Source organism: Gorilla gorilla, chromosome 20 (assembly GCF_029281585.2).
Source record: "Gorilla gorilla gorilla isolate KB3781 chromosome 20, NHGRI_mGorGor1-v2.1_pri, whole genome shotgun sequence".
Classification (NCBI taxonomy): domain Eukaryota; kingdom Metazoa; phylum Chordata; class Mammalia; order Primates; family Hominidae; genus Gorilla; species Gorilla gorilla.
Window position 1 is genome coordinate 20,362,031 of NC_073244.2, and position 253,463 is coordinate 20,615,493.

The 253,463-nt window shown below is 52.6% G+C and overlaps 8 protein-coding genes, 2 long non-coding RNA genes and 1 pseudogene across 21 annotated transcripts; 6 read left to right on the plus strand and 5 right to left on the minus strand.

Moving 5' to 3' along the window:
* The first annotated feature begins 9,113 nt into the window (after nucleotides 1-9,113).
* LOC134757717 (uncharacterized) lies at nucleotides 9,114-21,171 on the plus strand. Its single transcript, XR_010132102.1, has 2 exons — nucleotides 9,114-9,390; nucleotides 20,670-21,171. It is a non-coding gene; the product is annotated as an uncharacterized lncRNA (long non-coding RNA).
* Nucleotides 21,172-57,569: 36,398 nt separating this feature from the next.
* ADGRE5 (adhesion G protein-coupled receptor E5) lies at nucleotides 57,570-85,214 on the plus strand. 3 transcript variants are annotated; one of them, XM_019015152.4, is made up of 20 exons: nucleotides 57,822-58,201; nucleotides 65,067-65,117; nucleotides 65,319-65,435; nucleotides 67,625-67,780; nucleotides 73,025-73,156; nucleotides 73,760-73,906; nucleotides 74,336-74,482; nucleotides 74,571-74,617; nucleotides 74,744-74,821; nucleotides 77,877-78,054; nucleotides 78,144-78,251; nucleotides 79,092-79,357; nucleotides 80,863-81,042; nucleotides 82,233-82,424; nucleotides 82,818-83,044; nucleotides 83,187-83,253; nucleotides 83,356-83,447; nucleotides 83,548-83,716; nucleotides 84,393-84,494; nucleotides 84,587-85,214. In XM_019015152.4, the coding sequence occupies exons 1-20, from the start codon at nucleotides 58,180-58,182 to the stop codon at nucleotides 84,614-84,616; spliced, it is 2,508 nt and encodes an 835-aa protein (XP_018870697.2). In that variant the 5' UTR covers nucleotides 57,822-58,179; the 3' UTR covers nucleotides 84,617-85,214. The 3 variants fall into 3 exon arrangements, with proteins under 3 accessions (XP_018870699.2, XP_018870698.2, XP_018870697.2); XM_019015153.4 differs by lacking the exon at nucleotides 73,760-73,906 and having other exon boundaries at nucleotides 57,811-58,201; XM_019015154.4 differs by lacking the exons at nucleotides 73,025-73,156; nucleotides 73,760-73,906 and having other exon boundaries at nucleotides 57,570-58,201.
* A 95-nt stretch (nucleotides 85,215-85,309) lies between these two features.
* Nucleotides 85,310-95,887, minus strand: DDX39A (DExD-box helicase 39A). Its single transcript, XM_004060164.5, has 11 exons — nucleotides 95,754-95,887; nucleotides 89,488-89,699; nucleotides 89,026-89,153; nucleotides 87,998-88,090; nucleotides 87,481-87,664; nucleotides 86,707-86,825; nucleotides 86,233-86,364; nucleotides 86,027-86,136; nucleotides 85,794-85,938; nucleotides 85,528-85,675; nucleotides 85,310-85,443 (listed from the first exon to the last, which is right to left on the minus strand). The coding sequence occupies exons 2-11, from the start codon at nucleotides 89,693-89,695 to the stop codon at nucleotides 85,427-85,429; spliced, it is 1,284 nt and encodes a 427-aa protein (XP_004060212.1). The 5' UTR covers nucleotides 89,696-89,699; nucleotides 95,754-95,887; the 3' UTR covers nucleotides 85,310-85,426.
* A 9,941-nt stretch (nucleotides 95,888-105,828) lies between these two features.
* Nucleotides 105,829-144,368, plus strand: PKN1 (protein kinase N1). 4 transcript variants are annotated; one of them, XM_055371976.1, is made up of 23 exons: nucleotides 105,829-105,904; nucleotides 106,018-106,151; nucleotides 114,131-114,431; nucleotides 116,453-116,604; nucleotides 119,319-119,454; nucleotides 123,212-123,357; nucleotides 123,789-124,002; nucleotides 124,701-124,895; nucleotides 130,570-130,679; nucleotides 130,771-130,914; nucleotides 136,263-136,338; nucleotides 136,424-136,565; nucleotides 136,656-136,749; nucleotides 140,158-140,234; nucleotides 140,311-140,386; nucleotides 140,469-140,560; nucleotides 141,922-142,098; nucleotides 142,334-142,396; nucleotides 142,494-142,570; nucleotides 142,745-142,887; nucleotides 143,157-143,264; nucleotides 143,353-143,433; nucleotides 144,096-144,368. In XM_055371976.1, the coding sequence occupies exons 4-23, from the start codon at nucleotides 116,572-116,574 to the stop codon at nucleotides 144,297-144,299; spliced, it is 2,388 nt and encodes a 795-aa protein (XP_055227951.1). In that variant the 5' UTR covers nucleotides 105,829-105,904; nucleotides 106,018-106,151; nucleotides 114,131-114,431; nucleotides 116,453-116,571; the 3' UTR covers nucleotides 144,300-144,368. The 4 variants fall into 4 exon arrangements, with proteins under 4 accessions (XP_055227951.1, XP_018870701.2, XP_004060210.2 ...); XM_019015156.3 differs by having other exon boundaries at nucleotides 105,903-106,151; XM_004060162.4 differs by lacking the exons at nucleotides 105,829-105,904; nucleotides 106,018-106,151 and adding an exon at nucleotides 106,285-106,523.
* A 472-nt stretch (nucleotides 144,369-144,840) lies between these two features.
* PTGER1 (prostaglandin E receptor 1) lies at nucleotides 144,841-147,879 on the minus strand. The gene is made up of 3 exons (XM_004060167.3): nucleotides 147,796-147,879; nucleotides 145,889-146,847; nucleotides 144,841-145,336 (listed from the first exon to the last, which is right to left on the minus strand). Exons 2-3 carry the CDS (start codon nucleotides 146,828-146,830, stop codon nucleotides 145,070-145,072), a joined length of 1,209 nt encoding a protein of 402 aa, XP_004060215.1. The 5' UTR covers nucleotides 146,831-146,847; nucleotides 147,796-147,879; the 3' UTR covers nucleotides 144,841-145,069.
* A 2,412-nt stretch (nucleotides 147,880-150,291) lies between these two features.
* Nucleotides 150,292-167,768, minus strand: GIPC1 (GIPC PDZ domain containing family member 1). Of its 3 annotated transcripts, XM_031004453.2 has the most exons (9): nucleotides 167,607-167,768; nucleotides 164,414-164,469; nucleotides 163,214-163,301; nucleotides 155,195-155,512; nucleotides 153,115-153,300; nucleotides 152,827-153,007; nucleotides 151,935-152,047; nucleotides 151,214-151,295; nucleotides 150,292-151,097 (listed from the first exon to the last, which is right to left on the minus strand). In XM_031004453.2, exons 4-9 carry the CDS (start codon nucleotides 155,480-155,482, stop codon nucleotides 150,946-150,948), a joined length of 1,002 nt encoding a protein of 333 aa, XP_030860313.1. In that variant the 5' UTR covers nucleotides 155,483-155,512; nucleotides 163,214-163,301; nucleotides 164,414-164,469; nucleotides 167,607-167,768; the 3' UTR covers nucleotides 150,292-150,945. The 3 variants fall into 3 exon arrangements, with proteins under 3 accessions (XP_030860313.1, XP_063557129.1, XP_055227952.1); XM_063701059.1 differs by lacking the exon at nucleotides 155,195-155,512; XM_055371977.2 differs by lacking the exon at nucleotides 164,414-164,469 and having other exon boundaries at nucleotides 167,607-167,710.
* On the plus strand, nucleotides 160,922-161,420 carry LOC134757661 (putative small nuclear ribonucleoprotein G-like protein 15; annotated as a pseudogene).
* Nucleotides 167,769-174,034: 6,266 nt separating the features above from the next.
* LOC129528911 (uncharacterized) lies at nucleotides 174,035-178,024 on the plus strand. Of its 2 annotated transcripts, none has more exons than XR_008674185.2 (3): nucleotides 174,035-174,218; nucleotides 175,209-175,325; nucleotides 177,320-178,024. It is a non-coding gene; the product is annotated as an uncharacterized lncRNA (long non-coding RNA). The 2 variants fall into 2 exon arrangements; XR_008674184.2 differs by having other exon boundaries at nucleotides 175,229-175,325.
* Nucleotides 178,025-186,389: 8,365 nt separating this feature from the next.
* DNAJB1 (DnaJ heat shock protein family (Hsp40) member B1) lies at nucleotides 186,390-190,159 on the minus strand. Its single transcript, XM_031004700.3, has 3 exons — nucleotides 189,762-190,159; nucleotides 188,090-188,670; nucleotides 186,390-187,791 (listed from the first exon to the last, which is right to left on the minus strand). Exons 1-3 carry the CDS (start codon nucleotides 189,970-189,972, stop codon nucleotides 187,561-187,563), a joined length of 1,023 nt encoding a protein of 340 aa, XP_030860560.1. The 5' UTR covers nucleotides 189,973-190,159; the 3' UTR covers nucleotides 186,390-187,560.
* A 9,206-nt stretch (nucleotides 190,160-199,365) lies between these two features.
* Nucleotides 199,366-237,296, plus strand: TECR (trans-2,3-enoyl-CoA reductase). Of its 4 annotated transcripts, none has more exons than XM_031004704.3 (14): nucleotides 201,154-201,317; nucleotides 216,323-216,389; nucleotides 233,803-233,853; nucleotides 234,452-234,535; nucleotides 234,936-234,980; nucleotides 235,078-235,181; nucleotides 235,260-235,375; nucleotides 235,460-235,565; nucleotides 236,082-236,154; nucleotides 236,245-236,288; nucleotides 236,362-236,419; nucleotides 236,498-236,586; nucleotides 236,940-236,985; nucleotides 237,066-237,296. In XM_031004704.3, the coding sequence occupies exons 1-14, from the start codon at nucleotides 201,303-201,305 to the stop codon at nucleotides 237,191-237,193; spliced, it is 1,026 nt and encodes a 341-aa protein (XP_030860564.1). In that variant the 5' UTR covers nucleotides 201,154-201,302; the 3' UTR covers nucleotides 237,194-237,296. The 4 variants fall into 4 exon arrangements, with proteins under 4 accessions (XP_055227953.1, XP_030860567.1, XP_030860564.1 ...); XM_031004706.3 differs by having other exon boundaries at nucleotides 234,484-234,535; XM_055371978.2 differs by lacking the exons at nucleotides 201,154-201,317; nucleotides 216,323-216,389 and adding an exon at nucleotides 199,366-199,458 and having other exon boundaries at nucleotides 234,484-234,535.
* Nucleotides 237,297-237,395: 99 nt separating this feature from the next.
* Nucleotides 237,396-243,380, minus strand: NDUFB7 (NADH:ubiquinone oxidoreductase subunit B7). Its single transcript, XM_031004558.3, has 3 exons — nucleotides 243,166-243,380; nucleotides 238,047-238,215; nucleotides 237,396-237,583 (listed from the first exon to the last, which is right to left on the minus strand). Exons 1-3 carry the CDS (start codon nucleotides 243,275-243,277, stop codon nucleotides 237,451-237,453), a joined length of 414 nt encoding a protein of 137 aa, XP_030860418.1. The 5' UTR covers nucleotides 243,278-243,380; the 3' UTR covers nucleotides 237,396-237,450.
* Nucleotides 243,381-253,463: the final 10,083 nt, after the last annotated feature.

Here is a 253,463-nt window from a genome sequence, read left to right on the forward strand (position 1 = left end):
TGGGGTAAGTCCTGGGTCCGAGACCAAAGGCCTGAGAACCAGGATCGCCAGTATCTGAGGACAGAAGAAAACGGATGTCCCAGCTGGAGCAGAGAGAATGAATTTAACCTTCCTCTGCCTTTTGGTTCTAGCCATGTCCTCAATGGATTGGATGATGCCCACCTACATTAGGGAGGGTGGATCTTCTTTCCTCAGTCTACTAATTCAAACACTAATCTCTTCCAGAAAGCCTCACAGACACAGGCAGAAATCATGTTTCACCAGGTCTCTGGGTACCCCTTAGTTAAGTTGATAACACAGAATAAACATCACAGGCTGCCATAAGAAAATACGATAAATCGGCTGGGTGCAGTAGCTCACACCTGTAATCCTAGCACTTTGGGAGGCCGAGGCAGGTGGATCACCTGAGGTCAGGAGTTCCAGACCAGCATGGCCAACATGGTGAAACCCCGTCTCTGCTAAAAATACAAAAATTAGCCAGGCATGGTGTTGGGCACCTGTAATCCCAGCTACCTGGGAGGCTGAGGCAGGAGAATTGCTTGAACCCAGGAGGTGGAGGTTGTAGTGAGCTGAGATCATGCCACTGCACTCCAGTCTGGGCAAGAGAGCGAGACTTTGTCTCAAAAATGACAACAACAAAGAAAATACCATAGACTGAGTGGCTTAAACAACAGAAATTTCCTTCTCACATTTATAGAGGCTGGAACTCCAACAGCAAGGTGTCAGCAGAGTTGGTTCCTGGTGAGGACTCTCTTCTCGGCTTGCAGACGGCCGCCTTCTTGCTGTGTCCTCACATGGCCTTTCCTCTGTGTGCTTGAAGAGAGAGATCTCTGGCATCTCTTCCTTTCCTTATAAGGACACCAGTTTTATTGGATTAAGGCCTCACCCTAATGACCCCATGTAACTTTCATTACCTCTTTAAAGGCCCTATGTCCAAATATAGTCACATTGGGGGTTAGGACCTCAACATTTTAATTTGGAGGGGCACAATTCAGTCCATAATGGGACAAATGAAAAACATTCAGCACACAGCCAGCCTGCGAGCTCCCCAGTTACATATAGACTCACAGACCTTTCATGAATAGTGGCTGGATCTCCTCATTACTTTGTAGTTCAAGGACAGGAGGGCTGGAGTGGGGGTCTGCTGGGCTGCATGCAGTGGCTAGTATATGTATGGATGGGGTGTTCGGGAATGGCTGTCAGAAGCCCCCCAAAGGTGTAATTGATGCAGGACAGTGTTCCAGAGCTGAAGATCATCCCCCACCCCCATGACATGGGTTCCCAGCCCCCCTGCCCATAAAGGTTGTCCAGAGGCAGCTGCATAAGGAACAAGAAAGCCCCAGCGGGTGGTGCACCAGCCCAGTTCTCCACCTCTCCAAGTCCAAGCTGAGCAGACATGGGTGACTGCTTTCTGGTTCTATATTTGGTCAGGAGGAGGATTTCCTGTCCTTGAAAAAATTCCTGAGATCCTGGGAAGATGTGAAAGCCATGGCAATTTGAGGGGGGCAGGGAGGGGAAGGAATTGTATGCAGACAGTTCAGCTCAAATGAGAGGAGGACAACTAGGACCCCAAGTTGCAAAGTCTGGCTGCAAAACCAGAAGCTTGTGATGGAGCCCCACACACCAGGGAGACAGGAGAGCATGGTAGGTGTATATTTAAATTAAATCCAGCAGTCCAGGCACGGTGACTCACACCTATAATCTGGGCACTTTGGGAGGCAAGGCAGGCAGGTCACTTGAGTTCAGGAGTTCAAGACCAGCCTGGCCAACAAAAGGAAACCCCATCTCTAATAAAAATAGAAAAATTAGCCAGATGTGGTGGTGCACACCTGTAATCCCAGCTACTTAGGAGGCTGAGGCAGGAGAATCACTTGAACCCGGGAGGCGGAGTCTGCAGTGAGCCGAGATCGCACCACTGCACTCCAGCCAGAGCAAGACTCCATGTTAAAAAAAAAAAAAAAGTGCTGAGCAAGGTGGCTCAAACCTGTAATCCCAGCACTTTGGGAGGCAGAAGCGGGCAGATCACTTGAGGTCAGGAGTTCGAGACCAGCCTGGGCAACATGGTGAAACCCTGTCTCCAAAATTAGCTGAGCATGGCGGCGCGCTTCTGTAGTCCCAGCTACTCAGGAGGCTGGGGCAGGAGAATTGATTGAACCCAGAAGGTGGAGGTTGCAGTGAGCCGAGATTGCGCCACTGCACTCCAGCCTGGGCATCACAACGAGACCTCATCTCAAAAAAAAAACAAAATCCAGTAAACAGTTTAGACATGGTGGCTCATGCCTGTAGTCTCAACACTTTGGGAGGCCAAGGCAGTAGGGTTGCTTGAGGCCAGGAGTTCAAGACCAGCCTGGGTAACATAGTGAGAACTCGTCTCTACAAAAAATTTAAAAATGGCCGGGTGCGGTGGCTCATGCCTGTAATCCCAGCACTTTGGGAGGCTGAGGCAGGCGGATTACGAGGTCAGGATATCGAGACCATCCAGACTAACATAGTGAAACCCTGTCTCTACTAAAAATACAAAAAAATTAGCTGGGCGTGGTGACAGGTGCCTATAGTCCCAGCTTGTCAGGAGGCTGAGGCAGAAGAATGGTGTGAACCCGAGAGGCGGAGCTTGCAGGGAGCCGAGATTGCGTCACTGGCCACTGCACTCCAGCCTGGGCGACAGAGCGAGACTCTGTCTAAAGAAAAAAAAATGTAAAAATTTAGCCAGGTGTGTTGGCAGATGTCTGTTGCCCCAGCTGATTATGTGAGTTTGAGACTGGAGGATGGCTTGAACCCAGGAGGTTGAGGCTGCAGTGAACTATGATCACACCATTGTACTGCAGCATGGGCGACAGAATGAGACCCTGTCTCAATCAATCAATCAATCAATCAATAAAATAGAAATTGCCCTTCAAGCTGGGCACAGTGGCTCACATCTGTAATCTCAGCACTTTGGGAGGCCAAGGTGGGAGGACTGCTCGAGCTCAGGAGATCAAGGCTGCAGTGAGCTATGATTGTGTCACTGCAGTCCAGCTTGGCCAGCAGAGCAAGACCCCAATTCAAAAAATAAAAATAAAAATTAATTCATTAAATTCAGTAAACAAAACAGACAAAGTCCCTTGTCCTCACAGAGACAACATTCCAGTGGGGGAAGGCGGCAATGAGTTAGTTAAATAAAATAGGTGGTAGGTTCAACAAGGAAAATAAAGTAAAGAAAAAAATAGGCTGGGCCCAGTGGCTCACGCTTGTAATCCCAGCACTTTGGGAGGCCGAGGCGGGCAGATCACGAGGTCAAGAGATTGAGACCATCCTGGTCAACATGGTGAAACCCTGTCTCTACTAAAAATACAAAAAAAATTAGCCAGGCGTGGTGGCATGCACCTGTAGTCCTAGCTACCTGGGAGGCTGAGGCAGGAGAATTGCTTGAACCTGGGAGGTGGAGGCTGCAGTGAGCTGAGATTGCACCATTGCACTCCAGCCTGGGCAACAGAGTAAGACTCCATCTCAAAAAAAGAAAAAAAAAAAAAAGAAAAAAAAGCAAGGGAGACAAACAGGAAGTGCTGAGGATCAGGGTTGCAATTTTAATTGGGTGTCCAGGGAAGGCCTCACTGGGAAGGTGACTCCTTTTTTTTTTTTTTTTTTTGAGACAGTCTCGCTCTGTTGCCCAGGCTGGAATGCAGTGGCCCAGTCTCAGCTCACTGCAGCCTCTGCCTCCTGTGTTCAAGCGATTCTCCTGCATCAGCCTCCTGAGTAGCTGGGACTACAGGCACGCACCTCCACGCCTGGATAATCTTTTGTATTTTTAGTAGAGACAGGGTTTCACCACGTTGGCCAGGCTGGTCTTGAACTCCTGACCTCAAGTGATCTGCCTGCCTTGGCCCCCCAAAGTGCTGGGATTACGGGCATGAGTCACTGCGCCCGGCCTGAAGGTGACTCTTGAGCAAAGAGTTGAAGGAGGTGAGGGAGTTGTATTAGTCAGTTATGGCTGCCTAACAAATTGCCCCACCCCCAAAATCTCAGCAACATGGATTATCTCACAGTGTCTGTGGGTCAGAAATCTGGATGTGGCTTAGGGCCACTCACAAGGCTGTAGTCAAGGCATCTGCTGGGCTATAGCCTTCCCAAGGTTCAACTGGGAAGGACCCACTTCCAAGCTCACACATGTGGCTGTTGTCAGAATTCAGTTCCCCACTGGCTGTTGGCTGAAGGCTAGTCTCAGTTCCTTGACACGTGGGTCTCTCCAAAGAGCATCTGAGAACATGGGCACTGACTTCCTCAGAGCAAGCCAGCCAGTGGGCAAGACAGAGTGCTGACAAGAAGGAGGGAATTCAGCAGGACAGACGTCATGGTTTTGTTTTGTTTTGTTTGAGATGGAGTCTCACTCTGTTGCCCAGGCTGGAGTGCAGTGGCGCGATCTCAGCCCACTGCATCCTCTGCCTTCTGGGTTCAAGCGATTCTCATGCCTGAGCCTCCCCAGTAGGTGGGACTACAGGCACCAACACACCCGGCTAATTTTTGTGTTTTTAGTACAGACGGGGTTTCACCATGTTGCCAGGCTGGTCTCGAACTCCTGACCTCAAGCGATCTGCCTGCCTCAGTCTCCCAAAGTGCTGGCATTACAGGCATGAGCCACCACGCCCGGCCCAGACAACACGGTCTTTTATAACCTAATCTTAGAAGTGACATCCATCATTTTTGCCATGTTCTTTGGTTAGAAGGGAGCCCCTCAGCTGGGCGTGATGGCTCATGCCTGTAATCCCAGCCCTTTGGGAGACCGAGATGGGTGGATCACCTGAGGTCAGGAGTTGGAGACCAGCCTGGCCAACCTAGTGAAACTTCATTTCTACTAAAAATACAAATATTAGCCGAGCGTGGTGGCTCACGTCTGTAGTCTCAGCTACTCGGGAGGCTGAGGCAGGAGAATCACTTGAACCTGGGACGCTGAGGTTGCAGTGAGCTGAGATCACGCCGCTGCACTCCAGCCTGGGTGACAGAGTGAGACTCTGTCTCAAAAAAAGAAAAAAAAGAAATGAGTTGCTAGATCCAGCCCACATTCAAGGGGAGGGGATTAGACAAAGGCCTGAAGGCCAGGAGGCAGGGACCCTTGGAGGCTGTCTTAGATACTGCCTCCCACGGGAACCATCAGGGGGAACAGCATTCCAGGCAGAAGGAACAGCAAGTGCAAAGGCCTTGAAGCAGGAACAAGCGAAGCCATGTGGTCAGGACAAGAAGGAGTGCAGTGTGGCTGGAGCAGGAATTTGGGGGCGGGAGAGTTAGAACATGAAGACAGAGAGGCCAGCAGTGGTCCTGGGGACCCTATGAGAAGTAACTTTCTGAATTTTTTCTAAGAACCATGAGAAACCACAGTGCAATTTCAAGCCAACACATGATGTCATCTGATTTAAGGTTCCTACGATACCTACTGAAGTAATATGGTATCTGGTATTTGATTTAAGAAAGCTCTTTTTTTTTTGAGATGGGATATCGCTCTGTCACCCAGGCTGGAGTACAGTGGCACGATCTTGGCTCACTACAACCTCTGCCTCCCAGGTACAAGCAATTCTCCCACGTCAGCCTCCAAGTAGCTGGGATGACAGGGGTGCACCACCACACCCAGCTAATTTTTGCATTTTTAATAGAGACGGGGTTTCACCATGTTGGCCAGGCTGGTCTCGAACTCCTGACGTCAGGTCATCCACCTGTCTCGGCCTGCCAAAGTGCTCGGATTACAGGTGTGAGCCGCCACACCCCACTGAAAGCTCATTGTTTTAAAAGTTGGGTGAGCAGGGCACAGTGGCTCACGCTTGTAATCTCAGCACCGAGGTGGGAGGATGGCTTGAGGCCAGGAGTTGGAGACCAGCTTGGGAAACATAGTGAGACCCCATCTTTACAAAAATAAAAAATTAACACACCTGTAATCCCAGCTGAGGCGGGTGGATCACGTGAGGTCAGGAGTTCGAGACCAGCCTGGCCAATGTGGTAAAACCCCGTATCTACTAAAAATACAAAAATTAGCCCAGCATGGTGGCACACTCCTGTCATCCCAGCTACTCAGGAGGCTGAGGCAGGAGACTCATGTAAACCTGAGAGGTGGAGGTTGTAATGAACCGAGATCACTACCACTGCACTCCAGCCTGGGCGACAAAGAGACTCCATCTCAAAAAAAAAAAAAAAAAAGGCCGGGTGCGGTGGCTCATGCCTGTAATCCAAGCACTTTGGGAGACCGAGGCGGGCAGATCACGAGGTCAAAAGAGCGAGACCATCCTGGCCAAGATGGTGAAACCCTGTCTCTACTAAAAATACAAAAAATTAGCCGGGCGTGGTGGCGCGTGTCTATAATCCCAGCTACTCGGGAGGCTGAGGCAGGAGAATAGCTTGCTCATCTGCTGCTGGTTTGCATGTGAAATGGCACAACCACTTTGGAAAACAGTTTTTATTTTTATTTATTTATTTTTAAGACGGAATCTCGCTCTGTTGCCCAGGCTGGAGTGCAGTAGCACAATATCCGGTCACTGCCACCTCCGCTTCCCAGGTTCAAGCGATTCTCTTGCCTCAGCCTCTAGAGTAGCTGGGACTACAGGCACGAACCACCACGCCCAGCTAATTTTTTGTATTTTTAGTAGAGATGGGGTTTCACCATGTTAGCCAAGATGGTCTAGATCTCCTGACCTCATGATCTGCCCGCCTCAGCCTCCCAAAGTGCTGGGATTACAGGCGTGAGCCACCGCGCCTAGCCGAAAAACAGTTTTTAAAATAAAGTTACATTGGGAGGCCAAGGCAGGCAGATTGCCTGAGGTCAGGAGTTCGAGACCAGTCTGGCCAACATGGTGAAACCTCGTCTCTACTAAAAATACAAAAGAAATTAGCCGGGTGTGGTGGCGGGCACCTGTAATCCCAGCTACTCATGAGGCTGAGGCAGGGGAATCGCTTGAACCAGGGAAGTGGGGGTTGCAGTGAGCCAAGATCACGCCACTGCAGGCCAGCCTGGGTGACAGAGTGAGACTCCATCTCAAAAAATATATAAAATACTTAATTTTAAAAAATAAAGTTAGACTTACCATTCATCCCAGCAATTCCATTGCTATACATTTACCCAAGAGAAATGAAATAATATGTCCATATAAAGACTTGTTGGCAAATGTTCATAGCAGATTTGTTCAATTATTGCTGAAAAACTGGAAACAATCAAAATATCTACAGACAGGAGAATATAAATTAAGGCCCATCCATAGGATGTAGTAATTCTTAGCAACAAAAAGGAACAAACTACTGATTCACACAATGTTGATAAATCTCAGAATGCATGATGCTGAGTGGAAGAGAGACCACACTGTGTGATTTTTATTTATCTGAAATTTTGCAAAAGGCTCAACTAATCTAGGGTGATAGAAATCAGAATAGTAGCCAGGTGCAGTGACTCACGCCTATAATCCCAGCACTTTGGGAGGCCGAGGTGGGCAGATCACTTGAGGCCAGGACTTTAAGACCAGCTTGGTCAACATGTCAAAACCCCATCTTTACAAAAAATACAAAAATCAGCGGGGTGTGGTGGCGTGTGCCTGTAATTTCAGCTACTTTGGAGACTGAGACATGAGAATCGCTTGACCCTGGGAGGTGGAGGGTGCAGTGAGCTGAGATCGTGCCACTGCACTCCCCTGGGCAACAGAGTGAAACTGTCGCACACACAAAAAGAATTCAGGATAGTGGGCCCAACCCTATGGCTCACACCTGTAATCTCAGCACTTTGGGAGGCTGAGACAGGAGGATTGCTTGAGGCCAGGAATTCAACATCAGCCTGGATAACAGCAAGACCCTGTCTGTCTCTACAAAAAATACAAAAATTAGCTGGGCTTGCTGGTGAGGGCCTGTAGTTCCAGCTACTCAGAGGCTGAGACAGGAGAATCGCTTGAGCCTAGGAGGTAGAGGCTTTGGTGAGCTATGGTTGCACCACTGCACTCCAGCCTGGGCAACAGAGCAAGACCCTGTTTCTAAAAAGAAAAGAAAAGAGGCCGGGCACGGTGGCTCACGCCTGTAATCCCAGCACTTTGGGAGGCCGAGGCAGGCGGATCACGAGGTCAGGAGATCGAGACTATCCTGGCTAACATGATGAAACCCCGTCTCTACTAAATAATACAAAAAAAAATTAGCTGGGCGTGGTGGCCGGCGCCTGTAGTCCCAGCTTGTCGGGAGGCTGAGGCAGAAGAATGGCGTGAACCTGGGAGGCAGAGCTTGCAGTGAGCCGAGATCACACCACTACACTCCAGCCTGGCTGACAGAGCGAGACTCTGTCTCAAAAAACAAAAAAACAAAAAAAAAAAAAAGAAAAGAAAAGAAAAATCAGGCTGGGTGTGGTGGCTCACACCTGTAATCCCAGCGCTTTGGGAGGCCGAGGCGGGCAGATCATCTAAGGTTGGGAGTTTGAGACCAGCCTGACCAGCGTGGTGAAACCCCATCTCTACTAAAAATACAAAAATTAGCTGGGCATGGTGGTGCATGCCTGTAATCCCAACTACTCAGGAGGCTGAGGCAGGAGAATCGCTAGAACCCGGGAGGCAGAGGTTGCGGTGAGCCCAGATCGTGCCATTGCACTCCAGCCTGGGCAACAAGAGCGAAACTCCATCTCAAAAAAAAAAAAAAAAAAAAAAAATCAGTGGAGTGGCTGTGGGTGGGGAATGGATGAAGGGACATTGATTTCTGGGCCGTCTGAATGGAAATGTTCCTTACTTTGATGGGGTGGGGACACGGGGTCGTGCATGCAAATAATATGTGCAGACTTGGGACTTCACCGCATGTAAATTAACCCTCAATAAAGTTCCAGGAAAAGTAATTCCAATTCCAGCAACCGGATTTTGGGCTCAGTTCGGAGGCTAGCCTGCAAGCCTTGCTGGTGGGTGGCCTGTAGGGGTGACTGGAAACCCCCCGGGCCTCCCCTCTTTAGGGGAGGGGGAGCCTCGCCCTTGCCCCCCTCCGGGACAAGCGGGCAGATCTAAAAGCTTCCCTACCGCGGCCCAGGCGGTCGATAGCAGACTCCCAGGCTCCGTTTCTGCCTGCCCGGCAGCCCGGGCCCTTCCCGCCAGCCCAGCCCCTGGGAGGGGACCCGAGCCGGGCGGAGCCTCCTCGGCAGCCGCACGCCGGGCTCGGCTCACCCTCCCCGGATGCCGCTCCTCCTCCATCCCCAGAAGTTTCAGCCACTGAGATTCCCCTTGTCCCGGAGGCTGGAGGGGAAGACCCAGGCGGCTGCGCTTTGGAGGCTGGACCATCGTGGGGCCTGTCTGTGCCCACTTTTCCCCCATTCAAGAGTTACCACGGCCAGGCGCAGTGGCTCAGGCCTGCAAACCCAGCACTTTGGGAGGGCAAGACAGGAGGATCGCTTAAGCCTAGGAGCTTGAGAACAGCCTGGACAACATGGTAAGACCGCATCACTATATTTAAAAAAAAAAAAAAAAAAAAAAAAAAAGGCTGGGCGCGGTGGCTCACGCCTGTAATCCCAGCACTTTGGGAGGCCAAGACCGGCGGATCACAAGGTCAGGAGATTGAGACCATCCTGGCTAACACGGTGAAACCCCGTCTCTACTAAAAATACAAAAAATTAGCCAGGCGTGGTGGCGGGCGCCTGTAGTCCCAGCTACTCGGGAGGCTGAGGCAGGAGAATGGCGTCAACCCAGGAGGCGGAGCTTGCAGTGAGCCGAGATCGCGCCACTGCACTCCAACCTGGGCGACAGAGCAAGACTCCGTCTCAAAAAAAAAAAGAGGCTAGGTGCGGTGACTCACGCCTGTAACACCAGGAGTTTGTGACCAGCCCGGCCAACATGGTGAAACCCCATCTCTACTAAACACACACACACACACACACACACACACACACACACACACTCTTAGCAGGGTGTGGTGGTGGGAGCCTGTAATCCCAGCCACTCGGGAGGCTGAGGCAAGAGAATTGCTTGAACCTGGGAGGTGGAGGTTGCAAAGAGCTTAGATCACGCCACTGCACTCCAGCTGGGCGACAGAGCAAGACTCTGTCTTGGGGGGAAAAAAAAGAAATTTCTCATCATCCACCCCCTCACCCTTCTGAGTCTCTACTGTCCATCTTTTCATTCTCTATGTCCATGTGTGCTTAGATTTCAGCACCCACTTGGGAGTGAGAACATGCAGTGTTTGACTTTCTGTGTCTGGTTAGTTTCACTTAAGACAATGGCCTTCAGCTCTATCCATGTTGCTGCAAAAGAGTGATTCATTCTTTTTTTTTTTTTTTTTTTTTTTTTTTTTTGAGGCAGGGCCTCCCTCTGTCACCCAGGCTGGAGTGCAGTGGCACGATCTCAGCTCACTGCAACCTCTGCCTCCTGGGTTCAAGCGATTATCATGCCTCAGCCTCCCTAGTAGCTGGAATTACAGGCGCACGCCACCACACCTGGCTAATTTTTGTATTTTTAGTAGAGACAGGGTTTTACCACGTTGGTCAGCCTGGTCTCAAACTCCTGACCTTAGGTGACCTACCTGCCTCGGTCCCCCAAGGAGCTAGGATTACAGGCGTGAACCACTGCACCCAGGCTTAATTTTCAAAAATATATTTCATTAAAATATTTATCTCAGTGACTAAGTTTTTTGATACCCTCTTAAATTATGCACCCAAGGCCTGAGCATGGTGGCTCACACCTGTCATCCCAGCACTTCAGGAGGCCGAGGTGGGAGGATTGCTTGAAGCAAAGAGTTCGAGACCAGCCTAGGTGGCAAAGTGAGCCCCTGTCTCTACAAAAAAAAGAAAGAGAGAGAGAGAGAAAGAAAGAAAGGAAGGAAGGAAGGAAGGATGGAAGGAAGGAAGGAAAGAAAGAAAGAAAAGAAAGAGAAAGAAAGACAGACAGAAAGGAAGAAAGAAAGAAAGAAAAAAAAAAAACACAATTATATACCCAAAGCCAGTCTGAAGCAAATACCTCACGTGTCTCAGCCTGGTCATACACACAATATGCAAAGACACACGCACTGGCTGGGCGCAGTGGCTCACGCCTGTAATCCCAACACTGTAGGAGGCGGAGGCTGGTGGATCACCTGAGGTCAGGAGTTCGAGACCACCCTGGCCAACATGGCGAAACACCGTCTCTATTAAAAAAAAAAAAAAAAAAAAATTAGCCGGGCTTGGTGGTGTGCTTATAGTCCCACCTACTCAGGGGGCTGAGGAAGGAGAATCGCTGGAACCTGGGAGACAGAGGTTGCAGTGACCGAGATCTCGCCACTGCACTCCAGCCTGAGGGAAAGAGCAAGACTCCATCTCGAAAATACACACACACATACATACACACACACACACATACACACGAGTTCACATATATACACTTTTTTTTTTTTTTTTGAGACAGGATCTCTCTTTGTTGCCCAGGCTGGAGTGCAGTGGCACCTGATCATGGTTCACTGCAGCCTCTACCTTCTGGGGTCAAGTGATCCTCCCACCTCAGCCTCCCCAGTAGCTGGGACTACAGATGCATGCCACTGCACCTGGCTAATTTTTGCATTTTTTGTAGAGATGGGGTTTCACCATGTTGCCCAGGCTGGTCTCAAATTCCTGGGCTCATGCGATCTGCCTGCCTTGGCCTCCTAAAATGCTGGGATGACAGATGCACACATATACACTACAACCGCTAATGGAAATAAAATCAAGCTAGAGGGCCGGGCCCGGTGGCTCACACCTGTAATCCCAGCACTTTGGGAGGCTGAGACCGCTGAATCACCTGAGGTCAGGAGTCCGAGACCAGCCTGACTGACATAGTGAAATCCCGTCTTTACAAAAAATAGAAAAAAATTAGCCAGGCGTGGTAGTGCGTGCCTGTAATCCCAGCTACTTGGGAGGCGGAGGCAGGAGAATCACTTGAACCCAGGAGGCGGAGCTTGCAGTGAGCCAAGATCGTGCCATTGCACTCCAGCCTGGGCTACAAAAGCGAAACTCCGTCTCAAAAAAAAAAAAAAAAAAAATTCAAGCCTAGTGGATTGGAAATACCACTTTCCCTGTCTTCCTTCATCCTTTCCTTAGTCACTATCTAGACACCCTTTTTACTGGGAGTCTGGGTTACATTAACCAGAACCTTAAAGAGAAAAATACTGTAATTGCGAAAACGACCAGCCTTTTAAAATGGAACAAAAGAGACTAGAAAATATCAGAACCCACTGCACAGTAGAAATATGACTATGACTTCCTGAAACTTTTGTTTTAGTTCCAAACCTGGGTAGAAGGCCTACGTTGCAATGTAAAAAATTAATTCTTTGATTCGTGATCAAAGTGCTTGAAAGATGTGGTTATACATGATGTTTGAAATTGGTTTTCTTTTTTTTTTAATTAATATATCACAGAGGTCACGCTGTGTCAATGAATATAAGTTTTAGCACTTGAATTTTCTTTTCTTTTTTTTGACACTGAGCCACCTTATCACCCAGGCTGGAGTGCAGTGGTGAGATCTCGGCTCACTGCAACTTTCACCTCCTGGGTTCAAGCGATTCTCCTGCCTCAGCCTCCCAAGTAGCTGGGATTACAGGCACCCACCAACACACCCAGCTAATTTTTGTATTTTTAGTAGAGACAGGGTTTCACCATGTTGGCCAGGCTGGTCTCGAACTCGTGACCTCAAGTGATCCGCCCACCTCAGCCTCCCAAAGTGCTGAGATTACAGGTGTCAGCCACCGCACCCAGCTTTTAATTTCCTTTTCTTTGTTGAGACAGGGTCTCATTCTGTCACCCAGGTTGGAGTGCACTGGTGCAATATGTGCTCACTGCAGCCTCCACCTCCTTGGGCTCAAGCAATCCTCCCCCCTCAGCCTCCCAAGTAGCTGGGAGTACAGACATGTGCCACCATGCCTGGCTAATTTTTTAGTTTTTGTAGAGTTGGGATCTGGCTATGTTGCCCAGGCTAGTCTTGAACTCCTGGGCTCAGGCGATCCTCCCACCTGGGCCTCCCAAAGTGCTGGGATTACAGGCATGAGCCACCATGCCCAGCCCACTTTCATTTTCTACTATGCATGTAGCCAATCCCCAGAGCCCAGGTACCTCCATTGTTTCCAGCCTCTTTTAAAGTTTTTCTTAATGATGGTAACAGCAAGCACCCTCTATGTGCCTGGCAGAAGGCTAAGCATTTCACACACTTTGCCTCATGGAGTCCTCATGAGAGGCCCATTTTACTGATGAGAAAATCTGGGAACCGTAACAATAAACCATATGACTTAGGTCACACAGCTTGAAGGTGGTGAAGCCAGAATTCGAACCCTGGCTGTCTGATTCCAGAGCTCTTAACTACCCTGTGTTAGTTATTCTTTTCTTTTCTTTTCTTTTTTTGAGACGAAGTCTTGCTCTTGTCCCCCAGGCTGGAGTGCAATGGTACAATATCGGCTCACTGCAACCTCTGCCTCCCAGGTTCAAGCAATTCTCCTGCCTCAGCCTCCCGAGTAGCTGGGATTACAGGCGCCTGCCACCATGCCCGGCTGATTTTTGTATTTTTAGTAGAGACGACGTTTCACCATGTTGGCCAACCTGGTCTCGAACTCCTGACCTCAGGTGATCTGCCCGCCTCAGCCTCCCAAAGTGCTGGGATTACAGGCGTGAGCCACCGTGCCCAGCCTATTCTTTATAGTTCTCCACCTATTTGACTGATTATCTCCCTGACATAAATTCCTAGAGGTGGATTTGCTGGGTCAGAGAATACACATGCTTAAACGTTTAATACTAATATCTAGAACACCATCCCAAGAAAGTTGTATCGTGGCCGGGCGCAGTGGCTCACATCTGTAATCCTAGCACTTTGGGTGGCCGAGGAGGGAGGATCACTTGAGATCAGGAGTTTGAGACCAGCCTGGGCAAGTCGTGAGACCCCATCTTACAAAAAGTTTTTAAAAAATTAGGTGGGTGTGGTGACGTGTACCTGTAGTCAGCCATTTGGCAGGCTGAGGTGGGAGGATTCCTTAAGCCTAGAAGGTTGAGGTTGCAGTGAGCCGTGATTGTGCCACTGCACTCCAGTATGGATGACATAGTGAGACCCTGTCTCAAAAAATTTAAAAAAAAAAAGTTGTGTCAATTTAAACTCCCATGACTGTGCTCAAGTGTGCATTCCCAAAACTTCACACACACTCATAAGCTTGACAAGGAAAAGTGATTCTTCAGCTGAACGGTCAGATTGAGCATCTTTACAGAGGTTTGTTAAGCTCTCTCATTCCTTTGTGAACCCCCTATTCAAGCCCTGTGCCAATTTCACATTTGGTATGTTTGTCTTTTTTTCTTATTGATTCATATGTGCTTTTTGTATATTAAGGCTCTTAATGATTTGTCTGCCATATACGTGGCAAACAATCTAATCTCCCTTGATCTTTTCTTTTCCTTTTTTTTCTTGAGATAGAGCCTCACTCCGTTGCCCAGGCTGGAATGCAGTGGCACCATAATAGCTCACCGCAATCACTGCAGCATCAACCTCCTGGGCTCAAGCCATCCTCCTGCCTCAGCCTCCTGAGTAGCTGGGACTACAGGTGCGTGCCACCATGCCCAGATAAATTTTTAAAAATTATTTTTGTAGGGATGGGGTCTCACTATGTTGCCCAGGCTGGCTATCTCCTCTGATCTGAGACTCCAGCTAGATCTCCTTTTATTGCCCAACTGGCCTCAATGAACATTTCTCTTCTGTCTAGGCCTCATTGCAGGTTGCATTTTATTGGCGGCTCCTCCAGAAACAAAAGCAGAGACTTTGAGATCTTATGAACCTCAGTCTTACCCAGAACACTTGAAGAACCCTTCAGCTTTCCATGGCAAGAAAGCTCAGGCCCTGGGGCCAGAAGCCACGGCTTTGTGTCTGGGTTCTGTAGTTTACTGCTATGGCTCCAGTTTCTGATTCCTCCAAGTTAAGATGGGTTGGTAAATTCTGCCACGCAGAATGCGCTTCTAGCCACGCCCACTGTGTATCAAACCATGCCCACTGTACATAAACCACGCCCTCTCATCTAGCTACGCCCACCAATCGTCTAGCCACGCCCACCTTCGAGTGGAGAGGCGTGATTAGAGCATTAAAGGGAGAGGCGTGATTAGAGCATTAAAGAGAGAGGCGTGATTAGAGCATTAAAAAGAAGTGAAGAACCGAAATAGTAAGGATCCTGGGCCAGGGGAAGGAGGAGGGAGAAGATCCCTGGCCTCGATGGCTGGCAATTCCTTCATGCCCCTAGCACCCACCTGGTTAAAGAAAGAAGGATGGCCGGGCGCAATGACTCACTCCTGTAATCCCAGCACTTTGGGAGGCCGAGGCAGGCAAATCACTTGAGGCCAGGAGTTCAAGACCAGCCTGATCAACATGGCAAAACCCCATCTCTACTAAAAACACAAAAATCAGCCGGTGTGGTCGTGTATGCCTGTAATCCCAGCTACTCAAGAGGCTGAGGCACGAGAATCGCTTGAACTCAGCAGGCGAAGGTTGCAGTGAGCCAAGATCACACCACTTCACTCCAGCCTGGGCAACAAAGCAAGACTGTCTCAAAAAAAAGAAAAGAAAAAAGAAAAAGAAAATAAAAAAAAGAAAGAAGGAGGCACCTGGCTACCGTATTCCACCTTTCTCCTCACCCACTCTTTTTTTTTTTTTTTTTTTTTGAGACGGAGTCCTTCTCTGTCATCCAGGCTGGAGTGCAGTGGCACAATCTCGGCTCACTGCAACCTCCGCCTCCTGAGTTCAAGCTATTCTCCTGCCTCAGCCTCCCAAGTAGCTGGGACTACAAACACGCACCACTACATCCGGCTAATTTTTGTATTTTTAGTAGAGATGGGGTTTTGCCATGTTTTTCAGGCTGGTCTCGAACTCCTGACCTCAAGTGATCCGCCCGCCTCAGCCTCCCAAAGTGCTGGGATTACAGGTGTGAGCCACCATGCCCGGCCCTCACCCACTCTTTAAAATATCCCTACCAGGGTCTATGGTTTATCTGTGCCTCAGCGTTCCCATCTGTAAAATGAGGATAATTTTAAGGATTACCTGAGTTAGCATCTGTGAAGGGGTTAGAATGGTACCTGGCACATAGTAGGCACTCAATAAATGGCATCACTGATATGGTTCCACGGATGGTTGTATTATTAATAGGAATAAAGTGTGGGATGGAAAAACCTTGCTCTGGGCACCTGGAACCAGCCCCAGGGGCACGTGGGGCTCTACACAGGCTCTTTACCCCATGCCAGCGGGAGGACCCATTGGGGGGAAACTGAGGCACTGACAATCCCCTGCCTTCCCAGCCCTGAGTCCTTCTCACCCATGCCCAGAGCCTCAGAGGCCAGCAAGGTGCCCCAAGGGAAAGCGACACTTCTGAACTGCGCTGCCTGGCACAATTACCGTTTTCATCCTCATTAAACTACATTTTCATTCTAATTAGAGTTTCACCACCTCCCAGAGAGAAGGGCCGATTACTTTTCAGCATCATTAACACTGGCTCCCTCCCCACTTTCCTCCTCCCCTGCCCAGGCTCCCACTACACCAGGGCATTCTCTCTCTCTCTCTCCTTCACCCCATGGACCAGAGAGAAGCAACAGAACATTTTTGTCGCCTACTGGGTGCCAAGTTGGATGCTAGGAACCTTCCCCCACAGCCTCTTCGCCTTATCTTGGGCTGGTCTAATTTTCTTTTTGTCCCCAACACTGACCCTTTTTTGTTTTTGTTTTGTTTTGTTTTGTTGAGACAGGGTCTTACTCTGTCGCCCAGGCTGGGGTGCAGGTGCGTGATCTCGGCTCACTGCAACCTCCGCCTCCCGGGTTCAATCGATTCTCCCACCTCAGCCTCCTGAGTAGCTGGGATTACAGGTGCACACCACCACCTGGCTAATTTTTGTATTTTTTTTTAGTAGAGAGGGTGTTTCACCAGGTTGGCCAGGCTGGTCTCAAACTCCTGATCCCAAGTGATCCGCCTGTCTTGGCCTCCCAAATTGCTGGGATTACAGGTGTGAGCCACTGCGCCCGGCCCCTTTTGAACATGCGCTATGCTTTATTTGTTCTTTTTATCCTCTGTCTCCCCCTCCCCAGAATGTCAACACCCACTCATGTCCCCCACGCACTCCAGGGCACTCTGACCCCACAGCTTCTAAGAACCAGCTCCCGAGAAGTGGCTCTGGCTGCTGAGTGGGTGGAAAGTATGGAGAACAAACACTCTCCTGGAGCAGACCTTGAGCAATGGCTGATGGGAGTTGGTGGATAAATATCCCAGCTCCCTCGCCCCTAGGTGGGCACCCTCTGAAGAGTGTGCTCTATTTGATTTCAGCATTCTCCAGCATAATTGAGTTGCCCACAGTGGAAACTGGCTCATAAACACCCTTCATTGGCTACCTGCCCTTCCCTTCCTCACTCTCCTTCTCCCCTACCCATGCTTACTGAGATCATCTCTCAGATCAACCATATCCTAGATCTCCCAGCCCCTCTGGAGTTCAGGCAAAGCAGAGAGGGACTCAACACCCAAGGAACAGGTTAAGAAAGCCTCTGCAAAGCCAGGCACGGTGGCTCATGCCCGTAATCCAATGCTTTGTGAGGCAGAGGCAGGAGGATCATTTGAGGCCAGGAGTTCAAGACCAGCCTGGCCAACATGGTGAAACCTCATCTCTACTAAAAATACAAAAATTAGCTGGGCATGGTGGCTCATGCCTGTAGTCCCAACTAGTTGGGAAGCTGAGGCAGGAGAATCAATTGAACCCAGGAAGCAGAGGCTGCAGTGAGCCGAGATCATGTCACTGCACTCCAGTCTGGGCAACAAAGCGAGACTCCACATCAAAAAGAAAAAAAAAAAGACCAGCCTGGGCATCATAGTGAGATCCCATCTCTAAAAAAAAGAATTGGCCGGGTGTGGTGGCTCACGCCTGTAATCCCAGCACTTTGGGAGGCCGAGGTGGGCGGATCACGAGGTCAGGAGATTGAGACCATCCTGGCTAACATGGTAAAACCCCGTCTCTACTAAAAATACAAAACAAAATTAGCAGGGTGTGGTGGCGGGCGCCTGTAGTCTCAGCTACTCGGGAGGCCGAGGCAGGAGAATGGCACAAACCTGGGAGGCGGAGCTTGCAGTGAGCCGAGATTGTGCCACTGCACTCCAGCCTGGGCGACAGAGCGAGGCTCCGTCTCAACAACAACAACAAAAGAATTAGCTGAGCATGGTAGCGCATGCCTATAGGCCCAGCTATTTGGGAGGCTGAGATGGGAGGATCACTTGAGCCCAGGAGTTTGAGGCTGCAGTGAGCTATGATCGCACCACTGCACTCCAACCTGAGTGACAGAGAGAGACCCCATCTTTTAAAAAATAAAATAAAACAAAATAAAGAAAGCCTCCGCACCTCTCTCACTCTGGACAAAACCACTATTATGACCAGAATGCAGCATCGCTGGGCAGCTATGACCTATATTTGAAATAAATTCTTAGAAAGGTTCCATTTGGAAGGGAGTGTAACGTGCACAGCACTTTTGGGGAGCAGCTTGGCAGAGTGCATTAAAACATGAAGTGCAGGCCGAGTGCAATGGCTCATGTCTGTAATCCCAGCACTTTGGGAGGCTGAGGCAGGTGGATCACTTGAGGTCAGGAGTTTGAGGCCAGCCTGGACAACATGGCAAAACCCCGTCTCTACTAAAAATACAAAAATTAGCCGGGCTTGGTGGTATGCGCTTGTAGTCCCAGCTACTCAGGAGGCTGAGACAGGAGAATCACTTGAACCCGGGAGGCAGAGGTTGCAGTGAGCCAGGATCGCACCACTGCACTCCAGCCTGGGCGACAGTGTGAGACTCCGTCCCAAAAATTAAAAAAAAAAGTGAAGTGCAGCCAGGTACAGTAGTTCACGCATGTAATCCCAGCACTTTGGGAGGCCAAAGTGGGAGGATCGCTTGAGCCCAGGGATTCAAGACCAGCCTGGGCAACATAGCAAAACCCCGTCTCTACAAAACAATATACAAAATTAGCCAAGCATGGTGGTGCCCACCTGTAGTCTTAGCTACTTGGGAGACTGAGGTGGGAGGATCCCCTGAGCCCTGGATATTGAGGCTGCAGTGAGCTATGATTGCACCACTGCACTCCAGCCTGGACAACAGAGCAAGACCCTGTCTAAAAAAATAAATAATAAATAAATAAAGACACCAGCCATATTGGATTTAGAGCCCACCCTAATCCAATGTGACTTCACATTAACTTAACTGATTACATCTGCAAAGACCCTGTTTCCAAATAATTCATTCAGGAGAACCCGGGGTTAGGACTTCATTTTTTTTTTTTTTTTTTTTTGAGACAGTCTCGCTCTGTCGCCCAGGCTGGAGTGCAGTGACATGATCTCCACTCACTGCAACCTCTGCCTCCTGCATGCCACCATGTCCGGCTAATTTTTGTATTTTTGGTAGAGACGGGGTTTCACCATGTTGCCTAGGCTGGTCTCAAACTCCTGACCTCAAGCAATCCACCCACCTCAGCCTCCCAAAATGCTGGGATTACAGGCATGAGCCACTACACTCAGCCTTCTGTTTTTTGTTGTTTGTTTGTTTGTTTTTAATAGGGATAGGGTCTTGCTGTGTTTTTAACAGAGATAGGGTTGCCCAAACCAACCTCAAACTCCTGGCCTCAAGCAATCCTCCTGCCTTAGCCTCTCAAAATTCAAATTATAGCCTGGGAACAGGCATGAGCCACCACACCTGAATCAACATATCTTTTTTTTTTTTTCGAGACACAGTCTCGCTCTGTCACCCGGGCTGGAGTGAAATGGTGCGATCTTGGCTCACTGCAACTTCTGCCTCCCGGGTTCAAGCGATTCTCCTGCCTCAGCCTCCTGAGTAGCTGGGACTACAGGCAAGTGCCACCACGCCTGGGTAATTTTTGTATTTTTAGTAGAGACGGGGTTTTGCCATGTTGGCCAGGCTGGTCTCCAACTCCTGACCTCTGGTGATCTGCCGGCCTTGGCCTCCCAAAGTGCTGGGATTACAGGTATGAGCTACCGCGCCCGGTCGATAGCCCCATTTTACAGACAGAAAACTGATACCCAGGTACATGGATTCCCTGTGAGCGGATCACACCGCTGGTAAGAGGCAGAGCTGCTCTCAGTGGCTGCTGAGCCCTTACGTGTATATGACATGAAACGCACATGGTCATTTATGTATTCCAACAACCTTGCAAGGAAGAAAATACCTTCATGTTATAGATGAGGAAACGGAGGCAAGGAGCGAGTAAGCGAGTGAGCTCTGGTGGGTGCCAGAGCAGGGACTTGAGCCTCCGTAGCTGACCATGGGACCCTCTGGGGGACCACGGGCTCCATCTCCTGGGCGTTGGAGTGAGGGTCTCTTTCAGCACAAATGTTCCATAGCCATAGGGAGAAACAGGGACTGCAGCCTAGTCCCCCAGGACTGGGCCAGGGAGAAGCCCTGACTGGTTAAGACCTTCCAGGTAGGCCGGGCGTGGTGGCTCACACCTGTAATCCCAGCACTTTGAGAGGCCAAGGCAGGCAGATCACGAGGTCAGGAGTTCGAGACCAGCCTGGGCAACATGGCGAGACTGCATCTCAAAAAATTGACAAAAGACGTTTCAGGTGGCGCTGCCCATAGGCCCTGCTCTTGGTCCAGGCAGCAACTGCCACACTCTGGGGACCCCTGTCAGCTTCTAGGTATTTCAGAGCCTGAGGATCTACCAGAGCCGCTCTCACCGCACAGGGGTTTTTTAATGAATACTAATTAATATCTGTGTTCACAGAGCCAGCCAGGACCCTGGGCCTGGAGCATCCACAGGAGGAAAGTACAAGAACCCTGGCATCCCGCCAAGCAGCAGGGATTCTTCAGACACCCAAGGGCTGGTTTGCTGAGGGCTGGTTTGCTGGGAAGGACTCATGTGACCAGGAGGGGAAACTGAGGCACTGCTGAGCACCAACAGTCCTGGAGAGCTTTAAGAATGGTTGCCATCTGAGGCCAGGCATGGTGGTTTATGCCTGTAATCCCAGCACTTTGGGAGGCCAAGGCAGGCAAATCACTTGAGGTCAGGAGTTCCAGGCTGTCAGGCCTCTGAGCCCAAGCTAAGCCATCATATCCCCTGTGACCTGCATATACATCCAGATGGCCTGAAGCAACTGAAGATCCACAAAAGAAGTGAAAATAGCCAGTTCCTGCCTTAACTGATGACATCCCACCATCGTGATTTGTTCCTGCCCAAACCTAACTGCTCAACTGACTTTGTGACAATATACCCTCCCCGCCCTTGCGATAATGTACTTTGTGATATTCCCCCGCCCTTATGAATGTACTTTGTAGGATACACCCTCCCCACTCTTGAGAAGGTAGATTGTAATATTCTCCCCGCCCAACTTGAGAATGTACTTTGTACGATCCACCCCCTGCCTGCAAAAAAATTGCTCCTGGCTGGGCGCGGTGGCTCATGCCTGTAATCCCAGCACTTTGCGAGGCGGAGGTGGGTGGATCACGAGGTAAGGAGATAGAGACCATCCTGGCTAACATGGTGAAACCCCGTCTGTACTAAAAATACAAAAAATTAACCAGGCATGGTGGTAGGCGCCTGTAGTCCCAGCTACTTGGGAGGCTGAGCCAGGCGAATGGCGTGAACCTGGGAGATGGAGCTTGCAGTGAGCCAAGATTGCGCCACTGCACTCCAGCCTGGGCGACAGAGCGAGACTCAGTCTCAGAAAAAAAAAATTGCACCTAACTCCACCACCTATCCCAAACCTATAAGAACTAATGATAATCCCATCACCCTTTGCTGACTCTCTTTTCGGACTCAGCCCTGCCTGCACCCAAAAAAAGCTTTATTGCTCACACAAAGCCTGTTTTGGTGGACCCTTTTCACATGGACGCGCGTGACAGAGACCAGCCTGGTCAACATGGTGAAACCCTGTGTCTACCAAAAATACAAAAATTAGCCAGGCATGGTGGCGCACACCTCTAATCCCAGCTACTTGGGAGGCTGAGGCAGGAGAACCTCTTGAACCCATGAGATGGGAGGCAGAGGTTGCAGTGAGCTGAGATTGTGCCACTGCACTCCAGCCTGGGCAACAGAGTGATACCCTGCCCTGTCCCCTTCCCACCACAAACACACAAGAATGGTTGCCATTTGAAAGGAACAAAGAAATGGGTATTGGAGACCCCAGAGCCATCAGCTTCCACAAGAGCTCTGGACCTCACCCCAGCCTCAGCTTCCTCATCAGTAAATGGGAACATGAATTCCTTTCCTTATATGCAGTAGGCATAAGAACTCATTAAGCATTTATGCATGTGAAATGCTTTGCAGATAATCAGTTTCCAATAGGTGTTAACTCCCTTTCCCTGACTGTGCCTCAGTTTTCCTCTTGGGCATACAAGAAGCTGGCAGGGCTTTGAAGCTACCCTCTGGGAGAGCTTTGGGCATGGTGCCTTGACTCAAACCTCGGGGCAAGTACGAGAAATCACTTCCGATCGGCCTCATTAATAACACAGTTGCTAATGTGGCAGTAAGACAGTTCCCTGGCCCCTGATTAAAAACAGAAGTTTCCCCCACATTCGTGGAGATGGAGCAGAAGGGAAAACAAAGACAAGCACACTTGTGCCAGATAAATACAGACGCAAACACATGCATGGCAGATAAACACACACTGGCACACCAAATATACACACAGCCGGCTGCAGACATCCGGGTGGGCTCGCACAGCCCGAAGAGACCAAAAGCCCGGGTGGGCTCGCACAAAAAGGAACAGAAACCGCTGCAGAGATGTCCCGCTGGACCCTGGCCACATCTGGGACCTGATCACTTCAGCGTACTTGAACAGGAGACAGTGTGGGAAATTAACATCCCTGGGAGTAGCCCTGAGCCAGAAACGGAATGAGTTGGTGGATAAATACCCCAGCTCCCTCCCCAGCAGATGCCTAATCCACAGTCTCCCAGAGACCCCTGGAGGGATTTAGGCTCCAGTTTTCCGTAGTGACAACCTGTTTGATATCCCTTGTCATCTCTCTTCTCCCCTCCCCAGGTTTCCTGTGTTCATTTCCCAAATAAACCACTTGCCCTCCAACCCTCTATCAGGGTCTGTTTCTGACCTGTATGTGTACCTCCCAGAAGTGTACACAGCTATGGGTCTCAATGAGGGTAACTCTGTCACCCAGGAGACATTTGGCAATGTCTGAAGGTATTTCTGGCTGTAAAATCGGGGCAGGGGGCCAAACACAGTGACTCACACTTGTAACCCCAGCACTTTGGGAGACCAAAGTGAGAGGATCACCGGAGGTGAGGAGTTCGAGACCAGCGTGGCCAATATGGGGAAAACTCCATCTCTACTAAAAATACAAAAATTAGCCAGGTGTGGTGGTTAGTGCCTGTAATCCCAGCTACTCGAGAGGCTGAGGTGGGGGAATCACTTGAACCTGGGAGGCAGAGGTTGCAGTGAGCCAAGATCATTCCACCTCACTCCAGCCTGGGCGACAGAGTGAGACTCCATTTCAAAAAAAAAAAAAAAAAAGGGGGGGCAGGGGTACTCCTGGCATTTAGTGGGTCCAGTTCAGGGACGCTCAATGTCCTACAAGGGACTGGGCAAGGTGGCTAAAGCCTGTGATCCCAGCACTTCAGGAAGTCAAGGCAGGAGGATCACTTGAGGCCAGGAGTCCAAGGCCAGCCTGGGCAACATAGCAAGACCTCATCTCCCCTGCAAAAAAAAAAAAAAAAAAAAAAAAAATCCTACAAGGCACAGAACAGTCACCCAGAGCAAAAAATGATGTGGCCCCAAATGTCAAGAGTGCTGACGTTGAGAAACCCTGGTCTACGGGAAGCCACTGGGCCCCACATGGAAACAGCTCAGTGCACGCACATTATTCAAATGCAGACACAGTGGGTGCACCGGCAGCATTAGACCACACATACCCACTGTGCACCAAGCCCTTGAACTAAGGAAACAGCAGGATCATCCACACCTGGTGTGTTTTCCTACCAAGATGTATAAACCACCAGAGGAGACCCCCAATTCCACCCAGGTGTGGGGCCCTGCCCAGACCAGCTTTTTGTGCAACTCACAGACACCCTGGAAAGTGGTTCAATGACCATTAAAACCATTTTAGAGACGAGGCAACTGAGGCCCAGACAGGGTTTTTTGTTGTTGTGTTTTTGTTTTTGTTTTTTGAGATGGAGTCTTGCTCTGTTGCCCAGGCTGGAGTGCAGTGGCACCATCTCAGCTCACTGCAACCTCTGCCTCCTGGATTCAAACGATTCTCATGCCTCAGTCTCCCAAGTAGCTACAGGCGCGTGCCACCACACCCAGCTAATTTTTGTATTTTTGGTAGAGACAGGGTCACTCCATGTTGACCAGGCTGGTCTCGAACTCCTGACCTCAAGTGATCCTCCCACCTTGTCCTCCCAAAGTGCTGGGATTATTGGCATGAGCCACTGTGCCCAGCCCAGACAGGAGAAGTTTATGACCGAGCTAGAAACCCAGAGACCCCTTAGGCATGTGTAGACATGCTTTTGAAGGCAAAGAGGGTAGGATGAAAGGAGACCCTCCCCACCATCATCTCGGAGTTGAGATAAGGAGGGACAGGAAGGACTTTAGCTTCCCAGAGGGAATCATGTATCACTTTGGGTAACTAGAATATCCATTGAAAAATGTTTTTAGGCTGGGCGAGGTAGTGCTCACCTGAAATCTCAGCACTGAGGGAGCCCGAAGCAGGAGGATGTCTTGAGCCCAAGAGTTGGAGACCAGCCCGGGCAACATGGCAAGACTTCTCGTCTCTGCAATAAATAAAATACAATTTTTGTTGTTGTTGTTTGTTTGTTCTTTTGAGACGAAGTTTCGCTCTTTTTGCCCAGGCTGGAGTGCAATGGCGCGACCTCGGCTCACTGCAACCTCTGCCTCCCAAGTTCAAAGGAGCTCCTGCCTCAGCCTCCCGAGTAACCGGGATTACAGGCGCACGCCACCATGCCCAGCTAATTTTGTACTTTTAGTAGAGACGGGGTTTCGCCATGTTGGCCAGGCTGGTCTCGAACTCCTGACCTCCAGTAATTCACCCGCCTCAGCCTCCCAAAGTGCTGGGATTATAGGCGTGAGCCATGACGCCCGGCCAAATACAATGTTTTTTAAACATACATTGTTTTTTAAACATTGGCTGACTCTTGGCCAAGCATCACGCCTGTAATCCCCTGCACTTTAGGAAGCTGAGGCGGGCAGATCACTTGAGGTCAGGAGTTTGAGACCAGCCTGGTCAACGTGGTGAAACCCTGTCTCTACTAAAAATACAAAAAATTAGCTGGGCGTGGTGGCGCGTGCCTGTAATCCCAGCTACTCGGGAGTCTGAGGCAGGAGATGGCTTGAACCCAGGAGGCAGAGGTTGCACTGAGCCAACGTCCTGCCACTGCACTCCAGCCTGAGTGACAGAGCAAAACCGTGTCTCAAACAAACAAACAAACAAACAAAATGGGCTGACTCTGGACTCACACAGGCCTGGTGTCTTCAATCCCAGCCTTGCCATTTTCTGGCTCTATGAACCTGGGTGAGCCGCATCGCCTCCCTGAGCCTTAGTTTCCCCATCTGTAAAACGGGGATTCACCCATTCACCATTCCACAAATGTGCACCCAAGACCCACTGACACCAAGCGTGGCGCCCAGCTCTAACCTATATAAAGTTAAGGCAGAACACGAACATGGTAAGTGCGTTTCCCCCTCCCCCAGGCATGGAGCTACTGTACTAGTTTTGGGAATGGGGGAATCAGAGCATGCGTGGACAGACGGAGGGAGCCCTCAGCTGCCCGGACCCTGCAGCCCACCACCCCCACTCTTCTCAGATCCCCCTCGTTTGACCAAAAAGCCCCTCTACCAGGAGGTAGGACTCCAAGCAGGATCCCAGGGCTTGGCGTCCAAATCCGGGCCAGGAACTGACCCCAGCAGCCAGACCGGGGACGGGGCTAAAGCTCGGGTTTTTCCACCTCCGCTTCCCGCCACTGCGGCGCGGGGAGCGAGCGCCACCTGTGGGCCTCCAAGGGGAGGTGCCTGCGACTCCCGGGGAAGTGGACGGTCGCCCCCGTTTCTCCCCAACCCGGGGGACCTGGGGCCCCCCAGGAGTTTCGGAAACAGCTCTCATCTCTTAAATTCTCCTCCACAACCCACTTTTCCCGGCTGCCATTTCCCAGCTAGAACTCGTCGTCCATGTATTCATGCAACATTTATTGAGCACCTACTGTGTGTATTGAGCAAACCTAGATCATTGCTCTAGGTTTAGAGTACACAGAAGACAGAATAGGGCTGGCTCAGGCCTGTAACCCCAGCCACTCAGGAGGCTGAGGTGGGAGGATCACTTGAGCCCAGAAGATGGAGGCTGCTGTGAGTCCTGATCGCACCACTGCACTCCAGTCTGAGAAACACAGCGATACCTTGTCTCTAAAAGTAAAAAGAGGCCAGGTACAGTGTCTCGGCCAGGCACGGTGGGACACGCCTGTAATTCCAGCACTTTGGGAGGCCAAGGCGTGCGGATCACGAGGTCAGCAGTTCGATACCAGCCTGACCGACATAGTGAAACCCCCTCTCTACTAAAAATACAAAAATTAGCCAGGCGTGGTGGCGGGCGCCTGTAATCCCAGCTACTCAGGAGGCTGAGGCAGGAGAATTACTTGAACCCAGGAGACGGAGGTTGCAGTGAGCAGAGATCGTGTCACTGCACTCCAGCCTGGGCGACAGGCTGAGTCTCAGTTTCCTCACCTGTTAAATGGGGCCAAGGCTGCGATGAGCCAGGCAGAGTGAGCAGGGAATAAAGGCTGCCGTCGGAGAGGAAATCCTGGTGGGCACCGAGGAGACATCACTCATCTGCAGCTCATCCAGCTTGTTGCTCCCCTGCCTGGGTTTGTAGTAATGTAAGAATTAGGGCTCGCCCACTTCCCAGCCCTCATCTCCCTGCCTTCCTCCTAACCCCCTTGATGGGCTTTGAACACACCGCACTGGTTCCCAACTCAGAACTTTTGTCCCTGGAGTTCCCCCTGCCTGGCTTACTTTCCCCCTGATGGTGCTGTGTCTGAGAAGCTTTTGTCCTGAAATGTCACCTCCTCCAGGGAGCCTTCCCTGACCACCCTCTCTCCTCTGAACCACTCCTTCCTGGGAATTCTCCAGCTTATCACTCTTCTTTTTTTTTTCAGGCGGAGTCTCGCTGTGTCGCCCAGGCTGGAGTGCAGTGGCGTGATCTCTGCTCACTGCAAGCCCCTCCTCCCAGGTTCACACCATTCTCCTGCCTCAGCCTCCTGAGTAGCTGGGACTACAGGCACCCGCCACCACACCCGGCTAATTTTTTGTATTTTTAGTAGAGACGGGGTTTCACCATATTAGCCAGGATGGTCTCCATCTCCTGACCTCGTGATCCGCCTGCCTCGGCCTCCCAAAGTGCTGGGATTACAGGCATGAGCCACTGCGCCCGGCCTTCTATCTCTCTTTTGCTCTCTCTCTTTTTTTTTTTTTTTTTTTTTTGAGATGGAGTCTCACTCTGTCACCCAGGCTGGAGTGCAGTGGCATGATCTGGGCTCACTGCAACCTGTGCCTCCCGGGTTCAAATGATTCTCAGGCCTCAGCCTCCCGAGTAGCTGGGATTACAGGCGCACACCACCACACCTGGCTAATTTTTAAATATTTTTAGTAGAGATGGGGTTTCACCATGTTGGCCAGGCTGGTCTCGAACTCTTGACCTCAAGTGATCTGCCCACCTTGGCCTCCCAAAGTGCTGGGATTACAGGCATGAGCCACCGTGCCCGGCCCTCGCTCTCTGTTTTTACAGAGACAGGGTCTCACTCTGTTGCCCAGGCTGGAGTGCAATGGTATGCTCATAGCTCACTACAGCCTTGAACTCCTGGCCTCAAGCGATCCTCCAAAGTAGCTGGGACTATAAGCACGCACCACCACATCCAGATAATTTAAAAATAGTTTTTTGCAGCGATGGGGTCTTGTTATGTTACCCAGACTGGTCTCAAACTTATGGCGTCAAGAGATCCTTCTGCCTCTGCCTCCCAAAGTGCTGGGATTACAGGCATGAGCCACTGCCCCTGGCCGCACTTTTACCTCTCTTATGTAAATTGCCTTGTTTAGATCCTGGCTGGGTGACTCAGGGCCCAGTATCCTCATCTACGAAATGGGGGTGATGACAACAGCCCCCTCAGAGTTCCAGACCTGACTGTGGTGGCCGTGGGGGTCCGGTGGGTTGAGACCTTCTTCTACGGCCAAGGAGTGGACTTGGGGGAGCAGGGCAAGTGAGCCAGGAGCAGGGGCCAGAGGGCCGGAGCAGGGCAAGTGAGCAAGGCTCAAGTGATGGGTCAGTCAGAAGGGGTTAGAGGACTGACATGGTGTCTCACGCCTGTAATCCCAGCACTTTGGGAGGCTAAGGCGGGCGGATCACTTGACATCAGGAGTTCGAGACCAGCCCGGGCAACATGGTGAAACCCCGTATCTACTAAATATATGAAAATTAGAGGCCGGGCGCGGTGGCTCACGCCTGTAATCCTAGCACTGTGGGAGGCTGAGGTGGGTGGATCAGGAGGTCAGGAGTTTGAGACCATCCCAGCCAATGTGGTGAAACCCTGTCTCTACTAAAAATACAAAAATTAGCTGGGCATGGTGGCATGCACCTGTAGTCCCAGCTACTCAGGAGGCTGAGGCAGGAGAATCGCTTGAATCCGGGAGGCAGAGGTTGCAGTGAGCCTAGATTATGCCACTGGACTCCAGCCTGGACTCCACTGGCAGCCTCACAGAGGGAGACTCCATCCCAAGAAAAAAAAAAAAAAAGAAAAAAAGAAATTAGCTGGGCGTGGTGGCGGGCACCTATAGTCCCAGCTACTCAGGAGGCTGAGACACAAGAATCACATGAACCCAGGAGGTGGAGATTGCAGTGAGCAAAGATCGCACCACTGCACTCCAGCCTGAGTGACAGAGCGAGACTCTGTTTCAAAAAAAAAAAAAAAAAAAGGGTGCGGTTAGAGAGGAGGCAGACTTGGGAACAATGGGTATACTGTTATGACCTCGTTTTACAGATGGGGAAAGTGAGGCCCAGAAAGGTGAAGTCACTTAGCGAGGGCACGCAGCCCTCTAGTGGGGGAGCCATAATTCATTCCCATACTGGGCAGAGTCCCCCACACAGAGTGGGGGAGGGGTTGGCAGGGGAAGGCGGGGGAGGGAATGATGGGTGGAGAGCTGTTTGGCAGAAAGGTGAAATACGGTTTTGACTCAGCTGTGTTGGAGGACATAGTGACTCTGCCAAGATATAGTAGAGATTAAATTAGAGTTAGAGGCCAGGCGCGCTGGCTTACGCCTGCAATGTCAGCATTTTTGGAGGCTAAGGTGGGCCGATCACTTGAGGTAAGGAGTTTGAGACCAGCCTGGTCAACATGGCAAAACTCCGTCCCTACTAAAAATACAAAAATTAGCCAGGCATGGTGGCGGGTGCCTGTAATCCCAGCTACTCGGGAGGCTGAGGCAGGAGAATTGCTTGAACCGGGAGGCAGAGGTTGCAGTGGGCCAAGATCATGCCACTGCACTCCAGCCTGGACCAGAGTTGGTCCTGAAAAAGAAAAAAAAAAAAAAAAAAAAGAGAAAGGAGGAAGGAGGGAGGGAGAGAAGAAAGAAGGGAGTGAGCAAGGGAGGGAGGGAGAGGTGGTTGATTGGGGAAGACTATTCTAGTTGCAAGTAAAAAATCCAAACCCAAACTGGCTTAAAGAAAAAATAATGATAATTTATTGGTTTGTGTCACTGAAAAGTTTAAGATATGTTGGCTTCAGGGACAGCTGGATTCACGGGCTCAAACAAAGTAATCTGGCCAGGTGTGGTGGCTCATGCCTGTAATCCCAGCAGTTTGGGAGGCCAAGGCAGGAGGCTTGCTTGAGCCCAGGAGTTTGAGACCAGCCCGGGCAACATAGTGAGACCTCATCTCTATAAAAAAAATTTTAAAATAAGGAGGGAGGATCACTCGAGCCTGGGAATTGAGGCTGCAGTGGAACCATGATCATGCCACTGCACTCACACCTGGGTGAAAAAGTGAAGCCCTGCTTCAAAAGAAGAAAATAATAATTCCTGGGCTCCCTCTGATTGGACAGTTTGGGGTCACATGTCATTTAGGAACCAATCACAGTGGCTAGAAAGGAATGAGTCCTGTTGATGAGGGTGGGGATGGCCCTACAGACCTCAGTAGACAAAGAGTGTAGGCAAAAGTGACAATTTATTCAAGAAACATTTATTTATTTATTTATTTATTTATTTATTTTGATTTATTTATTTTTTTGAGACACAGTCTCGCTCTGTTGCCCAGGCTGGAGTGCACTAGCGCAATCTCAGCTCACTGCAACCTCCGCCTCCTGGGTTCACACAATTCTCCTGCCTCAGCCTCCCTAGTAGCTGGGATTACAGGCATGTGCCACCACACCCAGCTAATTTTTGTATTTTTAGTAGAGACAGGGATTCACCGTGTTGGCCAGGCTGGTCTCGAACTCCTGACCTCAGGTGATCTGCCTGTCTTGGCCTCCCAAAAGTGCTGGGATTACAGGCCTGAGCCACTGCACCTGGTTGAGAAACATTAATTGAGCACCTGTGGTGTGCCTGGCCCTGTTTTAGGTGCTGAGGATACAGCAGTGAACAAGACAGAAAAACCCCTGCCCTCATGGGACTGACACTCTATGTAAATTCATGAATTAAAATATTAGAAGGTGATGTGCTATAGAGAAAAACAAAATAGAGGGGAAAGGTTAGAAAGGACTGGGGGAAGGAAGCTAAAATTTCAAATATGGGGGTCGTCAGGGAAGGCCTCACTAAGGAGGTGACCTCTGAGCAAGTATGTGAGGCAGATGAAAGAGTGAGAGGGGCCAGGCGCAGTGGCTCATGCCTGTAATCCCAGCACTTTGGGAGGCCAAGGCAGGCATATCAGTTGAGGTCAGGAGTTCGAGACCAGCCTGGCCAACATGGTGAAACCCCATCTCTACTAAAAATACAAAAATCAGCCGGGCGTGGTGATGCCCACTTGTAGTCCCAGCTTCTCGGGAGGCTGAGGCAGGAGAATGGCTTGAACCCAGGAGGCAGAGGCTGTGGTGAGCTGAGGTTGCGCCACTGCACTCCAGCCTGGGCAACACAGCAATACTCTGTCTCAAAAAAACAAAATAAAAAAAATATATATCTGGGGGAAAGGTGTTCCAGGCAGAGGGAACAGCGCATGCAAAGGCTGTGAGGCTGGACTGGGCCTGGTATATTTATTTGGGGAACAGTGAGGAAGCTGGGGTGGCTGGAGCCAAGTGAATGAGGGGAAGAGAGCTGGAGGTGACAGGGCAAATCACACAGCCAAGCCTTGTGGGCCTTGGGGAAGACTGGATTTTACTGGGTGAGGTGGGAGCCATAGAAGGTTCTTGGAGAGAGGAAGAGCTTGGTCTGAAGGGATTCAGGTGCTCACAGGAAGAATAGACGGCCAGACCAACAAGACAGCTGTCACAGATACAGGAAGAGATTTTATATCTCCCTGCGGTTGGTTTTGTTGCTTTTTCCCACGACTCATGGGGAGAGGCACCAGTGGGGTGAGGAGCTGGGAGGACAGGCCACCCCAGAGTTCCCCTTCCCAGGAGTCAGGGAGCCTCCACCCCACCATGTCCCAGGACACAATCGGGCAGGGCTGCCCGGAGTGTTTGTGTTTCACCCTCTCTAGATGGGTGGAAATGAGGTGTGGCTGGGGAGGTGGTGGGGTGGCCAGGAGGGAAGCTGGGTCCCGGAGAGGCAGGACCCGTGAAGGCATCGGGGAAGGGGGTGCCCCCTCTGAGAAGGCACAGGGGTCTTGCTGTCTCCTTTCTCTCTTTGAGTATCAAAGGCCTGCTCAAGCCCAAAGCTAAAGGGAAGGTCAAGGATGTTGGGGGCGTCAGGCTGTGGGTGGCTGGGTTTGGTCACAGCTGCAATTGTACTGCTGATAAGGACCCTCAAGGCTGAATGTCAGCCCGGCCAGGGTTGGGCAACATCCTGTTGGGGAAGTCTCTTCTAGTTATGGTTTTCGCTTCTCCAGCCCTGCCCTGACCCTAATGGGAGAATTACAGGCAGGGGAGCACACGCTGAATGCGCGTGTTACCAGAAACAGAAATAACTCCCTTTAAATTTTCCCAAGAATAGGATATACACGCGTAAAAAAAAAATAATAATAATTTAAAACTTAGACCCAGCTGGGCACGGTGGCTCATGCCTGTAAACCCAGCACTTTGGGAGGCTGAGGTGGGTGGATCACCTGAGGTCAGAAGTTTGAGACCAGCCTGGCCAAGATGGTGAAACGCCATCTCTACTAAAAATACAAAAATTAGCCAGGCTTGGTGGCACATGCCTGTAATCCCAGCTACTTGGGAGGCTGAGGAAGGAGAATCACTTGAACCTGGGAGGCAGAGGTTGCAGTGAGCCAAGACTGAGCCACTGCACTCCACTGTGCGTGATGGGAGCGGAGACTCCATCTCAAAAAAGAAAAAAAAATTAGCTGGGCGTGGTGGCAGGTGCCTGTAATCCCAGCTACTCGAGAGGCTGAGGGAGAATCACTTGAAACCGGGAGGCAGAGGTTGCAGTGAGCAGAGGTCACGTGCCGTTGCACTCCAGCCTGGGCAACAAGAGCGAGACTCCGTCTCAAAAAAAAAAAAAAAAAAAAAAAAGAACTTAGACCCTACCTCATAATCACACACAAGAAGTAACTAAATGAGACTAGGCGCAGTAGCTCATGCCTGTAATCCCAGCACTTTGGGAGACTCAGGTGGGGGGGATCATCTGAGGTCAGGAGTTTGAGACCAGCCTGGCCAACATGGCAAAACCCCGTCTGTACTAAAAATATTTAAAAAGTAGCCAGGCGTGGTGGCTGATGCCTGTGATCCCAGCTACTCGGGAGGCTGAGGCCTGAGAATCACTTGAACCGGGGAGGCGGAGGTTGCAATGAGCTGAGATTGCACCACTGCACTCCAGTCTGGGCGACAGAGCAAGACTCCGTCTCAGGAGACGAAAAAAGAAAAAGAAATCTTTGGCCGGGTGCGGTGGCTCACGCCTGTAATCCCAGCACTTTGGGAGGCCGAGGCGGGCGGATCACGAGGTCAGGAGATCGAGACCATCCTGGCTAACACAGTGAAACCCCGTCTCTACTAAAAATACAAAAAATTAGCCGGGCGTGGTGGCGGGCGCCTGTAGTCCCAGCTACGCGGGAGGCTGAGGCAGGAGAATGGCATGAACCCGGGAGGCGGAGCTTGCAGTGAGCCGAGATCGCGCCACTGCACTCCAGCCTGGGCGACAGAGCGAGACTCCGTCTCAAAAAAAAAAAAAAAAAAAAAAAAAAAAAAGAAAAAGAAATCTTTGAGACCATGGATTAGGCAAAGGTTTCTTACCTATGTCACCAAAACCACAATCCGTAAAAGAAAAAAATAATGAGCGAATTGAACTTCATCACAATGAAAACTTTTGCTCTTCAAAAGACATAAAGAAAATAAAAAGACAAGCCGCCAACTAGGAGGAAATATTTTCAAATCATTTTTCTGAAAGAATGTGTATCCAGAATATATAAAGAACTCTTAAAATAAAAACTCTTTATATAAGAATATATACGGAACTCAACAATAAGAAGGAAAAAAAATCCCAGTTTAAAAATGGGCAAAAGATTTGAACAGATGCTTCACCAAAGAGGACATTTAGATGGTAAATATGCATATGAAAAGATGCTCAACATTAGTTGTTACAGAAATGCAAATTAAAACCACAAGGAGATACCACTTCATACATCTATTAGAAGAGCTAAGATTTATTTTTTATTTTTTATTTTTGAGATGGAGTCTCACTCTGTCACCCAGGCTGGAGTGCAGTGGTGCAATCATAGCTCACTGCAGCCTCGACTTCCTGGGTCAAGCGATCCTCCCACCTTAGCCTCCCAAGTCACCAAGACTACAAGTGGACACCGCCACGTCTGGCTAAGTTGTGTTTTGGGGTTTCTTTTTTTGAGACAGGGTCTATTTCTGTCGCACAGGCTGGAGTGCATCATAGCTCACTGCAGCCTTGAACTCCTGGGCTCAAGTGATCCTTCCACCTCAGCCTCCCAAGTAGCTGGGAACCACAGGCATGCACCACTCTGCCTGATTAATTTTTTGTTTGTTTGAGACATTCTCGTTCTGTTGCCCAGCTGGAATTCAGTGGCACAATCTCAGCTCACTGTAACCTCCGCCTCCTGGGTTCAAGTGATCCTCCTGCCTCAGCCTACAGAGTAGCTGGGATTACAGGCATGTACCACCACACCCAGCTATTTTTTTTTTTTGTATTTTTAATAGAGACTAGGTTTTGCCATGTTGGTCAGGCTGGTCGTGAACTCCTGGCCTTAAGTGATGCGCCCATCTCAGCCTCCCAAGGTGCTGAGAATTTTTTTGTATTTTTTATAGAGACGGAGTTTTGCCATGTTGCCTAAGCTGGTCTCAAACTTCTGAGCTCAAGTGATCCTCTCCCTCAGCCTTCCAAAGTGTTGGGATTACAGGCATGAGCCACTGTGCCTGGCCTCAAGTGAACTCTTTTTTTTTTTTTTTATTTTTGAGACGGAGTTTTGCTCTTGTTGCCCAGGCTGGAGTGGAGTGCAGTGGCATGGTCTCTGCTCACGGCAACCTCCGCCTCCAGGGTTCAAGCGATTCTCCTGCCTCAGCCTCCTGAGTAGCTGGGACTACAGGCATGCACCACCAAGCCTGGCTAATTTTGTATTTTTAGTAGAGACAGGGTTTCTCCACGTTGGTCAGGCTGGTCTTGAACTCCCGACCTCAGGTTATCCGCCCGCCTTGGCCTCCCAGAGCACTGGGATTACAGGCATGAGCCACTGCACCTGGCCCCAAGTAAACTCTTTAAATCATCTTTTATGCTTCAGCTTCTTCCTTTTTTTTTTTTTTGAGACGGAGTCTCACTCTGTTGCCCAGGCTGGAGTGTGGAGTGCAGTGGTGCGATCTCGGCTCACTGCAACTTCCGCCTCCCGGGTTCACACCATTCTCCTGCCTCAGCCTCCCAAGTAGCTGGGACTACAGGCGCCCGCCACCACGCCCAGCTAATTTTTTGTATTTTTAGTAGAGACGGGGTTTCACATGTTAGCCAGGATGGTCTCGATCTCCTGACCTCGTGATCCGCCCGCCTCGGCCTCCCGAAGTGCTGGGATTACAGGGTTGAGCCACCACACCCGGCCCAGCCTCTTCCTTTTATGTTGACAAATTCAAGTGTCCATCAACAGATGAATGGACAAACAACTGTGGTCCTCCCATGCAAGGAAACACTGGTTAGCAATAGAAAGCAACAAACTCTTGATAAACACAGCAACATGGATAAACCTCAAAAACATCATGCCGAGTGAAAGAAGCCAGACCCAAAATATTACATATTGTACAATTCCATTTATATGAAATTTCTAGAAAAGGCAGAGCTCTAGAGACAGCAGATTAGTGATTACCTGGAGCTGAGGCTGGGAGTGCGGATGGATTGCAAATGTGGGGATTTGGGGGGAAATCAAAGTGTTCTCAAATGCTGTATTGTAGTAATACTTGCACAGCTAGGTGAGTTTACTAAAAGTCATCTAACTGTAGGTTTGTAATGGGCGAATTATAGGCTATATAAGTTATTCCTCAATAAGGCTATAAAAATGTTGCCCTAGGCCAGGCGCGGTGGCTCATGCCTGTAATCCCAGCACTTTGGGAGGCCGAGGTGGGCGGATCACAAGGTCAGGAGATCAAGACCATCCTGGCTAACGCGGCGAAACCCCGTCTCTACTAAAAATACAAAAAATTAGCTGGGCGTGGTGGCGGTCGTCTGTAGTCTCAGGTACTTGGGAGGCTGAGGCAGGAGAATGACATGAACCCTGGAGGCAGAGCTTGCAGTGAGCCGAGATCACGCCACTGCACTCCAGCCTGGGTGACAGAGCAAGACCCCATCTCAAAAAAAAAAAAAAAATGTTGCCCTAAAATTCGGCTATGGGCTTGTCACCATCCGATCTATTGACTCAACAAGTCCCTACAGTCCCCAACCCTTTTCTGAGCTCTGGAGGTACAGCAGGAAATAAAACAGACAAAAATCCTGGGGCTGACATTCTCAGGGGGAGACAGACAGGGAGCAAGATCAAGAACTAAAATCTAGCAGGGTGGGCTGGGTGCGGTGCTCACACCTGTAATCCCAGCACTTTGGGAGGCTGAGGCAGACAGATCACTTGAGCTCAGGTTCATAACCAGCCTGGCCAACATGGTGAAACCCCACCTCTACTAAAAAAAACAAAAATTAGCTGAGCGTGGTGGCGCATGCCTGTAATCCCAGCTACTCAGGAGGCTGAGGCAGGAGAATTGCTTGAACCCGGGAGGCGGAGGTTGCAGTGAGCCAAGATTGCGCCACTGCACTTGTCTGGGTGACAGAGTGAGACTCCATCTCAAAATAAAAATAAAAAAAATAAAAAATAAAAAAAGTCCAGCAGGGTGGTCAGGCACGGTGACTCAGGCCTATAATCTCAGCACTTTGGGAAGCTGAGGCAGGAAGATCGCTTGAGACCAGGAGTTTGTGACCAGTCTGGGCAACATAGCAAGACCCCATCTCTACAAAAAATAAAATAAACAAAAGTAGTCAAGTGTGGTGGTGTGCACTTGTAGTCCCAGCTACTCAGGAGGCTGAGGCAGAAGGATCACTTGAACCCAGGAGGTTGAGGCTGCAGTGAGCCGAGATTGCACCACTGCACTCCAGCCTGGGTAACAGAGTGAAACCCTGTCTCAAAATGTTCAGCACTGTCCTGGTCTGTAGATAGAAACCAAAACAAACAAATAAATTTATGTATTCATTTAATTAAATAAACCAAATTAGCCTGGCATGGTAGTGCAGACCTGTAGTCCCAGCTACTCAGAAGGGTGAGGCAGGAGGACTGCTTGAGCCCAGGAGCTGGAGGCTGCAGTGAGCTATGATCGCACCACTGCACCCCAGCCTGAGCGACAGAGCAAGACCCTGTTTCAAAATAAAAAGAAAAAAGAGAAATAAAGAACTAATATATACATCTCTTTAAAAGCAAACGAACAAAAGACTTGGGCCAAGCATGGTGGCTCACACCTGTAATCCCAGGACTTTGGGAGGCCAAGGCATGCAGATCATCTGAGGTCAGGAGTTTGAGACCAGCCTGGCCAACGTGGTGAAACCTTGTCTCCACTAAAAATACAAAAATTACAGCCGGGCGCGGTGGCTCACGCCTGTAATCCCAGCACTTTGGGAGGCCGAGGCAGGCGGATCATGAGGTCAGGAGATCGAGACCATCCTGGCTAACACGATGAAACCCTGTCTCTACTAAAAATACAAAAAATTAGCTGGGCGTGGTGGCGGGTGCCTGTAGTCCCAGCTACTAGGGAGGCTGAGGCAGGAGAATGGCGTGAACCCGGGAGGCGAAGCTTGCAGTGAGCCGAGATCGCACCACTGCACTCTGGCCTGGGCAACAGAGCAAGACTCTGTCTCAAAAAAAAAAAAAAAATACAAAAATTACCTGAGTGTGGTGGTGTATGCCTGTAATCCCAGCTACTCAGGAGGCTGAGGCAGGAGAATCACTTGAACCCGAGAGGCGGAGGCTGCCGCCAGCTGAGATTGTGCCACTGCACTCCAGCCTGGGTGACAGAATGAGACTCCGTCTCAAAAAAAAAAAAAAAAAAAAAAAAAGACCTGAAGGGGGCGAGAGAAAGCCATGTGGGGATCTGGAGGAGGAGGTGGTGCCGCAAGTGAGAGGGAGCTGCCGTGCAAAGCCCCTAAGGTAGGAGCATGCCCAAAACGGCAAGGAAGCTGGCCTGGCTGAAGGGAATGAGCAAAGGGGAGAGAAGGAGGAGGCGAGGGCAGATAAGTGCTGAGCAGATCCTGCAGGGCCCTGTGGGCCACAAGAAGGAATTTGGCTTTTGCACTGAGTGAGGTGGGAGCCCTGGAGGGTCCTTGAGCAGAGGAGGGACGTGCCCTGACAGAAAAGCATGGAGCGGGCGAGCAAGGGCAGGAGCCAGGAGACCAGGGCAGAGGAGCCTGCACTGGGCCAAGGGGGAGTTGATGGGGCCGGACCAGGTAGGGGCCGTGGAGGAGGTGAAAAGTGGGTAGATGCTGGATAGATTTTGAAAATAGAGCTCTGGGGATTTGCTGATACAATAGAGAGAGAGAGAAAGGGACAGGGGCAGAGACAGAGGCCAGGCATGGTGGCTCACGCCTGTAATCCCAGTACTTTGTGGGGCAGAGGCAGGAGGGTCACTGAAGCCTAGGAGTTCAAGACCAGCCTGGGCAACAAAGTGAGACCTGGGAAGGAGAAAGAAGGAAGGAAGGAAGGAAGGAAGGAAGGAAGGGAGGGAGGGAGGGAGGGAGGGGAGGAAGGAGAAAGAAAGGGAGGAGAGATAGAGATAGAGGAAAGAAAGAAGGAAGGAGAAGAGAGAGGGAAGGAAGGAAGGAAGGAATGGAGGGAGGGAAGGAAAGAAGGAGAAAGAAAGGGAGGAGAGACAGAGAGGAAAGAAAGAAGGAAGGAGAAGAAAGAAAGAGAGAGGGAAGGAAGGAAGGAGAGACAGAGAATGAAGAAAGAGAAGAAAGAAGGAAACAGAAAGAGAGATAGAAGAAAATAAAACAGAGACAGAGACATGGAGGACTCCAAGTATTTTGCCCCAAGAATCTGGGCGAAAAGAAAGGAAATAAGGTGGCCGGGCGCGGTGGCTCCCGCCTGTAATCTCAGCACTTTGGGAGGCCGAGGCGGGCGGATCACGAGGTCAGGAGATTGAGACCATCCTGGCTAACACGGTGAAACCCTGTCTCTACTAAAAATACAAAAAATTAGCCGGGCATGGTGGGGGGCGCCTGTAGTCCCAGCTACTCGGGAGGCTGAGGCAGGAGAATGGCGTGAACCTGGGAGGCAGAGCTTGCAGTGAGCCGAGATCACGCCACTGCACTCCAGCCTGGGCGACAGAGCTAGACTCCGTCTCAAAAAAAAAAAAAAAAGAAAAAAAAGAAAGGAACAAGGCTCAGAGAGGTCCAAGGAGTTGCCCTGGTGGTCCGGGGCCACAGTGGCCCTCATCCCCAGCTGAGATGTGTCCCCAGTCTAAGGCCACTCAGAGCCAGGCACCTTCTCCGGCTGCCTCCCAATCCCCGCCCCCCGCTTCCGTCCCAGCACCCTCACCCCGCCCCCGGGCCCCTTTGTCCTCCTCTTGGTCTTATTTCCAGAATTTCTCCTCCCTAGGGAATCCAGTCCATGTGCTTTTGATTCCTTTGTCCTGAACTCATGCGGCATGAGCACCCCCGAAGCCTTATGTGGAAAAATTTGGAGGCTGGGGTTGGGGAGGGGGTCACATTCCTCCCGGGGGTGCAGAGCTACGTCGGCATCTCCAGGGCCCCCCAGCAGCAGGGAGGCATCCTCCCAGGCCAGGCCAGACCGGACGCTGCCCAACACAGGCTTTCTTTGGGGCTTGGCCGGCGCCCGAGTACAGCCCCGGCTCCAGCTGCCCTGCCTGTCCCCCGCCCCCACGCCTCCCGTCCCAACCTCCCACACGTTTCCTCCTAGAAGCCCAGACCCGTGGGACTTGGCCTCCCCCGCGCCTTCCCTCTCTACTCAGCTCTGCAGCTCCTGTAGGCCTCTTCCCCGGGTGATCACAGAAGGACCAGCTCACCTTAGCGGGACAGGCAGGGCATGGGCGTGGCCAGAGCCTCCGGCAGGCATCCCAGGCTCCCTGGTGTCTCTCTCATCCGCTGGCCTCTGTGCCCTCTTCTCTTCCCCACCCCCGCTCGTGGCCCCTCCTGCCTCTCCATTGCAAAGTCCCCAGAGGAGTCTCCTTAATCACCTGCTTTTGACTGAATCTTGACCACCTGGACCCTGATCTAGCTACTGAGGAGATAAAGTAACCAGCACTTAAAAGCTAACCTTCAGGCATTCTGGGAGGCAGAGACGGACAGATCACTTGAGGTCAGGAGTTCAAGACCAGCCTGGCCAACAAGGTGAAACCTCGTCTCTACTAAAAATACAAAAAAATTAGCTGGCGTAGTGGCAGATGCCTGTAATCCCAGCTATTGGGGAGGCTGAGGCAGAAGAATCACTTGAACTTGGGAGGTGGAGATTGCAGTGAGCTGAGATCGTGCCACTGCACTCCAGCCTGGGCAACAAAGCAAGACTCCGTCTCAAAAAATAAAAATTAGCTGGGTGTAGGGCCGGGCGCGGTGGCTCAAGCCTGTAATCCCAGCACTTTGGGAGGCCGAGGGGGGCGGATCACCTGAGGTCAAAAGTTCAAGACCAGCCTGGCCAACATGGTGAAACCCCGTCTCTACTAAAGATACAAAAAAAATTAGCCGGGCGTGGTGGCGCATGCCTGTAATTCCAGCTACTCGGGAGGCTGAGGCAGGAGAATCAGTTGAACCTGGGAGGCAGAGGTTGCAGTGAGCCGAGATCCTGCCACTGCACTCCAGCCTGGGTGACAGAGCGACACCCTGTCTTAAAAGAAAAAAAATAGCTGGGTGTGGTGGCATGTGCCTGTAGTCCCAGCCACAAGGGAGGCTGAGGTGGGAGGATTGCTTGAGCCCGGGAGTTCAAGGCTGCAGTAAGCTATGACTGCACTGCTGCACTCCACCCTGGCTGAGACCTTGACTCAGCAACAATGAAAAAGTGACAGAGCCAGGACTTGACCCCTGACCATTTTGTTCTACAGCCTTTCATGGGAAAGACAGATGAGTTTTCGACCTTCCAGAGCCTTTGATCCAGAGGAGAGAGGCAGGAAATAGCAAATGGATAAGAATATGCCATTCGGTGACTAGGGCAATGGAGATTGCAAAAGACGGTGGCTGGGAAATGGGGCTTGTGTCGGGGGTCCCTGAAACCACCCTCAGGGTCAATGATTTGCTGAGATTGATAGATCTCAGAAAAGTGGTGTTACTCCCAGTTATGGTTTATTACAGTGAAAGTTACAGATGAAAATCAGCAAAGAGGCCAGGCTTGGTGGCTCATGCCTGTAACCCCAGCACTTTGGGAGGCCCAGACAGGCGGATCATTTGAGGTCAGGAGTTCAAGGCCAGCCTGACCAACATGGTGAAACCCCATCTCTACTAAAAATACAAAAATTAGCCAGGTGTGGCAGGGGGCTCCTGTAATCCCAGCTACTTGGGAGGCTGAGACAGGAGAATCACCTGGACCTGGGAGGCAGAGGTTGTAGCGAGCCGAGATCCTGCCATTGCACTCCAGTCTAAGCAACAAGAGCAAAACTCCATCTCGGAAAAAAAAAACACAAACTAGGAATATTAGAGGAGAGGAGGTGAGGCAGACAGGCTCCAAGACTCCTCCATGATTCCCACCTCCTGATGTCTGCACTCTGTGTGATCCCTCGAGTATGAGCTGGACCCAATAACTTGCTTCTAACAATAGACTAGGACAATGTATGCCAGGAGCAGTGGCTCACGCCCATAATCTCAGCACTTTGGGAGGCTGAGACAGAGGGATCACTTGAGCCCAGGAGTTCAAGACCAGTCTGGGCAACATAGCAAGACCCCGTCTCTATAAAAATTAAAGCATTAGCTGGGTGTGGTGGTGCACACCTGTAGTCCCAGCTACTCGGGAGGCTGAGGTGGGAGGATTGCTTGTGCTCAGGAGGTCAATGCTGCAGTGAGCTATGATTGTGCCACTGCACTCCAGCCTGGGTGACAGAGTGAGACCTTGTCTGTCTCATATATGTGTGTGTGTGTGTATATATATATATATATATATATATTTTTTTTTTTTTTTTTGAGATGGAGTCTCATTCTGTTGCCCAGGCTGGAGTGCAGTGCAGTGGTATGATCTCTACTCACTCCAGCCTCCGCCTCCTGGGTTCAAGCGATTCTCGTGCGTCAGCCTTCCAAGTAGCTGGAATTACAGGTGTGCAGTATCACGACCTGCTAATTTTTTGTACTTTTAGCAGAGATGGGGTTTCACCATGTTGGCTAGGCTGGTCTCGAACTCCTGGTCTCAAGCAATCCATCTGCATCGGCTTCCCAAAGTGTTGGGATTACAGGTGTGAGCCACTGCGCCTGACCTATGTGTATATATATACATATCTATAGATAGATAGATAGATAGATAGATAGATAGATAGATAGATAGATTTAATGTTACTATTTTATTCATCATGGTTTTGCATTAATCTTGACTTTTACAAAATATCACAATAAAATAATATTTATGAGTTCAGGACAAAGTTCTTGAGTTCTTGAGTTCTTTGACACCCCCTGAAATTTTGTTCCCAAGTCAAGCATCCACCTTGCCTCATTCCAGCCCTACAGCTTAATGATATGAGACCATCGTCATGCACAAGACAGGACTGGGTGAGTGACATCTACAGATTCTGCTGCCACACTGAACTCAAGGCAGGTTCAGTTCTGCTGCAGTAACAAGCCAGGGAAAAAAATGAGCCAGGCGTGGTGGCACACACCTGTAGTCCCAGCTACTTTAAGCCCCAAATCTCAGGAGCTTAAAACATCAGAGGTTTCACTTTTCACTCAGCCAGCATCTGGCATGTTGCCCGTTGCCAAGGCAGAAGAAAAAGAACATATAGCATGCTCTGCAGCAGCTCTTAAAGCCTCTGCCCACAAGTGACACAAGTCAAACCTGCTCACATGCCATTGGTCAGAGCAAGTCACGTGGCCACACAAGTGGGTGGAGCAATGCCTTCCTACCTTGTACCTGGAGGGGGAAAGAGCTGGAATATTGGTGAATCGCTCAGTTATCATAGCAGTGTCCCTGGGTGAGGTCCAGAGGGCAGCTGTATGTCTGGAGGTAGACAGGGAGGTCCAGGTGGAGACATGTAAGAGGCTTTGGGATATAATTGGTATTGACTTCTTGGAGGGCCTGATCACCCCCTACTATGGAGGACACATGGGGGTCACCTGCCAGGACCCACAGGATGGGAATCCTGCCCCAGTCTCCTCTGAGACTGGATTTCTTTTTGAGACAGGATCTCGCCGAAGTACAGTGGTGCAACCATATAGTTCACTGCAGCCTCAACCTCCTGGGCTCAAGCAATCCTCCTGCCTCAGCCTCCCGAGTAGCTGGGACCAGAGTCATGTGCCATCAGGCCTGGGTAATTTTTAAACTTTTTTTGTAGTGATGGGGGTGCGGGTCTCGCTATGTTGCCCTAGTTGGTCTCGAACTCCTGGCCTTAAGCGATCCTCCTGCCTCGTCCTGCCAAAGCGAGCCACCGTGCCTGTCCTTCAGCCTGGATAAAATTTGTGGTGAAATACACATGACATGAAATGTTCTATCTTAACCATTTTAAGTGTACAGTTCAGTTACATTAAGAAAATTGTCAGGCCGGGCGTGGTGGCTCATGCCTGTAATCCCAGCACTTTGGGAGGCCGAGATGGACAGATCACTTGAAGTCAGAAGTTCAAGACCAGCCTGACCAATATGGTGAAACCCCGTCTGTCCTAAAAATACAAAAATTGGCCAGGCACGGTGGTGTGTACCTGTAGTCCCAGCTACTGGGAGGCTGAGACAGGAGAATCACTTGAACCCAGGAGACAGAGGTTGCAGAGAGCCAAGATTGAGCCACTGCACTCCTGCCTGGGCAACAGGGTGAGACTCAGTCTCAAAAAGAAAAGAAAATTCTCAGCTGGGCACAGTGGCTCACACCTGTAATCCCAGCACTTTGGGAGGCTGAGGTGGGCAGATCATCTGAGATCAGCAGTTTGAGACCAGCCTGGCCAACATGGTGACACCCTGGCTGTACTAAAAATACAAAAATTAGCCAGGAGTGGTTGTGCACACCTGTAATCCCAGCTACTTGGGAGGCTGAGGCACGAGAATCACTTGAACCCAGGAGGCAGAGGTTGCAGTGAGCCCAGATTGTGCCACTGCACTGCGGCCTGGGCAACAGAGTAAGACCCTGTCTCAAAACAAAACAAAACAAAAACCAGAAAAAAAAAATTCTCATAGTTGCCACCGACACCATCATCCATCTCCAGAACTTTTTCATCTTGCAAAACTAAAACTGTATCCACAAAACAACTCCCCGTTCCTCCTCCCTCCAGTTCCTGGAAACCACAATTCTACTTTCTGTTTCTATGAATTTGACAAGTTTAGTTACTTCCTGTAAATGTGATCATACGGTATTTGTTCTTTTGTGGCAGGTTTATTTCACTTAGCATAATGCATTCATGTTATATGTACGAGAATTTCCTTCCTCTTTAAGGCTGAGTAATATTCCACTGTATAGATAGACCACATTTTGTTTATCCATTCGTCTATCCATGGAGACTGGTTGCTTTCAACTTTTGGCTATTTTAACTAATGCTGCCGTGAACATAGGTGTACAGATGTCTCTTTGACCTTTGCTTTCAATTCGGGTGTATACGCAGAAGTAGAATTGATGGATCGTATGACAATTCTATGTTTAATTTTTTTTTTTTTTTTTTTTTGAGATGGAGTCTTGCTCTGTCACCCAGGCTGGAGTGCAGTGGCGCGATCTCCGCTCACTGCAACCTCCACCTCCCGGGTTCAAGCGATTCTCCTGCCTCAGCCTCTCGAGTAGCTGGGATTAGAGGCACCTGCCACCACACCCGGCTGATCTTTGTATTGTTGTCCAGGCTGGTCTCAAACTCCTGACCTCAAATGGTCCACCCACCTCGGCCTCTCAAAGTGCTGGGATTACAGGCATGCGCTACCATGCCTGGCCTCTATGTTTAATTTTTTTAGGACTCTCCATACTGTTTTCCACAGTGGCTGCACCATTTTACATTGTCACCAGCAGCCCACAATGGTTTCAGTTTATGGGGTTTTGTTTTGTTTTGCTTTTTTTTTTTTTTTTGGACAGGGTCTCACTCTGTTGCCCAGGCTGGAGTGCAGTGGTGCAATCACAGATCACAGCTTACTGCAGCTTCCACCTCCTGGGCTCAAGCAATTCTCCTGCCTCAGCCTCCCACGTATCTGGAACTACAGGCACTTACCGCCATGCCTGGCTAATTTTTTTTGTATTTTTTGTAGAGACTGGATTTTGTCACATTGCCCAGGCAGGTCTCGAACTCCTGAGCTCAAGCGATCCTCCTGCCTCGGCCTCTCAAAATGCTGGGATTACAGGCATGAGCCATCATGCCCAGATTGCTTTGCTTTTAGAGACAGGGTCTCTCTCTGTTGCCCAGGCTGGAGTGCAATGGTGCAATCATAGCTCACTGCAGCCTTGACCTCCTGGGATCAAGCGATCCTCTTGCCTTGGCCTCCCAAGTAGTTGGGACTACAGGTGCATGCCATCATGCTCAGCTAATTTTTAAATATTTTTAGAAATGAAGTCTTCCTTTGTTGCCCAGGCTGGTCTTGAACTCCGGGCCCAAGTGATCCTCTCTCCTTGGCCTCCCAAAGCATTGGGATAACAGTTGTGAGCCACCACTTCTAACCTATTTTTTGTTTTTTTGATAGTAGCCATCCTAATGGGTGTTAGGTAGTATCTCACTGTGGTTTTTATTTGTTTATTCATTTATTTATAGAGATGGAGTCTTGCTATGTTGCCCAGGCTGGTCTCAAACTCCTGGCCTCAAGTGATCCTCCCACCTCGGCCTCCCAAAGTGCTGGAATTACAGGCGTGAGCCACCGCACCTGGCCTGTGGTTTTGATTTGCGTTTCCCTAATGATTGGTGACTTTGAGCATCTTTTCATAGGCCTATTGGACATTTGTCTGGCCTGGAATTTTAACGACTCTGTTTCAAAGGAAGCACAGAGTGTGGGTGTCAATCTTCTTGCCAATGTCAGGGCCGCCTGACCTCGTGGATAGCAGGCAGCCCAGAGCTGGCTCCTCGGGCCGGACAGAAGCTGGGCATGAGAGGCTGTCGTGGGAGCAACAATTCCACTAGGGGAATGCCAGATTGCCACTGAACTTTGTCACTAAGACCCACACCAAAGGCCCCAGAAAGCCCCAGTGACACTTTTGCCTCTAGACAGGAGGGTACCGACAGGAAATGCTGTCAGAAAAATGCCTCCTTGTACACTCAAAAATGCCTTTTGCCGTCTGCCCAGAGGGGCCCCTCTCCCCCTGACTCACCGTAGCAGCGTGTGGAGGACAATTTTGGCTGTGACAACGTCACGCCCGCTGCGGGGAGTTGATCTGCAAGCCACAAACGTCATTCATTCCTCTCCACCTCCAGGATTTGGAACATCTCCCCGGACCACAGATTTCTCCTTCAATCAACTTGCTTTTCCTTTAAAAAAAAAAAAAAAAACTTAAATGAATTTATTTGGGAAGGAACTTTTATGCCACCACCACAAAAGGAAACAAAAGGAAACCAGGGCCATTTCCATAAGTAGAAAGCAACAGCAAAAGGACCTATATTTGTAGGGGTGGGGGTGAAATTAAATTTGCTTCCTGCTGTCGCCTGGTTGAAGCCTCAAGAGCTGGGACTAGGGTAGGGAGAGGGAGGTGCCCAGGCGTAGAATATAATGAGTCGCTCACTCGCAGGACCCTGGGATCCACAGCCTCACCCTCCAGTGAAGCTCTGGATCAAAGAGACTGCTCTTTTTGTTTAAAAAAAAAAAAAATTGAAAGGAGACAAAAAGGGAAAGAAATAGGCCAGGCGCAGTGGCTTACTCCTGTAATCCCAACAGTTTGGGAGGCAGAGGCAGGAGGATCGCTAGAGCTCAGGAGTCCAAGACCAGCCTGGGCAACATAATGAGACCCCTGTCTCATTATAAAAAAGTAAAGAAAAAAAAATGGGGAAGGAAATTAAAAACCAAAAGCGACGACTGAAGTGTTTAGAGGTGTCAGAGATATAGCTGTGAAAAACTCAGACTTTTTTTTGTTTGAGACAGAGTTTCGCTCTCTCGCCAAAGCTGGAGAGCAGTGGCGTCATCTCGGCTCACTGCAACCTCTCTGCCTCCCAGGTTCAAGCAATTCTCCTGCCTCAGCCTCCTGAGTAGCTGGGATTACAGGCATGCGCCACCACGCCCGGCTAATTTTTGCACTTTTAGTAGAGGCAGGATTTCACCATGTTGGCCAGACTGGTCTCGAACGCCTGACCTCAAGTAATCCACCTACCTCAGCCTTCCAAAGTGCTAGGATTACAAGCATAAGCCACCATGCCTGGTCTATTTTATTTATGTATTTATTTTATTTTATTTTTTTGAGACAGAGTCTCACTCTGTCACCCTGGCTGCAGTGCAGTGGTGCGATTTCGGCTCACTGCCACCTCTGCCTCCTAGGCTCAAGTGATCCTCCCACCTCTGCCTCCCAAGTTGCTGAGACTACAGGTGCATACTACCATGCCCAGCTAATTTGTGGAGTTTTTGTACAGATGAGGTCTCGATATGTAGCCCAGGCTGCTCTTGAACTGCTAGACTCAAGCAATCTGCCCGCCTCGGTCTCCCAAAGTGCTGGGAATACAGGCATGAGCCACTGCACCCGGCCTGTTTTTTTTTTTTTTATGGAGGTGAGATTGACATGACATAAAATAGACCCTTTTAAAGTGCATGGTTCAGCGCCATTTAGTATATTCACTGCGTTGAGCAACCATCACCTCTATCTAGTTCCAGAATGTTTTCAACACCGCAAAAGGAAACCCCGTCCTCATTACCACTCATTCCTCATTCCTCCTCCCCAGCCCCTGGCAACCACCAATCTGTTTTCTGGCTATGAATTTGCCTATTCTGGACATTTCATATAAATGGAATCGTGCACTATGTGACCTTCTGTGTCTGGCTTCTCTCACTCAGTATCATGTTTTCAAGGTTCATCCACCCTGTAGCATGGATCAGAGCCTCGTTCCTTTTTATGGTTGAATTAAAAATCGCTTTTTATGGTAATTGTGAACTGTGCTGCTATGAACATGGGTGTATAAGTATCTGTTTGAGGTCAGGCACAGTGGCTCATGCCTGGAATCCCAGCGCTTTGGGAGGCCGAGGTGGGCAGATCATTTGAGGTCAGGAGTTTGAGACCAGCCTGACCAACACGGTGCAACCCTGTCTCTACTAAAATACAAAAATTAGCCAGGCATGGTGGTGGGTGCCTGTAATCTCAGCTACTCGGGAGGCTGAGGCAGGAGAATCACTTGAACCCAGGAGGTGGAGGTTGCAATGAGCTGAGATCGCGCCACTGCACTCCAGCCTGGACAAGAGTGAGACTCCATCTCAAAAAATAAAATAAACATAAGTATCCATTTGAGTGTCTGCCTTCAGTTTTCTCAGGTGTATACTCAGGAGCAGAATGGCTGGATCACAGGGTCACTCTACACGTAACTTTTTGAGGAGCCGCAAACTGTTTTCTATGCCTGGAAAGAAGTGAAAGGGAGACCTCCATCCGAGGGACAGAGCCCTGGGGATGGGTTGATTCTCACCAATGCTTTCCCATCACTTCTTTCTGGGACTGGCTGGGACTGTCAGTGCCATCTGTGGCCCTATTTCTCGGGAACCCACAAGCCCACAACAGAAGAGGCCCAGAGGCATGAGGAGGGGTTGACCCGGGTGGGCACCCAGCCTGAATAAGCCCCCTTCCTCCCCTGGCCTTCCCCACCCATCGAAAGTCAAGGGAAGGATTCTGAGACCCCCGTCCTCACAGTGCCCCCCAGAAGCCTGACCCCATCCTTATCAGGACATCGGCACTACCCAGCTCAGAAGATTTTGCAAAATGGGGAAGACACTGAGAGCTGCAAGAAAGTGACAAAAATGCCACCAAGTGTCACACAGCGTTCCCAGCTCGGGGCTTCTTGTTGGCTGCCACCAGTTCCCCACCCCCACAGCCACCCCTGAGCTGTTCCCCTCCCCCACCCTACTCTCTCCTTTGCTTCCTCTAAACGCTTCTCCTTAAAACCTTTAAACATTTTAAAATTCTTTTTTAAATATTTGTATAGAGCCTCAGGTTTATAGAATAAATGAAACAATGCAATTCTTGGGACCATCGGTCTATCCATGATCAGCTTTATTTTACTTACTTATTTACTGAGACAGAGTCTCACTCTGTGGCCCAGGCTGGAGTGCAGTGGTGAGATCATAGCTCACTGCAACCTCAAACTCCCAGGCTCAAGAGATTCTCCCACCTCAGCCCCCTGAGCAGCTGGGATTACAGGCACGTGCCACCACTCCTGGCTAATTTTTGCATTTTTTGTAGAGACTGGGTTTTACAATGTTGCCCAGGCTGGTCTAGAATTCCTGGGCTCAAGGGATCCTCCCGCCTCAGCCTCCCAAAGCGCTGAGATCACAGGCATGAGCCACTCTCCCTGGCGCATTTTATCTTCCTTGATACAAACTCTTTTCAGAATTCTCTTTGTTTTTGCTTTGGTCTCTGATAAAATCACGTCTGAATATAACCGCAAAACACCACATGCCTGCGTTACGTGGCGTTATGTTAAACAGCCATCATTTTGGCTGGGCGCAGTGATCCATGCCCGTCTCTACTAAAAATACAAAAAAACTAGCCGGGCGTGGTGGTGCGCGCCTGTAATCCCAGCCACTTGGGAGGCTGAGGCAGGAGAATGGCTTGAACCCGGGGGGCGGAGGTTGCAGTGAGCCGAGATTGTGCCACTGCACTCCACACTCCAGTCTGTCGACAGAGCAAGAGACTCTGTCTCAAAAAAAAAAACACACACACAACAGCCATCATTTTAGGAAACGTTTATACCTGGAAACTTCTATGTGTATTATTCACAATTTGCGGGAATAAAGAATTTTACTTTGCAAAAAAATATGTAAATTAAAAAATAAAAGGGAAGGAAGGCATACCCATGAGCCTCCCTCTTCACCAAGAACTGAGACATGACCTTGTTCCCATGCTCCCATGTTTATCTTGCTGATTACCACCACTCCGAATATTCTTTGCCCCTTATTCCTTTGCTCAGTTACTTAATTTTTTTTTTTTTTTTGAGACAGAGTCTTGCTCTGTCACCCAGGCTGGAGTGCAGTGGCGTGATCACAGCTCACTGCTGCCTCGAATTCCTGGCCTCAAGCCATCCTCCCACTTCAGCCTCCTGAGTAGCTGGGACTACAGGTGCGAGTCACCACGCCTGGCAAATTTTTTATTTGTATTTTTGGAGAGATGGGGGTCTCACTATGTTGCCCAGGATGGTCTCGAACTCCTGGGCTCAAGCGATCCTCCCACCTTGGCCTCCCCAAGTAGCTGGGATTATAGGCATGAGCCACTGTGCCTGGCCCAGCCTTGTTTATTTTTATTTATTTATTTATTTTATTATTATTATTATTTTTTGACATGGAGTCTTGCTCTGTCACCCAGGCTGGAGTGCGGTGGCACTATCTCAGCTCACTGCAACCTCCGCCTCCTGGGTTCAAGTGATTTTCTGACCTCAGGCTCCTGAGTAGCTGGGATTACAGGTGCCTGCCACCACACCTGGCTAACTTTTGTACTTTTAGTAGAGACGTGGTTTCACCATGTTGGCCAGGCTGGTCTTGAACTCTTGACCTCAGGTGATCCGCCCACCTCAGTCTCCCAAAGTGCTGGGAGATTACAGGGGTGAGCCACTGAGCCCGGCCGCCTTGTTTATTTTTCAAAGTCTTCTTGCATATGTTTGTATCCTGAAACCAAATCTCGTTTTATGATCTTTGTGTCTGAGCCTTTTCGCAAGGTGGCTTTTTCCTACGGGGCTTTGGAGACTTTTTCAAGATTCTACTGTGGAATCTGTCATGCTGCAATTTAAGATTTTTTTCTCCTGACTTCACTCAGTTTTTAAATTGAAGAAAGGGGTGTGGCTAGGCATGGTGGCATGCACCTGTAACCCCAGCATTTTGGGAGGCTGAGGTGGGTGGATCACTTGAGGGTCAGGAGATTGAGACCAGCCTGGCCAACATGGTGAAACACCATCTCTACTAAAAATACGAAAATTAGCCAGGCGTGGTGGCGTGTACCTGTAATCCCAGCTTCTAGGGAGGTTGAGGCAGGAGAATTGCTTGAACCCAGGAGGCGGAGGTTGCAGTGAGCTGAGATCTCGCCACTGCACTCTAGTTCAGGCAACAGAGTAAGACTCTGTCCCCTGCCCCCCCTCAAACAATTGCACACCCCTGGAATTATTTTTTCACAGCTGTATAATATTCCAAGAGCTTTATAAAGTTACCGCTGAGGAAGTGCTAGGGTTTTATTAATGACTTAATGACCATCATGTTCATAGATTGCTTTGAAGGATTAATGATGCCCTTTTAAGCATTTCACCCTTTTCTTCCTCCTTACTGCCCCAAATCTTGGTGATCTCTGGGAGGGGCCAAGACTGGGGACACTTTTGGGCCCAGCTGCCCATGAGGACCCCACTTCTGCTTCGGCCACTTCTGCTCAGCTATCCCCGCGGTTGCTTATATACCATCTATTTATAACCCCACCCCCCCCACCCCACGTCACCCGCCCCCTGCCAGGGCAACCAGTGAACTCAGTGTCCATGGGGAAGGGGAAGTGGGTTACTAGGTGCTAGAGTTTGTTTGGGGTTTGGGGGTGCCTCTGCCGCTTCCTGAAGGGCTTCATTTCCTAGAAGCTGAGAACACTGAGCTGACAGATCAACCCCCCTTCCTTCCCGCAGTGGGTCATGGGGCCAAGGAGGAAGAAGAGGAACCAGGTGCTGGGACCCCAGGTCGCAAACACATGCACTCCCCATCAGCCCCGGAGCACGGGGTCTCGTTGCCTTGTCCCTCTGAGCCATCGCGGCCTCTCGCTTCTGCCCTCTTTATGTTTGGGCTCCTCCTGGACTTCCCTTCAGCACCAGAGACCCCTGCAGCCCTGACCCCAGGAGACTGAGATGCCTGGGTGGTCTCTGGGATGGGCGGGGAGGCACACATGTGTAGGACTGGCTCCTCCCCACTCTGCTCCAGGGCCGAGGTCCCAAATAGCTGGACTTCTATATTTAGAAGCTGGCTCAGCAGCACCAGGGAACTATAAATACAGCCCAGATCAGTGCAGCCTCCAAAATCCCCAGGCCAGGCTGGGATGAGTAGGGAGCAAGGAGTTAGGGAGATGTCAGTGGGGCCAGATGGGGTCTGCAGTGAGGGCCCCCTGGGCCAGGTGCACACTGACAGGCCAGGCTCCCGGGAACCCAGGTGTTCAGCCTGCTGGAGGAGACAAACAGACCATAGTGGGACCTGCCCCGGGTGGGGGATCAGGGTTGGCCAGCGGGCTTCCCACCCTCTTTCCCGTTCTCTGGGGCTTCCTGGCACAGGGACAGCTGTCTGGTCTCACAATAGCTGCGCCGCCCTCCTGGAGCCAGCTGCGGGGCTCATCCGTGTGGGGGCTGCCCGGCCCCTTCCTCTGCCATTGTCTCCCAGCCAGGGGGCATCCTGTTATGGCCCCCTCCACCCGGAGACCCCATCTGACCCCCCGCCTCAGCCCAGGCTTGTGCGGGTGCTGGGCATGGGCTTGTGGCATAAGAAGCTGGGGAGTGGGGCGTTGGGGTCTCCTGGTGTCCCTCCCTCTTGCAGAGGGCAGCAAAGAGACAGTTCACCCCACTCTGGGATCATCCTAACTGCGGCTCCTGTTGTTTATTGAGCGTCCACGCCCACCTACACTTCTGCAATGCGTTCCCTCCAGTCTGGTCCTCATGGGCGCCTGGAGAAGTTCTGACCATTTCACAGATCGGGAAACTGAGGCCCGGAGAGGCCACATCACCTGCCTGAGACCACACAGCCCAAAAGGGAGCTCTGGGCGTGGTGGCTTATGCCTGTAATCCCAGTACTTTTGGAGGCTGAGGAGGGTGGATCACCTGAGGTCAGGAGTTCGAGACCAGCCTGGCCAACATGGGGAAACCCCGTCTCTATCAAAAATACAAAAAAATTAGCCTGGTGCGGTGGCAGGCGCCTGTAATCCCAGCTTACTCAGGAGGCTGAGGCAGAAGAATCGCTTGAACCCGGGAGGCAGAGGTTGCAGTGAGCCAAGATCGCGCCACTGCACTCCAGCCTGGGCAACAAAAGCGAAACTCCATCTCAAAAAAAAACAAAAAGTAAAAAAAGTTAGCCAGGCATGGCGGCACGTGCCTGTATTCCCAGCTACTTGGGAGGCTGAGGCGGGAGGGTGGCATGACTCCAGGAGGTGCAGTCTGCCTCAAGCCATAATTGTGCCACTGAGTTCCAGCCTGGGCAACAGAGACCCTGTCTCTAAAATAATAATAATAAATTAGGCCGGGCGTGATGGCTCACGCCTGTAATCCCAACAGTTTGGGAGGCCGAGGCAGTCGGATCACCTGAGGCTGGGAGTTCGAGACCAGTCTGACTAACATGGAGAACTCCCATCTCTACTAAAAATACAAAAAAAAAAAAAAAAAAAGAATTAGCCGGGTGCGGTGTCAGATGCCTGTAATCCCAGCTTACTCGGGAGGCTGAGGCAGGAGAATCACTTGAACCCAGGAGGTGGAGGGTGCAGTGAGTCGAGATTGCACCATTGGACTCCAGCCTGGGCAATAAGAGTGAAACTCCGTCTCAAAAAAAAATTATACTAATATAATTATTATAATTATATTATAATTATTATTATATTATATAATATATTATAATTATTACTATATTATATAATATATTATAATTGTTACATATTATATATTATAATTATATTATATATAATAATTATTATATTATATAATATAATAATTATTATATTATATAATATAATTATAATTATTATATTATATAATATATTATAATTATTATATTATATAATATATTATAATTATTATATTATATAATATATTATAATTATTATATTATATAATATATTATAATTATTATATTATATAATATATTATAATTATTATAATATACAATATATTATAATTATTATATTATATAATATATTATAATTATTATATTATATAATATATTATAATTATTATACTATATAATATATTATAATTATTATATTATATTATATATTACAATTATTATATAATATAATATAATATAATTATTATATTATATTATATATTATAATTATTATATTATATATTATAATTATTATCATATTATATAATTATATATTATAATTATCATATTATATAATTATATATAATTATTATCATATATAATTATATATAATTATTATCATATTATATAATTATATTATTATATTATATAATAATTATTATACGATTATAATAATTATTAGGTTATATAATTATTATACGATTATAATAATTATTAGATATATAATTATTATACGATTATAATAATTATTAGATTATATAATTATTATATGATTATAATTATTAGATTATGTAATTATTATACGATTATAATAATTACATTATATAATTATTATATGATTATAATAATTATTAGATTATATAATTATACGATTATAATTATTAGATTATATAATTATTATTATACGATTATAATAATTATATAATTATTGTATAATAATTGCATGATATATTATATAATTATTATTATACTATGATAATTATATTATATAATTATTATACTATGATCATTATATTATATAATTATTATTATACTATGATAATTATATATAATTATTATTATACTATGATAATTATATTATATAATTATTATTATACTATGATAATTATTATTGTTGGTTGGATAATCTTGGGTTGCTTCTTTTTTTTTTTCTTTTTTTTGAGATGGAGTCTTGCTCTGTTGCCCGGGCTGGAGTGCAGTGGCGCGATCTCACGATCTCAGCTCACAGCAATCTACGTCTCCTGGGCTCAAGCAATTCTCCTGCCTCAGCCGCCCAAGCAGCTGGGATTACAGGCAATCTTGGGTTACTTCTGAACTGAGCAACCTGGGGCCAGTGGCTCAAAACGCCCAGGTGCCAGTTTCCCTTTTGACAAATGAGGACCATGTTCCCGCCCCTCATCATTGCAGAACAAAAGTCATGAGGTTGTCCAGAAGCTGCAAAATAGGTCAGCAGGACTGAGACTTCAGGACAAAGAGAAAGTGGAGAAACATAGGCAGACACCCCGGCAGGAACCAGACCAGCAAGGCTGAAGGAGGCTTCCTTTAGCTGGGCGGCAGCGGAGTGGAGTGGCATGAGTACTACTAATTTGCATGGTTTACCATATAGGGCCCCACTCAGCACAGGCTCTGTGCTGGTGCTCTGCAGAGAAAAAGACAAAAGTCACTCAGGGGGCTGACAGCCTAATGCGGCTCGAGGGCAGATGGTTGCAAGGGAAGAAGGGAGATGGTGAGAAGTATTGGAGAGACTCAAGAAAGCCGCCAGGAATGGTGACTCACGCCTGTAATCCCAGCGCTTTGGGAGGCTGAGGCGCGTGGATCATTTGATGTCAGGAGTTCGAGACCAGCCTGGCCAACATGATGAAACTTCATCTCTACTAAAAATACAAAAAACTATCCAGGTATGGTGGTGCATGCCTGTGACCCCAGCTGCTTGGGAGGCTGAGGCAGGAGAATCGCTTGAATCTGGAAGGCGGAGGCTGCAGTGAGCCGAGATCGTGCCACTGCACTCCAGCCTGGGCTACAGAGAGACTCTGTCTCAAAAAATAATAATAATAAAAATAAATAAATAAAAATTAAAAAATGAGGACCTGGTTGTGCTCACCTGGAATCCCAGCTACTCGGGAGGCTGAGGTGGGAGGATCGCTGGAGCCCAGCAGTTTGAGGCTGGACTGAGCTATGATCGTGCCATTGCACTCCAGCCTGGGCAACAGCAGACTCTGTCTCTAACATAAAGTAAAATAAAATAAAATAAAATAAAATAAAATAAAATAAAATAAAATAAAATAAAATAAAAAAGTGTCGATGATCACTATGAAGGGGTGTAGGGACAATCCCTGGCATCAGGAAGCGCCTCCTGCCTCCCTGAGATTCTGCAGACGCCAGCTGTCTGACGTGCCCATCTGATCTGCAGAGAAGGGACGTTGAGCCCTGGGGTTCTAGCTGGAGTTTCTGACTTTCTGAGAAAAAAAGGGCAAAATCCTTCCAGAGCTGGTCTGGCCCTCTCTCCTTCCAGCTTCTGCTGGTGTTCATTCCCCTCCCCTACAGCCCAGGCCACCCCCACAGGAGCCCAGGACAGGAAGGGGTAAATTCTAGGACTGGGGATGTTTGATTACTCCCAGGACAATAGTTCTGTGACTTCAGTCATTAGTGACTTTTTTTCCCCATCGCTGCAATCTCCCCCTTTGAACAATTGAACTATATTTTGCTTAGCATTCATCACTTCTGCATCTTGAATTTATTCATGTAACAAGGAGACTTGATTTCGGCATCCTCACTGAAAAACCCTCCTCATTGCCCCAAATAGTAGGGAAACCTAAAAATAAATGTGAATATAAGGAACACAAAACCAAGTCCTTGAATTCTGGCTGGATACAGACGCCTGCTAAGCCTCAGGGTCACGGAGGCGCTAAAGACATGTTAGTGCCCAGTGGAGACTTTCCCCTGGGCTCATTGCAGGGACTCCGGGGCTGGGCTGCCCGCCTGTGGATCTTCTCGGCTGGGTAAGTCACTTGTGCCTCAGTTTCCTCCTCTGTCAAATGGGAATGACAACATCATTGCAGATGTTTTGAGGAGTAAATGAGTTAAAATAGATTTAAAAAAAAAAAAAAACAAACTTATGACCAGGCCTGGTGCAGACTAAGTGCTCTATAAATAATAGCATTTTCTTGGCAGCATAGCGAGACCTCATCTAAAAAAAAAAAAAAAAAAAAACTTAAGAAAAAACTAGCCAGGCGTGATGGTGCACAGCTGCAGTCCCAGCTCCTCAGGTGGCTGAGGCAGGAGGATCCTTTGAGCCCTGGAGTTTGAGGCTGCAGTGAGCTGTGATGGTGACACTGCACTCCAGCCTGGGTGACAGAGTAAGATCTCTTAAAAATATATATAGCGTTTGTTTGTTTGTTTGTTTGTTTGTTTGTTTTTAGACAGTTTCACTCTTGTTGCCCAGGCTGGAGTGCAAGGGCACAATCTCAGCTCACCACAACCTCCGCCTCCTGGGTTCTATCAGTCCTCCTGCCTCAGCCTCCCGAGTAGCTGGGATTACAGGCATGTGCCGCCACACCCGGCTAATTTTGTATTTTTAGTAGAGACAGGGTTTCTCCATGTTGGTCAGGCTGAGTCTCGAACTCCCGACCTCAGGTGATCCACCCATCTCAGACTCCCAAAGTGCTGGGATTACAGGTGTGAGCCACTGCACCCAGCCAAAAAATAGCGTTTTAAAAAATTATGAGGTAGCTCAAGAGACAAGCTAATCATGTGATTTATCCAGAAAGGAAAGAACCCTCCTATCACATGATTCTCTGTTGATTAACGAAGTGCCCAGGGGCCTCTGAAATATAAGTTTCCCACAGGGGGAAACTGGCTTAGAAAGACCAGAAAGATCCAGGGTGTCTGCTCCGTGTGGTGAAGCTTCTCTTCTTCGCACCTGCCTGGCATCGGAAGAGGGCCCCTTCTCCCTCCCTGGGCTTTTATGTGGACACTGTAATGCCTCAGTTTTCTTTCTTTCTTTTTGTTTTTGACACAGGGTCTCACTCTATCACCCAAGCTGGAGTGCAGTGGCACCATCTTAGCTCACTGCAGCCTCAAACTCCCCAGCTCGGGTGATTCTCCCCGCCTCAGCCTCCTGAGTAGTAGTAGCTGGGACCACAGATGTCTGCCACCAGCCTGGATTATTTATTTATTTATTTATTTATTTATTTATTTATTTATTTATTTTGTAGAAACAAGAGTTTCGCCATGTTGCCCAGGCTGGTGTCAAACTCCTGAGCTCAAGCGATCCTCCTGCCTCGGCCTCCCAGAGTGCTGAGATCACAGGTGCGAGCCTCTGCACCCGACCTGTTTCCTCATCTGGAAAATGGCAGGGAAACGTTCTGCCAGCTGGGACGCAGGCTCTGCCAACTCTGGCATGCCAAAGCTCTGGGCACAGCGCGAGTCCCACCAGCGTGGGTGTCCAGAGCTATTTCTGACAAGACCCCTTTGCGCCTGCCCAGGGAAGAGCCAAGTGGCCCCAGGCAAGACCGCCCCGCCCGGCTGCCACACCTTCCCCTCAGAGCAGCCAGCCCCAACACAGAGGCCAAAGGGTTCGTCAGAGCCACATGGTGGAAACTCTAGCAGAGGGTTTTTGAAAGCAGGTTGCACTTCATTCTTGCTGAGTGAGTGCACGTGTGTGTGTGTGTGTGTGTGTGTGTGTGTGTGTGTGTGTGTATGCAGCGCCCCTGGGTCTGTGTTTTTATTGCACTTTCCTGCTGGCTTCCAGCTGCACCGCCAGTTCCGGGGAGGGCCCTGGGCCAGCGGCTGTCCGTCCCCCCTCCTTCATAAAGTCCTGGCCTCGGGACAGCCTGCACAGCTGCCCAGCCTGTGGAGACGGGACAGCCCTGTCCCACTCACTCTTTCCCCTGCCGCTCCTGCCGGCAGCTCGAACCATGGGAGGCCGCGTCTTTCTCGGTAAGTACTTTGGGGCCCCTCTGGGAGGGGCGAGGAAGCTCCAGCGGGACCCCTTGGCTGCGTCTGAGAAACGGGAGGCGCCGCTGGTGTCTGTGGGGCCTGCGATAGAGGAAGCCACATTGTCAAGCAGGCACTCACGGGCACACGGCGAGAGGGGGTGGTGGTGCTTGGGCACCCCCACACCCCGGCAGGAACTCCAGGGTGCTCTTGGAGCCTGCTACCATGCCTGGAGGGATCCTCAAGCTTTCTACTGGAGCCAGTCTGGCATCTGCTCCCTAAGAGGGGAAACTGAGGCACGGGGGAAGGAAAGCGGCAAAAAGTGAGTGCTGGGACCCTGAGAGCCGCTGTGCTTAATATAACGCATAGAAGGACATGGGCGGGGGTGGGGAAGCTAGAAGCCAGGACTTCTCCACTGCAATGTACCCCCAATTTGTCCCTCGCAGTCTCAGCAGCAGGGGCAGCCCCCAGAGACCCCAGTTCTTGCTCCCCGCAGACCTGGCTGGGGCTCAGCTGCGGATCGAAGGGACTTTGCCTGGTTCTGGGTTTGAATTTGATTTTTGTTGTGACTTCCTGGGACTCCCTTTCCCGCCCCACCCAAGGTGACTGTAACGGTTATCAGGGTAGCTCGTTGCCTAAGCAACGGGGCAACAAAGAGAGTGAAGAAATGACATTTGGGGCAAAAACCAGAACTTCCTGGACCACAGGGACACAGCTTCCCTGGGCCAGCCCCAAGTGGCAGGTGTCAGCTCAGCACCCCGCCCTGGCTTAAGAGTGAGAGACAAGAGCCCACCTTGGGTTTCTTGGGGGCACACCTGTTGGGGGCAGTTGCCAAGACCTGGCTTCTCAGGGGTTCCACGCCCTGGCTGTCTGTGTCACCAGGGCCAAGTCAGAGAGCCTCTGCGCCTCACTTTTCTCATCTATAAAATGGAGCACAACCCGTCTCCATCTTACATTGTTTTAAGGGTTGAGTGAGTTAGGACACAAACTATTCCTGGTTGACAGTAAGAATTAGGTAAACAGCATTTTAAAAGTGTTGGCAGGGCACAGTAGCTCACACCTGCAATCCCAGCACTTTGAGAGGCCGAGGCAGGTGGATCTCTTGAGCCCAGGGACTGGAGACTAGCCTGGGCAACATATCAAGACGTTGTCTCTACCAAAAAAAAAATTTTTTTTTTTTTTGATACAAAGTCTCGCTCTCGTCGCCCAGGCTGGAGTGCAATGGCGCAATCTCGGCTCACTGCAACCTCCGCCTCCTGGATTCAAGCGATTCTCCTGCCTCGCCCCCCTCCACCCCGAGTAGCTGGGATTATAGGTGCCTGCCACCATGCCTGGCTAGTTTTTTGTTTTTGTTTTTGTATTTTTAGTAGAGACGGGGTTTCACCGTGATGGCCAGGCTGGTCTCAAACTCCTGACCTCAGGTGATTCACCCGCCTCTGCCTCCCAAAGTGCTGGGATTACAGGCGTGAGCCACCGCACCCAGCCAAAAAAAAATTTTTTTAATTAGTCGGGCTTGGTGGTGTGTGCCTGTAGTCCTAGTGGCTCAGGAGGCTGAGGTGGGAGGATCCCCTGAGCCCAGGAGGTTGAAGCTGCAGTGAGCTGTGTTTGCACCACTGCACTCCAGCCTGGGTGACAGAGCAAGATCCTATCTCAAAAAATAAATTAATAATAAGGCCGGGTGCAGTGGCTCACACCTGTAATCCCAGCACTTTGGGAGGCCCAGGCCAGCAGATCACCAGAGGTCAGGAGTTCGAGACCAGCCTGGCCAACATGGTGAAACTCTGTCTTTACTAAAAATACAAAAATTACCTGGGTGTGGTGGCAAGCACCTGTTATCCCAGCTACTCGGGAGCCTGAGGTAGGAGAGTCGCTTGAACCTGGGAGGTGGAGGTTGCAGTGAGCCGAGATCACGCCACTGCACTCCAGCCTGGGTGACAGTGAGACCCTGTCTCAAAATAAATGAATAAATAATAAATTATGATGATTATTAAATTCTGGTAAGACACTAGTGGGTCTGGGGAATTGTCTGGGGGTCCTTAGGAGGAAGCCTAAAGAAGGGGTGACTGCCCCACCCCCCACCCTAGGATCTCAATGCAGGAAACTGACTGCTTAGGGCTCAGCCCAGAGAATGCAAACCAGATGGAACTCAAACCAGAACAGCAGTTTCTCTCCCGGCTTCTGTTTGGGCAACTTCCAAGGCCCCAGATGGAGGCAGCTGGGCCCTGTAGCCTCACGGTGGGAGTAGAGAACCCAGCTCAGCCCATGCAGAGGGGATGGGGCACAAAAGAACCCTGCCCAGGGCCCTGAGGACCTCAATCCCTCAATTCCTCCTTCCCCAACCTCTTCTGTTTATTGGATTCCTCCTGATCCTTTTCTGGGCTCCAAGCCTCAGTTTCTCTATCTGTAGAATGGGCGTCAACACAGCCCCTGCCTCCTAGAGTGGTTCTGAGCTTTAAAGGAGTTACCTGGGGCTTTGGGAGTTAGAGATGAATCTGCCTAGATCCTGTCCTGCCAGGGGAGGTCATTTTGTGGTCTGTTCTGCAAAGAGGAACTGGGTTCTGGCCGAGGGAGGAACTAGCCAAGCCTTGTGGCCAGAGAGGAGGAAGAGGGGAATCCTGACAGAAGTGGGGAGTACGGGCTTGGGCTGGGGGGTTTCGGCCTTGGTTTAACCCAGCTGGAAGGAGTGTGGAGGTGGGAGTGGGGATCTCTGCCTTCCACCCACCTAAGGGGTACTAAATTTGAACACAGTGGCTGAGTGGTCCGGGGACCTCCAATCTGCACCCCAAACACCCGCCCTCTGAAGCTGTGCTCATAACAGACCCCAAAATTCCCCTGGAAGCCCCTCCAGGGTTGAATTGGGGCAAATGAGTGGTGAGTCATTCCTTCCCTTAGGCCCAGGAAGTGACTCATGCCCAGCCGTTGTCCTGGTCCCCATCCCTCTGCCCGACACCCCCCTTCAGGTCTCCCTGGATTATTGGGGTCCCCAGTATTCCCAGATCAGCAGGGACTGGACGTCCCCTCCCTCCCAGCCCGCCCCAGGCCCCACCTGCCGCTCATATCCCAACGCCCTCCCTTCCCCTGCCCTTCCCCTCTGTTTCCATCCACCCTCCTTTCTCATGGTTTTCTTTCTTCCTCACTGTTTATCTCTCTGTCTCTCTGTTCTCTCTGTCCCATCTCCTCCTGTTTCCTCTTCTGCTCTCTATGGGCCCCTTGTTTCTCTCTCCACCTCTCTCTATCACCATGTAATTTCTGTCTCTCTGTCTCTATCTCTCCGTGTCTCTGTCTCCTCTGTCTTCTCTTTCTCTAGCTGTCTCCTTTCTCCTCTCTGTCTCCCTCTCTGTCCCTCTATCTCTCTGTCTCTCTCTCTCTTTGTTCTTTTCTTTTTTTTTTTTTTGAGACTCTTGCTCTTTTTTTTTTTTTTTTGAGAGTCTCGCTCTGTTGCCCAGGCTGGCGTGCAGTGGCGGGATCTCAGCTCACTGCAACCTCTGCCTTCTGTGTTCAAGCGATTCTCCTGCCTCCACCTCCCAAATAGCTGGGATTACAGGCGTGTGCCACCATGCCCGGCTAATTTTTTGTATTTTTAGTAGAGATGGGGTTTCACTATGTTGGCCAGGCTGGTCTCACACTCCTGGCCTCAGGTGATACATCTGCCTCGGCCTCCCAAAGTGCTGGGATTACAGGCGTGAACCACCGAGCACAGCCCCCCACCTTCTGTCTCTCTCTCTCTTTGTGTCTCTGTCTCTCTTTCTGTGTCTCTCTTTCTTTCTGACTCTTTCTCTCTCTCTGTCTCTCTCTCTCTCTCTAATCTCTATTTTCTCTCCACCCCTGCTTCTTTGTCTCTATCTCTCTGGTGAACAGCAAGGAGATCCCTAGGTCCCCATCTCTGAATCCCCTGGTGACCTGAGAAGGGTCCCCCAGGACATGCCTTGGGAGGGGGAACCCCCTGAGTGCTGGGAACCGCCACTCCACGTGCACCCCAACAGGCGGCTACAGCGTCTTCCTGTGGGAGGGGGGCCCGCAGGGTGAAATATCACCACTGGGTTCCAGGACAGACCGCCAGGGCTGGTGGCAGTTGTGGGTGTGGTGTGTGTGCACCTGTGTCCCTGAGGAAGCGTGGAGGTCCAGGGCATCTTAGAGCCTGGGGGATCCAACACCGTCATTTTTTTTTTTTTTTTTTTCTGAGACAGAGTCTTGCTCTGTCACCAAGGTTGGAGTGCAGTGGTGTGATCTTGGCTTGCTGCAACTCTGCCTCCTTAGTTCAAGCGATTCTCAAGCCTCAGTCTCCCAGTAGCTGGGATAACAGGCACCCGCCACCACGCCCAGCTAATTTTTTTGTATTTTTAGTAGAGAGGGGGTTTCACCATATTAGGCAGGCTGGTCTCGAACTCCCGACCTCAAGTGATCCGCCCACCTCAGCCTCCCAAAGTGCTGAGATTACAGGCCTGAGCCACTGTGCCTGACCACGCCTTCATTTTTACCTAAAGAAATGAAGATGGCAGGCCGGGCGCGGTGGCTTGTGCCAGCACTTTGGGAGGCCTAGGCAGGTGGATCACAAGGTCAGGAGATCGAGACCATCCTGGCTAACATGGTGAAACCCCTTCTCTACTAAAAATATAAAAAGTTAGCCGGGCGTGGTGGCGGGTGCCAGTAGTCCCAGCTACTCTGGAGGCTGAGGCAGGAGAATGGCGTGAACCCGGGAGGTGGAGCTTTCAGTGAGCAGAGATCGCGCCACTGCACTCCAGCCTGGGCGACAGAGCGAGACTCCATCTCAAAAAAAAAAAAAAAAAAAAAGAGGCTGGGCGCGGTGGCTCACGCCTGTAATCCCAGCACTTTGGGAGGCTGAGGCGGGTGGATCATGAGGTCAGGAGATCAAGACTACCATCCTGGCTAACATGGTGAAACCTTGTCTCTACTAAAAATACAAAATAATAAGCTGGGCGTGGTGGCGGGAGCCTGTGGTCCCAGCTACTCGAGAGTCTGAGACAGGAGAATGGTGTGAACCCGGGAGGCGGAGCTTGCAGTGAGCCAAGTTTGCACCACGGCACTCCAGCCTGGGCGACAGAGCAAGACTCCGTCTCAAAAAAAAAAAAAAAAAAAAGAGAAATGAAGATGGCAGGCTGGGCGCGGTGGCTCACGCCCGTAATCCCAGCACTTTTGGAGGCCAAGGCGGGAGGATCACTTGAGGCCAGGAGTTCAAGACCAGCCTGGCCAAAATGGTGAAACCCCGTCTCTACAAAAATACAAAAAAATCAGCCGGGCTTGGTGGTGGGTGCCTGTAATCCCAGATACTCTGGAGACTGAGGCGGAAGAATTGCTTGAACCCGGGAGGTGGCGGTTGCAGTGAGCCAGGATCGTGCCATCGCACTCCAGCCTGAGCAACAGAGAGAGACTGTGTCTCAGAAAAAAAATTAAATAAATAAATAAATAAATAAACAAATATATAAAAGAAGAAGAAATGAAGATGGCAGTAAATGCTCAGGCACACCAGACAGCAGTCATGTGGTTCACTCCCACACACACTACACTGGGGAGTGGGCGCCATCATCCCTATTCTACAGAGGGAAACTGAGGCAGAGAGGCCCATTGTCTGGGATTTGAACTGCGGATGCCTGGCTCCTGTCTGTTTTCTTAGCCACTCCCCACACACCCCAGGTCAGAAGAGCAGCAGCTGGAGCTGAGACCCCCACCAGGCTCATGGCCCTTCCCTACTCCTCAGTTCCTGAAACTCCACCCCCAAGCCGAGCTCGGGAGGCTGAGGCGGGAGGATTGCTTGAGGCCAGGAGTTCAAGATCAGCCTGGGCAACAGAGCAAGACTCTGTCTGTAAAATAATTTTTTAAATTATTTTTAGGCCAGCCACAGTGGCTCATGCCTGTAATCCCAGCACTTTGGGAGGCCAAGGTGGGTGGATCACGAGGTCAGGAGATCGAGACCATACTGGCTAACACAGTGAAACCCCATCTCTACTAAAAATACAAAAAATTAGCTGGGTGTGGTGGTGGACGCCTGTAGTCCCAGCTACTCGGGAGGCTGAGGCAGGAGAATGGCATGAACCCAGGAAGCGGAGCTTGCAGTGAGCTGAGATCATGCCACTGCACTCCAGCCTGGGTGACAGAGTGAGACTCCGTCTCAAAAAAAAAAAAATTATTTTTAATTTTTTGGCCTGGCATGATAAATTATTTTATTTTAAAAGTTTTGAGTCAGGAAATGTGGCTCACGCCTGTAATCCCAGCACTTTGGGAGGCCGAGACAAGCAGATCACCTGAGGTCAGGAGTTCGAGACCAGCCTGGCCAATATGGTGAAACCCTGTCTCTAGTAAAAATACAAAAAATTAGCCGGGTGTGGTGGCGGACTCCTGTAATCCCAGCTACTCGGGAGGCTGAAGCAGGAGAATCACTTGAACCCAGGAGGTAGAGATTGCAGTGAGCCAAGATCACAGCATTGCACTTCAGCCTGGGCGACAGAGCAAGACTCTGTCTCAAAAAGAAAAAAAAATTAGTGCACACCTGTGGTCCCAGCTACTTGGGAGGCTGAGGCAGGAGGATCTCTTGAGCCTAGGAATTGGAGGCTGCAGTGAGATATGATTGCACCACTGCACTCCAGCCTGGGTGACCAAGCAGGAGCCTGTGTCAAAAAAACAAAACAAAACAAAACAAAACAAAACAAAAAAACCCGCCCCTATGGGAACAGGGTGACAGACTCTTTGGCTTTGAGCATCTGAGTGGGACATGACATCTGCTCACTCTAAACGACCGTCAGGATCTGAGCCTGAGAGGGGTCAGCATCCTCCTCCCACAAAATGCATCACCCTTACGCCTCCTTTCCCACCCTGGGATCCCCTCTGACCCCCTTTCCTTTCTCTGTTGCAGCATTCTGTGTCTGGCTGACTCTGCCGGGAGCTGAAACCCAGGACTCCACGGGTGAGTCTGCTGGGAAGCAGAAAGCACAGTCCACAGCCAGAGCCAGGGGAGGGCCCTGGACCCCTGCCCAGCCCCCTTCAGCCCAGGGAAAGAGAGGCCTCGCGCACAGGAAACTCAGCGCCCTGCCCCATCTCCCCCAGTGCCCCCTTTTTGTGGATCCCCTTGCCCCTCACCTTCTGACCGTGCTCCCTGCTCTTGCAGGCTGTGCCCGGTGGTGCCCTCAGAACTCCTCGTGTGTCAATGCCACCGCCTGTCGCTGCAATCCAGGGTTCAGCTCTTTTTCTGAGATCATCACCACCCCCACGGAGACTTGTGACGGTACAGAGGCTTGAGGGCAGCGCAGGGGACATCTGCGATTATAAGGCATTGCTCAGCCAGTGGGGGACAGAGATTGTTGTGAGGGGCCACAGCCTTACCTTCCAGACTATCATCATGGCCAGAGAAAAGAAAAAGAGGGCAGGCGTGGTGGCTCCCACCTGTAATCCCAGCACTTTGGGAGGCTGAGGCGGGCAGATCGTTTGAGGCCAGGAGTACTCAGAAGACTAAGGGGAGAGGATTATTTGAGCCCAAGAGTTTGAGGCTGCAGTGAGCTATGATTGCACCACTGCACTCTAGCCTGGGCAACAGAATGAGATCCTGTCTCAGGGAAAGGAAAGGAGAGGGAGAGGGAGGGGAAGAGGAAGGGGGGAGGGGGAGGGAGAAGGGGAGGGGAAGGGGAAAGGGAGGGGGAGGGGGAGGGAGAAGGGGAGGGGAAGGGGGAAGGGGAGGGGGATGGGGAGGGAGAGGGGGAAGGGGAGGGAGAGGGGGAGGGGGAGGGGAAGGGGAGGAGGATGGGGAAGGGGAGGGGATGGGGAAGGGGAGGGGAAGGGGGAAGGGGGAAGGGGAGGGGGATGGGGAGGGAGGAGGGGAAGGGGAGGGGAAGGGGGAATGGGGAAGGGGAGCGGGATGAGAAGGGAGAGGGGGAAGGGGAGGGGGAGGCAGAGGGAGAGGAAAGGAGGCAGGAAGGAAGGAAGGGAGGAAGGGAGGGAGAGAGATAGGCCCAGCATTGTGGGTCATGCCTGTAATCCCAGCACTTCGGGAGGCCGAGGTGGGCAGATCACTTGAGGTTGGGAATTCGAGGCTAGCCTGGCCAACATGGTGAAACCTCCTCTCTATACTAAAAACACAAAAAATTAGCCGGGGGTGGTGGCGGTCACCTGTAATCCCAGCTACTCGGGAGGCTGAGGCAGGAGAATCTCTTAAACCTGGGAGGTGAATGTTGCAGTGAGCCGAGATTGCGCCACTGCACTCTGGCCTGGGCGACCAGAGCAAGACTTTGTCTCAAAAAAAAAAAGAAGAGACAGAGAAGGAAAGAAAGAGAAAGAAAAGTAGGCCCAGCACGGTGGCTTACGCCTGTAATCCCAGCAGTTTGGGAGGCCAAGGCGGGCGGATCACCTGAGGTTGGGAGTTCGAGACCAGCCTGACCAACATGAAGAAACCTCATCTCTACTAAAAATACAAAATTAGCCGGGTGTGGTGGCCCATGAGCACATGCTTGTAATCCCAGCTACTCCGGGGGCTGAGGCAGGAGAATTGCTTGAACCCGGGAGGCGGAAGTTGCGGTGAGCCAAGATCGCGCCATTGCACTCCAGCCTGGGCAACAAGAGTGAAACTCTGTCTCAAAAAAAAAGAGAAGAAAAGAAAAAGAGAGAGAGGGAGGGAGGGAAAGGGAGGGAGGGAGGGAGGAAAGAAGGAAGGAAGGAAGGAAGGAAGGAAATAAGGGAAAAATATGAAGGGGGAGAAGTAAGAAGTGAATAGGCATGGCTTCCTGGAGAGAGAGAAGCTGGGTGCTCAGGAATCTGGAGTCTGTGCCTCAGTTTACCCTTAAGACTGGGGAGGGGGTACATTCTGGCTATGAGTTTTTTTTTCCTTTTTTTTTTTTTTTTGAGACAGAGTCTCACTCTGTCGCCCAGGCTGGAGTGCAGTGGCCTGATCTTGGCTCACTGTAACCTCCACCTCCTAGGTTCAAGCGATCCTCCTGACTCAGCCTCCTAAGTAGCTGTGATTATAGGCATGCACTACCATGCCCAGCTAATTTTTGTATTTTTAGTAGAGGCGGGGTTTTGCCATCTTGGCCAGGCTGGTCTCGAACTCCTGACCTCAGGGGATCCGCCTGCCTCAGCCTCCCAAAGTGCTGGGATTATAGGCGTGAGCCACTGCACCCGGCCACCATGGGGTTTCAATTTCTACAAAGATACTGGGGATGGGGATGTGGAGCTTCCTGTCCATCCCCCACCTCAGCACTGTTCACTGTGTCCAAATCTAAGATGCCAGCCAGAGAACTGAGATCAAGTGTGGTCTTCAGGAATAGCTTGCTCCAGCTGCAGCACAGCCTGTGCAGTGCAACTTAAGATTTTTTCCAAAAGATACTAAGCAGCAGGCCCCATGTTGGGGAGTCAGGACGGGGGTCTCTGCCCTGACAGAACTCACATCTTTGGGAGATGACTCCCTGTCCTGTTGTGTTCCAGACATCAATGAGTGTGCAACACCGTCGAAAGTGTCATGTGGAAAATTCTCGGACTGCTGGAACACAGAGGGGAGCTACGACTGCATGTGCAGCCCGGGATATGAGCCTGTTTCTGGGGCAAAAACATTCAAGAATGAGAACGAGAACACCTGTCAAGGTAAGAACCACCCCACGTCCTCTGACTTTCCATCCATGAGGTTTGGGGTCACCAGAGCCATTCTGGCAGCATCCAGAGAGCAGGGCCTTGGTTATAGGGTCAGTGCCTGGGGTCTGAGATGGGGCAGGTGCGCATGTACCTACCCCACCACCCCAGAGAGGCAGAGTGATGTGAGGATTAAGGGCTGACTCTGGGACCAGCTGCCTGGGCCAAATCCTGATAACCAAGTGTATGACGTTGGCCAGGATACTTATTCAGAAACCGCTGTCCACATGTGAGATGTGATAACATTATCATGCTTGTAATTCCAGTGCTTTGGGAGGCTGAGGCGGGAGGATCTCTTGAGGCCAGGAGTTCAAGACCAGCCCATAGCAACATAGCAAGACCCCACCCCTATAAAAGGGGAGGCGAAGGCAGGTAGATTGTTTGAGCCCAGGGGTTCGAGACCAGCATGAGCAAGCGGGTGAAACCCCCTCTCTACAAAAAATACCAAAAAAAATAAAAAATTAATTAGCCAGGCATAGAGGCCTGCGCCTGTTGTCCCAGCTACTCAGGAGGCTGAGGTGGGAGGATTGCTTGAGCCTGGGAGGTCAACGCTGCAGTGAGCCATGATCAAGCCCCTGCACTCCAGCCTGAGTGACAGAGCAAGATCCTGTCTCTAAAAAAAAAGAAAAAGAAAAAATCAAACCAAAGCTTTCTTGGAGGCAGGATTTTAAAAAATTAAAAACATTAAATGAAAAAAGAACTGGCCGGGTGCAGTGGCTCTCACCTGTAATCCCAACACTTTGGGAGGCCAAGGCAGGCGGATCACAAGGTCAGGAGTTTGAGACCAGCCTGACCAACATGATGAAACCCCCGTCTCTACTAAAAATACAAAAATTAGCCAGACGTGGTGGCACGCGCCTGTAATCCCAGCTACCAGCTACTCGGGAGGCTGAGGCAGGAGAATCGCTTGAACTCGGGAGGCAGAGGTTGCAGTGAGCCAAGATCACGCCACTGCACTCCAGCCTGGGTGACAGAGTGAGACTCTGTCTCAAAATAAAAAAAAAAAAGATAGGTTGAGTGCCATGGCTCATGCCTGTAATCCCAACACTTTGGGAGGCCAAGGTGGGAGGATCACTTCACTTGAGGCCGGGAGTTCAAGACCAGCCTGGGTAACACTTCAAGACCCCATCTCTACAAAAACAAAAATATAGACAAGCGGAAGAAAGAGTCCTTATCTTTTATTTGTTTTGTTTGTTTGTGTTTGAGACGGAGTCTCACTCTGTCACCCAGGCTGGAGGGCGGTAGTGTGATCTCGGCTCACTGCAACCTCCGCCTCCTGGGTTCAAGTGATTCTCATGCCTCAGCCTCCCAAGTAGCTGGGATTACAGGCGTGAGCCACCACGCCCAGGCTGAGTCCTTATCTTTTAAAGATAAAAACAAAAGTAGCTTTGACTTTTGTTAAATGTAGACCTTGGACAAGTTACTTTAACCTTGCTAAAAGGGGAGTAATGACATTTACCTACGAAAGTATTTAACAGGCTGGGCACAGTGGCTCACACTTGTAATCCTAGTACTCTGGGAGGCTAAGGCAGGTGGATCATCTGAGGTCAGGAGTTCAAGACCAGCCTGGCCAACATGGCGAAACCCTGTCTCTACTAAAAATACAAAAATTAGCTGGGTGTGTTGGTGCATGCCTGTAATCCCAGCTACTCAAGAGGCTAAAGCACGAGAATTGCTTGAACCTGAAAGGCAGAGGTTGCAGTGATCCGAGATGACAGCACTGCACTCCAGCTTAGGTGACAGAGCGAGACTCCATTTCAAAAAAAAAAAAAAGGCTAGGCGCGGTGGCTCACGCCTGTAATCCCAGCACTTTGGGAGGCCGAGGCGGGTGGATCCCGAGGTCAGGAGATCGAGACCATCCTGGCTAACACAGTGAAACCCCGTCTCTACTAAAAACACAAGAAATTAGCCAGGCATGGTGGCCGGCACCTGTAGTCCCAGCTACTCTGGAGGCTGAGTCAGGAGAATGGCGTGAACCAGGGAGGCGGAGGTTGCAGTGAGCCGATATTGCGCCACTACATTCCAGCCTGGGCAACAGAGCGAGACTCCATCTAAAAAAAAAAAAAAAAAGCAATTAAAAGCTCCTGGCTTGCAGAAAGCGCTCTATCAGCAATGGCTAATGGGGATTTTATTGTAATTCTGATCTGATGCGCCCCCAGGATGGGTATCCGTAGGGTGCGAGATCAGAGAGCAGCTGCAAGGCTCTACCCCTGCGCAGAGGCCACAGCCTTTGCTATGGTCTTGCTTGAGGCCACAGCTCAGGCCGGGAGAAACTGGGACTCCAGGCTTTGCCTATTTTCCAGGGAAGCTGGTTGGGCAGGGGAGGGGCTTCCAGGATTCACAGGGGCAGATGGGAGCCAGCAGTGGGCAGCTGGAAGCTGGGACTCATTCAAAGAGAGGGAGTTAGTGCAGGGTACCAAGATCAGGAAGAGGAGTGGCGCAGAGGTGGGAGGTGATGAGACTCAGACTACAGAGAGAAGAAAGGGCCCGCAGCCCAGATCCCAGCCCCACCCCTCCTGCCCTGCATTCAGGCAGAGCACAGAGGGATAAAGAGGGAGGTGGGTTGGGGGACAAGGCAGAGATGCATGTACCTGGGACGTACACCTGCGTGGAGTCCCGAAGGAGGCTTCTGTCCGCCACACTGCTAGTCCCCAGGGCCCCCTTGCAAGTGGACATCATGTTACCCCACATGCATGTGACTTGGCCAGAGGAGACAGAGTCTTCATGTGAACTAGAAAAAGATCCCCCTCTCCCGGTGGATACATTTGACAAACAAAGAGTGGGCTGGTTTTCAGCCCCTGCTCATCTCATTGGCCCAATACCTTTGTGCAGTGAGCAACCTGCACAGCTGTACTTGGTGATCATGGTTTCCTCCCAGGGTGCTCTAGCTAGGGGTGCCGCCCACCCACTGCTATGAACCCCCTGCATGGGATGGTGGTTGTGGTTATGGAGGAGGTGTGTTGCTGTGTTAGAAACAGGCCTGGGCTGAGAGAAGGGGACTCAGTCAGGCAGCTGGGCAGAGACATGGACAGCAGGGCTGAGGTGATAAGAGGGACCTCCACGGACATCAAGGCAGGTGATGGAGCCAACGGCCTGCTGGTTTGGAGCAGGACCTATGACCAGAGGTGAGAAGCTCAGAGGGGCCTGGGCCCCTCCCTTTAACCCTCGGCACTCCAGGCTTCGCTATTGCACCTGAGGACACGTGCACCCAGTGTCACAGCCCATGGGGCCTGTGACATCCAGGCCAGAGACCTCGGGCGGCTCCCTCCACTCCTCACCCCCCTGTCTCCAGGCATCTCAGGGCCATCCTAAACCCCTGATCACCCGTCTTTGTCCCAACCCTGAGACTCGGGACCCTCCACAGGGGGCCACTTCGGAAGCTCGGAACATCCCCCTGCCCATCTGGCATCTTATTTGCATAAAACAAAAGGGGGCTGGCACTCAGGATATTTCATGGGCTCATGACATGGCGTGTGGTGGCACATTCCAGTACAGTATCCATCCTCTCCGCCATCGCCGGGGACTGCCAGGATGAGACTTGCTGCCACCGGGGCTCCCATGAGCTCAGCCACACCTGGAACCCCTCTGACACCCACCCCTACCATAATGAACCCCAAAACCCTGTCCAGAAACTCAGGAGGACGGAATGTCAAGGACAGGACAACTGTCTCCAGCCAGCAGCCTTGCTTGGAGAAGATGCCTCCCGACCACCTTTCTGGCCGTTTAGCCCTCATCCGTTTCCCCATCCAGGGCTCCACCCTAACCCACCCTGGTAATTCCTGGGCCTGAACGCACCTCCAATGACCAAAGCTTGGGAGGATGCTGTGGCCAGGTGTGGGCAGCGTGACGTGGACCCCACAAATGGATTCAGAGGGCTGGGTGCCGTGACTCATGCCTGGAATCCCAGCACTTTGGGAGGCCAAGGTGGAAGGATCACTTGAGGTCGGGAATTCGAGAGCAGCCTCACCAACATGGTGCAACCCTGTCTGTACTAAAAATACAAAAATTAGCCGGGCGCAGTGGCACGCACCTGTAATCCCAGCTACTCAGGAGGCTGAGGCAGGGGAAATCGCTTGAACCCGGGAGGCAGAGGTCGCAATGAGCTGAGATCACATCATTGCACTCCAGCCTGGGCAACAGAGAGAGACGCTGTCTCCAAAAAAAAAAACAACAAAGAAAAAAACGCACTCAGAAGGTTGGATGAAGGAAGCGGCTCCAGCCTGGACTAGCCGGCAAGAGACAGCGTCACTGGGGACCATCGTCCCAGGCCTGATCCTCTCCTGTAGTCAGTCCTGGTCTGGACCACTCAAGGACAGAGATGGAAGCTTGAACTCCATTCAGCAGGGCCCACAGGTCTCTGTCCCTGGTGGAATGACAAGGGATGAGAGGACAGATACATCTGCCACCCCTCACCCATCGGCACCTGTGCCCTCTCTAGCCACAAGCCCCCGCTCACGGCCAGCTCTGCTCAGATATGGATTCTCACCACATCCTGCTATTTCCATATCCATAGATCCTTTCCTGGGGATCAGAAAAAAGCATCTTTGTAGACTCAGGGCTGCCTGGCTGGACATCAGCCCCCACAGTTCACCCCAGCCTGGTGCCCACTGTCTGGGCAGCCCTAGCCTGTCCCACATCATCCTTCGCTGTCCCCACCCCTGCTATTGCGCTGCATCGTGGGGGCACTGGCTTAGGGAGGGGTCTTGGTCCATGCCCATGAAGCTGGGCTCTCAGAGCTAGTGTGGATGGAAGAGCAGCATCCTGCTAGGGCCACCAGGATTCTGAGAATTTGGCCAGCGAGCGGCCATTCTGTGGGAGTCAGGCCCAGAGCCACCGTTGGGAACCAAGACGTGTCCTGCCCAGGCGCACGGCATGTCCCCTGCATTTGGTTCTCAGGAAGGCCCCACCCTGGCCTTTGCCCGGAATCCTTAGGCTGGGACACAGATGGCTGGGACACCCCAGCTTGGAGCTGCCCAGGAAGGCAGAGGAGAAGGGGAGGACTTGGCTGCTTCCAGCCACATCTGGACAACAGAAGGCCTGAGCCACCACCCTCACCATAGGATGCCTCTGTGTGGATTGGAAAAGGGAGGAGACAGTGGTGCCTTCCAGATGCTTCTGTGCCAGGAAACATGGCGGACCCTCAGCCCTGAAAGCTGCTCGCAGCTACGGGCATCCTTCACCCTCTCCTTCCTCTTGCAGATGTGGACGAATGTCAACAGAACCCAAGGCTCTGTAAAAGCCACGGCACCTGCGTCAACACCCTCGGCAGCTATACCTGCCAGTGCCTGCCTGGCTTCAAGTTCATACCTGAGGATCCGAAGGTCTGCACAGGTAGAGGCCCCAGGAAGACGCCGTGAGGCTGGACGGGAGCTGGGGATGGAGCTGAGGCAGGTTCTCCAAAGCAGCCGAGGAGGAGGGAGAAGATCCGCAGGTTCCCACAGGGTCAAGGACCTGCTAAGCCCCTGCCTAAGGATTCACCTCCCAGGAAGGTCCCACCACACGGCAGGGAGGCGGCAGGGCCTTCAGGGCTGGAGTGCCCTTGTGGGCCCCCAGACCTCACCCCTTCCTCATCTGTCACGTGTGAGTGGAAGAAGGTGTCACTTCCAGTTCTAAGAAGGGGAATCTCCACTATGACCAGGGAGGGAGCAGATGAGAGTTTTTAGTTTTTAGTCATGGAAGTCTAGCTCCCATGACTCAGTTTCCCTTTTGGTTTCACCTCCTATAAACTGGGGACCATGGTCCCTGCTGTGCCCATCTGGTAGGAAGACCATCATAAGATGCTTTGAAGGTGAAGTTGAAGGTCACCAAGTGGCGGCATGTGCAATAATGGTCTTCAGTCTGAGGCAATGAAAAGATAGGGGAGTGGGTGCAGTGAGTGGAGGGCAGGCCCGGGCTGGTCAGGGACAGGGTTTGACCCTCTGGCTTTGTCCTCAGATGTGAATGAATGCACCTCTGGACAAAACCCGTGCCACAGCTCCACCCACTGCCTCAACAACGTGGGCAGCTATCAGTGCTGCTGCCGCCCGGGCTGGCAGCCGATTCCGGGGTCCCCCAATGGACCAAACAATACCATCTGTGAAGGTTGAGAGCTCAGATCCCACGTTCCTAGCGACCCACAAACATCTGATCACATGTTCAACGGCGCCCACACAAACCAAGCAGAATGAGCGCTGGAGGCGCCCGGCTGTGCCAGGCATTCATTCTTCTGAGGCTAGATGAGAAAAGAGCAGGGGTCCTCCGGAAGGAGCTGGGGTACTGAGCGGGGAGGCTCAGGGGACCCCAGGCAACAGCTGATGACTCACTGGGAGGAAGGCGTTTCACCATATTCATAACCTGCTCTTCTGCACGGGGCCCACCTGCTGTGCCCAGGCCTCTCCACGCTTACATAACCCAGCGTCCACCACTCCAAGGGGGGCACTAATGCTGGGAGGAACGAGCTGGGGGCACAGACAGGAGACAGGACCCTCTCCAGGCTGGGACAGGACCTGACCCCCTTCTTCCTGTCCTCAGATGTGGACGAGTGCAGCTCCGGGCAGCATCAGTGTGACAGCTCCACCGTCTGCTTCAACACCGTGGGTTCATACAGCTGCCGCTGCCGCCCAGGCTGGAAGCCCAGACACGGAATCCCGAATAACCAAAAGGACACTGTCTGTGAAGGTATGACCCGACCCTAGAAGCTCCCCAACTCCCAACACCCACACTGACACGCTCCCGCCTAATGAGCCGCTTGTCTTGTTCCCTACAGATATGACTTTCTCCACCTGGACCCCGCCCCCTGGAGTCCACAGCCAGGTGAGTGGCTCCCACAGGGACGAGGCGGCAGGAACTCCATCCACACAGCACTGCATCTGTCTCCTTGTTCTAAACTTCCCACCCACCGTCCAGGCTCTCTGACCCCCACATCTCCTCTCTCTGCAGACACTTTCCCGATTCTTCGACAAAGTCCAGGACCTGGGCAGAGACTCCAAGACAAGCTCAGCTGAGGTCACCATCCAGGTAAGGGCAGGATGCTGGGGGACCCCAGGACAGTGTAGAATCAGCTAGCGGAGGCTTCCATGTGGCCAGAGAGAGTGCCCAACCCAAGCAGGGGCCTCTAGTCAGAGACACACATGCGCATAACATACACACACCACATACAGTATGTGCACAAACATACACACCCGGACACGTGAAGACACACGCATGCACACACACACACCACGTATAATGGCAACAGAGTGCAGCACTTAAGAACCTGGAGTTGAGGCCGGGCACGGTGGCTCACGCCTGTAATCCCAGCACTTTGGAAGGCCGAGGTGGGCAGATCACGCTGTCAGGAGATCGAGACCATCCTGGCTAACATGGTGAAACCCCCGTCTCTACTAACAATACAAAAAAAAAATTAGCTGAGTGTGGTGGCAGGCACCTGTAGTCCCAGCTACTCAGCAGGCTGAGGCAGGAGAATGACGTGAACCTGGGAGGTGGAGCTTGCAGTGAGCCTAGGTCGTGCAGCTGCACTGCAGCCTGGGCGACAGAGCCAGACTCTGTCTCAAAAAAAAAAAAAAAAAAAAAAAAGAGCCTGGAGTTGGGCCACAGAAGTTCAAATCCCCCCATTGCCACTTCTTGCTCTGTGATCTCAGGCAAGTGACTTGCCCTCTCTGGGCCTCGGTTTTCTCATCTGTTTTGGGGGTTGTGGTGTGTTTTTTTTTGTTTGTCTGCGTTTTTTTTTTTATTTGGAAATAAGGTCTGGCTCTGTTGCCCATTCTGGAGGGCTGTGACATGATCATGGCTCACTGCAGCCTCAATCTCCCAGGCTCAAGTGACCCTCCCACCTCAGCCTCCCAAGTAGCTGGGACCAAAGGCATGTACCACCATGCCTGGCTTATTTATTTATTTAATATATTTATAGATGGGGGTCTTGCTATGTTGCCCAGGCTGGTCTCGAACTCCTGGGCTTAAGTGATCCTCCTGCCTCGGCCTCCCGACATGCTGGGATCACAGGCGTGAGCCACTGTGTCTGGCCAGTTTCCTCATGGGCAACACAGGCATGAAAATAATGCCTCCTTCATATAGTCAATGTGAAGGGTAAATCAACTAATAGAAGTAAGACTCAGAACAGTGCCTGACACATGATAAGCCTTATATAAAAGCTTTCCCGGCCAAGCACGGTGGCTCATGCCTGTAATCCCAGCACTTTGGGAGGCTGAGGCAGGTGGATCACCAGTGATCAAGAGTTTGAGACCAGCCTGGCCAACATGGCGAAACCCCATCTCTACTAAAAATACAAAAATTAGCTGGCGTGGTGGTGCACGCCTGTAATCTCAGCTACTCAGGAGGCTGAGGCAGGAGATTCGCTTGAACCCAGAGGCAGAGGTTGCAGTGAGCCGAGACTGCGCCACTGTACTCCAGCCAGGGCAACAAGAGTAAGATTTTGTCTTAAAAAAAAAAAAGTTTTCCCATATGTTTTTAGCACAGTAGAAAAATGATGTGATCCACTTAACATCATTTTAACTTTTCCAGTAGCTAGATTATTTAGTTAGTTAGTTTTAGAGATACGGTCTTGTTTTGTCACCCAGGCTGGAGTGCAGTGGCACAATCACAGCTCACTCCATTCTCAACCTCCTGGGCTCAAGCAATCCTCCCTCCTCAGCCTCCCAAGTATTAAGAGCTGAGACTACAGGTGTGAGCCACTGTGCCTAATTTTTTCATTTTTTTTTTTCTTTTTTTTTGAGACAGAGTCTCGCTCTGTCGCCCAGGCCGGAGTGCAGTGGCACGATCTCGGCTCACCGCAAGCTCCGCCTCCCGGGTTCATGCCATTCTCCTGCCTCAGCCTCCCGAGTAGCTGGGACTACAGGCACCCACCACCACGCCCAGCTAATTTTTTGCATTTTTTAGTAGAGATGGGATTTCACCATGTTAGCCAGGATGGTCTCAATCTCCTGACCTCGTGATCCACCCACCTTGGCCTCCCAAAGTGCTGGGATTACAGGTGTGAGCCACCGCGCCCAGCCATTTTTTCATTTTTTGTAGAGATGGGGGCCTTGCTATGTTGCCCAAGCTGGTCTTGAATCCTGGGTTCAAGTGATCCTCCCACCTCAGCCTCCAAACGCACTGGAAGTACAGGCGTGCACCACCGTGCCTGTTGTCTAATAACTACACTTTATAAAGTAAAAATAAAGTTAAAGTTAAGATTGCAGGCCGGGCATGGTGGCTCAAGTCTGTAATCCCAGCACTTTGGGAGGCTGAGGCAGGCAGATCGCCTGAGGTCAGGAGTTCAAGACCAGCCTGGCCAACATGGTGAAAACCCGTCTCTAAAATAACAAAAAAAAATTAGCCGGGCATGGTGGCGGGCACCTGTAGTCCCAGCTACTAGGGAGGCTGAGGCAGGAGAATCACTTGAACCCAGAAGTCGGAGGTTGCAGTGAGCCAAGATCACGCCACTGCACTCCAGCCTGGGAGACAGAGTGAGACTTAGTCTCAGATAAATAAATAAATAAAGTTAAGATTGCATTTAACCTAATAGATCCAACATATTAACCACTTTAACATGGAATGATTTTTTGCTTTTTTTGTTTTGATCCGAGATCGTGCCATTGCACGCCAGCCTGGGTGACAAGAGTGAAACTCCATCTCAAAACAAAACAAAAAAAAATTACAAAAATTAGCCGGGTGTGGTGGCACGCTTCTGTAGTCCCAGCTACTCAGAAAGCTGAGGTGGGAGGATCGCTTGAGTCTGGGAGGTGGAGGTTGCAGTGAGCTGATGATGCCACTGCACTCAAGCCTAGGCAACAGACTGAGACCCTGTCTCAAAAAAAGAAAGAAAAAAGAACAGGAAATCAAAACAGAGCCTGGCAGGCAGCCCGTGCCCGACCAGTGTTAAGCGCTGTGATTCATATGTGCACGCAGGCAAATACTCAATCCGTAGCTTGTTTTCTGGTTACTGCATCATCTCAGTGATTCCCTTGTGCCTGTGGGTCTCCAGTGTGTCCCCTGGTAGGGGGTGACATCCAGGTCCTTCAGGCAACCCCTGTGGCCCGATGCTCCAGCGATTCTGTCACCCGCCACCCCCTAGAATGTCATCAAATTGGTGGACGAACTGATGGAAGCTCCTGGAGACGTAGAGGCCCTGGCGCCACCTGTCCGGCACCTCATAGCCACCCAGCTGCTCTCAAACCTTGAAGATACCATGAGGGTCCTGGCCAAGAGCCTGCCTAAAGGCCCCTTCACCTACGTTTCCCCTTCGAACACAGGTGAGGCCTTGGCCTGGCCTGCCCTGCCCCAACCCTGGGCCCCACCTGGTACCTGGGGTCCCTAATCACAACTGCCCCTCTCCCCTCAGAGCTGACCCTGATGATCCAGGAGCGGGGGGACAAGAACGTCACTATGGGTCAGAGCAACGCACGCATGAAGCTGAATTGGGCTGTGGCAGCTGGAGCCAAGGATCCAGGTAGCAGCGGCGGTCTGGAGGGGGAGCCCGTGGGAGAGAGATGGAGGTGCTGGGATGGGGCCAGGGTGAGGTTCAGAATATGGAACAACTGACCGGGCGCGGTGGCTCACGCCTGCAATCCCAGCATTTTGGGAGGCCCAGGTGGGTAAAGCGCTTGAGCTCAGAAGTTCAAGACCAGCCTGGGCAACATGGTGAAACCCGGTCTCTACAAAAAATACAAAAATTAGCCAGGTGTGGTGGCACGTGCCTGTAGTCCCAGTTACTCGGGAGGCTGAAGCGAGAGGATCAATTGAGCCTGGGAGGTCAAGGCTGCTGTGAGCTACGATCACGCCAAAGCACTCCAGCCTGGACGACATAGTGAGACCCTGTCTTAAAAAAAAAAAAAAGTCCAGGCACAGTGGCTCATGCCTGTAGTCCTAGCACCCTAGCACTTTGGCAGGCGAGGTAGATGGATCACCCGAGGTCAGGAGTTCAAAACTAGCCTGGCCAAGATGGTGAAACCCCGTCTCTACTAAAAATACAAAAATTAGCTGGGAGTGGTGGCAGGTGCCTATAATCCCAGCTACTTGGGAGGCTGAGACAGAAGAATCTCTTGAACCTGGGGAGTGGAGGTTGCAGTGAGCTGAGATCACGCCACTGCACTCCAGCCTGGGCGAAAGAGCGAAACTCCGTCTCAAAAAAAAAAAAAAAACAAGGAACAACTAGAAACTGACTCATCGGGAGGGGCTCCTGGCGTCATCGTGGTGGACTGGCTGAGCCTGAGCTGGGTCATCTTGGGAGGGAGGATAGAGCATGGGAGGAGGACAACGGGAGTAGGCAGCGAGCGTGTCTGTTCCCCAGGCCCCGCCGTGGCGGGCATCCTCTCCATCCGGAACATGACGACATTGCTGGCCAATGCCTCCTTGAACCTGCATTCCAAGAAGCAAGCCGAACTGGAGGAGATATATGAAAGCAGCATCCGCGGTGTCCAACTCAGACGCCTCTCTGCCGTCAACTCCATCTTTCTGAGCCACAACAACACCAAGGAACTCAACTCCCCCATCCTTTTCGCCTTCTCCCACCTTGAGTCCTCCGGTGGGGAGGCGGGAAGAGACCCTCCTGCCAAGGTCTCTGCTCACTCTGCTCACTTCCTCAAAGATAACCCAGGGCCTTCGCACATGCTGGGCCTCTCTCTGGGATGCTCTTTCCCCATGTGACTCAGTCTTTTATGTTTCTGGCCTTCTGATTTGGGCCTTCCCCAACCTCATTACTTATTTATTTCTTTACTTTATTTATTTAATTTAATTAATTAATTAATTTATTTTAAGACAGAGTCTCACTCTGTCGTCCAGGCTGGAGTGCAGTGGCACGTTCTCGGCTCACTGCAATCTCTGCCTCCCAGGTTCAAGCGATTCTCCTGCCTCAGCCTCCCAAGTAGATGGGATTACAGACATGTGCCACCACACCTGGCTGATTTTGTATTTTTAGTAGAGACGGGGTTTCTCCATGTTGGTCAGGTTGGTCTCAAACTCCCGACCTCAGGTGATCTGCCCGCCTTGGCCTCTCAAAGTACTGCGATTACAGGCGTGAGCCACCATGCCCAGACTTTCTTTTCTTATTTATTTATATTTTTAGACAGGAGGGTCTCACTCTGTGGCCCAGGCTGGAGTGCAGTGGCGCGATTATAGCTCACTGCAACCTCGAACTCCTGGACTCAACCATTCCTCCAGCCTCAGAGTTTTGAGTAGCTGAGGCTACAGGCATGCACCACCACTCCCAGCTAATTTTTTTATTTTTGATAGAGACGGACCTCACTATGTTTCCCAGGATGGTCTAGAATTCCTGGGCTCCAGTGATCCTCCTACCTCAGCTTCCTGAGTAGCTGGGACTATAAGCATGCACTACTATGCCCAGTTAATTAAAAACAAAAAAATTAATGGAGATGGAGGTCTCGCTATGTTGCCACAGCTGGTCTCAAACTCCTGGCCTCAAGCGATCCTCCCACCTTGGCCTCCCAAAGTCCTGGAATTACAGGCAAGAGCCATCATCATCCCTGGCCACCTTCTAATGCACTGTCTACATTACTTATTCGTTAGGTTTATGACATAAGCTGCCTCTCCCACTTTTTTTTTTTTTTTTTTTTTTGAGATGGAGTTTCACTCTTGTCATCCAGGCTGGAGTGCAGTGGCTCATTCTCGGCTCAGTGCAACCTCACCTCCCAGGTTCAAGCGATTCTCCTGCCTAGGACTCCCATGTAGCTGGGATTACAGGTGCTTGCCACCAGGCCCAGCTAATTTTTGTATTTTTTAGTAGAGACGGGGCTTCGCCATGTTGGCCAGGCTGGTCTCAAACTCCTGACCTCAGGTGATCCGCCTGCCTCGGCCTCCCAAAGTGCTGGGATTACAGGCATGAGCCACTATGCCTGGCCACCTCTCCCACTCTTATGTCAACCTCACAAGGGTAGGTACTTGTGTGTGCCCTGTTCACTGCTGTGTCTCCAAACCTGTTACATTCAGTAGGCGCTCGGTCAATACTCATCTAGTAAAAAGCAGCCCTCTTAGACTCAGCCCAAGCCCAGGACCTAAGAGTGAGCTCCAGGCCAACCTTTCTGACCACCCTCATCTGCCCACAGGACGTGATGCCTGGGCCACGGCAGGAGCTGCTCTGTGCCTTCTGGAAGAGTGACAGCGACAGGGGAGGGCACTGGGCCACCGAGGGCTGCCAGGTGCTGGGCAGCAAGAATGGCAGCACCACCTGCCAATGCAGCCACCTGAGCAGCTTTGCGATCCTTATGGCTCATTATGACGTGGAGGTAAGTAGCTGGAGCCATCCTCAAGTGCCCACAGGTAATGAGGTCCAGCTGCAACCAGACAGGCAGCTAGTTCTCCATGGAGCCCTACTGGTTGCTCAGATATATCTGCATGGTTGCACAGCCCAGGTGTCCCCACGTCACACCCCTCGCAGCCTCTTCCTTTGGCCTCTTCTCTACAACCCAGCAACTATACACTGGGTGCAGCCACTAGCTCCGCTCCTCTGCCTGTCCATCCCGTACCAGTTGTGAGATGTCAACTAAAAGCTCCCCATGGAGAGCATTCCAAGGGGGCACCACTTGCCCGTTTTTTTTTTTTTTTTTTTTTTTGAGACGGAGTCTCTGTCGCCCAGGTTGGAGTATGGTGGCACAATCTCAGCTAGTGAGGTTCAAGGGATTCTCCTGCCTTAGCCTCCCGAGTAGCCGAGATTACAGGCGTACACCACCATGCCTGAGTAATTTTTGGTATTTTTAGTAGAGACAGGGTTTCACCATGTTGCCCAGGCTGGTCTCGAACTCCTGACCTCAGGTGATCCACCCACCTCGGCCTCCCGAAGTGCTGGGCTTACAGGTGTGAGCCACCGCACCCGGCCTCTTTTTTTTTTTTTTTGGACAGAGTCTTGCTCTATCGCTTAAGCTGGAGTGCAGTGGTGTGATCTTGGCTCACTGCAACCCCCGCCTCCAGATTCAAGAGATTCTCCTGCCTCAGCCTCCCAAGTAGCTGGGATTACAGGTGCATGCCACCATGCACCGCTAATTTTTGTATTTTTAGTAGAGGCGGGGTTTCACTATGTTGGGCAGGCTGGTCTCGAACTCCTGACCTCAGGTGATCTGCCCCCCTCAGCCTCTCAAAGTGCTAGGATTAGAGGCATGAGCCACCGCACCCAGCCTGGAGCACCACTTTCTGTATGTGACTTCAGTAGGATCCATCGTTAAGCTGGGCCTTGTCGAAAACTGCAATTAACCAGACAGAGAAGGGGGGCGCCTGTGGTCCAGGCCAAAGGCCCAGCAAGCACAAAAATGTGAAATCCCTAGACTCCCCTTCCAGCTGGTAAGTGTGGCCAGATCTAGGAGGGACAAGGGAGGAGGTCAGAGAGGTGGGCCCGTCAAAGTGTGGGGGGAAAAGGGACCACAAAGAGGGCAGGAAGGCCTCATGCCCTGAAGGAAGCCTGAGCACCCGGTGCCACTCCTAGGACTGGAAGCTGACCCTGATCACCAGGGTGGGACTGGCGCTGTCACTCTTCTGCCTGCTGCTGTGCATCCTCACTTTCCTGCTGGTGCGGCCCATCCAGGGCTCGCGCACCACCATACACCTGCACCTCTGCATCTGCCTCTTCGTGGGCTCCACCATCTTCCTGGCCGGCATCGAGAACGAAGGCGGCCAGGTGAGGTCCCGCCCCGCTCCCTCCTGAGCTCTGGAGTCAGGGAGGCCTGGGAGGGATTAGCCCCGCCCACTCCCGGGGCTCAGTCGGGTAGGCGGGCCCTGGAGGCATGAGGCCCCGCCCCTGTCCGGGATCTGGCCCCGCCCACCGGGGGGTCGGGTTGTCTCTTTAAAGGGCGCTGGCTTTGGAGCTGCCTGGCCACACCCCGAGTGCCCGCTCGCTTCTATGAGTGTTGTTGGGGGTGGGCCCTGGGGGGAAACCTGGCTCCCGCCCCAGACCCGCCCACCCTCCGGCTGTGGTCCCGCCTACTCTCGGGACCTGGCAGGCGACTGGCTCTGGCGCCGCATGCCCCGCCCCGCGCTGACGTCGCTCCGCCCCTCCGTCCCCGCCCCGCAGGTGGGGTTGCGCTGCCGCCTGGTGGCCGGGCTGCTGCACTACTGTTTCCTGGCCGCCTTCTGCTGGATGAGCCTCGAAGGCCTGGAGCTCTACTTTCTTGTGGTGCGCGTGTTCCAAGGCCAGGGCCTGAGTACGCGCTGGCTCTGCCTGATCGGCTATGGCGTGCCCCTGCTCATCGTGGGCGTCTCGGCTGCCATCTACAGCAAGGGCTACGGCCGCCCCAGATAGTGAGTGCAGCGAGATGGGGCAGGAGGAAGGCGGGGTGCTGGGCCCGGGGCTCACAGGCAGTGCCACGCACAATGTCCGGCCGCCCTCCGTTCCGCTCCTGGCTTCCTGGGGCACTGATGGGACCCCTCCCTTCCCTCCTAGCTGCTGGTTGGACTTTGAGCAGGGCTTCCTCTGGAGCTTCCTGGGACCTGTGACCTTCATCATTTTGGTAAGTACCCACTCTCCCTCCACCGAAGCCCGAGCGCCACAGACCCAGGCCCGGCTGGACCATCGCTCTCGCCCTCTAACCCACAATCTGCTCCCTGCCCAGTGCAATGCTGTCATTTTCGTGACTACGGTCTGGAAGCTCACTCAGAAGTTTTCTGAAATCAATCCAGACATGAAGAAATTAAAAAAGGCGAGGTGAGAGGAGAGGCTGGGAGGACTTGGAGGCGGGGCCGGGGTGAGGGGCGTGAAGCTGGAGGTGAGATGGGGGCCCACGCTGCAACCCCGCTCCCCGCAGGGCGCTGACCATCACGGCCATCGCGCAGCTCTTCCTGTTGGGCTGCACCTGGGTCTTTGGCCTGTTCATCTTCGACGACCGGAGCTTGGTGCTGACCTATGTGTTTACCATCCTCAACTGCCTGCAGGGCGCCTTCCTCTACCTGCTGCACTGCCTGCTCAACAAGAAGGTGGGGGCCTGGGCACAGTGGTGCACGCCTGTCATCCTTCCACCTACTTGGGAGGCTGAGGGGGGAGGATTGCTTGAGCCCAGAAGTCCGAGACCAGCCTGGGCAACATAACCAGATGCTGTCTTTACAAAAAAATTCAAAGATAGCCAGGGTGAGGCGCCTGTAATGCCAACAGTTTGGGAGGCCGAGGTGGGCAGATCACCTGAGGTCAGTAATTCAAGACCAGCCTGGCCAACATGGTGAAACCCTGTCTCTACTAAAAATACAAAAATTAGCCAGGCATGGTGGCACATGCCTGTAGTCCCAGCTACTTGGGAGGCTGAGGCAGGAGAATCATTTGAACCAGGAGTGCAGTGGGCCAAGATGGCACCACTGCACTCCAGCCTGGGTGACAGTGAGACTTGTCTCAAAAAAAAAAAAAAAAAAAAGCCGGGTGTGCTGAATCCCCATCTCAGCTTCTCAGGAGGCTGGGGCAAGAGGATCACTTGGGCCCAGGAGTTCAAGGTTGCAGTAAGCTATGATGGTGCCACTACACTCCAGCCTGGGTGACAGGGGGACCTGATCTCAAAAAAAGACAAACACAAAAACACCAAGAAGGTGGGGCTGAGGGCAGAGCATGGGGAGGAGCGTGCACGGTCCCAGGGCCTGCTCCTGCCCTGACTTGGTGTCTGGGCAGGTTCGGGAAGAATACCGGAAGTGGGCCTGCCTAGTTGCTGGGGGGAGCAAGTACTCAGAATTCACCTCCACCACGTCTGGCACTGGCCACAATCAGACCCGGGTAAGAGGCTGCGCCTGGGGCGGGTGTGGGCAGGTGTGGGCAGGAAGGCACCAGGGCTAGCGGGGCTCAGGCCTCTGGGCTCTCCTCTCCAGGCCCTCAGGGCGTCAGAGTCCGGCATATGAAGGCGCATGGTTCTGGACGGCCCAGCAACTCCTGTGGCCACAGCAGCTTTGTACACGAAGACCATCCATCCTCCCTTCGTCCACCGCTCTGCTCCCTCCACCCTCCCTCCCTGATCCCCACGTGTGCCACCAGGAGGGAGTGGCAGCTATAGTCTGGCACCAAAATCCAGGACACCCAGTGGGGTGGAGTCAGAGCCACTGGTCCTGCTGCTGGCTGCCTCTGCTCCACCTTGTGACCCAGGGTGGGGACAGGGGCTGGCCCAGGGCTGCAATGCAGCATGTTGCCCTGGCACCTGTGGCCAGTACTCGGGACAGACTAAGGGCGCTTGTCCCATCCTGGACTTTTCCTCTCATGTCTTTGCTGCAGAACTGAAGAGACTAGGCGCTGGGGCTCAGCTTCCCTCTTAAGCTAAGACTGATGTCAGAGGCCCCATGGCAAGGCCCCTTGGGGCCACTGCCTGAGGCTCACGGTACAGAGGCCTGCCCTGCCTGGCAGGAGGTTCTCACTGTTTTGAAGGTTGTGGACGTTGTGTAATGTGTTTTTATCTGTTAAAATTTTTCAGTGTTGACACTTAAAATTAAACACATGCGTACAGAAGATGGCCTTGCCTGCTGGTGGTGATTCAGAGGCCGGGCCCAGGGTGTCCGTGAAAGGCCAAGATGACCAAGAAAGAGATGGGGTGGGAGCCAGGCTTCCATAATAACAAGTTTATTCTCATACAATCTCTAGCTTCTCAACAGTGGCGCCTGGAAAGGGGAGGTGAAGCTGCATGCGGGCGGCTCCGGGTGGGCGGCTCTGGCACGTGGTGGTTACCGGCTCTGCTCAACTGTAAGACATGAGATGCAGTGAACCGAAGGGCCGGGGGAGGAACCCTCTGCCCCAGACCCCTGGCCCTGCCCAAGGCACTTACTGTATGTGGAGATGTCGATTTCCTCTGGAAGTTCTGCCACATTAACTTCAAACCGGTCCTGGACGTCATTGAGGATTTTGGCATCATTCTCGTCAGATACAAAAGTGATGGCTAGGCCTTTGGTGCCAAAGCGACCCGCCCGGGCCACCTGCAGGCAGACAGGATCAGGGTCAGGCCACAGGTACTACCTCAGGACTTGAGGAAAAGCAGGGCTGGGGCCCCACCCCACCGCCAGGGGAAAGCAACATGCCCGTGAGGCTGCTCACCCGGTGCAGGTAGGTGTCCGAGTCCTCAGGCATGTCGTAGTTAAAGACGATGTTGACTCGCTCGATGTCCATCCCCCGGCCAAACAGATTGGTGGCCACCAGGATCCGCCGCTGGAAATCCTTGAACTGCTGATAGCGTGACAGGCTGGGGTGCAGGAGAAACAAGTGGAGGCCGTCAGACACTGGGCTCCTGGTGGTGCTCCCTGCAGCCTTGGCGGGCGGCTCGCACTCACCGCTCCTCCTGGGCCATGCCTCGGTGGATGGCGATGGCCGGGAAGTTCTGCTCCACGAGGAGCTGGGCCAGGGCCATGCAGCGCTGCACTGACTTGACGAAGATTATCACCTGAGGGAAGGAGTGGCAGTCAGGGCCACACAGTCCCTGTGGCCCAGTGACCTCCCGAAGGTCCAGAGCCCCAGGACAGGCTGATGGAAGTGTCACCTGGTTAAACTCCAGCACATCCAGGAGATCAAAGAGCTTGCGGTTCTTCTCACTGTCTTTGAGTTTGACGTAGTACTGCTGCAGGCCGTGCAGCGTGAGCTTGGTCTCATCGTCCACAAACACCTCCATGGGCTGTGTGGGAAGGGAGGTGGGAGGGGCGGGCAGGGATCACCTCTGGGCATCTCGCCTGCCCAGAACCTTCCAGTGGGCGACTCCTTTGTGCGACACTTCCCAGAGGACCTGCTGCACCAGACCTCGGTAAACATCGCTCAAAATGTGGATGTAAGCTCTGGCCCGACTCAGGTGTGGACCAAGCTTGACTCCCAGTTTGACAAGACCGAGGGGAGGAAAGGAGGCTCCGCCGGCTCCCAGCATCCCAGCATCCTCCGTGCCATGTGGGCCGTGCTGGTGTCCTGGGGCCCCAGGCTCCAGGCCCCTGGGGAAGGCCGAAGCTGCCACTCTCGCCCTACTCACATCCTGCATGAACTTCCTGCACACAGGCCGGATGTCCTTGCTCAGGGTGGCGCTGAACATCATGCACTGCTTCTCATGTGGTGTCAGGCGGAAGATCTCCTGCACATCCCGCCGCATGTCTGGGTGGGGAGGGCAAGACATGGGTGGGCATGAGCGTCTGCCATGCAGGACCCCCACCCCAGACCAGACCCAGACCCCTCCCAACCTGTGCCAGGGAGCCAGTGGCACCGTGACGAGGGCAGAGTGAGCCGCGGGAGTGGCCAGTCCTGGTGCCTGAGGGGCTGGGGGGTGGCCAGCGAGCGCAGGCGCGGGAGGAGCTGCAATCCACTTACACGCTGGCGCGGAGCAGCCGTGCCCGTGCGCCTCGAGCCACGCTTCAGGGAGGGGAGCCTGAGGCAGAGACAGCCGCTGGGGTGAGAGCTGCAGCTGCCTCCCAGGACACAAGCCCATCTCCCACCGGCCCTGTCAGGGCTCACTGAGGGCAGGCGGGGCCTGGAACCAACCCAACAGGTGGCAGAAGCCTCATACTCCCCAGAGGTATGTGCGCATGCCTTTACGTCCAGGAGGGACGGGGGCTTGCTTGGGCCCCGTGGTCCCATTCGGCTTGGGCTCAGAAACAGCACATCCCTCTGCCAGCAGCAGAGCTTTCCCTAAGATCACCAAAGGAGCCCCGCCTGCCGGCCGCCCATGTGACCCACTCAAGAGCCTTCCACCTGCTATGGGGCCCGCCTAGTCACTGACTCTCAGCTGGGGCTGCAAGGGCAGAGGACTCACCCAGCTGCTCCAGCATCTTGTCACACTCGTCCAGCACAAAGTGCTTCACATTCTTTAGGCTGAAGCTCCTATTCCGCACGAGCGCCAGGATGCGGCCCGGGGTCCCCACCACGACATGGGGACAGTTCTTCTTCAACACTTCTTCATCCTTCTTGATGGAGAGACCACCGAAGAACACAGACACCTATGGGGATGAGGAGGAAACTGCTCCATGCTGATACACGGCCCAAGGCCCCGACCTGCACGGCCCAGCACCTGCGAACAGGAGGCCTCAGGGGACCAAGGCAGGCCTGAGAGCCTCCCAGGGCTCCACTCAAAGGCAGCCCCAGGCTGGGACCTGCGCAGGCCCCTGGGAGCCATGCATAATTCATCAGGCTTTTAAGGAGCAAAAACCACCGCAAACCTCAAAGGCAGCTGCCCCTGCCAAGCTTGGTAAATGCTGGCTGGGCCAGAGCCGAGGCTAACAAAGCTGCAGAAACCAAGTGGCGCCTGGTCCAGTCCGGCCCAAGGGACTCACCTTGACGCTGGGCATGTACTTGGAAAAGCGCTCATATTCCTTGCTGATCTGGAAGGCCAGCTCCCTCGTGTGGCACATGACCAGGACTGTCACCTGGGAAGTGGCATAAGAAGAGGGCCTTAGGCAGTGTCCTAAACCCCCTCCCCACCAGAGTCCACCCAACCCAGTCCCCCTGACACTGCACCCAACATCACAGGCCATTTGAAGACCCAGTCCAAATGCCTCCCACTTCTCACGGCCCTTCCCCACCCCTCACTCCCTATACCCTCCCACAGCTATTGAAACCTGTCTCCCAACACCAGGACCCACAATGAGAAACAGAAAATGGAACGGAAAATGGCCCGCATAACGTAATGGTTAGACCTGGCCTGCCTGGGTGACATGGGACCTGGCCCTCTAAGGATTTCCTGAATCTTGGCACTCTGGCGGCCCCGGTCTTCCCACCCATGCCATCAGACACTGGACCACACCACAGCCCTCCACAGCACCTTCATCCTTCAGGATGTGCTCTGAGATAACGAGGGCACGGGCGCCAATATGAAGCCCAAAGATGTGCACCCGGCCTGACTCGGGAGCAAGACACCAGAATTCACTGAAGTGTCTCCCCAAGATAGTGGCACACAAGACAATGGGAGAAGACAGCCAGGGCCTAACAGCAAGGACAGTGGTGACAGCTATATTCGGGGCAACCCAACCTTCATAGATGGACACTCTCTAGGTAAGTGGCAACAACGATGCCTCTGGGGCAAGGGGCAAACTGTGGGCACTTTCCAGTTATTTTGGCTTATTGGCAATTTCTAATTTTTGTTATAACTAATTATTTTTTGAGATGGAGTCTACCTGTCACCCAGGCTGGAGTGCAGTGGTGTGATCATAGCACACTGCAGCCTCGACTTCCTGGGCTCAAGCGATCCTCCAGCCTCAGCTTTCCAAAGCACTGGGCTAACAGGTGTGAGCCACCCCATCCAGCCTACTCTACTTCCGCCGCCACAGGCAGGGTGGGGCCAGGAAGGGAGGAGCCCACCCACCTGTCCGTTGACAGGCTCAATCTGCTGTAGGGTGGCCAGCACGAAGACCGCTGTCTTGCCCATCCCGGACTTGGCCTGGCACAGGACGTCCATGCCCAGGATGGCCTGGGGAATGCACTCATGCTGGACTGCAGGAGAAGCAGAGCGTGAGGGACGAGAACCTGGATGCAACCCCGTGCAGGATCCTCACCAGTTGACCGGGGGCCCACAGTGAGGGCAATCAGAAGAGGCCGAGTCCGGACAAGGCGACAGACACCTGCAGGGCTGGGGTATCCGCCTGATCAAAGCAGAACGCCCCGCTGCCGAGGGCAGCCACAGGCCCCGCTGGGCACAACTGATCCGCAGGACGGACGGGCCCCTCCCTCACCCACGGCACACTGGAGGCAGCACCGCTCTGGGCGGGCAGGGCTGGTCTTGTCTTGGTGAGGACCTGGGCAAGAGGATAACACCCAGAAGGCGTACCCTCAGAAGGATGCTCAAAGCCACAGTCCACGATGGCCCGCAGGAGCTCCGGCTTCAGCAGAAAGTCCCGGAAGCCAGAGCTGTGGATGGAAACGTAGGATCCCTTGATGTCTTTCTTAGGGGGAGCCGGTGTGCTCTCTTGAGGAGCCTGGGGCTCTTCCTCTTCATCGTAATCCAAAAGATCGTTTTCCACATCCTGTTCTGCCATGATGCTGAGAAGAGAGAGAGGCAGTGTCCCGCGAGTGGGCACAGAAGGATGATGAAGCTTCATTCAAACGGCATTCTCTGCCGCCTCCTTCCATGAGCGAGCCCGTCAGCTCTACCTGGGCTGCACCTCGCAGCTTCGCCCTGTCTCCACCTCCCCACCCCCAAGCTACCCCATCTCTCCCCCATGCCCCGCTGGCCACACCCACAGACAGAACACCCTCCACCTCCAAGGGCTTCCCATGGCTCACAGAGTTAAAATCCCAACTCTCACCACATGCCAGGCAATCCCCTTGGTTTGACCCCTGCTCACCTCATCCCACACCACCCCCAGCCTTGTTCAGCTGCTCAGACCCCTGGAGCCCCTGCCCCAAGCCTTTGAACCTGGCTGTCACCGCCAGGAATGCTCTGCCCCCAGGTCTCTGCACAAATGCCTCCTTCTCCACACGCAAGCCTCAGCTCCAGTGAACCTCCTCAGACTACTCAGCCCAGAGAAGCCCCCTCCCTATCACTCCCCAAGGAACCCACTGGGCTTTCATGGGGCAGGAGCCCAAAGATCCCAGGGGTAGGGCTGCCAGGATGCTGGTGGGAACTGAGTTTGTGAGAGAGCAAGCAGTATCTCCCCAGCGCCAGCTTCTCCCACTCTCTGTGGTCTGCACAGGGGAATAATTAAGTGCTCTCATGAAAGGCGTCCTATTGGGCCTGGGCCAATAAAAATAAAGCTGAGAAGATGGAAAATGGAATTAATACAAAGTCTGCCTACCTCTTTGCTTTATTAATCTAATGCATACCAAGTGCCTGCTGGGTGCAAGGGACCCAAACATGAGGACAATTGTCTTTCGTCCTCCTCCCCTACCCCAGACTCCAGTGGGGGGGTGGAGCAGAGGGTGACAGCTGCTACAATTCTTCCTGAGGCTGGATGCTGAGGATCCTAGGCCACTTCTGGCCTCGCTGTCACTCATTCCTGGCTCAGAAACAGCAATTCCATTGTCTCAATGGCTGTTTTCTCTCTCTCAACCTCCCTGTCCATGAGGCAGTGAATCCCACCAAGGCCCTCTGGCCAGTTCTCACCTATGCTACCATGCTGGCCCCAAGCTGCTATCACCTGTTTTATTATTATTATTATTATTATTATTATTATTATTATTATTATTGAGACGGAGTCTTGCTGTCACCCAGGCTGCAGTGCAGTGGCGCAACCTCGGCTCACTGCAACCTCCACCTCCAGGGTTCAAGATTCTCATGCCTCAGCCTCTTGAGTAGCTGGGATTACAGGTGCTTGCCACCATGCCCAGCTAATTTTTGTACTTTTCGTAGAGACAGGGTTTCACCATGTTGGTCAGGCTGGTCTCAAACTCCTGACCTCATGATCTACCCACCTCAGCCTCCTAAAGTGCTGGGATTACAGGTGTGAGCCACCGCGCCTGGCCTTATTATTATTATTATTTTTAACTAGAACAGCTTTACAGGCCGCGCGCGGTGGCTCACGCCTGTAATCCCAGCACTTTTGAGAGACCAAGGCGGGTGGGTCACCTGAAGTCAGGAGTTCGAGACCAGCCTGACCAACATGGTGAAACCCCATCTCTACTAAAAATACAAAAATTTAGCCAGGCATGGTGGCAGGCGCCTATAATCCCAGCTACTCAGGAAGCTGAGGCAGAAAAATTGCTTAAACCCGGGAGGTTTAAGGTTGTGATGAGCTGAAATCACGCCACTTCACTCCAGCCTGAAAAAAAAAAAAAAAAAGAAAAGCTTCACAGAGATATTTACATGCTATACAACTCACCACTTAAGGCAGATAATTCAGTGGTTTTTAGGGTAGTCACAGACATGTGCAACCACTACCACATGTGCAATTTTAGAATACTTCATCACCTTGAAATAAAAGCTCCTGTACCCTTTACATATCCATACCCTAAACACCCCACCCCAGCCCCGGGCAACCACTAATCTGCTTTCTGTTTCTATGGATTTGCCTGTTGTTGTGGACATTTCACATAAATGAAATCTTACAATTTGTGACATTTTGTGTCTGGCTTCTTTCACTCAGCACAGTGTGCTCTACCACATCATCAGTACTCCCTTCCTTTTTTCTTCCCCCTCTTTGAGACAAGGTCTTACTCTGTTGCCCAGGCTGGAGTGCAGTGGCCCAATCAAAGCTCACTTCAACCTCTGCCTCCCGGGCTCAATCAAGCGATCTTCCCACCTCAGCCTCCCTAGTAGCAGGAGCTACATGCACCCGCCACCACTAATTTTTGTATTTGTAACAGAGATGGGGTTTCACCATGTTGCCCAAGCTGATCTCCAACTTGTGGGCTCAGGGGATCCGCCCACCTCGGCCTTCCAAAGTGCTGGGATTACAGGTGTGAGCCACCACACCTGGCCTCATTTCTTTCCATGGTCACCTAATGTTCCGTCTCACCAACATACTACATTTTGCTTAACCACTGTCAGCTGGACATGTAGGTGCCATCATCTCTTGCCTGAATTAAGCCAATATCCTCCTCCCTGGTTTCCCTGTTGCCATCCCCCAGCCCCTCCCCAGAGCAGCCAGAAAGACCCTATCAAACTAAGTCACGGCCAGGCGCAGTGGCTCACACCTGTAATCCCAGCACTTTGGGAGGCCGAGGCAGGCGGACCACCTGAGGTCAGGAGTCCAGGACCAGCCTGACCAACATGGTGAAACCCCATCTCTACTAAAAATACCAAAAATGTGCCAGGTGTGGTGGCGGGTACCTGTAATCCCAGCTACTCGGAGGCAGGAGAATCACTTGAACCTAGGAGGCAGAGGTTGCAGAGAGCTGAGATCACACCATGGCCCTCCGGCCTGGGCGACAGAGCAAGACTCTGTCTCAAAAAAAAAAAAAAAAAAAAACCCTAAGAGTACATCACTATTCTGCTCAAAACTTTTAATGGGTTCCTACTGTGCTTAGAAAAAAACTCGAGTCCTCACAAAGTCAGCCTACCGGGCCCCTCCTAACCCGACTCCTCTATACTCATACCTCATCTCCCCCATTGCCCCTCACTCGCCAGCCTTGCTGCCATGTCTCAAACACACCTCAGCACCTTTGCACTTGCTGTTCCTGCTGCCTGGAAGCGTCACAAATCCCCCACTTCTTTTGGGCCTCCTTTGCTCCAGAAAGGCATTTCCTCACAGCCCCAACTAAAACAGCACCACTTCCAGTCAGCCCTGCCCTGTGAGAACAGCTAATAAGCACTCCATAACAATGGCTGAATAAACGGAACTAGAATAAAGGCGTTCAGGCAGCGTTGAACGTGTCTCTTTATTTGACCCTTCAAACAGGCAATCTGAAGGGGTCACTTCCCAGGCAGCAGGGAAAACAGGAGCTAAGAAAGGTCAGTCCGAAAAGCACCAGAGCCTTTTCCGGTATGGAGAGTAGGACTAGCTGGCTGGCGTCAGGGCAGAAGACAAAGCTGGAAGAGCTGGTCAGCCACACAGGGCATGTGTTTGTTTGTTTGTTTTTTGAGACAGGGTCTCGCTCTGTCACCCAGGCTGGAGTGCAGTGGTGCAATCATAGCTCACTGGAGCCTCGACCTCCCAGGCCCAGTGAGTCTACCACCTCAGCTTCCTGTGTAGCTGGGACTACAGGTGCATGCCACCACGCCTGGCTAATTTTTGTTTTAGTAGAGACAGGGTTTCACCATGTTTCCCAGGCTGGTCGTGAACTCCTGGACTCAAGCAAACCTCCTGCCTCTGCCTCCCAAAGTGCTGGGATTACAGGAATGAGCCACCTACCACGCCCAGCCTGGGCCTGTGTACTTGTTAAGCAATAGGGAATTGCTAATTAGATTGGAGCTGAGCCACTCAATCAGGATCTGCCCAAGAGTACTGTAATTTACTCCTCTGATGAAGGGGGAGGTTAAGACCAGTAGCAGGGAAAACCAGTCACCAAATGAAAGAGAAGTAACCAGGGTAGGGGCGTGAGGTAAGGAAAGAAAGGGTGGGACATGCCACAAGACAGGAACATCCCCTGACCAATCCACGGGTAGAGAAAAGCCACAGTCTATTCTGGGCTCCAAATCTAGGTGGCCAAGAGATGGTGTATTTTAAGGAAATAAAGCAAAGTTGTTTTGTTGGTGGGGAAATAAATTTGGGGCAGGCTGGGCATGGTGCCTCACTTCTGTAATCCCAGCACTTTGAGAAGCCAGCGTGGGAGGATGGCTTGAGCCCAGGAGTTCGAGACCAACATAGACAATAAGTCGAGACCGCATCTATACAAAAACAATTTTTAAAAAAGTAGCCGGGTGGGTGGGGGAAGGGGGGAGGGATAGCATTAGGAGATATACCTAATGCAAATGACGAGTTAACGGGTGCAGCACACCAACATGGCACATGTATACATATGTAACAAACCTGCACGTTGTGCACATGTACCCTAAAACTTAAAAAAACTTAAAAAACACACAGCCCAAGGGGCACCTTCTATGTAGCAAAGGCTAAAAAATAAATAAGTAGAAATTAAAAAAAAAAAAAATTAGCCCGGTGTGGTGGCACGGGCCTGTAGTCCCAGCTACTTGGGAGGCTGTGCCGGGAGGATCGCTTGAGCCAGGAGGTCGAGGCTGCCAGTGATGGCGCCATGGCATTCCAGCCTGGGTGACAGAGGGAGACCCTTTCTCAAGAAAAATAAATTTAAAAAAAGAAATTGGGGCCCAGCGTGGTGGCTCATGCCTGTAATCCCAGCACTTTGGGAGGCGAAGCGGGCGGATCACTTGAAGTCGGGAATTAGAGACAAGCCTGGGCAACATGGTGAAAACCCGTCTCTACTACAAATACAAAAATTAGCCGGATGTGCTTGCTTGAACCCGGAAGACGGAGGCTGCAGTGAGCCGAGATAGTGTCACTGCACTCCAGCCTGGGCGACAGAACAAGGCTCTGTCTCAAAAAAAAAAAAAAAAAAAAAAAAAGAAAGAAAGAAAGAGATAAATAAATTGGGGTAAACCAAATCTGCTACGATAAAATTTTCGAGAAACCGGGATGGACAGGATCTAAAGCTCAAAACTGATTAGATCAGGAAAGGATCCGGCGGGGTTTTCCCCGCCCAAAGTGGGTGGCCATGACCGCTCAGGCGCCAGGAGCGCATGAACTTGAAAGGTGACAGCGGGGAACTCACAACCCAGACACGCCACGTGTACCCAGTTACCCTCAAGTGTCCCCAGGCAGGCTTTCCACCCCTGAGTTTATTCCCACCTGGGGACTCCTATTTCCAAAAGAAAGTCTTTTTTTCATTCCGGTTTTTTTTTTTTTTGAGGCAGAATCTCGCTCTGTCACCCAGGCTGGAGTGCAGTGTAGCGATCTCGGCTCACTGTAACCTCCACCTCCCGGGTTCAAGAGATTCTCGTGCCTCAGCCTCCCGAGTAGCTGGGACCACATGCGCTCGCCACCACGCTCGGCTGATTTTTTTTTTGTATTTTGAGTAGAGACGAGGTTTCACCATGTTGGCCAGGCTGGTCTCGAACTCCTGACCTCAAGTGATCCGCCCTCCTTGGTCTCTCCCAAAGTACTGAGATTACAAGAGCCACCGCGCCCGGCCTTCCAAAATAAAGTCTTATTTGCTCTAAATCTCAGAATCCCGAATCCCGTAAAAAGTAGACCAAGAAGAAGGTAGAGTGGGAAAGGGATCAAGTCCCTCGGACCCAAAGAAACCCCTGACAACTGGAAGCTCCAACTTCTCCCACCCAGGCCCCAGACCCCGGCGTCACCCCCTCGTCCCTCTCCAAATGGCCCCAGGCCGCCGCGGGGTCTATTCGGACGAACTGACAGACTCCAAGTGGGGCTCGGAGCGCCGTAGGCCATGACAGCCCCTCCCAGAAGCGTGCCCCGAGCCCGGAGCACCGCGCGCCAACGGCTGGCCCACCCCTAGCGCATGCGCCCCGGTGCCCAACGGCCAACACACAGCGCTCTGACACACCAACCGCCCCGCCCCCACCGTCTCGCGACCCTTTCTCCTCCTCCCCTTAGATCCCAACGTCTCCCCTCGTCCTCTCGCTCTCAGTTCAGACGTCCCCACACCGCGGCCCCGCGCCCGGGATCTGCTGCTCACCTGGCTCCCCGTTCTTCTCCGCGTGCTGCTAACAGAGCCTTCTGACTTCGGTTTTCCGCCGGGCGCTCAGACACGAGCTGCCGCGCTTCCTGCCTCTTGCGTCGGGCTGCTGCTCTGCTCACTGGGCCGCTGCCTTTTCATTCAAGAGAGGCCGAAGCGGTGATTGGGTCCTGTGGAAGGGGCCGGGAGATTATTGGCGGAGACGGGAAGAAAGAGGGCGTGCCTTACGCCTCGCGTTTATTGGTCAATCTAAAAGTAGGCGCGCCCCAGTGAGCCGACAGACTGGCTCCGACAGCGCGCGGTCTCGTGATCTGGGTGTGGTGCTCGGTGGGAGCCGCCATGTTTAGTACTGATAACTGAAGACCAGATGATTGCGTTTTGGCGTGTGCCCCACCCTTTCGAAGAGTGGCGTCTGCGCTGGGCGCTGAAACCAGAACTGTCCCAGTTGCTATCAGTCTACGGCCTGGGGGTCCTCCACAGTGTAGGCTCTGAAAAGAATAGGGAGCTTGGAATGACTCAAATGGACAGAACATTTTTCAGTATTTGGATTTCTATAGCTCCACGATAGTTTTGTCTCCTTGAATTTCACGTTAGTAGAAGCATGCAATAGGTTGTCTTTTGTGTCTGACTTTTGCTCAACAAAGCTGTTTTTTTGAGACGGAGTCTGGCTCTGTCACCTAGGCTGGAGTGCAGTGGCGATCTCTGCTCACCACAACCTCCGCCTCTCGGGTTCAAACGATTCTCCTGCCTCAGCCTCCTGAGTAGCTGAGACTGCCGGCGCCCGCCACCACACCTGGCTAATTTTCATATTTTTAGTAGAGAGGGGTTTCGCCATGTTGGCCAGGCTGGTCTCGAACTCCTGGCCTCATGTGATCTGCCCATCTCCGCCTCCCAAAGTGCTGGGATTATATGAGCCACCCTGCCTGGCCGCAGCAAAGTGTTTTTGAGAGTTGTCCATGTTGTGGGGATATCAACAGCTCGTTATTTTTTACTGCTGAGTGGTATTTCATTGTGTGGCTATACTATAATGTAGCCAATATAGTTTCACTCACCTGTTCTTGGCCAATTGATTGTTTCCGGTCTTTGGCCACTGTTAATAGAGCTTGTACTGTAAGAGTATTTTGGGGAAGATAAATTTTCATTTATTTTAAATACTTAGGAGTGGCATGGTGGCATGGTCACTAAGCTTTATTAGATCCTGGCAGATTTATTTTCCTATCATCCTTCCTCCCTCTTTCCCTCCACTTTCTTCTTTCTTTCTTCAGGGTGTCACTCTTGTTACCTATCATGCCCAGCTAATTTTTAAAAATTTTGTAAAGGTGGGGTTTTGCAGGCCGAGCGTGGTGGCTGACACCTGTAATCCCAGCACTTTGGGAGGCCGAGGTGGGTGGATTACCTTAGGTCAGGAGTTTGAGACCAGCCTGGCCAACATGGTGAAACTCCGTCTCTACTAAAAATAGAAAAATTAGCCGGGCGTGTTGGCTGGCGCCTGTAATCCCAGCTACTCGGGAAGCTGAGGCAGGAGAATGGCGTGAACCCGGGAGGCGGAGCTTGCAGTGAGCCGAGACTGCGCCACAGCACTCCAGCCCGGGCGACAGAGCAAGACTCCGTCTCAAAAAATAAAATTACATAATATAAATAAAAATAAAAAAATAAACAGTCTGGCTGTCACTCGGGCCATAGTGCCAGGTGAGATCTCAGCTCACTGTAACCTCCACCTCCTTGGCCCACTAATTTTTGTATTTTTTAGAAGAAATGGGGTTTTGCCATGTTGTCCAGGCTGCTCTGGAACTCCTGAGCTCAAGCAATCTTCCCGCCTCTGCCTCCCCAAAGTGCTAGGATTATAGGCATGAGCCACCCCGCCCAGCCTCCTTTACTTTATACATCTTTCCACTTTACATATATGTGTGTGTGTGTGTGTGTGTGTGTGTGTGTGTGTGTTTGATACGAATGGTATCAGACTGCATCATTCTGTTCCTTTCTTTCTCTTTAGTATCATTAAAAAATAACTAGAAGCTGGGCCCAGTGGCTCCTGCCTGTAATCCCAGCACTTTGGGAAGCTGAGGTGGGTGGATCACTTGAGGTCAGGAGCTCGAGACCAGCCTGGCCAACATGGTGAAACCCCATCTCTACTAAAAACACAAAAAATTAGCCAGGCGTGGTGGCACACGCCTGTAATCCCAGCTACTCAGGAGGCTGAGACAGGAGAATTGCTTAAACCTGGGAGGCAGAGGTTGCAGTGAGCCGAGATCATGCCATTACACTTCAGCCTGGGTGACAGAGCAAGATTTTGTCTCAATAATAATAATAATAATAATAATAACTAAAGATGATGCTCTCCCTATGCTGCCCAGGCTGGTCTAGAACTCCTGTCCTCTGCAATCCTCCCACCTCTGCCTCCCAAAGTACTGGGACTACAGGCCTGAGGCACTACGCTTAGTCCTTTTTTTTTTTTTTTTTTGAGAAAGTCTTGCTCTGTCGCCCAGACTGGAGTGCAGTGGCATGATTTCGGCTCACTGCAACCTCTGCCTCCCAGGTTCAAGCGATTCTCCTGCCTCAGCCTCCCGAGTAGCTGGGACTACAGGCACCCACCACCACACCTAATTTTTATATTTTTGGTAGAGACAGGGTTTCACCATATTGGCCAGGCTGCTCTCCAACTCCTGACATTGTGATCCTCCCGTCTCGGCCATCCAAAGTGCTCGGATTACAGGTGTGAGCCACCGCGCCCGGCTAATTTTTGTATTTTTAGTAGAGACAGGGTTTCACCGTGTTAGCCAGGACGGTCTCAATCTCCTGGCCTCGTGATCCACCCGCCTCGGCCTTCCAAAGTGCTGGGATTACAGGCGTGAGCCACCGCGCCCAGCCCACCTTGCAATTTTCTAGCTTGTCTTTCCCAAGTTTACTCCAGTACCTGCCCTTCAGGGAAGCCTACACTGACTGCTTCCTCTGAAGTGCGACAGCTACCCCCTCCAGCCTTTGCAGTCTGGGATACCTTTCGCCTGATACCTCATACTGTGCCCACTCATTCCTTTCACAAAGACGGACGTAGCACAGGCTCTGTGCAATTTCAGGGACGAGTAACATGCAAAATAATCAAACAGGGCCAAGGGCCAGAAATGACGTCGGTGTGGTCTAGGAAGATTGCTCAGAAGATGTTACATTTAAACAGATAACTAAATGAGCAAAAGCGGCCAGCCCTGGAAAGATGTGATAGAAAAGCATTCCAGAACAGATAATAGCCAGTGCAAGGGCCATGTGGTTGGAAGTAAGGTGAGACTATTTGTTTTTGTTTGTTTTTTTTCTGACGGTGGGAGGTGGTTTGTTTTTTTGTTTTTTTGGTCTCACTCTGTTGCCCAGGCTGGAATGCAGTGGCATGATTTTTGTTTTTTATTTGAAACGGAGTCTTGCTCTGTCACCCAGGCCAGAGTGCATGGCACTGTCTCGGCTCACTGCAGCCTCTGCCTCCTAGGTTCAAACAGTTCTCTGCCTCAGCCACCCAAGTAGCTGGGATTACAGGTGCCCGCCACAACACCCAGATAATTTTTGTATTTTTAGGAGAGATGGGGTTTCACCATCTTGGCCAGGCTGGTCTTGAACCCCTGACCTCGTGATCCACCTGCCTTGGCCTATCAAAGTACTGGGATTACAGGCGTCAGCCACCGCGCCTCGCCTTTTTTTTTTTTTTTTTTTATGAGGTGGAGTCTCACTCTATTGCCCAGGCTGGAGTGCAATGGCATGATCTTGGCTCAATGCAATCTCTGCCTCCCAGGTTTGAGTTATTCTCCTGCCTCAGCCTCCCAAGTAGCTGGGATTACAGGCGAGCACCACCACGCCCAATTAATGTTTGTATTTTCCATAGAGATGGTGTCTCACTATGTGGGTCAGGCTGGTCTCGAACTCCTGACCTCATGACCCGCCCGCCTCAGCCTCCCAAGGTGTTGGGATTGCAGGCATGAGCCAATCGCTGGCCTTTTTTTTTTTTTTTTTTTTTCTGAGAGAGTCTTGTTCTATTACCCAGGCTGGAGTGCTATGGCATGATCTCAGCTCACTACAACCTCCGCCTCCCTGGTTCAAGCGATTCTCCTGCCTCAGCCTGCTGAGTAGCTGGGATTCCAGGCGCCGGCCACCACACCCAGCTAATTTTTTTTATTTTTTTAGATGGAGTTTCACTCTTGTTGCCCAGGCTGGAGTGCACTGGTGCAATCTCGACTCACTGCAACCTCCGCCTCCCAGGTTCAAGCAATTCTTCTGCCTTGGCCTCCCAAGTAGCTGGGATTACAGGCACCCACCACCACATCCAGCTAATTTTTTGTATTTAATAAAGACAGGTTTCACCATGTTGGTCAGGCTGGTCTTCAACTCCTCACCTCAGGTGATCCACCTGCCTCTGCCTCCCAGAGTGCTGGGATTACAGGCACGCACAGCCCAGTGGCACAATCTTGGCTCACTGCAACCTCCACCTCCTGGGTTCAAGCGATTCTCGAGCCTCCGCCTCCCAAGTAGCTGGGATTATAGGCATCTGCCACCACAGCTGGCTAATTTTTTTTTGTATTTTCAGTAGAGATGGGGTTTCACCATGTTGGCCAAGCTGGTCTCGAACTCCTGACCTAAGGTGATCAACCTGACACAGCCTCACAAAGTCCTGGGATTCCAGGCATGATCCACTGTGCCTGGCCAAGGTGAGACTATTTGAAGAACATAGTGAAGGCTAATGTTGCTGGATGGGGGTGAGGAGAGTGAGGTGTTTGGACAGGTGGGCAGAGAAGTCTGACAAGACCACCTTGTAGACCAAGTGAGGAGTATGAAGTTTTTCCTAAGTCTGCTGGGAAACCAGGCACAGGCACGTTTTCTAGCAGGGAGAAGCAGGGATGGTGATGGCGTGATTTAGGATTTCCAAGGCCCCAGAGTGAATTAGAGAGGGGTAAGAACAGCTGCAAGGATGTGCCGGTGCAGTTATCATACTTTGTTGAGATTGTACAATTAGTCCTTTGTCTCTCCCCCCGACACTGGTTTTTTTTTTTTTTTTTGTCTTGCTCTGTTTCCCAGGCTGGAGTGCAGTAGCACGATCTTGGCTCACTGCAACCTCTGCCTCCTGGGCTCAAGCGATCTCCTACCTCAGCTTCCCTAGTAGTTGGGATTACAGGCGTGTGCCACCACACCCGGCTAATTTTTGTATTTTTAGTAGAGGCGGAGTTTTGCCATGTTGGCCAGGATGGTCTCGAACTCCTGACCTCAGGTGATCCACCTGTCTCGGCTTCCCAAAGTGCTGGGATTACAGGCATGAGCCACTGTGCCCAGCAACCACCACCCCTCCCCCCGCTCCTTTTTTATTTTTATTGTTTTTGAGACGGAGTCTTGCTTTGTTGCCCAGTCTGGAGTACGGTGGTGTGATCTCGGCTCATTGCAACTTCTGCCTCCCAGGTTCAAGCAATTCTGGTGCCTCAGCCTCCTGAGTAGCTGGGACTACAGGTGTGCGCCACCATGCCTGGCTATGTCTCCCCGCCCCCTTTCTTGGTTTGTTTGTTTTTTGAGACGGAGTCTTGCTCTTGTTGCCCAGGCTGGAGTGCAATGGTGCAATCTTGGCTTGCTGCAACCTCCACCTCCCGGATTCAAGCGATTCTCCTGCCTTAGCCTCCCGAGTAGCTGGGACTACAGGCACTCACCACCACACCCAGCTAATTTTTTTTGTATTTTTAGTACAGATGGGGTTTCACCATGTTGGCCAGGCTGGTCTCAAACTCCTGATCTCAGGTGATCCACCCACCTCGGCCTCCCAAAGTGCTGGGATTACAGGCTTGAGCCATCACACCTGGCCACGTCTCCCCTTTTAAAGTGCAAACAAAGTGTGGCTGGACGTGGTGGCTCACACCTGTAATCCCAGCATTTTGGGAGGCCGAGGCGGGAGGATCACTTGAGGCCAGGAGTTCAAGACCATCCTGGGCAACACAGTGAGACTTCATCTCTGCAAAAAATTAAAAAAAAAAAAAAGAATTAGCTGGGCATGGTAGTGCATGCCTACAGTCCCAGCTACTCAAGGGGCTGAGGTGGGAGGATGACTTGAACCTGGGAGGTTGAGGCTGCACTGCAGTGAGCTGTGATCTCACCCACTGCACTCTAGCCTGGGTGACAGAATGAGACTTTGTCTCCAAAAAAAAAAAAAAAAAGGCCTGAACTGCAACTTTATTTCCAGTGCCTCCAAACTCCCCAGTGGGTCTCTGTAAATATTCACTGAGTAAATGAATGCCTGAAGGGTGGAGTAAGAATTTGGCTGGTTTCCCCAGCTCCATCTGGGGAGGCAGCCTGGGACCTCACAGGTGGGGGAGGCAGCCTGGGACCTCACAGGTGGGGGAGGGAGGGCCCATCCCTGTGCAAGGTGGTTCCAGACAACCCAATCCCTCGGCCCCCATGAAACCTCACTCTGCCTTGTCCTCCTCATCTGTAGAATGGGTGGGCTGGAGAATTAGAGGGAGCTACTTCGTTTCTCAGGGAAAGGGCCATAGACATCCTGGCTTGATGATTGGGGTAAGGGACTTCTCAGCTTACTCACCTGCAAAACTGGAGCAAAAGAACTAGTTTGGGCCAAGCTTGATGGCTCATGCCTGTAATCCCAGCATTTCAGGAGGCCAATGCAGAAGAATTGCTTGAGCCCAGGAGTTCAAGACCAGACTGGGCAATATTACGAGATCCGGTATCTACACACACACAAAAAATTTTTTTGAAAAAACTAGCCAGACATGGTGGTGCACACCTGTGGTCCCAGCTACCTGGGAGGCTGAGGTAGGAGGATCGTTTAAACCTGCAAGGTGGAAGCTGCAGTGAGCTGTGATGGCGCCACTGCACCCCAGCCTGAGTGACAGAGTGAGACCCTGTCTCTAAATAAATAAATATCAGGCTGGGCGTGGTGGCTCACACCTGTAATCCCAGCACTCTGGGAGGCCAAGGTGGGCAGATCACCTGAGGTCAGGAGTTCGAGACCAGCCTGACCAATGTAGAGAAACCCCATCTCTGCTAAAAATACAAAATTAGCCGGGTGTGGTGGCACATGCCTGTAATCCCAGCTACTCAGGAGGCTAAGGCTGGGAATTGCTTGAATCAGGGAGGCAGAGGTTGCGTTGAGTCGAGATCGTGCCATCGCACTTCAGCCTGGGCAACAAGAGCGAAATTCTGTCTAAACAAACAAACAAATAAATAAATAAATATGAAAGAACTAGCTTGCAGAGTTTTTTTTTTTTTTTTTTTTTTTGAGAGGGAGTCTCGCTCTGTCCCCCAGGCTGGAGTCTCGCTCTGTCCCCAGGCTGGAGTGCAGTGGCGTGATCTCAGCTCACTGCAACCTCTGCCTCCCAGGTTTACGCCATTCTCCTGCCTCAGCCTCCCGAGTAGCTGGGACTACAGGCACCCGCCACCACGCCCGGCTACTTTTTTGTATTTTTAGTAGAGATGGGGTTTCATCGTGTTAGCCAGGATGGTCTCAATCTCCTGACCTCGTGATCCGCTTGTCTGGGCCTCCCAAAGTGCTGGGGTGACAGGCGTGAGCCACCATGCCTGGCCATGAGTTCTTTTCTTTTTCTCCCTTCCCCTCCCTCCCTTCCTTCCTCTCTCTCTCTCTCTTTCTCTTTCTTTCTTTCTGACAGAGTCTTGCTCTATCACCCAGTGGGGTGTGCAGGGGTGCGATCTTGGCTCATTGCAACCTCCACCTCCCAGGTTCAAACATTCTCCTGCCTCAGTCTCTCAAGTAGCTGGATATACAGATGCCCGCCAGCACACCTGGCTAATTTTTAATTTTTTAGTAGAGATGGGGTTTCACCATGTTGGCCAGGCTGGTCTCGAATTCCTGGCCTCAAGTGATTCACCCCCCTTGACCTCCTAAATTGCTGGGATTACAGGTGGGAGCCACTGCGCCCAGCCACAGAGTTCTTTCTTTTATTCAATCAACAAGCATTTGAGAAACAGTTAGAAGGCTCATGTGGCTGGAAAGAGTGAGCAAGGGGGAGAGATGGGAAGAAGTAAGAACTGATGGTGCAGAGCTTCGTGGGCTGTGGGGAGGACCTGAGTTTTTTCCCTGAGTGAGCTGGGAGCCATGGAGGGTTCTAGACAGAGGAGGGGCATACCCCATCTCATGTGTTCACTGCTCCCTTGGGCTGTTGTGGGAACAGACTGTGGGGGCGAGGGCAAAACCAGGAGACCAGGAGAGAGGTGACTACACTGGTTCAGGTGAGTGATGGTAGGGACTGGATGCGACAAAGTGGAAAGGTGAAATGTGGGTGAATTCTGGGCTTGTGTGTGTGTTGTTGTTGTTTTCTTTCTTTCTTTTTTTTTTTTTTTGAGACGGAGTCTCGCTCTGTTGCCCAGGCTGGAGTGCAGTGGCGCGATCTCGGCACACTGCAAGCTCCGCCTCCTGGGTTCATGCCATTCTCCTGCCTCAGCCTCCCTAGTAGCTGGGACTACAGGCGCCCGTCACCACGCACGGCTAATTTTTTGTATTTTTAGTAGAGACGGGGTTTCACCATGTTAGCCAGGATGGTCTCAATCTCCTGACCTCGTGATCCACCTGCCTCTGCTTCCCAAAGTGCTGGGATTACAGGTGTGAGCCACCACACCTGACCCCCTCTTTTTTCTTTTTTTAGATGGAATCTTGCTCTGTCGCTCAGGCTGGTGTGCAATGGCACTATCTCGGCTCACTGCAATCTCCACCTCTTGGGTTCAAGCGATTCTCCTGCCTCAGCCTCCCGAGTAGCTGGGATTACAGGCATGCGCCACCACGTTCAGCTAATTTTATATTTTTTAGTAGAGATGGGTTTCACTATATTGGCTAGGCTGGTCTCGAACTCCTGACCTCCAGTGATCCATCCACCGCCCACCTTGGCCTCCTAAAGGGCTGGGATTACAGGGGTGAGCCACTGCACCCAGCCGTTTTTCTTTCTTTCTTTTTTTAGACAGGGTCTCGCTCTGTCACCCAGGCTGGAGTGCAGGGGCATCATGATTTCTCCCCACAGTGATGCATTCTCAGCCTCTTGAGCTCAAGCGATCCTCCCGCCTCAGCCTCCTGGTAGCTGGGACTACAGGCGTGCGCCACCATGCCCGGCTGGATGGGTTCTGGATCAGCATAATTCTCCTCCTTCTCTCTTTCTGTTGTTAGTATCTCCCAAAGAGTTGCTCAGAGGAAAAAATAAGAGAGAAAACATCGCGCCCTGGTTTCTGGGACGACTGAAACCACGCAGAGCCACGGGTAACCAAGGTACCCGCAGCCCACGGCGCTTCCTCGGGTCCCAAAGGGCGCCAATGTGCAGGCACTGCCGCCAGGGAGCGCTCCCTGCCGGAGCCCCGGAGACCAAGGTTTGGCTCCCTCGCCTGGTTTCCGAAGGAGTGAGGGTCCGACGGCGGCCACGAACAAAGCTGCACGCTCTGCAGAGCCCGGAGATCCCCTAGAAATTCCGCAGAGGCCTCCACTCTCCGCTTGGGCACGAGTCTGCATTTATGGAGCGCCATCTGCATGCAGCAGCCCCGAAAAAGAAGGCGGTGCCCATTTTATAGCGGGGAAAACTGAGACTCAGAGGCCACAGGGGTCCCCAGGATGAACAGCGAGTTGGGATTCAAACCTCTTTTAATAACAATAACGATAATAGAGGCTGGGCGCGGTGGCTCAGGCCTGTGTAATCTCAGCACTTTAGGAGACCGAGGCGGGCGGATCACCTGAGATCAGGAGTTCGAGGCCAGCCTGGCCAACATGATGAAACCCCGTCTCTACTAAAAATACAAAAATTAGCCGGGTATGGTGGTGGGCACCTGTAATCCCAGCTACTCAGGAGGCTGAGGCAGAAGAATCACTTGAATCCGGGAGGCGGAGGTTGCAGTGAGCCGAGATCGCGCCACTGCACTCCAGCATGGGCAACAGAGCGAAACTCCGTCCAAAAATAGCAAAACAACAAACAAACAATTACGATAACATTAAAAGTGACAGCAGCTAACACTTATGGAGCGTCTAGTGTGTTCTCAGCTCTTGGCCTGCACTGTCTTATTGAATTTTACCAACACCTAGGAGGTGAGCGCATCATTCCCATTTCACAGATGAGGTGCCCGGAAGGGTTTGGCTCCCCCAAGGCGTAAAGCGCTGGGATTTGAATGCAGATCCGCCCACAGCTTGTCTCCAGGTAACGGGGAAACTTCCATGCCCTTGAATAGGGGACCACAGATGCAGGCGTCCCGAGCTTGCAAATGCACCGGGGTAGGGTGGGGTGGAGGGTTATTCTGTTTGTTTTTTCAGGGGTCCCGGGAGGCCCAAAGGCCTCCGCCGCTCTCGGCTTGAACGCGTGGAACCGTTCTCCTCGGGTTCCCGCGCGCTCCAATGGGGGACCCCTCGGCAGCGTGCGGTCGTCTCGGGACCCGGAAAGAGGAAAGGTGGGGAGCCGAGGGGGGTGCTCCGGGCTCGGGAGACCGAGGGGGCGGACGGGCGGGACCCCGCAGCCCCGGGGGCCTCTGGGAACCCGTCCCCCCTCTGCCCCGCCCCCTCCCCGGGCGCCGACCTCTGGGGTCACGTGACCAGGCCCGGCGGCCGCTGGGGCCGGAGGGCGCGGCGCGGGGACGCGGCGGCCTGGCCAGGCGAGGCGGGAGCCGAGCAGGCCGGAGCGGGCCGCGCGCCGGGGAGGGTCGCGCCGCGCCCGCCCCTTCCCCGCCACGCCCGGGGCGCACGCGCGCTCCTCTGGCCGCCCCTCCCTCCGCGCGGGGACCCCTGGCGGGCGGCAGGAGGACATGGCCAGCGACGCCGTGCAGGTAGGCACACCTGCGTCTGGAGTCCCGGGGCGACCGGACGGCGCCGGCGGACCCCGCCCGCGCGCTGCCGGGGGAGCCCCCCCAGCCCCCGGAACGGGACTCGGGTGACGATGGCGAGGGCGGGGGCCTCCGGAGCGCCCGGCGCCCCCTCCCTGGGCCGGGACTGTGGAGCCAGCGAGGCCCCCTTCTCGGCAGGTGGCGATGTGGACGGGGCTGGTTTGGGGGCGATCCTGGAGGCAACCCCTGCTGCACCCTCAAACTCGGCCTCTCCTGGAGAACTAGAAGGGGCGCGGCGGAGGCTCTACTTCGGGTGTCTGTGGCTGGCTGGGAGTCCCAGTGCCTCTCGTCCGCCCCCAAACTCATCCCCCTCCCCAGGGTTGGTTACCCGGCAGGTGCCGCTCCACCTGGGGCATGTGCCTGGCGCAGTGCCCTGGGAGAGGAGGAGGCTGCTGGGCCCGGCCCGTGCCCTTCCCCCGCATAACAAAGCTCCAGCCACCCCCGCCTCTAGACAGCTTTATGATGTTCCAGACGCCACCCAGATTGGCACCTGTTGGCGGAAGTACCCGAGTCACTGCATTAGGTCGGGGGAGTGGGGACCCCCACTCCCACCCTTGGGCTGTCAGGTGGAACCTTCTCCCGGGTGGGGAGTGTCTCAGTCAACAGGCCAGGGATGCTCCCGTATATAGAATCCTACTTTTTTGCATGGTGGCTGGGCACGGCTGGGTCACCCCCACCCTGCTAACACACACACGTGACTGGCACCAGCCTCCCGCCCAGCCAGATTCCCCTTGTGCCACCTGGTGGGGATCTCTGACCTGGACTCATCTTCCCCGTCTGTGACAAGCACGGCCAGGGTGACTGCCAACCTTCTTTGGTTCAAGTGACCCAAATCTGAGAAATGTCTGTGCCTCGGTGCCCCCATTAGCACCTCACCATCCAGTTCATTGTCCTGTGGTTGTTGTGTAACTGGGTTCTCGTCTCCTTCTGCACCTGCCCCCGACCCCTTTGTGTCTCCCCGGTAACCCCCGGTCCCTCCCGCCTTCCCAGTCCTGCTGATGGCCTGCCGGCCTTGCCGAGGAGCTGGGCGTATCTGGTGTTGCCGATCACACAAGGTCAGACCTCAGGGCCGGGATGGGCCGGGGTCCCTGCCTCTACCCCCGGTCCAGGGAGGGCTGTGTAGGAATCCCCGGGCGCATGCATGCGCTTGGCGCATCCCACACATGACCCAGACAGGCTGTGATTCCTGCAATGAGGCTGGACCCACGCCCTGGTCCCCCCTTCCCATCTCCTCCCCAGTCTCTTCCCCCCTCCTGGTCACCCCTCTCTCGTGGTTGCTTGGGCCTGCTGCCCTGTCCCTCTGTCTGTCCCAACGTGTGCCTGTCTGTTCTGTGTCCTGCAAACGGATGTCCTGTCCAGATTCCGGAAACGCCCAAGGCATTGAAATCTCCGGATATGGGGGTCTAGGTCCCTGGCTGCTCTGGCAAGATGGGGATTATGGGAGGCAGGTCCTCTGGGTCTGAGGTCTCCGCTCCATGGTGGGCAGCGGAGGAGCAGGGGTTCTCCATAGGACAGGCCAGGCCAGGGCCCTGAGTCCTGGGTTTGCCTTGCTGGCCCTCAGGTGACCCCTGTGCCCTGGGTAGAAGTGAGTCACTCAGGGGAGGAGAACCCAGGAGCCCAGCCTCCCTCCCTCTGTGCATTACAGACCTCAGCTGCTGGAGGTGGGGCCGAGGGAGGCCACCTCTCCTCTCTGCCTGGACTTCCCCAGTTGAGCTGGCCCCGCTCTTGGCTGTGTGCTCCCTCTGCCCGCTGGGGATGGGGTGGGGCCTTCTGAGCGAGGGTGGTATTTGGTGAGCCTGGGCTTAAATTCCAGTGCTGACACTTCCTCGCTGTGTGTCCTGGGCCCAGTGCCTTCGCCTCTCTGAGCCTCGGTTCTGACCTAGGAAAAATGGGACTAAGAGGGTGTTCATGGGAGAGAGAGACCGAGACCTCGCCAGCACTTGGCAGGCGGGGCTGCTGTGAAGTCGTTACTGGTAAGCGTCCTGGTCAGCAGCTCAGGGTGTGAATCTGTGTCCTTATTGATTTACTTATTTATATTTATTTATTTTAGAGGAGAGAGTCTTGCTCTGTCACCCAGGCTGGAGTACAGCGGTGCGATCCTATGTCACCGCAGCCTCGATTTCCAATTTCCGGGGCTCAAGTGATCTTCCTGCCTCAGCCTCCCAAGTAGCTGGGACAAAAGGCACAGACCAACATGCCTGGCTAATTTCCTTTTACTTTTGTAGAGACGGGGTCTCGCTCTGTTACCCAGGCTGGAATGCAGTGGCGAGATTCTTGTTCACTGCAGCCTCAAACACCTGATCTACAGGACTACAGGCATGCACCACCACACCTGGCTGATTTTTTTTTTCTTTATTTTTTTAAATTGAGACTGGGGTCTCACTCTGTCACCCAGGCTGGAGTGCAGCGGCATGATCTCTGCCTCCTAGACTCAAGCCGTTCTCCCACCCCAGCCTCCCGAGTAGCTGGGACTACAGGTGCACACCACCACGCCTGGCTAATTTTTGTATTTTTAGTAGAGTCAGGGTTTCGCCATGTTGCCCAGGCTGGTCTTGAAATCTTGAGCTCAAAGTAACCTGCCCGCCTAGGCCTCCCAAAGTGCTGGGATTACAGGTGTGAGCCACTGCCCCCAGCCTTTCTTTTTTTCTTTTCCTTTTTTTTTTTGTGATGGAGTCTTGCTCTGTCGCCCAGGCTAGAGTGCAGTGGCTTGATCTCGGCTTACTGCAAGCTCTGCCTCCTGGGTTCACGCCATTCTCCTGCCTCAGCCTCCCAAGTAGCTGGGACTACAAGCGCCCGCCACCATGCCCGGCTGATTTTTTTGTATTTTTAGTAGAGACAAGGTTTCACCTTGTTAGCCAGGATGGTCTAGATCTCCTGACCTCGTGATCTGCCTGCCTCGGCCTCCCAAAGTGGTGGGATTATAGGCATGAGCCACCGCGCCCGGCCTCTTTTTTTCTTTTTTGAGACAAAGCCTGGCTCTGTTGGCCAGGCTGGAGTGCAATGGTGTGATCTCGGCTCACTGGAACCTCTGCCTCCTGGGCTCAAGCCAGCTTCCCACCTCAGGCTCCCAAGTAGTTGAGACTACAGGCACATGCCATCACACCTGGCTAATTCTTACATTTTTTGTAGAGATGGGGGTCTCACCGTTATTGCCCAGGCTGGTCTCGAACTCCTGAGCTCAAGCAGTCCTCCGGCCTTGGCCTCCTAAAGTGCTAGGATCACAGGCAGAGCCACCACACCTGGCCAATACTTTTTTATTTTTTGTAGAGATTTTTGTAGGTCTTGCTGTGTTGCCCAGACTGATCTCCAATTCCTGACCTCAAGCACTGCTCCTGCCTCAGCCTCCCAAAGCGCTGGGATTACAGACATGAACCACCACACCTGGCCAAATCTATGACCCTTAACCGTAGGCTTCTCAGCCTTAGCACTACTGACATTCAGGGCTGGGTCATTCTTTGCAGTAGAGGTTGTCCTGTGCACTGCAGGGCGTTGAGTGGCATCCCTGGCCTCACCCTGATAGAAGCCACCTCCTTACCCACAGTCATGACAACCAAAAATGTCTCTGGATGTTGCCACATGTCCCCGGGTATGGGGAGAAAATCTCCCCTCCATGGAAAACTGTTACTGGCCAGGCACAGTGCCTCACACTTGTAATCCCAGAACTTTGGGAGGCCGAGGCTGGCTGATTGCTTGAAGTCAGGAGTTTGAGACCAGCCTGGCCAACATGTGAAACCCCGTCTCTACTAAAAATACAAAACATTAGCTGGGCGCAGTGGCACGTGCCTGTAGTCCCAACTACTCAGGAGGCTGAGGCAGGGGAATTGCTTGAACCCGGAAGGTGGAGATTGCAGTGAGCCGAGATTGCACCACTGCACTCCAGCCTAGGCGAAAGAGCAAGACTCTGTCTCAAACAAACGAACAAAACATACTACTGTGACTTCCTTGAGCCTCAGTTTCCTCACCTGTGAAGTGGGGAGATTCTTGGCAGCTGCTCAAGATTAGTAGGGAGGATTGGGAAGATGGTGGGAATGATACACTTGGTCTGTGGCATTCCTGCCTGGGGGCAGCTGTGCTTGAGATCAGTCACGAGCCAAGGATAACATTCCTTGTCTGTGAAATGGATGCTCCCAGCTGAAGGAGATAACCCCAGGGGGCCATTTCCGAGCCAGCATTTGGAATCTGGGTGCTCTTGTTTTAAATCAAGGCCCTGGCCACGGGGCAGTGACTCACACCTGTAATCCCAGCACTTTTGGAGGCCGAGGCAGGAGGATTACTTGAGGCCAAGAGTTCGAGATCAGCCTGGGCAACGTAGTGAGACCCCATGTCTATGAAAAATACAAAAATTAGCCAGGTGTGGTGGCGTATGCCTGTAGTCCCAGCTGCTCGGGAGGCTGAGCTGGGAGGACTGTTTGAGCCCAGGAGGTAGACACTGCAGGGAGCCATGATCACACCACTGCACTCCAGCCTGGGCAACAGAGTAAGACCCTGTCTCAAAAAAAAGAAAAAAAGTTACATGAGATATTCAACTTTACTGTAAAGTAGCTTTGTGTTAGACGTTTTTGCCCAACTGTAGGCTTGGGTAAGTGTTCTGAGCACGTTTAAGGTAGGCCAGGGTGAGCTATGATGTTTGGTAGGTAAGATATATTAAATGCATTTTTGACTTATGATATTTTCAACTTATGATGAGCTTATCAGGAAGTAATGCCATCATAAGTTGTTCTTGAATGTTACTGTGTGCTTAGCAAGTGGTTTTGTAGGCTGCTGATTTGGGGCATTCTTTTTTTTTTTTTTTTTTTTTTGAGATAGAGTCTCACTCTGTCGCCCAGGCTGGAGTGCAGTGGTGTGATCTCGACTCACTGCAATCTCCACCTCCTGGGTTCAAGCGATTCTCATGCCTCAGCCTCCCAAGCAGCTGGGATTACAAGCGCGTGCCACCATGCCTGGCTAATTTTCATATTTTTAGTAGAGACGGGGTTTCATCATGTTGGCCAGGCTGGTCTTGAACTCCTGACCTCAAGTGATCTGCCTCGCTCATCCTCCCAAAGTGCTGGGATTACAGATGTGAGCCACCACGCCCGGCGTGATTTTGGAAATTGGAAATTCTTTTTTTTTTTTTTTTTGAGACGGAGTTTCACTCTGGCGTGCAATGGCACGATCTTGGCTCACCTCGACCTCTGCCTCCTGGGTTCAAGTGATTCTGCTTCAGCCTCCCGAGTAGCTGGGATTATAGGCATGTACCACCATACCCGGCTAATTTTGTATTTTGTATTTTTTTTTTTTTTTTTTTTTTTTTTTTAGTAGAGACGGGGTTTCTCCATGTTGGTCAGGCTGGTCTCGACCTTCCGACCTCAGGTGATCCACCCACCTCGGCCTCCCAAAATGCTGGGATTATAGGCGTGAGGCACCGTGCCTGGCCTGGTTTTGGAAATTCTTAGCCCAGTCCCCCAGTGCTATCCCCTAATTGTGTTGGCCTGAGGGAGGTGCCACTGGGCTGGCTGAGACCCTGGGCCTCTCAGCTATGGTCAATAACAGTTGGCGACTGGACTGAGAGGAAGCAGGAAGTTGGGAGGGCCCGTCTGCAGGAAAGGGGCCTCACCTCTGAAGAAGTGGCTGTTCTGACCCTGAAGGGGAAGCCGGGGACAAGGGGTGGCTGGGAGAGTCTGGAGGGACATATGCAGGTAGTCGCAGGGCTGGAGGTCTGTGGGAGCATGGATGCGCTACAGGGGCCTCGGGGAGCGTGCATATGTGTGTGAGCATGTGCACACGCATGAGCATGTGGGCCGTGCCCTCTCGGGCAGGTGGGAGCGTGTCTTGTATGGGTTCTAGAGCGAAGCTCATAAGCACTTGTATGTGTTTGCAAATAAGTGCATATGTGGTAGGCATGGGAATGGGTACACTGTGAGCCCATTTTCCAGGCACACACCTGCAGGTGTAGAAGTGTGCACCTGTGTGTGGATCTTTGTTTCATCCACACACACAGGCATGGGAGTGTGCACACATGTGAGCCTGTGTTGCAGGCACACACCTGCAGCCATAACTGTGCAAACACAGGCCAGGCGCGGTAGCTCACGCCCAGTAATCCCAGCACTTTGGGAGGCTGAGGGGGGCGGATCACCTGAGGTCAGGAGTTTGAGACCAGCCTGGCCAACATGGTGAAACCCTGTCTCTACTAAAAATACAAAAATTAGCTGGGTGTGGCGGCGCATGCCTGTAATCCCAGCTACTCGGGAGGCTGAGGCAAGAGAATTGCTTGAACCTGGGAGGCGGAGGTTGCAGTGAGCCAAGATCACACCAGTGCACTCCAGCCTGGGCAACACAAAGGGAGACTCTGTCTCAAAAAAAAAAAGGAAAGAAAAAGAAAGTGTGCAAACATTTGTGAGCCTGTGTTCTGTGCATATCCACATATGTATTTGAAAGTTAGTGCACACTCAAGTCAGCCCCCGGAGCCTGCGTCCCCTCATGGATACACCATGAGTGTGTGAATGTACAAACTGCCTACACCTTGGACATTCTCTAGGGACAGGGAGCAAGGACTGTCCCTGGGTTTCATCTAGAGGAACAGGAGGTCCCTTAGATGCCCTGGAGTTGGCCCCGCGCGAGGGGTGCTGGGAGTTGACAGGAAAGAGGAAGTGGCGGCCGAGAGGCCCTGGTGGGGCTGAGGTTCAGGAAGAGGGCGGGGCCCTCAGCCCGGACCCAGGATGGCGGAGGCCAATAACCCCTCGGAGCAGGAGCTGGAGGTGGGGTCCAGGGTCCCTGTGGGGGCAGGCAGAAGGGGGCCCCAAGTGGCACAGGCCAGTAGTCCTTCCCCGGGTACCTCTCAGTTTGGGAACAAGGAGAGGAGATGGGGCGCTGGCCTCAGAGTTCTCTGTCTGGAGGATGAGACTATCCAGTGCCCTTTGGGGCTCCCAGGTTGGGGAGAGACAGAAGGAAGGAGACCGGGCTCTGCTTTTTAGGGTCCCAGTTGTTGAACATAGGAGAAGAGCAGATGAGGGTCTTCAAGACCCCATAGTTTGGGGGTACAGCAGATAGAAGACTTGGCCTGCCCTTGGGATACCCTAGTTTTGGGGGTGTAGCCAAGGAAAGATGAGGCCTGCCCTCGGGATGCCATAGTTTCAGGGTACAAGTGAGGGAAGATGGGGCCTGTCCTCAGGACCCTGTAGTTTTAGGGGTACAGCAGAGAGAAGACAGGGCCTGCCCTTGGGCCCTCTTAGTTTCGGGGAGCAGCAGAGAAAAGAAGGAATCTTCCCTTGGGACCCTCTAGTTTGGGGGAGGCAGCAGAAGGGAGACAGATCTTATTCTTGAGACCCCCTTAATGTGGGGGACGCTGTGGTGGTGGGGGTGACAAGGCCCTGCTCTTGAGACCTCCCAGTTTGGGGAGGTCAGGAAGCAGTGGCAAGGCCTCCTCACCTTCCAGTTTTGGGAGTCCGAGGAGGTAGAGCAGGCCCTGTCTTGGGAGCCCCAATCCAGGGCAGAGGCTGGGCCAGGCTGGCTGCATGTGGTCTGCACCTGGAGTTCTCCTAGCTCCACTGACCCTGCTCTGTCCTCCTCAGAGTGAGCCTCGCAGCTGGTCCCTGCTAGAGCAGCTGGGCCTGGCCGGGGCAGACCTGGCAGCCCCTGGGGTACAGCAGCAGCTGGAGCTGGAGCGGGAGCGGCTGCGGCGGGAAATCCGCAAGGAGCTGAAGCTGAAGGAGGGTGCTGAGAACCTGCGGCGGGCCACCACTGACCTGGGCCGCAGCCTGGGCCCCGTGGAGCTGCTGCTGCGGGGCTCCTCGCGCCGCCTCGACCTGCTGCACCAGCAGCTGCAGGAGCTGCACGCTCACGTGGTGCTTCCCGACCCGGCGGCCACCCACGGTAAGCTGGGATGCCTCTGGGGATGCGGGACTCCAGGGGTTCCACTGCTCACTGGCTCACCCATGGTCTCCAGAGCCAGGTTAACCCATCTCCATGGACCCCCAGGGAGATGCATGCCATGACCCCCGTAGCCACCAACACCCAGAGAGGTGCATACAGCCACACCAGCACCCAGTAACACTCAAGACTGTGCATGCTGTCACATGAATACCTCTAAACACAGCCACGCCAACACCCAGGCAACATTCAAGGATGTGCATGCAGTCACACAAACACCTAAAAAAACAGCCACACCAACACCCAGGCAACACCCAAGGGTGCACATACTGTCACACGAATACCTCCAGACACAGCCACGCCAACACCCAGGCAACACTCAAGGATGTGCACACTGTCACACGAATACCCAGAAACTCCCACAGTTACATGGATGATACCCAAAGACTGTTTATTTTTGTTTTTGTTTGGAGACAGGATCTTGCCTTGTCACCCAGGCTGGAGTACAGTGGTGTGATCAAAGCTCACTACAGCCTCAATTTCCTGGGCTCAAACAATCCTCCCACCTCAGCCTTCCAAGTAGCTGGGACTATAGGCATACACCACCATGCCTGGCTAATTTAATTTTTTTTTTTTTTTTTTTTTGTGGAGAAAGGGTCTTGGTATGCTGCCAGGGCTTGGCTAGAACTCCTGGCTTCAAGTGATCCTCCTGCTTTGGCCTCCCAATGCTGGGAATACAGGCGTGAGCCATTGCACCCAGCCTGTTTTTTAATTTAAAAAATTTTTATTGGTTTTACATTTTTTTTCTTTTTGAGATGGAGTCTTGCTCCATCACCCAGGCTGGAGAGCAGTGGTGCAATCTCAGCTCACTGCAACCTCCACCTCCCAGGTTCAAGTGATTCTCCTGCCTCAGCCTCCTGAGTAGCTGGGACTATAGGCTTGCACCACCACGCCCAACTAATGTTTGTATTTTTAGTAGAGATGGGATTTCACCATGTTGGCCAGGCTGGTCTCAAACTCCTGACCTCAACTGATCCACCCACCTCAGGTGATGTGCCTCCCAGAATGCTGGGATTACAGGTGTGAGCCACCTCACTCAGCGGTTTGAATTTTTTTTGGTGGGGAAGGACAGAGTTTTGCTCTTGTCACCCAGGCTGAAGTGCAATAGCACGATCTTGGCTCACTGCAACCTCCACCTCCCAGGTTCAAGTGATTCTCCTGCCCCAGCCTCCCAAGTAGCTGGGATTATAGGCATGAGCCACCACGCCTGGCTAATTTTTGCATTTTTAGTAGAGACGGGGTTTTGCCATGTTGGCCAGGGTGGTATTTAACTCCTGACCTCAAGCAATCCGCCTGCCTCGGCCTCCCAAAGTGCTGGGATTACAGGCGTGAGCCACTGCGCCCAGCCTCAGTCATTTCTGCACCCAGGGTCCCCTCAAGCGTCACACCACTCTTCAGAGACTCACGCAGACACATGCATCCGGATGTGCCAACACCCGGAGACTCAGTCATACCAACCTGGAGATCTGAACTCACAGTTGTAGCAACAGTCAGAGATGTACGCAGAGCATCTCCCAACACCCACAATCTCAGACAGTCATTCTAACACATGGCGTCTCACAGAGTTACACTAACACCTAGGGAAACACACACTCAGCCATGCCAACACCCTGCAGCTCACAGATGGCACCACTCCCACACCCATAGGCTCACACAAGACATGTACGTAGTTACTCACGGGCCTCTCAAATGCAGTGGACCCAGCACCAAGGACACACTAACACACCTGGGCGCTCGCCTGCACTCATTCATCCTGGGTTCTGCCCCAGCCCCGAGGGGTTTCCCTGGGAGGGTGGGTGGGTAGACTGCTGGGCCCTGGTGTCCCCCTGCCTGCCTGTCTGCTGGCCCCCAGCTCCCCCTCCCCCATGCCCCAGGGGCAATGCCCAGGCTGGGCTGAGGATGAAGCCTCCCAGGCAGGCCGAGGTGACGATGCGTGGTGACTCTCTCCCACCTGTCGCCTCCAGATGGCCCCCAGTCCCCTGGTGCGGGTGGCCCCACCTGCTCGGCCACCAACCTGAGCCGCGTGGCGGGCCTGGAGAAGCAGTTGGCCATTGAGCTGAAGGTGAAGCAGGGGGCGGAGAACATGATCCAGACCTACAGCAATGGCAGCACCAAGGTGAGGCAGCACGTGCACACACACCGTGTGCACACACCACACCTGTGTGCGTACAGTCCACCCACATGTGCACACCTACCTGCATGTGTACACGTGTCCCCGTGTGCACACGCTCACTCAAATGTGCACCCACACCTGCGCATGCACACCCCACACGTGCACACCCACCCACATGTGTACACACCTGTCCACGTGTACACACACCCACTCAAGTGTGCACCCACACCTGTATGTGCACACACTGGCATGTACTCCCACATCTGTACATGCACACACCTGTATGTGTACACACCCTTGAACGTGCACACACAGCTGCACGTGCATGCATACTTGCACACACCCACATGTGCGTATACCAGCATGTGTACATATACCCCCCATGTGCACACACACCTGCACATGCACACACACCTGCCTGTGCACCTATACCTGCATACACATTTGCAATGCACACGCACATGTACACACCCACATGTACACACCCACCCGTGTATCTGCACACACACCGCACATGTATGCACACGCCTGTGAGCAGATCACAGGCTGGGGGCATAGGGTGCAGCCTACAGCTGCCCCCATGGGAGGCTGGGAGCCTTTGGATTGGGGACATACTGGCTGATGGGTGTAACTTGGTGTCAGGACTAAGGCACAGGCAGCTCATGGGGGCATATGGGAAGCATGACTTTGGGTGATGTCAGACAGACATGTGGCAAATTGTCTCCCCTCCTCCCACAGTCCCCTGCAGAGCCTCAGGCCCATCCACAGTCAGGGCAACATGCCGCCTCTCACTGCTGACGGTGTCTCCTGTTACAAGCACACACAGTCATGTCATACCTTGACACACACACACCATCATAACATCTAGACACACACACACACATGCTGTCATAACATCTAGAGACACACAGTGGTAACAACATCTAGCAACACATGGAGAATCCCACCACAGCCACATCTGGACACACACACACACTCTTACATTCATACCCAGAGACTGGTGCACACGGACGCACAGACACACACACATCCCCCGTCCTGCCAATCAGTCCCAGGAACACACAGGTCTCCAACAACACCCAGAAATTCTGACACCACAAGCACAAGCCAACCTACAGCTAGAGGATTAATGTCCAGACCCACAGGCTGGTGTGTGCATGTCCTTCCATGTGAATGTCACATGGGAGGACAGACTGCATGGATTTTTTAAATGACACTATTTTATTTATTTTTTGAGACGGAGTCTCACTCTGTCGCCCAGGATGGAGTGCAGTGGCGTGATCTCGGCTCACTACAACCTCTGCCTCCTGGGTTCAAGCGATTCTCGTGCCTCAGCATCCCAAGTACCTGGGATTACAGGCGCATGCCACCACGTCCCGCTAATTTTTGTATTTTTAGTAGAGACGGGGTTTCACCATATTGGCCAGGCGAGTCTCGAACTCCTGACCTCAGGTGATCTGCCCACCTCGGCCTCCCAAAGTGCTGAGATTACAGATGTGAGCCACCTCGCCTGGCCTAACATTATTTAATTTATTTAATTTATTTTTATTTTTATTGAGATAGGGGTCTGTGTTGCCCAGGCTGGACTCGAACTCCTGGGCTCAAGCATTCCTCCTGCCTTGGCCTCCCAAAGTGCTGGGATTACGGATGTGAGCCACTGCGCCCCATTTATCAATTGGTGGACATTTGGTTGTTTCCACCTTTTTAGCGATTGTGAGTAGTTTTGCTATGAACACCTGTGTACAAGTATTTGAACACCATTCTATGAAAATTTAAAACCTAGATCAATTGTATATCTTTTACATGTATCTGAGCATTATACAAAAAAAGAATAAGAGTTTCTCACCCCCTAAGAATTTCTGCCTCCCGCCCTGGGGGTAATACTGACCCAGTGAAAATGAATAGAGTAGGCCGGGGCGCGGATCCCAGCACTTTGGGAGGCTGAGGCGGGCGGATCACTTGAAGTCAGGAGTTCAAGACCAGCATGGCCAACATGGTGAAACCCAAGCTCTACTAAAAAAATACAAAAATTAGCCGGGCGTGGTGGCACATGCCTGTAATCCCAGCTACTCGGGAGGCTGAGGCAGGAGAATCGCTTGAACCTGGGAGGCAGAGGTTGCAGTGAGCTGAGATCACACCACTGCACTCCAGCCTGGGCGACAGAGCGAGATTATGTCTCAAAAAAAAAAAAAGCTGGGCATGGTGGTGGGCGCCTGTAATCCCAGCTACTCAGGAGGCTGAGGACTCCATGGACTACATCATGCCACTGTTTCCAGGAATGCATGAAGTACATTTATTTACTTATTTATTTATTTTGAGACAGGGTCTTGCTCTGTTTCCCAGGCTGGAGGGCAGTGATGCAATCTCAGTTCAATGCAGCCTCTAACTCCTGGGCTTGAGTGATCTTCCCGCCTCAGCCCCCTGAGTAGCTAGGACCACAGATGCACACTACCACGCCCAGCTAATTTTTGCATTTTTTTGTGGAGACAAGGTCTTGCCATGTTGCCCAGGCTGGTCTTTAACTCCTGAGCTCAGCAGTCCACCCACCTCAGCCTCCCAAAGTGCGGGGATTACAGGCATGAGCCACCGTGCCTGGCCTGCAAATGCGTGTTGTTACATCCACATGTGAACACTCTGCCACAGTCACCTAGGACCTGCATGGTGTGGCTAGACCCCAACCACCTAGCCTTCCTCTCTCAGACTGTCTCTGCCTCCAGGACCGGAAGCTGCTGCTGACAGCCCAGCAGATGTTGCAGGACAGTAAGACCAAGATTGACATCATCCGCATGCAACTCCGCCGGGCGCTGCAGGCCGGCCAGCTGGAGAACCAGGCAGCCCCGGATGACACCCAAGGTGAGTCCCTTGCTTCCAGGCAGCTTAGCCTGCATCTCGCCTTGCAGGGCTCAGCCTCCAGCTCCATAATGAGTCCCTTTCTGGGGCAGGGAGGTGGGTCCTGTGACCCACTGTGAGACTTCAACACATTCCTGACCGTCTCTGGGCCAGAGCTTCCCATTTTGTCCCATGCAAAGTTTGGATTACATCAGGGGTTGGTAAATTACCACCTTCAGACCAAATCTATCCATTGTCTTTTTTTTGTCAATAAAGTTTTATTGGTACCCAGCCACGCCCATTCATTTACTATGTTTTTGACTGCCTGACTATTCTGAATAATGACCCTGGCACTTGGTCACAGAGAGTCAGACACTCACAGTCACACTGTGTCCACATGTGTCACTCACCTGGACACCAATAACACAGACACAGTTCCAAGGAAGTTGATAGTCACAGGTATGTTGCCTTATAAACACAGTCTCGGCTGGGTGCAGTGGCTGACGCCTGTAATCCCAGCACTTTGGAAACCAAGGCGGGCGGATCATTCGAGGTCAGGAGTTCGAGATCAGCCTGGCCAACATGATGAAACCCTGTCTCTACTAAAAATGCAAAAATCAGCTGGGCGTGGTGGCACGCAGCTGTAGTCCCAGCTACTCAGGAGGCTGAGGCAGGAGAATCACTTGAACCCGGGAGGCGGAGGTTGCAGTAACCCAAGGTCGCCCCACTGCACTCCAGCCTGGGCAACAGAGTGAGACTCTGTCTCAAAAAAACACACACACAAAAACACACAGTCTCACTGTCACCCCTAGACCTGCTGCCACATGGCGCTTTATCAGTCACTGGGACTTTTAGGAATAAAGTCATCCAGTCACCCATCCTTGCGACAACACCCAGAGACAAAGGAATGTGTGATCCTACCATCACACATAGTCACTGTGAAGTCCATGTGGATATCCACAGTACAGGCACACAATCACGTGCACTGTCGCACTGACACACACTGCAAGGACACACTTTTTTTTTTTTTTTCTTGAGATGGAGTCTCGCTCTGTTGCCCAGGCTGGAATGCAGTGGTACAATCTCTGGTCACTGCAACCTCTGCCTCCCTTGTTCACGCCATTCTCCTGCCTCAGCCTCCTGAGTAGCTGGGACTATAGGCGCCCGCCACCACACCCGGCTAAATTTTGTATTTTTTTTTGAGACGGAGTCTTGCTCTGTCGCCCAGGCTGGAGTGCAGTGGTGCAATCTCGGCTCACTGAAAGCTCTGCCTCCTGGGTTCATGCCATTCTCCTGCCTCAGCCTCCCAAGTAGCTGGGACTACGGGCACCTGCCACCACGCCTGGCTAATTTTTTTGTATTTTTAGTAGAGACGGGGTTTCACCATGTTAGCCAGGATGGTCTCGATCTCCTGATCTCATGATCCGCCTGCCTTGGCCTCCCGAAGCGCTGGGATTACAGACTTGAGCCACCACGCCCTACCAATTTTTTGTATTTTTAGTAGAGACGGGGTTTCACCATGTTAGCCAGGATGGTCTCGATCCCCTGACCTCGTGATCCGCCTGCCTTGGCCTCCCAAAGTGCTGGGATTACAAGCATGAGCCACCGTGCCTGGCCAACACACTTTTTTTGTTTAGACAGGGTCTTGCTCTGTTGCCCAGGCTGGAATGCAATGGCGCGATCATAACTCACTACAGGCTTGACCTTCTGGGCTCAAGCAATCCTGCTGAGTAGCTGGGACCATAGGCGTGTGCCACCACACCCAGCTTATTAAAAGAAATTTTTTTTTTGTAGAGACTAGGTCTTGCCCAGGCTGGTCTCAAACTCCTGACCTCAAGTGATCCTCCTGCCTTACCCTCCCAAAGTGTTGAGATTATAGGTGTGAGCCACTATGCCTGGCCTGTGCCCCTTTTCTTGACCCTGTGCTTGGGCATAAATGCATTTGTGTCTGTGACTGTGTTTCTCTGCCCCTATAATGGTGTCCCTGTGCCCAAGATGACAGGGCCGTGTCTGTGTAACAGAGTCTGACTCATGACAGTGTCTCTATGTGGCAGGGTGACTACATCTTTGTGACAGAGTATGTGTTCCTCTGGTGATAGTGTGCCTACGCTGGTGACAAAGTGGTAATGCCATGTGTCCCTGTGGGTGACAGTGTGACAGTGTCAGTGCGACAGTGCCTGCCTTACTCTCCTTGGGCCGCCATAACAAAGTCCCATAGGCTGAGTGGCTTAAATAACAGACATTTATGTTTTTCACAGTTCCGGAGACTGGCAGTTCCAGATCAGGGTACCAGCGTGGTCGGTTCCTGGTGAGGGCGCTCTTCCTGGCTTACAGATGGCTCCCTTCTTACTGCGCCCTCACAGGGAGAAAGAGCCTTAGTGTCTCTTCCTCTTCTTATTTTTCATTTTTAGTTTTTTGAGACAGGGTCCTGGTCTGTCACCCAGGCTGGAGTGCAGTGGCGTGATCACAGCTCACTGCAGCCTCGACTTTCTGGGCTCAAGCAATCCTCCTTGTTCAGCCTTCTAAGTAGCTGGTACTACAGGCACATGCCACCATGCCTCGCTAATTTATTTTTTATTTTTAGTAGAGACAAGGTCTCTCTATGGTGCCCAGGCTGGTCTCAAACTCCTGGCCCCGGGTGATCCTCCTGCCTCAGCCTCCTAAAGTGCTGGGATTACAGACATGGACCACTGCACCCAGCTTCTTCCTCCTCCAATAAGGGCGCTAATCCCATCATGATGGCCCTCCCTCCATGACTTCCTCTAACCCTGATTACCTCCCAAAGGCACTTGGAGAAGTCCAAGTGCCATCCCACTGGGGATTAGGGGTTCAACATAGGAATTTGGTAGGAGACAAACACTGAGTCTCTTAACAGTGTCTTTGTGACTGACACCATCTGTGTAAATGTAGTATGCTGTGGTTGTCCAAATGTCCATGGGTGTCACCATGCCTGGTTGACTGTGTAACCTGGTGACTGTTCATTGGGGAATGAGGTGTGTCAACACGGGTATGACAGTATTTTTTTTTTTTTTTTTTTAATGACATAGAGTCTCACTCTGTCACCCAGGCTGGAGAGCAATGGCGCAATCTCGGCTTACTGCAACCACCGCCTCCTGGGTTCAAGTGATTCTCCTGCCTCAGCCTCCTGAGTAGCTGGGATTACAGGCATGCGTCACTGTGCCCAGCTAATTTTTGTATTTTTAGTAGAGAGGGTTTCACCATGTTGGCCAGGCTGGTCTCAAACTCCTGACCTCAAGTAATCCACCTGCCTTGGCCTCCAAAAGTGCTGAGATTACAGGCCTGAGCCGCCATGCTTGGCCTATGATTTAGATGTTCCTGTCTGTTAGGGTGACAGCCCCTGGGTGACAGTGTCTGAATCTAGATAATGTGGCTGTCCCTGGGGGCCACAACGTGCCTGCGTCTGTCCCTGTGCAAATCCCTGGAGGTGAAGAGGGACCGTGACAATGTGTCTATCGGTAAGCGTGGGGTGACAGTGTGCCTGTGTATCATTGCCCAGACTGTCCCCCGTAACAGGGTAACTTTTTCCCTAGGACTGGCCCTGTGAGTGATGGTGTTTGGATAAAAGAGTCTGGGTGGAAGTGTGGCTGCCTGCAGGTGACAGTGCGACAGTGTCACTGTGCCTGCCCCTTGGATGAAGCGTGATGCGTCTTCATGATGGTTTGTCTGTGGCCCGTGCCTGTTCCTGCGAATGGCTGTGTCTGCGACTAGGTTGGTGGGGCGCTGCAGGCTAGCCTCACTGCCCTGTATTCCACGCTCACAGGGAGTCCTGACCTGGGGGCTGTGGAGCTACGCATCGAAGAGCTGCGGCACCACTTCCGAGTGGAGCACGCGGTGGCCGAGGGTGCCAAGAATGTACTGCGCCTGCTCAGCGCTGCCAAGGCCCCGGACCGCAAGGCAGTCAGCGAGGTGAGGGGCGGAGCTTTCATTAGAGGCGGGGCTTCAGCAAGGGGCGGGGCTTCAGCAACCGGCGGGGACTTCACAAGGAACACCCATGGTGAGGGGTGGAGTCTCAAAGGGGGTGGGACCTTCATAAGGGGTGGGGCCTCAGCCAGGGTAGACTACTGTGAGGGGCAGGGCGTCAGGCAGGAACAGTGCAACTGTGATGGGCGGGGCCTCAGCGAGGGGGCATGGTTTCAGGCAGGAATGGCCCTCGGTGAGGGGAGGGGCCTCTCCAAGGGGCGGGGCCTGGTTTTCCCAGAGGTGGGACCAAGTTGGTTTGAGGTTTAGCCCTCTAGGGAGGAGCTCAGTGTGAGACTCAGCCTGGGGGTGGGGCCTAGGCCTGCACTTGGGAAGGGGCAAGCCTGGTCCCGCCCCCAGCCCCACACTTCCCACCACAGGCCCAGGAGAAATTGACAGAATCCAACCAGAAGCTGGGGCTGCTGCGGGAGGCTCTGGAGCGGAGACTTGGGGAGCTGCCCGCCGACCACCCCAAGGGGCGGCTGCTGCGAGAAGAGCTCGCTGCGGCCTCGTCCGCTGCCTTCAGCACCCGCCTGGCCGGGCCCTTTCCCGCCACGCACTACAGCACCCTGTGCAAGCCCGCACCGCTCACAGGTGGGCCTGAGACCCTACCCCACTCCTGCAGCCCTGGGCCTCCGACTCCTCTCATTTCCCCATTCCTGTGACCCCCGACTTCAATCTCCACTCTCCCCAACCCTGGACTCCCATCCCACCACTGTGTCCTCCCCTCCTTTGCCCTCTGATTCTGGGCTCTTGCCCCGCCCTCCACACCTCAGTTTCTCCATCTCTCTTCACCTGGCCCAGTATTTTTCTCCCAGCCCTTGTTCCCCAGCCCCACCTCGGCCTCACAACGCTCAGCCATGAGCCTCCTACCCGCCTGCTGCAGACCAGCCAGCCCCACCTTCCACAGACCCCTCAGCCATCTACCCCTCCAGACCAGCCCCACCGTAGACCCCTAGCCCATCTTAGACCTCAGATTGTCCACCGAGTCCTCCCCTAGAACCCCTAGTCCTACCCTGTTCCTGCTTGCCTGGGCCCACGGCCTGTACCCTGAGCCTCTCTTCTGCCCCTAAACTCCCGCATCCGAGCCCCTCCCGGAAGGACTGCTTCTCTCATATTCTCCTATCCCAGCACGGACATCCCGGCCTCATGCCCCATGCTCCATTCTGGTTGTCCCTCACTGGCTCCCACTTGTACCATGGCTGCGTCTGGATGTGTCCCCTCCCCGCTGTGGTCCCCTCCGCTCACCCTGCCCCAGAAGTGGCCCCCTGCTGAGCTTTCCCCTCCTGCAGGGACCCTGGAGGTACGAGTGGTGGGCTGCAGAGACCTCCCAGAGACCATCCCCTGGAACCCTACGCCCTCAGTGGGGGGACCTGGGACCCCAGACAGCCGCCCCCCCTTCCTGAGCCGCCCAGCCCGGGGCCTTTACAGCCGAAGCGGAAGCCTCAGTGGCCGGAGCAGCCTCAAATCAGAAGCCGAGAACACCAGTGAGTGGGCATCGTGGGCCCTGAGAAACGAGGTGGCATTGGGGACCTGGAATGTCCCATATTTGTAAACCTTTAAAAAATAAGCCAGGGGTCGGGTGTGGTGGCTCACACATGTAATCCCAGCACTTTGGGAAGCCAAGGTGGACGGATCACTTGAGGCCAGGAGTTTGAGACCAGCCTGGGCAACATAGCAAGACCCTGTCTCTACAAAAAATAAAATGTAAAAATTAGCCAGATGTGGTGGCCCGCACCTGTAGTCCTAGCTATTCTAGAGGTGGGAGGATCACTTGAGCCCAGGAGCTCTAGGCTGCAGTGAGCTATCATTGAGCCATTTCACTCTAGCCTAGATGACAGAGAGACCCTGTCTCTAAATTAAAAAAAAAGAAAAAAATTTCAAGTTTATTTAGATTAAAAAAAAGGCTGGGTGTGGTGGCTCATGCCTGTAATCCCAGCACTTGGGGAGGCCGAGGCGGGTGGATCACGAGGTCAGGAGTTCAAGACCAGCCTGGCCAGCATGGTGAAACCCCATCTCTACAAAAAATACAAAAAAATTAGCCAGGCGTGGTGGTGGGTGCCTGTAATCCCAGCTACTCGGGAGGCTGAGGCAGAGAATTGCTTGAACCCAGGAGGCGGAGGTTGCAGTGAGCCGAGATTGTGCCACCGTACTCCAGCCTGTGCAACAGAGCAAGACTCCATCTCAATAATAATAATAATAAATAAAACAAATTTAAAAAGAAAGGAAAACCAAACAAGAAACCAATATATCATACTCATTAGGATGACTAATACTATTTTAAAAACCCAACAAAACAAACAGAAAATAAGTGTTGGTGAGGATGTGGAGAGAAATCAGAACCTTTGTGCACTGTTGGTGGGAATGTAAAATGGTGCAGCCCTCTGGAAAATATATTGGCATGGCTGGGTGCAGTGGCTCACACCTGTAATCCCAGCACTTTGGGAGGCTGAGGGGGGCAGATCACCTGAGGTCAGGAGTTCGAGACCAGCCTGGCTATCATGGCAAAACCCCATCTCTACTAAAAATACAAAAATTAGCTGGGCATGGTGGTGTGTGTCTGTAATCCCAGCTACTCAGAAGGCTGAGGCAGGAGAATCGCTTGAACCCAGGAGGCAGAAGTTGCAGTGAGCTTAGATCGAGCCACTGCACTCCAGTCTGGGCAACGGAGCAAGACTCTGTCTGAAAGAAAGAGAGAGAGAGGGAGGGAGGGAGGAAGGAAGGAATATTGGCAGTTCCTGAAACAAGTAAAAACAGAGTAAGCAGGCCAGGCGCAATGGCTCACACCTGTAATTCCACCACTTTGGGAGGTCAAGGTAGGTGGATCACCTGAGGTCAGAAGTTCAAGACCAGCCTGGCCATCATGGTGAAACCCCATTTCTACTAAAAATACAAAAGTTAACCGGGCTTGGTGGTGGTGCACGCCTGTAGTCCCAGCTACTCTGGAGGCTGAGGCAGGAGAATTGCTTGAATCCGGGAGGCAGAGGTTGGAGTGAGCAGAGATCATGCTACTGCACTCCAGCCTGGGTGACAGAATGAGACTCCATCTCAAAACAAACAAACAAACAAACAAAAAAACAAGAGTAACCATATGATCCAAAGCTACTTCTGGGCATATCCCCAAAAGAATTAAAAACAGGGCCTCGGACATTCCATAATGCATACATATTTCAAAACAACATGTTGTGCATGATAAATATATATAATTTTTATTTGTCAGTTTTAAAAATAGTGATAGAAAAATATTTTAAAAAAATAAAAGGGTCTCAGAGATATGTATACCTGTGTTCATAGCAGCATTATGAAAGCCAAAAATGGAAGCAACCCAGATCCACCAATAGATGAATGGATAAACAAAACGTGGGCCAGCCATGCAATGGAACATTGCTCAGATTTAAAAAGGAAAGAAATCCTGCCAGGCGCAGTGGCTTATGCCTGTAATCCCAGCACTTTGGGAGGCCGAGGCAGGTGGATCACTTGAGGCCAGGGGTTCGAGACCAGCCTGGCCAACATGGTGAAACCCCATCTCTATTAAAAATACAAAAATTAGCCGGGTGTGGTGGCACATGCCTGTAATCCCAGCTACTCAGGAGGCTGAGGTAGGAAAATCGCTTGAGCCCAGGAGGCAGGCGTTGCAGTCAGCCAAGATCATGCCACCGCACTCCTGCCTGGATGACAGAGTGAAACACTGTCTCAAAAAAAAAAAAAAAGGAAAGGAATCCTGTCTTATCCTGCAACACGGATGAATCTTGAGGACATTAGTCTAAGTGAAATAAGCCAGTCCCCAAAAGACAAATATTGTATGATTCCAGTTAAATGAGGTTCCTAGAGTAGTTAGATTCATAGAGACAGAAAGTAGAATGATGGATGCCAGGGAGTAGAGGGAGGGGGAATGGGGAGTTTATTATTTAATGTGGACAGAGTTTCAGTTTTGTAAGGTGAAAGTTCTGGAGATGGATGGTGGTAATGGTTGCACAGCAATGTGAATGTACTTAATGCCACTGAACTGGACACTTCAAAGTGATTATGATGGTAAATTTTATGTTACATGGATTTTACCATAATTTTTTTTTTCTTGAGACAGATTCTCCTCTGCTGCCCAGGCTGGAGTGCAGTGGCACCGTCTCAGCTCACTGCAACCTCTGCCTCCTCGGTTCGAGCGATTCTCTTGCCTCAGCCAACCCAAATAGCTGGGATTACAGGCGTGCGCCACCACACCCGGCTAATTTTTGTATTTTTATGGAGATGGGGTTTCACCATGTTGGCCATAATTTTTTTAAAAGAAAATTTGATTTGTAATCTCATGGCAAAAAAGGAAAAAGAGAGAAAATTAATACGTATGTACAAAAAAAAAAAGGGAGTGTGGAGAAGAGTAACAGGAGAGCAGACACCCATATTACCACCACCTGCGTTAGGAAATAGACTATGGCAGCCAGGTGCCACGGCTCATGCCTGGAATCCCAGCATTTTGGGATTTGCAGGAGGATCACTTGAACCCAGGAGTTCAAGACCAGCCTGGGCAACATAGCAAGACCTTGTCTTTACAAATAACTTAAAAATTGGGACGTATGGCCAGGTGTGGTGGCTCACGCCTGTAATCCCAGCACTTTGGGAGGCCGAAGCGGGTGGATCACAAGGTCAGGAGATCGAGACTATCCTGGCTAACACAGTGAAACCCCAACTCTACTAAAAATACAAACAATTAGCCGGGCGTGGTGGCGGGCGCCTGTAGTCCCAGCTACTCGGGAGGCTGAGGCAGGAGAATGGCATGAACCTGGGAGGCAGAGCTTGCAGTGAGCCGAGATCGTGCCACTGCACTCCAGCCTGGGTGACAGAGCAAGACTCTGTCTCAAAAAAAAAAAAAAAAATTGGGGGTACATGTCATCAGGCCCTCCTGAATCTGTGTCACAGAAAAAAAACTAAAGGGAAAAAAAGAGAAGACAAACCAACCAAAAATTAACCAGGCGTGGGCATGGTGGCTTGTGCCTGCGGTCCCAGCTACTTGGGAGGCTGAAGTGGGAGGATTGCTTGAGCGCAGGAGGTCAAGGCTACAGTGAGCTGTGATTGCACCACTGCATTCCAGCCTGGGCAACTGAGTGAGACCCCATCTTAAAAAAAAAAAAAGGAAAAGAAATAGAATATTTCCAGCTCTCCAGAAGCCCCCTCTTGTCTCCTCCACAATTCCACCTCCTTCCTCTGCCATAGAGGTGGCTACCCTCCCGACTTTTATCATTTCCTTGCTATAATTTGTAGTTGTAGAACCCCATGTTTGCATCCCCAAAAACTTTTGTTTAATTTTGCCTGGTATTAGAACTTTATATTGACAGGCTCATACAGACTATTCTATCACATGACTTCTTTCATTCAACATTGTTTAGGGGCTAGGCATAGTGGCTCATGCCTGTAATCCCAGCACTTTGAGAGGCCGAGGTGGAGGGATTGCTTGAGCCAAGGAATTTGAACCCAGCCTGGGCAACGTGGTGAAACCCCACCCTACAAAAAAATGCAAAAAACAAAACCAAACCAAAAAAAGCATTGTTTTGGTAGACTCATCCATTTTGTTGTGACAAGCTATAGTTCATTCATATTTATTCCTGTTTAGTAATCCATTATGTTAGACTGAGCCATATCGAATTGCCTCTTTCTGAAAGCAAAAAAATAGTTAAATATCAGCAATTTCGTACTTCAGCTACTAAGACGGTATAGCAGTTTTAAAATATTAATTCTCCTGTTAATGGACTGTGGGATGCCTCTATTTTGGACTGTTACATACACTTTATATAAATGCATCTCCTGATGTATACCCACATGCATTTGGCTAGGGTAAATCCTCAGGAGTGCCTGGGCGCGGTGGCTCACGCCTGTAATCCCAGCACTTTGAGAGGCCAAGGCCAGTGATCACTTGAGGTCAGGAGTTCAAGACCATCCTGGCGAACGTGGCAAAACCCCATCTCTACTAAAAACACAAAAATTAGCTGGGCATGGTGGTGTGCGCCTGTAGTCTGAGCTACTTTGGAAGCTGAGGCACGAGAATTGTTTGAACCCAGAAGGTGGAAGTTGCAGTGAGCCGAGATTGTGCCACTGCACTCCAGCCTGGGTGACAGAGAGAGACTCTGGCTCAAAAAATAAATGAATAAATAAATCCTTAGGAGTATGTGGCTGGGACTTCCATGTAGAATAAAATTGAATTTGGATCCCTGCCTCACATCACACCATGTAAAAAAATCAACTGGATTAAAGGCTTCAATGTCAAATGCAAAACTTTACAGTGGGAGAAAAGTTATGGAGGGGAGGATTCATTAAAAAGATAGCAGACAGCTAGGCCTGGTGGCTCATGCCTGTAATCCCAGATACTTGGGAGGCTGAGGCAGGAGAATATCACTTGAGGCCAGGAGTTTGAGACCAGCCTGGGCAACATAACAAGACTCATCTCTACCGAAAAAAAAAAAAAAAAAGAAAGAAAAAGATAATAGACATGCCCCTTTCTGCCAGCATTTTCTTTCTTTTTCTTTTTTTTTTTTCTTTGAGATGGAGCTTCGCTCTTGTTGCCCAGGCTGGAGTGCAGTGGCGTGATCTCGGCTCACTGCAACCTCTGCCTCCTGGGTTCAAGGGATTCTCCTGCCTCAGCCTCCCGAGTAACTGGGATTACAGGCATGTGCAACCACGCCTGGGTAATTTTTTATTTTTAGTAGACATGGGGTTTCACCATGTTGGTCAGGCTGGTCTCAAACTTCTGACCTCAGGTGATCCACCTGCCTCAGCCTCCGAAAGTGTTGAGATTACAGGCATGAGCCACTGTGCCTGGCCGTTTTTATTTTCTCTTCTCTTCTCTCTTTTCAACCGAGTCTTGCTGTGTCACGCAGGCTGGAGCGCAGTAGCACGATCTTGGCTCACTACAACCTCTGCCTCCTGGGTTCAAGTGATTCTCCTTCCTCAGCCTCCCGAGTAGCTGGCATTACAGGCGCGTGCCACCACGCCCAGCTAATTTTTTTGTATTTTTAGTAGAGACGGAGTTTCGCTATGATGGCCAGGCTGGTCTTGAACTCCTGGCCTCAAGTGATCCGCCTGCCTCAACCTCCTAAAGTGCCGGGATTACAGGCATGAGCAACCTTGTCTGGCCACTGCCAGCATTTTCTGACTGGGCCCTCTCTCCCATTTCAGGTGAAGTCAGCACTGTGCTTAAGCTGGATAACACAGTGGTGGGGCAGACGTCTTGGAAGCCATGTGGCCCCAATGCCTGGGACCAGAGCTTCACTCTGGAGCTGGAGAGGGTGAGCTGCGTTGGAGGACAGCAGGGCCTAGAGGAGGAGGGGTTCCATGCCTCTGGCACCCTGAGTGATGGCCCTCTTCCTCTCCCTCCAGGCACGGGAACTGGAGTTGGCTGTGTTCTGGCGGGACCAGCGGGGCCTGTGTGCCCTCAAATTCCTGAAGTTGGAGGATTTCTTGGACAATGAGAGGCATGAGGTGCAGCTGGACATGGAACCCCAGGGCTGCCTGGTGGCCGAGGTATAGCCCACACCTGACCCTGAGAAAATGCTTCTTCTCCCTCACTGCCCCATTCCCAGTTTCCTAGAAGGGGAAAATATGTTTTAGGTCTGGCTCTTCCAGAAGGGGAAGATAAGTTTTAAGTCAGGCTTTTCTAGAAGAGAAAAATAGATTTTAGATCCAGCTCTTCTAGAAACGGAAGATATGTTTTAACTCTGTCTTTTCTAGAAGGAGAAGATACGTTTTAGGTCAGGCTCTTCCAGAAGGGGAAGAGACGTTTTAGATCTGCTTTTTTCTAGAAGGGAAAGATATGTTTTAGATCAGGCTCTTCTAGAAAGGGAAGATATGTTTGAAGTAGATATCTTGTAGAGGGAAAGATATGTTTTAGATCAGGCTCTTCTAGAAAGGGAAGATAGGCTTTTGATCTGCCTGTTCTAGGCTGGGCCTGGTGGCTCATGCCTGTAATCCCGGCACTTTGGAAGGTCGAGGCAGGAGGATCACCTGAGGTCAGGGAGACCAGCCTGGCCAACATGGTGAAACCGCGTCTCAACTAAAAGTGCAAAATTAGCTGGGCGTCGTGGCACATGCCTTTAGTCCCAGCTACTCAGGAGGCTGAGACAGGAGAATCGCTTGAACCCAGGAGGCGGAGGTTGCAGTGAGCTGAGATCGCACCACTGCACTCCAGCCTGGGCGACAGAGTGAGACTCTGTCGCCCAGGAGTCTCACAAAAAAAAAAAAAGATCTGCTTGTTCTAGAAGGGGAAGATACATTTTAGATCAGGCTCTTTTAGAAGCATAAGATATGTTTTAGATATGGTTTCTCTTAATACGGAAAGGTAGTTTTAGATCAGGCTCTTTCAGAAGTGGCAGGTATGTTTTAGACCAGTGTATTCTAGAAGGGGAAGATACATTTTAGATCTGTCTCTGAACCTTGATAGAAAAGTACACCTTGGCCAGGTGTGGTGGCTCACGCCTGTAATCCCAGCACTTTGGGAGGCTGAGGCGGGTGGATCACTTGAGGCCAGGAGTTCCAGACTAGCCTGGACAACATGGTGAAACCCCATCTCTATTAAAAATACAAAAATTAGCTGGGCATGATAGTGGGTACCTGTAATCCCAGCTACTTGGGAGGCTGAGGCAGGAGAATTGCTTGAACCCAGGAGACAGAGGTTGCAGTGAGCTGAGATCACGCCATTGCACTCCAGCCTGGGCAACAGAGTGAGACTCTTGTCTCAAAAAAAAAAAAAGAAAAAAAAAAGAAGACGAAAAGCACTTCTAATTAGCCACATCAGTGATAGGACCTTAGCTGGGATTGGTTTTGTTCTGAGGCAAGATACTTAAAAAAAAAAAAAGAAGAAGAAGAAGCTGATTTCCAAATTTAGAAATGTTTAAAGAAAAAAGGAAATAAATTATAAAATTTCTTCCAACCAGGAAAGAGATACAAAACCTGGCAACATATCGTGGTGATTGCTACCAGAGCCACAGTCAAGAGAAAGTGATTCCTTCCACAGCTGTGTGAGGGTGAAGGTCTGAATTGAGGTGGCCTACCCTTGGCACTGTTGACATCTGGGGCCACATCATCCTCTGTGGTGGGGCTGTCCTGCGTACTAGAGGATGTAGCACCTCTCCCCACTGCTTACAGGATGTCAGTAGCACCACCTCCCCCTGAGTTTTGACAGCCCAGAGGTCTCCAGACACTGTCAAGTGCTCCCTGGCTGGGAACCCCTGGTCTAAATGACATTTCTAGCTGAGTTCTCATAGTATAAGCCAGGCTCTGTAGCGAGTACTTTGGCGACGTGAACTCATTAATTCTCACAACCAACCAACAAAAGAGGGACTGTTATTACTCAAATTTGACAGAGGAGGAAACTGGGGCACAGAGAAGGGGCACTTGACCCCTCATTTAGCCAAATTATCCTAAAAAACACTTTTAATCTTCCGCTAACCTATATGTGTACCCCATTTTACATATATATATGATAGATTACCTATATATGTATACACACACATATTATCTATTATTTACCCACCTACGTGTCCATCCATCCATTTTGTCTGTCTATGCATTCATCCATCCATCTTTTTTTTTTGAGATGGAGTCTCGCTGTCTCCCAGGCTGGAGTGCAGTGGTGCGATCTTGGCTCACTGCAACCTCTGCTTCCCGGGTTCATGCCATTCTCCTGCCTCAGCCTCCCGAGTAGCTGGGACTACAGGCGCCCGCTACCATGCCCGGCTAATTTTTTGTATTTTTAGTAGAGACGGGGTTTCACCGTGTTAGCCAGGATGGTCTCCATCTCCTAACCTCGTGATCTGCCCGCCTTGGCCTCCCAAAGTGCTGGGATTACCGGCGTGAGCCACCGCGCCCGGCCCAGCCATCTTATCAATGCATCCTCTATCCATTGATAGATACACCTATATTATCTATCTGTCTTATCTATGTATCCATCTATATTAGGTATCTATATCATCTATTTATCTAATCCATCTATCCATTTATCTATCTCTATATATTATCTATCAGCCAATCTATTTTTCCATGCATCCGTCTCTATTATCTGTCAGTCATCTTATCCATCAATCTTATGTATGCATCATCCATCCATCTATCCATCCCTGTATATTTCTCTGTATATATATCTACCCATTCCTCTATCTCTATCTATCCCTCTCTATATCTATCTGTGCCTCTGTTTTTCTCTATATAGCTATATCTATCTATCCATCCTTCTATATTATCTATCAACTAATCTATCTTTCCATCTACCCATCTGTCTATATTATCTATCCATCTATATTATCTATCATCTTATCCATCCATCCATGTATCTTATCTATGCTCATCCCTCTATCCATCCATCTCTGTATATTCCTCTATCTCTATTTATATCCACCCGTTCCTCTCTCTGTCTCTATCTATCCCTCTCTATATCTATCTGTGTCTCTCTTTTTCTCTCGATAGCTGTATCTATCTATCCATCCATCCATGCATCCTTCTCTTTCTATGAATCCCTTTCTCTATCAGTCCCTCTCTCTTTCTCTGTCTGTAACTACCCTTCCGTCCATGCCCCTCTCTATCTACCTGCGTCTATATCTGTCTCTTTCTGTGTCTATTTATCCGTCTCTCTATATCCATATCCCTAAGCAGAGGTTCTCCCCTGGTCTGACCATCAAGCACCAGTGAAAGAAAGGGGCGGGGCCAGGCACAGTGGCTCACACCTGTAATCCCAGCACTTTGGGAGGCTGAGGCGGGCAGATCACTAAGTCAGGAGTTCGAGACTAGTCTGGTCAACATGGTGAAACCCTGTCTCTACTAAAAATAGAAAAATTAGCTGGGTGTGGTAGCAGGCGCCTGTAATCCCAGCTACGCGGGAGGCTGAGGCAGGAGAATCAGTTGAACCTGGGAGATGAAGGTTGCAGTGAGCCAAGATCGCATCATTGCACTCCAGCCTGGGCAACAACAGTGAAACTCTGTCTCAAAAAAAAAAAAGAAAGAAAGAAAGAAAGAAAGAAAGAAAGGGGCGTGGAGAAGAGTTGACTCCAGATGGCAGAGGTTTAAAATTGTTCTCCCATTCAGAACACAGCCCAAACCAAATGGAAAGTGATGGTGGGTGGCCTGGGGGACACATTCTAAAGCGTTTCTCCTTGCCTTCAAGGTCTCTCTGTGGCATTCTATTTTGTTTTTATGCCTATACAGAAGCACTCTTCCATAGAACTTTTCTGCAGCTCTGGCCAGGCGCTGTGGCTCACGCCCGTAATCCCAATACTTTGGGAGGCTGAGGCGGATGGATCATTTGAGGTCAGGAGTTTGAGACCAGCCTGGCCAACATGGTGAAACCCTGTCTTTACTAAAAATACAAAAATTCGGCTGGGTGTGGTGGCTCACGCCTGTCATCCCAGCACTTTGGGAGGGTAGGCAGGCAGATCACATGAGGTCAGGAGTTCAAGACCAGCTTGGCCAACGTGGAGAAACCCAGTCTCTACTAAAAATACAAAAATCAGCCAGGTGTGGCGCACGCCTGTAATCCCAGTTACTTGGGAGGCTGAGGCAGGAGAATCACTTGAACCCGGGAGGCAGAGGTTGTAGTGAGCCAAGATCACACCACTGTACTCCAGCCTGGGCAACAGAGTGAGACTGTGTCTCAAAAAAAAAAAAAAGAAATTAGCCGGGCTTGGTGGTGGGTGCCTGTAATCCCAGCTGCTCGGGACGCTGAGGCAGGAAAATCTCTAGAGCCTGGGAGGTGGAGGTTGTGGTGAGCCCAGATTGCGCCACTGCACTCCAGCCTGGGCAACAGAGTCTCAAAGAAAAAAGGAACTTTCTGCAGCTCTGTTGTCGATGCACCCACAGTAGCTGAGTTCTGTTATAGATGGAAATGTTCTCTATCTGAAGTGTGACCAGTGTGACCAGGGAACCAAACTTTTAGTTTTGCTGACATTTTCACTAATTTAAATCACCACATGTGACAACCATACCAGACACTGCAGTTCTGTGACTTCAGCACCTTCTAGAAGTTGTGTTGGAGTTGGGAGAATTCAACTTGACAGGTGGCTTCCATAGATGGGTGGGCACCAGCATTGCCTGGGGGCTTGTTGAAATACTGAGTGCTTTAGGGCTGGGCGCGGTGGCTCGCGCCTGTAATCCCAGCACTTTGGGAGGCCAAAGTGGGCAGATCGCTTGAGCCCAGGAGTTCAAGACCAGCTTGGCCAACATGGTGAAACTCCGTCTCTACAAAAATACAACAATTTGCCAGGCATGGGGGTGCGTGCCTATAGTCCCAGCTACTCAGGAGGCTGAGGTGGGAGGATCTCTTGAGCCTGGGAGGTGGAGGCTGCAGTGAGCCGAGATTGGACTACTCATATGTGCATATATATATGTGTGTATATATATATGTGTGTGTGTGTGTGTATATATATATAGAGAGAGAGAGAGAGCATGCGCGCGCTTCCTCCACTCCATGTTTCTGGCTCAGTAGGTCAAAGGGGGGCCTGGAAACCTGCGTTTCTAGCAAGTTCCCAGGTGTTGCTGCTACTGCAGGTCTGGGGTCTGGGAGCACATGTGGGGAATGGGGTGTGGGATGGCGTGGCGTCCGTTTGCAGTCGCTGTCTGTCAGTCTTGTTGGGTCAGATGCTCTCCCCACCTCTAGAAGGGGACCCGGTTGTCTGCTTCTTGCTTTTCCAAGATGTCCCTTCAGGAGGAGAGCCATGGGTTGCACTGATGACCTCTTCATTGTCACCTGGTACTCGGGTTGAATCTGATGCCACGTGACCAGAACCCCACTTGGGCGCGCACACCTGTGCTCCCAGGGGCTTCCTTACCAAACTGTCTGCCTGCAGGTGGGCAGAGGGTCCTCACATTTTGGTCCCTTCCCCCAGGTCACCTTCCGCAACCCTGTCATTGAGAGGATTCCTCGGCTCCGACGGCAGAAGAAAATTTTCTCCAAGCAGCAAGGTGAGAGGGTGCTCCAGGCTTCCTGGGGGAGAGGCCAGGGGTCCTGGGAGTGTCATGGAGGGTGACGCCTGCCCCGTCCCCCCAGGGAAGGCGTTCCAGCGTGCTAGGCAGATGAACATCGATGTCGCCACGTGGGTGCGGCTGCTCCGGAGGCTCATCCCCAATGCCACGGGCACAGGCACCTTCAGCCCTGGGGCTTCTCCAGGATCCGAGGCCCGGACCACGGGGTAAGGAAGGAGGGCCCCATGGTCCCAGCTGCCCCTTGAAGCCTGCGAGGGTCCTGGGTCCCAGACACACCCTCCTCTCGTCTGCTGCAGTGACATATCGGTGGAGAAGCTGAACCTCGGCATTGACTCGGACAGCTCACCTCAGAAGAGCTCGCGGGATCCTCCTTCCAGCCCATCGAGCCTGGTGAGGGTCCCCCCTTCTATCCCCGTAGGCCTGGCCTGGGCAGCGTCAGGGGTCCTGCTCCAGGTTCAGAGACCACTAGGAACTTCCCTGGAGCCACGCAGCATGTCTGTGGCAGAACCAGGGCCCAGATCTCTATGCTGGTTAAAATGTGTGCCCAGATCCCCATCCTGGTTAAAAAACAGCTCATGCCTATAATCTCAGCGCTTCTGGGAAGCTGACATGGGAGGATTGTTGGAGCCCAGGAGTTTGAGACCAGCCTGGGCAACACAGTGAGCCACTGTGAGCCATGATCCTGCCACTGCACTCCAGCCTGGGCAACATAGCGAAATACTGTCTCAAAAAACAAAACAGGCTGGGCACAGTGGCTCACACCTGTAATCCCAGCACTTTGGGAGGCTGAGGCGGGTGGATCACTTGAGGCCAGGAGTTCAAGACCAGCCTGGCCAACACAATGAAACCCTGTCTCTAATAAAAATACAAGAATTAGCCGGGTGCGGTGGTGGGCACCTGTAATCCCAGCTACCTGGGCAACTGGGGCAGGAGGATCAGTTGAACCTGAGAGGCGGAGGCTGCAGTAAGCCAAGATCATACCAATTGCGCTCTAGCCTGGGCGACAGAGCGACTCCATCTCAAAAAATAAAAATAAATAAAACTGTGAGCTCAGGGGCTGGACTCCCTGGGTTCCCACCCCTGCCGTGCCACCTCTTGGCTCTGCGCTTCACCTCTGTGCCTCAGTGTACCACTTTGCAAAACGAGCATATTTAAAACTCATGTCAATGACAGAATGATCGAGAGAGTGCTGTTCTCTAGGCAGAGGTTACCGCAAGCTGGGAGCCACAAGGGGACCTGCCGGGTGATGGAAATGTTCCTTATCTTGATCTCGGTCAGAGGTCAGCACGCGTTTTCCAGAAAGGGCCAGAGAGTCAATATTTTTGGCTTTGTGGGCTAGACAGTCCCTGTCTGCTTTGTAGTTTGAAAGCAGCCACAGACGATATGTACACTGTAAGCGTGTCTCTATTCCAGTAAAACCTTATTGGTAGTACACGCGGAAGTTTGAACATTGTAGAACTTTCATGGGCAATGAAATATTATTCCTTTTTTTGTTTTTTTTTATTCCCCCAACGATTTAAAAATGTAAAAATCAGTTTACCTGTGGTCCCAGCTACTTGGGAGGCCGAGGCAGGAGGATGACTTGAGCCCAGGAGTTGGAGTCTGGCCTGAACAACATGGCAAAACTCCATCTCTTTTTTTTTTTTTTTTGAGATGGAGTCTCACTCTGTTGCCCAGGCTGGAGTGCAGTGGCGTGATCTAGGCTCACTGCAACCTCTGCCTCCCAGGTTCAAGGGATTCTCCTGCCTCAACCACCCGAGTATCTGGGACTACAGGTGTGTGCCACCACACCCAGCTAATTTTTGTATTTTTAATAGACACGGGGTTTCACCTTGTTGGCCAGGCTGGTCTTGAACTCCTGACCTCAGATGATCTGCCCACCTCAGCCTCCCAAAGTGCTGGGATTATAGGTGTGAGTCACCATGCCTGGCCACTGCATCTCTTAAAAAAAAAAAAAATAGTGAAAGCCATTCTTAGCTCTTACAAACTATAAAAACAGGCTGGCCCACCAGCCAGCATTTGCCAACTCCTAGGCTGGCTGATGGTTTCCTGGGTGGATGCATATGTAACCTGTTCCTCTTGCCCACCTCACTGAATGCATTTTATTTATTTATTTATTTTGAGACAGAGTCTCACTCTGTCGCCCAGAATGGGCGTTGGAATGCAGTGGCGTGATCTCAGCTCACTCCAATCTCCGCCTCTCAGGTTCAAAGATGCCCATGCCTCAGCCTCCCTAATAGCTGGGACTACAGGCATGTGCCATCATGCCCAACTAATTTTTGGTTTTAGTAGAGATGGGGTTTCACCATGTTGGCCAGGCTGGTCTTGAACTCCTGACCTCAAGTGTTCTCCCCTCTGCAGCCTCCCAAATTGCTGAGATACAGGTATGAGCTACTGCACCCAGCCTGAATGCATTTTATCTTTTATCTTTTTTTTTTGAAACGGGGTCTCGCTCTGCCATCCAGGGTGGAGTGCAGTGGCGCAGTCATGGCTCGCTGCAGCCTCGACCTCCTGAGCTCAGGTGATCCTCTCACTTCAGCCTCCCAAGTAACTGGGACTACAGGCGTGCACCACCACACCTGGCTAATTTTTTATAGATCTAATTTTTTAGAAAGTAGAAGTAATGGGTTGGGCGTGGTGGCTCACGCCTGTAATCCCAGCACTTTGGAGTCAAGAGATCAAGACCATCCTGGCTAACATGGTGAAATCCCATCTCTACTAAAAATACAAAAATTAGCCGGGCGTGGTGGCGCACGCCTGTAATCCCAGCTACTCGGGAGGCTGAGGCAGGAGAATTGCTGGAATCTGGGAGGCGGAGGTTGCAGTGAGCCGAGATCACACCACTGTACCCCAGCCTGGGCGACAGAGTGAGACTCAGTCTCAAAAATAAAAATAATAATAATAATAAATGGACATTGTCAAGCCAGGCATGATGGCTTGCACTTGTAGTCCCAGCTACTCAGGAAGCTGAACGAAGAAGATCGCTTGAGGCCAGAAGTTTGAGACCAGCCTGAGGAATAGAACAAGACCCCATCTCTACAAAAATTAGGCCGGGCGCGTTGGCTGATGCCTGTAATCCCAGCACTTTGGGAGGCTGAGGCAGGTGGATCACCTCAGGTCGGGAGTTGAAGACCACCCTGACCAACATGGAGAAACCCCATCTCTACTAAAAATATAAAAAATTAGCCGGGCGTAGTGGTGCATGCCTGTAATCCCAGCTGTTTGGGAGGCTGAGGTAGGAGAATCACTTGAATCCGGGAGGCGGAGGTTGCAGTGAGCGAAGATCACACCATTGTACTCCAGCCTGGGCAACAAGAGTGAAACTCCGTCTCAAAAAAAAAAAAAATTAGCTGGACGTGGTGGTGCATGCCTTTAGTCCCAGCTACTCAGGAGGCGGAGGTAGAGTTGAAGGCTGCACTGAGCTATGACTGCGCCCCTGCACTCCATCCTGGGCGACAGAGCAAGACCCTGTCTCTAAAAAAAAAAATTCAGGTTGGGCATGGTGGCTCACGCCTGTAATCCTGGCACTTTGGGAGGCCGAGGCGGGTGGATCACCTGAGATCAGGAGTTCCAGACCAGCCTGGCCAACATGGTGAAACCCCGTCTCTACTAAAAATACAAAAATTAGCCAGCCATGGTGGTGCAGGCGTGTGGCTGGAGGAGAGTGAGTGAGGGGCTGCGTGGGAGGAGAGGTGAGGACAGAGAGTTCGGGGGCAGATCTTGCAGGGCCTCGGAGGCTGCTGTGGTTATGAGGGCATCTCTGACTCCCCTTACTCTGGCCTCCTCTCTCCGCCACAGAGCTCCCCCATCCAGGAATCCACTGCTCCCGAGCTGCCTTCGGAGACCCAGGAGACCCCAGGCCCCGCCCTGTGCAGGTGACACCACTCCCTGGCCCCCTGTCCACCACCCCTGCCCGCTGTCCTTGTTCTCACCAGTGGCCTCTCTCCACAGCCCTCTGAGGAAGTCACCTCTGACCCTCGAAGATTTCAAGTTCCTGGCGGTGCTGGGCCGGGGTCATTTTGGGAAGGTGAGGTGGAGGGCAGGGAATTGGGAGACCCCCCAGGTCCCTGGCTGGCCGCTAAAACCACCCCTGCCCACTGTGGTTCCAGGTGCTCCTCTCCGAATTCCGGCCCAGTGGGGAGCTGTTCGCCATCAAGGCTCTGAAGAAAGGGGACATTGTGGCCCGAGACGAGGTGGAGAGGTGGGGACCTGCCGTGGTCCTCTGGGGACCTCTGTCTTCTCTTTTGGGAAATGACAGAGCAGTTCTCTCCTTGGAGCTACAGGGAGAGTGACTCATAGTAGTCACTAACGCCAGGCACAGTGGCTCTTACCTGTAATCCCAGCACTCTGGGAGGCCGAGGCAGGTGGATCACTTGGGCTCAGAATTTCAAGACCAGGCTGGGCAACATGGTGACACCCCCATCTTTACAAAAAATACAAAATAATTAGCTGAGTGTGGTGGCACATGCTTGTAGCCCCAGCTACTCATGAGGCTGAGATAGGAGGATCGCCTGAGCCCAGTAGGTCAAGGTTGCAGTGAGCTGAGATCGCGCCACTGCACTCCAGCCTGGGCAACACAGTGAGACCCTGTCTCAAAACAAAAAGTCACTAATACCTACTAGCCTAATACCAAGATAATAATAGCTCTTAGGAAAGTTATTCATTTGTTCCTCCATGTAGCCCTATAAGATAAATACTGATGGCACAGAGAGGTTCAGCAATTTACCCAAGGTCACACAGCCAGTAAGCAGCAGGTCCAGGATTCAAAGCTAGAGACTCAGGCTCTGAAGCCTGTGCCCTTTGTGGTGCCACCATACTGCCTCTGCTTTAGGGTCAGGTTCCTGGGTTCAAATCTCAATTCTGCAGCATGGGCTTGGAGATCCTGGGGAGGTCACTTCTCCCTTCAGAACCTCAGCTTCTTGGCTGGGCGTGGTGGCTCACGCCTGTAATCCCAGCACTTTGGGAGGCTGAGGTGGGCAGATCATCTGAGGTCAGGACATCAAGACCAGTGTGGCCAACATGGTGAAACCCCGTCTCTACTAAAAATACAAAAATCAGCCAGGCATGGTGGCGGGTGCCTGTAGTCCCACCTACTTGGGAGGCTGAGGCAGGAGTATCGCTTGAACCCAGGAGGCGGAGGTTGCAGTGAGCCAAGATCGCACCACTGCACTCCAGCCTGACTCTGTCTCAAAACAAAAAAAGAACCCCTCTTGTTGTGGAGAAGCAGAATGCTACTGCCTTCCACACATGGTTGTCAGGTGCTCTCTACGCAGTGCCTAACCCCTCTAAACATTTGGTACACGCACTGAGATTGTGCCTGGTCTTCCCAGCATCCTTTTGATAATCAGGAACCCAACTGAGAAAGACTGAAACAAGTAAAGAAATGTATTGGTCTGGATCTGAAAAGTCCAGGAGTGTGCTACCTTCAGGCATGGCTGTATCCAGGTGCTGAGATGACGTTTCTCAGTTCTGCTTCCCTCTGTATGGGCTTTGGTTGCCATCTGGGAGTCTGGGGTAAGTGGCGGCCATGGTCTCTGACTTCTATCCCCCACCCCTCCCCAGCCTGATGTGTGAGAAGCGGATATTGGCGGCAGTGACCAGTGCGGGACACCCCTTCCTGGTGAACCTCTTCGGCTGTTTCCAGACACCGGAGCACGTGTGCTTCGTGATGGAGTACTCAGCCGGTGGGGACCTGATGCTGCACATCCACAGCGACGTGTTCTCTGAGCCCCGTGCCGTGTGAGCCTGGACCCCAGCCCGGGCCCCTGCCTCCCCCTACAGCATCTGACACTTAGTTCCCCCGAGAGGCTGGCAGCCTGCTTCTCACCCCTCCACCCTCAGGCCTTGCTTCCCTCAGCCTCCCAGAGCTTTGGGGAGACTGGGGGGCTTTTGAGGATGTGGAAGCCAGGCTTATGTGACCCTCCCTCCTTGCAGGGTGGCCCCACCCCTCTCAGCAGCCTCTCTCTCTCTGCAGCTTTTATTCCGCCTGCGTGGTGCTGGGCCTACAGTTTCTTCACGAACACAAGATTGTCTACAGGTGTGTGCGTGTGTGCATGCATGTGCACACTGCCCGTTGTGGGGACAGGGCCCAGACCCCCGCTCATCCCTCTTTCCACCCCTCCAACCCCCAACAGGGACCTGAAGTTGGACAATTTGCTCCTGGACACCGAGGGCTACGTCAAGATCGCAGACTTTGGCCTCTGCAAGGAGGGTGAGGGGCTGGCCTCTGGATTAGACAAAGGAGGGGGAAGGAATGGGGTCCCTAACCCTATTCGGGGTGCCCCCCACCCTGATCCTGGGACAGGGCTGGCTGTGTGGACAACCCCACATTGGGCTGAGTGACTCCTCTGGCCCCCATAACCTCACATGGCCTTGCTGTCCCCAGGGATGGGCTATGGGGACCGGACCAGCACATTCTGCGGGACCCCGGAGTTCCTGGCCCCTGAGGTGCTGACGGACACGTCGTACACGCGGGCTGTGGACTGGTGGGGACTGGGTGTGCTGCTCTACGAGATGCTGGTTGGCGAGGTGAGACCCCGCCCCTGTGTGTCTCGGATCTCATTGGAACCTGCGTGTGCCCAGGGTGGGATCCAAGTCTGCCTCCACCATGTGTTGTGTGATTGAGGGCTGCTGGCTCTGCTTCCCTGGCCTCAGTTTCCACATCTATAAAATGGGGCATTTCCCTGCCCAAGTAAGCCAGCAACCAAGAGCTGCAGCAGAGTGTGGGGCTCAGGCCGGGCTGGGTTTGGAGCAGCCAGAGGAGGGGCCTCATTCACCCTGGGCCTCTCTCTCCCCAGTCCCCATTCCCAGGGGACGATGAGGAGGAGGTCTTCGACAGCATCGTCAACGACGAGGTTCGCTACCCCCGCTTCCTGTCGGCCGAAGCCATCGGCATCATGAGAAGGGTGAGGACCCCCGACGTGGGGCGGGCCTGGGGAGGGGCAGTGGGGCCCAGAAGGGGACAGATCCTGACACAGTGCTCTTTCCTCCAAGCTGCTTCGGAGGAACCCAGAGCGGAGGCTGGGATCTAGCGAGAGAGATGCAGAAGATGTGAAGAAACAGCCCTTCTTCAGGGTGAGATTCCCCACAAGGACCTCAGTGACCCCGGCCCTCCCCCAGGGCCGATTCATCACCCCACACCAGACGCCCCCCATGCCTAGCCGCTTTGCCTCAAGGGCCTCGTTGCGCCTCAAGGGCCTCGTTGCACCTCCAGGGCAACATCGTCACCTCCTTTGACACCCCCATTTCCCTCCTCCACTTTTGTTCCCCCCCAAGGACCCTCCTAATCCCACATCTCCACTTTTCCCTTTTTTTTTTTTTTTTTTTAGCCAGGGTCTTGCTCTGTCGCCCAGGCTGGAGTGCAGTGGCTCAATCTCGGCTCACTGCAACCTCCGCCTCCCAGGTTCATGCAGTTCTCCTGCCTCAGCCTCCCGAGTACCTGGGATTACAGGCGTGCACCACTCCACCACACCAGGCTAATTTTTGTATTTTTAGTAGAGATGGGGTTTCGCCATGTTGGCCAGGCTGGTCCTGAACTCCTGGCCTCAAGTGATCCTCCCGCCTCGGCCTCCCGAAGTGCTGGGATTACAGGCCTGAGCCCCAGTCCCCCCACCCCACTTGTCCTCTATATGCTCACTCCTCTCCGTGGTCCCCGAGCCCCAGGACTGGTCCCCACTGCAGCATGCCCCCTCCTCAGCCTCCAGGCTGACCCTCCCCTCCGCTTCCCTTCCCTGCAGACTCTGGGCTGGGAAGCCCTGTTGGCCCGGCGCCTGCCACCGCCCTTTGTGCCCACGCTGTCCGGCCGCACCGACGTCAGCAACTTCGACGAGGAGTTCACCGGGGAGGCCCCCACACTGAGCCCGCCCCGCGACGCGCGGCCCCTCACAGCCGCGGAGCAGGCAGCCTTCCTGGACTTCGACTTCGTGGCCGGGGGCTGCTAGCCCCCTCCCCTGCCCCTGCCCCTGCCCGAGAGCTCTTAGTTTTTAAAAAGGCCTTTGGGATTTGCCGGATCCTTGCATCCTCCGTGTCTTCTTGTGTGCAGTCATTGGGGGTGGGGGCGTGCTTGGAGGTGTGGACGTTTGCGGGGCAGGTGGCTGGGTGGTCGTGGGAGTCTCGACTGATGGGGGTGTCATCTGAAGAGGATCAAGGGGCGGCGTGGACTCAGGGCTGTTCTTATGGTGGGGAGCGTGGATAAGCCGAGATGGGAGGGGGGTCAGGATTGTGTTGGGGGGCGCCCAGGGGCGTGGGGCAAAATGGTTTGGGGATAGGGTTTTGGGGCTGTATTGGAAGAGCTCAAAGCCGCAGTGAGCAGGATGGTTTCGGAAGTCCGTTAGGGCAGCGGCAAGGTCAGGAAACGCCCCACACACCCTCTGTCTCTGCTCCCAGCGGAGCCCCAGCCCCCGCCGCCCGCACGGTGCGCTTGCTCTTGCGGCTCTGGCGCCCACGGGCCCGGCACCCTCGAACCTCCTAGAACCGCGCCCCCGTGTCTCCGCGCCCTCTTCTGGTAGGCTCCGGAACTGCATCCACCTTGGAGGCGCACGCGGCGTCCCTGCAGCCCCCCCGCGCAGCCCCAGTGGATGCCGTAGCCCCGACGGGACACACCATCCTGCCTGGGCTCGCAGAATGGCTTTTTATTCCTCAAAGGCTCTGCGCCGCGCACCTGGGCCCAGCCCAGGGTAGGCTGGCTTAGTTGTTGGGCCTCTGGTTGTGCTTAGAAGTGGCTGAGGCCGCTGTGCCGGGAGCTGCGCAGCGAGCTGGCCTCCCAGGCGTTCGGGGTTAGGCCCAGCCCCGCGGGGCCGCCCTTGGCCCCGGCCCTCGGGGGCAGGAGGCGAAGCAGTTGGCGCAGCACGGCCTGGCGCAGTAGGATGTACACCCAAGGGTCCAGGATCTGGTTCCAGGAGGCAAGGCGCACGGCCAGGAACAGTGGCCGCTGCAGGGAGGTAGAGCTCCAGCCGCCGACGGCCAGCGCCACCAACACCTGCGGGGGAAGCCGGTGTGAGCTATAGAGCAGGCGCGGGCGCAGGGGGGCGCAGGGATGGTGGGGGCGTGGCTGGAAGGTAAAAGCCTGGGAGGAGGGGCGAGCCGTCGCAGGGAGGGTAAATGGGGATCCAGATGAGAAACGGATGCGGAAAAAAAGGGGGGACAAAGAAACAAACACCTTCAGTGGGTGGGGGTCCGGCCGTAGAGGAGTCTCAGGTATCCCGGAAAGAGGAAAAGCAAGGGGGTTGGGTGAAAGGACTAGGGAATGAAGCGCGGGGACTTATAACGGTGGGGCAGGAGAGGAGGCTTGTGTGGGTCGGGGTGCGCTACAAAGACCCCAAAAAGGAAGAGGAGAGGGGGGCTAGGAGGAAGGATGGGAGGTCAGATGGAGAAGGCGATGCTGGCTTTCGGGGCAGGTGGGGCCTCTAGGGGCCGGGGCCTTGGTTGAGTCCAGGATGGAGGCCCCAGGTGTCCTGGGACGACAAAGGGCGGGAGGGTGCCGAGAGGGAGCGGGGAGGAGCGTGGCTCGAGGGGCCGGTGCGCCCCTCACCAGCATTGGGCTCCAGCAGATGCACGACACCACCATGATACCGACAAGCTGGCCCACCATCTCCACGTCGTGGGCGCGAGCTCTGCGTGCCGAGCCGCTGCTCCGAGAGCCGCCAAAGAAGGTGGAGGCCGAAGCGATGGACGAGGCGGACGAGGCAGAGGCCGAGCGGGGTCCACGCGCCCCCCAGCGACGCCGGCTGTCGGGGCCTGAGGCCGGGGGAGGCCGTCGGGAGCGGCGTCGCCAGCGGGCGCGTAGCAGGGCCAGGCCGCTGAGCGTGTTGCACACCAGCGCGGCGAGGAGCGCGACCAGGCCGAGGCTGGCGAAGAGGCCAGCAAGCAGTGCCTGGCGCCAGCCGCCCGGGGGACCCAGGCCGATGAAGCACCACGTGCCCGGGTACTGCAGCTCATAGCGGCCCACGCGCGCCAGCGGCAGCAGCGCCACGGCCAAGGCCACCGCGGCCACCGCGGCCAGCGCCAGGCGCGCGCGGGCGACCGAGACCCGCGCGGCGTGGAGCAGCGGCCGCGTGACGCCCACGCAGCGCTCCACGGCCATGCCACAGCCCAGCAGCAGCGGGCACAGGCCGAAGAAGACCATGCAGCCGCCCAGGAAGTGGCAGGCCCCGCCGGCCGGAGCGCGCCCCGCAGTGTACAGACGCAGCACCAGCGCGCCCGGGATCACGTGGCCCGCCAGGTCGGTGGCCAGCAGGCTGGCCACGAACAGCAGGAAGGTGGCGGCCGAGCGGCGGCGTCGCAGGCGGCCCGCGGCCTGCGCCAGCAGCGCCAGCGCCAGCAGGTTGGACACGGCGCCCAGCGTCATGGAGAAGATGGGCAGCGCGGGCGAAGCGCCCGACGGCGGCACGGCCGACGTGTTGGGGACCCAGGGCGCCGCGCATGTGGTCGCCTCGCCCGCCAGGCTCAGGTTGAGGGGCCCGCAAGGGCTCATGTCAGGCGCCAGGGGTGCTGGATAGAGGAGAGGAGGGCAGAGTGAGGCTGGCTGGGTCCGGGCGGGGACCAGCCCACGGTGCCATCTCAGAACATCAGGGCCTGTTTGACTCCATGGCGTTCTCAGGCGGCCCCTCTGCCCATGGCAGTTGCCATGGGCAACTCCAAATGACCTGGCCACTCCATTTGGAAACCCTTCTCCCTCTCTTTTGCCTCTCACCACCCCATCTCCTGCTCCAGGGCCTCCCTCTAACCCCACTGGCCCTTTCTCGCCCTTCATGGTTTCCTAAAAGATTCCCCCCAGCCCCGCCCTCAGGCATCTCTGCCAGTGCCTCCGGGCCTCACAGATCCCACCCCTCCGACCCCCACCTTCCATTTTTACACCGCAGCAAATTCCTGGGGCCTGTGGCTCCATCTGATAGCTCTCACCCATTTCTGCCCCTGTGGCCCTACCTGACTTTCCCCATGTCAGCTTTACTCCAGTCCCATCCTCGATGCCCCAGCCCCATCTCTACCACCACGGGCACATCTCTCCCCACGGCCATGTCCCTGTCCCCCATGGACCCATCTCTGACCCCACATGGCACAGCCACATCTGTGCCATGGACCCATCTCTGCCCCTGCCCCATGGACCTGCCTCTGCTCCACTGTGGTCTCTCGCCAGGCCCTACCCCGATCACCTCTGCCTCACCCTGGGTGCCCACGGTTCCACTCCATATCCCTGCCCCAGAGGCCTGGAGGCGGCCCCACGACCATCCACTCTTTGATATCCTGGTGGTGAGGGCTGAAAGGGCGAAACTGCCCACCAGGCCAGATGGGAAGGGAGGATGGACAGATGGTAAGACAAGGACGCACAGATCAGGGAGAAGAGCCCGGGGACACAGGACGGACAGCAGGTGGCCATGGCCCCACCCCTTCATGCCCTCCTCCTCCCCAATCAGGGACCCTCATGTGCAACCCGCTTACCCGGCACTGCCTGGGATGCGGGGTCCCCATCACCGGCCGCTCAGCCCTGCCGCCCACTGCGCCCTGGCTCTCCGGCAAGCTGCTTCCTCCCTCCCTCTTCCTGGGGCGGCTCCTCAGCTCCTCCCGCCGCCCTTGCTGGCCTCCAGGGGCCGCTCCACCCCGCGCACGCCCGCTGGGGGCCTGGAGTGGCAGAGACCCCCCTCTCTGCTCCTGGCAATGGGCGGGGGCCACTCTGGGCCCCAGCGGCTCCCTCCACGAGGAGTGAGGCTCCCTGGAGTTGGTTTGGCCCCATGTGACCCCCTCCTCCCAGCAGGGCGGGAGCAGCCCCCTTCCCCCCAGGATCGGGCCTCTTGCCTCATTAATAAAGCGGATAAAATCTAAACACTGGAAAATGTGAGCGTCGTCTGGGGCGGGCTGGGGCAGCTGCAGGGGGTGCCACTGCCCCCCTCCCTGGGGCTTTGGAGCTAGAGAGGCTAACTCCAATTCTGTGGGGCCAGCAATGCCCCCCTGCCCTGCCAAAGCCTTCGTGGATGTCGGGGTGGGTGCTGGTGGGCAGGGCCTCGGGTAGACCAGCTTGGGTCAGGCCCAGCCTGGCCAGGGGATCCGCCTATTTATACAGGGGCTTAAGCCCCGGCTAGGGCCACAGCGAGTCATATCCTGGGAGGAGGCTGAAAGGGGGCAGGGGAACCAGGAGGCCTGGCGACCTGGGGACTCTCCCCAGTGACTGGCTCCTTTAAGATGGGCTGAGTGACACCTGTGACACACGTCCTAAGACACAAAGACTCGCCTCCTGCCCTGAGAAGTAGGGTCACACTGGCACAGCCTCACACCCTAAGATATACAATCCTGTCACTTACCACTCAGTTTCATCCTGTCCCCATCTCAGCACAGCCAGGTTGCTGCCGCCACATCCCTGAACTCAGGGTCTTACCCCCAGCGCCGGGACGCACCCAGTTACTGCCTCAATTCCAGCCCCTCCCAACACCCCAAAATGCAGCCCTCTGAGATGATCACCCATACCACCCTCCTTAGTGCTGGGAAATAGGGTCTCACTTGGCACCCCGAGAGACACACACACGCACACACACTCCTTATTGCCAAAACTGCCCCTGACCACACTCTGTACGACTTTCAATGACCCCCCAACAATCCCAGACAGGCCCCACCAGCACACTCCGTACACCCAAGGCACAAGAAGTGACACCCCCTGCCGCTGGACACCAGAGACCTAGCTGGCCACCCCCACCCTCACCCAGAAACAGCAACGCCCTGAGACACACACACCTGCACCCCTAGACACCCCTAGACCTATCCAGCACCCCCACCCAGGAAACAGCAACACCCCGAGACATACCCTGACACCCCTGACACCCCAAGGCCTAGCCAGGCACCCCTCCTTGCCCCAGAAACAACAGCACCCTAAGACACACACCCCCACACCCCGGGACACCCCAAGACACAGTCACTCCGTTGCACTCCCCACCACCACACTGCCAGTTACACCTGCAATTGCCCTGGAACACAGAGCCGGTTATCACATCCCTTACCCACGACACAGCCTTCCCTCATTGCGTCACGAGCCATCAACACTCTTGATAGACTCACAGTCCTACCCAACACCCGAGACGCACATAGCCACACCCCTTCACCACCGCAACCAGCTCCCAGCACAGACACCCGAGGAGCCCACAGGTGCCCGGGGATGCCCTGAGTCACCAGGACTGCGGCTCCCCAACTCCACCCGGGTCTGTCCACCAACACCCAGCCCCCAGGGTCTTCCCCTTTTCCCCCTTCCCCTCTTCCTGGTGGCCCAGTGCCCGCCCGCCTTTTGGAACGAGGATTGCAAGCTGGCCTCGGACTTCCCCACAGCCTCTCGGCTCACCCCCAAGCATTCCTGTGGGGCCCTCTGGCCCAGCGCCCCTTGCTTCAATCCCTTCCCTTCCCTCCAGGTCTGGCCAGGGTCCCACCCCGCCTTTCCCTGATCACCCTCAATCCTCCAAGATGAGTAGGTTGTCAAAACAAGTATGCTGGGTTTATGTCTAGGGCAAAGCAGGGTGCCCCATGGACGCCTGCGTGTCCAGCATTGGGCCGGGTGGGGTGGGGGCTGCATCACGCCTGCCCCCAACCTCCCGGTGTAGGGGTGGGGCTCTGGCAGGCCTGAGGTTCCATCTTTCTATTTCCAAGCCAGGTTTCAATGCCCTGGTGCTCCCCACGGTCCGGGGGTTGTCACCAGCTGTAGACAGCAGCCTTGTGAAGCTCCAGGGGGTAGGAGGCCTTGTGGGAGAGGGGGCAGGATTTGAACCCTCAGTAGTCCAGGAAGCTCTGGCCCTGCCTGGAAGCCTGGTGGCCTGCAGCCAGAAGGAACAGTGGGAGGGGGCAGGTGGCCTGGTGCCAGCTCCTAATACAATTTGGAGCCTGCGGAAGATGGATTTCAGCTGCTGAATTCTTTCTCAGCCCCAATCTTCCCCCTCTCCCACCCCGAAGCCACACAGGTCCGACAGCAGATAGATTCTTTATGTTCAAGACAGCAAATTCAGATACAAAAACCCACCGCCATCGTCCCTTCCTCCCTCCTGCTCTGGGCCAGGGATGGGCCTGGAGGGAGAGATGGGAGGTGGGGAGGAGGTTGGGGGGTTCACAGCAGACTCGTGTCAAATGCGGAGGTAACAGGCTCCACAGGGAGGGGGCTCCTCTCAGGAGGGGTGAGGGCATTATTGCATTTGCTGGGGGGAGGGACAACCCTCTCCCCTGTATTCCCTGCGTCAGGAAACTAGGAAGGTCATGACCCCCAAACAGAACCCAAGGCCCCAGGGAGACAGAGGGACCAGTTTGGCAGCTGATGGTGGAAAGTGGCGGAGGCGGGGGTGGCCGCCCAATTTGGCTGATCCCTCCCCTCCCTGTGCCTGACCCGGCTGAGGTAGGTGGGGAACAGGGCACAGGGGGGCCGGGGACCCCGGCCAGACTGGGAACCAGGGAGGGGATGGTACCGATTGGAGCGGGGCAGGGGGCCCGGCCCCACCTCCCCTCACCATCGTCCTTGGGCTGCTGAGCTAGGCTCAGGCTGGAGGCTCGGGTCCTGACGTCAGTGTCCCTGCTGGGGGCCCCCACCAGGTTGGGCCCAGGTCATCATCGCAGGGTCCGGGGGCAGTCCTAGTAGCGGCCGACCTTGGCGTCCCCGATGGCGCCCCAGACGTCAAAGACAAACTCGTCAGGGAAGGCAAAGTCACCCAGCCGTTCGTCCAGGGCCTCGGCCAGCTCGTCCGGGTTCCTTTTGTCCTTTCCCAGCTCCACCATGGTGGCCGCTATTGGGGGAGGGGGCAGAACGGAGGCACAAATGACACCAGGGACCAAGGGGCTCAGGGTGGATTCGGCCCCCAGCAGACCTAGGTGCCCCCTCCCCCAGGCAGCCCTCACTCACCCAGCTCCGTGTCCCTGATACCCATGTAACTCTCCAGCAGGTCATCCACCTTCTCAATGGCCTTCTCTTCAAAGGCAGAGGGCTGGGGGCCGGGGAGGGATGACAGCGACATCATAACAATGTGAATATACATAGTAATTGGATGGACTGCCATTGTCACCACTTTACATATATTCGTATTTAGACCTCAGGACAACCCTGAGAAGAAGGTATCAGTGTTCAGCTCATCCCCATTTTACTGATGGGCAAACTGAGGCCCATGTGCCCAAGGAAGGTCCCTGGGAGCTGGGAAGTGGCAGAAGTGGACTAGAATCCAGGCTGTCTGCCCAGAGTCCCCTCAGCTAACAGGTAATGCTGCCGGTTATGAAAAGGAAGGGAGGGCTGGGCGCGGTGGCTCATGCCTATAATCCCAGCACTTTGGGAGGCCAAGGAGGCTGGATCACCTGATGTCAGGAGTTCGAGACCAACTCCTGGCCTGGCCAACGTGGTGAAACCCCATCTCTACTAAAAATACAAAAATCAGCTGGGCATGGTGGTGGGCACCTGTAATCCCAGCTACTTGGGAGGCTGAGGCAGGAGTATCGCTTGAACCTGGGAGGCAGAGGTTGCAGTGAGCCGAGATTGCGCCACTGCACTCCAGCCTGGGTCACAAGAGTGAGACTCCTCAAAAAAAAAAGAAAGGGAAGGGATGCCGGAGATAGGGTCCGGCTGGAGCACTCACCAGATCCTCCACCGTGGCGGGGCCCCGGGATCGGAGCCGCAGGGTCCCTCGGCCAGTGCCCAGTTGTGGGCCAGAGCCAGGGCGGCCACCCGCTGAGCGCTGGCTGATCATGTCTGTGGGAGGCAGGAGAGGAGTGAGTGTGGGGGAAGCTTGGTTTTAGCACGTTCTGGGCAGGAACTTGTCCTTCCTGGCTTTCACCACCACCCCAAACTTCTCCAGGCTTCTGCAAGTTTCTGGGGGCTGGGGCCGGGGTGATCCCAGGAGGGCAGGAATCCTGACTCAGGCCTGGCATGGATGTGGGGCAGAGCAGGGGGAACAGCTGGGGGCCAGGAATAGGAAATGCTGGAGGGGAGACCGGAGGGGCCACTTCTGCTCCCAGGGGCTGGGGGACAGGAAGCAGGTATACCCCAGCCTGAGTCTCCAGCTGCCTGAGTCCGTCTCCTCTTGGCCAAGGGGGTATGGCTGCTGGGCCACAGACCAGCCCTACCTGCCCAGGGAAGTGATTTAGTCCCTCACCCCACCTCAGGGGCCTGGGGCCCATTCCTGAGAGTTAGTGAAGCCAGATGGAAAAGTGGGGGGGCTGGCACTGAGCAGTCAAGCCTGGCCTGTTGGGGATGGGGGGCTGGCCAGGGGTGAGGGCGCTTGGCTGGGCTAATGGCCCCTGGAAGCTAGGTGTGAGGGCAACTTCCTTCTCGCCCCCGCCCTTCTCCCCAGCTGGGCCAAGGGCCAGCACCCAGTCTGGGGCCGGGAGGAGCTGCAACCCCTTCCCTTTCTGCAACCCCTTCCCTTTCGGCAGGCCAGGCTTGGGCGCCACCTGCTGGCTGCTCCCGGCACCACCGCCTGCGCCCATGCGAGCACCGCCACTGGGGAGGTCCAGGGGCCAGCTCCTCACCGAAGGCCTTGCGAGGCTCCGTGAGCTTCAGCGTGAAGGTACGGCCTCGGGGCAGCTCCTTGAGCAGCCGGGCCACCTCGTAGTGCCGGCAGCCCAGCAGGCTCTGCCCGTTAATGGCCTCGATCATGTCGCCCACGCTGATGAGGTGGATGTGGTCGATTACGCTGCCCTCCTTGATGCGCTGCGGGGGCGGGGAGTCATCAGCCCTTGGGGCTCTGCCCTGGTTTCCGGGGTCCCATGGCCCACCCTCGCTCCCAGGCCTCCGGGGTGCCCCGTCTCCCCAGGCACCTTGATGAAGGCGTAGCCAGCCCCATTGTCCGTGATGGTGAGCCCGAGTGCATCCTCAGACTTGAACACCTCCACCTCCTTGCGCTGCCCCTTCACGTGGGCGAAGATGAAGTCCTCCAGCCCGATCTGGCCCCCCAGGAGCTTGTCCATGTCCACTTTGTGGGTGTTCAGGGTGCAGAACATCACCTGCAGGGGTGGGAGATGCTGAACCCTCTTCCCCCTCCATCCCCCTTTGCTAATCACCACTGGAGGGCGAAGGGAGAGAGCTGGGAGAGGACTAGGGGGATTCCATCCCAGTAGCTGATCACGCACTGAGCCAGGGCCAGGGCAGGGCCCACATTAGCGTGTCAGCTCTGCTAGGACTAGGATTTAGTTTTCCTTTCTTTTTCTGAGACAGGGTCTTGCTCTGTCACCCAGGCTGGAGTGCAGTGGTGCGATCATAGTCACTGCAGCCACAACCTCCCGGATTCCGGCAATCCTCCCACCTCAGCCTCCCAAGTAGCTGGAACTATAGGTGCTCCCCACCATGCCTGGCTAATTTTTGTATTTTTTTGTGGAGATATGGGGTCTCACTATGTTGCACAGGCTGGTCTCCAACTCCTGGGCTCAAGTGATCCTCCTGTCTCAGTCTCCCGAGTAGCTGGGACCACAGGCACATGCCACCACACCCACATAATTAAAATAATTTTTTTTAGAGATGGGAGCCTCATTATGTTGCCCAGGCTGGCCTGGAACTCCTGAGCTCCAGTGATCCCCCCATCTCAACCTCCCAAGTAGCTGGGACTATAGGTGTGCACCACTGTACCCAGCTAGGATTTCCGTCCTAGCAAAAATTCATTGCTGTGCCGGGCGCGGTGGCTCACGCCTGTAATCCCAACACTTTGGGACGCCGAGGTGGGCAGATCACGAGGTCAGGAGATCGAGACCAGCCTGGCCAACATGGTGAAATCCTGTCTCTACTAGAAATACAAAAATTAGCTGGGTCTGGTGGCGGGCGCCTGTAATCCCAGCTACTCGGGAGGCTGAGGCAGGAGAATGGTTTGAACCCAGGAGGTGGAGGTTGCAGTGAGCCAAGATCGTGCCACTGCACTCCAGCCTGGTGACAGAGCAAGACTCCATCTCAAAAAAAAAAAAAAAAATTCATTGCTGCTTTCAGGGAACAGAGCCTGGCACACAGTGAGTGCTCAGGAAATGCTTGTGGAGGACACAGAAACTCATCCCACTTATGGAGACCCCTGCGTCTACTTCTTGCTCAAACCCACTATTGCCCTCCTTGACCCCCTCCCATCTATCCCCACAGTGCTTGGCACCAGGCAAGCCTGCCTCCCACAGCGTTGAGTTTCTCCAAGGCATCATGGAGAAGTGCATCTTGTATCTGGCCTCTAGCCTCCACCATCTCGTGGGGCACTGGCCTCCCAATGCCTGACAGGAACTCAGCATCCAGCCCTGGCCATCAGCTCCCACAGTCTGTAGAGGTGCAGGCCTCTCAGTGTCTGATGGGAACTCAGCATTTAACTGTGGCCATCAGCTCCCCACAATCTACTGGAGTGCAGGCCTCCCAATGCCTGATGGGAACTCAGCGTCCAGCCCTGGCCGTCAGTTTTGCACAATCGACCGGGATGCAGGCCTCTCAATCCATCCATCCAATCAATCCATCCAGCCCTGGCCTCCCACAATCCATTGGAGCTCAGGTCTCTCAGTGCCTGTTGGGAACTCAGCATCCACCCCTAGTCTTGCACAATCTACTGGGGGTACACCCCTCCTAATACCTGATGGGATGTCAGCATGCAGCCCTGGCCATCAGCTCCCACAATCCACTGGGGCACAGGTCTCCCAGTGCCTGATGGGAACTCAGCATCCAGCCCTGGCCTCCAGTTCCCCACAATGCACAGGGGCACAAGCCTCCCAGTGCCTCATGGGAACTCAGCATCCAGCCCAGGCCATTGGCCTCCACCACTGAGTGGGGCCCAGGCTCAGCATCTGCAGCTTCAGCATCTGAGCCCCAGCTCATGACCAGGATGCAGGCCCAGACCTCTGGTCCACCATCACGGACCCTGCTGCCCGGCTCCCCAGTGGGTACCTCGGCAGTTGGCAGGCGGAAGGCCTCGGCGATCTTGCCATACAGCTCCTTGACGTTGGTGAAGCCCTCGATGCGGCCAGTGGGACTGCCATGGGCCAGCTGGGTGTGGAACACGAGGCGGGGCCGCAGGGCTGGGGGAGGGGGGGGCAAGCCCATCTGGGGGCCCCCCGCCCCACCTCCGCCCAGAGGCCCTGGCTCCCCCACGCCCAGCCCTCCACGGCCTGGCTCAGCCTCCTCATTTTCCACTAGAGGGGGCGCCTTTTTCCGCCGCCCCAGTCCCAGCGGCATGAGCAGCGAGAAGTGGGGTCACCAGAAGATCTGTAGGACAGGAAGGGGGGCTCAGGGCCTGGGCAGAGGCCTTGGGTGCCCCTCCCACACTACTCGAACCATACAGGCCCAAGGAAGTACTCAGAGAACAAATTGGCCTTGGTTGAAATCCTCATCTCTTGTATAGTGACAGGACACTTATATAAAAGTAATAATAGGGCTGGGTGCGGTGGCTCACGCCTGTAATCCCACCACTATGGAAGGCTGAGGTGGGCGGATCACTTGAGGTCAAAAGTTTGAAACCAGCCTGGCCAACATGGTGAAACCCCACCTCTACTAAAAATATAAAAATTAGCCGGGTGTGGTGGTGCGCACCTGTAATCCCAGCTACTTGGGAGGCTGAGGCACAAGAATAGCTTGAACTGGGGAGGTGGAGGTTGCAGTGACCCAAGATCGCACCACTGCACTCTAGCCTGGGTGACAGACTAAGGCTCCGTCTATAAATAAAATAAAATAAAATAAAAAGCTCACACCTGTAATCCCAGCACTGTGGGAGGCTGAGACGGGAGGATCACTTGAGGTCAGGAGTTCGAGATGCCTGACCAACATGTCGAAATCCCATCCCTACCAAAAACACAAAAAAATTAGCCAGGCATGGTGGCGCATGTCTGTAATCTCAGTGATTCAAGAGGCTGAGGCATGAGAATTGCTTGAACCCAGGAGGCAGAGGTTGCAGTGAGCCAAGATCACACCACTGCACTCCACCCTGGGCGAAAGAGCAAGACTCTGTCTCAATAATAATAATAATAATAATACCACCAGCTGGGTTATTGCTTTGTGACCTTCCTTGTGTGTTTCATTTGTTGTTGTGACAGGGTCGTGCTCTGTCACTTAGACTGGAGTGCAGTGGTATAATTAAAGCTCACTGCAGCCTTGATCTCCCAGGCTCAAGGGATCCTCACACCTCAGTCTCTCAAATAGCTGGGACCATAGGCACATGCCATGAAGCTCAGCTAACCTTTATTTTATTTTTTTGAGATGGAGTCTCACTCTGTCCCCTAGGCTGGAGTGCAACGGTGTGATCTTGGCTCACTGCAACCTCTGCCTCTCAGGTTCAAGTGATTCTTGAAGAAGAGACCCTGACTCCTTTTTTTTTTTTTTGAGACTGAGTCTCACTCTGTTGCCCAGGCTGGAGTGCAGTGGCGCAATCGCAGCTCACTGCAATCTCTTGCCTCCCGGGTACAAGCGATTCTCTTGTCTCAGCCTCCCAAGAAGCTGGGATTACATGTGTGTGCCACCACACCGGGGTAATTTCTACATTTTTGGTAGAGATGGGGTTTCACCAAGTTGGCCAGGCTGGTCTTGAACTCCTGACCTCAAGTGATCCACCCACCTCAGCCTCCCAAAGCGCTGGGATTAAAAGCAAGAACCACTGTGCCTAATGCTCAGCTAACGTTTTAAAACTTTGTGCAGGCCGGGCGCGGTGGCTCATGCCTGTAATCCCAGCACTTTGGGAGGCTGAGGTGAGCAGAACACTTGAGGTCAGGAGTTCGAGACCAGCCTGGCCAACATGGTGAAACCACATCTCTACTAAAAGTACAAAACTTAGCTGGGCATGGTGGCAGATGCCTGTAGTACCAGCTACTGGGGAGGCTGAGGCAGGAGAATTGCTTGAACCCAGGAGACGAAGGTTGGCAGTAAGCAGAGATCGTGCCAATGCACTCACTCCAGCCTGGGTGACAGAGATAGACTCCGTCTCAAAAAATAAATAAATAAATAAATAAATAAATAAATATATATATATAGAGAGAGAGAGAGAGAAGGAGAGAGAGAGGGAGAGAGAGAGAAAGGAGTTCTTTTTTTTCTTTTTTTGAGACAGAGTCTCACTATGTCACCCAGGCTGGGGTACAGTGGCGTGATCTCGGCTCACTGCAAGCTCCACCTCCAGGGTTCACGCCATTCTCCTGTCTCAGGCTCCGGAGTAGCTGGGACTACAAGTGCCCGCCACCACGCCCAGCTAATTTTTTGTATTTTTAGTACAGACGAGGTTTCACCACGTTAGCAAGGATGGTCTCGATCTCCTGACTTCATGATCCGCCTGCCTCGGCCTCCCAAAGTGCTGGGATTACAGGCGTGAGCCACCGCGCCTGGCAAGGAGGTGATCTTTCTATGTTGCCCAGGCTGGTCTGGAACTCCTGGCTTCAAGGAGCTTTTGGCCTCCCAAAGCTCTGGCATGGCAGGTATGGGCCACCGTGCCCGGCCTGTGACCTTCCTTAACCCTCACACCACACTGTAACACAGGGATCACGTTATGCTGTAATTATGCCCATTGAACAGATGAGAAAATGGAGCCTGAAAGCGACTACGCTTCTATTTTCCTCTCAGCCACAGTCACTAACACTGTGTGCAAAAAATTTCTGACTCTCCCACTTTGGACCAAACAGGTGGATGGCACTTCCTGGCCTCCTTGTGACTGGGCAGATAAATGATTATTTCTGGCAAATAGGTTGTGAGAGGAAGTGGCACATGACATTTCTGGGCTGAGGCATTTAAGTGCTGGAGCCTCCAGACATCTATCTTTCCCAGGCAGGGTGATGAGCCACACTTGATATGGTGGCGACTCTATGAGGCCGGGCCCTGAATGACTACGGTGAATGGCGCCCCCTGCTGAGCCGCAATGGAAGTGTAGCAGGAAGAAAAAGCAAATCTTTGCTGAATTCAGCCACTAAGACTTTTGGGGTTGTTTTCTACACCGCATACATTTTTTTTCTGTTTCTTTCTTTCTTTCTTTCTTTTTGAGACAGAGTCTTGCTCTGTCACCCAAGCAGCAGTGCAGTGGTGCGATCTCAGCTCACTGCAACCTCCGCCTCCTGGGTTCAAGCGATTCACCTGCCTCAACCTCCCAAGTAGCTGTGACTACAGAAGACTCCTGACCTCAAGTGATCCACCCGCCTCAGCCTCTTGAAGTGCTGGGATTACAGGCATGAGCCACCGCGCCCGGCCCGCTTCTTTATTTCTCTCTTTCTCCATTCTCCCCTCCCTTCAAACAATTTTTTTTTCTTTTTAGTACTTACTATATTCTGTGCACCATTTTAGATACTGTCTTCAATAAAAAAAGCAAGATCCCTGACTAGGGCCACCATGTTCAGTTACACAAGTTGTGTACTGTGCAAAATTACTAGACCAAGGTGGCAAGTAGGACTGAAATTCGGTCTGCGCACTGCCTGCCAAGCTACATTTCTTGGTGTGGTGTCTGCCAGGAGGAAGAGATGCCTTTCTTTTTTTCTTTTTTTTCTTTCTTTCTTTTTTTTTTTTTTTGAGACAGAGTCCGTTCTGTGTTGCCCAGGCTGGAGTGCAGTGGTGCAATCTTGGCTCACTGCAAGCTCCGCCTCCCAGGTTCCAGCAATTCTCCTGCCTCAGCCTCCCAGGTAGCTGGGACTACAGGTGCACGCCACCATGCCCGGCTAGTTTTTTTTTTGTTTTTAGTAGAGACGGAGTTTCACTATGTTGGCCAGGCTGGTCTCGAACTCCTGACCTCGTGATTCACTCGCCTCAGCCTCCCAAAGTGCTGGGATTACAGGCATGAGTCACTGCACCCGGCCGAAGAGATGTCTTTCTAATTCACTCACAGACACTATATAGGCTAGCTGGGGCTCTGCACATGACCTCCAGAAGTGGACAGTCCGGAAGAGGAAATGCACAGTGAGCAGGGAAATGTGTAAATGTCTAATATAAATTTTTTCCTTTATTTTCCTTTTTTCTTTTTTTTTTTTTTTTTGACGGAGTCTTGCTGTGTTGCCAAGGCTGAGGTGCAGGGGTGCAATCAGAGCTCACTGCACCCTTGCCCTCCTGGGCTCAAGTGATCCTCCCGCCCCAGCCTCTTGAGTAGCTGGGACCACAGGTGCTTGCCACCATGCCCTGCTAATTTTTTTATTTTTATTTTTTAGAGACAGGGTCTTGCTGTGTTGTCCCGGCTGGTCTCAAACTCCTGAGCTCAAGTAATCCTCCTGCCATGGACTCCTAAAGAGCTGGGATTATAGGCATGAGCCACTGTGCCCAGCCTCATATAATTTTTAATAGTGATATGGAGACAAAGCAAGACAAGTTCTATAGACAAGATCAGTGAGGGCATCTCTGAGCACGTGAAGCTGAACTTGAGACCTGAACCACAGGAGGAAGCATTCATGCAATGATTTGGGGCAAGAACGTCCCAAGTAGAGAGAACAGCCAGTAGAAAGGCCCTGAGCTGGAGCTGGGCATGGTGGCTCAAGCCTGTAATCCCAGCACTTTGGGAGGCTGAGGTTGATGGATCACATGAGGTCAGCAGTTTGAGACCAGCCTGGCCTACATGGCAAAACCCCATCTCTACTAAAAATACAATACACAGGTGGGCGTGGTGGTGCACACCTGTGATCCCAGCTACTCGGGAAGCTGAGGTGGGAGAATCACTTGAATGCAGGAGGCGGAGGTTGCAGTGAGCCGAGATCACACCACTGCACTCCAGCCTGGGTGACAAACCGAGACTCCGTCTCAAAAAAACAAAGAAAAGCCCTAGCCAGGCGCGGTGGCTCATGCCTGTAATCCCAGCACTTTGGAAGGCCAAGGCAGGCGGATCATGAGGTCAGGAGTTTGAGGCCAGCCTGACCAACATGGTGAAACCCCGTCTCTACTAAAAATACCAAAATTAGCCAGGTATGGTGGTGCATGCAAACCCCATCTCTACTAAAAACACAAAAATTAGCTGGGCGTAGTGGTGCATGCCTGTAATCCCAGCTACTCCTGAGGCTGAGGTTGCAGTGAGCTGAGATCACACCATTGCACTCCAGCCTGGGAGACAGAGCGAGACTCGGTCTAAACAAAAAAAAAAGAAAGAAAAGCCAAGCCCTGAACTGGGCATGCAATTGGCATGTTTGAGGAACAGTGAGGAGGCCTGTGGGGTTGGAACAGTGAGTGAAGGGGGGATAGTGAGAACATGAGGGCAGGGAGGTAACAGGTTGCTATGTTTTCCTGATTTTTTTTTTTTAAATGGGATCTCACTCTGTCGTCCAGGCTGCAGTGGAGTGATGTGATCACAGCTCACTACAGCCTCAAATTCCTGGGCTCAAGCGATCCTCCTGTCTCAACCTCCTGAATAGCTGAGACTACAGGTGTTCACCGCCATGCCCAGCTAATTTTTATTTTTTGTAGAGACGGGTCTCACTACGTTGCCCAGATTGGTCCTGAACTCCTGGGCTCAAGCAATCCTCCCGCCTTGGCCTTCCAAAGTGCTGGGATTATAGGCATGAGCTACCACACCCAGCCTGCTATGGTTTGGATAAGGTTTGCCCCATTGAAACTCATGCTAGAACAATCGATTGGCTAACGAGGTTGATGACGCCAGGCGCAAGACACTGGGCCTACCGCGGTAGCGTGAGGGAAGCCGTGTGTTCTGTTCCAAGGCATCTGTGAGCCCATGGAGTATACACCATGAGCAAAGCTCACCCTCCTGAGTTGAAAAAATTTGTGGACAAGAAGTTTTCATTGAAATTAAATGGTGGCAGACATGTCCAAGGAATATTGTGGGGATTTGATCCCTTTATGAACCTTGTATAGATGAATGTGTGGAGATGGCGACTAGTGGACAACAGAACAATATTGGAATGGTGGAAATACGAGGAAATAGTATCATCATGTTAGAAGCCTTGGAATGAGTATAAATAGTGGCTGTTCAGCAGAGAAACCCATGTCCTCTCTCCATAGGGCCTGTTTTACTATGATGTAAAAATTAGGTCATGTACATTTTCATATTAGACTTTTTGTTAAATAAACTTTTGTAATAGTCAAAAATGCTTTTTCAGATGTTCTGAATATACAATATTAGCTCTCATTCCAATTTTTTCTAACATGAATTTTCCTGGTTGACATTATTTCAAAGGGTTTTATGTATTAAAGTGAAAGAATCTTATTAAATGTGAAACATGGCAAGGAGAGAAAAAAAAGAAACTCATGCTAAAATTTGATCCCCAAAGTGGTGGTGTGGTGTTGGGAGGTGGGGCCTAGTGGGAGGTGTCTGTGTTATGGGGCCAGATCTCTCCTGAATGGCTTGAAGTAGCTCTGGAAGCAATGAGTGCTTGCTCTCAAGAGCCCGGATTAATTCTCCAGAACATACAGTAGTTGGCCAGGTGCAGTGGCTCATACCTGTAATCCCTGCACTTTGGGAGGCCGAGGCGGGCGGATCATGAGGTCAGCAGTTCGAGACCAGCCTGGCCAACATGGTGAAACCCCGTCTCTACTAAAAATACAAAAAATTAGGCCAGGCACGGTGGTGGGCACCTGTAATCCCAGCTACTGGGGAGGCTGAGGCAGGAGAATTGCTTGAACCTGGGAGGTGGAGGTTGCAGTGAGTCAAGACCGTGCCATTGCACTCCAGCCTGGGCAACAGAGAGAGACTCAGTCTCAAAAAGAAAAAAAAAGAAAATACATTAGTTAGGCCAGGAACGGTGGTTCACGCCTGTAATCCCAGCACTTTGGGAGGCAGAGGCAGGCGGATCACCTGAGGTCGAGAGTTCGAGACTGGCCTGACCAACATGGAGAAACCCCATCTCTACTAAAAATACAAAATTAGCTGGGTGTAGTGGCACATGCCTGTAATGCCAGCTACTAGGGAGGCTGAGGCAGGAGAATCGCTTGAACCTGGGAGGCAGAGGTTGAGGTGAGCTGAGACCGTGCCATTGCACTCCAGCCTGGGCAACAAGAGCGAAATTCCGTCTCAAAAAGAAAAAAAAGGCCAGGTGCGGTAGCTCATGCCTGTAATCCCAGCACTTTGGGAGTCCAAGGCGGGTGGATCACGAGGTCAGGAGATCGAGACCATCCTGGCTAACACAGTGAAACCCCGTCTCTACTAAAAATACAAAAAAAATTAGCCAGGCGTGGTGGCACACACCTGTAGTCCCAGCTACTCGGGAGGCTGAGGCAGGAGAATGGCGTGAACTCGGGAGGCGGAGCTTGCAGTGAGCCGAGATCGTGCCACTGCACTCTAGCCTGGGTGACAGAGCGAGACTCCATCTCAAAAAAAAAAAAAAAAAAAAGAAAGAAAGAAAGAAAATACATTAGTTAGGCCGGGCGCAGGGGCGGTGGCTCCCGCCTGTAATCCCAACACTTTGGGAGGCTGAGGCGGGTGGATCACCTGAGGTCAGGAGTTCGAGACCAGCCTGGCCAACATGGTGTGAGCCAAAGAAGGCTGGTGTGAGCCAAAGAAGGCTGGTGTGAGCCACTGCGCTCAGCCTATATTTTCTTATGTAAAAGGGACTTCCTGGTGCCTCCTATCCAATGGTCTTTTCCAGGGGGCCATGCTGGATTCAGCTTGGCTGCATCCAATCTTTTTTTTTTTGAGATGAACTCTCACTCTGTCACCCAGGCTGGAGTGCAATGGCGCGATCTCGGCTCACTGCAACCTCCACCTCCCAGGTTCAAGCGATTCTCCTGCCTCAGCCTCCTGAGTAGCTGGGATTACAGGTGCACGCCACCACACCTGGCTAACTTTTGTATTTTTAGTAGAGATGGGGTTTCTCCATGTTGACCAGGCTGGTCTGGAACTCCTGACCTCAGGTGATTCGCCCGCCTTGGCCTCCCAGAGTGCCGGGATTACAGGTGTGAGCCACTGCACCCAGCCTGCATCTAGTCTCATGTATCCATTTGTTCATACATCCATTCATTCGTCTGTCCCCTAACACACCCTCTCATCTCACCTGGTCCATCTCCATGATCACTTACCTAAACTAGTGTGGTTGCCTCCTGTGGGTTTCCCAGCTTCCACCCTCACCCCCCACGACTTCTTGTCCAGACAGCAGCCAGAATGGTCCTGTAAAACATAAGTCATGTCACATTTGTCTCTGCTCTGACCCCTCCCTGGGCTCTGACCTCGCTGGAAAGAAAAATCAGTGTCGGCCGGGCGTGGTGGCTCTCGCCTGTAATCCTAACACTCTGGGAGGCCGAGGTGGGCATGAGCCACCACGCCCAGCCATATATTTTCAAAATCAGCCAGGCGTGGTGGCGGGCGCCTGTAGTCCCAACTACTCGGGAGGCTGAGGCAGGAGAATGGCATGAACCTGGAAGGCAGAGTTTGCAGTGAGCCAAGATCGCACCACTGCACTCCAGCCTGGGTGACAGAGTGAGACTCCATCTCAAAAAAAAGAAAAAAGAAAAGACCCCTCATCATCCCTCCAATTCCGCCAGCTCTATGCACTGGGAGGCAGAAAACTAAAAACATGAATCTGGAACCTGGCTTCATCTCTTAATAGCTGTGTGACTTTGGGCAAGGGTCTTAACCTCTCTGAGCTCCAAGGAAATCATGCATGTGCTTGGAACAGTCCTGGCACACAATAAGGGTTGCATAAATATTGGTGACAATTACTGCTACTGCCATCTTTTGTTTTTTTTTTTTTGAGACGGAGTCTCGCTCTGTTGCCCAGGCTGGAGTGCAGTGGCGCGATCTCAGCTCACTGCAAGCTCTGCTTCCCGGGTTCATGCCATTCTCCTGCCTCAGCCTCCCGAGTAGCTGGGACTACAGGTGCCCGCCACCATGCCCAGCTAATTGTTTGTATTTTTAGTAGAGACGCTGTTTCATCATGTTAGCCAGGATGGTCTCGATCCCCTGACCTCGTGATCCACCCACCTCGGCCTCCCAAAGTGCTGGGATTATAGGCGTGAGCCACTGCGCCCGGCCTTGCTCTGCCATCTGTACCAAGATTCAAGCTTCCTCTTTTTCCCAAGATCCCTACATCCTGACCAATTCCCAGCCTCCTTACTCTCTCTCTCTGCCCACACCCACTGCCCTGGTTCATGCCAGCTTCCGTGTCCCCACCCGTGAGGAGGCATTAACAGCAGTGAGGAAAGTGAGTGAGTAATGAATCTGCCTGCCACGGCCATAAGAGGCTTCGTGGCCTGGGTTCAAATCCCACCCCTGCCACTTACCAGCTGCGTGGCCGGGGGGCAAGTCACTTCACATCACAGGGCCTCAGTTTCTTCATCTGAAAAATGGGTGGAATTGCTGTCACTCTCAAGGTGGTTGTGGAAATCCAAAGAGATTACCCACGTATCCCATCTACACTCTGCCTCAGACTCCATTTAAGGACGCTGTTGTCATTACTATGGGTGTCTCCTCCTCTGCCCTGCCCTGCCCAGGAATATCCCAACCCTCTCTGCCTGCCAATACCTACTCCAGGCCCACTCCTCCACGGAGCCTCCCAGGCTTGCCCCAGCATGCTGGAAACGCCCCTGTGGTACAGATGGCTCAGGCCCATGAACTTAATTGCATGCTGCCCTGGCAGAACTCTTGTCTTCCAGCCTCAGGCTGTCATTTAACTTCATGTCTCTATTTTAAAACGTAAACCAGATGGCATCACTGCCCTGCCTGAAACTTTACAACAGTTTCCCACCTTCTGGAAGAAAAACTGCAAACTCCTTACTGTGACCCACAAACCCCTGCAGAATCGCTGCTCTGGGTTCATCTTCTGCTCCAACCATGTGATTTCAAACTTGGTCCAGCCTAAAGACCTTGGCCTTGCCCATCTCTCTCTTTTTTTTTTTTTTTCGAGATGGAGTCTTGCTCTGTCACCCAGGTTGGGGTGCAGTGGCGCCATCTCAGCTCACTGCAACCTCCACCTCCTGGGTTCAAACGATTCTTCTGCCCTAGCCTCCTGAGTAGCTGGGATTACAGGCACACACCACCATATCCGGCTAATTTTTGTATTTTTATTTTGTATTTATTTATTTTTATTTATTTATTTATTTTTGAGACGGAGTTTCATTCTTGTTGCCCAGGTTGGAGTGCAATGGCGCGATCTTGGCTCACCGCAACCTCCGCCTACCGGGTTCAAGCGATTCTCTCCTGCCTCAGCCTCCCATGTAGCTGTGATTACAGGCATGTGCCACCACGCCTAGCTTATTTTATATTTTTAATAGAGACAGGGTTTCTCCATGTTGGTCAGGCTGGTCTTGAACTCCTGACCTCAGGTGATCTGCCTGCCTCGGCCTCCCAAAGTGCTGGGATTACAGGCATAAGCCACCACGCCTGGCCTATTTTTATTTTTTTTTTGAGATGGAGTCTCGCTCTGTAGCCCAGGCTGGAGTGCAGTGGCACGATCTCAGCTCACTGCAACCTCCGCCTCCCGGGTTCAAGCGATTCTCCTGCCTCAGCCTCCTGAGTAGCTGGGTTTACAGGCGTGCGCCACCACACCCAGCGAATTTTCATATTTTTAGGAGAGAGGGGGTTTCACCATGTTGATCAGGCTGGTCTCGAACTCCTGACCTCTTGACCCACCTGTCTCAGCCTCCCAAAGTGCTGGGATTACAGGGGTGAGCCACGCACCCAGCCAATTTTTGTATTTTTAGTAGAGACAGGGTTTCCCCATGTTGGCCAGGCTGGTCTCAAACTCCTGAACTCAAGCAACCCACCCGCCTTGGCCTCCCAAAGTGCTGGGATTACCGGCGTGAGCCACCGCGCCCGGCCCCCTTGTCTGATCTTTGCGGGGCTGGCACCCCTTGCCCACAACTACTCTCTACAGTACCACCCGCTCATATTTTATTCATAGCACTTAGTGCCATCTGAAATTATCTTCTTTATTTACTTGCTAACTTGTTTGTTGGCTGCTTCCTTCCTTTCAGAGTGCCAACTCCTCAAAAGTAGGGATTTTGTTTTGTTCACTGTTGCATTTTCTGTGCCAAGAACAGTGCCTAGCACATGCACGTAGTAGGTGCTCACTAAATATTTGTAGACTGAGTGAATGAATGTGTCTCAGGTCCTCGTTCTGATTGCTCTCTGTGCTCCTCCATTCTTGACACAGCCCCCTAAACATGCCTGCTGTGCGGTTGCCAACTGTCCTAGGCTCCCCACTTTCCCTGGCTCCCCTCACACCTGAACACAGAGATGAAGAGCCACTTCAGCCCGGATATTGAGTGTTTGGGCTGGAATTTCAGCATCCTCACCCCCTCATCCTGGGAAGGGCCTGAAACTCAGCAACCCCACGGCCACACAGAAGCAGTGTGGCCAGCAGGAGGAGGGGAAGGGGGTTCCTGGGAGCACACAGAAGCTAGAGGAAGGGGGAAACCACGCCCAGGCTCCCCGTTCCAGCACAGTATTGCTTTGGAGAGAAGGAGGGAGAGAGACCTCTGATTCACTCTTGAAAAACCGGCTCCTGGGTGTTTCCGGGGAGAACGGCTACTTCCCATCCTCGGCCCAGGTTGCCAGGAGGGACCCAGTGGGCTCAGGACCCCAGCATCCTGGCCCCCTGCAGACGTCACTCTCTTCTCTGGACCCAGGTAGTTAGACCTGCCCTCTCCAGCTCTGGGGAGAAGGAAAAGGAGGGCAGCTTCCTGTTTGAGTGGCTGGTAAAGCAAAAGACCAGCAGGTGTGGCCCTGATGATGAGTACGGGGTAGGGGGTGGGAGGGGTAGGGGGCCGGAGCTACTCAGCAACAACTGAGCCGTGGAGTTATTGGTATCCAGTCTAGTGGGTGTGACTCCAGTTTTGGACCCTGGGGCATGAGTTCCAGTCCCAGATGTGCCAGTTACTACCTGTGTGACCTTGGGCAAGTCACTCCACCTCTCTGGGTAGGCTGCCTCACCTTTTTTACAAGAAGGCGCAGCACCTCCCATGAGGTGTTTAGAGTCAATTATCCTCATGGTAAATGCCTGACACGGAAGCTCTCCAATAAATGCTAGCTGAGGTGGAGTTTTTCATGATTATTATTCAGACCCTAGTCCTCACTGCGTCCCCCCCAAGGCCCTGGAGGGTTCAGACGCGGTTAGCTCAGGGGAAGTGCCCAGGAAAGGGTCAGAAACACTGACCCCGCGCCTGTCCACGCTGGGATGGGGACAGTCCAGCCGGGGGACGGGGGGAGGGGCAAGCCCAGAAACCCCAGCCCAGCGTTGGGAGGCGTTTGTCCCCTGCCCGCCAGCAGGAAGGGAGCTGCCCCCACCACCCCCCACCCCTCACCCCCCACCCCCGCTTCCTCTGGGAAGGGGCCTCTGGCATCCCCGCGCGCAGCGTAGACCTCCAGTCGCGTCCACGGCGCCGGCCCCACCCTGCAGGATCGGCCGGATCCTCGCAGGCCCGCGACCCCCGGGGCCCCCGGAGCAGACACAGCCTTCTCGCAGAGGCCACTCACCTGCTCCGCCGCCGCCGCCTCCGCCTCCCCGTGCGCACCCGGCTCGGCCCTCCGCAAACTCCAGCCCGGGCCTCTCCCGCAGCGGCGCCTGGGGGGCGGGGCCGACGCCCGCGGCCGGCCAATCAGCGGCTGTCTCTCGGTGCTCGCGGCCAATCCGCGTCGTCCGCTTCGGGTGGACCCGACGGAAACATTCCAGAGGGATCCCTCCGCCTCGCCCGGCTCTTTCCGACTCCCCCCCGCGCCGCGAAGCAGTCGACCGTTCCGCCCCGCCTAAGCCGCGACTGGCTGTACCACCGGAGGGCTGAGGAGGGGGGGGGAGCTGCAGCTGGTCCCCGGCCAATCGCGAGGGAGGAAGGAGACAAGCGGCCAATGGGAAGGAAGCTGGGGCCCCTGACCCACGTGCTGTCGGCTGAGTGTCAGTCTCGGGTGCCCTGGGTGGTGAGGGGCGGGGGAGTCAGGTGACCTAGGCCAGGATTCGGGGAAAGGATTCGAACTTCCGACGTCCAGGAAAGCGGACCGTTTAGGAGACCTGGGTGGGGGTCAATGGCAGTCCCCAACCCAGTTCCCTGCCCGGCCTCCTCTGCCCCAGCCTGGCCATCCTCGGAGCGGATAAAAAGATGCATTCATTCTCTGGGGGCGGGCGGGGGATCGAGATGAATAGGGAGGGTCCCGAGTTTCCCTGCTTCCTGGGCTGTACAATGGACAAAGGCATTCATTAATTCATTCATTCACTCACTCATCAAATATTTAATGTGCCCCCTGCTCCGTGCCAGACTCTGTCCTACCTCTGCAGACGCGTCAGTGAATAAGCTGAATGTGCTCCTGGTAGAGGTAACAGAGCGTGCAAAAGCCGGACAGAGAGATACAGCACGCTTTAGGATAGTGCAATATCGTGGGAGCTAGTAAATCAGTGTGGAAAGGCAAGATGGAATGAAAGACAAGGGTGAGATAGTTTATCTGCTTGTTGGTTTGTTTATGTGCTAGGTCACAGAAGGTACCCAGCCAGCCTTTCATAGATCTGTCTCCTCCATCTGACTGTGAGGGTGGAGGCTGAGTCTCTCTTGTCAACCCCTCACTCCCACCTCAGACTGCCACACGGCAGGTTCTCAGCAAACCTGTGTGGACAAATAGACCAGGTAGTTTATAAGGAAGGGGGATTTATCAGGTGGACACAGATCCAAGAAACAAGAGTCACAAATGCACCTGGACCAGGCCAGGACGCTCAGTTCCCGGGACAAGTGAGATTTCCTTGTTCTAGCTCAAATCCAGCCACTTGGACAGCAACTGGGGCTGAATGCTGTGTGTTCTGGGAACTGTAGTTCCTGGAAGCCTCTAAGTGCTGAGACCCTGCTCAAGCTCCATAGAAAGACTGGTTCTTTGCAGTTCCCAGGGTGAGATGTTGTGCATATCAGTCCCACCAGGACCTGCAGAGGGGCAAACTGAAATGGGAGATGGAACCTTGAGCTTTGCTGCTGAGGATTGCCTAGCCAGCCCCACCCAGCTGGCAAACACCGAGATTGCTGTGGCAGGCCAGGCAACAGGCACAGCTATTGTCCGTCCCTTCCTGTTCTGCTGACCTCTGCCATCCCACTGAGCAATCAGTTGCCTGGGCTGGCCAGTACCCTCTGTGGGACTGTGCTGCCTGCCCTGCTTGAGCCTGGCATCTGAGCTGCCCCCTGCACACTTGGAGAGGACGGGATGCTGAGACCAGGGGACAGCATGACTGAGGCTGCAGAGTCCTGAGCCAGACTCCAACTGGCTCCTGTTTCCTGATGAGGAAGTGCCCGGAGAAGGGGTGATGGGATTGTGGGATTGCTCAAGACACAGAGCAGCACTGGGCACCTCCTTTCTGAATTTTTTTTTTTTTTTTTTTTTTTTTTGTGACAGTGTCTAGCTCTGTTGGCCAGGCTGGAATGCAGTGGCAGGATCTCAGCTCACTGCAACCTCCGCCTCCTAGGCTCAAGTAATCCTCCCATCTTAGCCTACTGAGTAGCTGGGACCACAGGCATGTACCACCACACCTGGCTAATTTTTGTTGTTGTTGTTGTTTGTTTGTTTGTTGTTTTGAGACAGAGCCTCACTCTGTCACCCAGGCTGCAGTGCAGTGGTGCAATCTCAGCTTACTGCAACCTCCGCTTCTCAGGTTCGAGCAATTCTCACGCCTCAGTCTCCTGAGTAGCTGGGATTACAGCGTGCGCCATCATGCTCGGCTAAATTTTTTGTATTTTTAATAGAGACGGGGTTTCGCCATGTTGGCCAGGCTGGTCTCGAACTCCTGGCCTCAAGTGATCCACCTGCCTCGTCCTCCTGAAATGCTGGGATTACAGGCATGAGCCACTGCACACGGTCTGTTCCTTTGTTTGTTTGTTTGTTTGTTTGTTTTGAGACAGAGTTCCACTCTTGTTGCCCAGGCTGGAGTGCAATGGCACAATCTCGGCTCACTGCAACCTCCACCTCCCAGGTTCAAGCGATTCTCCTGCCTCAACCTCCTGATTAGCTGGGATTACAGGCGCCCGCCACCACACCTGGCTAGTTTTGTATTTTTAGTAGAGACAGGGTTTCATACTGTTGCCCAGGCCGGTCTCGAACTCCTGGCCTCAAGTGATCCACCTGCCTCATCCTCCCAAAATGCTGGGATTACAGGCATGAGTCACTGTGCCAGGCCCATTTGTTTGTTTTTTGATAGAGACAGGGTCTCACCATGTTGCACAGAGCTGGTCTCGAACTCCTGGGCTCAAGCCATCCTCCCTCTTTGGCCTCCCAAAAGTGCTGGGATTACAGGTGTGAGCCACTGTGCCCAGCCCTCCTTCCCGATTTTATAGCTCAAGAGGAATGCCTAAAAGCTGAGGCTGGGAAGTCCAATGGTGAGCAGCTCAGATGTGAGCGCTACCTCTGTTCCTTTAAAAGAAAAAAGAGGCCGGGTGCAGTGGCTCACGCCTGTAATCCCAACACATTGGGAGGGCGAGGCGGGCGGATCACAAGGTCAGGAGTTCGAGACCAGCCTGGCCAACATGGTGAAACCTCGTCTCTACTAAAAATACAAAAATTAGCTGGGTGTGATTGTGGGCGCCTGTAGTCCCAGCTACTCAGGAGGCTGAGGCAGGAGAATGGCATGAACCCGGGAGGCGGAGCTTGCAGTGAGCCGAGATTGTGCCACTGCCCTCCAGACTGGGCAACAGAACGAGACTCCGTCTCAAAAAAAAAAAAAGAAAAAGAAAAAACAGAAAAAAGAAAAAAATTCCATCCTTGAATGCCAGCTAACACATGCAGAAGGGAAGGTTGTGTGCGTTAGAACATCATTGTTTTGCTGGGTGCAGTGGCTGCAGCCTCTAATCCCAGTGACTTGGAGGCTGAGGCTGAAAGGATCCCTTGAGGGCAGGAGTTCGAGACTAGCCTAGGCAACATAGCAAGACCTCCATCTCTACAAAAATGGGTGTGGTGCTGTGTGCCTGTAGTCCCAGCTACTCGGGAGGCTGAGGTAGGAGGATCACTTGAGCCCAGGAGTCAAGGCTACAGTGAGCTATGAACTACAGCTTCCTATGTGCCAGGCATCATTCCAAGAACTTCCTATTTATTAAACCATGTAACTCTCCTGATGACCTAGGTGCAGTTTTACACATTGTATATTTATCCTCCCACTCTGTCAGGGGAAAATTTGCTTCACCCATGATATCCTTCATTGGAGGGAAATTCTTAATTTTGATATAATAGAACTCACTGTGAAGTTATATTAAGAATGCTTGGCTGGGCACACTAGCTCATGCCTGTAATCCCAGCACTTTGGGAGGCTGAGGCAGGTGGATTGCTTGACACCAGGAGTTCAAGACCAGCCTGGGTAACATAATGAGACCCTGTCTCTACAAAAAATAATAAAAATTAGCCAGACAAGGAGGCACTGGACTATAGTCCCAGCTACTCAGGAGGCTGAGGTGGGAGGATCACTTGAGCCCAGGAGTTCAAGCCTACAGTAAGCTATGATCACACCACTGCATTCTAGCCTGGGTGACTGAGCAAGACCCTATCTCCCAAAACAAAACAAAAGAAGGCCTTTTCATCCCTATATGGCAAACTTATACTTCCACATTTTCTTTATTTTTTTTTGAAACAGAGTCTCACTCTGTCACCCAGGCTGGAGTGCAGTGGTGTGATCTCAACTCACTGCAATCTCCGCCTCGCAGGCTCAAGCAATTCTCATGCCTCAGCCTCCCGAGTAGCTGGGATTAGAGGCATGTGTCACTATGCCTAGCTAATTTTTTGTATTTTTTAGTGAAGACCGGGTTTCACCATGTTGTCCAGACTGGTTTTGAACTCCTGGCCTCAAGTAATCTGCATGCTTTGGCCTCCCAGAGTGCTGGGACTGCAGGCATGAGTGAGCCACCGCACCTGACTCTTCCACATTTTGTTTCTTTTTTTTTTTTTTTTTGAGACGGCGTCTCGCTCTGTCTCCCAGGCTGGAGTGCAGTGGCACGATCTTGGCTCACTGCAAGCTCTGCCTCCCAGGTTCATGCCATTCTCCTGCCTCAGCCTCCTGAGTAGCTGGGACTAGAGGCGCCCGCCACCATGTATGGCTAATTTTTTGTATTTTTAGTAGAGACGGGGTTTCACCGTGTTAGCCAGGATGGTCTTGATCTCCTGACCTCGTGATCCGCCCACCTTGGCCTCCCAAAGTGCTGGGATTACAGGCGTGAGTCACTGCGCCTGGCCCCATTTTCATTTCTTCATTCTACGTTTTTTGGTTTTGTTATTTTATTTATTTATTTATTTAGAGACAGAATCTTGCTCTGTCGCCCAGGCTGGAGTGCAGTGGCGCGATCTCGGCTCACTGCAACCTCTGCCTCCTGAGCTCAAGCAATTCTCCTGCCCCAGCCTCCCGAGTAGCTGGGATTACAGTCTATGCCACCACGCCTGGCTAATATTTTTGTATTTTTAGTACAGACAGGGTTTCACCATATTGGCCAGGCTGGTTTCGAACTCCTGACCTCATGATCTGCCCACCTTGGCCTCCCAAAGTGCTGGGATTATAGGCATGAGCCACTGTGTCCGGCCCATTCTATGGTGTTACTTTTCCTGAGTCTTTATTCCATCCGTAGTCCACCTGAGGTTGTGGGGTAGAATGGTCTTATTTTTCTCCATAACCTGTGCTGCTCAGCAGCTCTGTGACCTTGTGTGAAGCCCATCCTCTTCTGTGCCTCGGTCTCCTCATTTGTAAAATGGAGATAATAATAATACACACCAGCCGGGCGTGGTGGCTCACACCTGTAATTCTACCACTTTGGGAGGCCGAGGCAGGTGGATCACTTGAGGCCAGGAGTTCAAGACCAGCCTGACCAACATGGAGAAACCCTGTCTCTACTAAAAATGCCAAAAATCAGCCGGGTATGGTGGTGTGCACCTGTAATCCCAGCTACTCAGGAGGCGCAAGAATCACTTGAACCTGGGAGGTGGAGGTTGCAGTGAGCCGAGATCACTCCACTGCACTACAGCCTGGGTGACAAAGTGAGACCTTGTCTCAAAAAAAAAGGCCGAGTGTGGTGGCTCATGCCTGCAATCCCAGTACTTTGGGAGGCCAAGGTGAGTGGATCACCTGAGGTCAGGACTTTGGGACCGGCCTGGCCAACATGGCAAAACTCTGTCTCTAGTAAAAATACAGGCCAGGCGTGGTGGCTCACGCCTATAATCCCAGCACTTTGGGAGGCTGAGGCAGGCGGATCATGAGGTCAGGAGATCGAGACCATCCTGGCTAACATGGTGAAACCCTGTCTCTACCAAACATACAAAAAATTAGCCGGGTGTGGTAGCAGGCGCCTGTAGTCCCAGCTTAGGAGTCTGAGACAGGAGAATGGTGTGAACCCGGGAGGTGGAGCTTGCAGTGAGGCGAGAGCCTGCCACTGCACTCCAGCCTAGGCGACAGAGCAAGACTCCGTCTAAAAAAAAAAAAAAAAAAATATATATATATATATATATATATATATACATATATATATAAATTCGCTGGGCATGGTGGCGTGCACCTATAATGCCAGCTATTCTGGAAGCTGAGGCAGGAGAGTCACTTGATTCTCGGGAGGCAGAGGTTGCAGTTAGCTTGATTCCGGAGGCGGAGGTTGCAGTGAGCTGAGAACATCCCACTGCACTCCAGCCTGGGAGACACAGCTGGACTCCATCTCCAAAAAATAAAAAAAAATAAAAAAAATAAAATAGTACACACCTCCTTAGGTGGTTATCAGCATGTTAGGATTAAATGGGCTATTCCACGTCAAATGCCCCGATGGTGCCAGGCAGATAGTAAGCACTTACTGCATACCAGCTGCTATTACTAAAATGTGCTGAGGGCACAATCATGGATAGATGCAATGTGTCATAATGGACACATCATAGAAATAGAAACCTGTATTGGATCCTCGCTGTGTGTCAGGCTCTGTGCTGGTTGCTTTTCATGTCTAATTTCACTGGATCATGTTGAGCTTCTGGGGATGGGATTGATAGCACCCCCACTCTACAGAGGAGGAGACTGAGGCTCAGAGAGGGGAGACATGAGCTGAAGGATGCACAGTAACTCATCAATGTGGAATCTTAGCTCCAACCCCAGGACATGAGACGTCCCTCGAGGGAGTGAGTTCTACTTTCTTCAACTTTGGGGACAGGGCGGACTGAGATGTGGGGGACAGGAGGGACAGCACCAAGGGACATAGCCCCAGCCAGGTGATCCTGGAGGCAGGGCTGAGTCCTGTGGCCTCAGGTTACAGCCCCAGCACTGTTACCTGCCTTTTTTGTGTGTTTGTTTGTTTTTAATTGAGACAGAAGTCTTGCTCTGTCTCCCAGGCTGGAATGCAGTGGCGCAATCTTCGCTCACTGCAACCTCTGCCTCCCGGAGGTTCAAGCAATTCTCCCGCCTCAGGCTCCTGAGTAGATGGGATTACAGGCACCCGAAACCATGCCTGACTAATTTTTGTATTTTTAATAAAGACAGGGTTTTGCCATGTGGGTCTTGAACCCCTGACCTCAGGTGATTCACCTGCCTCAGTCTCCCAAAGTGCTGGGATTACAGGCGTGAACCACTGCGCCCGGCCTGACACCTGCCTTTGACTGCTGGGTTTTAGGAAGTGACACCCAGCAGCTCTGCAGGTCACACTGTTTTCTAGAGGGGTCTTTGCAGAAGCAAAGAGAAACAAATGGCAACAGTGGTGATGATAAACACCACACCAGCCCTTCTCCCTGAACTCCTGAGGTATTTCTCTGTCTTGCTTTCTCTATAAGGACATCTCAGGGCATCTCAAACTGAACCCATCTGGAATTGAGGTCTTGATTGACACCCCAAATGTGCCATTTACCCTGTCTTCCCCCGCATGGTGATAGCAATTCTTTCAGTTGATCAGGCCCCAAACCTTGGAATAAGACTTAACTACTACCTACCTTCCTTCCTCTCTCTCCTTCCTTTTTTTCTCTCTCTTTCTCTCCTTCCTTCCTTCCTTCTCTTCTCCTTTCCTTTTTTTCTTACTTCCTTTCCTTCTTCCTTCCCCTCCCTCCCTCCCTTCCTCCCTTTCTCTCTTCCTTCCTTCCTTTCTTTTCCCTCTCCTCTCCTCTTCTTTTCTTTCTTGACAGAGTCTTGCTTTGTTACTCAGGCTGGAGTACACTGGCAAAATCATGACTCCCTGCAGCCTCAACATCCTGGCTCAAGCAATCCTCCTACCTCAGCCTCTCAAGTACCTGGGACCACAGGTACGGGCCACTACACTCAGCTAATTTTTTTATTTTTTGTAGAGATGGGATTTTACCATGTTGCCAAGGCTGGTTTCAAACTCCTGAGCTCAAATGATCCTCCTGCCTTGGCCTCCCAAAATGCTGGGATTACAGGAGTGAGCCACTGCCCCAGCCGACTCCTACCTTTCTCTCATAGTCCAGCTCTGTCAGCAGCACGTCCTATCAGCACTACTTTCTTTTCTGTTCTTTTCCTTTTTTTAAATCCCAATGGGCAAGCAACGACAGTGAAACTCACAGACACATCAGATATTTTAAAAAAGCTTTTCTTATAGGCACAATATTTTCTTTTCTTCTCTCTCTCTCTCTCTTTTTTTTTTTTTTTGAGACAGGGTCGCGCTCTGTCATCCGGGCTGAAGTGCAGTGGTGCCATCATAGCTCACCATAGCCTTGACCTCCTAGGCTCAAGTGGGTGTCCTACCACACCCAGCTAATTTTGGTATTTTTCGTAGAGATGGGGTTTTGCCATGTTGCCCAGGCTGATTTTGAACTGCTGGGCTCAACCTCCGGCTTCAGCCTCCTCCCAAGTAGCTGAGATTACAGGAGGGAGCCACCTATCTCATCTCTGGCCCAAGATATACATACATACATACATACATACATACATACATACATACATACATACATATATTTAAAGACAAAGTCTGGCTATGTCGCCCAGGTTGGAGTGGAGTGCAGTGGCACGATCTCAGCTCACCGCAAACTTGGCCTCTCAGCTCACCGCAAACTTGGCCTCCCGGTTTCAAATGATTCTCAGCCTCAGCCTCCCAAGTAGCTGGGATTACGGGTGCATACCACCAGGCCCCGCTGATTTTTTTTTTTTTTTTTTTTTTTTGCAATTGCAAGATTTAATAGAGAGAAAACAGAGCTCCCATTCAAAGGGAGGGGACCCAAAGGGAGTAGCCATTGCTGGCTTGAATGCCTGGGTTTATATCCCGATCATTGTCCCTCCCGCTGTGCTCTCAGGCGATAGATGATTGGCTATTTCTTTACCTCCTGTTTTTGCCTAATTAGCATTTTAGTGAGCTCTCTGATTGGTCGGGTGATTTTTGTATTTTTAGTAGAGATGATGTTTTATCGTATTGGCCAGGCTGGTCTTAAACACCTCACCTCAAGTGATCCGCTCTCCTCAGCCCCCCAAAGTGCTGCAATTATAGGTGTGAGCCACCGTGCCCGGCCCCAAGATGTATTCTTGGGTGGGTGTGGTGGTGCGTGCCTGTGGTCCCAGCTACTTGGGAGGCTGAGGTAAGAGGATGACTTGAGTCCAGGAGGTCGAGCCTGCAGTGAGCTATGATCGCACCATTTCACTCCAGCCTGGGCAATAGAATGAGACCCTGTCTCTAATAAACAAAACAAAACAAAGCCAAAAAAAAAAAAAAAAAAATCAGCCAGGTGCGGTGGCTCATGCCTGTAATCCCAGCACTTTGGGAGGCCAAGGTGGGTGGATTGCCTGAGGTCAGGAGATTGAGACCAGCATGGCCAACATAGTGAAACCCCACCTCTCTTAAAAATACAAAAATTAGCTGGGCGTGGTGGGACATGCCTGTACTCCCAGATACTCGGGAGACTGAGGCAGGAGAATCGCGTGAACCCCCGAGATGGAGGTTGCAGCAAGCCAATATTGTGCCACTGCACTCCAGCCTGGGCGACAGAGCGAAACTCTGTCTCAAGACAAAAAAAAAAAAAAAATCCTGGGCTACTTTCGCCCCACCTGCTCAGATGTCTCCCGGCCCAGCCAGCCCCATCACCTCCTGCCTGGTGGTGCGGTGAATGGCTTCAGTCCTGGTCCACCCACTCTGCCCTTACCCCTACAGTCAGTTCTCCGCACAGAGGCCAGGGGGCGCCCGTGAGCACCCAAGTCAGGTCACCTCCTTTCTCTACGGAGGACCTCCCCCCAGGAAGCCATGTGCCCCCAAAGAACCTGCCCCTGTGAGCCAAAGTGTTTTTTTTTTCAGGTGTCACGCCTGGCTACATTGATGTCCAGCAAAATATTCCTGGGGAACGTTGGGGCCCCACGAAGGCAAACCACCCAGGTCCCGGCTCTGTCTTCCTGGTAAAAGCAAATCAGGCCTTGTCCCTCCTAACTCCCAATTTCTCTTCCAACTCAGGAATGCAGGGCCTGGCCTGTCTCATTCCTAGACACGCCCTGCCCTGCTCTCTCCTGTTCTCTCGATTCCAGTCACACCAGGCCTGTGTGTGTGTATGTGTCTGTGTGTGTGGGTGTGTGGATGGCCCTGTGGGGGAGTGGTTCCCAGATCTGTAGCCTAGGGGCCTCTTCCCCGGGCCTCGGCTCCAGGAGCCCCTCCCTGCGCCCTAACAAGCTGCTGTCCCTTGGCCTGTGTGTCCAGGTCCTGCCAGGCGTCTTCCCCTCCACGCTGCGGGCTATGGGAAGTGGCTTGGTCAGTTTAATGAGTTGAATGATGCCCCACCCTAAAATATATGTCCACATTCCAGAACTGTGAATGTGACTTGACTTGGAGTAAGTGTCTTCAAAGATGTAATTCAGTGGAGGATCTCGAGATGAGATCATCCTGGATTAGGGTGGCTGGCCCCGAAATCCAATGACGGGTGTCCTTATAAGAGATGGAAAAGGAGAAGACACAGAGACACACAGAGGGGAGGGCCATGGGACGGCAGCGGCAGAGATTGGAGCGATGCAGCTACAAGCCCAAGGAAGGCTAAGGGTTGCTGAAACCACCAGAAGCCAGGAGAAAGCCGTCCTCACTTGTTAATGCCAGGTACAGGGGCTCATGCTTGTAATCCCAGCACTTTGGGAAACCAACACAGGAGAATTGCTTGAGCCCAGGAGTTTGAGGCCAGCTTGGGCAACACAGTGAGACCCTGTCTCTACAAAAAAATTTAAAAATTACGCTGGCATGATGGTGCATGCCTGTGGTCTCGGCTACTTGGGAGGCTGAGATAGGAGGATCGCTTGAGCCCAAGAGATCGAGGCTACAGTAAGCCCTGATTGTGCCATTGCACTCCAGCCTGGGCAACAGAGTGAGATCCTGTCTCAAAACAAACAAGCAAGCTGGGTGCAGTGGCTCATGCCTGTCATCCCAGCACTTTGGGAGGCCGAGGCGGGCAGATCACCTGAGGTCAGGAGTTCGACACCAGCCTGGCTAATATGGTGAAACCCTGTCCCTACTAAAAATACAAAATATTAGCTGGGCGTGGTGATGTGTGCCTGTAATCCCGGCTACTTGGGAGGCTGAAGCAGGAGAATCACTTGAACCTGGCAGGCAGGGGCTGCAGTGAGCTGAGATCGGCCACTGCACTCCAGCCTGGGTGACAGAGTGAGACTCTGTCTCAACACCACCACCACCACCAACAAATTACTTGTCGTTTGAAGCCACCCAGTTTGTTGTGCAGCCCTAGGAAACGGAAACCCACAGGTGTGTTTCCTAGGAGACTGTGAGTTTCACGAGCTCCATCCTCCCTCCCCTATGCCAGATGGCCAAGTTTTCTGCTTGGCGCATCTCCTGAGCCTAGCACTGAGGTGTCCCTCAGGAACTGTGCCCATAGACTAGTCTACAGATTGTGAGGTAGAAACAGGTCCCCCATGCCAGGCGCGGTGGCTCACGCCTGTAATCCCAGCACTTTGGGAGGCCGAGGTAGGCAGATCACCTGAGGTCAGGAGTTCGAGACCAGCCTGGCCAACATGGTGAAACCACGTTGCTACTAAAATTACAAAAATTAGCTGGGCGTGATGGTGGGGGCCGGTAGTCACAGCTACTCAAGAGGCTGAGGCATGAGAATTGCTTGAATCTGGGAGGTAGGTGTTGCAGTGAGCTGAGATCATGCCACTGCACCCCAGCCTGGATGACAGAGCAAGTATCGGTCTCAAAAAAAAAAAAAAACAAAAATAAAAGAAAAAGAAAAAAAGAAACAGGTCCCTCAGGAAAGAGGGGCTCTCCCGGACTGAATATCTGCTTCTCCCTGGTGGGAAATCTGAAGGAATTGGGGTATGGGGGTGGGGTCCCTGGCAAGGGTGGTGGGGACTACTAGCTGACCCGAGGGCTGGGTTATCCTTCCTCTGCACATACCATGACATGAACTATCGTAGGAAAAATGTTGCAGGTCCTCTTGTCTGAATCACTTTGTCACTTAATTACTCACTTAACAAACACTCAAAGGGTCAGTTCCGGGGCAAGCATCACTCTGGCAACTGGTGATACAGATTATTAGGATGTAGTTGGTGACCTCAAGGGAACTCACAGTTGCCACAAAGGGGGGACATTTTTGAGTATTCTCCTGCCGTTGTCTCTCCTGCCCCACTGACAAAGAGGGAAGGTGTCTCAACTAATAATCAGGGAGTTTGAGAAATCAGCCTCCGCTTCACCTTGGGCAAGTGTGATGTCAACAGACTATGAAAGTACTTTCAGCCAGGAGGGGTGGCTCACGCCTGTAATCCTAGCACTTTGTGAGGCTGAGGCGGGTGGATTGCCTGAGCTCAAGAGTTCGAGACCAGCCTGGGTAACACGGTGAAACCCTGTCTCTACTAAAATATAAAAAATTAGCCGGGCGTGGCAGCATGCACCTGTAATCCCAGCTACCCAGGAGGCTGAGGCAGGAGAATCGCTTGAACCTCGGGGGCAGAGGTTGCAGTGAGCCGAGATTGCGCCACTGCACTCCATCCTAGGTGACAGAGTGAGACTCTTCTCAAAAAAAAAAAAAAAAAAGTGCTCTCAGGTCTGTGGGAGAGAAGATGAGTGCATGCTGTTTAAGGCCTAGTTTTTTTTTGTTTGTTTGTTTGTTTGTTTTTTTGAGACAGTGTCTTACTCTGTCGCCCAGGCTGGAGTGCAGTGGCGAGATTTCGACCTCAGGTGATCCACCCAGCTGAGCCTTCCAAAGTTCTAGGATTACAGGCGCAAGCCACCGCACCCAGCCAAGGCCTAGATTTTAATAGAGAATATAGATAGATGCTTCTTGTTTGTGTTGTGCCATTTTTAGGTGTTTTTTTCTTTCTTTCTTTTTCTTTGACAGAGTGTTGCTCTGTCACCGAGGCTGGAGTGCAGTGGCACAATCTTGGCTCAGTGCAACCTCCACCTTCTAGGTCCAAGCGATTCTCTTGCTTCACCCTCCAGAGTAATTGGGATTACAGGCACCTGCCACCACGCCTGGCTAATTTTTGTATTTTTAGTAGAGACAGGGTTTCAACATGTTGTCCAGGCTGGTCTCGAACTGCTGACCTCAGGTGATCCACCCACCTCGGCCTCCCAAAGTGCTGGGATTACAGGTGTGAGCCACTGCGCCTGGCCCATTTTTAGTATTTAGTGGAAGTTTGGTGCATTGAGATTTCCTTTATTCTTTCCTTTTTTTTTTTTTTTTTTTTTTTTTTGAGACAGAGTTTTAGTCTGTCACCAAGGCTGGAGTGCAGTGGGGCAATCTCAGCTCACTGCAAACTCTGTCTCCTGGGTTCAAGCAATTCTCCTGCCTCAGCCACTGGAGTAGCTGGGATTACAGGTGCCTGCCACCATGCCCAGCGAATTTTTGTAATTTTAGTAGAGACGGGGTATCACCGTGCTGGCCAGGCTGGTCTGAAACTCCTGACCTCAGGTAAGCCATCCGCCTTGGCCTCCCAAAGTGCTGGGATTACAGGCATGAGCCACTGTGCCCGGCCCAGCTTGACTTTTAGATATAATGTTTCAGTTTTTAGTAGAGATGGGGTTTCACATTGGCCAGGCTGGTCTCGAACTCTTGACCTCAAGTGATCCACCCACCGTGGTCTCCCATAGTGCTGGGATTACAGGCATGACCTGCTCCGCCTGGCCTGGGGCAGGTTTTCTGCTAAGTGCTTTAGATATATTTGCTAATGTTATTCACACTTGCTCTATTCCTGGCCTGGATAAAGCGCTTCTCAGGGATTAGCTGTCTGAGTTCTAGCTCCAGAAGAGTGAGAACGGAGGGGTTGCAATGTTTGATTAGTCTTGTTATACATGGGAAGAAACTGAGGCTCTGAAAGGTTTTGTCATTTGTTTGAGGAAATGTGGTGAGCAGAACTTGGACTTGGCACCCCCCTACCCCAGAAGCTGGGTTCTTCATCGCTATGTTCTTTTGCTTCCTAAATGCACTAACTCACCCAGATGTCTCAGCATCGCTATGAGAGCTGCACTTCTGTTTCCCGTTTCTTCTGTTTTTTTTTTTTTTTCGAGACAGAGTCTTGCTCTGTCACCCAGGCTGGTGTGCAGTGGTGGGATCTGGGCTTACTGCAGCCTCTACCTCCCAGTTTCAAGTGATTCTCCTGCCTCAGCCTCCTGAGTAGCTGGGATTACAGGCACCTGCCACCACGCCCAGCTTTGTATTTTTAGTAGAGACAGAGTTTAACCACGTTGGCCAGGCTGGTCTTGAACTCTTGACCTCAAGTGATCCATCCGCCTTGGCCTCCCAAAGAGCTGGGATTACAAGCATGAGCCACCACACCTGGCTAACGCTCAGCTAACGTTTTAGGAGGGTGGATCACCTGAGGTCAGGAGTTCGAGACCAGCCTGACCAACACAGTGAAACCCCATCTCTACTAAAAATACAAAAATTAGCTGGGTGTGGTGGCGGGTGCCTGTAATCCCAACTACTCTGAAGGCTGAGGCAGGATAATTGTTTGAACTTGGGAGGCGGAGATTGCCGTGAGCTGAGATTGCATCATTGTACTCCAGCCTGGGTGACAGGGCAAGACTCTGTGTCAAAAAAAAAAAAAAAAAAAAAAAAAAAAGAAAAAGAAAAAGAAAAAAAAGAAAAGAAAAGAAAAAAAAAACAAAAAACAAAAGCAAGCAATCAAACTGGGACTCAAATCCGGAAGCAAGAACGATGTGAGAGGAGTCAGGGGTCGCCAAACACTAATTGAGATCTTCACACCCATCTGGGTGGGCCTGCCAGAATAAAGGTGGGGAATAGCACAGGAATGAGGAAGCTCTTTATGTTCACAGCATCTTGTGTGAGAAAAAAAAAAAAAAAAAAAAAAGCAGAGTGTACAGTATGTACTCCTTGCGTAAAAAAAGAAAAATGTATTCCCCGCAGCATCTCAGGAAAGGCGCAGGAGAGACGGGGAACATTCGTATCCAGTTCGGGGGTGTGGAATCGGATGGTAGGGTGGGAGGGAGGACTTTCACTCTCTGTATCCTTTCCAGTGTTGTATTGTGATTACACAGTCAAAAAATAAAACTGAAAATTTAGAAATTGTGTTTATGCTTATGTAAGCACAGACTCATCTCTTGGAGGAAGCACAAAAATGTTTTTTTTCAAAAAGGAAAAAAAGGCCGGGTGCAGTGACTCACGCCTGTCATCCCAGCACTTTGGGAGGCTGAGGTGGGCGGATCACTTGAGGTCAGGAGTTTGAGACTAGCCTGGGCCAACATGATGAAATCCCATCTCCACTAAAAATACAAAAATTAGCCAGGCGTGGTGGTACGCGCCTGTAATCCCAGCTACTAGGGAAGCTGAGCCAGGAGGGTCGTTTGAGCCTGGGAGGCAGAGGTTGCAGTGAGCCGAGATTGCACCACTGCACTCCAGCCTTGGCGACAGAGCGAGACTCTGTCTCAAAAATGAGAAAAGGAAAAAAAAAAAAATCTGTGATGCCAATGCCAGTGTCTATAGTGGTGCGGTAGGATGGGGAACTTCAGGGCCAGGGGAAGGATGGGAGGACTCGGCTTTTCACCATAGGCCAAATGGACTATTGAGTGCTGTCCTATGATTATAAAAAAATAAAACACTGCTGGTATTGTAATGCAGGTGGGTCAAAGAATGAGTCAGTTGCACACGTACTGTCATGGAAGGAGCTCTGAGACCTGATCAGAGATGCAGCATGGAAAAGTGAAATAAATCCATTAAAGAAAGCCCAAGGCTGAGCCTATAATCCCAGAGCTTTGGGAGGCCAAGGTGGGAGAATCGCTTGGAGCCAGAGCAACATATCAAGATATCAAGATATCGGCCAGTGCAGGTTCATGCCTGTCATCCCAGCACTTTGGGAGGCCGAGGCGGGTGGATCACTTGAGGTCAGGAGTTCAAGACCAGCCTGGCCAACATGGTGAAACCCAGTCTCTACTAAAAATAAAAAATTAACCAGGCATGGTAGCACACGCCTGTAATCCCAGTTACTCGGGAAGCTGAGGCAGGAGAATCGCTTGAACCCAGGAGGCAGAGGTTGCAGTGAGCCGAGATTGCACCACTGCACTCCAGCCTGGACAACAGAGCAAGATTCTGTCTCAGGAAAAAAAAAAAAAAAAAAGGAAGGTAGAAGTGGCTCACGCCTATAATCCCAGCACTTTGGGAGGCCAAAGCAGGCAGATCACGAGGTCAAGAGATCAAGACCATCCCGACCAACATGGTGAAACCCCCATCTCTAGTAAAAACACAAAAATTAGCTGGGCGTGATGTCATGTGCCTGTAGTCCCAGCTACTCAGGAGGCTGAGACAGGAGAATCACTTGAACCCGGGAGGTGGAGGTTGTAGTGAGCCAAGATTGCACCACTGCACTCCAGCCTAGGCGACAGAGCAAGACTCCATCCCCCCCCCCCCAAAAAAGTTAACATATCAACAAATCATCTCTACAAAAAGTAGACAAATTGGCTGGTTGTGGTGTGGAGTGCCTGTGGTCCTAGCTACTCAAGAGGTTAAGAGGCAGGAGGATTGCTTGAGCCCAGGAGTTTGAGGCTGCAGTGAGCTATGATCCTACCACTGCACTCCAGCCTGGACAACAGAGTGAAATCCTGTCTTCAAAAAAAGAAATAAAAAAAAAAGCCTGAGTGCGGTGGCTCACACCTGTAACCCCAGCACTTTGTGAGGCTGAGGGGGCGCCGATCACTTGAGGTCAGGAGTTTGAGGCCAGCCTGGCCAACATGGTGAAACCCCATCTCTATACTAAGAATACAAAAATTAGCCTGGCGTGGTAGCGCACGCCTGTAATCTCAGCTACTTGGAAGGCTGAGAATTGCTTGAACCTGGAAGGTGGAGATTGCAGTGAGCCGAGATCACACCACTGCGCTCCAGCTTGGATAGAGCGAGACTGTCTGGAAAAAAAAAAAAAAAAAAAACCAAGCCCAAGACTTTGGGAAAAGTTTGCATGTGGGTGCACCAGATATCCGGCCAAGATAGACAAGCCAAGTAGTGGCCTTTGAGCAAAAAAATGCATGTGCGAAAGGTCTTTGGGTCCTTTTACCACCAAGATTTTCCCCTCAAAATCCCACCGTCGCACTCCTCACACTGCTACCCGGTAGGTTGCTTGGCCGTGTTTTTTGTGAAGTTCCCAGAACTGTATATACCTCAAGGCTTTGTGCACCTTTATGTTTGTGACACTTCAGTATGAAGTTCACAGGGACTTGGTGTATAATGGAGACTTGGGGGTGGGGATGGCAGCCCTGGGATTTGTGTCACCAATGAGGTCAGGTCAGTTCCGCAATAAATGTGACCTTGGTGTGTGGGATACTTTGGTAAACATCTCTTAGCTCTGATAGTCCAGGGTCACCTCCTGATTGGGCTGGCGTCTCCTGGCTTAACGTGGCTGCTCTTCAAAGTCACCCCTGCAATGTCTTTAGGGAAAAGCCCTCTAGACTTGACTTGTCCAACAGTTGCCACTGGCCACATACATGTGTGGCTGCTAAGCAACTGAAGTGTGGCAGGACTGAGGAACTGATTCTAATTTTATTGAATTTGTAAGATGTTTAAATAAACGGTATATAGAACGTTCTAGTCATTGCAGAAAGTTCTCCTGGACTGGCAGGGCTGCCCCTAGCCTGTTTTCAGCGCTTCAACTGTTTCAATGGGAAGGGAAAGCAACTCTTAGCTTGACACTTTTTTGTGAGACACAGCCTCGCTCTGTCACCCAGGCTGGAGTGCAGTGGTGGGATCTTTGCTCACTGCAACCTCTGCCTCCCATGTTCAAGTGATTCTCTTGCCTCAGCCTCCTGAGTAAATGGGACTACAGGTACGTGCACCACGCCTGGCTTTTTGTTTTAATAGAGACAGGGTTTCACCATGTTGGCCAGGCTGGTCTGAAACTCCTGACCTCAGGTGATCTGCCCGCCTTGGCCTCCCAAAGTGCTGGGATTACAGGTGTGAGCCACTGCGTCTGGCCCAGTTTGACTTTTGGATACTGTGTTTTAGTTTTTTTTTCTTGAGACAGGGTCTCACTTTGTCACCCAGGCTGGAGTGCAGCGGCACAAACACAGCTTGCTGCTGCCTCCACCTCTTGGGCTCAATTGATCCTCCTGCCTCAGTCCCATAAATAGCTGGTCCTACAGGTGTACGCTGCCATCCCCGGCTGAATTTTTAAATTTTGTAGAGATGGGGTTTCACAGTGTTGTCTAGGCTGGTCTCAAACTCCTGAGCTCAAGGGATCTACCCACCTTGGCCTCCCAAAGTACTGGGATTACATGCCTGAGCCACTGCTCCTGGTCTATAATACAGTGTTTCCACTTTAGAACATTTTGTAACAAAGCAGCAATACATTGTTTTAAGCCTGAGTAATTACTTTATAATAAAACCAGTTATTTTAAAGAAAGTTACAAAGTAAAAGCAGCTTTAGTAGCCTGCAAATAAAGCCAAGGCAGGAAATGGGTCTTCTCTACAGTGGGGTAGTCCTGGGCAGGACCTTGAGCTCCGGTTTGGCCAGCCTTCAGGACGCCCAGCCCGTTCTAGCTGGGAAGGAGTGATGAGGAATTAAGAGGCCAGACCCTGGGTTGGCCCCTTGGCCCCAGAGCCAAGGTCTGCTGAAAAAGCCAGGGACCCTGAAGAAAGGCAGAATTAGGAGCCAGACCCTGCCTCTCCCCACCGCTACTTTGACTCCAACCTTCATCAAAAAATGATCCCCAAGGCCACTGTGCTTGGGTCTCTGGTTTTTTGGACCCCGAGTCTGGGTGGAAGTTCTCCAACCCACTTATGGCTGAGGAAGGGAGACTTATCTTTCCCTTGCAGGGCACTTGCCTCCTGCCCATCCCACCCTCTCACCTTGATTGCATTTGGAGGGATGCCCAGCTCCCCACTCCACCCCCAAAACCAGCAGAACCCTCAAACAGAGTCACAGGACCGCTCCCCTGAGGTTTAGCATCAGTCTTTAATGCTGTCGCACTTCATTGACAAGTCACACACTTTGGTCTCATGTTGGCAGTGGCAACTTACAATGAGTCTAAAGGTCTGAGCACCGGACTGGCCTCCAGGGAACAGACATTTGTTCCAACTCCCCTTCCCTCCCCAAGATTTCTTCAGAATTCCATTATGGCCCTATACAGAGAGCACTGGCTGCCGAGGACAGGTTTTGAGTGTACACCAACTACACATGGAATTATAAAAACATATTTACAGACGTTCCACAGTGCTCCTGTAATCAGAAGCAAAAACCCTTTTATCAAAAGGGATTGTATCTAGGGCTGTGCAAAATTCAAAAGGATCAGATCCCTTTGAAAGAGTCCATAGTCCATGAAACAAAAAATTACCTGGGCCACTGGTAAGCCCCACGTGTGCCAAGATTGCCTTACAGAAATGGAAAGACGGTGACCCACAAAGTGAGGACATTCAGCTTCACTGGAGCCAGAGGTCAGGAAGGCCCCTTGCTGGGGCCAGGCTCCCAGACCGTCAAGGGAGAGGTGGCTGCACTTGCTGGAGTCACTCACTGGAGGCTGGCTCCCTTGGTCCTGCTGGAACGAGAGGTATTGCTTGTGGACGCCAACCAGGCAGTTCTGCAGGAATAGTTTAGGTTCTCAATTTGAGATGGCCAAAGAGAAGACAGAATTCTCCAGGAGAAGAGCAAGACATGGGAGACAAATACAGAATAAAGCACAAACTGATCACACAACAGAAAAGGAGGAGTGTACAGGGTCTGGGAATCAAGACAGCAGGTTGACATTATCTACCAGCCAGAAGCAAAAAGACACAGAGGGATCAAGTCCAGCTGCTGGTCTGCCTCTCACCCCTGGCCAGGGACTGGAGGTGGATGTGGGCCCATCCCGGGAGGGCTGCCAGACCCAGTGGGGCAGACTGGAATGCCTTTTCCTGCTGTTCCCACCACCTGATGCCCTATAGCTCAAAAAACCACTGAAGTCTAGTGTGCGACTTTGAAAGATTGTAATATATGCTCTGGAAAACATTCAGCAGTACGAAAGCCCTCCCTGGGCCCTCCCACCCTCTCATGGTCCACAACTGGTAGAAAGGTCCAGAAATCCTTGAGCTCTGGAAAGGTCCCTGGTCAGTCCTTGGGGAGCTCAGATAGCTATATTGGAAGAACCTGCTCAAGTACGGTTCTTGATGTCTGGGGAATCCTTTCGGGGAAGATCACTTCAAACTCAATAATGAGGTCCCCACGTTTCTCGGGTGTTTTGGGGAGGGGGAGGCCTTCTCCAGGAACTTTTCGCCGCATGCCAGGCCTGATGACATCTTTGAATACGACGGGTATCGTCCTGCCGTCCAGAGTGGGGACGTTCACTGTGCAGCCACACAGAGCCTTGAAAAGCAAAGGGACAGCATTAGATGGAAGCTGTTCAAGAGGCTCAGCTCTTGCCCAGAGGCCATCTGGCATAGAGTAAGACCCATCAGGCCTCTGCAGCTAAGACCTGGCCCCCAAATCTACACGTCCCCACCATGAAAGCTCCAGAACAGCGCCCTGGTCAGTCCTGTTCACTGTTGTGCCCCAAGCCTGGCACGCACCACACACTCCAACACATTTGTTCAGCAAATACTAAACTGTTTCAAAAAGCAGCCATCGTCCTCTACAGACACCGCCCCACCACCTGGCACCTTACCTCCCGGAGGCTGATCCTAGCAGGATAAATGACATCAGAGCCATCTCTCTTAAAGATATTGTGGGGCTTGTCCTTTAAAACAAAGACGATATCAGCTGGAATGTTGTTGGAGGTCTGGTCTCCTTCCTTGGGGAAAGTGATTTTGGTCCCTTCTTTCCACCCCTTCTTCACTTCGATGGTCAATATTTTGTCTTCGTTTCGAATGCTCTTTCCGTCGGGGTTTAGCCGCTTGTGGGAGATTTTCATCTTCTTGGTACAGCCGCTGTAGATCTCTTCAAGGGAGACTCGAAGGTCGTGGGTGACTGGGGGATCTTGCTTCTTTCGGGCGGGCTCTTGGGCAGAGCGGGAGCGGCCAAAGTTCACGTTGGTGAAGCCACCCATGCCCATAGGGAAGCCAGAGAATGGGTCATCAATGTCCATGCCTTCCTCCCCGTTCCGCTGCCCAAAAAAGGTGTCAAAGGGATTTCTGCCACCGAAGAACTCAGCAAACATGGCATGAGGGTCTCCGTGGAATGTGTAGCTGAAAGAGGTACCATTGGCACCACCGCCGCTACCGCCACTGGGGCCACTGCCCTTTAGGCCTGAAAAGCAGAATTAGAAGCAGTCAGATGGCTGAACAGCAGACTCTCTCTCGAGCTTCCCTTACAGGGGGAAACAGCTTGGAAGCCATGGGGGAGGAACTTTTTTGTCTGTCAGGGGAGAGCAAGGAAGAACCCCAAGCTTCTACCTCTCACTGCAACAGCAGAGACGCCCCCCTACCAACAGTATTTCCGCGTAGCCTGACAGTGGAAAAGGACTCATGCGGTTAGGTGTTTACCTCCAGGTGCCACCTAGGCCCTGCCACTCCTGGACTGACCCATCCTCCTGGCAACATCACCAAGAGATGGCTAAAGACACATGGTCCAGGGTCAGCTTTCGGTAAGTGTTTACTCTCAACGTTTTAGGGTTAATGGTGTGTAGGAAGAGTAGAAATAAGAAAAAAAAAATAGATGGGGAGTTTTTAAATCCTCACACATTAGCATTCACTGCCACCATCCTTGCACAAAAAGTCAGCTCCAGATCAAGCCCAGAAGCCAGCCTGAGTCATCAACGGGCACAGGGACAAAAAGCCCTGCTCTCCTTCCCCTCCGAGGCGGCCCCGCTCTCCGCACCTGGGCGGCCGCTGTCTCCTGCGTGCCCGGCCGGGGCCAGGTCATCACTTCCCGGGAATTATCCCAACCCAGCCCCCAAGCCCACGAACCGGGTCGGCTCCCGCATTCACAGCCCCTCGCCCCGCAGCTGAGCCGAAGGCGCCGCCCTGCGGACCCCGGCGGCCGAGCCCAGGTGAGCCCGGGTCCGCAGCGGGCTCCGCCGCGCCGTCCCCGTCGTCACCCCCGGCTCCCCCACCCCCCTGCACCGCACCCCGGGGCTGCTCGGGGCCGCGGGAGGAGGCGCCCGGGGAGGGGCAGCCCCAGACATGCTAGAAGCTTCTGGGCGAGCGGCTGGGCCAAGGCTCCTCCTCCCACCGCGCGGCCGCCAATCTGAGGGCGGAGGCCGGCGAGGCCGGAGGGCTGGGCAGCTCGGCCCCACGGCCCGGGGCGTCCTCCCCTGGGGGCCGCCGAGAGGGGCCAGCGTGCCTCAGTTTCCCTGTCTGTCAAAAGGCGGGGCCGCGCCCCTGGCCGCGAGCACACACCTTCCTCCCCGTAGCGGTCGAAGATCTCGCGCTTGCGCGGGTCGCTGAGCACGTCGTAGGCCTCGGCGATCTCCTTGAACTTCTCCTCGGCGCCGGGCTCCTTGTTCTTGTCCGGGTGGTAGCGCAGCGCCTGGCGGCGGTAGGCCCGCTTGATCTCCTCGTCCGACGCGCCGCGGGCCAGGCCCAGCGTCTGGTAGTAGTCTTTACCCATGACCCCCTCCTGCAGCCCGCCGACCCGCTGTCGCCGTCCCCCGGCTCCGCCACCGACCGGTCCCGGACTCTATATACCCGTCCGGCGGAAGCTTCCAGAGCCCGCCAGCCCCCTCCAGAACCTTCCGCCCCGCCCCCCCCGCGGCGCCGGCCAATCGCCGCCTCCCTTTCAGCGATACGCTACATCCGGGGCGGGGCCTCGCCGTCAACGGCCGCCCGCGCGGGGCCACGCCCCCTCCCGCTCCGCCCTCGGCAACGCCTCCCCGCGGCGCGCGCGCACAGGTCGGAGGAGGCCCCGCCCACTTTTCGGGACGAGCCAATCGCGACCTTCTTTCACTCTCTACGCGGCCCCAGCTAGCCTGCGTCCCGCCCTCCGCCTGGGTCAGTAGGTCGGGAGCCACAGCGAACTTGCTGTTCCGGGAAGGGGTGGGGCCTGGGACTACCCAGTCCTTTCCCCGGGAGGCGATGAACCTGCTCGCTCTTGTCTCGTGGGGCCTGCGGTGGGCTCCCGCCCGGTGACGCCGGACGAACTACCTAACCTGTGTCTGCCTAACCCAGGGGCCCCCTTCTATCTACAACATGCCAATAAGAGAACCTATCAGGCCGGGCGCGGAGCCTCACACCTGTAATCCCATCACTTCCTGAGGCCAAGACAGGAGAATCTCTTGAGCCTAGGAGTTGGAGACCAGCCTAGGCAACATAAGGAGACTCCGTTTCTATTTAAGATTAACAAACAGGCCGGGCGCGGTGGCTCACGCCTGTAATCCCAGCATTTTGGGAGGCCGAGGCGGGCGGATCACTTGAGGTCAGGAGTTTGAGACCAGCCTGGCCAACATGGTGAAACCCCGTCTCTGCTAAAAATATAAAAATTACCCGGGCGTTGGTGGCACGGACCTGTAATCCCAGCTACTCAGGAGATTGAGGCCTGAGAATAGCTTGAATCGGGGAGGCGGAGGTTGCAGTGAGCCGAGATCCGGCCGTTGCACTCCAGCCTCGGCAACAGAGCGAGACTCCGTCTCATAAATAAATAAAATAAAATAAGTAAAATAAAGTAAAATGAACAAAAAACCCACCAGCGCTATTCTCCCAACCGTGGGGAGAAGGATTTTGGGACGGAAGACTGCCTCTGTTCTCACCTCCTAAAGCAAGGTGAGGATCTGGACGGAAGCGCATCTCCCAAGGTCCTCCCAGTCCCGCCTTCTTCCCTTTACTGCCCTCTCAAGATCACTTGCCGCTAAATTTGAAATTTATCTTGTTTCTTGGCTTTCAATGTGTCTTCCCTCCCAGTCTGACATCGCCACCTGGGCAGGGGCCAGGTCCTGTCTGCACTGGGTCCCCAGTGCCTGGAACGCAGTGAGAACCTCATAAATATTCCCCGTTCTTACACACGTGCTTCTTTTTCTTCCCCAACTACCTTTATAATTTGGGGGGACATAGGTGTGTCACACACCTTTCAAGTCCTCTGTTTCCTCAATTGTAGGCAACACGATCGCGTTTGGCTCTGAAAGTCTGGGGTGCCTCCGTCAAGGACAGAGCTGATGGGAAAAGGAGGCTCAGAAAAGGGGTTCCATCTGGGAAGGGCCCAGGGAAGTGGGGGAGGTTCCTGGAAGAACTGCCTGGGAGGTCAGAGCCATGTAACACTGGCTCTGGAACCAGACAGCTGGGCTTCATTCCCAGCTCCAGCATTTCCCGGCTGGGTAACCTTGGGTTAGTTACTAGGCTTTTGCTGGCCTTAGCTTCCTCATCTGCACAATGAGGAATGAGGATAGCAGTTGTGCCCACATCATGAGGGCTTTGTATTTTATATGAGTCAACATTTGCAAAGTGCTCAGAGCAGGCATGGCACAAAGGAAGCATTGTCAAAGGGGTGACTAACCATTTTCTTAGTGGTGGGCTCTTCAGCCATCACCTCATTCCTGGCAGCATCACAGCTAAAAGATTCCAGTGACAGCTGCCCCTGGGCAGACAAGAACTCCTGAAGAAGAAGACCATTCTCCTGCCTCCCGAGGCGGGAGGATCTCTTGAGCCCAGGAATTTGAGGCTGCAGGCAGCTATGATTGTGCCACTGCACTCCAGCCTGGGTGACAGTGAGACCCTCAGCCTCCCCATAAAAAAGTTACATAAATAACTATCAGGAGCATCATGGTGGATAGTTACATAAATAACTATCAGGAGCATCCAGCAGGCAGATCTGGTTCTCTTGGCCCACTCAATGATCTCTGAGGTAACTGCATCAGCAAGAACTCTGGACTAGAACTGGACAACCCGGGAGGATGGGGCCGAAATTCCCTAGACATCGAGAACCATACTTGAGCAGGGGTCCTGAAGCAATTATGGGGAGAGAGAACTTGATATTTTTTAAAAAGTTACTAGGCTGGGCACAGTGGCTCACGCCTGTCATCCCAGCATTCTGGGAAGGTGAGGTGGGAGGATCGCTTGAGGCCAGGAGTTCCAGCCTGGGCAACATAGTGAGACCCCATCTATACAAAAAATTAAAAATAAAAAAATTAGCCGGGTGCAATGATGTGAGCCTGTAGTCCCAGCTACTCAGTGGGCCAAGGTAGGAGGATAGCTTGAGCCCAGGAATTTGAGGCTGCAGTCAGCTATGATTGTGCCACTGCTCTCCAGCCTGGGTGACAGTGAGATCCTGAACCTCCCCATAAAAAAATTATATAAATAACTATCAGGAGCATTATGGGGAAAAACTCAGAGCTTGTGACTTTATACTTATAAACTAGTATTTTATAATATAAATTTAATTTAGAATTACAAGTGCAGCAGCCTCCAAAGGCTTTAACATGGCTCTGGGTGGGCCTTTCTGGTTGTTCTAAAGTTTCTTGCCGTAGGCCAGGCACAGTGACTCAACGCCTATAATCCCAGCACTTTGGGAGGCCGAGGCGGGTGGATCACCTGAGGTCAGGAGTTCGAGACCAGTCTGGCCAACGTGGTGAAACCCCGTCTCTACTAAAAATACAAAAATTAGTCGGGCGCGGTGGCGCGTGCCTCTAATCCCAGCTACTCTGGAGGCTGAGGCAGGAGACTCGCTTCAACCCGAGAGGCAGAGGTTGCAGTGAGCCAAGATCGCGCCACTGTACTCCAGACTGGGTGACAGAGTGAGAGTTTCAAAATAATAATAATAATAATAATAAAAATAAAAGTTTCTTGACACACTGGAGGGGAACATTTTGCTAAAAACACTGCGGAAGGGATGTCTTTGTGCTTGGGGTCAATGTTAGAGCTGGGAACTCTCCCCTCCTTGAGTAAGCCTGGGTCATGTTCAGGAAGTTTTGTTTGTTTGTTTTGAGATGGAGTTTCACTCTTGTAGCCCAGGCTGGAGTGCAGTGGCACGATCTCAGCTCACTGCAACCTCCGCCTCCTGGGTTCAAGTGATTCTCCTGCCTTAGCCTCCCAAGTAGCTAGGACTACAGGTGCTTGCGACCATGCCTGGCTAATTTTTGTAGTTTTAGTAGAGATGGGGTTTCACCATGTTGGCCAGGCTGGTCTTGAACTCCTGACCTCAGGTGATCAACCCGCCTTGATCTCCCAAGGTGCTGGGATTACAGGCGTGAGCCACCACACCCAGCCAGTTCGGGAAGTTTTAATTTTTTTTTTTATCAGTTCTAGGAGCCAGGAAATTAAACAAACAAACAAACAAACAAAGCCAGTAACTCTCTCCTAATGGACATGGTACTGTGACCTGAACACTCACTGAGAACTTCAGAATATTACTGAAAAAATGGCCTCTGCGTCAACTTCAGCAGATATTGGGCTCTTAATTTGGAAAAGCTGTTATAGTTGTTTGTTGTGTCAGCGTGGCTAAGCTCTAGAACCTAGTTATTCAACTAAACACTAATCTAGGTGTTGCTGTGAAGTTATTATGTTGATGCGGTTAGGTTAGCACGTCTACAGTCGCTTGACTTTAAAAACAGGACATGACCCTCAAGGATGTGAGGATGTAAGCCGGCCTCATCCAATCAGTCTAGAGACTTTAAAAGCCAACACTGAGGCCGGGTGTGGTGGTTCACACCTGTAATCCCAGCACTTTGGGAGGCTGAGGCAGGAGAATTACTTGAACCCAGGAGGCAGAGGTTGCAGTGAGCCGAGATCAGGCCGCTGCATTCCAGCCTGGTGACAGAGCAAGACTCTGTCTCGAAGAAAAAAAAAAAAAAAAAAAGCCAACACTGAAAGCAAACACTGAGGTTTCCCGGCAGAAAAAGCATCAGCTCCTGCCTAAGTTTCCAGCCTGCTAGCCCACCCAGCAGATTTTGGCATTGTCTAGCCAGCCCCCACAAGCATGCAAGCCAATTCCTTGAAATAAATTTCTGCACACAAACACAGACACACACACAGACACACACACAGACACACACACACACACACACACACACACACACACACACACTCCTACTGGCTCTGGCTCTGTGTCTTTGGTAAAATCCTGACTGATATAGGAACTATGCAAGTGAGTCTGAGGACAGTTGCTTTAGTTCAAATCCTGGACCAACTGTTTCCTTATTCCCTACGTGTGTGATCTTCCACAACCTGCTTGATCTCTGGGAGCATTAGGTCTGTCCTCCATAAATTGGAGATAAGAGTAGATTAGGCCGGGTGCGGTGGCTCATGCCTGTAATCCCAGCACTTTGGGAAGCTGAGGCGGGTGGATCACTTGAGGTCAGGAGTTTGAGACCAGCCTGTCCAACGTGGTGAAACCCTGTCTCTACTAAAAACACAAAAATTAGCTGGGCATGGTGGCATGCGCCCATACTCCCAGCTACTCAGGAGGCTGAGGCAGGAGAATCGCTTGAACCTGGGAGGTGGAGGTTGCAGTGAGCCAAGATCACGCCACTGTACTCCAGTCTGGGCAACAGAGCCAAACTCTGTCTCGAAAAGAAAAGAAGAGAGTAGATTTTACCCTGCTGGTGTTGCTATGTGGATGAAATTGAGAGGAAATGAACATTATAATAACATTTTTATTTTTATTTTTGAGATGGAGTCTCGCTCTGTCACCCAGGCTGGAGTGCAGTGGTGTGATCTCAGCTCACTGCAACTTCCGCCTCCTGGGTTTAAGCGATTCTCTGCCTCAGCCTCCTGAGTAGCTGGGATTACAGGCGCCTACCACCACACCTGGCTAATTTTTGTATTTTTAGTAGAGACTGGGTTTCACCATGTTGGCCAGGCTAATCTCGAACTCCTGATCTCATGATCCACCCACCTTGGCCTCCCAAAGTGCTGGGATTACAGGGGTTGAACCCCACACCCGGCCTTGTTTTTTTTTTTTTTTTTTTGAGATGGGGTCTCACACTGTCACCCATGCTGGAGCACAGTGGCACAATCTTGGCTCACTGCAACCTCCACCTCCCAGGTTCAAATGATCCTCCCGTCCCAGCCTCCTGAGTAGTTGGGATCACAGATGCCTGCCACCATGCCCGGCTAATTTTTTGTATTATGGTTTTGGTAGAGATGGGGTTTTGCCATGTTGCTCAGGTTGGTTTCAAACACCTGAGCTCAGGTGATCCGCCGGCCTTGGCCTCCCCAAGTGTTGGGATTACAGGCATAAGCCACCATGTCTGGCCTATAATAACATCTAACACTGACATGGCCAAGCCTGTTCCAAGTACTCGATGAATATTAACTCATACACTTGTCACAACAGCCCTGTGAGGTTGGGCTATCATTACACCCATTTTACAGGTGGGGAGATGGAGATTCTGAGAGGTCATGTGACTTCCCCAGGGTCACCCAGAGAGTAAAATGCTGAAGTGTTTAGCATACTGAGTGCTTACAGTAGACACTCAGCTTGTGTATAATGTGACTCAGATGATCATAAAGCCTTAATTTTAAGAAAATTGCATTACTCCTGTCTTCAGCTCTTCACCTGTTGAAAAAAAGACCTTCAGGCCAGGTGCGGTGGCTCACATCTGTAATCCCAGCACTTTTGGAGGCCAAGGCAGGAGGATCACTTGAGCCCAGGAGTTCCAGATCAGCCTGGCCCACATAGTGAGACCCCACATCTGCAAAGAATGACAAAGAAATCAGCTGGGCATGGTGGCACGTGCCAGCTACTTGGGAGGCTGAGGTGGGAGGATCACTTGAGCTTAGGAATTCCAAGCTGCAGTGAGCTATGAGTGTGCCGCTGCACACTAGCATGAGAGACAGTGAGACCCTGTCTCAAAAATAAATAAAAATCCAAATACATTTTGAAAAGATCTTCAAGGCTGGGTGCGGTGGCTCATGCCTGTAATCTCAGCACTTTGGGAGGCTGAGGCAGGTGGATCCCTTGAAGTCAGGAGTTCGAGACCAGCCTGGCCAACATGGTGAAACTCCATCTCTATCAAAAATGCAAAAATTAGTCAGGCGTGGTGGCGTGCACCTGTAATCCCAGCTATTTGGGAGGCTGAGGCAGGAGAATCACTTGAACCTAGGAGGTGGAGGTTGCAGTGAGCCGAGATGGTGCCACTGCACTCCAGCCTGGACAACAGAGCGAGACTCGTTCTCAAAAAAAAAAAAAAAAAAAAGACCTTCAAAAAGCACTATAGCCATATGAGCCAACAATCCCACTCCCAGTGGGATACCCATGTGAAATGAAAACCTTTGTTCATATATAAAAATTCATGGCTGGGTGCGGTGGCTCATGCCTGTAATCCCAGCACTTTGGGAGGCCGAGGCGGGAGGATCACAAGGCCAAGAGATGGAGAGCATCCTGACCAACGTGGTGAAACTCCGTCTGTACTAAAAATACAAAAATTAGCTGGGCATGGTGGTGCACACCTGTAATCCCAGCTATTCGGGAGGCTGACGCAGGAGAATCGCTTGAACCCAGAAGGTGGAGGTTGCAGTGAGCCGAGATTGTGCCACTGCACTCCAGCCTGGATGACAGAGCGAGACTCCATCGCAAAAATAAAAATAAAAAAGATACTATTATAATGTTCATTTCCTGGCTCCTCTCAATTTCATCCACATAGCAACACCAGCAGGGTAAAATCTACTTTTTTTTTTTTGAGATGGAGTCTCATGAGCGAATGTTTGCTGAGGCTTTATTAGTTATTACCAACAGCAGTTAAACCCTAACTGTCCTTCAATGGATGAATGGATAAACAAATGGGATCCATCCACACAATGGAATACTATTCAGCTATAAAAAGGAACGAGCTACGGATACAAAAAAACAACATTACAGATGAACCTCATATGCATTATGTGGGTGAAAGAAGCCAGGCTCAAAAGGCTGCGTGATTCCATTTCACTCAACCTTCTGGAAAAGGCAAAAGTATCAGGACAGAAAGCAGATGAATGCTTGCCAGGGGCTGGGACCTGCAACAAATGGAGTAGTTTGGAAAATTTTTTGGGTTGGTGTAAATGCTCTGTATCTTGATTGTAGTGGTGGTTGCATGACCGTACGTGTTCAGAGCTGTACACTAAAATGGGTGAATTTTACTACATGTCAATTACACTTCAACGAAAAAAAAAAAAAGAAGGAGAAAAACCAAACAACCCAGGCAAGACAGGATAGGGCTTGGGAAACCTCTCTCCGGGATTCCTGACACAGCAGAAACTTGCTAACGAGCCCTGGCTTGTCTAGTCCCAGCTTCACCTCCTGTCACACACCCGGCGAGCCAGCTCATTCATACACACCCCAAACCAGCCAAGCCAGGTTCTGGAAAAAGTCAAGATCCGACCTGACCTGCCCATGGGAAATACAAAAGGAGCTTGTGAGACACAACATTACCAAACAAATCACATCTCTGGCATTCAAATGGTCTCGGGTTCCCCCAAACCTGAGGTCCAGAAAAGCTCATCCTTGGAAGCTGCCGCAGCTTAGGCCGTCTCTTGCAGTTTCTCCCTTGGAAATTACTTTAATAAAGGAGCTAGTTACCATCAGCTCAACAACGACCCAACAGATCTACCAGTCACCATTGTGAATCAGCCACTGCTGGGACTGTGAAGGGACCAGCAGGATCTAGCTGTCCCTACAGACAGGCACTGTCAGGGGGCCACAGTACAGTGTCCTCAGTGGCTTGAACAAAGTGGCCAGTCTTCATTCCAAGGGTGGGTTTCATTTCTGCTGACAGCCTGGTTACCGGAAGCCAGATGGGCAAGCAAGGGGTTCCTCAAGCCTGCAACACCCCTCAAAAACAAAGAGGAATTCTACTTCGGAGGCTGGGTCTTGCCTTTCTGCCAGCTTCTTATGGGTGAGGAGGGGGTGGAAATTATTTGTATGTTCCGGTTGACACGCAGCATAGTAGGTGCACGAGGATGATTTGGTGCCTGTTGAGTAAGTGTGGGGCTCAGAAAAGCAGTCTCAAAAGGGCATTTCCAAAAGGTTCTGAGTTTATGGGAATATGTATGGAATCTCTTCAAAATGACACCTACTTGTACACCGTCATGCCCTATCTAGCTGCAACCCAGAGATGGAAGACTCACCTCTTCAGATCACATTAAATAAGTTGAAAATTTGCATAACTGGTGAAGGAGCAACACATGGATGGGTCTTAGGGGTTCAACCCTATCCCCATGGCCCCTCACAATCAAGTACCTCAGGTAACTCAATCTGATAGGATTTTAACTGTGGTCTCAGGCCGAGTGGGATGGCTCATGCCTGTAATCCCAGTGCTTTGGGAGGCCGAGGAGGGAGGATCACTTGAGGCCAGGAGTTCCAGAGCAGCCTGGGCAACATAATGAGATCCCATCTCTACTAAAAAATTAACTTGTGGCCTGGAAGCAAATACTCTCCCCCAGCACCCAAGAAGGGCAGGGAGTGAGGCCTGTCATGACACAGAAGGCCTCAAAACTCAAACTGCCACCAGAAAAATATCTCTGCTTTTTTTTTTTTTTTGAGACGGAGTTTCACTCTTGTCACCCAGGCTGGAGTGCAGTGGTGTGATCTCTGCTCACTGCAGCCTCTGCCTCCTGGGTTCAACTGATTCTTCTGCCTCAGCTACCTGAGTAGCTGTGATTACAGGTGCCCACCACCACACCCAGATAATTTTTGTACTTTTAGTAGAGACGGTTTCACCATGTTGGCCAAGCTGGTCTCAAACTCCTGACCTCAGGTGATCCTCCTGCCTCGGCCTCCCAAAGTGCTGGGATTACAGGCCTGAGCCATTGCGTCCGGCCAGATCCTTGCTTTTGAAAGCACACATACAGAACACCTTCAGGTTTTCATCTGTTTTTCCCAGATAGTGCCAGTGAAAAAGATAATGAGTTTCCAGAAGACCACATAGCGTTGGCTTTCTGTACTCGCAGTCAGGGATCCCCAAAGGCTACAGCTTCAGAAGTTTCCAGAGCCAAATCTGGATGACTGAGTTCCAAGCACTGACTCACCCTTGCCTCCGCCTGCTCCCTTGTGAATCAGCGATCTACCTTTAAGGACTTCTCATCGTGTCTCTCGTGACAGGCCTGTGAATTCCGGATGGTTCAACAGCTCATGAAAGCTCAGGGGCAGGATCTGGAAACAAGAGTAAGGAGAGGAGGTGAAGAAGTGTGCCAGGTACTGCCTGTTCCTTTGTCTGTCAAAAGTCTTTTCTTTTTTTTTCTTTTTTTTTTGAGACAGAATCTCACTCTGTCGCCCAGGCTGGAGTGCAGTGGTGCGATCTTGGCTCACTGCAACCTCCACCTCCCAGGTTCAAGCGATTCTCAGCCTCCCTAGTAGCTGGGATTACAGGTGCCCACCATTACACCTGGCTAATTTTTGTATTTTTAGTAGAGACAGGGTTTCACCACGTTGTCCAGGCTGGTCTTGAACTCCTGACCTCATGTGATCTGCCTGTCTTGGCCTCCCGAAGTGCTGGGATTACAGGTGTGAGCCACCGTGCCTGGCCAGAAATTTATGTGTTTTTCATTTACAGCACATCTCAATTTGGACCAGTCCCATTTCTTTTTCTTTTTTCTTTTTTTTTTTTTTTTGAGACGGTCTGTTGCTCAGGCTGGAGTGTAGTGGCGAGATCTTGGCTCACTGCAACCTCCGCCTCCCGGGTTCAAGCGATTCTTCTGCCTCAGCCTCCTGATTAGCTGGGACTACAGGTGTGTACCTCCACGCCCGGCTAACTTTTGTATTTTTAGTAGAGATGAGGTTTCACCATATCTGCCAGGCTGGTCTCGAACTCCTCACCTTGTGATCTGCCCCCCTCGGCCTCCCAAGGTGCTAGGATTACAGGTGTGAGCCATCGTTCCCGGCCTGGACCAGCCCCATTTCAAGGGCTCAGTGGCCCCATTGGAGCCACTAGACACGATTCTGGACGTCAGGCAGAGACCAATGTAGTTCCCCTGTCCATAGGGCGGAGCAAAGTGGGGAGGGGGGCTGGGCGGGGTGGCTCAGGCCTGTAATCCTAGCACTTTGGGAGGCTGAGGCGGGAGGATCACCTGAGGTCAGGAGTTCAAGACCAGCCTGGCCAACCATGGGGAAACCCCGTCTCTACTAAAAAAAATACAAAAATTAGCCGGGCGTGGTGGCGGGCGCCTGTAATCTCATCTACTTGGGAGGCTGAGGCATGAGAATCGCTTGAGCCCGGGAGGCGGAGGTTGCGTGAGCCGTCATTGCGCCACTGCACTCCAGCTGGGGGACAGAACGAGATTGTTTCAAAAACAAAACAAAACAAAAAAACAAAGTGGGGCGGGGCTTTCATTAAAAACGGCAGTGAAGCCACCCCAGAATGGGGCTGGGGCTTAAGGTTGCAGGTTGGGGGTTCCCAAATGGGGAGCTTTTCGCTACTCCGTTTCGCCTTTCCTTCCCTCCCACTCAAGAGTCTCCTCCCATAGTGACCTCCTCGCCATCCAGACTCCGCAGCCCGCGACCCCAGCCCCTAGCCCTCTCCTGCTGTTCCCGGTGTACCCCGGGGGCCGCCTACCTCAGAATTTACCCCGTCGGCGCCGCCTGTCATGTGGATGCTGCCTTGCCTGTCACTCAACTTCTTACCCCGCCCCCGCGTCTGGCCTAACCGTCGCTTACCTTGGTTTCCACAGCGACGCCATTAGGGGGCGTGGCAAAGGGACGCGCGGCGCAGAGACCTCCTTTGGATTGGTGGATGGTCAAGCCCCTTCTCTTTAGCCCCTCCTACAGGCGTTCCGCCCCCTTCGATTGGTCTCGCAAGTTGATTGGTCAATCCCCTGGTGCTAGCCCTAGTCTGGGTTCGGACCGGCCCCAAGGAGCAGGGGCGAAGGTGGGCGCCTCGTGCCCTGATTGGCCGACGGGGCGCGCGCGGCCGGGAGGGGCGGGGCGGACGCAGAGCCGCGTTTAGTCTATCGCTGCGGTTGCGGGCGCTGTAGGGACCCTGTGCTGTGCCGCGCAGTTAGGCAGCAGCAGCAGCGGAGCAGTAGCCGCCGTGGGAGGGAGCCATGAAGCATTACGAGGTAAGAAGCGAGAAACACGGACCGTGTGGCCACTGCTGACCCATTCTTTTTCCTTCTTTGCGGGACCACGGGACCCCACTTTCTGGTCCTGTGCCCCGAAGGAAGAGCCGGACGGCGCAGGCGCAGTGGGCAAGCGTTGCGCCCCGGGCCACTCGTAAATTCCAATGCGCATGTGCGCAGGAAGTATTTATAAATCTGCAACCCAGGCTGTTTTGGGGGTACTTTTTCTTGGGGGTCTCTGCAGGGGCTGGGACGCTTGCAGGTTCCTTGCAGTTCCCCCAGCGGGCTGAGTTGCAGACTTTGTCATGGGAGCCACGAAGGTGCGGGACCCTTGCTCCCAATCCAAGGGAGTCTTGCACAAATCTTGCGCCACGCCGCCGTCACCAGCGTAGGAAGGGGCTCTGCAATCAGTATTCTTGTGTACGACCTTTGGACCCCTTCCCTCGCCCGGGACGTTCCCGGGAGACTTAGGCGGTGAGGGAGGTGCAGCTCCACGGCTGGCTTTCGCAGAGCAGCGAAGCTGATCTTGCTTTCTGGTTATCAAAGAGGTCATCTCCGTCAACCCTTGGGTGTCACCAAGGAGAAATCTTATACCCACCCACAGCCACTCTTGAAGCCCAAGTCTTCTGACTCCTAACTTGGGTCTCTTTTTCCCTTAAAACGAAGTCTTCTGTTGTGCTTATCGCCCTAGGTGATAATATAATAACAATTCAACCAATTATTCCTGAATTATTGCTGACTTAAGTAACTATCATCAAATAATAAAATTTGTTATTAAAATTCAAAATAAGAACAATTTAGCAAGTGCTTACTCTTGTGCTGGTGAGATTCTGTTACCTTGTATAAGAACTATTATTATTCCTGTTTGTAAGGATGAATAAAGTCTCAGAGATATCAAGGGACTTGTTCAGAGGCCCCTAGTTAGTAAATGCAAAACAGATAGGGGAACTCAGGACGCCAAGGTCTTAGTTCCTAGCCACTATGCCATGCTGGTCCTCAAATGAAAAATAGCAGGTCGAGCGATTTCTTGTTTCTCACTTCCCCTCCAATTTAAAAAATTCTGGCAAAATACACATAAAATTTACCATCTTGACTGTTTTTAAGCGTGCAGTTCAGTGGCATTAAGAACATTCACATTGTTGTGCAACCATCACCACCACACATCTTCAGAACTCTTTGCATCTTGGAAAACAGAAGCTGTAGCCGTTAAATACTAACTCCCCATTCCTCTCCACCTCCACCTCTGGCAGCCACCATTCTACTCAGCCACCATTCCGTCTTAATGAATTGACTACTCTAGGTACCTTGGATACGTAGAAGGATTTTTTTTTTTTTCTTTTGGAGACAGAGTTTCGGTCTCATTGCCCGGGCTGGAGTGCAATGGCGCGATCTCGGCCTACTGCAAACTCCGCCTCCTGGGTTTAAGCGATTCTGCTGCCTCAGCCTCCTGAATAGCTGGGATTACAGGTGCCCGCCACCATGCCCGGCTAATTTTTTGTATTTTTAGTAGAGACGGGGGTTTCACCATGTTGACCAGGCTGGCCTCAAACTCTTGACCTCAAGTGATTTGCCCGCCTCGGCCTCCCAAAGTACTGGGGATTACAGGTGTGAGCTAGCGCTCCTGGCTGTTTGTTTTTATTCACAAGTTGAATATTACTACCTCTGCCTCCTGCGCCCTTTATTGCTACTATTTTTGGAAATTTACCCACAATCCTTTGAAGCCTTTTTTTGAGACGGAGTTTCGCTCTTGTTGCGTACGCTGGAGTGCAATGGCGCGATCTCGGCTCACCGCAACCTCCACCTCCCGGGTTCAAGTGATTCTCCTGCCCCAGCCTCCTGAGTAGCTGGAATTACAGGCATGAGCCACCATGCCCGGCTAATTTTCTATTTTTAGTAGAGACGGGGTTTCTCCATGTTGGTCAGGCTGGTCTCGAACTCCCGACCTCAGGTGATCCACCCACCTTGGCCTCCCAGAGTGCTGGGATTACAGGCATGAGCCACGGTGCCTAGCCCCTTAGAAGCCTTTAACCCACAAATCCTGTAATTTTTGACATGGTATCAAGAATGAGGAGGTTTGTATTCAATAATCTCTATCATTTAAGTTTTCATTCTAGAATGAAGTTCTGATGTGGATTCCCCTCTCAAACTCTATATCTAAACCTGTAGTCCCTCTACTGTAGTCTCAGCTACTCAGGAGGCTGAAGCAGGAGGATGGCTTGAGCCCAGGAGGTTGAGGCTGCAGAGAGCCCAAAAATCAGGCCACTGCACTCCAGCCTGGGCAACAGAGACCCTGTTTGAAGAAAAAAAAAAAAAAAAAGCTACCACGTCCAGCTTGAAACATGCAGTTTGGAACATCCATATGGCATTTTGCAAATGTAGTTGGTTTAGTTTTGCTAGTTAACAGTCAGATAAAGTAGGCCTCTGAGCACCCTGGGGGTGCGTGCTTTTGTTCCAGGAAGTTGGGCACAGCCTGAGGCCCAAGACTTGGACTGGAGAATATGCTACACCGTACTTAATCCTTTTCTCTCACAGAAAGAAGGGGGAGCTTTGGCCAGGCATGGTGGCTCACGCCTGTAATCCCAGCACTTTGGTAGGCTGAGGTGGCCGGATTGCTTGAGGTGAGGAGTTCGAGACCAGCCTGGCTAACATGGAGAAACCTCGTCTCTACTAAAAATACAAAAGTGAGCCGAGTGTTGTGGCACACGCCTGTAATCTCAGCTACTTGGAGGCAGAGGTTGCAGCGAGCTGAGATCATGCCACTGTACTCCAGCCTGGATGACAGAGCGAGAGTCTGTCTCAAAAAAAAAAAAAAGAAGGGGGAAGCTTCAAACTCACTGTTCAAAGTGACCTTGAAGGAAAAAATAAATTGTTATTTTGCTGTGTTGTTTGTTATTCTCTGCCAACCTTTGCCAAGTACCCATAGAGGCGATAGCTACAGGGCTTCTGGGTGGGAGAAGCAGTTGTTTCCCGGCCCAGCGGATTGCACAGCAAGCAGATTAGTTTAACTGCATGTGCTTATTGTAGGTCAGTAAAAATAGAAAGGATGCTTTCACTCACACTTAACAAGCAATTTGAGAAAAGGTTTGTCTACATCAAAGAATATATTTCTGGCCAGGCGAGGTGGCTCATGCCTGTAATCCCAGCACTTTGGGAGGCTGAGACGGGTGAATCACTTGAAGTCAGGAGTTCGAGACCAGCCTGGTCAACATGGTGAAACCTCGTCTCTACTAAAAACAAAAAAATTGGCTGGGTATGGTGGCACGTGCTTGTAGTCCCAGCTACTGGCTTCGAGGCTGAGGAATGAGAATCACTTGAACCTGGGAGGCGGAGTTGCCATGAGCCGAGATCACGCCACTGTACTCCAGCCTGGGTGACAGAGCGAGACTCTGTTTTAAAAAAAATAAATAAAGGATATATTTCAGCTGGGCACAGTGGCTCATGCCTGTAATCCCAGCACTTTGGGACACCAAGGTGGGCAAATCATGTGAGGTCAGGAGTTCGAGACCAGCCTGGCCAACATGATGAAACCCCATCTCTACAAAAAATAAAAAATTAGCTGGGTGTGGTGGCGCACGCCTGAAATCCCAGGTACTTGGGAGGCTGAGGCAGGAGAATCACTTGAACCCGGGAGGCAGAGGTTGCAGTGAGCTGAGATCGCACCACTGCACTCCAGCCTGGGTGACAAGAACGAGACTCTGTCTCAAAAAAAAAAAAAAAGAAAAATCTATTTCTGCTTGGGACTAAATCCATCTTCCCACCCTCAAGCAGTCTGTTGTCCACTGAGAGGTTGGCCCCTGGAGAGACCTTGGAGATTATGAAGTGCAGTTTACAACTGATAGAGGTAATGCCCAGAGGGGTGCAGGACGTGCTGACTGTCACACAACGAATTAATGTCTGGTTGAGGACTGTTATCATGGCAGTTGGGATCCCAGCAGGAGTGGAGATCGGTGGCTGTTTCCATAGTAGCCTCATATCACTGCCAAATCTCATCTGATCTGAGAGGAAAAGTTATCCACTCTGTGGCCTAATTGAGGTGAAGCCTCTCTCTAGAACAGGTCACCTCCAGGCCTTGGCTGAAGCCGTCTTCTTAGAATACCAGAGCAGGCCTTGGCATTGTCTTGGGGTCAGAGCTAGGTCGGTAAGTGAACTGCCTATCCTAGGATACAGTATTTTTTTAATGTATTTTTTAATTTTATTGCTGTTTTTGCCACTGCAGATGAGACTCAAAGCAATGAGCCCAGCAGCAACTGGAAAAACAGCTACTACATCTTGTAAATGAGCCTGTTAATTCCTGAGAAAATTAGTCTGTCTTCAGCCTCCAGCAGTCCAGGTCACTGCCCATTTCCCGCAGCTGAATACCCAGAAGCGAGCCTCTTGGGGTCCCCCATAACCCACATTTAGGGTGTTTTCTTTCTTTTTTTTTTTTTTACACAGAGTCTCGCACTCTCGCCCAGGGTGGAGTGCAGTGGCTCCATCTCGGCTCACTGTAAGCTCTGCCTCCCGGGTTCACGCCATTCTCCTGCCTCAGCCTCCCAAGTAGCTGGGACTACAGGTGACCACCACCGTGCCCGGCTAATTTTTTGTATTTTTAGTAGACATGAGGTTTCACCGTGTTAGCCAGGATGGTCTCGATCTCCTGACCTTGTGATCCCCCCGCCTCGGCCTCCCAAGGTGCTGGGATTACAGGAGTGAACCACCACGCCTGGCCTTTTTTTTTTTTTTTTTTTTGTGACAGAGTCTCGCTCTGTCACCCAGGCTGGAGTGCAGTGATGCGATCTCACCTCACTGCAACCTCCACCTCCCAGGTTCAAGCGATTTTCCTGCCTCAGCCTCGCAAGTAGCTGTTATTACAGGTGGGTGCCACCATGCCTGGCTAATTTCTGTAGTTTTAGTAGAGATGGGGTTTCACCATGTTAGTCCAGGCTGGTCTCGAACTCCTGGGCTCAAGCCTTCCTCCTGCCTTGGCATCCCAAAGTGCTGGGATTATAGGTGTGAGCCACCGCGCCTTGCCCAGGGGTGAGTCTTATTAGCACCTGATCAGATGGGAACTACTGTTCTACTTTACAGATAATGCAACGGAAGCTCAGAGAGGTAAACTAAGCTGGTCAAGGTCACAGAGCCTGGAAGCCAGGGAGCTGAACCTGGGTTTGTCAGACTCCAGTTTTGTCCACACTGATGGCTTCTCTGCTGATGCTGCCCTAGGACAGCTGGTGGCTCTCCTGCTGTGTTCTGAGGACAGAGCATCCCTGAAGGGAGGGCGAGGTGCTGTGGGTCAGTGTGGACTGCTGGGAGAGGGTCTTTCTCTGCCCTAAAATCAGATGGGCTGCCCCTTGCAGTAAGGGCAGGATTGAGAGTGATGAGCCTTGCCTGGGTGCAGTGGTTCATGCCTGTAATCCCAGCACGTTGGGAGGCCGAGGCAGGAGGATCACCTGAGGTCAGGAGTTAGAGACTAGCCTGGCCAACATGGCGAAACCCCCTCTCCACTAAAAATATAAAAATTGGCCGGGCGCAGTGGCTCACGCCTGTAATCCCAGCACTTTGGGAGGCCGAGGTGGGTGAATCACGAGGCCAGGAGATCGAGACCATCCTGGCTAACACAGTGAAACCCTGTCTCTACTAAAAAATAGAAAAAGTTAGCTGGGCGTGGTGGCGGGCGCCTGTAGTCCCAGCTACCCGGGAGGCGGAGCTTGCAGTGAGCCGAGATCGCGCCACTGCACTCCAGCCTGGGCGACAGAGCGAGACTCCGTCTCAAAAAAAAAAAAAAAAAAAAAAAAAAAAATATATATATATATGTATATATATATATATATAAATTAGCCAGGCATCATGGTGCGCTCCTGTAATCCCAGGTACTCGAGAGACTGAGGCAGGAGAATTCGTTTGAACCTGGGAGGCAGAGGTTGCGACGAGCTGAGATCGCACCACTGCATTCCAGTCCTGGGCAACAGAGTGAGACTCTGTCTCAAAAAAAAAAAAAAAAAGAAAAAGGGAAAGTGGTGAGCCTTGAACTGTGGTGAGCTATAAAGACCTTTCCTATGTTAGCCTGACTCAGGCCAAGATCCTGAGGGGGTTGGAGGGGATCTTAGGCTTTTCAGATTTTCCTGCAGGCTTCTTGCTTTGAGCAGATGGTGACTCACTGGGCAGATTCTCCTGGTGGAGTCCCTTCTGTCCTGGCTGTAGCTTTGTACTTAGGCCATTTCTTTGCTGTAGGCACTCAGAATCTCAGAGCCCCAGGCTTGAGATAATTTTTCTGGTTTAACTTCTGTAAAGTTACAGATGAGGGACCTGAGACCCAGAGAAGAAGGCCTTTTCCAGGGCTGCAGGCCTGTTCCCCTTTGGGTTGGGCAGTATTGATTGATAATCTTCCTGGGAAGGTGGCAATGCTTGCGGGCTTTGGATCAGTGCTAGGCTCATATGCTTAACTGCCACTGACAAGGTTTGGAGCCCATGGGCAAGTTCTTTAGCTTCTCGAGCTAGTTTTTTTTTTTTTTTTTTTCGTGAGACAGAGTCCCCCTCTGTTGCCCAGGCTGGAGTGCAGTGGTGCCATCTAGGCTCCCTGCAACCTCTGCCTCCTGGGTTCAAGCGATTCTCCTGCCTCAGCCTCCTGAGTAGCTGGGATTACAGGCGCCCACCAATACGCCCGGCTAATTTTTGTATTTTTTAGTAGAGATGGGGTTTCACCATATTGGCCAGGCTGGTCTTGAACTCCTGACCTTAAGTGATTCTCCCACCTTGGCCTCCCAAAGTGTTGGGATCACAGGCGTGAGCCACAGTGGCTGGCCTTGAACTAGCTTTTTAATCCATAAAATGACACCTGGGTGTGCGAGACCCGGCTGACATTGGCTGATGGTGTGCATCTTCCCAACTCTGTGTTCAGGGATATCAGGCTGACATCTCTAAGTCACAGGTAGGATATTTACACCACGGAAAGTGGCAAATGCTACAGCTCAGGCCCCTTCCTCTCTCCTGCCCAATGTTCATATTGACCAGGATAATTGTCCCTGCCTCCCAGGGTTATCGTTTCAAGGGTTTCTTGGTCTGGTGAGCATCGTATGAGCAGATACATGCCTGGAAAGCCTCAGCTTGGTGCAGCACCTTGCAGCAGCTAACATTTGACAAGTAGTACGGCCCTACTCACCTCTGGACCTCTGGACACGGGGCAGATGTGGGGAGGAGGGGCCGAGGAGGGGGCGGGGCCGAGGAGGAGGAGGTGGGGCTTGAGGAAGGGGAGGGGTGCCGAGGAGGGAGAGGCGGGTCCCAAGGAGTAGGAGGCAGAGTTTAGCAGGAAAAGGCATGTCCTGAGGAGGAGGAGGGGGCAGGGCTGAGGTGGAGGAAGTGGTTCCCGAGGATGAGGAGGTAGGGCTGAGAAAGAAGAGGCGGGGCCGGGGGGGAAGGCGAGGCCGAGGGGGAGGAGGTGGGGCTCAGGAGGAGGAGGCGGGGCAAGAAGGAAGAGGGGGGGCCGGGATGTGGGAGGCGGGGCCAGGGAAGAGGAGGCGGGGCAAGGAGGAAGCGGCGGGCCTGGATGGGGGAGGCGGGACCAGGGAGGGGGAGGCGGGACCAGGGAGGGGGAGGCGGGACCGAGTAACAAGAAAGTGGGACGGGATGAGTGGTGGGCTTTGGTGTGTGCCAGGTGGAGTAGCTATTTCAGCCGCACCCAGGTGGATTTAGAGGCTCCACCAGCTGGGCCCAGCAAAGCCTTCTGGACTAACTGGTTCCTGAGGAGAACAGAGGAGGGTTGACAGCCTTGAGTGAGGGCGGTGCTTGGAAGGGCCTTGCGACTCTGATAAGGTGGTTGGGTTTGGTCGGGAATCCTGCACTTGCATTGACAAGCCTGGCTGCGTGAGAAAGGCCAGAGACCTTGAGCTAGTTGGGCAAGTTCAGGCTGGGTCTTAACACCTTCTTGCTGATACTGATAGTGGCAGCTGAGAATGTTTTAATACCTGGGACATTTCCTGCAGCAGCCAGAATATAGTAATCTTCCTAGTAAATTACGGTGAATATAGTGCTTAATTATCAGTGTTTTTTTTTTTTTTTTGAGACGAAGGCTCGCTCTTGTCCCCTAGGCTGGGGTGCAATGGCGTGATCTCGGCTCGCTGCACCTCCGCCTCCCGGGTTCAGGCGATTCTCCTGCCTTAGTCTCCCTAGTAGCTGGGATTACAGGTGCCCACCACCACACCTGGCTAGTTTTTGTATTTTTAGTAGAGACGGGGTTTCACCATGTTGGCCAGGCTGGTCTGAAACTCTTAACCTCAGGTGATCCGCCCAACTTGGCCTCCCAAAGTGTTGGGATTACAGGCGTGAGCCACTGCGCTGGCAGTGTGAGTGCTTCTTATCTAGTAACATATCTAAATCGCGTACTAAACATAAGACGTAGATGCTGTTCTTATCTCTACTTGACTGATGGAGAAACTGAGGCACAGAAAGTGAAGCGACTTGTCCACAGCTAGTGGCTAGCAGAGCTGGGATTCTTCTAGAACCAGAGTGGGCTTTGCTGTGGGTTGTGCACTGGGGAAAGAATCAAGTGTGTGGTGGTGGTGAAGGACTTGGAGGCCACCCACTCTGCCCTTGGGACAGTGACTTAACCTAAGCTTCAGTTTTGTCACCTGTGAGGCCAGGATAAGGACACCTTGGGGCCTGTGGGGGAGTGTGAAGTGCTCAGCATGCTTCGCGGCCCACAGACAGGGTAAAAATCCTTAAGCGGAGAGGGACCCACGTTAGGCAGGTAAGGACAGATCAGCATCCCCAGGGCTGCCTGAGATGCTTTTGGCACCTGACCTCTTTGGAAGGCCTCAAAACTCTTTTTTTTCTTTTTTTTTTTTGAGATGGAGTCTTGCTCTGTCACCAGGCTGGAGTGCAGTGGCGTAATCTTGGCTCACTGCAACCTCTGCCTCCTGGGTTCAAGTGATTGTCCTGCCTCAGCCTCCCGAGTAGCTGGGATTACAGGCACGTGCCACCATGCCTGGCTAATTTTTGTATTTTTAGTAGAGATGGGGTTTCAGCATCTTGGCCAGGCTGGTCTTGAACTCCTGACCTCGTGATCCACCTGCCTCAGCCTCCCAAAGTGCTGGGATTACAGGCATGAGCCACCGTGCCTGGCTGAGAAAAGCTTCAAAACTTAATGAAGAAGGTCCACCAGGCGCCAGGAGACAGACTGATGTCAAATCATATGCCCAGAAGGCGGAGGAAGAAGCCCAGATGCCAGTGCCTCAGTTTTGATATAATGTCACACACCATGCAAGTCAATATTTTTTTTTTTTTTTTTTGAGACAGAGTCTCGCTCCGTCACCCAGGCTGGAGTGCAGTGGCTCCATCTCGGCTCATTGCAATCTCCACCTCCCGGGTTCATGCGATTCTCCTGCCTCAGCCTCCTGAGTAGCTGGGACTACAGGCGCCCACCACCACGCCCGGCTAACTTTTTTTTTGTTGTTGTATTTTTAGTAGAGACGAGGTTTTACCGTGTTAGCCAGGATGGTCTCGATCTCCTGACCTCGTGATCCACCCGCCTCGGCCTCCCAAAGTACTGGGATTACAGGCGTGAGCCATCGCACCTGGCTGCAAGTCACATTTTGAGATGATCAGCTCTTTCCTTCTTCATGGGAAGACCCTTGGGGAAGTCACACCACACTCAGAGCCCACTTTTTAACCTGTTGCGACAAAGAATCATCCCAGGAAGTGGAGGCTAGAAGACAGTCTGGCCACCAGGTGCCTGTCACAGCTGCCTCACCTAGGAGCACACTGCTTCTGTTCCTGCTCCCTCCTAGCTGACTGTTCCCCACCGAGCCACAGGCAGAAGGCCTTTTTGCCTGTAAGTGGGAGGATCTTAGTGCGCCATGGCTCAGAACCTTCCCTCAGAGGCTTGTCATCTGTCCCCTGCTTTCCTCCCTTGTTACTACGCTACTGTCTTTCACAGATACCCAAAACCACGTTCCTGCCCTAAGCACATGCTATTCCCTCGGCCCCGGATGCCCTTCCCTCTGCTTTTCTCATGCCTGGCCCTTCGTGTTACCGAGCGCTCAGCTTCCATGTCCCCCAGAGAGACCTTCCTTGGCCATCCAATCTGGAGTCTAACCCCTTGCCTGTCACCCTGGCAGCCCACTCATCTCCTTCGCAGCCCATCTGGGCTTGGGTTGTGTTTTCTTTCTTTTTTTTCTGAGATGGAGTCCTGCCCTGTTGCCCAGGCTGGAGTGCAGTGGTGGGATTTTGGCTCACTGCAACCTCCACCTCCCGGGTTCAAGTGATTCTCCTGCCTCAGCCTCCTGAGTAGCTGGGATTACAGGTACCCGCCACCATGCCTGGCTAATTTTTGAATTTATTTAATTTTTTTTTTTTTTTGAGATGGAGTCTCGCTCTGTCACCCAGGCTGGAGTACAGTGGCGTGATCTCGGCTCACTGCAAGCTCCACCTCCCAGGTTCACGCCATTCTCCTGCCTCAGCCTCCCGAGTAGCTGGGACTACAGGCACCCACCACCACGCCTGGCTAATTTATTTTTTATTTTTACTAGAGACAGGGTTTCACTGTGTCAGCCAGGATGGTCTCGATCTCCTGACCTCGTGATCCACCCTCCTCGGCCTCCCAAAGTGTTGGGATTACAGGTGTGAGCCACTGCACCTGGCTAATTTTTGTATTTTTATTTATTTATTAAAAAACGTGTGTTTTTGAGGCAGAGTCTTGCTCTGTCACCTAGACTGGAGTGCAGTGGTGCGATCTTGGCTCTCTGCAACCTCTGCGTCTGGGATTCAAGCATTCTCCTGCCTCAGCCTCCCGAATAGCTGGGATTACTGGTGCCCACCACCACACCCCACTAATTTTTGTATTTTTAGTACAGACAGGGTTTCACTGTGTTGGCCAGGCTGGTCTTGAACTCCTGACCACAAGTGATCCACCTGCCTGGGCCTCCCAAAGTGCTGGGATTACAGGCATGAGCCACGGTGCCTGGCCATAATTTTTGTATTTTTAGTAGAGGCGAGGTTTCACCATGTTGGCCAGGATGGCCTCGAACTCTTGATCTTAAGTGATCTGCCGGCCTCGGCCTCCCAAGTAGCTGGGACTGCAGGTGTGTATCACTATGTCTGGCTGCTTTTTTTGTTTGTTTGTTTGAGTTGGAGTTTTGCTCTTGCCCAGGCTGGAGTGCAGTAGAGTGATCTCGATTCACTGCAACTTCCGCTTTCCGGTTTCAAGCCATTCTTTTGCCTCAGGCTCCGGAGTAACTGGGACTACAGGCCACACGCGGCTCATTTTGGTATTTTTAGTAGAGACAGGATTTCACCATGTGGGCCAGGCTGATCTCGAACTCCTGAGCTCAAGTGATCTGCCCACCTCGGCCTCCCAAAGTGCTGGGATTACAGGTGTGAGCCACTGTTCCCGGCCAGTGCCTGGCTAATTTTTAAAGGATTTTTCTTGGTAGAGACGCAGTCTCACCGTGTTGCCCAGGCTGGTCTTGAACTCCTTGGTTCAAGTGATCTCCTGCCTCAGCCTCCCAAAGCTCTGGGATTCTAGGTGTATGCCACCGTGCCTGGCTGGCACCCGGCTTCTTCTGGCCTCTTGGCCACAAGCCCTGGGTCCATCCTGCCCGTGGCTGTCCTGTTCCCCATCATGTCAACCCTCCTGGCACAGTGGCCCTTCTGAGATGGAAGCTGCGGAGACAACACTGGGGCCTTCCCCTCACCACACAGGTTGTGGGCAGGTCCTGCTGGTCCAGGCCTTTTCTCGTCATGGGACCCTGCCTCTGTTTTCCAGTCCATCACTTATTCATTAGTTCATTTGTTCCATCATGTTTTTTCCCTCTTATCAATGCTAAGAATCCTGGGATGAACGAACCACATTCTCTGTCCTCGAGATCTTTTCGTTTAAGCCAAGGCCTGAAGGTCGAGGTCTTTGGGGCCAGGGAGGAGAATGGTGTTCTAGGCAGAGGGAACCGAGTGGTGTGTGCAGAGGCATGGAGCCCAGAGTTTGCAGATGTCCCACGTTGAGGGATGAGGCTGACAGGGCAGGGCTTTGTAGCCACCCAGAGAGACCTGTGGACTTCTTTTCTTTTCTTTTTTTTTTTTTGAGATGGAGTTTCACTCTTGTCACCAAGGCTGGAGTGCAATGGCACAATCTTGGGTCACTGCAACCTCCGCCTCCTGGGTTCAAGCGATTCTCCTGCCTCAGCCTCCCGATTGGCTGGGATTACCAGCTAACGTGCCACCACGCCTGACTTATTTTTTGTATGTGTAGTAGACCGGGTTTCACATGTTGACCAGGCTGGTTTCGAACTCCTGACCTCAAGTGATCCGCCCACCTCGGCCTTCCAGAATGCTGGGATTACAGGCGTGAGCCACTGTGCCCTGCCTCATTTTGATGGCAATGAAAATCCCTTTTCTGTTTTATTCAATTACCTATGAATTATTGTTTTTAGTAGAGATGGGGTCTTGCTATATTGCCCAGGCTGGTCTCCGACTCTTGGGCTCAAGTGATCCTCCTGCCTTGACCTCCCAAAGTGCAGGGATTACAGGTGTGAGACACCATGCCTGACCACATTCTACCGATTTTACCTAAAAGATTCCCTATTGGAGGGCCGTTCATTTTTAAGTCCTCAGGGGGCCCTCATGCCATAGTGTTTTTTTTTTTTTTTCCTGAGATGGAGTTTTGCTTTTGTGGCCCAGTCTGGAGTGCAGTGGTGCAATCTCGGCTCACTGCAACCTCCGCCTCCCGGGTTCAATCAATTCTCCTGCCTCAGCCTCCTGAGTAGCTGGGATTACAGGCATCCGCCACCACTCCCGGCTAATTTTTTTTATTTTTAGTAGAAATGTTGTTTCGCTATATTGGCTAGTGTGGTCTCGAACTCCTGACCTCAGGTGATCTACACGCTTTGGCCTCCCAAAGTGTTGGGATTAGAGGCATTGAGGCACTGCACCTGCCCGCCATGGTGTTTGTAATAAAAATGCACAGAGCATTTGTTCCTTATTCTGAGAAGTGTACCGTGGATTGCGTGTGGGGCTTACCGGGAGCAGAGCGACTCACCTCAGTTACATGGTTAGCTGCATGTGGGTCATGAGTGTTTCCCAGCCCTGCAAGGTGTAAAGGCCCTCTCTGTGGCCCTGTAGCTGTGTCACAGTGACAGGCTGGCATGGCCCTGCCTCTGTCCCTGCTCGAACCAGGCTCTTATGTAAGCAGAGCCCACCAGCCATTCACAGACTGCCTGAGAGAATGCAGGGCTTTATGCAGCCTCCTGGGTCCTTCCAAATTCTTTTTTTTTTTTTTTTTTTCCATTTGAAAGTGAACAGGGATCACTGGCCAGAGCGTGGGATCTGGGCTTGTCCTCAGGGTGGGGTGCCAAGTTGGGGGTGGGGGTGGGAAGTTAACACAAGCCCTGGGGCTTCAGGAAACATCTGGAAACAGGCTGAAGTCACGGAGCTGAGCCTCCAGGCTCCTTGTGGGGAGAAGCTGTTCCCCCAGACACCTCAAGTGTCTAACTCAGGAGGTGGGCAGATGGGTGGAGCTGCTGAATGAATGTTTCTCAGGAGCTGGGTGGGGTTGGAGGATTGCAGAGGGTGGGGTGGGGGTGTGTGTGTGCAGATACTGGAATTCCTGAGGAGACATGTATAGTTGGAAACAGTGTATTGCCTGTATACTACTTGTTTCAGAGAATATATGTATATTTTTACATTGAGACAGAGTCTCCCTTTGTTGCCCAGGCTGGAGTGCAATGGTGTGATCATAGCTCATTGCAACCTCTGCCTCCCAGGTTCAAGCAATTCTGCCTCCGCCTCCTGAGTAGCTGGGATTACAGGCATGCACCACCCCACACCTGGCTAATTTTTGTATTTTTAGTAGAGACAGGGTTTCACCATGTTGGCCAGGCAGGTCTCGAACTCCTGACCTCAAATGATCCTCCCGCCTCAGCCTCCCAAAGTGCTAGGATTACAGGTGTGAGCCAACGTGCCGGGCCTGGAGAATAGTTTAACAAAATCTCCCAGCCAGGGGTGGGGGATCCACAGAGGACAGAGCTGGAGAATCCCTATCCAAATACTGGTGTGGGGATGGTTTCTGGAGAGGCTGGCTGTGTGGTCTTGGTCTGAATGTGACAAAATACCTCCGAGAAGCCTCTGCCCCTGACTCACCCAGGCCACACTCATCACCTTGTCACCTCATGTTTGAGTTCTCCACACAGCACTTGGCACCTTCTGATAAGGCATGTTTGTGTAAGGCCCTGGCTCTCCCCTGTAACCCCTGGCCCTGGGGAGGGTCTCTGGATACTTGTGGAACGAGTATGTGTATGTTTGATAGAGGTCACTGTCTTATGGAGCACACAGGACAGACTCAGGCGTTCAGCCGCATAATTGATGCCTGCCCTCAAAAGTCACTGCAACTGATCAGGACGAGGATGCTTGCATGATCTCGGGGTGTGCGGCCATTCTATGGGACTGGCAGGTCTGGCTTTGAGTGTGGGTCCTGAGCTTATAGCATATCCTTGATGATAGTAGCAGAGGGTTCTGCTCTTCCATGAACTGGGCTCATCTTTTGCTGCTGTGGTGTTTGGCCATTCCTTTTTTTTATTTTTGAGACAGGGTCTCACTCTGTCGCCCATGCCGGAGTGCAGTGGCACGATCATGGCTCCCTGCAACTCCAACTCCTGGGTTCAAGGGATTCTTGTGCCCCAGCCTCCCAAGTAGCTGAGACCACAGGTGCATGCCATCACGCCCAGCTAATTTGAAAATTTTCTGTAGCGACGGGGTCTTGCTATGTTGCCTAGGCTGGTCTTGAACTCATGGGCTCCAGTGATCCTCCTGCCTCTGTTTCCCAAAGTGCTGGGATTACAGACAAGAGCCACCACGCCCAGCAGGTGGCTTGTTTTGAACCATTGACACATCAGAATCTAGGAACTATGGTGTCCTTTTTACTCCTTCCCTTCTCTGTTCCCTCCCTGGTCCAAGCACCTGAGTCTCTGCCCTGAGTTGTTTCCAAGCCTCTCACCGCTGTCTCTGAAGCCACATTTGCTCCCTTACTGTTCCTCTGTCCCCAGCAGGGAGATGATTCTTCAAGAAACCAAAGCAGCCTGTGGCACTCCAGCGATTCCTCATTGCTCAAGGGTAAAACCTAAAGCACTTGTCTTGGCTCTGCTCCAGCCTGCTGCTTAGCTGCTCCCCCTAAAATTTACTCTGTTCCAGCCTCCGGGTGTCACCCGCTTCCCCAAAGCTCTGTGCTACCCCAGGGCCTTTACATTCCCCGCCAGGGAGCCTCATGCTGGCCCTCAGCTGAAATCCCATTTCCTCAGCAGGGCCTTCCCGGGCACACCCACTGTGGCCCTCTGGGCCCTCTGCACCGCTGTCTCCTCTCCACAGCTCCTGGTACATCGTGACCCCATATTATGTAATAGGTGCTTTGTTCATGTCCCCTTGAGCACCAGCAAGCCTAGGGGGTGGGGGGGATGGCCTCTCTCAGTCGTGCGCACTGTCATATCCCGGCCCCTGGATCGCTGCCCGCATGCTCTTGTTACACCCGCCTGACTGCCATTCATCACTGAGCCCAGCAGCTGGCACAGGCAGGCCCAACACAGCAAGGGGCACAGTCCGTGTTGGTTGCGTGCATGGCGACTGCAAACTGCACAGTTAGCAGAAAAGGTTTTTGGGAGTGACAGACACCCCTGCACACGGTTGAGCCCTTTGTAGGTCTCCGTGTGACAAGTACATCCCTGCTGTGCTTGGGAAAGGGCTGCGGCTTGGGAAAGGGCTGTGCGGGTTCCCTGGCTTCTCCCTGCTGTCCCCGAGGAACATCGGAAATGGGTCACAACGCAGCAGGTAACTGCAGCCTCCCTCAGGCAGAGCTGAGTGGCTCAGTATTCCATCCAAGGCCTGATCAGAGCTCCTCTGGGCCACATAGAGCCCCCAGGACATGGCTGGACTAGGAGTTGGGACCCTGATCTCCCTTCCTGGCTGGGTCACGCCCGCCATGCCACTGACTCTTGGGGGACCTGCCTGGAAGATGAGGAAGTGATCCATGCTAGCTCGTCCCTGGGGACCAAGTCCTTCTGCACCTGGGGTGGTCACAAATCTGCTTTCAGAAAAATCATGGGGGCGGCGCTGGGGGCTACTCAGCTGGGAAATCATTACAGACATTTCCGATCATAGATCACACTGAAAGTTTTTGGGCATCTAACTCAGAAGGAATTCTAGATTTGGGATTTTTTTTTTTTTGCTCTGAGAAAACTCCACCCTAGGCCAGGTGTAGTGGCTCACACTTGTAATTTCAGCACTTTGGAAGGCCGAGGTGGGCGGATCACTTGAGGTCAGGAGTTCAAGACCAGCCTGGTCAACATGCTGAAACCCCTCTTCTACTAAAAATACAAAAATTAGCCACGTGCAGTGGCACGTGTCTGTAATCCTGGCTACTTGCGAGGCTGAGGCAGGAGAATTGCTTGAACCCGGGAGGCAGAGGTTGTAGTGAGCAACCTCCTGCAGAAATTTTCTTTTTATTTATTTATTACAGAAACAGGGCTCTCACTATCTTGGCCTGGCTGCATGCACTACCGTGTCTAGCCTGGATTTTTCTTTCTATGCTTAGAACCTTTGGTCACTGAAATATTTCTTAAACATTAAGTTTATTTTTTCTTTTCTTTTTTTAAGACGGAGTCTTGCTCTGTTGCCCTGGCTGGAGTGCCGTGTCGCGATCTTGGCTTGCTGCAACCTCCACCTCTGAGGGCGGGTTCAAGCCATTCTCCCACCTTAGCCTCCCAGGTAGCTGGGACTACAGGTGCACACCACTACGCCCAGCTAACTTTAGTATTTTTAGTAGAAACAGGGTTTCACTATGTTGGCCAGGCTGGTCTCAAACTCCTGACCTCAAGTGATCTGCCCACCTTGGCCTCCCAAAGTGCTGGGATTACAGGCATGAGCCACTGCACCCAGCCTAAAAATTAAATTTCAATTTGATCAATATGATAGGGTAATCAGTGCTAACCTTCAGTCATAAACATGTATTAGAATAAGATCCTATGAAGGAGGGGAACAGAAACCAACTTCAAAGCAAAAAGAGAGCAAATGTTAAAGAGCTTATTCATAGCCTCTTATTTTTTTTTAAAGGGATAATGGTAGGTTTAAAATTACTAAAGCATTTAGACTCTAGATAGATTTAACAGAGTCCTGTAAATGTTTATGTAAAATTTTTAATACCGACAGTAGGCCAGAAATGACATCTTTTGCAACTCTTAAAGCTTAGGTAAAAATACTAGTTACAGGTGTGAGCTACCGTACCTGGCCTATTTTATTTTATTTTATTTTATTTTATTTTATTTTATTTTATTTTATTTTATTTTATTTTATGTTTTTTGAGACAGAGTCTCAGTCTGTTGCCCAGGCTGGAGTGCAGTGGCATGAACTCTGCTCACTGCAACCTCTGCCTCCCAAGTTCAAATGATTCTTGTGCCTCAGTCTCTGGAGTAGCTGGGACTACAGGCATGGTGCCACCACACCCGGCTAATTTTTTGTATTTTCAGTCGAGATGAGTTTTCACCATGTTAGCTAGGATGGTCTCAAACTCCTGACCTCAGGTAATCCACCTGCCTTGGCCTCCCAAAGTGCTGGGATTACAGGTGTGAGCCACTGTGCCTAATTTTTTTTTTTTTTTTTTTGAGTCAGGGTCTCATTCTGTCACCCAGGTTGGAGTGCAATGGTGCTATTATTATAGTTCACTGCAGCTTGGGCCTCCTGGGCTTAAGTGATACTCCTGCCTTAGCCTCCTGAGTATGCTAGGACTACAGGTGCATACCACCTACAGCCGGCTACTTTTGTTTTTTTTTGGTAGAAATGGGGTCTTGCGATGTTGCCCAGGTTGGTCTTGGGTCTTGGGTCTTGGACTCTGGGCCTCGAGGGATCCTCCTGCCTTGGCCTCCCAACCATGTGGGTATTTAATGGGCATTTCTTTTTTTTGAGACGAAGTCTCACTCTGTCGCCCAGGCTGGAGTGCAGTGGCGTGATCTTGGTTCATGCCACCTCTGCCTCCTGGGTTCAAGCGATTCTTCTGCCTCAGCCTTCCAAGTAGCTGGGACTACAGGTGCCCACCACCACGTCCGGCTAATTTTTTGTATTTTTAGTAGAGATGGGGTTTCACCGTGTTAGCCAGGATGGTCTCGATCTCCTGACTTCATGATCCGCCCCCTCTCGGCCTCCCAGCGTGCTGGGATTACAGGTGTGAGCCACCATGCCTGGCCCTAATGGGCATTTCAAACTTTACGTGTCCAAAATGGAGCTTCTGATTTTTCCCCTCAAACCTGCATTTCGCCACCCCGTTGGTGGCAGTTCCGGCCTGTTTGTTACCCAGGCCCTAAGCTGTTTGATTCTGCTCTTTCTCTCATGCCTCATGTCCAAATGTCAGCACATCCCTTAGCTCAGCATTCTAGAATTTAACCACTTCTCATCAGCCTCACTGCCATTACCAGGCCTAAGCCAGGGGTTGGCAAACTTAATCCAACTAGCAAAGATCTTAGGCTTTGCCTAAGGGTCTCTGCAGCACTAGTCATCTCTGTCGTCTCTTTTTTTTCTTTTAGAGACGGAGTTTTGCACTGTTGCCCAGGCTGGAGTGCGGTGGTGCGATCTCGGCTCACTGCAACCTCCGCTTCCCGGGTTCAAGCAATTCTCCTGTCTCAGCCTCCCAAATAGCTGGGATTACAGGCACGCATCACCACGTCTGGCTAATTTTTGTATTTTGATAGAGACAGGGGTTCACCATGTTGGCCAGGCTGGTCTCGAACTCCTGATTTCAAGTGATCTGCTCACCTTGGCCTCCCAAAGTGCTGGGATTACAGGCGTGAGCCACCGCATCCAACCATCTCAGACATCTCAGCGGCAGTGATACCGCTACAGTGGCAGCCACAGATGACATCCAGTGAGCATGGTGTGTTCAATACAACTCTATTTATGGACACCGAAATTTGAATTTAATTTTCACATATCACGAAATAGGTTTCTTTGATTTTTTTTTTCCATCCGCTTAAAAAGGTAAAAACGTCATGTATTTTTTAAAAGATAAAACAAAAGTTAAAGCCATTTTTAGTTGGTTCAAAAGCCGGCAGTAGACCAGAGTTGCCCTATCGGCTGTAGTTTGCTGACCCATTTGTCTAAGCCATCATTACCTTCACAGAATTATTTCCACAACCTTTAATTGGACTTTTTTTTTTTTTTGAGATGGAGTCTCACTCTTTCGCCAGGCTGGGGTGCAGTGGTGCGATCTCAGCTCACTGCAACCTCTGCCTCCCAGGTTCAAGCAGTTCTCCTGCCTCAGCCTCCCAAGGAGCTAGGACTACAGGCATGCGCCACCACGCCCAGCTAACTTTTGTATTTGTCACAGAGATGGGGTTTCACCATATTGGCCAGGCTAGTCTTGAACTCCTGGTCTTGAAGACCTTGTGATCTTCCCTCCTCGGCCCCCTAACCTGGCTAAGTTTTTAAAAGTTTTTATAGAGATAAGGGTCTTGCTATGTTGCCCAGCCTGGCCTCAAACTCTTGGGCTCAAGTGATCCTCCTGCCCTGGCCTCCCAAAGTGCTGGGATTACAGGCATGAGCCAGCGTACCTGACCTGCACTCAGCTTTTGGCCTCTTTATAAAATACCGTAGGCCAGGCGCAGTGGCTCATGCCTGTAATCCCAGCACTTAGGGAGGCTGAGGCGGGCAGATCACGAGGTCAGGAGTTTGAGACGAGCCTGACCAACATGGTGAAACCCCATCTCTACTAAAAATACAAAAATTAGCTGGGCATGGTGGCATGCACCTGTAATCCCAGCTACTCAGGAGGCTGAGGCAGGAGAATCACTGGAACCCGGCAGGCGGAGGTTGCAGTGAGCCGAGATTGTGCCGCTGCGCTCCAGCCTGGGCAACACAGTGAGACTCTGTCTCAAAAAAAAAAAATAAATAAATAAATAAATAAACTATACACCTGCCCCCTTCAACTGCCACTCCCTGTCCCCTTTCCTTTCTTTCTTCTTTCCATGTCGCACGTCACCTTTGAACATATTACATATAGTGATTTATTTCATTGTCATTCTTTCTTTGCTAAGATGTGAGTTCCATGCGAGCAAGGATTTTTGTCTCTCCTTCTATAGCTGAACCCCACAGTCCTTAACAGTGCCTGGCATGTGTCAGTGAACAAACAAGCCTCAGTTTCCTTATCTGCAAAAGAGGATGAATACATTGTAAAGGAGATGATTCATGTTGAGGATGAGCCTCCGTGCCTGGCTGGTTGTGAGTGGGCGGGTGGTGTTAGCTGCCGCCGCGTGTATAAGGCCTGCCACGTAGATCCCAGTCTAGGCTCTTTGGCAAGCTGAGCTCATGGGGGTGGACTAACCTGTCTGCTGGACTCGGGCAGTCGGGGGTTGGCCCGGATGAGCTCCTCCGGCTCCTCCAGTCAGTTTGTATCTGCAGGGCTCAGCCTCTGGCCCCCTTCCAGCTTCCTAGTCCGACAGCGCCTTCCTGCCCTGAGTTGGAGAGAGACCCAGGTGTCGTCCCCGCCTGCCACCCAGCTGTGGGTGCAGGGATGCAGTTCTGGACCATCCCCTGGGGGTCTGGGACCTGGGGAGTTGAGTGTTTGGCCTTTACACTGGAGCTCCTTGAGGGCTGGCCCCAGCGGCCAGGAGTGTCAGTTTTTTGGTTTGTTTGTTTTTTAGATGGAGTCTTGCTCTGTTGCACATGCAGCAGTATAGTGGCGTGATCTCAGCTCACTGCAACCTTCACCTCCTGGGTTCATGCGATTCTCCTGTCTCAGCCTCCCCCGTAGCTGGGACTACAGGCCCGTACCACTATGCCCAGCTAATTTTTGTAGAGAAAGGGTTTCACCATGTTGGCCAGGCTGGTGTCGAACTCCTGACCTCAGATGATCTGCCCACCTTGGCCTCCCAGAGTACTGGGATTACAGGCATGAACTACCACGCCCGGCCGCTCCTTTTACTTATAAGGACACTCCTTTCTCTTATTAAGTCCACCTTAAATTCAGGATAATGTCATCTTAAGATCCTTAATTATGTCTGCAAAGACACTATTTTTTTTTTCTTTTTTTGATATGGAGTCTTGCTTTGTCACCCAGGCTGGAGTGCAGTGGTGCGATCTCGGCTCACTGCAACCTCCACCTCCCAGGTTCATAACGATTCTCCTGCCTCAGGCTCCTGAGTAGCTGGGATTACAGGCACCCACCACCACACCCAGCTAATTTTTTTGTATTTTTAGTAGAGATAGGGTTTCATCATGTTGGCCAGGCTAGTCTCAAACTCCTGACCTCAGGTGATCCACCCACCTCGGCCTCCCAGAGTACTGGGATTACAGGCGTGAGCCACCGCACCTGGCCAATTATTATATTTTGTGTAGAGAAGGAGTTTTGACATGTTGCCCAGGCTGCAGGAATTCCCTAATTCCTAAGCAGTCCCTGTGTTAGATGGTCTTGCAGGCACACCCATTTACTAGTTGGAGAAGCAGACAGGCAAAGGCAGGTCTGGCACCGCCCCCTGTGGCGGTGCCTCTCAGTCAGCATTGAGGACACGCCCCTGCTTTTCTAGGCCCATTGGCTGTCTTAGCTTGTGACAGGAAAACATGCAGGAGGCATTGCCACAGCTGTAAACCCTGCCTGGGCCCCCCTGTGGTATGAGTTGCTGATAGACCTTTTGCTCTGGTACAGCCTGGCTGTGTGAGGCTGTGGGGCAGAGGCCAGCGGGCTGGGTCCTCAGGCCAGGCAGAGAGGCTCAGTTCTCAGTGTCTGCTGGAGGATCGCATCCAGGGTGGTGGGTTTTTTGTTTTTTTGTTTTTGTTTTTCTTTTGTTTGTTTTTACCCTTATGTCTTTATTTCTTCCTTTCTTCCTCTTTTTCTTTCCTTTCTCTCTCTCTCTCTCTCTCTGTCTCCCCCTCCCTCCCTCTCTCTCTCTCTCCCTCCCTCCCTCCCTCCCTCTCTCTCTCTCTCTTTTTTTTTTTTTTTGAGATGGAGTCTCGCTCTGTCGCCCAGGCTGGAGTGCAGTCAGTGGTGCAGTCATAACTCAGCCTTGACCTCCTGGGCTCAAGCAGTCCACCTACCTTGGCCTCCCAAAGTGCTGAGATTACAGGCATGAGCCACCGCGCCCGGCCTTTTTCTTTTCTTTCTTTCTTCTTTTTTTTTTTTTGAGATAGCATGTCTTCTGTCCCCCAGGCTGGAGTGCAGTGGTGCAATGATAGGTCACTGCAGCCTTGACCTCCCGGGCTCAAGCAATCCTCCCAGTCTGGCCTCCCAAAGTGCTGGGATTATAGGCGTGAGCCACCGTGCCCGGCCTGCCTTTTCCTTTCTCTGTTGCACATAGCCCTGCTCTCTAGGATGGAGGCGTTATTTTATTGTAGGAGCTTTGGGCCTGAGCAAGCTGGGTGGACACTCACATGGGCACTTCCAGGCTACTTACGTTGGGCAAGGGCTTCCTCGTTCCCAAGCCCCAGTTTTCCAAGCCACTTAACAGGCATCACAGTCTTTTTCTTTTCTTTTTTTTTTTGAGACAGAGTCTCGTTCTGTCGCCCAGGCTGGAGTGCAGTGGCGCAATCTCTGGCTCACTGCAAGCTCCGCCTCCCGGGTTCACGCCATTCTCCTGCCTCAGCCTCCCGAGTAGCTGGGACTACAGGCACCCGCCACCATGCCCGGCTAACTTTTTTTGTACTTTTAGTAGAGACGAGGTTTCACCGTGTTAGCCAGGATGGTCTCGATCTCCTGGCCTCGTGATCCACCCGCTTCGGCCTCCCAAAGTGCTGGGATTACAGGTGTGAGCCACTGCGCCCGGCCCAGTCTTTTTCTTATAGGGCCTGGGTGAGGCCTGGGTGGCGGTCTCAGCATAGTCCTAGGTACAGGGTGAGCATCTGATAGATGTCATGTCTGAATGAAACGGGCCAGATCAGCGTCGCTCTGGGTGGGCCAGTGCTCCTCGGAGGCTCTGAGGGCACAACCCCAGGGATGGGTGTAGGCTGTGGGTGCCACTGAGAATGGGGGGCAGGCCCAGGGCTGAGACCCAGGTTCTCCAACTTCCCACTGTGTTTGTCTTGTGCCATATTCATCCTCTATGAATGGCTGTGGCTGCTCGCCCCAGCCAGGAGCTCGTGCATCCGATGACCATCTTCCAAGGCTGGATTGCTACCTGCTCGCTCGGGGCTCTGCTGGATGGGAACAGCAGCTCCAGCTTCTCCGGGTCCCGGGCTACCGCTGCCTCTGCACCTGGCCCTGGCCTCGGATCCGAGAGCCCAGAGACATTGGCATTGAGACCCTGGCACCTCTCATCTTGCCAGCACGGGTAGAAGACAGGAGCAGAGCGGTCCAGGGACCTGGGAGTGGGAGGTCAGCCACTCTCAGCCCTTCCTCCCCACCCTGGGTGACATTCTGCTTCCACCATGGCGCCTCGGGGAGGCTGGTGCAGCCGCCCCCGGGTGCCACTGAGAAACGAGGTCATACGCTGAGGCCACTAGGGAAGGTGGTATTTCTGGCCGAGCAGGTGTGGCCTGTGCAGGGTTCCTGGCAGCTGAGCCCTAGGTCTTCTCAGCCATCCTGGCATTAGCAGGTTGACTTGATATTTCTGGAAGTGGGAAGGAAAGGGAGCCGAGAGGGCTGAGTCGCTGAGCCGGAGTCCATATGAATGTGCGGAGTCTCTGCATTTGTGATGGGGGCGAGGTGATGGGGGCGAGGTGGCCGGCGTGGCTCTGGGCATGATCGGGCCAGGCCTCCGACCTCTGTGCTGGGCATTGGCTGGACAGGGAGCTCAGGCGATGAATGCAGCAGCGCTTGTGCCTGGCGTGGGGATGGTGAGTGCCCGGCTGGCCAGCTGCAGCACCTGTCAGGCCCTTCGTGTCTTTACCTGGGGCCCTGGTTGCACTGACCAGGGCTCGCACCCCCAGCCAGGCCTCTTGTGCCCCAGACTCGGGAGAAGATGCTTCCTACCAGGGAGTGCAGTCTCCTGCGGGGTCCGAGAGAGCCTGCCGGAGCTTTGAGCTCAACAGGTGGGCTGTGCGGCACCACATCAGCTCTGCAAAGGGGCCCTGGAGGCCCATGTGTGGTGGGGTATGACCTGGCTTTCAACATGCGCGCGTGGTCTTCTGGGCTCTGGGATTTACTGCTTAGATCTTGGCCTCTTCATCTGTGAAACGGAGCTAATGGCTCCTGCTCCCTCCGGCTGCTGCAGGAGAGATGTCTGGGAAGCTGTGGCAGTTCCAGCCCCGGGCAGGGAACGTGAAATAACTGTTGGTCACTGTTCTCACTCATCACCATTAGGCAGGTCACGTCCTAGGACACACAGAAGTTTCAGGTTCATAAGCCATGGGAGATGAGGCCGGCCCAGAATCCAAGCTTCCCCCTCTGGCCCGGGTCTGCCCCTCTTCTGGGGCCGAGAGGGCAGGCAGGCGCTTTGCTGGGTCCTGTGGTGTGGACTCTGCCGCCAGCAAGGCCATTGAACCTGCTTGTTTACAGCCGGGAGAGGACTGGGAAGCACCAGGCTTGGCTTGTTTGTGAAGCTGGGGAAGCCGAAGCTCCAGAGGCCTTCTGTGCATGGCTGTGTGTGCCAGGCCTTCAGGCTGCGCCTCCAGGGGATGAGCAGGAATTGCAGGCTCAGCTCTTCCAGCCTTGGCTCAGGTGGTGCCTGCTCCTCCCTCCTTCCCTGTGCCTCTCATCCCCACACCCACTCCACTCTCAGGCGACACCCACTCTTCACCTCCACATCTGTCCAGAATTTCACTGCTTGTCTCTGCCTTGTGTTTTTTTTTTTTTGAGATGGAGTTTCACTCTGTCACCAGGTTGGAGTGCAGTGGCCTGACCTCTGCTCACTGCAACCTCCGCCTCCTGGGTTCAATCGATTCTCTTGCCTCAGCCTCCTGAGTAGCTGGGACTACAGGCACGTGCCACCATGCCCAGCTAATTTTTGTATTTTTAGTAGAGATGGGGTTTCACCATGTTAGCCTGGCTGGTCTTGATCTCTTGACCTCGTGATCCACCCATGTCCGCCTCCCAGAGTGCTGGGATTACAGGCGTGAGCCACTGCGCCTGGCCTTGTTTTTTTTTTTTTGAGACAGGGTCTTGCTTTGTCCCCCAGGCAGGAGTGCCGTAGTGCAATCAGTCATGGCTCACTGCAGCCTGGAACTCCTAAGCTTAAGTGATCCTCCTGTCTCAGTCCCTGAGGAGTAGGTAGGACCATAGGTGCGAGTCACCACACCTGGCTAATTTTTTATTTTTGTTTTTTGAGATGGAGTCTTGCCCTGTGGCCCAGGCTGGAGTGCAGTGGTGTGATCTCGGCTCATTGCAACCTCTGCCTCCTGGGTTCAAGCGATTCTCCTGCCTCAGCCTCCTGAGTAGCTGGGATTACAGGTGCCCACTGCCATGCCCAGCGAATTTTTTGTATTTTTATTTATTCTTTTTTTTTTTTTTTTTTTTTAGACAGAGTCTCACTCTATTGCCCAGGCTGGAGTGCAGTGGCGCAATCTTGGCTCACTACAACCTCCATCTCCTGGGTTTAAGTGATTCTTGTGCCTCAGCCTCCCAAGTGGCTGGGATTACAGGTGTGTGCCACCACACTTGGCTAATTTTTGTGTTTTTACATGGGGTTTTACCATGTTGGCCAGGCTGGTCTCGAACTCCTGACCTCAGGTGATCTGCCCACCTCAGCCTCCCAAAGTGCTGGGATTACAGGTGTGAGTCACCATGCGTGGACCCAGCTAATTTTTATAAATACTTTTTGTAGAGGCAGAGCCTTGCTATTTTGCCCAAGCTGGTCTTGAACTCCTGGGCTTAAGTGATCATCCTGTCTCAGCCTCCTAAAGTGCTGGGATTCCAGGCGTGAGCCACTGCGCCCAGCCCACTTTTCACCTCTCTATAGCTCCCTCTTTGCTCCCAGCTTCTGCGCTCACTCCTCCAGTCTGTTCCACCCAGCAGTGGCAAGCAGGTAAAGCTGGGGAAGCCCAAGTCTTGAACCTGAGCCAAGTCTCATCCCTCCTCTGCTCAAGAACCCTCTATGGCTGCCACTTCACTCAGAGTAAAAGCTAACATCCTCCCTGTGGCCCACAAAGCCGTGGCACAGACCGCCACATCACCTTTCTGCCCTCACCTCCTCCCACTCTCTCCCTGACTCACTCTGCTCAGGCCACACAGGACTCCTTCCTGCTCAGCCACGCTAGGTATGGTCCAGCCTCAGGGCCTTGGCACTTACTGTTCCCTCTGCCTGGACTGCACTGGTTCCCCCACTGTCTACTGGCCTTTTTTCACACGCCCCTTTCTCAGAAAGGCCTTCCCTGACCACTCTCAAATGGCCATCCTCTTGGAGGCTGCAGTGAGCCGAGATCGCGCCACTGCACTCCAGCCTGGGCGACAGCGAGACTCTCTCTCAAAAAAAAAAAAAAACAAAAACCAAAAAAAACCACATTCTGACCTCCCCCACAACCTTCTAGTTTTGTTCACAACTCTTGGTGACAAAACATGCTATGGCTATCTGCCCCCACCCCCTGCTTCCCCAGCATGCACAGGCTAGAATTCAGGTCCCATGAACCCCAGAGGCTGGCTTGGTTTTTTTCACTGCCATATCCCAGGAGCTGGAACAGGAGCTGGAACAGTGCCTGGGGTGTGGGAAGGAGGGAGGCAGGAATGAATGAATGGATAAGTGAATGCAGGCTCCCTGAGCTATCTTGGCTGGTGGCAGGGCCAGGGTTAAGGTCCCATTCTGCACCAGAGCTGTCTCCCTCCCTGACATCGGCTTTGGGACAGTTCCTGAGCCGGCTGCTGCGGGCGCCCTTCCACCAGGCGGGAGTGAGGCTGTGCGGCCACAAGGGGGCAGTGGGGAGCGTCGCAGCCTCCGCCGCTTGCAGCCATCCCGGTGGTGACGGGTCAGCTCGGCCTCTGCACCGAAAGTATCTCGCTATTGTTAGGGTTTGGGTTCACTGTGACCAGCTGGGCGAGGCATCAGTGCACCAGCTCTCTGGCCCTGGCTTCCTGTGGATGGGCCCCTTCAAGAGCATGGTCAGCGTCCCAGGAGAAGGGGCCTGTGGATCCTGCCAGGGTTTGTTCCCCTTGTGCACCTGGCATGGCTGTTCTGCTAGTGTTGGTCTAATCGTATTTATTTATTTATTTATTTTGAGACAGGGTCTTGCTGTGTCGCCCAGGCTGGAGTGCAATGGCATAAACTCAGCTCACTGCAACCTCCACCATCCCGAGTTCAAGCAATTCTCCTGACTCAACCTCCTGAGTAGCTGGGATTACAGGCACACACCACCATGCCTGGCTAATTTTTGTATTTTTATTAGAGACGGGGTTTCACCATGTTGGGCAGGCTGGTCTCGAACTCCTGGCCTCAGGTGATCTGCCTGCCTCGGCCTCCCAAAGTGCTGGGATTACAGGTGTGAGCCATAGTGCCCCACCTAATCATATTTATTCTTTTTTTAAATTTTGAGATGGAGTCTTGCTCTGTCTCCCAGGCTGGAGTGCAGTGGTGCGATATCAGCTCACTGCAGCCTCCTCCTCCTGGGTTCAAGCACTTCTCCTGCCACAGCCTCCTGAGTAGCTGGGATTACAGGCATGCACCACCACGCCTGGCTAATTTTTGTATCTTTGGTAGAGACGGGGTTTCGCCATGTTGTCCAGGCTGGTCTTGAACTCCTGACCTCAGGTAACCCGCCCACCTTGACCTCCCAAAGTGCTAGGATTACAGGCATGAGCCACCGTGCCCGGTTATCATATTTATTCTTTTTTTTTGAGATGGAGTCTCGCTCTGTCGCCCAGGCTGGAGTGCAGTGGCGCGATCTCGGTTCACTGCAAGCTCTGCCTCCCGGGTTCGCGCCATTCTCCTGCCTCAGCCTCCCGAGTAGCTGGGACTACAGGCACCCGCCACCACACCCGGCTAATTTTTTGTATTTTTAGTAGAGACGGGGTTTCACCGTGTTAGCCAGGATGGTCTCGATCTCCTGACCTCGTGATTCACCCGCCTCGGCCTCCCAAAGTGCTGGCATTACAGGCGTGAGCCACCACGCCCGGCCTATATTTATCCTTAATAAGATTTATCCTAAACTGGGGATGATTACGGTAACCCTGTCAGATGGCAGCTGGGGACAGCACACTTTGCCATGAGGAAATGGAGGTTCAGAGAGGTTGGGTAACTTGCCCAGGGCCACACAGTCAGGAAATGGGCAGGTCTGCTTCTCTGGGTTGTTCACCCACCAGGCGGGCGCGTTCCCAGGAGCTGTGACAAGTGCTTAGACAACGAGAGCCCCCCTTTTCACTCCTCCTGCCCCCATTAGTAATATCTTCATGATCACAAAGACAGTGAAGACAGGGGCTCTGTTGCTTGCGGCACTCCCCTCCGGGCTTAGGAGGCACAAACCTCGCCCCTGCTCCCTCTTGCAGGGTGCGCTTCGCGCCGCACCCTATGTCTTGGCTCTTGGCCCTGCCCTGACCTCGTGCTGCCACGAGTTGCTGTTGGCTGGGCCCGGGAATCTTGGGCCTCCTGGTGAGAATTCCTCTCAGGCTAGTGGAACTGTCATCACAGAGCCACAGGCCGGCAGAGCCACCAGCCTGTGCCCCAGGCCAGAGCGCCTGCCTGTCTGCCCGTTCCTGCCCTCTCCCTGCCCGTCGTGCCTGAGGCTATGGGGTCTCACCCCTTGCCCGTGGCCAGTGCTGGGACCTCGCTGACACCAGTAGCCCCCCTCCCACAGGTATCCCTTCATCCACCCAGAGCATCTCAGCCCCTCCCAGCCCCTCCGAGTGGCTCCGTGGGCTTCCTCAGGAGGTCCTGCCTGTCCTCCCTGCCTCACCGCTTCTCCTGGAGATGGGGCCAGAGCCTGCCACCTCCCCGTCTGTGCTCAGGATCCCCTGCCTGGGGCTCTGTTCAGCAGCTGCCTGTACCCTCTGCAGCCCTGGGCTTCCCCTGGGAGCCTCTGCCCCCTGTTGGCCTCAGGCCTAGGCAGGCGTGTGTGTGTGTGTGTGTGTGTGTGTGTGTGTGTGTGTGTGTGTGTGTGTGTGTGGCAGGCACAGAGCAGAGGTTGGGGTGGCAGTGGGGTGTGGGGCGTGGAGTCCTCGATGAGGTCTCACATTAGGCCCTCCCTCTGAGGGGTGGGGAACCTCTCCTGCTCCTCCCACCCGACTTTTTATTTTGATGGGTATGTGGGGCCTGTTTGTTACCCCTCACCCCTTTAAACAATAATTTATTGAGGTGAAATTCATGTAACATGAAACTAACCATTTAGAAGTGAACAGTGGCATTGAGTGCACGTGCATCATTGTGCAGCCTCCACCTCTGTCTCGTTCCAGAACATTTTCCTCACTCTGAAAGGAGACCGGGTACCCAGCAGCAACCACTCCCCATTCCCCCCGCCCAGCCCCTGGCCCCTCCAATTTGCTTTTCTGTCTGTCTGCTCTGGGCATTTTGCATAGATATGGGACCTTTGTGTCTGGCTTGTTTCCTAGCGTAACTTATTTCTTTTACCCCACCTGGAATATCTTATTTAACTTTCTTACTTAGAAATAATTATAGGCCGGGCCAGGTGGCTCACGCCTATAATCCTAGCACTTTGGGAGGCCGAGGTGGTGGATTGCCTGAGCTCAGGAGTTCGAGACCAGCCTGGGCAACATGGTGAAACCCCATCTCTCCTAAAATACAAAAAATTAGCTGGATGTGGTGGTGTATGCCTGTAATCCCAGCTACTCTGGAGGCTGAGGCGGGAGAATCGTTTGAACCCGGGAGGCGGAGGTTGCAGTGAATCGAGATCACACTGCTGCACTCCAACGTGGGCGACAGAGTGAGACTCTGTCTCAAAAAAAAAAAAATAAAATAAAATAAATTGTAGAGACACAGGGAATTGCAAGAATAGTACGGAGAGGCCTCCTGCTCCCCCCAGAGCCTCTCAGTCCTCTCTCTAGGAGGAGATGGCCGACGAGCTGGGGATTTGGGGCAGGAAATGGGAGATGGACGGCCATCCCACTGAGGACTCATCCTGCCCAGGTGGCCCTAGCCTTGGGCATTCCTGTCTGCAGGGGCCCCTAGGCGCCACCTTGCAGCCCGGGCTTACCTCCTTGCAGGTTTGGGCGTCTCCTCTCCTTGGGCCTCAGGCTGGCCTGGGCACCACTGCTGCAGCTGTGAGCGTGGCCCCTCTCTCGGCTACCCCCTCCTGCTGCAGCCCGGCGTCCTCTCCCAGCAGCTAGCTGGGACCCTGATGGCCGTACTCTCCCTCTTGGGCCCTGGTTTGGTGCCCAGGTTGGGGGGAGCAGGGTAGGATTTCACCCCTCCCACTAGCAGCTGGCTGGACCGGGAGAGGGGCTGGTTGTATTTTAAGCTGTTGAGTGGTTCAGCAGGAACTCGGAGGCCTTCTCTCCCTGTGGACGCTGGGCTGCCTTCCTACAGGCCACACGGGCTTGAAAGCGTGTGGGCACTGCCTGCCTGGGGCCCAGGAACTATTAATATACCTGCAGCCACAGGGCAGGCCCCGTGCCCGCCCAGGGCCCTGCTGTGCTAACCCTTTCCCGTGCATCCCGCCCTGTGTCCTCTGTCCCTATCCTACATATCCCCTTGGTGGGGCCCAACGTCCTGCGTGGTGTGACCGAGCTCTTTTTTCTGGCCCTTCCATGTGCCAGCTCTTTGGCCTTGTTATCGCTGTGGCTCGGAGGAGTTCAGTAACCTTCCCCTAGAGGCCACAAGGCCAGGCAGTGCCTGGAGTTGACAGCAGGGACTCAGGAGGCCCCATGGGCCAGGATTTCCTGGCTGCTGGGCCCATTCCCACCCTCCTGTCCAGGAAGTGGGGGCGAATGTGTCATAGCTGGGGAAATAGGCCCCCATGTTGTGGTGACTGCCAGGCCAGCAGGGGAGTGGGGATCTGAACCAAACCCACGGGCAACAATGCCTCCTATCCCATAGGGTGCCTCCCATCTGTCAGGGGTCACCTAGTGTACCCCATGCATTGTCTCAGGAGACCGTCACAGTCCTGGGAGGTAGTCTGCTTCCTACCTGCCCCCTTCTGAGGCCTAGAGAGAGGTGACATGCCTGGGGTCCCCCAGGGACTACAAGGCAGGGCTGGTTACGGTTCCCGAGTGCAGGCCACCAAGCCCCCTTGTCTCCCACTGTCGTTGGGAATGTGCAGGAGGGGTACCCAGCTTCTCTGGCTTGACCGTGGTGCCCTCATCTTCAGAGTGGGCCCTAGCTGCTGTGGCCCGGTCTCCCTGGGCTCTGGGTGGGTAGGCCTGCCCTGGGATGGCCCCAGCCCAGAGGTTTGTTTGTGAGCGTTGTGTCCTGCTCCTTTTCCTCAGGCAGCCTCTGGGGGCCCCCGCTGGGTTTCTGTGGGTAGGAAGGGTCCCCCAAGAATTGCTGGCTGGTGGCTGACTTGGGATCAGGCCTGCCTGCTTGCCATGACCCCTGTATAATAGGATTGCACTGACCCCTGCAGAGGGTGGGTCAGATCCCCGGGGGCTGCCTCCCTCCAGCCCTGCCCCTCTGCACTCGCATTGTTCATCACTGGCCTGGGGGCTCAGGGAGGGCTGGGCCAGACTCCTCCCTCAGGGGCTGGCACAGGCCTGGCTCTTGGACGCAGGAAGCGCCGGGCTTTAGTGGGGCGCAGGTCCTGGGTGAGGGTGCAGTGTTTGGGCTGACTCAGTGGAAAGCCTGCCCCACAGGTGGCTACAAGGTGAGAAGTGGGTGGGGAGGAAGGTTGGGGAGACCTCATCAGCCCAAGCTGGAGGCGGTTGCCTAAAACTTCCACACACCCCGATCCTTCCCACACTTCGAGAGAGGCTCTCTGCACCCATAACTCCAGAATCTGTCACCTCCCTGGTAACACAAATGCACAAGGAAAATAATCCAAAGTGTCTCTTACAGCTCAGAAGGGGAAATGGATGATCTGTCTCGCGGATTCTCAAAATAGCTGGGATTTCTCCAAGCCCAGTGAACTCCCTAGGCCTGAGCTGCGGGCCGGGGCCTGCACAGCCCGCTGGCCTCTCACTCTCCTCCAGCCACTGGCTCTGTGCAGGGCGGGGGCTGGGAGGTGTTGTCATGCCTGCCCCTGGGGCTTTCCCTGTGCTGGTGCCGTTGAGGGGCTGTGACCGCTCAAAAGCTGCTTTCAGGGCAGCCTGGCTCCCCGGGGAGACTCCCAAGCCCCCCCTCAGAGAAGGTCTGTGGCATGGCTCCTGGGGGGCGCAGTCTGGGGCGGTTTTATATTTAGCTGGGCTGTGGCTGTGGTTGCCACTCGGGTTACATCTGGCATAGAAGTCGGCAGTGCCAGGGCCGGCACGGGCTCCTTTCCAGCACCGCGGCAGAATTTGATCGCGCTTGCCCGGCCCAGGGCTGCTTCCCGTGGGGAGGTTGGTGGTGGGGGCTGACGGCCGGCAGCTGGGGCTGCTGGCCACCGTGGGCAGAGCCGAGTGGCAGGGCTGGTGGCAGGCGGCATGGACTTGAACTTGAGCTTGTTGGCCCGGGAGGCCACCCCAGGCCTCCTCCCTGGCCTCAATGGGCTCCCCAGGCCCACACCCCCAAAGGTGGCCAAGAAACCTAAAAAGGCTGTTCTCTTCTTCGAGGTGGAGATTCTGGATGCAAAGACAAGGGAGAAGCTGTGTTTCTTGGACAAGGTAGGACTGGGGCGTGGGCTGCACTGGGCCAAGGGCACTGGGCCCGGGACCCCAATCCTTATAACCCAGGAGCTGTCCAGTGGGGCCCTTTGTGCCCCACCCCCTGCCCTATGGAGAGGTATGCCCTCACTTGGGGTAGGGTGGATAGCCATGTCCCCTGGGTGTGGCGGGGAAATGGAGGCACAGGAGTCTCAGTGGACCCTGCGGGGATTTTGGTCCTGGGAGGGCGGTGGAGGAGTGAGCCTTGCCCCTGCTGAGGCCGGGCCTGGGGGAAGGGGCTTGTGCTGTCCGTGGGGAGGACAGAGGGCCTTTGCTCCTGGGAGAGTCATGGGTGAGGAGTGGAGAGGAGGGGCAGAGAAGCAGGCTCGCCTTCCCATGCTTAATCTGCCACTAGCCGGGCTGGGGGCCTGCTGGCTGAGGGTAGAAGTGGAGCCCCAGACCCCTGCTGTCACTGCACTGGCAGGGCCCTCGGTGGTCCTTCCCTGACTGCAGGCAGAGGCCTGGACCCCAGCCCTTCCCCCTTCCCATAGCTGCAGCCCAACCCCCAGCCTGCCATCCCCTTCAGTACCTCCCCATCCTGAGTCTGGGCTCCCCGCAGAGCTGACGTCCCTGCGCCTGTGCTTCCCCCAGGTGGAGCCCCACGCCACCATTGCGGAGATCAAGAACCTCTTCACTAAGACCCGTGAGTTCTAGGCCCGGCCACACTGCCCCTGCAACCCCTTTGACCAGGGACCTTAGGGTGGGAGGGATCCCATCCTGCACCCCTCTCCCAGGGGCCTGCAGAGATGCCCCAGTGTGGCCCAGGCTTCTGGGGCATGACTGGGGCAGGCGCCCCCACGTGGCACTCTGCAGGAACGCCCTTGCTAGGCTCTGGGAAGGACAAGATCCTGCTTCTGCCCGCGCTCTTCTGGCCTGTGTCCTGAAACTGCACAAGCCTGAGGCTTTGCCCCCAGGGGGGAGGAGCTGTGGAGTCCTGGGGTCCTTGCACCCTGGGAACCCTGAGAAGCTGGCACAGCGGCTGGGCAGCGGACCGGCTGAGCCCTGCCAGGCTGTGGGCTGTAACTGCCCTGTTCTCCCCGCAGATCCGCAGTGGTACCCCGCCCGCCAGTCCCTCCGCCTGGACCCTAGTGAGTACAGCTGTCCACTCGGCCCGCCCCCTGGGCTCCTGGGTGGCAGTGGGAGAAGGCCCGGGTAGCCCCTGAGCTCTGGCCCGCCTCTCTGCAGAGGGCAAGTCCCTGAAGGATGAGGATGTTCTGCAGAAGCTGCCCGTGGGCACCACGGCCACACTGTACTTCCGGGACCTGGGGGCCCAGATCAGCTGGGTGACGGTGAGTTCTGACCCTACCCACGGCCTCTTTTCCCGTCAGCCACATTGGGTGACTCATCTTGGCCCCCTCTACTCTCAGGTCTTCCTAACAGAGTACGCGGGGCCCCTTTTCATCTACCTGCTCTTCTACTTCCGAGTGCCCTTCATCTATGGCCACAAATATGACTTTACGTCCAGTCGGCATACAGTGGTGCAGTAAGTGGGGCAGGCGGGAGGAGGGTAGGGGAAGGCAGAAGACCTGCCGGACCAGCCCCAGCTGAGCCTGCTCCCCCCGACCAGCCTCGCCTGCATCTGCCACTCATTCCACTACGTCAAGCGCCTGCTGGAGACGCTCTTCGTGCACCGCTTCTCCCATGGCACTATGCCTTTGCGCAACATCTTCAAGGTGAGAGCCCGTCCCCGCCTCACCCCTAAGCCCCGCCTCACCCCTAAGCCCCGCCTTTCTGCCCCACCCCGCCCCGCCCCCACCGAGCCCTACCCCAAGGCCCTTCCTGTCTGCCACTACGCCCCAGCAGAGCCCTACCCCTAGGCCCCGCCTAACCTCCCCAGCCCCGCCCCCGCAGAGCCTCTAAACCCCGCCCGTCCTCCCCAGCCCCGCCCCCGTCGCGCCCCTAGGCCTGCCTATCCACCCCAGTCTCACCCCTAGGCACCGCCTATCCCCCCAGCCCCGCCCCTGCAGAGCCCCGCCCCAGTTTCACCCCTAGGCCCGTCCTGTCCACCACGCCCTCACAGAGCCCTGCCCTAGCCTCACCCCTTGGCCCCGCCTATTCTCCCCAGCCCGGCCCCAAGGCCCCTCCTGTCCTTTCCCACCATGCTCCCAGGCCCCTTGGGATAAGACATGGGCAGAATCTGCCTTGTCCGGTGCTGGCCCAAGTCCCATCCCTGCCCTGCTCCCTTTCAGAACTGCACCTACTACTGGGGCTTCGCCGCGTGGATGGCCTATTACATCAATCACCCTCTCTACACTCCCCCTAGTAAGTGGCCTCAGACCATCCTTCCCTCCCTCACGGTCCCCACCCAGCGGGTCCTCCCCTCATGGGCTCCCCTCCCTGCTTCCTCTTCAGCCTACGGAGCTCAGCAGGTGAAACTGGCGCTCGCCATCTTTGTGGTAAGGAGGCTGGGTGTGGGGACGGGGTCGGGGGAGTCTGGGCGGCCCTAGGCTGATCCTGCTTCTCTGACAGATCTGCCAGCTCGGCAACTTCTCCATCCACATGGCCCTGCGGGACCTGCGGCCCGCTGGTGAGTGCCTGCTGGGGGCAGGGGGACAGCTGGGCTGGGTGAGGGGGTCTGACTTTCTCCTCCTGTCCTGCCTGCCAGGGTCCAAGACGCGGAAGATCCCATACCCCACCAAGAACCCCTTCACGTGGCTCTTCCTGCTGGTGTCCTGTCCCAACTACACCTACGAGGTGAGGGGCTGCCTTACCCCTCTCTGCCCTGGGACTTGGGGTCCCATGTGGAGGGACCAGCCCCTAGGAGGGGGCGCCTGGCTGGGCAGCTGCTTTTGCCGCCTGCGCCGGGAGCATTGGGAGGTGGAGACCGCGGCCTCTGCTGTGGTGGCCGGGAGGCGTTTGCCGCTGGGCTTCCGACGTATACAGCCCCGCTTCCGCTGGAATTGGGTTCCCATTCCTGACTCAGAAAGCAGGGGCGGCGGGAGGTGGCTGGCTGAGTCCAGGACAGCCACATACACGGGTTGCGAGGGTGGCGGAACAGCGGGCCTTGCCCAGCCCTGCCCACGCTCACTCTCCGCCCCTGCCCACAGGTGGGGTCCTGGATCGGTTTCGCCATCATGACGCAGTGTCTCCCAGGTGAGCCTGCCGCCCTCCCTCGGCGGGGCCCTGCCCCTCCGGGCCGGCAGCCCCTCCCTGACGCCCGTTCTTTCCTGCAGTGGCCCTGTTCTCCCTGGTGGGCTTCACCCAGATGACCATCTGGGCCAAGGGCAAGCACCGCAGCTACCTGAAGGAGTTCCGGGACTACCCGCCCCTGCGCATGCCCATCATCCCCTTCCTGCTCTGAGCGCTCACCCCTGCTGAGGCTCAGCTCCTCACCCCAGTGGCATTCTGGGGGAGGAGTGGGGCCCACAGCTCTCCAGCACCCGGAATAAAGCCCGCCTGCCCCAGTCGGACTCGGGCTCTGTTTCTTTCCGGGGTTGGGGACCACCACACTGCCCTTCACTCTCTCCCCACTCTCGCGTCGGAGCAGTAAGAGGGGACTCTGGTTGAGGGGCCTGAAGGCTTTTATTTGACTGGTCCATAGGGTGGGGGGTGCACCCCCTACAGGGCCACCTTGGGGTCCACTTCCCCGGGTCCCTGGCCTTTGGCCAACTCTGCCGCCTTCTTCTCCCGCCGCTTCTTCCGCTGGAGCAGCCTCCGCTCCCGCTCAAACTCCTTCATGCGCATCACATAGCTGGGGGAAAAGCACGAGAGGGGCTGTCAGGGTCCCTGGCCAGGACATGCCCCCCAAGCCCTGGGAAGCGGAGGGGCTGTCCCAGAGCACTGTGGGGGAGGCCTCTGAAGAAGACATGTCCGAGTGCCTGTGGCTTGGGTCTGGGGTCTGCCCACGCAGGTGGCAGGGCTTCCCACTGGAACCTGGGCTTGGCCACTCCCCTAGGTGGCTTCAGCCACCTGCCCTGTCCCCATCCAACAGGCCCCTAGAGAGCCCTCTCTGGGACTAAGGTGGGGCCTGGCTAGAAACCTCAGTGGCAGTTCAGGTCCCTGGCCTCTGGAGCCACATCCTGCCAGGGGCCAGGGCCTGGGTGGGGTGCAGGCTGTGGGTGTTGGCGGGGGGGGGAAGGGGGGCTCGGGCGGGCTGGGCGTGTGGGGGGCTTGGGTGGGCCAGGGGTGTGTGGGGCCGGTGTGGGGGTGCTCACTCGCGGTGCTCGCAGTAGTCCCAGTCGTGTCGCTCCTGCTTGCAGGCCAGGAAGTTGGGGAAGCTGTCGCGCTTGCACTTGAGCAGCCGGATGAGGTAGTGGGCGCAGTAGTCCCGCAGCTGGAGCCTCAGCTGCGCGTCCATCATCTCCTGCTGTGTGGCCACCATCTCTGCAGGGAGTGGGCGGGGCTCAACCAGGCTGGAGGCTCCCCACCCCAATTCCGGGGATCCCCAGGGGACTGAGGCACACGGCTTCAGGAAGGCACGGCTTGGGGTGTCCCCCATTCACATCCAGGTGGCAGATGGCAGTGGATGGCAGATGCCTTTGACGGATGCACTGTCCTGAAGGGGCCTCCTTTTCTAATTTGCACAAAGGCAACTCCAGACACCAAGGGCCAGACAGGAGAAGGTGGCTCCCCATCACCCTGAGGCACCTCAACATCCCGTGCCGGATCCTTGCCTCCCCTCCCACAGGGATGCCCATCCACAACTCTCTACAGCCCCGCTCTCCAGAGTCCGAGTTCAGAATCCACCTTCTCCCAGAGTAACCCTCAGCCCCTCCACCTGCACCTGGGGCTCCAGGCAGCACTCCCAGCCTTTCCTGTCTGCAACCCACCCAAGTCCCAGCTCTGCACTGGCCGGCGGCGTGGCCTCTCTCTCAGCCTCAGAACTGACCATCTGGTCATGGAAGTTACCCGAGCATCCACGGAGCTAACAGTACCTGTAAGGTACTTAGGCGTGGGCTCAGAAGACAACTGGACTAGTATCTGGGTCCCGGTGCCCCACTCACCTAGCAAACCCGACTCTGGACAAATCAGCCTTCAGGAGGGGGCCGATGGGAGCATGAGGAATCCTGGACACTCACCCCTGAGCCTGTGCCTGGCGATCCTGCACTCGTTCCCCGCCGCCTCCCTCAGACCCAGCCTCCCTAGCCCTCCTGACGTCCACATCTTTCTCGGTCCCAGCTCCTTCCCATCTGCGCAAGTGAGACGAGATATATTCACATCTCAATGGCAGTCGTCCCCTGCTGGCTTCTCTCCCCTTTGCTTCCCAGCTGTGATTCTCTCATCCCACTGAGGCCCAGGTCCTCCTCTCCTGCCCCTTGTCCCATTCCCTGGCTTCTGCCCTACCCCCTCACTGCCCAGACACGGGCTCTCACAGGGCCACCCAACAGCCCAGGACCCCAGCCTCCCGCTTCCTTCTTTCCTGTGGCTCCTCCCACATCCCTCCTCCCCAGGTTTCCTCCCATCTCTATGGCTGCCTTACCTTACGCTTTGTTCTGGGAGCATTTTTCTTTTGAGATGGAGTCTCACTCTGTCACCCAGGCTGGAGGGCAGTGGCAAGATCTCAGCTCACTGCAACCTCTGTCTCCCAGGTTCAAGCAATTCTCCTGCCTCAGCTTCCTGAGTAGCTGGAACTACAGGTGCCTGCCACCATGCCCGACTAATTTTTGTATTTTTAGTAGAGATGGGGTTTCGCCATGTTAGTCAGGCTGGTCTTGAACTCCTGACCTCAGGTGATCCACCCACCTTGGCCTCCCAAAGTGCTGGGATTACAGGTGTGAGCCACTGCGCCCGGCCTGAGAGCCTTTTTCTCTGCTGCCGCCCCGTATGTAGATGAGCCCGATGTGGTCCCTCCACCCCACACCTCGCTTGAGCCCCAGGCCTGGGTATCACCTGCAGCCCTTGGCTGTTCCCTATCTGCACTTGGAGCTCCAGGTGGCAATCCTAGACTCCTCCCTCTTTTGTCTTGAACTTATAATCAGCTAGCAGCAAGGACTTTAGACTGCCTACTGTGTGCTTAGTGGTGCGGATACAGCAGGGAACACAACACACAAGTGTCCCTGCCCTCGGAGGGAGACACAGAACAGACAGAAGACAGAGCACCACAGCGTGTCTGGCAGTGCTTAAGTATTAGGGAGACCAGCCTGGGGAGCACAGAAAGATCCCATGTCCAGAAAAAAATAATAAAATTATCTTTGCACGGTAGTGCACACGGAGTATCCAGAGCTACTCGGGAGGATCGCTTGAACCCAGGAGTTTGAGGCTGCAGTGGGTGATAACCACCCCACTGCACTCCAGCCTAAGCAACAGAGCGAGAGCCCATCTCTATAAACAAATAAATAAATATGGGCCGGGCGCGGTGGCTCACGCCTGTAAACCCAGCACTTTGGGAGGCCGAGGCAGGTGGATCACTTGAGGTCAGGAGTTCGAGATCAGCCTGGCCGACATGGTAAAACCCTGTCTCTACTAAAAATACAAAAATGAGTCAGGTGTGGTGGCACGCACCTGTAATCCCAGCTACTCGGGAGGCTGAGGCGGGAGAATCGCTTGAACTGGGAAGGCAGATGTTGCAGTGAGCAAAGTGACTGGCTGAAAGGGGGTGGAAAGGAGGAAAGAGAGGGCAGGGGACAGTGATCTAGGAGGGAGGGAGAGAGTGAAGGATCCGGGAGGTAAGAGAAAGGCCAGGCACCATAAAGAGTCCACTGGAGTACCAATCGAGAGACCGGTCAGCAGGGACTGCAGGAATGTGCCACCACACCCAGCTTATTAAAAAATAAAAATAAAACATTGTAGAGACAGGGCCTTGCTATGTTGCCCAGGCTGTTCTTGAACTTCTGGCCTTGAGCAATCCTCCTGCCTTTGCCTCCCAAACCGTTGGGATTACAGGCATGAGCCATTTTGCCTGGCTTAGAGCTGTTTTTTTCTTATCTTCCCGCCCCCCATTATGTTCAGTTGCACGGGGATAGGCACCAAGGAAGGGAAAGAGGTGAGTTTATCCAGAGTAAGCAAGAGAGAAGGGCAGCAGGTTGCTAGCGTTTGCAAAGCTGATCTTGGGGAAAGCAAGGTATGTAAGGCAGTGGGAGGAAGGTGGACGGACCAATGAACTGCAGGTTCAGCTGGGGCGAAAGGACTACGCGGAGTGTGGACACTGGAGTGATTACACCGTCTCCCAACTTTCTCTCAAATCCAGGCTGCTTAGAGGTCTCTGTCTCAAGCTTGTCGCCCACTCAGTAGACAGTGTGACCTTTTGACCAACCAAAACTGATTGTGTCCCTCCTCTGCTTAGAAGCTTGGCTCTGCCACCTCTCTTTGGTCAACCCCTACTCATGCCCCTTCACATCTTTGGGGTTTTTTTTTTTTTTTTTTTTCAGACAGTCTCGCTCTGTCACCCAGGCTGGAGTGTGGTGGCCTGACCTTGGTTCTCTGCAACCTCTGCCTCCTGGGTTCCAGCCAATTCTCCTGCCTCAGCCTCCCAGACAGCTAGGATTACAGGCATGCGCCACCACACCTGGCTAATTTTTGTATTTTTAGTAGAGTAGAGACGGGGTTTCACCATGTTGGCCAGGCTGGTCTCAAACTCCTGACCTCAGGTGATCCACCGGCCTTGGCCTCCCAAAGTGCTGGGGTTACAGGCATAAGCCACCGTGCCTGGCTTAATTTTTGTATTTTGTTTTTGCGATGGAGTCTTGCTCTGTCGCCCAGGCTGGAGTGCAGTGGTGTGATCTCGGCTCACTATAACCTATGCCTCCTGGGTTCAAGCGATTCTCCTGCCTCAGTCTCCTGAGTAGCTGGGACTACAAGTGTGCACCACCACGCCCCTGGCTAATTTTTGTATTTTTAGTAGAGACAGGGTTTCACCACATTGGCCAGGATGGTCTCAATCCCCTGACCTCGTGATCTGCCTGCCTCGGCCTCCCAAAGTGCTGGGATTATGGGTGTGAGACACCATGCCCGGCCTCAATTTTTGTATTTTTAGTAGAGATGGTGTTTCACCATGTTGGCCAGGCTGGTCTCAAACTCCTGACCTCAGGTGATCTGCCCGCCTCAGCCTCCCAAAGTGCTGGGATTACAGGCATGAGCCACTGCGCCCAGCCACCCTTCACGTCTTTGTTTCCAGCCACTGCCTCTTGGAAGCCTGCCTTGACACCCCCAGCTCTGATTCCACAATCTTTCCCACTGTGCTGAGTTCTCTGGAGACAGTGCCTGCATCCCTCCAGTTCCCTGCTGTATCTGCGGTGCCTAACGTGGGACGTGGCCCAGAGCTGGTGCTCGGTATGCCTGTGATATTACTACATTAAAAGCAAAAACAAACACACGAACCAAAAAACCATCCTGGGCGTAGTGGCTCACATCTTCAATCCCAGCACTTTGGGAAGCTGGGCAGAAGGATCGTTTGAGCCCAGGAGTTTGAGACCAGCCTGGGCAACATAGCAAGACCCCCAACTTTACAAAAAATAAAAAATCAGTCTGGCATCCTGGGGTGCTCCTGTAGTCCCAGCTACTTGGGAGGCTGAGGCGGCAGGATCATTTGAGCCCAGGAGGTCGAGGATGCAATGAGCTGTGATTGTGCCACTACACTCAGCCTGGGCAACAGAGCAAGATCCCGTCTCAAAGCAAAACAAAGCACTTTGCAGGACAGTATTTGCAGCTCGAATCTTCCTTATTTCCTTGTGCATACCCCACAATTGCAGCGACATCAGGAAGGGCGTACAATGAACGTGTCCCTGCCCTCCCACGACTCCCCACGTCCCCCAAGACTTGGCCCGAGGCCGGGCGTGGTGACTGACGCCTGCGATCCCAGCACTTTGGGAGGCCGAGGCGGGCGGATCACTTGAGGTCAGGAGTTCAAGACCAGCCTGGCCAACAAGGAGAAACCCCGTCTCTACTAACAATACAAAAAAGTAGCTGGGCATGGTTGTACACATCTGTAATCACAGCTACTCGCGAGGCTGAGGCAGGAGAATCGCTTGAACCCAGGAGGTGGAGGCTGCCAGTGAATCGAGACCAAGCCACTGCACTCCAGCCTGAAAGAAAAAGCGAGACTCCGTCTCAAAAGAAAAAAAAAAAAAGACTCGACCCAGCTCTGCGCGTCGCATTCCTGCCCGAACCCCCACTTGTCGCCTCACTTTTGCTCCCTGGCTTTTGCTCAAGCCGTGCCCTTGGGCTGGAACGCCTCCACACTGAGGTGGGGTCATGCACATCCTGTGGACTCCTAGTCTAGACCCAAACCCAGATACAACACCTGAGGTTAGAGCCCAGCCCTGGGGTGCCAGGTGTTCAGGGGTTCAGGCACCCGCGCCCCACTCCCTCTGGCTGCGCCTGCGCACTGGGCCTCACCGCGCTCCTTGCGTTCGGGGAAGCCGTAGTCTGGCGGGAAGGTTGGCATCTGCAGGGGGTCGGGCTCCACCGAGGCATCGCCCAGGTAGCGCCGGACCAGGTGCGCCCCCATGGCTGCAGTCGCTGCAGATCCCTGCAGCAGCCGAGGGTCACCTAGCTCCTACCTGGAACCACTGACCCCTCAGTCAGACACAGCTTCCGGGTCACTTAGGCAGCTGCGGAGATCATAGAGATGAAGGACTCCAGAGGATCGCTCCGGTCCGCCTGGCGTCACCTCGCGGACAGGCGGAGGCGGGACAGGTGCTGTGTCTCTTCGCAGGATATGGTTGGACCCGAGAGGGGACTTCCCTGAGCCTGGAAATCCATCTGGGCGGGGCAGAAGGGGACGGTGTGGGACTGAGGCCTCCCTCGATCCTATCTGGGGCTCTTCTGGTAGCCCGAGGCTAAAGCACATATTAAAATTATTTTTCATATCATTTTCCAAAAAGTTTTTTCTTTGAAAACATTCAAATTTCTCTTAAAAAAGGCACGATATCTATTATATCGTTAATGTATGTAATTTTGCATAAAGTCACTTTAAGAATTTTTTTTTTTTTTTGGAGACACAGTACCTGTCGCCCAGACTGGAGTGTATTGGCGCGATCTCGGCTCGCTGCAATCTCCACCTCCTGGGCTCAAATTCTCTTGCCTCAGCCTCCTGAGTAGCTGGGATTACAGGCGCCCGCCACCACCCCCAGCTAATTTTTGTATTTTTAGTAGAGACGGGGTTTCGCCATGTTGGCCAGGCTGGTCTCGAACCCCTGACCTCAAGTGATTCCCCCGCCTCAGCCTCCCAAAATGCTGGGATTACGGGCATGAGCCACAGTGCCTGTCCAAGAAAGATTCTGATAAATTTAATTTAAATAAAAGTTATTCATAAATACAGTTATTATTATTTTATTATTTTTTGAGATAGGGTCTCATCCTGTCACCCAGGCTGGAGCACAGTGGCACAATCATAGCTCACTGCAACCTTGAACTCTTGGGCTCCAGGGATCCTCCTGCCTCAGCCTCTCAAAGTGTTGGGATTATGGGCGTAAGCCACTGTGCCTGGTCAAAAACAATTATTTAAAGCTGAAATTTCAAATAAATTATATATATATATGCAATCTTTATACAATTTTAAAATATATTTATATATAATATTAATATCTAATATATATTTTCCCCCAGTCTGACAAAGCATGTATTAGGCATCTACTGTATGGTATGCTGGGTCCAGTGGTCAGAAAGAAAGGCAGACGTGGTTCCTGTCTTTCAAGCTTACAGTCTAATGGAACAGAAAAACAGTCTAATGGAAAAAAAAAATAAGGGCCAGGGCAGTGGCTCACACCTGTCATCTCAGAGCTTTGGGAAGCCGAGATGGGAGGATCTCCTGAACTCAGGAGTTTGAGACCAGCCTGGGCAATATAGGGAGACTCCATCTCTACAAAAAAAAAAAAAAAAAAAAAAAAAAAAAGCCGGGTGTGGTGGTGCACGCTTGTAGTCCCAGCTACTCGGGAGGCTGAGGCAGGAGGATAACTTGAGCCCAGGAGTTCCAGGCTGCAGTGAGCCGTGATCCCATCACTGCGCTCCAGCCTAGGCAACAGAGTGAGACCCTGTCTATAAAAATTCCCAGGTGATGTGAAGTTGCTGGTCTAGTGACCAGCTTTGGGAGAATTACTCAACTAGATCTTTATGTGTTGACATGGGGAAGTGGCTGCTGATATATTAAGTGAAAAAAGCAAGCTATTGAGAATAGACAACTGGCAATAGAGACTTTTCTTTTTCTTTTTTTTTGAGACAGAGTTTCACTCTTGTTGCCCAGGCTGGAGTGAAGTGGTGTGATCTCGGCTCACTGCAACCTCCGCCTCCTGGTTTCAAGCGATTCTCCTGCCTTAGCCTCCTAAGTAGCTGGGATTACAGGTGGGTGCCAACACGGCCAGCTAATTTTTTTTTTTTTTTTTGAGACGGAGTCTTGCTCTGTCGCCCAGGCTGGAGTGCAGTGGCGCAATCTCGGCTCACTGCAAGCTCCGCCTCCCGGGTTCACGCCATTGTCCTGCCTCAGCCTGCTGAGTAGCTGGGACTACAGGCGCCCGCCACCACGCCCGGCTACTTTTTTTGTATTTTTAGTAGAGACGGGGTTTCACCGTGTTAGCCAGGATAGTCTTGATCTCCTGACCTTGTGATCCGCCCGCCTCGGCCTCCCAAATAATTTTTTTGTATTTTTAGTAGAGACGGAGTTTCATCATGTTGGCTAGGCTGGTCTTGAACTCCTGACCTCAGGTGATCCACCCGCTTCGGCCTCCCAAAGTGCAGGGATTACAGGCTTGAACCACTGTGTCCAGCTGAGACCTTCTTTCCAGGGCTACCTGTGTGACCTGTCCCTATCTCCAGGCCACCACATTAATCTGTGATTCTTGTGCCCTTCTAGACTCAAGGGGGCAGCATTCACATTGTGATCTCTATGAATGGTGCTTCTGGAGTTGTGCCGTGCACAGCCTGCACAGCTGCACCCAGTAACCCTGACGTGTTCTGGGCGTGTCTCCTTAATCTTCCTTTCTCTGTGCTTCAGCTGCTCACCCAGAGGTCAGAGCTCAAAGGGAGTTCAGAGAGGCAAATTACAGTACTAGCTCACTTTCCCTGTGTGACCTCCAGAAGTGACTTCATTTCTCGCAGACTGAGTTTACTCATCTGTAAGATGAGGTTTGTAATACCTATCTCATAATGTTCCCGGCCAGCGAGGGCTCCCCTCCTCCTGATGGATTTATTTTTTTATTTTTTCAAGACAGGGTCTTGCTCTATTACCCAGGCTGGAGTGCAGTGTCATGATCTCGGCTCACTGCAGCCTCTGCCTCCTGGGCTCAGGCGACCCTCCTGCCTCAGCCTCCCGAGTAGCTGGGATTCCACGTGCGTGCCACTACGCCCAGCTAATATTTGTATTTTTGTAGAGATGAGGTTTTGCCATGTTGCCCAGGCTGATCTCAACCTCTTGGGCTCAAGCAAACCACCTGCCTTGGCCTCCCAAAGTGCTGGGATTACAGGCGTGAGCCATCATGCTGGACCTTTATTTTCCTCCTTCGCACTTAGCACCATTTAAACTGCGATCCATTTGCCTTATTTATTTTGTTTATTATTGGTCTCTCCTCTCAACTCAGCTCTGTGAAGCAGGGAATTTTGTCTGTCTTGTTCACTGCCATATTACTGCACCTAGAACAGAACTGGCGTGCAGTAGATGCTTAGAAAATATTTGTTGAATAGACTGGGTGCGGTGGCTAACGACTGTAATTACACGGCTTTGGGAGGCGGAGGCAGAAGGATCACTTGAGAACAGGACTTTGAGACCAGCCTGGGCAATATAGGGAGACCCCTGTCTCTACAAAAAAATAAAAAAATTAGCCGGGCTGGTGGCATGCACCTGTAGTCCCAGCTACTTGGGAGGCTGAAGTGGGAGGATCGCTTGAGCCCAGGAGGTTGAGGCTGCAGTGAGCAATGATCATGCCACTGCACTCCAGCCTGGTCAACAGAGCAAGACCCTGTCTCTGAAAATAAATACAGAACAATACAATAAAATAAATAATTTGTTGAATAAACAAAGGAATAAATAAATAGAGAAGGTGGAAGAATCAGATGGTTGCATCAAAAGCGCTTAGTGCCTGGCATCCAGCAGGTGCTCAATACATGCTCACTATTGTTTCTTTCATCCAGGTCACACAGTCTGGCGCTAGAAAGCCAAACAAAGGAGGCTACTGTGACCAGTCATTTCACCAGAGGCTGAAGGGATTCAAGCCAGGGATGACTGGGGTTGGGCGTGGAGGCATGTGGCCCATTCCATTCTAAGCTTCCAGGACTCAAATGGTTCAGCCTGGCCTAGCCTTACCAAGCACTGGGGACCTGGGGGGAATGATACTGAAAGGGCCATTGTCTGGGGTGATAACTGAGATTCGTTGTCTTACAGCGGAGGAAATCAAGGACGTGGACACACAAGGAGTGAGGTTAAGAGAGGAAGTTTATATTTATTTATTTATTTTTTTGAGATGGAGTCTTGCTCTGTCACCCAGGCCGGAGTGCAGTGGCACAATCTCGGTTCACTGCAACCTTCACCTCCTGGGTTCAAGTAATTCCTGTCTCAGCCTCCCAGGTAGCTGGGATTACAGGTGTGAGTCACCCTCCTGGCCTATTTACTTATTTTTTGAGATGGAGTCTTGCTCTGTTGCCCAGGCTGGAGTGTAGTGGCAGGATCTCAGATCACTGCAACCTCTGCCTCCTGGGTTCAAGTGATTCTCGTGCCTCAGCCTCTGAGTAGCTGAGATTACAGGTGTGTGCCACCACACCCGGCTAATTTTTTGTATTTTTAGTAGAGATGAGGTTTCACCACGTTGGCCAGGACCTCCTGACCTCAAATGACCCACCCGCCTCGGCCTTCCAAAGTGCTGGGATTACAGGCGTGAGCTACTGCGCCTGGCCAAGAGTGAAAGTTTAATAGGTGAAAGAATACCTGTCTCTGCTGCAGAGAGAGGGGTCCTGAGCAGGTTGCCGGTTTTGAGGTGAAATGCAGGGGGTTTTATAGATGCTTGGTGAGCAGGCAGTGTCTGATTTACATAGGGCTTGAAAGATTGGTTGGGCCGGGTGTGCTATTTGCATAGGGCGCAAAAACTGTTTAGGACTAGGTGTGCCATTTGCATAGGGTGCGAATTTCTGGAAGTCCCCCCACCTTAATCTTTCATTATGTAGGTAGGTTCTCTGCCTGGCCTGCACCATCTTGCCCGTTTATTTTTTATTTATTTATTTATTTATTACTGTACACATGATAATAAAAGGGAAGATGGAGACTCCATGTTGAACATGCCTGGCCCTCAGGTAGCCCTTTTCTATTGGCACAGCTGCTGGCATTTTCTCACGCAAGCTTCCAGCTTGCTTATCTATGTTTGCAGCTCAATTTCTCAGGATGCTCATTGTTAAAAATAAATAATTTCTTGGGCTGTTTTTTTTGTGTGTTTGTTTGTTTTCTTTGAGCTGGAGTTTTGCTCTTGTTGCCCAGGCTGGAGTGCAATGGCGCAATCTTGGCTTGCTGCAGCCTCCGCCTCCCGGGTTCAAGTGATTTTCCTGCCTCAGCCTCCTGAGTACCTGGGATTATAGGCACCCGCTACCATGCCTGGCTAATTTTTTGTATTTTTTTTGTATATATATATATATATATTTTTTTTTTTTAGTAGAGACGGGGTTTCGCTATGTTGGTCAAGCTGGTCTCGAACTTCTGACCTCAGATGATCCGCCTGCCTCCGCCTCCCAAAGTGTTGGGATTACAGGCGTGAGCCACTGAGCCCAGCCTGGGCTGCTTTTTGTTAAAAGGGAAGCTCTGACAAGGACTCTCTTACCCTCACTAGCTGCCTAAATAATGTCTTTCTATCTCCTGTATCAATATTTGGGTGAGGGTGATTTTAGGCAGCATGTGGGGGCCTCCATCACCCATCATCTGTATCCTTCCTGTTTTTTTCTTTATCAACCACCCACCAAGGAGACCTTCCTGTGTCCCTTGCCCACCACTCCCAGGGGACCTGTTTTTTTTTTTTTTTCTTTGAGACGGAGTCTTGCTCTGTCACCCAGGCTGGAGTGCAGTGGTGAGATCTCGGCTCACTGCAATCTCGGCCTCCTGGGTTCAAGCAATTCTCCTGCCTCAGCCTCCTGAGTAGCTGGGATTACAGGCGCCCGCCACCACTCCTGGCTAATTTTTGTATTTTTAGTAGAGATGGGATTTCACCATGTTGGCCAGGCTGATCTCGAACTCCTGACCTCAGGTGATCTTCCCGCCTCGGCCTCCCAAAGTGGTGGGATTACAGGCATGAGCCACCGCACCTGGCCAGGACCCGGTTTATTGGCCACAGTTCCCCGCCTCTCCCCTTTCTTCCTTCCCTTGCTCTCCTGTCCTGCCCCATCTGGTCTGCGCCAGAAGGGGCTGCATTCGCACTCTGTGAGCAGAGCAGCCTCAGAGGGCCCACGTGGGACCTGAGGTGGGGAAGGAAATTCTGAGTGGTGTCTGCACCTTGCCACAGTCTGCTGGTTGGGAGACCAGATGCTCTGGGGGATTCAGTTTCAGGGAAGGAGGAAAAACAAGGTCAGTGAGGCCTCAGCAGAAGACTCCCAGGGCAAGCCCCGCTTCTGCTTATGGGGCAGACAGAACACTTGTCTTTAATCCAGGCAGGAGTGCTACTGACACCCAGCGTTTGATGCTGTGTGCATTGAGAGTGGCTGGCTGGTATTGGAGGGATGAGAGAGCCTGGAGGGGCGGGGCTTTAGGGGTGGCCTTAGACAGGGCTTGGCAGGCAGGAGGTCACTCACTCATTCAACAAACATTCATTGAGCACCTACTGTGTGGCAGGCAGTGAACAAGACAGACACAAATCCCTGCCCTCATGGAGTTGAGCTGCTAATAGGTGGAAGACAGGCAGAGAACAAGATTAGGAAGTGAGGTATGTGCAATGTGAGATATGATAAGACTGTGACAATGGTTAAGGGGAAAAATGGCAGACAGAGTGGATGAGAAGGGATGGTCTGGAATTTTATTTTTATTTTATTTCTTTGAGACAGGGTCTCACTTTGTTGCCCACGCCAGAGTGCAGTGGCACAATCACAGCTCATTGCAGCCTTGAATTCCTGGGCTCAAGGGATCCTCCTACCTCAGACTCCTGAGTAGCTAGGACTATAGGTGTGTACCAACATGCCTGGTTAATTTTTTCATTAATATCACAGTGCGTAAACCCTGTGATATGATAAATATCAGAGGGATATTTCATTAATTTTGTAGAGGCAGGGTCTCCATACCTTACCCAGGCTGGTTGTTCATCATATTGATCAGGCTGTTCTTGAACTCCCGACCTCAGGTAATCCACCTGCCTCAGCCTCCCAAAGTGCTGGGATTCCAGGCATGTGTCACCACGTCCAGCCTGATCCTCCTCTTTATTGCAGTCCCCCATGTACATGTGATTCCTTTCTCCTTCTTTCTTTTTCTTCTTTTTCTGTTTCTACTTTATTTTTATTTTTATTTTTTTGAGATGGAGTTTCTTTCTGTCACCCAGGCTGGAGTGCAGTGGTGCGATCTTGGCTCACTGCAACCTTTGCCTTGCAGGTTCAAGCGATTGTCCTGCCTCAGCCTCCGTGGTAGCTGGGATTACAGGTGCACACCACCACGCCCAGCTCATTTTCGTATTTTTAGTAGGGACAGGGCTTCACCATATTGGCCAGGCCGGCCTCAAACTCCTGACCTCAGGTGATCCCCTGGCTTCGGCCTCCCAAAGTGCTGGGATTACAGGCATGAGCCACTGTGCCTGGCCATCTACTTCTTTTTCTTTTCTTGTTTTTAGAGATGGGGTCTCACTATGTTGCCCAGGCTGGAGTGCCATGGCTATTCACAGGCGTGACCATAATGCACTGCAGCCTCAAACTCCTGGGCTCCAGGACTCCTCCCATCTCAGCCTCCTGAGTAGCTGGGACTATAGGCTCACACCACTGCACCTGTGTTTTTCTTCTTTTTCTATTTGTGACTATCTAACATAACTTCTAACGTAGTTGAGTTATTTATTTTATTCACTCTCTTTCTCCCTGTTGCTGCTCCCATGGGTAAAATTTTTTGTTGTTGTTCACCAGTGTATTTCGGTTCTTATGTGTTAGAGCCTAACACAGAGTAGGTGGTCAGTACTTATCTGTTGAATCAATGAATGAACAAATGAATCCCTGTTTGACATATCAGGAGACTAATGCTCAGAGATGTTGTTCGACACCCCCAAGGTGACACAGCAAGAATGGGCCTGAGCTGGAAGCAGCCTGGGCTCATAGCCTTGTTATTTCAGTGAATGGGGCTGGATTCCAACATCTGTTCCTGAATACCTACTGTGTGCCAGGTCCCGAGGGATGGTATTGGCCAGGTAGCTATCACCCCTGCACCATGAGACCACCCAGCCTTTATTGTAAGAAGGTCCCCTTACCTCTAAGAGTGCTTTTTTTTTTTTTTTTTTGAGACAGAGTTTTGCTCTGTTGCCCAGGCTTGAGCACAGTGGTGTGATCACAGCTCACTGCATCCTCAATCTCCTGGGCTCAAGCGATCCTCCCACCTCAGCCTCCCAAGTAGCTGGATCTACAGGCATGCACCACCATGCCCAGCTAATTAAAAAAAAAATTTTTTTTTTTTGAGAGAAGTCTCGTTCTTGTCCCCCAGGCTTGAGTGTGATGGCTCGATCTCGGCTCACTGCAACCTCTGCCTCCTGGGTTCAAATGATTCTCCTGCCTCTGCCTCCCAAGTAGCTGGGATTAAGGCGCCTGCCACCACGCCCGGCTAATTTTTGTATTTTTTAGTAGAGACAGGGTTTCACCATGTTTGCCAGGCTGATCTCGAACTCCTGACCTCAGGTGATCTGCCCACCTCAGCCTCCCAAAGTGCTGGGATTACAGGCGTGAGCCACCGCGCCCAGCCTAAAAAATTTTCTTTTTCTGTATAGTTGGGGTCTCACTTTGTTGCCCAGGATGGTCTCAAGCTCCTGGCCTCAAGAGATCCTCCTGCCTTGGCCTGCCAAAGTGCTGGGATTATAGGCATGAGGCACCATGCTCAGCCCAAAAAGTGCTCTTGATGGGCAGATATACCGTCAGTCTTTTTGACCTATTGACCTGTCCCTCCCCCTGTTACTTTTCCCCTTCTCCTATCCTCCTATGTCTGTTTGCAGCTGCTCCCCACCCCCATCCATCTGGAGCCTGATTAGCTTGTGTGTGCTTAGCAGATGTTGGCTGAACAGACGGGCTCTTTCTTCCTTCTCAGACAGGTCTCCATTTTCCCATCTCTAGAATGGGTACAGTCACATTTGCCCTCCTACAGGTTGGAATGGGTACAGTCACATTTGCCCTCCTACAGGCTGGGAAGGCTCTATGACATCAGGCCATGTAAGAGGGGAAAGCCCAGCCCCTAGAGTCAGCTTTGAATGGAAAGGGAGGTTAATTTGCTGCTGCCCTCCTACCTCAATTAAGACCGGGGCTACCCCATTGCCCACGTGCGGTGCGGGGGAAGGTTTTTCCATTTGTTAGAGGCTCTCACTTGCTTATACTGAGGCTGTCAGGTAAGAAATACATTCTATTTTGTTTGAGACACTCTTGTTCTGAGTCTCAGTTATGGAAACCCAACCTAATGTTCCCCATGGGCCTGATGAATGTTCCTTGTTGTTGAAGCCAATCTGAGTTGCATTTCCTCTTACTTTTAGTAAAAACCTCTACAAAGGGAAATTGGGGTCTTGCCCCTTGGGGTACATATTAGTTTCCTATAGTGACTCTAACAAATTACTCATAAATTGAGTGACTCAGAACCACAGAAATAATTAGTATTATTATTGTTACTATTTTGAGATAGAGTCCTGCTCTTTCGCCCAGGCTGGAATGCAGTGGCGAGATCTTGGCTCACTGCAGCCTCCGCCTCTCGGGTTCAAGCGATTCTTCCGCTGCAGCCACCCGAGTAGCTGGGATTACAGGTGCCCGCTATCATGTCCAGCTATTCTTTTTTTTTTTTTTTGTAATTTTAGTAGAGACGGGATTTCACCATGTTGGCCAGGCTGGTCTCGAATGCCTGACCTCAAGTGATCCACCTGTCTGAGCCTCCCGAAGTGTTGGGATTACAGGCGTGAGCCACCGCGCCTGGCCAGAAATGGATTATGTGGATTATTTTATTTTTTTTTTTGAGATGGAGTTTCACTCTTGTTGCCCAGGCAGGAGTGCAATGATGTGATCTCGGCTCACTGCAACCTCTACCTCCTGAGTTCAAGCGATTCTCCTGCCTCAGCCTCCTGAGTAGCTGGGATTACAAGTGTGCGCCACCATATCTGGCTAATTTTGTATTTTTAGTAGAGATGGGATTTCACCATGTTGGCCAAGCTGGTCTTAAACTCCTGACCTCAGGTGATCCACCCACCTCGGCCTCCCAAAGTGTTGGGATTACAGGTGTGAGCCACTGCACCCGGCCAGATTATTTTATAGTTCTGGAGTCAGGAGATCAACATCAGTCTCACTGCTGAAACCCAGGTGTTCATGGGCTGGGCCATGCTTCTTTAAGAGGCTGCAGCGTGAGAATCCATTTCTTGCTGTTTCCAGCCTCTGCAGTTGCATTCTTTAGCATATGGCTCCTTCTTGCATGTTCAAAGCCAGCAGAATAATGCATAACTTTAGTGACCACATTGCCTTTCTTTTGTGTCAAATCTCCTTCTGTTTCCCTTCTACAAGGACCCTTGTAATGCCATTTTTTTTTTTTT

Excerpts from the sequence above, each read along its gene's own strand:
- DNAJB1 (XM_031004700.3), bottom strand. The coding sequence starts at position 189,972 with ATGGGTAAAGACTACTACCAGACGCTGGGCCTGGCCCGCGGCGCGTCG. Across the intron at positions 188,671-189,761 it reads CGACCGCTACGGGGAGGAAG|GCCTAAAGGGCAGTGGCCCC; the intron begins GTGTGTGCTCGC and ends TCTGCTTTTCAG. Across the intron at positions 187,792-188,089 it reads CTAGGATCAGCCTCCGGGAG|GCTCTGTGTGGCTGCACAGT; the intron begins GTAAGGTGCCAG and ends TTGCTTTTCAAG.
- DDX39A (XM_004060164.5), bottom strand. The coding sequence starts at position 89,695 with ATGGCAGAACAGGATGTGGAAAACGATCTTTTGGATTACGATGAAGAG. Across the intron at positions 89,154-89,487 it reads CTTTGAGCATCCTTCTGAGG|TCCAGCATGAGTGCATTCCC; the intron begins GTACGCCTTCTG and ends CTTCTCCTGCAG. Across the intron at positions 86,826-87,480 it reads CAAGATGCTGGAGCAGCTGG|ACATGCGGCGGGATGTGCAG; the intron begins GTGAGTCCTCTG and ends CTCCCCACCCAG.
- PKN1 (XM_019015156.3), top strand. The coding sequence starts at position 105,969 with ATGCACCGGGGTAGGGTGGGGTGGAGGGTTATTCTGTTTGTTTTTTCA. Across the intron at positions 130,680-130,770 it reads TCACTCTGGAGCTGGAGAGG|GCACGGGAACTGGAGTTGGC; the intron begins GTGAGCTGCGTT and ends CTCTCCCTCCAG. Across the intron at positions 140,387-140,468 it reads GCCGGGGTCATTTTGGGAAG|GTGCTCCTCTCCGAATTCCG; the intron begins GTGAGGTGGAGG and ends CTGTGGTTCCAG.
- GIPC1 (XM_031004453.2), bottom strand. The coding sequence starts at position 155,482 with ATGCCGCTGGGACTGGGGCGGCGGAAAAAGGCGCCCCCTCTAGTGGAA. Across the intron at positions 153,301-155,194 it reads TCCGCCTGCCAACTGCCGAG|GTGATGTTCTGCACCCTGAA; the intron begins GTACCCACTGGG and ends CCACCCCTGCAG. Across the intron at positions 151,098-151,213 it reads TATCAGGGACACGGAGCTGG|CGGCCACCATGGTGGAGCTG; the intron begins GTGAGTGAGGGC and ends CTCCCCCAATAG.
- ADGRE5 (XM_019015152.4), top strand. The coding sequence starts at position 58,180 with ATGGGAGGCCGCGTCTTTCTCG. Across the intron at positions 73,907-74,335 it reads AAACAATACCATCTGTGAAG|ATGTGGACGAGTGCAGCTCC; the intron begins GTTGAGAGCTCA and ends TCCTGTCCTCAG. Across the intron at positions 78,252-79,091 it reads AGCTGGAGCCAAGGATCCAG|GCCCCGCCGTGGCGGGCATC; the intron begins GTAGCAGCGGCG and ends TCTGTTCCCCAG.
- NDUFB7 (XM_031004558.3), bottom strand. The coding sequence starts at position 243,277 with ATGGGGGCGCACCTGGTCCGGCGCTACCTGGGCGATGCCTCGGTGGAG. Across the intron at positions 238,216-243,165 it reads CCCCGAACGCAAGGAGCGCG|AGATGGTGGCCACACAGCAG; the intron begins GTGAGGCCCAGT and ends CACTCCCTGCAG. Across the intron at positions 237,584-238,046 it reads GACTACTGCGAGCACCGCGA|CTATGTGATGCGCATGAAGG; the intron begins GTGAGCACCCCC and ends CTTTTCCCCCAG.
- PTGER1 (XM_004060167.3), bottom strand. The coding sequence starts at position 146,830 with ATGAGCCCTTGCGGGCCCCTCAACCTGAGCCTGGCGGGCGAGGCGACC. Across the intron at positions 145,337-145,888 it reads TCTGCTGGAGCCCAATGCTG|GTGTTGGTGGCGCTGGCCGT; the intron begins GTGAGGGGCGCA and ends CTTCCCCCGCAG.
- TECR (XM_031004704.3), top strand. Across the intron at positions 236,420-236,497 it reads GCGGGACCTGCGGCCCGCTG|GGTCCAAGACGCGGAAGATC; the intron begins GTGAGTGCCTGC and ends CCTGCCTGCCAG. Across the intron at positions 236,986-237,065 it reads CATGACGCAGTGTCTCCCAG|TGGCCCTGTTCTCCCTGGTG; the intron begins GTGAGCCTGCCG and ends TCTTTCCTGCAG.